Source organism: Podarcis tiliguerta (genome assembly GCF_965153285.1).
Source record: "Podarcis tiliguerta genome assembly, chromosome: 6".
NCBI classification, from domain to species: Eukaryota; Metazoa; Chordata; class Lepidosauria; order Squamata; family Lacertidae; genus Podarcis; species Podarcis tiliguerta.
Window position 1 is genome coordinate 35,260,853 of NC_139539.1, and position 288,358 is coordinate 35,549,210.

General features: G+C 43.4%; 6 protein-coding genes and 1 long non-coding RNA gene across 13 annotated transcripts; 3 read left to right on the plus strand and 4 right to left on the minus strand.

Annotated features, from left to right (window-relative positions):
* The first annotated feature begins 22,728 nt into the window (after positions 1 to 22,728).
* On the plus strand, positions 22,729 to 47,993 carry PPM1J (protein phosphatase, Mg2+/Mn2+ dependent 1J). Of its 3 annotated transcripts, none has more exons than XR_014512197.1 (11): positions 22,729 to 23,256; positions 31,168 to 31,294; positions 31,822 to 32,145; positions 34,861 to 34,973; positions 39,056 to 39,140; positions 42,618 to 42,736; positions 43,443 to 43,506; positions 44,235 to 44,342; positions 45,371 to 45,522; positions 46,319 to 47,852; positions 47,883 to 47,993. XR_014512197.1 is itself a non-coding variant. In XM_083444476.1 (10 exons), exons 1-10 carry the CDS (start codon positions 22,919 to 22,921, stop codon positions 46,464 to 46,466), a joined length of 1,578 nt encoding a protein of 525 aa, XP_083300602.1. In that variant the 5' UTR covers positions 22,729 to 22,918; the 3' UTR covers positions 46,467 to 47,993. The 3 variants fall into 3 exon arrangements, 1 of the variants encoding a protein (XP_083300602.1); XR_014512198.1 differs by having other exon boundaries at positions 46,319 to 46,797; positions 46,878 to 47,993; XM_083444476.1 differs by having other exon boundaries at positions 46,319 to 47,993.
* Positions 47,994 to 56,900: 8,907 nt separating this feature from the next.
* RHOC (ras homolog family member C) lies at positions 56,901 to 86,063 on the plus strand. 4 transcript variants are annotated; one of them, XM_083444609.1, is made up of 5 exons: positions 56,901 to 57,095; positions 79,770 to 79,927; positions 80,624 to 80,744; positions 82,502 to 82,632; positions 85,210 to 86,063. In XM_083444609.1, the coding sequence occupies exons 2-5, from the start codon at positions 79,772 to 79,774 to the stop codon at positions 85,381 to 85,383; spliced, it is 582 nt and encodes a 193-aa protein (XP_083300735.1). In that variant the 5' UTR covers positions 56,901 to 57,095; positions 79,770 to 79,771; the 3' UTR covers positions 85,384 to 86,063. The 4 variants fall into 4 exon arrangements, with proteins under 4 accessions (XP_083300735.1, XP_083300736.1, XP_083300734.1 ...); XM_083444610.1 differs by having other exon boundaries at positions 56,967 to 57,164; XM_083444608.1 differs by lacking the exon at positions 56,901 to 57,095 and adding an exon at positions 74,059 to 74,149.
* A 3,651-nt stretch (positions 86,064 to 89,714) lies between these two features.
* Positions 89,715 to 113,915, minus strand: MOV10 (Mov10 RNA helicase; the record flags this gene model as incomplete). Its single annotated transcript, XM_083446599.1, has 23 exons — positions 89,715 to 90,406; positions 91,296 to 91,417; positions 92,469 to 92,557; positions 92,792 to 92,917; positions 93,627 to 93,692; positions 94,356 to 94,550; positions 94,626 to 94,743; positions 95,501 to 95,603; positions 96,418 to 96,537; positions 97,000 to 97,097; positions 98,237 to 98,340; positions 98,516 to 98,677; positions 99,216 to 99,363; positions 99,563 to 99,739; positions 100,437 to 100,591; positions 101,159 to 101,318; positions 101,626 to 101,763; positions 103,707 to 103,947; positions 105,423 to 105,646; positions 106,914 to 107,038; positions 108,300 to 108,396; positions 111,338 to 111,358; positions 113,788 to 113,915. 23 exons carry the CDS (start codon positions 113,913 to 113,915, stop codon positions 90,342 to 90,344), a joined length of 2,982 nt encoding a protein of 993 aa, XP_083302725.1. The 3' UTR covers positions 89,715 to 90,341.
* Positions 113,916 to 117,112: 3,197 nt separating this feature from the next.
* LOC310679446 lies at positions 117,113 to 118,592 on the minus strand. The gene is made up of 2 exons (XR_014512269.1): positions 118,400 to 118,592; positions 117,113 to 117,232 (listed from the first exon to the last, which is right to left on the minus strand). It is a non-coding gene; the product is annotated as an uncharacterized lncRNA (long non-coding RNA).
* Positions 118,593 to 119,610: 1,018 nt separating this feature from the next.
* On the minus strand, positions 119,611 to 136,785 carry CAPZA1 (capping actin protein of muscle Z-line subunit alpha 1). The gene is made up of 10 exons (XM_083444559.1): positions 136,647 to 136,785; positions 130,035 to 130,098; positions 128,823 to 128,874; positions 128,452 to 128,515; positions 126,830 to 127,036; positions 125,919 to 125,998; positions 124,930 to 125,008; positions 124,274 to 124,345; positions 123,161 to 123,223; positions 119,611 to 120,674 (listed from the first exon to the last, which is right to left on the minus strand). The coding sequence occupies exons 1-10, from the start codon at positions 136,779 to 136,781 to the stop codon at positions 120,534 to 120,536; spliced, it is 957 nt and encodes a 318-aa protein (XP_083300685.1). The 5' UTR covers positions 136,782 to 136,785; the 3' UTR covers positions 119,611 to 120,533.
* Positions 136,786 to 137,637: 852 nt separating this feature from the next.
* On the plus strand, positions 137,638 to 177,125 carry ST7L (suppression of tumorigenicity 7 like). The gene is given in 17 exon segments (XM_083444432.1): positions 137,638 to 137,740; positions 137,742 to 137,766; positions 137,769 to 137,909; positions 141,437 to 141,519; positions 143,671 to 143,836; positions 144,728 to 144,782; positions 145,079 to 145,194; positions 146,955 to 147,033; positions 149,002 to 149,156; positions 150,252 to 150,349; positions 151,636 to 151,750; positions 153,908 to 153,980; positions 154,221 to 154,323; positions 164,454 to 164,604; positions 165,359 to 165,451; positions 168,453 to 168,592; positions 176,716 to 177,125. Coding segments are annotated over 17 exon segments (1,737 nt in total). The 5' UTR covers positions 137,638 to 137,692; the 3' UTR covers positions 176,812 to 177,125.
* Positions 177,126 to 190,923: 13,798 nt separating this feature from the next.
* On the minus strand, positions 190,924 to 237,563 carry WNT2B (Wnt family member 2B). 2 transcript variants are annotated; one of them, XR_014512205.1, is made up of 6 exons: positions 236,757 to 237,563; positions 203,557 to 203,777; positions 198,208 to 198,485; positions 196,282 to 196,546; positions 191,453 to 195,492; positions 190,924 to 191,345 (listed from the first exon to the last, which is right to left on the minus strand). XR_014512205.1 is itself a non-coding variant. In XM_083444536.1 (5 exons), exons 1-5 carry the CDS (start codon positions 236,903 to 236,905, stop codon positions 195,263 to 195,265), a joined length of 1,143 nt encoding a protein of 380 aa, XP_083300662.1. In that variant the 5' UTR covers positions 236,906 to 237,563; the 3' UTR covers positions 190,924 to 195,262. The 2 variants fall into 2 exon arrangements, 1 of the variants encoding a protein (XP_083300662.1); XM_083444536.1 differs by having other exon boundaries at positions 190,924 to 195,492.
* Between the last annotated feature and the right edge of the window lie 50,795 nt (positions 237,564 to 288,358).

Here is a 288,358-nt window from a genome sequence, read left to right on the forward strand (position 1 = left end):
TTTGCCTAGGCTGTAAATAAAGAGGAATAATGAGCTGGGTCTCTCAGTTCTCCTTAAACTGCTATTTAACCATAAAGAGGGAATGTGAGGCCCTCTAAGGATGCCTTGATAGATTTATCCTGAGCCAACATGCGTGAAAGTGGGTCCAGCAGCCTGAATAAAATTAAACCCTCCAAATGACAGCAGCGCCAATAGGAAAAGATGGCGCGACTGACATGGGCTGCAGAGCATCGACACAGAAGCCAGGTCTAAGCTGAAGCCACAATTCATCACAGAGTTAAGTGCCCTTAAATCCATTCAAATCGGTGGGCTGAAGTACATATAGCTCAAGGGGCAAGAGTCTAGAGCAGGGGTGGGGAACCTATGGCCCTCCAGACATTGCTAGACTGCAGCTCCCACTATCCCCCATCATTGACCATGCTGTCTGGGGTGGGGCTGATGGGAACTGGAGTTCAACAGGGTCATATGTTGGAATGGGCAAATGGCATCCATTATGGTTTCTCTCAAGTTGTCTAATCCTCTTTTCAAGCCATGAAAGTGGCCAGCCATATCAATACCATATCTTGTAGGAGCAAACTAAGGTAAAGGTAAAGGGACCCCTGACCATTAGGTCCATTCGTGGCCGACTCTGGGGTTGCGGCGCTCATCTCACTTTATTGGCCAAGGGAGCCAGCGTACAGCTTCCAGGTCATGTGGCCAGTATGACTAAGCTGCTTCTGGCGAACCAGAACAGCGCACAGAAACGCCGTTTACCTTCCCGCTGGAGAGGTACCTATTTATCTACTTGCACTTTGACGTGCTTTCGAACTGCTAGGTTGGCAGGAGCAGGGAGCGGGCAACAGGAGCTCACCCTGTTGCGGGGATTCGAACCGCCGACCTTCTGATCAGCAAGTCCTGGGCTCTGTGGTTTAACCCACAGCGCCCCCCCGCATCCCTTAGGAGCAAAACATTGCACCATAATAGTGCCATGCAAAATCCGCACACAAAAATGTAACACAAGGAGGTTAGGTTCTTGCGCACTTCGATTGTATATATAGTTGCTGAGAACACAGACTGGGCTGGGCTGTTTTAATTTCATTAGTTCTTCCATAGTTCCAACATGCTGGTCTAGAGGAAATCAATAATGACGCTGCTTGCTTCTGCCACCCCTGCTTTTCTCCCCTGATGTGCAGAAGCATCAGTCTTTGCATCCATGCACCGATTCTCTATTGTTATCAATTCACAGCAGCACTGTTTGTTTTTGGTAAAGCTGATGCCCCAAGCAATTTTTTTTTTAAATCCTAATTTGCTTGGCCTTATCACTGGGGCCAGTTGCAGGAGCAGAGAATTCAATTAGTTCAACACAGCTGGAAGCTTGGTGCATCTCGGACTCAGGAACAGTGACTGTGTTGTGTGTTCTTTTCAAACTGGAACTTTGTGGCTTTTCATGCTGGCATCGCAGGGGGTTGTATCAGCAGTAATTATCTGGATCTGCCTCTGTGTATTTTCATGCTAGTACTTTGACACTGCTTTGCTGTAGGAGGTGTACAGGAATTGCAGTCATCAGAACTTGTGAAAGCTCTCTTGCTTCCTCCCTCCCTCACACACCAGCAGCGAAGCAAGGAAGGCAGGTAAGGTAAGGTAAGAAGGCATGGTTACTAACCATGATGGTTATGCTCTAAATACCAGTTGCTGGAAACCACGGGAGGGGAGAGTGCTCTCGTGCTTGGATCCTGTTTGCAGGTTTCCCACAGGCATCTGTTTGGTCACGGTGAGAACAGGGTGTGGGCCTCGATGGGCCACTGGCGTAATCCAGCAGACTCTCAATAGGCATGTGTATAGGTTTAGAACAGATTAGATGGACACCTTGTAAGTGCAGGGTTTTCTCTCTGTTTCTGAATGCCGGACAGCAGATCTGCTGCTTTGTAAGAGGGCCTGCTAATGCCCTCCAGTGATGTACTATCTGTATATTTGTGAACCAAGCAAATATTACAGATATGCCCAAGTCCCTAGAGTTTTGTCATATGAAGTAAGCCAAACCAGATGCAGCTTCTGCCTGCATCTGTCTTCTGGAAGTGGTAGTGTGGTGACTGGCTCCATGGACAGCTGTAAGGGAGGATGGATTCATCCTCTGCAGGCAGAAGCTGCAGGTCAATTCCAGCCTTTTTCTTCTGCCTGTGTCTGTCTCTGTCTCCATCTGAGCTCTCTGGCCACCTTCCGTGGAGAGAGATCTGTGGGTGTGGGGGACTGCTTTTGTGGCACACCCTCAGCCCTCAAAATCTGCCCTGCTTGGCAAGGTCAGCTTGGCTTTTTATCTGCAGGGAAAATATCATTTCTGGGCATGTTGACCATTCTTGTTGCCATTGCTTTGTTAGCTTTTTACCGCTTTACCTCTTCCTTGTCCTTACCAGTTTATCTTGTCATTTCAACACCCACCCTTCTTCCTTCATTGAAATAAGTAAATAAATGAATAATTCCTGAGTGCAGACCCTAATGAAATGTGCTGGGCATACCTATGACAGCAACCAATACCTGCTGGTCTATCTTAGTTGTAGCAGGAGTGCCTAGCCAAATAGTGAATCCGGCAATGCTCTGGCCAGGGTAGCACCAGGCAGTCTGACAGTGAACATGGCTTTCCACAGATGTGTTGGCATCAGGCCTTTCCTATTTCTGCTGTTGTTACAATACAATAACTGCAAATGCTGCCTCTGAGCAAAGAAGGCATTAAATAGGGCAAATAAATAGGGATCAAGAGAGGGCCCCAGCGCTGCAGGTGCCGGAACACTGATTGCAACTCACCAAACTCAGAGCAATTCTCACTCCTGGTTGCCTCATTAAAAAGCATTTCGGAGCCCAGCAGTCATCCCGGCTGCCTGATTACATTTGCACATATGCAGGGCTGTTAAAAAAAAGGAAAATATTTAGAGAACGCACCGGTTTGGCGCCTTTTGCAGTCTTGCATTTTAATCAGCATTCCTGTGCAGCCCCTGGGTGCTTTGCAGAGCTGGATGTAGCAGCTCTTCACTACGAGAGACGGGCTTGTGAGAATTAGTGTTATGATTCAAACAGCCTGTGCGCCAGGCATCTACGGATTGGCTTCGGGAAGGGTGGGGTGAGAGAAAATCGTTATTGGGAAGCAAAGAAGAGTGCACTGCTGCTTGGATTCCAAAGCACATGGTTAATTAAACTTCAAGGCATATGCCTTGCCATTAGAGAACCCACCAGGAGCCTGAACCTCAGTCCCACATCAGAGGCTGCAATCAGTGGCAACATTTAGGAACAGGCCATGAAGCACAGCAGCTGACACTGCAGGCCAGGAAGAAGGGTTTACCATCTGAGAGGGAAAATTAGGTGCTTGTTAAAGGGCAAGGGTTCTCTTGGAAGCAAAGGGGGGTGGGAAGGCAACTGGACATTTGATCCCTCCACTTGTCTAATAATATTTAAAATGTATAAGACAATAGAACCATGTCCTGCTAGTTTGCCTAGTGCTTCACCAACAGCAAGCAGTTGTGTGGGATGAAGCACCTTGCATTAAAGAGGTGAGTGCTGAAAAATGGCACCTGCACATTTAATTCCATCCTCTAAACTGGCTGTGAGGACCCTTTGGCCCTCCAGATGTTGCTGAACTTCCATCAGCCCCAGCAAGTATGTCCAGCAGCCAAGAATGATGGGAGGTGCAGTTCAGCAATATCTGGAGAGCAAAAGGGTCGCCACCTGTGGTCTAAGACGGCCTCACCTGCTACTATCATCCTCAACTCCCTCCCTGCCCCACGCTGATCATTGCAATGTACAAATGGTGCACAAATGTCTCAGGGAACCAATTGCTTGATGGTTTAGTAAGAGATTCTCTGCGCAACAGTTTCTACTCAGGGGGAAAGACTTTCTTACACTTTGTTCCTGCACTGTTTCCACGGTACATTGTTTTTATTTTATTGTTCTCCACCTTGGGAACTTGCTTTTTAGTTGCAAAGCAGGCTATAAATACACATGCACATACATGCATGCCTCTCAGCCTAGCCTGGCTCACAGGGTTGTTAGGAGGACAAATGCAGGGGTGGGAGGCGGGGGGGGGGGTAGAACTTGAGTGAAGGTTGAATATAAAGAGTGAATTCCATGTTGCACTGTTATGATTGTTCCATAGGGCAAACATTTCTGCTTTCCAGAGAGTAATCTCTCCTCTTCTTCCCCCTCCCATGTTTCTGGGGGTTCCCCTGATCCCCCAGAGGTGATGGGGGTGTGGAGATGGAGTGTGGAGAAGGGGGGAAAGCCCCATTGTGCTAGCAGGACTTGTTGCCCTGGCTCCTGTTAGTGCAACAAATGAGCTGAAACCAGCCCAAAATGTGTCAACACACACACAAATTACCAGTACATACAAATGCAGCCCATCTTACGCTCTAAGGAGAGCACTGCTGGGTCACACCAATGGTCCTGTTTCCCACAGTTGCATTTGGGGAGCCCACAAGCAGAGCACAAGCACAATAGCAACTGTCCTGCCCAAGTTCCCCAGCAACTGGTATTCAGAGAAGTGTGCTGTCTCAGATCTTGGGGGTAATAGAAATCTCATGACCATGACTAGCAGCTAATAACTCCCCTTTTAAAACCACCCAAGTTAGTGGCCATCACTACATGTGATGCCAGCCAATTCCTCAAAGTGGGGAGGAGACAGGACATCCCTCTCTCTCTACTTCCTCCAGCAGTGCCTTGCACCTCTTGTTCATCTATATGAGTGTTGCATCTAAAGTATGATGCGATGTGGAAGACGTACTTTGGACAAGTCAGAGGCATTCTTGGTTTTCACAGTATAAGCATCCCTCTCAGCATGTGCTTCCTATTGTGGCAGGGGAAGATGGCTAGATGGCTTAAGGCTGTCTTGTGTTTCTCCATTTATTTATTTAATCATATATCAGGAAAAGCTCTTCAGCTCCTTATTGTACTTGGCTACTCTGGTCAAATAATGTTTCCACTCTCAATCTAGCAGTTCACCAAAATACTTTCCAAGAAGACGACTACATACACAAGCCCCTTCTCAGATCATGAGAACATCCAATGTCCCAAGTCATTATTATTATTATTATTTGCTTTTGATTGCTTGAATTTGTCTATCACTCCTTTCCCTCACTCTTCAGAGAGATCTTCTGTCCCATTCAGTTTGCAACTTCATCACACATCCACAGAAATAGGCTGCAGGTGGATTTCTTCCCATTGTGTGCACAAAAATTCACAAATGCAAATACTCCCAAGGCTGTTCGTCTAATAGTAGAATATTGCTTAGTCTCCATCAAATGGTTCCCAAATCCCAAATAGGTAAGGATATTTGGAATAAATAGCCTCACCCTTCATTCCCTTCAGATCTCTTTGGCTGTCTGATCCTACTTCCAAATAACTGCTTCTGACAGCTGTAATCTAAACCATCCTGCCCTGTTTTGCTCTGGGACCCACTTTGGGTCTGCAGGGGATCATCCAAGTAAATTGCAAAGCAGAACAAAGCTAAACAATACAAATATCTGTCATCACATAGCTCAGATATCCACCTTGCCAGGAACAGCTCTCTATTGTCAGCGGAAGTAAAGGTAATATAGCAACAGACTAATATAGGCTGACTAAATGCCCCAAGGCATCACAAAGTGCATTTAAGTCCGTGCTTCGTGGCATATTGAGAGGCCAAATGACCACTGGTCTTCATGTGGGCATTGCTGAAAATCTAGCTAGAGAGCACCACGGCAGCAGCTGAGCAAGTTACAACAAATAACAAATAGAGTTATGGGCATCCCGTAATAACTAGTGGGCTTATTAAAGTCCTCATCAAAACTTGTCTGCCCTGGAATGCATAGTTTTCTCCAATGTACACAGTGCTATATGCAATCTTGCCTAATGTACATATTGTTAACACTCCACCCCAATCTCCAAGTGCTGAGAGACTCTGGGGGTTCCAGGTGCTTTTGTGGAGTTTGGTTCCCTTGGAATGAAGGAGAGAGGAATGCCTGCTCCTTTTCCTAGAGAGCACCATCACTTCTTGGGATGCTGATGAGCACTCAACTGGTCAGCTAAGCCATTACCTTGAGAGAGGGGCTAGTTTGCCAGGCCTCCTCTTATACATTATGCCCTCACAGATATAGGATTAAAGGTTCGGAAGGGGCCACAGGTTTCCGGCCAGACTGACCCCCTGGAAAAATCATAACAATAGTCTTACGAGCACCCCACCCTAATACGATGCATTTTGCATGTTATGTTCCCCCATACATGCATTTCTGCACTCCTTCCCCCAGCATGGGCATTTTTGCACACATTATTGGTTGGAGACCTGCATCACAAAATTCGGGAATGTGTGAATTTCGAAGGGCGGCTGTGTGTTCACTTTGTGTATTGTTTCAGGAAGTGCAAACTGGGTAGATTGGCTTTTAAATGTGCACTGAATCTAATTCCTCCCCCATGGTTAGTGGTGGATCCAAATGGGCTCATCTTCTGAGCACACGCAGCCCCAATGAAGACAAGCGTTTGGAAGTTTAGTTCTTTACTGGCAAAGCACTCAATTACATCAGTTCCTAAGGTGCAAGGGATAGAAGCAGCAATCCTGCTAATTGCCTGGCTAGGCACCTCCTTCTTCAGACTTGTGCTCCAACCCAGATAGTTGCAGCAACAGCCCAACCACATTTAACACCCCCCCGCCTCATCTGACATAGTGCATGTAGGCAACATGTGATTTCCCCTACATGGTAGCTCCAGCTGCTACCGTCACTTTAAGCCTCTCTGTGTCATTGAAGAGTGGGGAAGGGGAAAGAGGAGATTCTAACTGCCCAACTCTCTCTAGGACTGTCTCTTCTACCTCTGCACCTTCATGTAACTCTCCCCCACCTCCTCTTCTCCCATCTCTGACCATCCACAGTTGTCCTCTTTCCCCTGCCTGACGGGTGGCTCAGAAGCCCACAAATCATTGGCTCCTTCCACTCTTGCCCCTTACCTCCTCTGCCCACACTTCTGACTCCTGCCTGCCCCTGACATCTCACTCTCTTAATAGAGATTGACCAGAACTATATCATTATCATTATTAAAATTTGCATACTGCCCTTCATCCAAAAATCCCAAGAAAGTTCACAACAGAAAAATACAAAATGAGAAGACAAAATGCATAATGAAACAAAAACAAACCCAGAACCGTCTTTCCCTTAGGGCTTAGTGGTGCGTCGCGCCAGGGCGCCGGCCTCTCAGGGTCGCCCAGCGAGTGGGGGAGCTGCGAAGCTTTGCTGGCGGCCTCTCCTTTCCCTGAACGCCCGCCAGCTGTGCCCCACCAACCATAAGGCTGGCAGGCGTGCAGCTTCCCTCCCAAGCCTCCTCAGGAGGAAATTGATCCCCACAGAGACTTAGGATGGAAGCTGCGTACCTGCCAGCCATATGGTTGGCGGGGCGCAACTTCCCTCCCAAGCCTCTGCGGGGAATGCTCTCCCGCAGTGGCATGGGGAAAGAGTTGCACCCCCCACTGGTTGGCAGTGCACAGCTTCGCTCCCCCCCCCCCCATACGTGATAATTTTGGGGCGCTGGGAGGATATTTGCACCCTGGTGCCGCATCTGCTAAAGACAGCCCTGATCAAACCCTCTCCAAAAAAAGCCATAGAATGTTAATCAGCTGAACACCTGGTTCAAGAAAAACAGTTTTGCCTGGCACTTAAATATATGTATTGAAGGCACCAGCCGAGCCTCCCTGGAAAGAGCATCCCACAAACGGGGAGCCACCACAGAAAAGGCCCATTGAATTCTACACCAGCTGAAGTTTCCAAACTGTCTTCAGAGACAGGCTTGCATATAACGCATTGCAGTAATCTAACCTAGGGGTTACCAGAGCATAGACAACAGTAGTTAGGCTATCCCTGCTCAGGAGTGTAGCTGGGCCACCAGCCAAAGCTGATGGAAGGCATTCTGAGCCACTGAGGCCACCTGAGCCTCAAGGGACAGCAATGGATCCAGAATACCCCTTAACTGCATACTTGCTCCTACAAGATTTTATTTACAGTCAAGCAATATTATAGAATTGTAGAGTAGGAAGGAATGCTAAAGATAATCTAATCCAAGCATGTGCAATGTAGGAATCTCAACACAAGTCCCCCAACCAATTTGAAATCATACTGGACCCTGCTTAGCTTTTCAAATGTGCTAGCAGTTTTATTACTGTACCACTAGGATTCATACGAATTACAAAGATAAATAGGTGGTTAAGCACATAGATGGCATCGTATATTGAAAGGCAGGGGAAGGAGTTGGGAATTTTATGGACACAAAAATTAGGTTCTGAATTGCTTCTCTATTATCAGACAGTTCCTCCCTGCTATACACTAGAGAGCTAGGTGGTGGTGGTTTTAAAAATCAATCTCTTGTTGCCGACTCTTCCGGCTCAAACTCTCCTAAATTACCAGCATGTTAATCATTGATGAACGTGGCGCCATCTGCTGGGAACTTTGATTCATTGATGCTACAAAAGTTCTGGAACAGAACTGTCAAAGACATATTCAAAACATCATGGAGCTCAAGGATGATTCTACTGGGAATTCTTGGTGCAGAAATAATCACCAAGATTAGATACTAACTTTTACGTGCGCGCCCCCACACAACTGCTTTGCAGTGGCTAGAACTCAAAATGCACTTAAATGGACAAGCAATAGTCTGCCTTCATCTTCAGGGAGGTACAGAAAGCATCAGGAATATTTACTAGGAGTAATATATCGACTGAGCTAAAAGTGATACCCAGTCATAAATGTAATTACATTTTCCTGCCCTGTGCAATTGTCATGCAATTAAAAATATCTCAAAACAGGAGTGCCCCACCAGATTTGAGACGGCAGGCCGGGTTGCGTAGGGTGAGTCCCAGGATGGTGGTGTTCATGCATTGAGAGCTGCCGCATCTTGTTCAGGGGCTGATAGCCTCGCTTCCCTGCCCTGAGCCCAGTGGACGTGTCCTTTCAGTCAGGGCACACCAGCCTTTCTGAAGGAGCCCAGATAAGGGCCACCGTAGCAGCTCTCAGAGGTGGGTGGGGAGTAGATGGCCTTTTCTCCCTGATGGCCTGGGCTTCCTAGGACACAAACACATGGCTGACAAGATTGTGCTGTGTGTTATTCTGCCCAGTCCCAACAGCTAATGGGGGGGGGGGACAGGAGGTAGGTACAGATCAATAGGGAGAGAAACGGGCAAAACAGAGAAGGAGCAGCTTTGTGGGTTCATTTCTTTGTACCCAGTGAATGGAACAGTCTGCCTTTCCAAGTCAGCCTAAAATTGGGCTTGGAAGTAGAAGGGGCTTCCCTTCTTATAACAAGCTTGATGCATGGAGGCCATTTTCTCCCCCCCTCCCCTCCCTCCACACCTTAATGGAGCATGAATCACCTAGCTTGCGAGGAATCACTCCTCTGTGCAAGCCGTTTGCAGGTGGTGAGAAGAAAATGGGGGGGGGGGTGCAGCCATTAAATACAGATGAAAATGGAGAGACATCTGCCCAAAAAGAACATAAAAGAGGGAAAAAATGAGCTCCTTGAGGCCCTTTGACTCCGTTCTTCCCCCTTTGAGAGAATGAAAGCTTCAAGTACTTTGGAGGAGGCAGCCTGGAAGGGGAAAAATGAGTTAGCTGTTTCAGAGTTGGTGCGCAAAAACCTCTTGCTAGTTACAGGCCAAGGGTTCCTTGCCTGTGAGGGGTGGACTTGCCACGGGCAGTCTGGGGCACCTACCACAGCGTGGATTGAGTGGATCTGAAAGGAACTGCCTATTTTGCTTGGGGCAAATGGGTCTGGTGAAGGCTTTGGCCCAAACAGGAAGCAGCCATTTAGAGCACACAGAGTAGACACTGGTCAACACATAGAAGTCTGCTCTGCATTGCCCCTTTGATAGTGTGAGGTGCACACTCTGAAAACATCGGACACATCCCCATCATACCTTTGAAGTACTTGGCTTCTGCCCAAGAACCCTGGGAAATGCAGCTTATTCCCAGTATAGTATAGTATAGTATAGTATAGTATAGTATAGTATATGGCATACTATATTTCCCAGCATTCTTTGGGGGAAGATGTGTGCTTTGATGTGGTTGTGACCATACACCCCAGTTTTGTAGTTACTTCCACTACCTCAAGATCTCCCTAGTTTTGCAGCTAGAGGTATTTTGACGTTGCTGGGTACTTCAAGTGCAAGGAAGTGACCTTCCTCAAATAATTCCTCCTCACCACCAGCTGGAGTCTAATTTTGTTACTTCCATGGTCCTCACTTTACAAATCTGTGCCATGGTGCCCAAGGCCATCAACTTCAGCCTTCTGATTTTAAGAATTTTCTTTCACTAAACAAGAGAAAGAAAGAGGCTCATATTATAGTTGGTTCTTCTTTTCAGCACCTGCTTGATGGACAGCATACTTTTAACATGCATGGGCATCAGTTCCAGAGAGAAATAGGCAGAAGGAGAGAGAGAGAAATGCTCTTCCCAAACTCTTTTTTCAAGCTGAGTTCTCAGAGCATGGACAAAGGGATTCACTCAGTCTAGCATGTAAGCAGGAAACAGTACTTAGCACTTGGCTAGGCTGGGGAAATCTCTGGAAAAGCTGTAAAGCTGTGGCTTCTCCCTTGCCAGACAGTAGGAAAGACATGTCTGTCTCTTCGAGAAACAGCAACATGCAAAAGTTCATGTGTTGTGGATAAAGAGAGCTTCCTTGCCATGGAAAGAATTGGCCTTGACAAATGAGTTTCCAGTGTTGTTTTTTGTTTTGTTTTTAAGGAGGAAAGGGGTTAGGGTTCACTCTGTGATAGCTGCTTGCTTGAAAGTCAAAGAAACACATGCAGAAAATATATTTTTGGTTTCAATAGTTATATCAAGTGTTTTGGCATTCTCTAGTGTTCCTGTTCTTCTTTGGCTCTCTTCATTGGGTGAATTTTCCTCAAATTAGTGGGGAAGCTGGGTTTTTTAATAAAAAAAACCTACATGAAGGTCTGCACACTCTGCAAAAAAAGTGTTATCTACAACACTGGAACCACTTAAGAATCAGATTGTTCCCCCTCCACACAAAAAATAATGTTGGGAATCTGAGGTGAGATACCCAGGCAGCAGAAGTTCTAGTCACCACACGGAGGTAGCTTAAGGTCCAACAAGTTTACTGTTGCAGGAGATAAAAGCTTCAGCAATCAAGTTCCAGACATTGATATATACATACAGCTTGTAGCCTTTGCTGATACAGATATATACAAAGCACAAAGTATTTCTGTTCCAGCAATTCCAAGACACAACACAGACTTTGGCTCACTTCAGAAAACTCAGTGACTGACTGATGAGCTGACATGATTCATTCACTTATATAGATGGCACTGGGCTGTTGCCATAGCTACTGGCTCAGCTGCCCCTGTTGCCTTATCTCATACATGGATTCATTTGTGCCCATGAGAAAAATTAACCTCCATGTCATGTTCTACAAAACGTCAGGGCCGTATGTTGGAATGTCTTATCCCTGGGTCCATATTCAACAAAACTTCTCTTGTGGTTCCTTAAAATAAAGAGAATGGAAGTCCAGCTATGCACAGCTTCGCTTGCATGAGGCACTGTTAGCAAACGTACAGGAATTCTAGCTTTTTACTGTAATAAAATCCCCTGCGGTTTGATTTCAATGCAAAATCCAATTCCTCTGGAGAGGACAGAGGCAGGACAGAGGAATGGGGGAAGCATGAAGATTAGTTCTGGAAGAATAGGGAATGAGACTGACACAAGAGTGCTGGCCCATATAAGACATTTGAAGGGAACTAGGAAATTGGAGCTGATTCAAAGGGGCTTGCCAAAAAGGAGGCAATGGGAGGCATGGGAATGGGGTGGAAGATGAAAGCAGGGCCACGAAAGGGCTTGAAGAATGGGAAGGGATGATGCGGGTGTTTAGTTATTTTGCAATGTGTGTGGGGGGGAGGAAAATTTGGGTTATCATGGGGAGGAGTTGTGTGCAAGGGGAGTTGCACAAAAGGAGGAGGAGGAGGCATGGACGTGAAGGTGAGAAGAGGAGGGCAAAGCAGGGCTGCAGAATAGCAGAGAGAAATAGCTTCAGAAAGGGAGTTGGGAAGGTGAAAAGTGAGCTTATTGCTTTGAATACTATCCATATATATATATATATATATATATATATATATATATATATATATGGAGCTTTTAACCTGCTCCAGAATTTAGTTATCCAGAACCCATTTATGCTGGGAAAACTTCTTTTCAAAAACTGAAACCGTAATCAATTTTTAGACAACTGTGCTTGACCCAGGTCTAGAGTGGAATAAATAACTGCATCATCGGCATACATTAGGATACAGATTTTTCGATCTCCTAGTTTTGAAATGTACCCTTCTGGGCCATTGAAGACATCTTCAAGATCATTTAGAAACAGACTGAACAAAACAGGAGGAAATAGATTGAGAACATGGCACTGGGGGAGACGGGTTATCTACTCCTCATGGCATTTCTTCAACTTGAAGATCCACACACACACACACACACACACACCTACCTGATTTTAATCCCGGAGTGGAGAGAATACTGTATTACTAAGATCATCAAAGAACCCACTCAGAATTTATTTCTGTACTGGGAATATACTCTCCAGTTAGTTAGGTAGACAGTATCACGCCAGAAACAGTGGCATTCCTTCTTCTGGCCGCTAGATGGTAGCATACAGCAAGACTGGAGGAAAAGCTCCCCAAACAACACACTATTGTAAGGCTTTAGAAACCTGATTGTGCCATCTCACACTTGGCAGTGGCAGTGAGATCAACAATATTATGTGCTGTTGAACAGCCTCTACTACTAGCTTAAGCGCACACATAATAAGGAAGTAGGATACCTTGTGTTATAAGTTTGAGGACTGCAAGGACAACAACATGGAGACAATTTGGCTCGCTCCCCTGCCTCTCATGCTCCATTCTATAGCATTGTTATAGTGTTCCCTGCAGTGTGGTGCCCAGTGCAGCCAAACCGGTCATGCCACCCTAAAATCACCTCTGATGTAGATTAACAACGAGAGGCTCCCTGCAGACATCATTTTCATTGTGCATTCACAATAATTTGTATTCACAGTGGACTCCAACAACTCGGCCCCATCTAGCATGGCCAATGGTGAAGGAACCGATCCTGCCTTATATCCTGCTTATCGGTTCAAGGAAAAAATTGGCATGAGAATTCCTAGATGCCAAGATCTACGTATGATGCAAGGACACTTCTGAAGTTTGCATACTGGATGTGCTTCCTTGGGTTTGATAAAATCTTTGGGCTGTTCCACAGAAATCTCTTTTGAGATCTGGCCATGCAAAAATGTGGTTTTAATGTCCATTTGTTTGGAAGCTGCTATGCTCAAAAGCAGCTATGGTATAACTGCAAAAGTTTCATTATAGTCTTCTGAAATATACTCGGAGTCGAGAGTCATGCTCTTTATTCAGCTCATAGTGGTGAGGAGGAATGAAAGTTCCCCCAAAGTATCTGCTTTATATACATTATTTACACAATGGGTTGTACATGATTGGCTAATTCCGGGATTCTCCTTAGGCCAATCAGGTTGTGGATTCGCTTCCATCTGGAGCTGGATTGGGTGGCTCCTGCAGACCAATCATACTGCTGCATTGTTCTAGGACCAATCAGATTGCTGCATTTTGGATCCTGTTGTTCTAACCAATCAGACTGCTGCATTTTGGATCCTATTCAACTCAGTACATAACATCTTCCCTATACGTACTTTTGTGAGTAACTGTTTGCCACAAGTCTTGCTTTGTAGCACCAATTTCCCCTTCTGCACGCTGCTTTACCTTAAACACCCACTGGCTTCCAATTGCCTGCCTGCCAGGGGGCAGCTTGGTGAGAGTACCGGTCTGCTTCTGATGCAGTGCATCAGTCTCTTCCTGTGCTGCATCCCTCTTGCAGGCAAGCCTCAACAGCTGGAATCTGCCCAATCTCTTCCCAAGTGGAAGGTTCTCAGGATTGCACTGACTTTGTGAGGTGGGGCAATTGTGGGGCTGGAGCACCTTTGCTGAGCAACTGATGCCTCACTCTGGAGTCTCATCAGTCTCCAATGCAAGCCTCTCATCATCAGTCTGCTGCCCTCTGGCTCTGCTGCTTCTTGGAATCTGCTCTTCTGCTTCTCCTTCCTGTTCAGCTTCTGTGCTAGGTGGTGTGACAGTAGACCTGGGCTGTTATACATCAATTCAGGAAAGTTCATGAGGGCTTGTGTTTCCTCCTCTGAGTCATCAGAAAAGCCTATCGCAGTTCCTCTCTTGTTAGCTTTCCTGTGTTCATCAAAATGAACCACACGTCTTGTACTGACTTTCCCTGTCTTCAAGTTCATCACTTTGTATCCATTGCTCCCTGGAGCATAGCCAAACATAAGTCTCTTCTGCTATGGAATCTAATTTGTGACGACTCCCCTTGGGTACATGTAACATGCCAAGCGCACACACGTGAAACACATTAGGTACTCTTCCATGACAAAGTTTAAAAAGTGTATGTGTAGTTCCCTTGCTTGGCAGTCTATTTTGTAGATACAGTGGTACCTCAGGTTACATACGCTTCAGGTTACATACGTTTCAGGTTACAGACTCTGCTAATCCAGAAATATTACCTCGGGTTAAGAACTTTGCTTCAGGATGAGAACAGAAATCATGCAGCCGCGGTGCAGCGGCAGCAGGAGGTCCCATTAGCTACAGTGATGCTTCAGGTTAAGAACAGTTTCAGGTTAAGAACAGACCTCTGGAACGAATTAAGTACTTAACCCGAGGTACCACTGTATATTGTAGTGGCTGCTGTATCTCCCCACATGCTTTTGGGGGGGTCAGAATCGCACAACATGCTCCTACCGCTTTCCAGAAGAGGAATTTCATGTGGTGCAAGATAAGCCCTTTTTGGTTCAAGGGAAAATAGGTATAAAAATGATAATTCCTGAATGGCATGATCCAAGTACATTTTGGTGAGAGAACCCCAGAAGAAACTTAAAATCATAAAATATGCAGCCAAGTAAAGTGTGGAAATATAGGCTGTTAGACCTTTAAAATATGTCCTTTGCATTCCAAAACCTCCCCCTTCTCCCAGCATAGGAAAAGACCACACTCTTGTTAAGTGAAAAATTGGTTTACGTAGAAACTCTTCAAAGGTTAGGTTCATGTGCTGTTCCATACATCGGTCAGAAAAGTCACAGAGGCAGTAAAACGTAGTTTAGTTCCAAAGTGGTGAAAGTTCCTAAATTATTGGTATAGGAGCACAAGAGTGGTTGGCAAGAGCCATGCGGTCAGAGCTGGAGCAACCAGCTCAAAACCTCTTCACATATTGAGCGTCTCATGGAGACGGGGGAGGGGTGAACAATTGCCTTGACTTCCTATATCCTTCCAGGGTAGGGGAAGTGGACATAAGTAAGCCTGGCAGGACAACTTAGCATATAGTATTAACCCGTTCAGACTTAATCATGTTGGTTATGTGAGGCTGGTTCTCTGACACTACTCTCTGTCTCCCTGACTTCTAATTATAAACCACACCTCCAAAGTGAAGATGCAGAAGGTGTTTCATGCACTGCTCAGGGTTGTCATGGAAACCCAGATCTTCACACAGGTCCTAGACACAAAAGTGTCTTTTGCAGGAACATTGGGAGAAACTCCCAGTTACTAGGAATCCAGATTGCACAGTGAAATGTCCACTGGGAAAATATCACTACTGCCTTTTAAAAAATGTAACTCATGCCTTGGAGAGAGAGAGAGAGAGAGAGAGAGAGAGAGAGAGAGAGAGAGAGAGAAGTGTCACACAGATAACACTGACAATATTTAACCCAAGGGAGTGGGGCTTATGGCCCGTGCGCGCACACACACAGAGGTGTGGCAATGAAATGACAAATTAATGGTCATTTCCTTGTGGCCTGTAAGGAAGAAATTTACAGCAGAATTGTTAACTGGTGTGCTAAATGCTAGTGATCTATCTGAAACCATCTCTCTCCTATAAAACAAAAAGAAATACGTTATATGCATAAGGGTGCTAAATTTGCAGCAGTTGCACAGAAGCCAAAAAGGAAGTGTGTTGAAATATCTGTTATAAATTGCCAGCACGTCCATTTGCATCATTTTATTTATGTCTGCCGTTTGGCTGGAAGGAGTTACATAGTAGCTTCTGCTTTTATCGTTATTGTCTTGTTTTAATCTTGCATACGCATGATACCGCAGTGACCTTGCTGATTAAAAGCTATAAATCTGATTTGTAATTCATTGCCATAACACACACATTTGAGCATCCATAAATTCAAAATAAACGTGCTGTAACAACAAACAGGAAACAACAAAGCAAATTCAATCACCTCTCCCAGGACAGGCATTTCTGAATTTCATGAGCATGGCTCTTTGTTGGGTGAGTTGCACCCTGAGTGAGGATGGATCCAGGCACCAGGAGCACCAACATTTTATTTTGGGCTTTCTTTATTTGGGTGTGTCCCCCCCCCCAAAAAATGCAAAAGATGAGGCATTATAAGGTGGGGTTGTGGAAGGAACGGAACGTTTTTTCATAAGGGGTGGGAATGTACTGTTGTGGGTACATTCTGGGATTGTGTTGTGGGAGAATATAAAAATAATGAACCAAAGTAGTACTAAAGACCCACAATTACTGCTTTTTTGGTCATAGCTGCTCAACAAATACAGTGGTACCTCGGGTTACATACGCTTCAGGTTACATACGCTTCAGGTTACAGACTCCGCTAACCCAGAAATAGTGCTTCAGGTTAAGAACTTTGCTTCAGGATGAAAACAGAAATCGTGCTCCAGCAGTGCGGCGGCAGCAGGAGGCCCCATTAGCTAAAGTGGTGCTTCAGGTTAAGAACGGATTCAGGTTAAGTACGGACCTCCGGAACGAATTAAATACTTAACCCGAGGTACCACTGTAGTGGCAAAAAGCTGGCAGCCAGAAGAGCACTCTTTGAAAGGGGAGATTTGAAAGCATATTGTTATTTAAAAAGAGTAACTGTGCAAATGTGAAAAGCTAGAAATGAGGATATATTCTTATTATTTAATAAACTTCTATATTGCCCTTCATCTGAACATCACAGGGCAGTTTACATATGCTTATAGACTTGGAGAATAAATGGTGCCCTGTTATTGACCCTGTGAATAGAGGAAACTAGCTGGATACCATCAAAGACTCATGGATAGCTATGGCATGATGTATTTCAGAAATGAGGTTTGATATTTTTAATTATTGGTTGTAATTTTTAATTTTTGCGTAGTTTTATAATTGTATGATAATGGTTGCGAGCCTCTTTAGTATTTTCTAAATAAATAAAATAATGCAAAGTGAATCGCACAATGCAGGTGGTGTGGGGTGTGGATGGGTGCAAAAAGTTAGCTCCCAGGTCTTAAAAGTGGTGGAAGACTGACAGGCAGACTAGATAATATATGACATGCAAGGTGTATCGCTTCTAGATAGGCCCTAAGCGCATATTATGTTCCACAACAGTGTGGCCCTGAAGGCTGCACCAACTTTTTCATTACACGCAAGGGGCAATTTACAAGGCAAAACACAAAGCAGCTCTTGAGAATACATGTTGGCCATCCCTAAGCATTCACAATCCAATCCATGTTTACTCAGAAGCAAGATGCACTGTTTTCAGTGGGGCTTACTTCCTAGCAAGTGTGTTTGGAATGGCAGTATAGCAGCAGAATCATATACATATCCACTCAGAGCTAAGTCCCATTTGCTTCAAAAGAGCTTACTCCTAGGAAGCATAGGATTGCTGCCATCTTCATCTTTTTTTAATGGAACTGAATGTGTACTTGCTGCAATGAATAGAATCATCTATCATCTTCAATGAAAGATGCCAGAAGAGGGTTGCATAACTGACAGTTGTAGTACTATTAGTCTGATAGTTATCATAGATCAAAGGATGTTCACGTAATTATGATTATCATTGCTGTTGCAATAAATCGCTACTGAGAAGATGATGAGTTGTCTGCAGTAGTAACACAGCTGTAAGAAGAAGTAGCCCTCTGGGCATTGGGATTTTTATTATTTTTACTGCTGCTGTCCCTTAGCAACGTTTGGTCATACTGTCTGTCTGTCAGGAAGGGTCACCAATGAGGATGAAGATGCCCTTTTCCTGGTCTGAGGGTGTGTGCTTTCTAGAGGCTTCCCAACGCAATCATGGGGTGTTAAACAGACACCCTATTATGCATCCAAAGAATCCAGAAATATACTCGGAGTCCTGTAGTGATTTCATGCTCTTTATTGTAGCTTGTAAAACAGTGGTTTAATTGCCCCCCAGACCTCAGGCTTTTATATACATTATTTACACAATGAGTCCCATCTGATTAGCTGATTCTGCTTCCCTCCTGGAGCCTGATTGGTCTTCTCCTGCAAGCCAATCAGTTGTTGCATTCTAGGATCCTACTTGCCTATTGTTGTAGGATCTAAGCTTAGTACATAACATGCTCTAAAACCCTAGCCTCAGTTTGATGCCATTTCCTCTCCAGTTTCAGTTATTTAAGAAAATCAGATTCATTGGTAAAACTAAGAACAGTGCACAATAAATAAATGCACATAAATTCAATTTTCACAGTTCATTCAGCGCGTGTGTGTTTGTGGTGCACACATACTGCACACTGGAGCAGCAGTGATCCTTGAGCCTTTTCAAAGAACTGGGACATGCAGAGTGCTAATGAATCTGCAAGTGCCATTTCTTCCTTAAGATATGCAAGCAACTCCACCTTGTTTCCCTTGTTAAGAAAATCCGTCTTCTCTATTTTGCAGAAGGACCACTAGAAATGGAAAGGGCCAATTCCATGCACGCTTCATTGGCTAATGTTTTAGTGGGCTGGAGCAACAGCTCAGATCCCTTTTGTAGCCGACTTCTCCTTTTTCTTACGGAAGACGCTGGCCGTCATGTTCCCCACAACTTTCCTGTCTACCTCTTTCCTTAACTAGGCATTTTCATAGCCTTCTCCCATTACCCTGACTAGCCACCATTGTTTTGTTGTTCTGCAGGGTTTTCAATCCAAGAAAGGTGCTGCTTTAGCACATTTATCTCTGGGCAGGTACAGCAAGGGCATAAGCAGCACAAAATGCTGAAGGATCAGAACTGGGCTTGGTAGGGAAACAAACGCCTCATCGTTTTTCTTGCCTGCACTCGCAAGAAGGATGCCAATTTGTTCAATAAAAACTTTGTATGCCTGTTTCACACCTAACAGGCACCAGTTCAAAGCAACTGGCCAGAAACCAGAGCTGCATATGAAAAGAGAATATGTCCAGTAATCTTCTCACCTTGAATGTACTATTTCCTCTCAGGTCTGGCAAATAATTGAGTCATTCACAGTGTCCTTTACAGCATGATTAATGGCAATTGAGGAAGCACAAACTAAAATGAGTTTTTTTAAAAAAAACAAACCTCAAAGCAGGTTCTCTGTGAAGGGAGACAGACACGTTTTAAAACACTAGCACGGTATTTCTCCAGAACCATAAAAAAGCTTAGGGTGATGGCTACCTTTCTCCATCCTACTCCCTTCCTCCCAGGGTATAGGGCCATGTGCAGTTTTGCTGCAATCTGACAGCAACACAAGAAGGGATGCATACACAAGCAAACTATCACCATGTACGTCAGGACCTTAACCACAATTTGAGTGCAGCAGCAAGCACATCAGCATTTCACAGGGCAAATCCTAGAAGCCCTATTGAGTTCAACAGATCTTGCTTATCTCAGCTGAGACGTCTTTTTCCCAGCTAAGTGTATACAGCACTACAACTTTAGCTTTTCAAAAACAACAGCAAGCATGCCCTGAGCTCTTGTGCCTTTGGAATCTAATCTTCACCCTGACTGAATTTTGCAGAATTGCTGGGACTTCCCTTTTGTGTGTTGCCACACATCATGACCTTTCCTCCAAGGATATCAGTGGCTGTCCTGCTTATCCCAACATGTCTCTAATGTAGGTTAGGTAGATGCTAGGTCAGTCACTTATAAGGTGACTTGCCCAGGATTGTCCAATTATCTTCATGGCTCAACAGAAATTTCAACCCACACCTCCCTGGTCCACATCCTATATTCTTTGCACACCAACTCTCACCAGTGAGAAAAGAATTGGAGTATTCATACCTCTCTAAAATGCATTAACCATTAATTCACTGGTCTTTTGTCAATGTTGCTTAGACAAACCAGAGTGATATGCAACGAAGCCAGACTCAGAGCAGAGTCACTGAAAGGGGTGAACATGACAGTTAGGTCCATTAATTTCAGCTGATCTACTCCAAGTAAAGTTTAACGGAATGCCACCCATAGTGATTGTCCTCAAATCTCTATCTCCACTTCTGGCTCCCCAAACTGGCTTGCTCTACCAAGCCACACTCCGGTCCTGCTGCTGACTTGGGTTTTGTAACCACAGCAAAACTTGCTGTGTAGGCAGGAGATTTATGTGTCATGCTGAGCAACAAACCAGCTAACAAGGTAGACCTACAAAGAGGACTCAGAAAATACTGCTCCTTTTAGATAAATCAAACAAATACTCTTTCATGAATTCCTGAGCTACCAAATGACTCAGCTTCACAAGGGGAGCTTGCAATTATCCTTGTTCACTAGACTATCCCAAGATCCAGCAGCTAAAGACTCCTCTCTTCATCCCCTGCAGTTGAGCCCTCCATGTGAAACCCAGAGTCCCTTGTAAACCCAGAACAGAGCAAATACTACACACTCCCAATTAGACAACAACTCTGGCACAGGGAAAACAATAAAGAAAGGTGCAATAAAGAACACCATGTGTGCACACATGTGCATGTTTCTTGGCTAGGCAGTGCAGTGCTAATGGAGGAGGAGGGTGACAATGTCACTCTATGGCAGTGACATCTTTGGAGCCAAGACAATAAGTATTATATAGAAAAGGTCTGGGGGGACAACATAAAATGGAACATGATGCAGTGGAGTCTGCAGAATAGTCATAAAGGAGTGTAGTAACATGGTGCTGAGAGCAAAGGAGAAAGCATAGGGTCACTTCAGTAATGTACATTTCTGTTTCTAAGGATGCAACCTAAACTCATTTTGAGCACCCTTTGTTGTCTGAGATGGCCAGTAGCTGCTGGGGGCCTGTGTGGTGACTCTAAAGCAGCGAAGAACTAGGATACCTTGTCTGGAGTAATAGTGATTTGGATGGTACAGTAGTGCTTGCCAGAGGTGACATGGTTGTGGGAGGGAGGCAGGTTCAAGACCTGTTATAATTTCTGCAACAGGGGCCCTGTTTCCAGCATCCTAGAGTTACCTAATCAGCATGAAAGGGAAACTTTTTAGGAACTTAGAAATCTTCACACCCTTTGTATAGATGGGAGTCAATTGGCCCAAGAGGATGTGAGTCGGTCACTGGGGACTGGCTCCTAGGGTCACCCTAGGCCAGGGGTCAGCAACCTTTTTCAGCCATGGGCCGGTCCACCATCCCTCAGACCATGTGGTGGGCTGGACTATATTTTGGAAAAAAATATGAACAAATTCCTATGCCCCACAAATAACCCAGAGATGCATTTTAAATAAAAGCACACATTCTACTCATGTAAAAACACGCTGATTCCCAGATAGTCCACGGGCTGGCTTGAGAAGGTGATTGGGCCACATCCAGCCCCTGGGCCTTAGGTTGCCTACCCCTGCCCTAGAGAGATAGCGTGTGGGGAAAATATTTGAGTCATTTTGTTTGGTCCAAAGCTAAACATTTAGGAATAGTGAAAACCCAAGGTACTTCATTGTCAATAGAAGGGTGTGCAAGTTCAGTTACCAGTGGCGTAGCGTGGGTTGTCAGCACCTGGGGCAAGGCAAGTAATTTGCACCCCCTAACCCCTGGAGCCAGGTAGGGGCAGAGAGCTGCGAGTGCGAGCATGCCCCCCCCCCAGATGTTGCGCCCGGTGCAGCCGGCACCCCCTGCACCCCCCACGCTACGCCATTGTCAGTTACATACAATGGAACTTCAAGAAACAGAATCATAGAGTTCAAAACAAGATAGTGGAGCACTCCAAATCATTTGTCCATGTACATGCACAAAAATAGTTCTTGTAGAGGAAAGGCAACACGTGGATAATGCATCCCAACTTATAATCATTGTATATTCTCAGAAGTGACTATGCCTGTGACATCACGAAGGGGCCCTGCACTTCTGAATTTGCTGCCACACTACTGGTGCTCACCTTATTGAAAACTGAGGCAACAAAGGGATTAGGACAATTGGATTTGGTAGGCTGCAATAGTTCACTGGTGTGTCAGACACAAAAAGGGAATCTTTTTGCAGCACTTCAGAGACCACCAGCATTTTTTTTTTCCACGTTCCTTGCATTTTTATATCACCCTCTAAATTGAGCTCAGGCCCTTACACTACAAAAACCTAAAGCAGTATAAAAGGTAAAGGGACCCCTGACCATTAGGTCCAGTCACGGACGACTCTGGGGTTGCAGTATACATCTGGTCATATAGACATCACTTTCCCCTTAAAATAACTGTGGGTTGCCTGAAGATCATCGATGCTGTGTGTACGAATGTAGTAGCATCGAGAGCCCGCAAACATTTGGTCCACTAAATCTCAGTCCACACAATAAGAAGCCAACGAGGTGCAGCCACTCTGCGGCGGGCGAGGCTCTCCAAAGCAGCCCGGGGGGGGGGGGAGGGCGCGCGCAAAAGGGACTACTCCGAGGTGAGGTGCTAAGGAGTCGCTTTCGCCCCAGAGGGCACTGGGGTGGGGAGGGCACAGAAGGCTCTGAAGACGCCCGCGAAAGAAGGCTCTGAAGACGCTTGCTAGGCTCGGGGCGCCCCGAGAGGATGCTGGAAGCTGGTTGGGGAGGGGGAAGGCGCTCGCTCGGAGATTCCCTGACTTGGCGGCGGAGCTGCAGCCCGAGCCGAGCGGGCGGAGGCGGAGGAGGGGAGCGGAGCCAGGCAGCGCGCCTCCCTCTCCCGCCTCCCCGAGCCCGCGGCGCCCGGCAGCGGCTCCTGCAGCATGTTGGGCAGGGTGCGCTCCGCGATGGCGCAACTCGTCGGGGGCCTGGGGGGCGGAGGAAGCCCCTCGAGCCCGCCGCCCGCCTCGGCCTCCTCCGGCTCGGCGGCGGCGGCAGCGCCTCCGCCCCCTCCGCCGCCCGCTGCCCCCGGGCCCAGCTCCAGCGCCACCGCCGCCAGCACCGGTCCCTGCCGGGAACCGCCCCGAAGCAGCTTCTCCAGACCGGCTTTCCTACAGCTCACGCCCGAGGAGCTTCTGCGGGCGGATGACCACACGGGCCGAGCCGTCCAGAGCCCCCGCGAGAGCGGCCGCCGCCTGCCTTGGAGCACCGGCTACGCCGAGTAGGAAAGGGCGAGCGAGAGGGGAGGGCAGGCGGGGAGAGGGCTGCTTCGCGGGACGGCTGGGAAGCATATCCCACCCAGAGATTATTTTTAAGCGGGGGTGCGTGCTTGTGGGTCTTGTAGTTATGTCTGTCTGTCTCTCCCTCTCTGCCCTCCCCAATCTCGGGCGTGTAGCGGGTGGTAAAGTGTCTCTGAGCATGTTCAGACAACTTTGGGATTTAAAGATAAGGGCTTTCAGAGCCAAGGCGAGCTTACGGTCTATGTATGGTTCGGAAAGCGAGCCTCCAGCTACAGGGGCAGTCTACCACTGAATACCTGTTGGTGAGCGCGTGTTTTTTCTACCACAGTAGGGGCGCACGTGGTGCTTGCGGGCTTCCCGCATGCATCAAGATGGTCCTTGTGGAATACGGATCTAGCACCAGAGCCCCTCCTATAATCTAATCTTTAACGTCGAGGTAGATTCCAGCCTTTCTTAATCATTCTAGCCATAGCTCCCTTAGTATGAGGGTGTCGAGAAGGGAGGGTGTATTCACGTGTAGATGAGGTAACGCGATGAGACTCGGGCTCTGGCCTTTCCAATCCGCTGATCGGTCGATACTGGCCCTTTCCTCAAACGCGATCAACCTCACCCCACATTCCCCACCCTTCGTGTCTTCGTGCAGCTGCGCCGCCCACCCTCTTGCAAGTTAGCCTGGCGCGCCCCGCTCTCTGAGGACGTGTGAGCTCAGGTACGCGGTCAGGTGGAGAAGCCCCGTCGCGTAGCCAGTCAGCTGTCCAAGATGCTTAACTCACCTTGGACGGTCTGAGGATGCTCTGCGGCCGCTCATGGAGAAGACGGGGCGGGGCTATGGGGCTGGGAGTAGTTCTTTGAGCTAACCAAGCCTAGCAGGGTGCTCTGTGTCGGGTTTCGCAGAGGACAGTCTTCGTTTGGTGGGCAGTGAAGAAGAGAAAGAAGATACAGAGGAGAAGGGAGGGTCTTTGAAGTTGCCCATCACCAGGAGAGTAGACAGAGCAGGCATACAGGTTAGCTCCTCGCTGTGCTTAAATTGTAGCAATTATTTTTAAAGTTTGTGTTTAGTTATATGCAACAACACATGCAAATTTTCTGCAGTTTTTATCCAGTATGTTTCTTCTTTTTGGGTGATGTGCAGGAGGGAAAACGTGGAACACTGCCTGTGTATCTATTTTCCGCTTCTGCTGTTAAAGGCATATTGAGACTGTTACCTGTTTACATGCAACCTGATCCTTATGAGGAAGTGAGCTCAGCTGTGTACAGCAGAGCTTTCCAAACTGTGTCTCAAGACACATTAGTGTGTCGGCTGCAGTGTGTAAGTGTTGCACAAATTCTCCCCACGCTCTTCCCAGGGCTGGAAAGGTGTTAGTTTCACCCCCGGCTTGCTAGTCAAACTGATTAACTGTGTCGTGAAATGAAGCATGTTTTAAAAGTGTGTCACCAACGTGAAAAGTTTGGAAAGCTCTGGTGCACAGTGACATTTTTATGTTCTAGGAACTGTGCATAGGCTTGCTGTGGGAGAATCTGTCTCTCTTGAATGATTTACATTAGGTGCAGCTGAGAGTCCAGGAAAGGCTTGAGTTCCTTGGCGCCTTCTTTAAAGGTAAGGCAGGCAGGTGTTGGATTAGTTGCTGGGAGAGGTCAGTGATGCTATCAGACTGAGTCTCCTAACCTTTTCTTCAGAAAGTTTGTAAATGATCATTTCTTGCAACAACACCCACCCACCAAAATTTGTCATTACAAATGGACAGCTCCTGTCTTTTTCTTCAGCTTTGTTCATAATAAATACAATATAGAGAAGATTAGTATAGATCGTGAGGGAGGATGACCTTCGAATTCATGAAATATTCCTGATTTTGTCATATACAAGATGATTAAACACTGAAAATCAGGATCTCTTGGGGTCAAGCCATCATGAGTTTTAAAATAAAGCTCTCCATGTTCCACAGTCCCCATCAAATTACCATCCCCACTTTGCTACTGTTAAAGGAAAAACAGACATTTTAAATGCAGTCTTGCGTTTAATGTTAACCCACTTTGGGCTCTCATGCACACCCACACAAGCAGCTCTCTTGTCCTTGCAGTTGGAAGAAAAAGCTTGAAAATATGGCTAAATGTATTTTTGGAGAGAATCCAGAACATACAAAAATAGCAAACTACTTTAACAGAAAATACACCCTCTGATGTCTGGGGCTTGTGTGGGTGAATTTTTAATTTTTATTCTCACTAAGATCACCCCACATTATTCTGAACAGGTTCCTGTGGATAGAAATTCAGCAGCTAAAGCTTTTATGGGGTATAGCGAGATGCAGTGTTTAGGGAAATTGGCATCTAGCTGGTGAAATACAGGAGTTTAGACAGACAAAGGTGCTCATGCTTGTTTTAGCTGGGTCTCTTTTAAAAAAAACATATAATTCATAAGGTTTATATTATAAAACACTGAAACTGCATAAAAGAGAGCTTTTATTCCTTCTCTCTTTTATTCTATTTTTATTCCTATGTACATTTCACATACCTACATAAAATTATAGTTTCAGTTTCCAGTAAGTTAAACGGTCCACTTTTTGTAAAAGTGGATGACTCCTTGCTGCTCTGTCCCTGACCTTAGCTTGCCTTTGTTTGGCAGGAAAGCACATCTTGGTTATAAGAAGGTTACTAGGGCTCAGCCCTGAGATAATGATACAGGTTCTAAAAATAATTATCTAGATAGGGGAGGTGCCCTTTGCTGATCTGGTTTTCTTTTCTTTCTGAACTTTTTATTTAGGGAAGGAGAGACCTTGACCATTGTTGTCAATTGAACCCTTGGATCTCTTTCCTCTGGAGACGCTCCATTAAAATTACTGGTTACTCTCAAAGTTGCAGGTTGTGTTTATGCAATGGATATTTACTTAGATAAATGCTACTGAATTCAGTAGGGCTTATTCTCAACTAAGCATGCATAGGATCTCAGCCTGAGCCGTAAGTGCACTTAACTTGAAGGCTGGATTGAAATCTGCTTCAAAATAAAAGTGTTTAAAACAGGGGTATTTGGCTGTAAATGGAAACATATATTTGTAGCTGTGTGGAAACTGTTTGGGCGTTACCGTTTGCAGGATTTGGAACTTCCTAGATGAAAGTGGTATATAAATGTAGAAATCGTGCTCCGGTAGCGTGGCAGCAGCAGGAGGCCCCATTAGCTAAAGTGGTACCTCAGGTTAAGATCAGTTTCAGGTTAAGAACTTAATTCATTCTGGAGCACGATTTCTGTTCTCATCCTGAAGCAAAATTCTTAACCCAAGGTACTATTTCTGGGTTAGCGGAGTCTGTAACCTGACGCGTCTGTAACCTGAAGTGTATGTAACCCGAGGTACCACTGTAACTGTTGTACATCGCTTTGAGATGCCTCATGAGAAGCGATTCAGAAATAAAATAAATAAGAAGTAAACAAATAACCAGGACTTGACTCAAGGCATTTTGCTGCTTGAGGCAGAGGGCAAGGTGGCACATCCCTCCATTCAATGCCCAAAACTGACTGGACTTCAACACTGGCAATGGGATGATTTCCTCCAGGGCACTTGAGGGCAGCAGGCATGTTTAGGATGTGTGTGATAGGCCTGGGGAACATTTAGGTCTAATGTCAAACAGTGAGGAATAGCCACAGTGTTCTGGAGGAATAGCTGGGTGTGGGAAGGCTGCCATTGCTGCCCACGGCACCTGCCATCTGGGATTAGTGCCTCTCTCTGCACATAACTGTCCAATGGTGCCATGGCCCTGCTCAAAATGAGCCAACCTAATCCACTAATGCCTGATTGTTTTACAGTGGTACCTCGGGTTAAGAACTTTGCTTCATGGTCAGAACAGAAATCGTGCTCTGGCGGTGCAGCAGCAGCAGGAGGCTCCATTAGCTAAAGTGGAGCCTCAGGTTAAAAACAGTTTCAGATTAAGAACGGACCTCCAGAACGAATTAAGTTCTTAACCCAAGGTACCACTGTACATACTTTCATCATGCATTGCTGGAGAATGTAGAAAGTTAAGGTTCTTTTAAGGGTAGAAATGTACCAAAGGACCACTTCATAGGTAACAAATTGTAAGAAACACAAATCTGGCTTTGATTCCCACTTTCTTACCCATATAATGAACATGTTTGTTGCAGTTATGCTTTATCATTTGTAGATGCACATTTCTTTGTACTGTCTGAAGCTGCCCACAAATCTGTGAAGGCTGAGCTAAAACTCAACACACTTGGGTGACCTTATTTCTGAGAAGGAGTCTAGGTGTGCCATGTAAGCTGCAGTCTAAACTATGACTACTCAGAAGTACGTCCCACTGAATGCAGTGGGAGCTGCTTGCAGATAAGTGAGGTCAGGATTGCAGCTGTCGTCTTTATGGGATAACAGTAAGTTGAATCACATGATATGCACCAAATCACAGCACTGCCAAATTCCAAGCAGCCTCTGCAGCAGTTTTTCTTACCCTGGGATCAGGGATAATTTTGATTCAGTTCACAATTGGAGGACTTGCTTAATTCCCGCTTTCCCAAAACAAGACATGAACTGAAGCAGCCCTCTTTTGAAATTCACACTTCTCCAAATTTTGCTATGCAAGTTTGTCAGCCAAGTAACGTGTATAAAAATATATATGCTAGTGCAATGTGTGCATAGAAATGCATATATTAGTGAAAAATAACGTATGAAAATGCATCATATTAGGAGAAACAGTTTTGCAAGATTTGATGTATTTGCCCATCCCTGCCCTTGACAGTGGCAAACAGCAGGGAACTCCCAGGAGAAGCTTTTCACAGCTTGGAAGTGATCTATCTCCATCTTCAGGAGTCTGCTGTCTTGCAGTGGGGCCTGTACCAGCTGGCCCTGCTCCTGCCATTGTGTTCCTGCCCCCTGCTCTCGTTGGGGGAAGCTATCGAAATTCATGCAGTATCTCCGTGCGCTGGCATCCTAATCACCTCACTGGTAGATAATTTCCCAATGTGTGGCGGCATGATGGTGGGGGCAAAGCCAGCCAGGATAAGCCCACTCTCCCCCTCCATAATTGAAAAGAACTATTTTTTCCTGATGATTACAGCAGATCCACAGGCCAGTTGAAAAGTTGACAACCCCACTAGTTGTATGTCATGGACAAGCAGATATATGACAAGTGAGCTGGATTTAGCCTGCAGGCAAAGAACACACCACAAGGAGAAGGGACATGGAAAAGAGTTAAGAGCCTCGGACAGAAGATCACCAGGTTGATGGACCATATGGAACTGATAGAAAGGACTGACAGAATCTGAGACCAGGGAGAAGAGACGGTGGAAGAAGATTGGGAAAAAAAGTTTAAAAAATTTATTTAGAGAAATATTGTAAAATTAATGAATGTTAGAAAAATGTTGGAATGAAATTACATGGCTTTAGTATAACTATTATAAGGAGTTAAGTACAAATAAGTTTTAGGGTTTTTAATGGTAAGATAAGGTTAAAATAAATTAAGATAATTAAATGACAGAAAACAGTGAAAGGTGGAAAGGATTTGCTGAAATAATTAATAACTAGAACACAAAAAAGGGAGGTGTGAGGAGGTCGATGAAACAAGTTAATGAAAGATAATGATAAATATTGGATGTGTTTTTAACTGTTTTTGCTTTTGTTTTTGTTTCGATGTATTGTGTCTTTTGTTTTCTTTTTATGTATTGTAATGTATTGATTTGTATTGTTTATTCTTTTTCTTTTTTTTTTTTCACTTCTTTCTGTAATCTTTAAACTTTCAATAAATATTATTTATAAAAAAAAGAACACACCACAAGAATCTGCATGGTGATACCTGGAGCAGGTTCTGTGTGCTCCACTTCCTTCTCATTTTCTGCGATACTATATATCTTCCAACTCTTCTTTCTGCTTCCTGCCTTTTCAGAAAAGCTTCAGGAGAAGGAGGCATTGTCTTAAAATATATTTAAACAGACAGGCTATGGTCTGAAGGCACATGAAACACAGACAAAGCATCTTTGCTAAAATGGGGGACTGAACTATATATGGGACACCATGTATATTAGTTTGATGGCAGGATCATGTATGATTTTCTTAATTATTTATTTTTGCATTCTGGGTGTGGTTGTTTATTTGCAGTTTAAAACGATGACACTCCTCCAGTTTGTTTGTACTTCCAGTTCTTTTATGTGTTTAAAAATACATTGTTGCTTCAGAGGCACGTGGAGGGTTTTGCTAACTTCTTGGCTCTGGGAAAGTGTACGTGAGAGGAAGTTTGAGAGTTTTAAAGCTCTCAGACTCTGTTCAACCACACTCCTCAAATGTCAACCCATTTTTGCTCTGCAAACAGAATTTCTGCATGCTCTTGTCCAGGGAACGTTTCCTGTTTCACATTTCTACAACTTCCTCCCACAAAGATGGGTTGTTGTGTTTTTGCAACTGACGTTAGCATTGCCCTCATTTCTGTAGCCAGCACAAGGGAAAACTGAGAGATACCGCTTAACAACCGATGGGAAAGGTGAGGGATAAGGATGATTACCATTGGTGGCAATCTCTTCTCTTTCACAGAGGGAGTAAACAACCAAGTGCTCTGAACTGATCCAAGGTTTCCAGAGTGCCTGCAGTAATAAAGAGCACTCAGGAAACATCAGCCCCAGATCAGAGCTCTTGGCTGCCTACTTTCCCCATGGAGGAGGAAAGAAAACTGCTACCAACAGGATCCAACAGGTTCTGCCCAAATGGTTTCCCTCACTATTATTTTATTTTATTTCATATACTGGCCTTCATCAAAAGAGCTCAGGGAGGTTCACAAGGTAAAAATACAAGATAAAAGAACAAATAAGTAGTTGAAACAGAAGCAACAAAACAATAATACGCCCCCCTCCCACAAACACATTTAAATGGCTGTAGAATTTTAATCAGCCAAAGGCCTGGTCAAAGAGGAGTGTTCTCACCTGGCACCTAAGATATATATAATGGAGGCAGCAGATGAACCTCTCTGGGGAAAGCATTCCAGAAACAGGGAGCCACTGCATAAAAGGCCCATTCTCCTGACTTCATGTGGAGGAGGCACACAAAGAAGGGCCTCAGATGATGAACACAAAGTCCAGGACAGTATATATGGGGAGAGACGATCTTTCAGGTATTGCAATCCCGAGGCGTCACTAGACTCTGAGCTGTTTTTCTTTCCTCCAAGGACAATGCTGCCACTGATGCTGCTACCAACATTTTTAGTGGCAGTGCTGGTGCATGGGTCACTAGAAATGGCTTAGTGGACCTGTTGATGCCCACAGGCCACCAGTTCAACAAGCACTAAAGAAACCAGGGAAGTGGGATAAATGTACACACCACACAGTGCCAGGGCCAGGTCTTAGGCAAGGAGGATTGCCCAGTCAGTAGACAGCATATTGTGCAATGTGTGAAGCTGTGACTTCCAAATATGCCCTCTTTCAGATTGTCTTCCACTTTCCTGGAAGAATTGACATGGCACTACATCTTCAGCTTTGTAAAGAAAAGCTCTTCTTCTTCTTCTTCTTCTTCTTCTTCTTCTTCTTCTTCTGTGACTACTTGTAGCTGAGTAAGATTGTCTTCTATGAACACAGTCTTAACAGTGAGTCCATAAGTGACTGTAGAGACCAATTCTGGATCCATACATCCTTCCACAATGGGGACACCGGTTTCTGGGCCAGAGTGGGTTTGCCAAACGTGCGTTCCTCTTAGCTCGTTTCTCCTTTTTGCACTGAGTTTGTGCTTCTTCAAAGTCCATGGCACCTTTGGTAAAGGCTGTTCTCCAGTTGGAGCGCTCGCAGGCCAGTGTTTCCCAGTTATCAGTGCTTATGTTACATTTTTTTATATTTGCTTTGAGAGCGGCTCGACGCATGGGAAAAGGAAGTTCACTAATCTAATCAAACACTGCCTGATTGCATCTTTCTTTCTGCCCAGGGTGATAAATGCTGGCAAGAGCCAACACAACGAGGATCAAGCGTGCTGTGAGGCAGTGTATGTGGAAAAGAGACGGGCTGTGAGGAATAACCCAGCCCCCAAGGAAACCTCTGGAGATCTAGAAGGGGTGAGCAACACAATGGCTAGAGTTCCTTCTAAATGTTGGCTCTCAGTCTTATATCTACCTTCTCTATCTTGGTTTGAGGAGAGGAGAAAGTGATTCCAGTCACAGCTGATGTATTGACACAACTTCAGGAGTTCCCTTGAGATTTGTTCCATTCTCCCCTGGAGTATTTATTGTCAATGTTGCTGTAAAAGGAATGAGCGGCATTTGCCATACGTGCCCTTCAAGCTTTTTTACTCCATAGCCTTTTACACACAGATCCTTCCCTCCGTTTCTCATCCTCCAGTTGCATTGCAGTAGATCAGGAGTCCAGGAAGAGGATGTCCTCTAAGCCTCTAAATTAGCACACTGTGATAAAAGTTAACCTGTAGGGCAGAAGGAGCTGGATATTGCTTCAACAATTAAAGTTTATGGAATCGTGTAGCGTTACTGCCTCGTCTCTTTTGGCTTTTAACATGTGTTTTGTTTCCTTTGGCTCTTCGGGGCCAATTCTCTCATATTTGATTTGATTTGTACCTCGTTCCCTGCAGGGCACCAAAGGCCTGACTTTTTACTACTGGGGCTTGTTTGATGGGCATGCTGGAAGCGGAGCTGCAGTCATGGCATCCAAGCTGCTTCACTTCCAAATCCGTGACCAACTCCGAGACTTGGTGGACATCTTGCAAGACTCATCCCTTCCTCCAATCTGCCTGGAAGATGGTCCCAGGACAGTTCTAGGAGAACCAAACAGGGTTCCTCTGGCTGAGGAAGATGCTGAGGTCCCAAACAATGCCCTGCCACGCTTCCATATGGAAAAGGCCGTTTCCCATGAGAGTTTGGTGGTGGGAGCTATTGAGAATGCATTCAAGCAGATGGTGAGTGTGCTAGGAAAAAAAGGGGGGGGTATGCTGGAGAAGAAGGTCTGATTCAATGCTATAAAAACATTTAAAAAGATTTTACTGGCCAGAAGTGGAGTGCAATAGATAGAAAACTGAGTTTGCACATGGGAGATTCCAGGTAAAGAATTCTGTTTGACCTTGAAACTGACCAAGTGACTTTGGGTGAATTATTCACTCCCGAATTTTCCTAAATCTCAGATTTAAATTAGAAAAGTATAGCTCTGATACCCAGCTGGAATCATTTGAGGTCACAAATGAAAGAAACCTAAATTAATTGTTTTGTTTTGTTTAAAAAACCCATTTTCAATGAGCCCACACTGTGACAGACATGGCATAAAGTGCAAGCTGGAGACAGTCCTAGGATCTGGGATGTGTTCCGTTCCTGCCTGGCTGTCCTCCATCCAGAATGTGGATTCACTTCCTTTTGCAGCCAAGATGCTGACAGGGCAACCCATGACTATTTTGGTCTGACAGGGTATTTGCTTACCCAGCTTTCAGATCATGAGTCTGCTCTGCTTGGCTGTTCCTCTGCAGCTCAGCCTTGCGAAGTTCAGGCCCCCAGGCTCCATTGCTGCAGCACAGGAAGTAACATAGTCAGAAGCTGCATACACTACAAGCATATAATTTTTTATGGCTTCCCACATGACAAACTGGGTGTAGGTGTGGGTCCTGAGAAGTCGAATAGCGATCCCCAGACCTTCAGTGCACCGAGTAAATGTGCTGTTGCTACTGTTTCACCTCCACTTTTAAAATAAGTTAGCAATAGAAAAACCCTATACAGATAATTTGTTCATCAGTGTTGTCTACACTATCTGGTAGCAGCTTTCCAGGGTTTCAGACATGGTACATTCTGAATCCAACCCAGAGATGCCAGGAATTGAACATGGGACCTTCAGCATGGAAAACAGATGTTCTATCAATGAGCTACAGCCCTTCTCCAAATGCCTTTAAAAATATTTACAAGTCTCTCCACCACATTCCTTTCTACCTTGCTGTAATAATTAATCATGTACATTTGCAGATTTTAAACACTATTGTTCCTTTTAATAGTCATTGTAAACAATACCTGCAGGATAGCTCAGTTGGTAGCGTATCAGACTCCTAATCTTAGGGTTGTGGGTTCAAGCCCCGTGTAGGGTAAAAGGATTCCTGCATTGCAGGAGATCAGACTAGATGGCTCTTGTGGTCCCTTACAATATTACAGCTCTTTTATTCTAATAACGAGGAAGTGAATAGCCCTACTGAACTGAGTGTGTGTGTTATCCCTGATCCTATCTTGGAGAAATGCCCAGTGCATTCTGGGATTGATGTGTGGGCAGAAACTTCCTCAACAATGCTCACACACCATGATATTGTCATCTTGCGATGAGAAGCCACCACACGCAAACAAATTGCATCACTGGAACAGCACACAGTCCTTTGCAAGATTGCATATTAAAGCCATGCAAACTCAGATAAGGGAGCTGCTTCAGGAGAGGATGGATGCACTGTTGCTGAAAAGCAAATATGTTCTGCCGGATTCCTAACTGCCGGTAACCTTGGGAGCAAAGGGAAGGGAAGCTTCTACAGATTTTTGTTGGGTTCATGGAGAAGGAGGACAGGTTTAACCCTACCTCTTAAAGTATTGCAGTCCCAATCTCATTCCTTTTCCTTTCTGTGGCAGCTTTTTTTTTTAATGCATGTTAATTATTTGCATGCAATTAAAATCCTCCTAGCTTGGTCTAAATTGGAAGAGGATAGGAAGGACTAAAGGTCTAAAACAGATTAGGAAAAATAGGCATTGATTGCCTTTAAAAGCAGATTAGGAGTTGATGTGGTTCCATTAGTAAAATAAGGAATGAGTCTGAGAGTTCTGCTGTACTCTTTGACCTGAGAGGAAACTAAATGCTGTGAAGCCAGTTTCAGAGATTTAGTAAGTTTAAAAGATAACCTCAAGTGAGTAGATCCATACACCAGAGTATAGAAACATCAGTATTATCATGTCAAGTATGTATTTATCTGCAAATGCTTCCCCATTCCTACCTAGGTAAGTGGGGATTGGAAAAATGTCTGCATTTTTTAAAGGGAAATGCTTCAATTTATACACGCCCTTTAGAACAGAAGCAATACATGTCTATTTTGTTCTTGACTGAGGTATATGCGCTTCCCAAGAAACATGTTGGAGGTGCAGGTACCTATGTGGGAAGCTATTTGCAAGAGTGACAAAGTGGTGAGTGGGTAAAGAATGAATCACTCTCTGCTCCTGATTGCTTCTTCCCCCACATGGCTTTTCCACATCTTAAAACAGATCATTGGGCTTCCTACCATTGCATACATTTACACCTTATGTAACATTTGGACCCAACTGCAAAAAATCTTGTAAGGAGCAGCTTGTATTGGCAGGGCACTGGGAGCTACCAGAGCTTTAATGTTAAACCATTGAGGCAGCTTGGGTGATTGCTGTAAAAGATAATCCTACTTCAGTGATGGAGGACCTGTGCTTGGGTTTTGTTGTTGGACCACATCAGCATGAGCTGCCATGTACCAATGGCCAAGGCCAGTGGGATTTTGGAGTCCAACAACATCTGGAGAGCCAAAGGTTTCCCCATCCCTGTCCACCTTGATGCATGTGTGTGCTTCCTGTCTTGTTGCACTGCACCTCTCTTCAGAGAGCTGCCTTCCACAAGTGAGTCTTTTCTTCTGTCTCCCCAGGATATTCAGATCGAGCAGGAACGGGTGGCTCGGCATGCGTCAGGAGGCTGCTGCGCCCTGGCTGCGGTTTATCTCCTGGGGAAGTTCTACGTGGCCAATGCAGGTGACAGTAGGTAGGAGAGAGATGAGGGCGGGAAAGGCTACTCTGCTGCTTGCTAGGTCATGGCAGCCCAAGCCATGTCACCAGGGGAAGGATAAGATTCCTTGAGTGCCTAGTGGAAATGAACCAAAGTCTTTCCTAGCCATAGTTGCCTGTTGGTCACGGAATGGAATGCCCTCATGTAAGCAAGTGAGCTTGGAAAGGTCATATGAGAGCCCAGGAGAAATATGTCTTTCAGGAGTGTTAGAGAGAAAGCCACTTACCCACCAAAGTCTAAGTAGATCTAGAAATATGCGCCCCTCCGTGTGCTCGCCTATGCCCTATGGTGGAGGCAGTAAACCACCAGGGAGGTATACATAGGGTGGCACTAGGAAAGGAATAATATTCCCTAGCCTTTACATAGTCATTGTCTGAGTTACCGAACCTCTTTGATACCAAAAGGTGTTTGTACAACCCCCACCAAGCGCCTGCATTTTTTAAAAAAGATAATTTTGTTTTTCAAAAACTTAGCTTTTTAAAAATCATATATTGCCTGGTTGCTCCCATTAGTACCCAGCTGCTGATCCTGTGAGGCCAAAGGTTCGATTTGGACCAGCCCATATCATAAAAAAAAAAAAAGATTGGCCACATCAACTTTTACACTTTGAGCACACCCATTTTCACAAGTTGGCCTTGAAGGATGGACCATGAGTCAATGAAGCCTCAGTGTGGAAAAGGCTGTTCATCCTTTCTATACATAATGGAGGTGGGGGAACAAAATTGGGACTGCCAGCCCTGCTTGTGCTCTGTGTTTTCAGCAGGTATAATAGCATTAAGTATAGGGCTAACAAGTGTTTCCCCATTTTCCTCCCCACAGATGCAGGCTTTACTGTACAAGGGGAAGGGGGGAAGGGGTGCTGTGTCTTAGGCGTGGAAAAATCAATGTTTGTTGATGCGTTCCAAAAAAATGTTTTTACTGCTTGTCTCTTTACCTTGGCCTTGCAGCAGCAATTTTAAAATAAATCTCTCTTTGATAGTCAGGACATTCATCTAGTACTAATGCCAAATATGAAAACAGCTATATTTCAATGAGTAACTGTTTTCTTTATTTCTAACCCAAACTCTTTAGTAAACGTTGAAAATAAATGAAAGTATTTTGAGAGCACCAGCATCTGACAGATGCTTTTCATAGATTTAAAACAAAAAACTAGTATCTGATATTTTTTGGCCAAAACCCCCCCACAGGATTGTTGAAATCCTGCTCAAAATGCCCTTCTTTCACCTTTGGGTTGCTGACACCTTTGTATCTCAGGTCTTATTGATTTTAGCATGCGAAGAGGGAAAGACAATATTAGAGGAGTCACCTCTCCCCATCCCCCCCTTTAAGGCCATGCTGTACCTCTTTTGCATTTTCTGAGTCTTTTTATAGTCTCCTTTCAATCCTAATCAGTATGAGGAATAGGCTTTAGTGTGCAACAACCATTCTGTTATGTAGATTCCATCCTGATGAATGTGGGTGTGTTTTGAAACTGTTTTTGTCAACTTGTGGTCACTTTGGTAGGAAATTAGGTTAGAGAACAGGAAATCAGGAGGTTTGCTGATGGTACCTATAAACTGCAAGGAAGCCATTCTCAAAGTCATAACCAGCTTGGGTGTGTGTGTGTGATCAGCGAGATCTTGTATTGTAATCCAAGTGTGGAGATGTCTGGGTATATCTATGTTACAAACTTTCATTGGCAGTATACCAGTTTAATAGAATCCTGGGAACGCAGTTTGGAGAAGGTTGTGATGATTCTCCAATAGAGATTCTTAGCTCTTCTTCCTTACTGAACTGTAGTTTAGGGAGAATAGTCCCCATCATTCACAGGAAAAGGGCTCCATGAGTAGAATAGGCAGTGAGGCTGCATTTGTGGCCCTACTCCCAACACTGTGAGTATTCCCGGAACCAGCCCCAACATCTAGGCACTGGTGGGAATGTCTGAAGAGGAGGAGCCTATGTGCATAGAGTTCCATCTGCATAGGCTTCCACATGATCTGGAACCACAATTGTGTAGCACCCCCAATTTCATGGAGGCCAGTGTGCACACATTTTCCCTTTCAGGGGCATGGAAAAGATACCATACAACATTGGGGCAGCGACAGCAGTAGATAATACATAAAGTAGGCTAAGGAATAGTTGCTAGGCCACTTTTAGACTATAGAGCAGTGTAGATGTCTCCAGTTAATCTATAGTTGATACAGTGTCCATGGTTACAATTGCTGTTAGTGATTCATTTCTAAACATGGAATACCATTACTTTCTTGGTGTGTCATCTTTGACTTTTTTCTCATCAAATGTCTTTTTGTTGCCTTAAGAACCTTTGGAATATAGATGAATGAAAGTGAAACAAGGATGCCAATTAGAGCAAGGGCTCCCAAACAAGGGGAAATGATTGCAGGTTGTTGTTGTTGTTGTTGAGTTGGCAAGTATTGGTTTTGTTTTCCCCACTGAGTCTTCTGCTTGTTCTGTTCCTCATTCTGATTTCTCTGTCAGCCTTCTTTGTGGTTTTGCATGAAAAACAGAGATGCTACTCTCTGCTCTGTGCATATTGGGGAAAAAACCAAGTAGGAAACAATGAATGGGTAAAAAGATAGGAAGGGCAAATTTGTTGGTAATGTGTCTGTGGCACATCCTCTCTATCACTGTTGCAGACAAATGCAAGTTTTTCATCAAACCAGAATAATTATTTAAATATGTCATAGTCCATTCTTTAGTGCAACAGAACCAGGATCCTGATGCAAGACTTAGACAAAATTAGAACTGCTACTTCCAGCAAACCTGGAGGCTTTGGGAGTTAAGCACAGTTGTTGCCTACCATTGCAGTTCAGTTGAATTTTGTGTCTTCTTTTGTTCATAAAACCTTTTTTGTTTGAAAACATCAGCACCTCTCTTGCTCAGTCTCAGTATTTTAGCAATCAATAGTGTTGGCTGGAGTGAGAATTGTGCGTATTCAAATTTATGTATTGACCACTTTGTATCTTATGGTTTTGTTGATGGTTACCCATTATGTTGGCCATGCTTCTCTACTCATGATCACCCTCCATTCTTTCTGCTCTGTTTTCTAGATTGATTTTTCCTAATGCTCTGCTTCCTTTCATCATGTGTTTGTGTTGTCCAATGTCCCACTGTTCAGGGCCGGCCCACCCATGAGACAAGGTGAGGCAACCACCTTGGGCAGCAGGATCCACAGGGGCAGTGGGCCTTGGAGGGCTAAATCGGCCAGGATGCCCCGCCGGGAACCTGCTGGACTTAGACTATCATGCCAAGAACATCCCAGGCCTTCCAGTCAACCGGGGACTTCCGCCCCGGACTACAGACAAGCTCTTCAGAGCCTGCTGATTGGAGTTGTACTCCAAAATATCTGGAAGGCATCAGGTTCGGGAAGGCTCTAATCCATTTTACAGAGAGGTTTTTTTGAAGTGGGAGACGAATCCCAAATACCTATGCCTGTAACTTCCCGTACAGATAGAGAATTACTGGTACTGGGCTGAAATGTGACACTTGTGTTCAGATCTCTTCTCCATGGACCTCACTGAATGGCCTTGTGTAAGACAAGGCCTCTAGATTTAACCTTCCTTACAAAATAAGGAGCTACAGTAATCCTTAGAACACAGCAGGAATGAATTCTGCCTCTTTAGATTGAAAGGGGTGCAGCGAGCTAGAGGATTCTCTCTTCCTCCAATTGTGGTAGCGCAGTTGACAGGCGGCTATCAGGGAGACTTTGACTGATAGGTCTCTGAGCTCCATGATGCAATTGCAAGTGCCTCATAAGATGGCAGTTTGGGAAGAGGAATCTGTGGGACAGGGAGCCTCTTTAGGTTACTTAATGTGTGACAATGCATTGCATTTATCAACTGCCTAGACCATTTTCTCGTGCCACACTTCATGCTTATTCTTCCCCTCTAACCACCTGCACAATAATCACCTTTCTGTATAGAAAATAAGCATACGCAAAGTGGACCTTAGCTAACACTGCTGCTTCCCTTTGCCCGCGGATGTCCTTTCTGCTTTCCCTTCCTATACTGTCTCTTTCTCTCACATGCTCTCTAATGTCCTCATTCCATGTTTCATTGCAGGGCCATTATCATCCGTAATGGGGAAATCATTCCAATGTCCAGGGAGTTTACTCCAGAGACAGAGAGGCAAAGGCTGCAGTTTTTAGTAAGAATTAACTTTTTTTTCCCCATCTGATTTATTTTAACCCACTGCCCAACACTTAGCACTATCACCCAAACCCATCCAGGAATAAACGTGAGAATGGAAGCTGTACTGCAGTTATTGATGGAGGCGGGTATTAATTACCCTGCCTTGTGCTGAATATTCAGAACTCCGGGGCTTGGAGGTCAAGGACATTTAAAATAGTGCTAAAAATGACAAGCAACCTGCATGAACAGGATTGATGTTTTTAACTGATCTGGCAATAAACCTTTGGAGGTGGCAGATATTGTAGCTGATAAACATTCAGTCTCTTCCTTCCATATTTCCAGTGAAGGTACAATAAAGAGAGGACCCAACTAGATGTGGTGTGTTCTCCATCCACTGCCATGGTGCTAAAGAAAATGCACCACAAACTGCTCTTTGCATCAGGAGGGAAGCAATGGAGACTTTCCCTCCAGAGCATATAGCAGCTTTGAGGGGCAGTTCCTCTTGGGACCATCGCAGGCAGGTGGTGGTAGTGAGGGTTAAACTCTTCCTGCTCACTGCATGTGGTCATGATGCTGCTCAGGCTTCCCTGTGGCTGCTGTTTTACTAATGTGTGTGTGAATTGCATTTATTTAACTAACGTCATCCCTAGTTTGGTCCAGAGGCTCTGGTGGTGCTGGGCTCCTGCCTTTCTGCTCCCAAAATGCTCTTGAGCACTGCACAATAAAAAGTACCATATTTTTCGCTCTATAAGATGCACCTTTTCCCTCCTAAAAAGTAAGGGGAAATTTGTGTGCATCTTATGGAGCGAATGCAGCCTGAGTGGCTATCCCAGAAGCCAGAACAGCGAGAGGGATCACTGCGCAGTGCTCCCTCTTGCTGTTCTAGCTTCTGGCTTAGCCCCTCTGTCCCTTCCCCCACCTCCTGCAAAAGCCCCCAAGAGCCGCGCTCCCTTTAAAGAGTCACACAGAGCATGTGTGTGGCTCTTGGGGGCTTTTCCCCGAGGAGGGAGAAAAGCCTGCAAGCGCCTCACACACGCTCCACACGGCTTGTGAAAGGGAGCTCTGAGCAGAGCCTGGGATGCATACAGGCTCTGCTCAGCGCTCCCTTTAAAGAATATTTTCTTTCTTGCATTCCCCCTCTAAAAACTGAGTGTGTCTTATGGTCAGGTGCGTCTTACGGAGCGAAAAATACGGTAATACAGGCCCTGCTCACCTCCACCCTTTCACTTTGCTCCCCCTGCTGACCCCCCGATTCTAGAGTCAGGCTTGCAAGGTAAGGTTCACCCCCACACACACACACAGAGAGCTCTTTTCCCTAGAAGAGGAAGGAGCTGCCAGGGTTTTGTTAAAATCATTTGCATATTGCATGAGTTCTGCCCTGAGGCAGAGGAGGGGAAAGAATCCCTGGGAAGCACAGTGAGAGTGTCCAAAATGCAAGCAAGTAAGCAGAGCTGCTGCTGGCAATGCTTCCTGGCTCAGAGTGGACCTCCTTGGCAAGACACCAGGTGGAATCTTATCTGCTGTTCTATATCCAAACAGCTTCCATGTCTTGGAAGGGAGGAAATTGCACCGAGTAATGGATCCTCTTCACTGGCTGCGATAAAGAAACTGAGCACTCAGGAAAACCAATCTTACACTTCCCCCGTGGGCTTGAGCCGTTTGCTTTGAGCCAAAGCCCTTTTATAGCTTAAGCCCTTTTCTGTAAGTAGTGCCAGAGCAACGATCCTTTACACTCTGCCACTGTGATCTGAAATGCCCCACTTAAATCATTGCAAGAGGGAAACCTGATGTATATAATCTTCTGTAGTTTTGCTTTTGTACCACAAAAAATAGAATTTGTTCTGCCCATTTCCTCTTTTCTCTGGATTAGTTACACTCAAAATACACAAGGGGGTGAGTAAAGGGGGATTCACTGCATAATTTGCTGCCCGTTTGAGTCCTGGGCCCCATTCTTGCGAGGTTTACCAGGTATGCTGAATGTAGATACTGCCTTCTGAGCTTTTGTTGTTGGCTCTTTGGCTGAGGGTTTGCTTGTTGAGTAATGGCCTCTTTTTAAAGACGTTGGCAAGTCATGGAAATCACAGTGCCAGCTCTGAAAATTAAACCCTGATTAGGGCAGCAGTGCCAGGAGGACAAAGAAAGCCCTTTTCCTTTGCAGGATGAAAAGGCAATAATCTCAAAGCCACCTTTAATTTTCTCTGAGTGTATGTGTGGAAGAGAATGAATTGCTGTAGCAGGAGCATCTAACCTGGTATCAAAATGGGATTCTGACATCTCCAGACATAGCATAGGATTCAGTCTGTATAGGATCTAGTCTATCAGGTTTCCCCCCCTGTTTGCAAAGAAATAGGATAGATTGTCTAGGGTAATGGAAAATTATTGCCTGTTCAGCTAAACTTTGGTGCTTGCACACTCACTGAGAGTGGTGCATTAGTCTCCCTTAAATATCTCTTAAATAATTTCAGCTTCTGTTTTCACTTTTGGATGTTTTTTGTGCCTGGAAGCTTTTTCTGCACAAGACTCAGTCTTGTTAATTCATGCTTCATCTAGCAATTAGGTAGCTGCTTGATAAAACCACTTCAACCAAATCCTTTGCAAGTCACAAAGGTCTAGTTGCTCTCTGCTGAGTGGCTTTTTATTAACCAAATGTGACTTTATAAGGTTTTTCAAAACATTTGTGGCTTGGGGGAGATCATTGTTAATTCTGCCATGAGCAGAAGATGCAAATGTGCCCTCAAGAGTCAACTGTAGTACTGAAAATAAAGTTTTGGCTCCCAACAAGATGATATATTAATCAAGACTAGGCCTTGTGTTTTTTTCTTTATTGTATAATAGCTGCAGGAGTGGGGATACAGATATGATATGTTGGGCAGAGTGGGGATTTAATCCATGGTCCCGATCTAGATTGCCTGTCCCTCAGAGCTGCTATTTGCTCAAGCAGTAAAACTGTCACTATTGCCAATTTCTAGGGCAAATAATTAAGCTGCTTAAAATTGTGGCTGATCTTTCAACGTGGCAGCACCTACACTTTTGAACTCCTTGCCTATTGACCCTCACAATACTGTTTTAGATGCCTACCAATAACTTTTTCATCTCAACAAGCCATCATTCCTGACCACTGGTCCTGTTAGCTAGGGATGATGGGAGTTGTAGTCCCAAAACATCTGGAGGGCTGAGTTTGCCTATGCCTGTCCTAGATGCTCCATCTGTGTGTGAGAGCGGGGATGGATAGGTGTGTGTTGGGGAGGGGGGTGGCAGGATCTGCACTTTCAAATGTTCCCCAAATTACCTTCTTTGTAAGTGTAAGAGATACAAACATACAAACATATATCTGTAGGAAAGCATGTGGAACAAATCATAGAAGGCTTTGTGAATGCTCAGTGCGCCCCCATGAGGGTTCTTTGAGATCTGGGACTTACAGATTTCTGTTGTTTGGGTGGAGAAGATCCAGGCAGTGTTCATCACTAAACTTGCTCTTCCTTTCCTCTGTCAGGGCTTTTTGAGACCTGAGCTGCTGGGGAATGAGTTCACTCACCTTGAGTTCCCTCGAAGAATCCAGCACAAGGAAGTGGGGAAAAAGATGCTGTACAGGGACCAAAACATGAATGGCTGGTAACTCTTTTCATCTGATCTAGATTACACTGATTGCCAGAATCAATCAGAAATGCAAGACGAAGGAACTCGGTGTTCTAGTGACAGCTAGTTACATCACCACTGCCCTACTCTGCTGGACTAGAAAAGTCTCTACTTCTCCCTTTTTTCTTTTTGTTGTGTTACTAAAGCTGGAGACCGACAATGAAGGCATTTTTTTTAAAGGGAGTTTATTTTGGTATTATAGAGGCGTATGATGTGCACACTCATATGGCTATTGCTTCTACTAAAGAGTTTCTGCAGATTTTTGTATGGCTTAAGTAATCCTGCTTGGTCAAAGATAACAGTGGGAGAAAATCATGTATTTTGTGAGTGTTTGTACATATGCATGCCTGTACGCTCAGGGAAATTACCTAAGTGAAATGGTTCTGACCTGAGTTTGTTGCTTGCTTGCTTGGCATTGGGATGAGGATATTCAGTTGTGCTTTTCACAGCCGCCAGAGCTCAGTGGTAGAGCATATGCTTTGCATGCGAAAGGTCCCAGATTCAATCCCCAACATCGCCTGGTAGGGCTGAGACAGTCTGTTGTCCGAAAACCTGGAGAGCTGTTGCCACGCAATAGCAACAGTACTGAGCTTGATGGATTGGTGGTCTTACTAGGGCAGCTTCCTATTCTAACTTTCATCTGCACTGCAACACATTTTGTGTGATTTCTTTTTCTAACTAGGGCATATAAAAGGATAGAAGAAGATGACCTGAAGTTTCCACTTGTTTACGGAGAGGGTAAAAAGGTGAGACACTGAGCGCATTTGAAAATCGTTGGAGAAGTGGAGAGAATTTTCATTAAACAAGGGCATGAGGATTCGGAGTAGACCTAATAATATAGGTTGAGGTATGCGATATTGGTGTCAGAAGCACACTTTGGCTTTGACAGAGACGGCTCGTTGGTAAGTCTGCACTGAGCAATTTTTGTATGATACCTACCTGCTTGTTCCCCCACTCCATAGGACACAATGTATGTTATGTTTAAACAATTTAAACCATCTTTCATCCTGATGGGTTCTAGGGTGAATACACAGCAATACAATATAATTCAGTGCCCTATAAAATAAGAGAAAGCATAAAAACACTTCATACAACACTAAAAACAGGATGACAACACATAATAAAACTAGAAAGCGAACAAGGCCCATAAAATCAATTTAAAACAAGGAAACAAAAATGTATAGTTCATCAATTGATGGCACCCAGGGAAAGGCTTCATCTGTAGATCTTAATGCATAGCCAGGCTGGTATGGGAGGAGGCATGTGGCAGGCTCAAAAATTGAGTCATCTATTTTAATTGAGATCTGTATTCTGCTTTATGGCTGACTGCCTCTGATCCTTCTTTCCATACTTATGAACCTGGGACCTTCTGCATGCAAGGCAAGCCAGTGTGCTAGGAGCCTATCCAAGTTGCACTGATGCTCATTATGTTGCTATCCTATTAAAAGGCTTCCCCACCTTACTTTCCTCCTAGGCTCGAATGATGGCAACTATTGGGGTGACGCGGGGTTTGGGTGATCATGATCTCAAGGTGTACAGCTCCAACATCCACATCAAACCTTTCCTGTCCTGCACCCCAGAGGTGAGTTCATCAGAGCTAAGATTCTACTTCCTGGAATTACAGCTGCTCAGTAACAGCATATTTTTATTTTTCATCAAATATTCCAAAACGATGTTCCTGGAGCTTTTTGATCACCCTTAGCTCTCCAAACCAGGTTTGGCTGCAGGCAAGGTGCTTCTTTCTGTCACACTCCATTCTGATTTGCAGGATTGTCACACACACCTCCAGCACACACACACTCCACTCATGTGTCCAGCCTGTACAACACACACACATCCACACAGGTGGTGCTTCTAATTCAGCCTTGAGCGTTTGGACTGAGGTCTTGTCCACCACCATCAACAAATCTATACTGTAGTCCCTTTAGGACACTGGAGGGAGGGCTCACAAGGGATCAGATTCTGAGGCAGAAAATTATGGGGCTTCTGCATGTGTGTGTGTGTGTGTGTGTGTGTGAGAGAGAGAGAGAGAGAGAGAGAGCACATTATAGAAAGGTTTGAAGCAGTGGGTAAGATTGGTGTAGCTGCCGAAGACAAGAGCTAGGCTGCAAGACAACAACAATTTATTTATATGCTGCCCATCTGACTGGGTTGCCCCGGCAACTCTGGGTGGCTTTCAACAAATAAAAACATCAAACATAATAAAACATCAAACATTTAAAACTTCTCTATACAGGGCTGCCTTAAGATGTCTTCTAAAAGCCAGATAGTTATTTCCTTGATATCTGATGGGAGGGTGTTCCACCGGGCGGGCACCACTACCGAGAAGGCCCTTAGCTTGATTCCCTGTAACTTCACTTCTCACAATGAGGGAACCACCAGAAGACCCTCAGAGCTGGACCTCAGTGTCCAGGATAATTCTACTGGGTAGCTATAGTGCTGCTGTTCCAAGATTCCTGTGCACGCTTATGAATGAGGTGTCTTAAGCGCAGAATTTTTCCTCACCTCTGGAGAGTGACAGGACTCAGAAAGTGCTTCTCCTTGAGGAAAAGCATTTGCAGAGCCTCGCCACCAGAGCAGTGAGGCTGCATCCCTTACGTTTTTCTGCAGGTTCGTGTTTATGACCTCACACAGTATGAGCACTGCCCTGACGATGTGCTGGTGCTGGGCACAGATGGCCTCTGGGATGTCACCAATGATCGAGAGGTTGCCAATGTGGTATTTGATGTCCTAATGGGCTATGAGCCCAATGACCCTTGCAGGTGAGTGGGGCAAGGTTTTGCACCTGCGTGCTGAGGAATACTTACACCAGAGTGGTTGAGCAGAGACTTTATTTCCTAAGATTCTGAGGTCCATTGTTTGCTCTCAGTCTGGGGTTGGTTTATTCTCTTACCTCTTTTCTATTCTGGAACATGATGCTTTTTGTTTCTCTTACCTTGTTTCTCTTACACTCCAAACCAAGTCCCCTGGTGGTGCTAGGTCTTAGGGGCAAATTACGTGTTTGTTGTTCATGTGTGTCTGTGTAATGAAGCACCAATTTCTTGGAAATTAAAAGCAGCCTTAAGAGGTTGCAATTTTGAGTAGTAGGTGTGGGGAGAAGGAGGGGTTTAACCTTTTAAACTGGCAGCTGTTTTTCCATTCAAAATCCCATTTTTATGCTAGAGGTTCCTGCCCACTCTCTTGCTCAAAATTTCAGCTTCCCAAAATTTGCTTCTTTTCTTTTAAGTTGAAACTTCATTACATACATTTGAATATAATCAACCAACTGTTTGCACTTTACTGTTTTTAAACATGGGTGGGGAACCTTTTCTGGCCAATGTGCCAGATCCTTATACCCCCACCTGCTGCCAGGCCAAATTTGAAAGGTGAGTGAGAGTAAATGAATGACTGGCCTACAATTTCCTAATTAGTTGCACAGGGAATGAAGTGGGATGAGATCATTATTGTGAACACCATTCGCACTTAAAAGAAGTACTTTTTATTAAAAAAAATAACTGTACTCTACCACATCTCTTGCATTGTGGGTGTGCATTCTGATGGGCTGGTTCTGTTTCCCAGGTACACAATGGTGGCCCAGGAGTTGGTGGTGAGGTCCAGAGGGGTTCTGAAGGAACGTGGCTGGAGGCTGGCCAATGACAAGCTGGGCTCTGGAGATGATATCTCTGTCTTCGTTATTCCCCTTGGTGGTCCAGGAAACTACACCTGAACCTCCGGTCCCAGGGACACAGGGGTCATGATTCTAGACTTTACAAAGAAGAAGAAAAGCCGAGGGAAAGAACCACCATCTTGCAGCAGAACTGGAGGCTGTAAGATTCTCCCTACACCTGGAACATTCATAATGATGGAGTCTTACGAAAAGGATTGGGGGTGGGGGAATGGACGACAGCACCTTGGGTCCTTGTCCCACTCTGTCTCAGCTTGCTGGGTTCCAGCTAGGGACACAAAGATGTAGCCCTGGTCCACACTTCTGTTAACGGCAAGAAGGTCAAGGCAGAGCCGTTCCTCTCAGGATTTACACCCATCGGCCCTGGAGACCTGTAGGAAATCTTGCATTCCAAGGGCTGCATTAAATTTGGGCTTTTGATCACATGGAAATGTCCTCTAAATTGGGTAGCAGCACTGGAGTCTCCCTGCAGCGTTTAGCCATTTTGTGTGTTCTTATTCCATCTGTCCCGTGGTTGCAAAGGGGCAGCTGAATTTTGCTTTGTCAGATGCCTAGGACACCTCACCGTCACGACAGTTATGCCTAATTGCCAAAACATCCCTTCCCTTCCCTTCTTGCTAAAGGCAGCACCAAGCAAGTACAGCTGATTGGTTTGTTACCATTCCCCTGGCTTGCCATAAGGCGGCCCCTGAAGCTTTCACTCCAAACCACTTGTTGCGTAGTACAGGGGGATGCATCCATAGGGGTTTCTTACACTAATTATGGATATTGCTGTAACTCGGCCAAGTTGGTTGCTTCTTCATGAATGCATCTCCAAATGGCAATGAGGGTAAGGTGTGAAAATATTCCTGCAGTAGAAAATGTCCCTGGGGAAAATCAGCTGTGCCTCACTTTCACCAGATGGGGGTGCACTTAGAAGAACAGACAGGAAAAAAAATGACTGTGATAAGACATCTCTAGTTGGTTTAAACAACTGACCCTTAAATATCAAGATACAGAAATCTATTGCAGCATAGGGAGGTACCCCATCCCAGACTTACTCTACCTCTGAAGCCTGAAGCATTGAGTTCTTTGTTCAATGAATAAGAAGCCTTCAAAATTTGTGATGGGGAAGAAATGGATTCATTTTTTTTCATGGAACTGTCATTTTCCACTAGCTGTGCTGTGCAAAAGCAAGACCATCCCTGGCCAGGGGAACTTGTACCTTAAATTTGCCCTTGTACTCTATCTAGCTGAGAGTTAACTGAGTTTTAAGAAGAAAATAATTTCAGGCTGCACGAAAATACCTGCCACTTCTTAAGCGCAAACAATATACAGTGGGACTTATTTCTGAGTAGACATGTGCAGGATCATTCTGTTGGGCTGCAGCCCTATGCACAATTACTTCGAAGTAAGCCCTTTGGAACTCAGCAGGACTTCTGAGTAAATGTGCTGTTATACAGTTTCTATTATGTAAAGGCATATCCTGGAAGGTTGGATCTCTTTGTAGAGTGTGGCATTAGTACCTGAGAAAAGATTAAAGAACCAACTGAAAAACTGCAACTATTAAGTTGCCATCGTTAAGTAAAAGCTGGCTAAGGTTCTTTCTTGCTGGAAAGCATTTTGGTATCGCCTGATTGTCGTGCTGTCACTTTCTGGTGATTGTGATGTGTACCTTGTCACCAGTGAGAGATGAGTCAAGTGAACGCTTCTCTTGGGAACCAGAGGGGAGGGGTGGGTTTTTAATTCAAGAAGAAAAAGAAGAAAGTTGTATCCAGATCCACACTGTATGCTAAAGAATCATAGGGTTGGAAGGGACCATGAGGATCATCTAATTCAACCCTCAGCAGTGCAGGAACATGCAGCGGTCTCTTACCAGGACCGAACCTGCAACCTTGGTGCTATCAGCACCAAACTATAACCAACTGAGCTATCCAGCTGATATATCCTGCTTCAAGCATTCAACAGATTTGGCAAGGAATGTGTATATTTCGTAAAGTATTAGTTGAGTACTATAGCCCTCTTTACGCAGGTGGCACTGTGGTCTAAACCACTGAGCCTCTTCGCCTTGCTGATCAGAAGGTTGGGGTTCAAATCCCCGTGACTGAGTGAGCTCCCATTGCTCTGTCCCAGCTCCTGCCAACCTAGCAGTTCGAAAGCATGCCAGTGCAAGTAGATAAATAGATACCGCTGTGGTGGGAAGGTAAACGGCGTTCTGTGCACTCTGGCTTCCATCACGGTGTTCCGTTGTGCCAGAAGTGGTTTAGACAAACGCCAGCTCCCCTGGCCTGAAAGTAAGATGAGTGCCGCATCCCATAGTCGCCTTTGACTGGACTTAACCTTCCAGGGGTCCTTTACCTTACTTTTTTACTTGTGCATAGAGGGCAAGCAAAGTGAATGGGGCTGTGAGGCCATGTGTTTGGCCCAAACCCCACATTCATTCTACTCCTATTATTCTTCCACTGCTGTGTTGAGCCCAATATCTACACCTGCCTATATAGATATATCTAGATCTTCTCTGTATGTGGGGGCTTCCCATGGAACTGGAACTCTTGAGTGCTCAGGGTTCTAAATTATGTGAGGATCCTCCACACAGCGAATAGGTTAGAACAGAGATGTGGCCCTGCAGCCCAACACATCAGCGATGTGTTGTCTCAGCAGCCCAGGACCACCATACATACTGCCTAGGCTTGTGCCCCTAGGAGACTTTGGTGATGCTACAACTTGGGTGCTGCTAACACAGTGGTTTGGCTTCCTCCTCGGAGGCACACCATTGTCTCTCAAGACAGATGAATACTAACAACCATTTTCTACACAATTCTCTACTGTGTGAAGAGGACCTGCTGATACTCACATACAGAGCTCTAAAATTTAGATAGGTGATCTCTACTACACACCTTTACACATTTTGGTTATTGGGTGTACATCTAAGATTTCTTAGGACGTACACCTAAAAATATGAGATTGAGCACCTAATACTTGAAAAAGAGGTGCATCCTCCAAATGGAGCTAACTGAGTGTACACATGGCAGCAAATTGAGATTTGTTGCTGTGTAATGATGTCTTCCTTCCCCCACCCTTCCCAACTGCTAAGTGAAGAGAGTTTTCTCAGGTCGTTCTTATGCTAATCTGGTTTTGTGCCAGTTGAAATGTACAAGATGTATACGCCCTGAGTAAACGCAAAGCAACCTATTCTCTTTGGAAAGGTTGTCGTGCTGCATGGTGGACTACAAGCTGAAAAAAAGGAAGCTTGATTGATTTTCTGCCAACTCAAACAATATCCTCCAAACCCAATAAAATTCTGGGTGCAGATGCCATGTTGCAACCATGCTAATGTTACCTTAGTTGCTAATGGACTGCTAATGCAACCACATTGCTTCAGTTGTCAGATGTCAGGGCTGGGCCAAAGTGTTCATTCAAGCAGCAGTTATGACTGCAAAAGTGGTAATCTTTAGACTAACCTTCCCCAGCTCTGTCCCTCTCAGGTGTTGGACTACGACTCCTATCATCCCATACCATTTGCTAGGGCTGATAGGGACTGTAGTCCAACAACATCTGGAGTGCACAAGGTTGGGGGAGGCTGCTCTAAAAACTTCATGGTAGCCAGTCTTGCCATGCTGCCCAACAGAGGGCAGCAGTGTTGTTTTCCCTCCAAATTGTTCTGCTTACAAGTCCTTTCAAAGGCCCTACTGTACTATCCAGTCCACATGTAATGATTAGTGGAAAACATATTGCCTGCAAGGGAGAGCCCTCTTGTTATTCCCCTTCTGCTGTTTCAGTATTTGCCCCAGTGGGTAATGGGGAGCGCATTCCCTCCCGGCAAAGGGGAAATTGCACAGGTGCTAAAGTGCCTGTGTTTCAAATCATATTCCACAGAGGCCTTGCCAGTTTCACCTGGACAGCAAGTTCCACCTCAAGTCTCTTGAGCCTGAAAATTCCTATTGTGAGATGCGGATGTGAGGAGGAGCAACTGGCAAGACACCAAACACAGAGGTCTTGAAATGAATCAATTTCTGCATCTGTATAAGTGCCTATGTTGTAGACAGAGATCTGGGTCAGAAAATGACACGGGTATTGTGACTGGGGTGGGTGTGGGGATCACAAGACACAAGCACTATTGTGGAACAACACATAAAGATGCTGTTATACAAATCCATCAGCAACTACTGAATGCAGTCTGCACTCACTGATGGGATATAAATGAAGGTTGCTGAAAATGCTGCCACTTGAATAATTGGTTAAATGTCAAAAGCATGAAGAAAGTTCCCCTACATCCTCCCCTGAGGAGTATCTAATGCAACCACACAGCCCCACTCTGAAGGTAAGTGGTGCCGGAGAAGGGGGAATTGCATTCCCCCCAGCAATAATACTGTATATTTATGTTTATATCTGAATGTTAGGTATGATATCCTTCCTGCCTCCCACTGATTCTGGAAGTAAGGTAGCTCTAGAAACATGGGTGCCCTGCAGATGTTTGACTACAGCCTCCATCCTCCTTGATGTTGACTGGGGCTGATGGGAGTTGAACCACATCTGGAGGGCACCATGTTGGCTATCCCTGATCTAAAACCTGTGCAACAAATTGGCTACAGCTGTGCATTTGTGCTATAAACTAGCATGATTTGTCTGGGGAAATCCTATGAAACATTGCTCTCGAGGGGGCTTTCTAAATTGAGAGCATGCACTGAAATCAATCAATGCTAATGATACTAAATTTAATCTCAAAGTGAGCTGTGATCGATGGCCAGCTGATGAGCTGTTTTCTGTTCCTATACGCTCCTTGGCAGAAGTTTTGCTAGCATCCCCATGGCATTTCAGCACCCAGTGCCAAGACTGTTCTTTCAAAACACTTCAGCTCAGCAGAATGCCATGGAATGAGCAATCCAGTTCCACAGAATCCCTTCTGCTTGAAACAATCAGCCCAGATAAGAAGAAAATATATGGTAGGAGAGTATTTCCATTCAGGGGTTGCTGAGAGCAGCCAAAAATGTTGGTTGCAAAGGCAAACAAACTGCTTGCAAATTGGCTGTGTCCTATCTCTGCTCTCGGAGGCAGCATGCCTCTGAACATCAGTCACTGGAAATCACAAGTGAAGAGAGTGCTGTGGCATTCAGGCCGGGCTTGTGAGTTTCCCCTAGGACTCAACTGGCCTTTGGCCTGATCCAGCAGGGCTCTTCTTAAATTATAAATTTGCTAGATGGTAATGTTACACAGGGGAAGAAGGAATGTGACTCTGCCATCCTGTGTTTCAAAATCTGCAAAGGTTACAGTTTTAAATGTGCTTGAAAACCATATTTTTTTCAGAGCTGGAAGTTTGGTCCCATAACTCCCGATGTGCAGTGACAAGTTATTACTGTAGTAGCTTCACCGTGAGGCAAAGGTGCTTTGCTCTGCAGTCCCAGGGACTTTTGGTTTTGCTGAAGCCAGAGTTGTCCACACTGTGATGCAGATTAAATATCTGCTGTTACCACCACAACCCCTGAGACCAGGCTTCCTCAACCTCGACCCTCCAGATGTTTTTGGCCTACAACTCCCATGATCCCTAGCTAGCAGGACCAGTGGTCAGGGATGATGGGAACTGTAGTCTCAAAACCAGATGTTTGGAGGGCCAAGGTTGAGGAAGGTTGCCACTATCCACCATTGTCTAGTGGCAATGCTCACTACAGTGAGCTACTACTTGACTTACAAGAATGAATGCCTTATTCTCCCCTGTTGGGACATCCGAATGTGAAGTATTTCAAAGCATTACTTGTTCTGTTTCAGTGCTCATCTTGTCTCTAGATTCTAGAACCAGAAGTGCACACAGCAGCAGTGATGCTAGGAATATCACAACAGTCCATGCTGTTGCTTTCTGTGAGGAGCTTGCAGCTGAGGCAAAAAAACCCAGGATTTACTGTTTTCCTCAGCAACTTGAGGCCCAGTGGCCACAGTCATAGCTGGCATGCAGACCCTAGATGGATGCCCAAGGATGAATGCAGCTTACTTAACTCCAATTGTACAAATAAGTCCCATTGAGCTCAATGGGTCTTATTTCTGAATAGATAAGAAAGTATTTCAGCAATTAATGTAAAAGAAAACAAAATACGGGGTACCCTGAGATGTGTGCCTTGTTGTATATATTTGACAAGGGATTTCTAGCACCATTTCCTCTTTAGATGAAGACGCCTCTGGGGTATTTATTTCCACTCTTCAAGCCTCGAGAGAGAAGCATGTCATCATTTTTTCCTAAGGCTGATGAACATAATTGCTTTGCTCAATGTTAATAACAGCAGCCTGTGAGAATGGGAATACATAAAATAGTGACTTGGGCGGTTGCCATCCTTTCCCATTACTTCTCCAGTGCCTTTGACAATTGCATGATGGGAGGAAGTCCAGTGACTGTAGCTTTACCTATCGCACATCCATGCCAGGGGAAACAACAGCACTGAATTTCAACCTCATGCACAGAACACGTGGCAGAAAGAAAAGTGGGTCAACGTGAGTTCAAGTCTACAACTAGGAGCTGCACTTCATTCATCCTTCATAACAGAAGTTGTGAACCGGAGCAGAACATACTGGTTGGGAGAAAACCCCAATGAAATTAATGGTCTTCTTTCCAAGTAAACCTGACTAGGATCAGGCCACAAGAATATAGGTGCCAAATCAATCGTTTTGATGACCTCTCCATTTCAGAAAGCTGCATTTCCGTAAAAGATATGTTTTACATTGTTTGACATGTAAGCCAAATGCAGTATTTTAGAAACAAAAAAATCAAAAGAATCATACGTTTTCAAGAATCTTAAAAATGAAAGCATTTCAGACCTCCTGTTCAGTAGCTAGAAAACACCTATGCACGTTTACTCATTGGCAGAGGATTAGCCTAAATGACCTTTGAAGTCCCTTCCATTTTAAGGCGAGCCCACTGAATTCATCAGCACTGCCAAGTAAATGCTTATTAGGCTGTAATCCTGTGCACATTTACCTTGACAGAAACGCTGCTGAACACAGTGGGACTTTGAAGCAAACATGCATAGGATTGGGACTGGGCTGTTAGTTAATAGTTTTTGTTTGTTACTATGCTATGCATTTTTGTGTTTTTATATTGTAAACTGCCTTGTGATCGGATAAAGAGTGGTATAGAAATTAAACAAACAAACAATAGTCCTGGGTGCTAGCAAGTTAGAACTGGTAAAGTGGCAAGGCAACATGATGGTAAAGGGTTAAAAGGTCTCCTGTATCTTTTGGAAAGCGTTTATCTTTTCACTATCAATTTGGATACCTCTTAAGATATCATAACCATTTTTGTTTATTATTATTATTATTTGCACACTGGTTCCTAGATCAAGAAGCAGCAGAAAGGGGATAGTTTGGAGGCTTGGTATCAGCCATATCCACAGCTCACGCTCTTCTCCAGCTGGAAGGCTGGATGAGTAATTCCCAACTGGTTACAATCAATAGCATGATTAGAACACAATTCATTGTACTGAGCAGCTAGCATTTTAATTCTGCAGAGCCTCCCAGCTGGTACACAAAACACATCATCTGAGCATTAGATACAACAGATCTCTTTGTTGTGGTAGAAGGAGATGGGGAATCTTCTCCCCATTAGGAGTTAAGGATGACAGAAGACAGCTCCAAAAATGGAGCACAATTCAGGCTGAATATTAACAACGGACACAAGGGAGCAGCAGAACGATATATTGCCCCATTTTGAAAAATCAGGAGGAATCAAGTGTACACTGCAAACAAGGGTTGAGCATTACATTTACTCTGCCCAGTGCTCACATGTGAGAGTTCATAGGAGGTTGCTAATCCTAAATATTTGGGAAAGGGAGGGGAATGGAGATTAGGCTGCAACCAAACATGAATCCAGCTTCAGGCAAGGTGCAGAGCATAATCATAAAGCACACCAGGAGTGGGGAACCTCCAGCCTGCTTGCCCAATTTGGCTCCCCACACCACACCCACAAGTGATGGTAGGGGTGGGGCAGGTTAAGGACACAGCTACTAAGTAACCATCAGGAGCCTAAAGCGAGCAAAGATTTCAGCAGAAGGAAAAGATGGAGGGGATTCCAGGGCAGCTTACAGATACTGGTAGTAAGACAGTCCCATCCATCAGGATAATATAACAGATGCAGCACAAACAGAAAAGAGGAAGGGAGGTAGGAGAAAAGAAAGCAGATTCAGACATTAGTTCTGAGTCCCTGAAGTGAGCATCTGGAAAGGTAAGTGTTTAAGGAAAGGAGACAACAATTTGCTGGCCTCTCAGCTGAGTCAATAGAGAAGCCTTTGCAGGCCTGATGGAATGGTTGTTCCTAGATAATGTTAAGGAGATCCTCCCTCAAGATTCCAGTTTTGCACAGGCCTCTGATACTGGCTGGGAGCTGCTACCGGAATGAAAGGACACATTGCTCACAGCACACACAATTCCTTTCCTTTCTATGGGAGCACCTCCTTTGGAGTACATGAAACTAAGAAAAATCACTGGATGCTGAACGCCTTTGAAACATAAATGGTTTTGAGGTCTGGCTGGGTTGAAGCCAGAGGCCTGGAGGGTGCTTTCTTTCCTGCCTGAGTCACGGGAGTTTAAGTCTATAGCTGGAAGGAGGATAAGCTTTGTTTCCCTAAATCCCCGTGTGAAACAGAAAGAGAGCCTTTCATCCAGATTTAGTAGGTTGGTGCAGGACTTGTTGCTGCGGGCCGTGTGAGTGTGTGTGGTTAGCCTCACCCTCTAGTATTTCTTCCCTTGCTTTTTGTATTTTAAACACAGTCACACTTTACTATTGAATTCTGGAGCTTCTCTGTTGGTTGTTTGGTGTTCAGTAAACTTTGATGTAAACCCAACAGCTGTGAGGTGAATTAGATGAACGCATGTGGCCTCCGGCTCTCCAGAAGTTGTTGCACTTCAACTCCCCTAATCCCTGACCTATAATTGGCCATGGCTGTTGGGGCTGATAGGAAGTGGAGTCCAGCAACATCTGGAGGACCATCCCTGGATTAGAACAGGTTGGCCAACTTGGTGTCCTCCAGCTGTTTTGGACCTATCATCCTCAGCCACAGGGGATTTAGAGAGAAACTTCCTTGTGTGTGCAAACAGGCACAGTGGAAGTATTAAAAAGACATCACCATGCACCCTGGTCCCAGAGTTTCCAGACTTGATGCCTTTCTCCCCGCTCTTGCCCTTTGGCCTGAACTCCAGCGAAGCCTTAATCATTCTGGCAATCAGCTACCAGGCCATGTTCCAAGATCTTCCCTAAACAACTCAGGACAAGGTTACCTGAAAGTCCACCAGCCCTTTATACAGACCTAGAAGATAATTTGCATCAAGTCTTCCTCAACCTGGTGCCCTCTGGACATTTGGGACTACAACTCCCTTCGCTGGCTGGGGCTGATTCGAGTTATAGTTCAAAACATCCAAAGGGCACCAGGTTGAGGCTGATTTAGATCACCTTGCCCGGCAACCTACACTGCCACAGGGCGGTGACCCAAAACTTCTGTTGTTGCTCCTCTGCTGTGGAACACCCTTTTCTCTGCTATACATGAAGGAGAAAAACCAGCCGCTTCAGAGAAAAACCCATCATATTGTCCAGGCTTTCCCTGACCCATAAGACCAGACTATCTTAATGAATTCTGGTTTTTTTAACTATCTTAATGAATTCCGGTTTTTTTTAACTATCTTAATGAATTCCGGTTTTTTTAACTATCTTAATGAATTCCGGTTTTTATATGCTTTTTATAGTAGAGTTTTTAGGCTGCATTTTTGTTTTAATGGTAGTGTTAACTTTTATATTGCACACTGCTTCGAGGTGTTTTTGTTTTTTTAAGCAGTGCATTATAGAAATGTTTGAAACAAACCACTTTTTTCACACCGGTCAGCTGCCCCTGCTGTAGAAGTCTCTCGCTTCCTCCAGCCCACACGCTCTTCTGTCCATCCGTTGCTGCTCGTGCAGGACTCCTAGCGGCGTCCTCCCCACCCTTCACCCCGGGCCTAACCTACCCACACGCCTCCCTCCCATCATGTGCCCGAATGCTGACTCAGCCGTGGCTTGGCCTCCCGAAGCATGTGCCTCCCACTTTCTACTGGGGGAGCAATCCACCACCCGGCGGGAACTGGGCTCCATGGGCGTAGCCTGGGGGGGGCAGCTGCCCCCCTAATCAAGTCTATAAATAAAAATACTTAACTAACTGACCAATGGCATTGCAGATCACTCACTTCTGCCTCCCCCCCCCCATAAATCCTGGCTACGCCCATGCGCGGCTCCCAGGGACTTCTCACCAGCTGCGGAACTGAAGGGCGGCTCTCCCGCCAGCAATGCTTCACATCTCCCCAAGAAGCGTCGCGCCGTGGCCCCCTCCCTGCTTGGGATCCACGTCCCCTCTCGAGTCCGCTATTACTCTAGAGATCATGGGGTGGGGAAGTGCGCTCTCCGTATGCTCAGAAGAGCCGAGCTTCCGCGCGCCCTGATGCTCTTGCAACAGCGACCCATCGAGAAGGCGCCTCTGCGCGCCCGGTCACTTCCATACGCGGCCCTGGGCGGTGCGAGCCTCTCCCGACGGCCCCTCCCCGAGGCGGACCGGGAGGCGGCCTCAGCGGCTGTGTCAGCCCCACCAAGCGAGCCCGGTCCCGCCTCTCCGCTCCCCGAAGGCTCGCGCTTAGGCAGGACGGACCGAGAGGCCAGGGAGCGCGGCGGCCGGAGCCTGACTCCGCTTTAAGGTAGCTGGCAAGGCGAGGAGGGAAGCTCGGGATCGGTTTGGGGGGCCGGCCCGCAGCCCCTTTCCGTAGGTTAGTGAGCGTGACCCTAAAGTAGCCTGGCTTGAATAGGAGTGGAGCTGAGGGGGGAATGCATGGTAGGAGTTGGCGGGGCTGGAGGAAGCGAGAGGGGCGCGCTCAAGAAGGCGGGGTGGGGTAGCAGGTTTTGGAAGTGCGATCTGTACCTCTCCATATCTGTAGATATATACATGGGGCAGGTTCAAGTCAGTCCTTGGAAGGAACCCAACTCAGATCGTTAGGCATGCTTACTCAAAAGTAGACCCCGCTGTTGAATGGGCTTTAGTTTCGCGTGAGTGCGGGGGAGAGCGTCGTCGTCGTGAGCAAGTCCCACTGAGTTCGATGAGACTTACTCCTTAGTAACCGTGGCTAGCCTTGTAGCCTTAGTCATCCTTTGAAACTCTGCCGTGGTATTTGCTATCAGGGTGGTTAGCAGAGGTGGAGTGGAGCAAGTCAGGGTTGCCTAGTTATTTCAGGTTAATGCACGATCTGAATGCACGTGGGTGTGATACTGTGTCCTTTGCATGGGGGAGGAGGGCACATGCAGTTTCAGTGTACAGGATCCAGTGAGCAAAGGGGAGAACCGGGGACAGCTGCTGGGATTTTTTTCCTATGTGGGTTGGAAGGTGTGAAGTGACCTAGGCATGTGCCGTGGAGAGGTAATTTATTTGAAAGTAACTTTATCAGATGAAACACGTTTCTGATTCCCACAGAATCTTAAAAACAGTGGTGAGATGAACCTCTTGTGTGTGTCCCCTCCATCCCTAAATGCCTGGAGGACTAAAAAGGCAGCTTCATTGAAAAGCCTACTTTCAAAAGCAATGGAAAGCAACACGAGTCTCTTGCTGGAGACCATTGAGCCATATAGGGGCCACCCTAGAAAAGGCTCTGTTTTACTGCCTCACCTCACTTGCTAAGCATAAGGCAAAAAATGTGAAGTTATTTTTTGATCTCTAAAGGTAAGGTGTTGTCCCTTGAGCCTAACTGGGAGCTGTTCTCTGCTCTGGCCTTGAAAGTGAATCCTGGAATTTTGAAGACTAAATACCTTTTCCTTGTCAAAGAGTCACATTAATCTTTGCATGCTATAAGGCACTCCCTTTTTTTGTTACTAGTTCACAGATTTAGGCGCTGCACCCTGGCTCTGATTAATAATTCCATTTGATTGGTTGCCATTTTAATTCCATTATTTTGTCACGTTCCCAGAATGTTGTTTTAAAATGTGAATCCCGTTCGTCTTTCCTTGTTTTCAGTAGGTGAAGAATTTCCCTTCACTGATTTGGACAGGAATTGGGATGGGTTGAATCTGTTGGGAGGAAGTTGGAAAAGCACAACTGCTAGTGAGTAACTGAGGATGGGTGGGAGCTCTGATAAGCAAAAAAAGGTGAATAGTGTGTCAGGGAAGAAAAGTAGCACTGCTCCCTGCTTTTTGTGTTAATATATACTCACCAATGGATGGTTTTTTAAAGGGTGCTTAATGGGAACAGCATATTCATATATGGAGAATTTGGTTTGAACCAAACAGGCACTGTGATTATTTCTTTTTCACCCCTGCTCCTCATTCCCTGTTTGCTGCATACCTTTCTGTGTGGCTGTTGCATTTTCTTGTTTGAGGATTCCTGTGAAACTGGCTTGCCATGTGATGTGGACAGTGATTCCCCGTGTCCTTTAAATGCTTGCTTAGCTCACTTTCGGACATTTATATTGGGGTGGGAAGGAGGTTGTGCTAATAGCTTAGGAGCAAGAAAGCATTCCAGAACCATGACTGAACAGTGCCTCTCTCTCTCTCTCTCTCTCTCTCTCTCTCCCCATCCTCCCTCCCTCTCCTTGGAATTTGGCAGCCAAGTCCTTTCATTGCAAACCAGGCTCCCTAAATCCTGCCCCAGCCTTTTAGAAAACACCCACTGAAAATGGCAGTAGCATTGTCACGTTGCTTCACAGGGATATTTGTGACTGGCAGATGCTTTTGTGTCTGTTGTGGGATTCCAGCATATCTCTTAGTTAATGGATAAAAGGCAGCTTTTCCCTCTGGAGTAAGGAATATATATATATATATATATATATATATATACCATTAAATAGGTAACTTGTTTAAGTCTATAATTTTCTCTGTTTGAATATTATAGATGAGTCTTATTTTCACTGTGTGAAGAAGCATCTTGTATGTAGCTTCAGAAACGGGGTTCCAATAGTTTTTTAAACTAAGGGTCATTCTTGCCAGCAGACTTTGGACATGCAAACCACCAGGGAAGTTTTGCTGGGCAAGCACTATTGAAACTACTTTGAACTGCATAAATAAATTCTTGTTCAACTCCTATTCACTTCTGGGGGGTTGTGCTGCGAAAGAGAGATTAGAAAGCTCTTTATTGAAGCTGCTTCCAAACTGGCAGAACTTTGTGCTTCCCAATCATTGCTCTATGTGTAATTGTTGTTAACTTTCTGTGCTTCAGGGAATACGGAGGATAACACTTTGTGTGTGTGCATCCCACTATGTTCCATCTGTATGAGTGCGTGTGACATAACAGTTTGAGTAGGAAAGCAGCAACTCTGAGCATGCTTTTTAAAAAAATTGAATCAATTTTAATTTGTGCTAAAGCACTTTTTATTTAGGCGTCGTCATTGTGTGCTTTCTTTGGATTGTTTTAAAGGTACTCTAAAATATTTGCAAAAGGAAAAAAATAGCATGGTGCTAAAATAGCACTGACTGAAGGGCTTATTTGCTTTAAGTGCTTCTGCATGAACCTTTTAACTTTTTTTTTAAGACAGAAAGGCATTTTAATGCAAAAGAAAAAATTGATTTAGGACCCAGTCCTATGGTTCCCTGGGAACATATAGACCAGGAGTCCCCAAACTTTTTTAGCAGGGGGCCGGTCCACTGTCCCTCAGACCTTGTGGGGGGCCGGGCTGTATTTTTGGGGGGTGGGGAATGATGCAAGAGCACCACGAGCCCCAGTGGCTGCTTACCTGTGTCTTGTGAGCGACAGGGGCTGGCGTCGGCAGAGGGACGATGGGCAGTGCGCGAAAGGGCTCCAGAGAGGGCCTGCTTAAAATGGTGCTGCTGCTGCTGGCACCAACAAAGCCCAGCCCCCTTCCTTCTCTAGGCAGGGCAGGGAGAAGCCAGGTGGAGGGAGGGAGGAGGCGCCGCTGTGTGTGAGAGAGAGAGGGACAGGGAAAGAACGCGTTTGCTGACGATCCATGCAGCGATTCCCGGACCATCTGCGGGGTGTATCCAGAAGGCAATTGGACCTGATCCGGCCCACAGGCCTTAGTTTGCCTACCCATGATATAGACAAACCATGAGCTGTTGTAACCAAGGTTTATTCTTGGGTATACAGCTCTGTTTGTCTGGAGGAAACAAACCACAAGCCCGAATCATAACTCTCAGCAGCAGAGGGAATAGGGAAGGAGTGACTGTGTTCTCTCCAGGAACCCTGCTTTGAAATTTGGGGAGGTGCAGAATTAAGAGTGTTCCTTTCCCAAAAGGTTTTCAATTTGACTGTTGCAAAATAAATATTGTTGCTTCTTGTAGAGAAATTTAAAGAAACATGATATTGGGCAAATATTGAATGCCTGTCAGGCCAATAACAGTAAAGCACTCCACTTGAAACTCAGAATTATGCATTTGCTTTAAGTGGGAGAGATACATTTTAAATAAATTGCCAAGTTCACTTCTAGGACTTGAGTGTGTTCATTTGAAATGCAGACCGTATATCTCCTGAGTGGAATCAGAAAATTGAGGGGGGTTTTGCATGTTCCTTGGGTGGGTGTGTGGGAGTGTGTGCATTTAAGCCCAGTGGTCAAATCCCCATGATACATTGAAAATGCTGTTATACCACTTTAACAGTTCGATAATCCAGGTAACTTTATTTTGTTAAGATTGCTGGAAATTGTAGGTCTGTGACTTAACAAACTACAGTTCCTACGGCTATTGCAAGGAGTCCATGATTGCTAAATAAGAGTGTGCTTTAAATATATGATGTGGCTATGACCAATGTTTCCCAAAATAGCAGTTTGCTTATCTGAATCTTGGAGGAATCACTATTTCGAAGGCTAAATTAAGTCTCTCAACTTTCCCCCCCACCCACAGCAGTGTGTCCTCTTGCATTCTGTACAGCAATCCCTTCAGCTTGTTCATAGGGAGGTGTCTATCACTGCAGTCCAGTGGACAGTGTCAAGCCTGAATGGGTTAACAGAGCTTAGACTGCATTTAGTCACACAGATACCGTAACAGAGGCAACCCTTCTTTCCAAAGATTTCATCACATCTCAACAGAGGACTGGATCTAGAAAGATAAAAACCACTGCAAACCTGGGGAAGGAAGAATTCATTGTTTTCTGGATCTGACATTCAGATCTATTTATGTGAAGCTTAGGCGACAAGTGAAAAACTCAGTAGCATCACCGCCTTGCCAAAATGAATGAATGTGGGCATTGTCTTCATTGAAAGAGAAATTATTCCATAATCTTGACTGGAGTGTAAATCTGGGAGGGAAAAGGAGAACATTCATCTAAGTGTGTGTTTGTTTAACTTACTGTAGCTTGGCCTGCTACAAAAAAAAAATACTTCTAAAAAGTAAAGCATAGGATACAACAAAACAAATGCTTACTCAAAGCAATCTGACTAGTATGGCTGCTCTGAAAAGTTAACTTTGTCTCCAGCTTTGCTGTGACATTTGACAACAAGGTTCCTGCACTGTAAATCTGAAGTCAGAACTGTGGGGCACATGTGATTTACTAACACATGCCCTTTCAGGCTTATACCTTGAGCAAAACATACAGAGTTTCGTGAATACTGATCCATTCCACTTCCTTTGCTGATTAACGTTTCAAACCTCCTTTCTGTAAGGGGTAATAATAATCTTTTGTGGATGTGCAGATGAGAATCGAGAATTCTTAACTCAAACAAACATACAAAATTCATAAACTCAGCCCTGCATGGTAATGTGTTGGTCGAGACCCATCCAAACCATAGTAGGGCCAACTTAAACATTTGGTAGAGACCTATGGCTGGGATCCTGTCTCTCTACTGAATGCCTGAAAAGGGTAGGTGCTTGCTCTTTCCTTCTAACCTATCACTTTTCATCTCCTCTCCCTCCCACTGCTGCTTTTCTGTTAGCCAGGGCAAAAGATGTACTTGGGGGCCACAGCTAGAGAAAAGAGTGCAATTTGGGGCTCCAGCTTGTCCTGCCAGTTTCTCCTGGGGAAAACCCAGTCTTTTTCACTGAATCCAGTGGGACTTTCCATGGAGTGATGCTTGATCTGATTCAATGTTAAAGAGTGGGCTTTCCTGGGAAAAGCAGCAGGGCTGCAAACAGAAAACGTCTCCGCCCCATAGGTAGGACAAGCAGAAGTATGGACAAGACCTTAGAGTGGATAAAGGCTGATTTGGAAGCAGGGAAGGGCTCCTTAACATTTTCTGCACCTGAACAATTCTTCAGTTGATGCATCTCCCAGGGAGTAAGATGAAGTGGGATGCAGGAAAAGGTTTGAATCTTAAAGTTGGAAAGAATGTGCTGGTGGTCATCTAGCCCAACCCCCCGTTTGATGCAGGAACTGTAATGCAGGGCATTACAAATCCCTGACAGGTGGCTCACCAATCTCACCACCAGTGAATCCCACACCTTCCCAAGGCAGACGGTTGCACAGTTGTTGGAGATTAAATAGCCGCCTTCTCTCCAAATCTCATTTTCTCTTTCTGCCAGTTTTTAGGTGAGAGACAAAGACTCGGATTCCCAGGGCCAGCTGTCCTGCCAAATGACTAGCTTGGCCCTTAAATCCCAATTCCATTAGATCACTACTGTAGTTCTGAATTGTGTGCCATGGCACACTTGTGTACTTATAAGAATTATCTGTACACCAGGAGCAAATATATAAATAAATTGAGAGCCCGGAGAAACCAGCTCAGGAGAGAGGAGATGCCAGATACATCTATGCATGAATTGCTGATCTCTGGTCTTTTCTGCTTCTGTTTGGTTTTTGCTAGTTGGGTGAGTAATTTTGCTGCATTGCATGTGATGGTTAATCCTATCACTCTTGCTGCTGCAGCACAGCAGCCTGTCTCTTGCACCTTCATGTCAGGAGCAAGCTGTGCACCAGAATGTGGGTTGTGTGGATTTTCCTTCATGGGGGTGGGGGTGTTAAAGTCTAGCCCAAGGAAGAGTGGAACAGGGCACTTTACTTGCCCAAATTACATGTCTCCTTCCCTCATTTTTGGGGTGAAATTGTTTTTCAAAAAGGGCGTGGTGGTGAAGGGTTCAGTATCCTCTCCTACCTGCCTTTACTACACTTAAAATTGCCCTTCGCCCCAGTTTATTGTGAAAAAAGGTGACAGGTTAGAGCTGTAGCTGGGGGGGAGGGGGGGCTTGCCAGGTGTTTTGCCCCAGGTGGAGCCTCCAGAGGGGTGCCACTGAGGTTTCAGGCTGTGTGTGTGTATGCAAATGTGCATGGGGATGCCAAAAGAGGTCTTTGTCCTGGGTGAAATAAAGCCTACTTTCGCCCCTGCGACTAGTTACACATACAGGAGCATAGGATATTGGGCTCTTTAGAGCATAGGCAAATCCTATATGTTTTTGTTTAGAATGCTTATAACACACGAGAGGCTCTCAAAGCATCTTACAAGAGATTCTTACAATAATAACACATTCAGATCTAATAAGGAGCAGAAATCACATGGCAGCATTTCCTGCCCTCCTCCCCGCTTTGCCCTGGTGTTATAGCACAGTAGCTCCCACCAAAATCCTCTGAGGCAGGGAAGTGATGCTGAGTGGCTAGACCTTGCTCTGTCTGTCATGGAATCTGAAGTATTGTTGTATTTCTAAAAGTACCGTAAAACTTTGGGGGCGGGGGGTGAGAGTGAAGTGTGCTTCTTGGTTTTAATTGAGCAAAAGGTGTTCCTCCGTTTTCAGATGTCTGTGAAATGCATTCACATTTTTTCAAAACACAGGTTTTTATGGGGTAACACAGGTTTTTATGGGGTAGAGGGCACATGCTTCCTCTGTTTGCTGCTTTTTCCTTGCCAGAAATGACAGACTGAGTAGTCCCAAGAACTGCCGTAACAGGAAGGGTTTTCAGTCCCAGTAAGTGCATCACCTTTTACAAGGCTGCATCTCAAACTTTATGGGCTTTGATAAAGAACAGGCTAGTCAGTTTTGTACTTGTTTGAAAGCTCATGTCCGAATATATTTCCCAGTTCATCCTTTATGCCCCTGGTGCTATAAATGGTAGAAAGGAAATGTTCATGTTCAGGAAGTGTCTTTGTTTCTCTTGATGTGTGCTAAAATAAACTTTATAGCATAAAGATGAACGATTATAAACTTCTCCACTTTGTTGCCTGGGCTTCAACATCACGTTCGCTGCCTGGCGTTTTGCAACAGGAGGCGAGGAGTTTTGTGTTTGATTCTGCTAAATGGAATTTGGCAGGACAGATTTTTAAAGGATAGACCTATCTGCTTCACTTGACCCAATGATGGTTGATCTGCTCCAGGTTTCTCAGTGTGTTTCCTAGCTAGCGCAGGCATACACCTGATACCTGAAGCAAAGATATAGCTTGGGGGGGTAGCCAGGTTTTTTGCCCTGGGTGAAGTCTCCAGGGGTATTGAGGCGCCCAGCCTGTGTGCGTGTGTACACAAGTGTGCGTGGGGGCAGGGAGTGTGCCAAACTGGGTATTTGACCTGGGTGAAATAAAGCCGGTTTCACCCCTGCCTGAAGAAAAGATGTGGCACATTAATGGGAATGAATTTTATTGCATCATTTTACAATGCGAATGGCTTAAAAGCTACAGACTTTACTAAGGCTAGCGGAGGACAATGAAACAAAATATATACAACTTCCATAGGTTGTGATATGTCAACCATGTTCAAAAACAAAAACTGTCTGCTCAGATAACTTTGGACTGATCTCCAAAATGTCACTTGATAACTTTCAAAATGTCTCTTTCATCTGTCATGTTGTGATGGAATTGCCTATTGCCACAGGAAGAGTATGTTTCCTGAACGTGTGTTTGCTGAGGTAACGGTGATGGTAGGGAGAATCAGTGGGTGTTTCCCCCCTTTTCTATGCACTTATTGTCCCTTGCAAGATGCCCCTAGTTTCTCTTTCTCTAGTTGAACCGGTTTCTTGTCTCACATCCTTCAGTTTGGTAGGGGAGGGGTGAGGAGTTTGTAGCAGCCACAGGAGTGCCAACTAGAATAATATATTGGAGGGTCCAGGTAAGCCCCACCCCACATAATCAATCACATGACACAGTGCACACACATTGTGTGAATGGCAATTCCTATCAGCTTTGGGGCCCCCCACCCCCCTCAATTATTTTATTGGGGATGAAGACCCCTCGACATCTAGGAGCTGGCTCCTATGAGCAGCCGGGCTTGGCAGGAGAGGGGGAGTGGCATTTGGACCTTAAGCTGCTTCTGTGTGGTGACCAGCACTTGGGGCAACTTTCTCTACATGGGTATTCTCACCCAACAGAAATCTTTGTTGATTTGTACAGAAACTAAGAGGGTTTCTGCTGAACTTGCATTTGACATTGGGTTGAGTAGTTCAAAAGTAAGGATACACTAAAAAAGGAAAAGGAAAACCTAAAAGGAGAATGATACATGTTCTGTGTGGGAATTGATGTGTTGCAGTCGTGTACATGGCTACTCGGAAATAAACTCCATTGTATTCAATGGGACTTTTCTCCCACAAAATTGGACTGAACAATATGAACACAGTCCCCTTTAATTTTGGTTGGAACGAATACCCATGCAAACACGGGCCACAGACTTTTATCTTTCTGTGTATCGGGCAGCATTTTCTGCCCATTTACAAATGTACAGTTGCTTGCTTTGCCAAAAATCTCATCATCTGGATCAGATGTCAGGAAGCAGAGATCGATACAAAAGCTGTGGAAGATGTGAAGCGTAGTCTTCTGTGTCTGTTGCTTTTCTTGTCTGAGCCAGTTTGTCAAGCTTCCTGCTGACTGTATCTGAAATCCTAGATTGCAGTTCGATACCCAGTTCTTTTCTTCTTTTCCTTCCTTGTTCTAACTTGGAGTGCTCAGTGCATGCAGCTTCCATTACCTTCAGGTTTTTGTTGTTGTCTTGGGTCTCCTGGCTTGGCTTGGTCTGCTGTGTGTCACTGTTGGCTCCAGCTCTACAATCCATTTACTGAATCAGCAAAGTTTACCTCTTGAGCATGTTCCTATGTATTTTGTGCCTGCTCTGAAGAGATGCCTTGTTTGGTGCTTTCTCATTTACTTCTTTCAGCTCCCTGATCAGAGGTCTCTTTTCATTCATGGATTTTCTGTGTTGCTTCTGAAATTACTTGTTTAAAATCCTTTTCTCAATGCAAAAATTCTAAGCCTATTTAGAACTCTATGCAGTGACCAAGACAAAGGAGAAAGTTTCTTTTTATAATTTTCCCGTTATATTTGCCAGGCAGCTTTTACACCACCCATCACCCTGGTTTGGGCTCTGAGGCTGATTTGGCAGTTCTACTGGTCTCAAATCCATCCCCTTTCAAAAGCTGTTTGCCTAGTTCCAAACGATGTGCTCCCTTATGCAGCCTTGTACATTTTTCTATATAAATTGAAGTGTAAGGATGTCATCAGGCTGCAGTCCATATGAACTGCAATGTGGCAATGGCCTGAACCTGAGTAGCCAGAACAAGCCAGAGCAGCTCTCTAGCAACTGTCTTTCTCTCTTGCCCCTCAAACTGACACCGCTGTTTTGGCTTCAGCAATGCTGGAGGCAGAGAGAAGGGAAGTGGCAGCAGAGCAGAATGGTTACTGGAGAGCTAGCCCAGCTTCTGCTGCCTGATCCTCTGTGACTCTCCTGTGCCAGGGTTTGGGTGAATTGTAAGGTGAGCAGGCCACAGTTTGGGTGAGATGTAAGGGTGAGTTTGCCGAGGTTTAAAGGGAGGGGGTTGGTGAGGTGTAAATGGGGAGAAGAGGGGGTTGGTAGGGAGTAGGCAGGTTTGTGAGTGAAATGAGCAGAAGCTTTGTTCCTTATCTGCTTGACCACTGGGTTTCCATGCTGGTAGAGGAAGAAGAGGTTGGTAGAGGAGGAATGGAGCAGTCCATCTTTCCTCTACCAGCCTGCTCACTTGGCTGCATGAAATTCCTAGTCACCTGTGACTACCAGGTAAGACATTAGGTTGTCGTCATAGTTTCTAACTAATGTGGGTCATTGCTGATGTGTACACAGATTGCGCTGATTTGAGATAAATGTTATATTAAAAAGTGGATCAAAACTGTTGCCATCTCGGCCTGTTTAATAGGTGTGGTCTTCTGTGTCAATGCCGGTGGGCTGAAAAGAAAAGGTGGCAAGCCAGATTATGCCTATGGGCTGGAGGTTCCCCACTGCTGGGCTATCAGTTCAAAATGTATTGGTAGTAGATTATTACCCTTGTTAGGATAAACCATATGATAAACCATAGCAGCACATGAGTATATTGCACAGAGTTCTTCATCATGCTAAATGTTTAATCTTGTAAAGATTTCTTCCTCTACTATGTTAGCAATGAAATAAACTGCAGGCAAGTGCTTAATCACATTCTCCACCACCGCTTGTCAAAAAAAAGTCTTGCTTAAGGGCGTCTCCTACTCTTTGTGAACCTTGGTTGGTTTCCATTTCTGACCTGATGAACTCAACAAGTAGCTACTTGCATCACTGTCATGCATTAATGCTTCAGTGGGATGAGTAATCTTGCATTAAGTGTTTAGTTATTGAGTGGAAACCTTTACAAGGCCATGCTGAGAAGCTCTTGATTTATAACTGGGGAAATATGGCTGGAATATAGAATGTGGTGTGTGTGTGTGTGTGTGTGTGTGTGTATACACACACACATATGTCAGTAAACACTACTTTGTGGCACATTTCAGAGCAGTTATTATTAAATCATGCATTTGGGTACATTCTTAGGGTCAAACTAGATGCAATGGTAATTGTTTGAATGCAATTAACGTGAATATTTTAAAATGTCTAAACAGTTGTGAGTGTGTTTGAGCAGCAGGGGAGGCTTCACTTTCAATGTAAATAAACCTGGGCTGATTTTTGTTAGGACCACAACAGGCTGAGAAGGGTTAACATTTTCCTCTCCCTCTGCCCCCTGCTGCTATTTTATAAGTTTTCAAAGGTTCACCTTAATATCTAGACATTTTTTGCAGCATCATTTGAAACTCTGGTGAGTGAGCAGAAACAGAATTTGGCCAGTTGTAATTTTGAATTGAGAGCTGCATAATGCATGGCATATGAATAGGTGTGGCTTGCACAGCCATGAATTCTTGGCTTTAGCAGCTGGCCAGTAAGTGGTGGGAGACTTTGATAAGAGAGCAGATAAACTTACACACTTTGCTACTGTGGTTGTGACTCTCCAGCGTGTTGGGTGGAATTCTTGTCTTTCCAGCGTGGCTTCCTGGTCCTTCAAATGAAGGTCTCTCCTTAAAATAACTTGCTGCTGGCTACTACCACTTCGGCAGGGGCTGATGGGAGTTGTTGTGCAATATATCTAGAGAGCACTAGGTTGGCGAAGAGTATAGTCTACACCCTTCTCAAAGCACAGGGTGTGTTGCATGCAGATGGATTGCAATGCATGTCTCTCATAACTGGGCTCTTGACCTAGGTTGCATTCAGCCAGCTTTTTCGTTTTGTTTTGCAATTGCTGACCTTTTGTAAAATACGTAAAACCTATTTTTCCTGACCTACCTCCCCGAATATATAGTTGCAAGTAACAGGCAGACTGAAAGCATTGACTGCTCTTTCCAAATTCTCCTTTCCGGTGTTGCAAGAGAATGCTTCACATTCCCAAATTCCCTTTGCCCTGTGTTTAAGATAAGGCGACAGCAGGGAAAACGGGGCCTGCACTGACAGATGAAATACAAACATAGGCTGCTTCCCTTCAATAATAATATTAAAAGGAACAAAAAGTCCCAATAGCAGGGACCATCTTGACCTTAGAATGCCAGTTCCTCTGACTTGTTTTGCTATATCTTACTTTTATTTCCCTTTCCGCAGTTTGGGTCACACCTCCAAATGACTGGCACACAAGTTTAGAACACTGTGCTGCTTAGTAACTATCACTAACTGTGATAGTGCAGAGTTATTGTGATAATGTTGCAGGTTTTAATTGTTTTGAAACATGAACTGGTGTGTGGCGCAGAGGTTAAGAGGCTGAGGCATAAACCAGGTTATCCTTGGTTCGGATGGTATTGAGCTCAGGGCACTGGGCATGGTCCTCCTCAGCTTTAATCTTTAACCCCGCAACACCCCCTGTGAGACAGGAGAGAGAGAGAGTGCCCAAGGTCACCCAGAGAATTACACAGCAGGTCCTAGTGTGACACTCTAACCCTTACACAAAACAGCTCTCCTAGTTGCCTCCAGTATCATGAACTCCAGTAGGTGAGCTTAGGTATACAGTACCACTTTCTCTCAGACTCCATCTTAAATACACGGATGGCAATACAGTGGTACCTTGGTTCTCAAACACCTTGGTACTCAAACAACTTGGATCCCAAACATTGCAAGCCCAGAAGTGTTCCAGTTTATGAACTTTTTTTGGAAGCCGAATGTGCTCCGTTTTGAGTGTTACGCTTCCAATTTGAGTGTTACACTGAGGTCTGTCTGTTTTTGCTATTCATTTTGCGTTTTTGTGGCTTTTTTGTGACTGCGTGGATCGCAGTTCAGCTACTGATTGATTGTGTGACTGCAGTACATTGTTTATTGCTTTCATTTTATGGGTCAATGGTCTCATTAGATAGTAAAATTCATGCTAAATTGCTGTTTTAGGGGTTGTTTTTAAAAGTCTGGAACAGATTAATCCATTTTGCATTACTTTCTATGGGAAAGCATGCCTTGCTTTTGGAATGCGTTGGTTTTGGAACAGACTTCTGGAACGGATTAAGCTTGAGAACCAAGGTACCACTGCATTTGTTAGAAATGGCTTGGATCTTGGGTGCCATTACTGAATAAGCTCTTCCATGCATTGCTTGCTGCACCTCAGAAGGTGGAGAGACGCTTTGAAGATGATATTAACAGCCAGGGTGGTTAATATTTCGCATATCTTGAGGTAATAGCTGAGTGGCAAAGCACATCCTTTGCAGGTTCATTGACCCTCCATTATCATGTAGGGCTGGACTTAGTGAAATCCCCCAAAGTCACTGCTAGATAATTAGGCAATGCTGAGCCTATACTTGGAGCTTCCTCTGTTCCAGACCATTTTGGTGTTGTAGACCAAGCCAGGCACTTTGGAATTGTTTCCAGGAATGAATTGGTAGCTGCTCTATCTCTTTAAGCACTGTAAGGATGTACTGGGTTGTTGGAGTGTGATCTTATGTGTGCTTGCTTTGCTGATACGTTTTTGGACCAATTGAAGTTTCTGGACAGTCTTCAAAATGTTCCTTCATGTGAGTAGCATGCAAAGGGAGTCCATGTGTAAAAAGGGTGAAACCATTGCCTCTCCCAAACATGCATGCGTTGGGTGTGGATTTCTAAGCTGGGATGTCCATACCTAATGTGCTGATGTCAGAGATGGGGTTGGGAGAAGCCACATTTGGGAGCGGGGCCAGCAGTACAGTCCTGCTGTTTCTTTATTCCTGGGGGACCCCTTGCACACATGAAGTGAGCTAATGCTTCACAGGGTTGTCTGTAACAGTTATTGAAATTTTGTAGATGATGAAGTACTTTGCGTGCTGTAGAGTGCTATATAAAATGCTAAGTGTTGATAACATTATTCAGATCTACTGTTTAATGCTCCTTAAGTGTGTTGAAGACCAACATATTGTGTTTTCAGGATAGAAGGCAATGACAATTTAAGATATCAGCCTTGTAGAGTATTGTTATTATCTATCTTCAGTTATATATAACTGGGAATTCCTCTTTTGTAGATAAGGCCATCTCTTTATAAACAGAACCTAGGTAACAAAATCTCTAGGGGTAGAATTGTTCAAATTTGGCTTATCTCAAGGCTGGCTGGCATTTCACAATGCGTACAAGCGTACACAGTCAATTACAGTGTTGGAATCTGAGTTGGATTGTTTCCAAGTTATCAACTTTGCAGCACTGAGTGAATGTGGCTTAGGCACTCCTGTATTAATCATTCTTGCTAGCAAACCCCAATCAATGTTCCTGAGTCCACCGTGATATGGGTGCCTTCTTCCATTTTTTAATAGATTCAACACAAAGTGAATAAAATCATTATTTTTTTCTGAAGCATGGTTGGTTAATTGTTGTACAATTTTTCTCCCTGCCTTTGGGGTGTATAAAACCATGAATCAATCAATCATGAATATTTATTTTCTTCCTGGTCATGGACTTGTGGCCCCACTTATTTTTATTTTTATTTTGCTCTGATCCTTTCCCACCAGCATGTAGCCCTTGGAGAGGTGGGTAAGGGTGAATGTGACCCTTGCCCCCCTGAAAAAGTGTTAATGGTCTCTGGAGACACCAAGGGAGTTTTTTCTATAGCAATTGTTGCATGTCCTGCAACATGGTTATGTTGTCACTGATAGCATGAGGACAATAGTCTTGACTAAAGAATGTGACAGTGTTCTCGAAGCTACCAGCATAAGTTTGACCAAACTGCGGGAGGCAGTGGAAGACAGGAGTGCCTTGCGTGCTCTGATCCATGGGATCATGAAGAGTTGGACACGACTAAACAACAACAACAAAGAATGTGATTAGGTTTGAAAACCCATCAGGAAGATGAGTTAAGATTTGCCCAGTTTTTCTTTGGTCAAGGTTCATGTAATTCCTGCACTTGCTAACCTTTTGTTCATTGATTTCTTCTTTCTCACTGTGCCATGCTCTTTTATTGGCCTCTAATTAGATGCACGGGATGCGGGTTGCTCTGTGGGTTAAACCATAGAGCCTAGGGCTTGCCGATCAGAAGGTTGGCGGTTTGAATCCCTGTGACGGGGTGAGCTCCCATTGTTCGGTCCCTGCTCCTGCCAACCTAGCAGTTTGAAAGCACGTCAAAGTGCAAGTATATAAATAGGTACCACTCCAGCGGGAAGGTAAACAGTGTTTCCGTGACCCGGAAGCTGTACGCCGGCTCCCTCGGCCAATAAAGCGAGATGAGCGCCACAAACCCAGAGTCGGCCACGACTGGACCTAATGGTCAGGGGTCCCTTTACCTTTACTAATTAGATGCATATTGCACTGTAGAACCCATATGCAATTAACTACATTTCTTATAATCCATCTTTTGACTGTGTCTGCTATTAGAGCAATCTGTCAGCAAGAAAAGTCTTTAGCTCTTCACCCAGTTTGTCTCTCCCTTCCCCTAACACCAGGTATGGGGCTAAGGATGTGAGGGAATATATAAGTTATCAGTAACAAAGACATTTGTCTTCAACCTCTGGCCAGTGTTTTATACCAAACCATCATAGAGATATGATTGCTGAAAACGTCAAATAAACTTGCATAGAGTTCATTCAAGATGACCCTTTGTTACCCCTTAAGCCACCCCATACCTCCAGCTTGAACAGACTCATAAATTCCCAATTCCCAATTTGTGTGCTTCCCTTCTGGTTCAGTCCCATAGCTGCTCTGAAGTAGTAGTCTTATGAGTGTGCCAGTCAAAGGTCCCAGTATCTTGGCTCCAAGTATTGTTATAAATGCTAACCTAAGGTTCCCAGACGTCCCCGTTTCCCGGGGACAGTCCCCGGATTTACAAACCAGTCCCCATACAAAATCCATTGAAGTTGAAAAGTGTCCCTGGATTCATTGAAAAAAATCTGGTAACCTTGTGCTAACCAACAAAATGTTCAGACATGGTGATTTCCCTTAGCAACCCAAGGGTGCTTCCCACATTCCATTCATGCAAAAAATAAGCAGCAAGAGACCTACAAATACAACTTGCTTCATTTGCACTGTGGATCATGAGCTAAGGAAAAAGAGGATAGCAAATCAATGCCACTATATCACTATTTGGGGGATTTGTTATTTACCTCTAGGGAGGCCTAGTTCTGTTCTGTATGTACCTTAAAGGAGGTGCCAGGAAGATAGCAGCTCATTTTAGCAGTCGTAAGTAATTAATAAAATTTATATGGCTGCCCATATCCGTATACAGTGGTACCTCGGGTTAAGTACTTCATTCGTTCCAGAGGTCTGTACTTAACCTGAAACTGTTCTTAACCTGAAGCACCACTTTAGCTAATGGGGCCTCTTGCTGCTGCTGCACCACGGGAGCACAATTTCTGTTCTCAACCTGAAGCAAAGTTCTTAACCTGAAGCACTATTTCTGGGTTAGCGGAGTCTGTAACCTGAAGCGTATGTAACCTGAAGCGTTTGTAACCTGAGGTACCAGGTTGTTGTACCACTGTACAGTGGTACCTCGGGTTACATACGCTTCAGGTTACAGACTCCGCTAACCCAGAAATATTACCTCGGGTTAAGAACTTTGCTTCAGAATGAGAACAGAAATCGTGCTCTGGCAGCACAGCGGCAGCAGGAGGCCCCATTAGCTAAAGTGGTACTTCAGGTTAAGAACAGTTTCAGGTTAAGAACGGACCTCCGGAACGAATTAAGTACTTAACCTGAGGTACCACTGTATATGGTTGGGTGGGTTGGATTGTAAAAAAGTGGGGTCAAACAAAATGAAGGAAAGGAAGGAGATCTTTGTAATGCTTGCATGTACACAAGTTGCGAATGGGTGGAAGCACAGAGCTCGAGCACTTCAGCACCCCACTTCTCCCACACCAGATCTTGAGGGAGACTGCCAGCACCCTGTGTTTCTAGAATCCAGAATTCCTCACTGCAGGCTGTGCTTACTTAAACACACACTTCAAAGCCGCTAGATGACATCCTCTGTAGCTAAGGGGTGAGGAGAGAGGCATGCCTCTTGCCTGCTTTCAATTATTGCCTAGTCATTCAGGACAGTGATTTAACAATGAGTTCCTATGGCAACATATCACCTATGTTTGCCAGAGCTGTCCAACGCCCCCCCCCCCCATCCCAAGCCACAAAAGGTAACCTCACAGTGTCAAGATGTATTCTGTTTGGCGCTCTCCCGCTTACCCTCCAAAAGGCAAGTTAAAACATTTTTGTCTTTGCATCTACATTAGCTGTTTGATATGTGTTTCACTGCATATATATATATGGGGCACACTTTTTAAAATGAATATTTTAATAGGTCAATTATTCTAAACATCTTACCCCTTCCTATATCTCTGAAATTAGTAGAACAAAAGAATTGTAGAGTTGTAAGGAACCCCAGGGGTCATCTAGTCCAACCCCTTGTAGGAAGCACAACTAAAGAATCCCTGGTACATGGCCATCCAACCTCTGCTTTAAAACCGCCAATAAATTGGATCACTGAAGATTCAGATTCGAGTCCCAAGGGTAGTCATAGATTCTCTGCTGTAGCCATGTCCATGTCCATAATTTTCCTTTGTATGCCTGCATTACAACGGACTACTGGTTTTTATGAGTTTTTAAGAAGGCTTTATGTTGTGTGCTCCAAACTGTGCTTTTATTATTTTTATTATTGTAAAGACCAGTGGTTAAGCAATAAAGTTGCCTGCATTTTTTAACCATAAAATGTAAATAACCACCCTGAAAGGCCAGCTGAGGACGAATGAAATGAGGTTTATAAAACACTTTGCTCAATAAAAGTGTTATATGGATGACAAATGCCAGACCCATCTCTGGAATAATTTCTTGCAGTAGGCTGGGTGAAAAGGAATGATATTCAATTCTCCACATTTAACTGGCAGTATCTTAAGAGCGATGATCCCATCTGTTTTATCCACTGACTGCAGGCTGAATGTGATGAATAAAATATTTAGCTCCTGTTGGCTTTGTATCTGAGAACAAGCTGCTTATCAATATGGATATGCTCTGATTTTTTCAAGTCTTCCCTCTTTTAGCCAACCATAACACTTGGAAGTCTCCTCCTTCCATTCAATGTTTATGGGTTCAAAGTAGTCAGGTGAAGTGTTGTGAACAGTACCTGCATCTGTTTCCTCCCATTGCACCTCAGACGACTTCGTGAGATTTGGGAGGGGGGTATTCATGTTTGTATAGTTGTCTACATGCTAATTCTCCCCACCACATAGAGAAGCATGTATGTGTTAAGTTGTGGGTGAATGTGATTCTTCAAACAGCTCTTGTTTATTCACAGGCCAGAACAGAACTGAACTGAAGGGTTCAGTCAGCCTGCTTATATAGAGCTCCAGTACAATGTAACTGTAACAATTTTCTAAAACTATCCAATCACTGAACGTCACTTTCGATCCCTTATTTGCATAACTATCTACAGTATCCCCCTGCTGGCCCAGGGTGAGAACTTCAGTACATAACAGTATGTATGTATGTATGTATGTTTTAAAAAAGGACACAAGAGATTGTCCTAATTTGAAGCACATCAGTTAAAGTAAAGCCTGCTATGCAAGAATTATGGCAAAATGTTGTTATTTAGAACAAACACATAAAGTTCTGGTCTTTCCTGAGAGGGTTGTTTGTTGTTGTTGTTTTGCACCCTAGAATAACTTGTGTTGAATTGATTTGTCATGGCAAAATAGCATAAAGGCAGATATTAATATGCTGTACTGTGAAAGCAACTTTACAGATCTATCCAGTCATGATACAGTAGATAACATGAATCAGGGCCAAGGTACGAAATAGGGTGTTACATAATCTAGGAATATCCCTGCTTGGAGATATTTTATTTGGGTTTATGATATATTTATGTAACATATACCACCTGATTGTAGGAAAGCCATCTTGTGGTGGAGAGTTCCATTGTCTGGTTCTGTGCTGTGTGCCTCTTTTTGCTTGTCTCGAATCTCTCACCACTGAGCTTCATTGGCTGACCCCGGGTTCTAGTATTAGGAGAGAGGGGAGAACAAAATGTCTATTCTCTATGTGCTTTCTCCACACGATGCTTGCTTGGCTCACCCGACAGCTATGCTCTAGTCAGTGTTTCATCACCAGGTGAAGATCTTTCTATTTTATCAGGCTCTTAAACCTTTTTAGCTTCAGTGTCGATTTTATGGCTCGATATTATCACACATTTTAAAACTTTCAGAATTATGGTATTGCTGTGAGTTTTTGTTAGGTTGCTTTTATCCTCTGGCTGCTGGTTTTATGTTCTTAGATTTTATGGTTATTGGTTTCGTTTTTATTTTTATATGCATTTGTTTTTCCTTCATTGGAAGCCATCCAGAAAACATTTTGTTGTTGGGGAAAATATAAATGCAGTTAGTAAACTTAGAACATGTATATAAATGTCAAGCGTATCCTACTCTTGTCTTTAAAAACAAAACAAAAAACAAGACAACTAAAAAGCCTCAGATGTAACCTTTTCCACTCCCCAAGAATTAACTCTAGCCCCAGATAATCTCTTGTCCTTTTCTGATTCTATAGCATCCTTTTTGAAATAAAGGACAACCAGAATTGTACACAATATTCCAAGTGTGGTGTCACCATAGATTTGTATAAAGGCATTCCATTCTTAAGGAAATCAGCCCTGAGTGCTCACTGGAAGGACAGATCATGAAGCTGAGGCTCTGATACTTTGGCCACCTCATGAGAAGAGAAGACTCCCTGGAAAAGACCCTGATGTTGGGAAAAATGGAGGGCACTAGGAGAAGGGGACGACAGAGGACGAGATGGTTGAACAGTGTTCTCGAAGCTACCAGCATGAGTTTGACCAAACTGCGGGAGGCAGTGGAAGACGGGAGTGCCTGGCGTGCTCTGGTCCATGGGGTCACGAAGAGTCAGACACGACTAAACGACTAAACAACAACAACATTACGGCTCATCCTTGGATGCCTTCCCTATAAAGAGCCGTGTGCAACAGGGCTGTGTTCTTGCCCCAACTCTCTTGGGCATATTCTTCTCCCTGTTACTCTCCTATGCCTTCAGCTTGACTGAAGATGGTGTGTACATCCATTCAAGGAGTGATGGGGGTCTGTTGAACCAGGCAATGTCTCCATTCCAAGAGAAAATTGTGACAGGTTCCTACCCAAGAAATGTTGTTTGTAAATGACACACACAAAAAACCTGGAGACAGTCAGGTTGTATATCCATAGCAGTGACCAGAGGAGGAGGAATGACTGCTGGGAGGAGCAGAGAGAGAAGAAATACCATGGCACATCTGCATCAGCACAACTGGATGCCTTCATCTGCCCCAGCTGCAACAAAACATGTCTCTCCCATATCGGTCTCTACAGCCACAGCAGGCGCCGTAGCTCTCCAACAGTTTGACTTAACCCCTGAAGATGTACTCTTCCACTGTATCCTGAGACAGACAGATGCCAACCAACAATTACGGTATTAGCAGTTTCATGACTGGGGAGCTGGAGAAATGTCTCAGATAGTTGAATACTAGATTCAGGTTTAGTTTTATTGTTTAAACAACCTAGAATTGGGTGTGTTTCCCCCCTTCATGTGGGTTGATGCTTGTGCCTTTGTGTAAATCATTACCTCTAGACTGTATAGTCTTGCGTTAGGGCTTGTGACATCTATACATCAGGCAGGGTTTGTTCCAAATTAGCAAGTCTTATGACAAAGCATTCACTCCTGACATATTCTGTGTCTGCTGGCTGAATCGAGGTATTAATTCTGAAGAATTGAGGACTCTAGAAAGTCTTAAATTCAGCCCTGTTAACACTCCATCCTTTTTTTACTGTCAGAATGCTAAACAGCACAGTCGTCTTAACCCCGGAGATTATAAAAGTTGTACAACTTCTGCCCCTGAGAAGTCTGGTGGCTGAGAAAGGAGTGCAATACTGCACGTATTCTGGAGGTCTAGGTTTATGGCAAAATGTTCCAGATGCAACCTTCTTGATAGTAAGCTTGGCTTCAGGCAGAGTAGGAGGAATGCTTATTGCTCCCCTGCTGAACAAATGGATGAGGACTTCATCTTGCTTTTTGAAGCTGAATCTAATTAGTTAATCTATTTATGACACAAGTCTTGATTATACTTGGTACTTTCCCCTGTGTTGTAGGAGTTTCTGTTGGGGTTTGTGTGTGTAATGGCCAGGGAAGTACACTGGCTTCTGTTGCAAGAGTATTTAATCCAGCAGACAAATCCAGACAAATCGAGCACTATAGTTCTTTGAACTTCAAATGCCGAGCCTCTGAAACATTCATATCCCAGGTGTTTTCGCCTTTTTTTAACCTGGCAGGTGTTCTGCTGCATCACTGATCTCCCTTCTGTTTGCAGGTGCCTAATTTAGACACCTGTGTGATTTTCTTGGTTTGTAAGGCAAGAGTGCGGGCAAAACTTAGTACAGGACTTCCAGTCTTCAGAATGACTTTTGGCTATCCTTGTACTTGGAGCCCACACCAGCTCTATCTTGGAGCATTGCTTAGGTATGCAGGGTGAAATGTTGCTAGAGGAGATCTGGCTGCAGCTTCCTGTGCTGTGAATGTGCTTACACACATCCCTTGGAATTCCCCATGGAATCCCTTGGTTGGCTCTGCTCCAAACAGCAACATTCTCCTCTCTTCTCCCCTCACTCCCCAGCACAGTCCACCAGTGCCTTTAGCATAATACCCCAAAATCCAATAGGTGCAGATTTGGGGTTGAAACCCCCTCCCCCAAAAAACCTCATGAATGAGGGCAGCTTCAAAAAATTGAAGCTGGGGAAGGGAAGGGCAGTAATATATAATACTCAGAATGTTTGTCCAGCAAAGGCAGTGATACATGTTATAAGTCATAAGGATAATTCTTTTTCCTTGCTTGCACAATATTGCCGTCTAAATATTTTGAAATTTTCAGCTGGACCTTTCTTGAGTATAAATGCTTATTCATGTTGAGTGTTGTTTCTGTTGCATCACTGTGCTCTCCAGGCGCACTTTATGGTTTCTAAAATAACTTCCGCTGGATTGAAACCCGCAGAAAGTCTGGTGTGCAGTGACATTTTTGTGGTTTTTGTAGCTAATCTATACATCTGTTCTGAAATGTAGCCCAGCCATGTTCTTGCAAGTGAAGTCAGTGAGACAGTCAAAGAAATTGTGGCTTTTTTGAATTGTGAGGTGATCAGGAAAGTACTTGTGACATTTTAAAATGAACTTCCTTATGCTGCATGGTAGCAGGAGGGATTTTCAGGCCACTCTGAAATATAAGGGTGCTATAGCGCCTGATTACTTGTTTGCTTTTTCACAATTCATTGTGATTGTAAGATTTAGTTTTTCTTGATAAAGAGTTGCCCTATATTGGGCACAGAATATGCCTTGCCTGCAAGGAGTTATCATCTATCCAGTAGTATAAGGGTGAGCAGGCTTGGGGTTTGTCCAATCTGCTTTGGGTTTTTATTAGAGCCTTAAGATTTACCCATCAGAGCTAAGTGCAAAAGACAAACAGTTAGAATTAAAGAACAAGGTGCCTCTGAGCGCATTCTAAGCTGAGGAATTTGCCTCCAGTATTGGAACACAATTGAGGCCACCAACCCTTCACATGAAAGTCCACTCCTGGTTAGTAGCTTATCTTTATTTTAGCAGCCTAACTTGGGTAGAAAAAGTTGTTTTGCTGTTGCTTATCATTAAACAATGGGGAGTCAGAAACGTTTGCCAATACCCTGCTAATCACCAAGAAATTTACTAGTAGATCCCTAACTGTTTTTTGTCCACCCCTGTTGTAGGATTCCAGCATCTTCATGATCTGCGTTTCATATCTAGCATTCTTTCTCTTTCTGCAGGCATGGCAGCGATTCGGAAAAAGCTGGTGATTGTTGGAGATGGTGCTTGTGGGAAGACCTGCCTGCTGATTGTGTTCAGTAAGGACCAATTCCCAGAGGTTTATGTGCCAACCGTCTTTGAAAACTACATTGCTGACATTGAAGTAGATGGGAAACAGGTAACTCTTTCTGCTAACAAGAGCACCTTTGAGCATACATATGCTTTTAACCCCAACTAAATATCACGTCAGTTTCTGTTGCAGTTCATCCCTGAGTGCTGAACTTCATGCTGCTCCTTCTGACACCAATCCCTTTAAAATGTTCTTGCCCACCTCTGTCACCTGTTGCCAAAACCCTTATTTCATCCTATTCGTCCCCTCTCCTGCCTCAAGTTAGGTTTTCCCTTTGGGCCAAGCTGTGTACTGTCCATATCATAAATACTCAATAAAGGTTTACAGTAACTTCAGTAGAACTGTTCTAAAGTGGTATCAATGTCATGCTGTTATCTCTCTGAGTCTGCACATCCTGTAACGGACCGTCCCACGTTGGTTAGGAGGGATGTTGCTGTGAGCTGTGTTTGGACCTGGCCTCTCCTGACAGCTTCATGATCATCTGACACCGTTTGGTGGCACCCTTGAGGGTAGCGCTGCAGTCCTATAAAACACACTGGATAATGGCCATAATCAATTCCTGGGCTCAGGCAGTTTAATTAGGGTAGATGTTGTGCCAGGTTGCCTTTAAAGCTGCCTGTTAAGCAAGATGTACTATGGGGAGAGAAAGAAAAAGGGGTCTGTTTTCCTGTTTGCTTTTATTTATTATCCAGAGTGGTATTGATGCTCCTGCTCACTGATATAAACTTCCTTCTGTCTCTCCAGGTGGAGCTGGCCCTTTGGGACACGGCTGGGCAGGAAGACTATGACAGGCTACGGCCCCTCTCTTATCCAGACACAGATGTTATCCTCATGTGCTTTTCCATTGATAGTCCAGACAGCTTAGGTAAGGCTATGGCACTCTAGGCTTGAGGTAAGAGGCCGTGAGGACACAGAGCATGTGATACGGCCCATTTGGTTGCTCATGGCCTCACCCACAGGATACAAGGGAACTCTGTGAGTGGGTGGGTTGGGAAAGCTGAAACACCTAATTTAGCTTTCAAAGTAGTGATTCTTCCAGTCCCTGCAGGATCCAGATAAGCAATGGCTATTTTGGGAAACATTGGTCACATTCACACCAGATATTTAAAGCACACTTTAAGGATAATAGCCTCCTGCAAAGAATCACAGGAACTGTAGTTTATTAAGGGTGCTTAGAGTTGTTAGGAGGTCATTTGCAGAGCTACATTTCCCAGCACCCTTAAACTACAGTTCCCAGCATTTTCCACAACTGTTGCAGTGGTCTGAGAATATTAAGGGAAGTGCCATAACTCAATGTAAAGTACATTTTTTTGAGTAGGTGACTGTAAGTCTAATTTCTGGCATCTTCAATTAAAATGGTCAGTGGCAGTAGATGGAAAAGACATTGCTGGAGAGCCAGCAGACATTGAGCAAGATCAGTGGTGGGGAACCCCTGGCCTCTCTCTCTCCCTCCCCCCCCCATAAAAGACCTGGATTCAAGTTTGGATCGTAGAACAAACAAGGAAGAACAGAGGTTATACGACTGATTCATGTGTTAATAATTTTGTTGAAATTGTCGCTGGTTTTATTTTATATTGTTTGAGGTACCTCACCTTGTTTGATCATGGACAAGTCAAAAATGAGATAAGTAGGTAATAAATAAAGGCCTACTGGTCTATACATGAAAGCAGCTGCCTTGCCCTGTTATCCAGGGGCTTTTCAAACACATTTGGCTGCTTGCAATATTTTTCTCACTTGAAAAAGGGGAAACCTTATTCCAGTAACCACTGCCTTTGAATGCACAATCGAGAATCAGGAGTACTATTTCTAACTAGGAATTTATTCATAGGACTTTATGGACCGCAGTATTGTCACATTTTAACAGATAACGTTTTGCCTCTAAAACTCCAGGTAGTGACACTTTTAAACAGCCTCTACACATAGATACGTGTACGGGTTTGGCAGATGATGCAGGATATAACCAGCAAGGCCCATGTTAGAGCAGTTCTGTGTTAAACAGCATCTTGTTGGCTGGAGGGTGATGATAGGATCTTGCCTCTGCATTTGAGGGCAAACAGTTAACTGGACCTTACACAACTACTAAACTGCGTTGACTCCTTGGGCATCTGCTAGCGCAATAGACTTAATAATGATGACAGTATTTGTCATAGCTGGATTCTGCAGGGAAGTGTGTGTGCTGGGAAATGCTTTGAACTTTTCTGCACAGCTCCTTCTGTGTGGTGTTCTGTCTCTCTGAAACTGATCTTTGCCCACGTCTCCGGGGATTTTTTGCTGTGGCTCTGGGATTTATGTGAGGAGAGCTTTCCCATATTCCCAGTCACTTTATTTCTTTCAATGGCATAGGGAGTTCAGTGTTCCCTTTCAGCTGCTACAGGGTGTGGTAGGGAGAGCAGGCTCTCAGCCATGTGCTGGCCAGGGCTCTGGAAATAGGACTCTCATTGTATCCAGTCTTGCTTTTGGCAACAAACTGGATCTGGGGATGGCCTGTTTTGAAGAGGTCTCAAGCAGCTTCCTTTTTAAGTGCCATGGGATTATTATACCTGCGAATCTGTCCTTCATTGGGAGGAGGGCTTTTATTTCATGGCCTGACCTGGTTCATGAGAATGTGATTGGCCTTTCCAGAAAACATCCCAGAGAAATGGACACCTGAAGTGAAACACTTCTGCCCTAATGTGCCCATCATCCTTGTGGGGAACAAGAAGGACTTGCGGAATGATGATCACACCCGCAGGGAACTGGCAAAGATGAAACAGGTAGGAGGAACCTGTTGTATTTTTTTTTTAAAAAAAAGCTTGGTGGAGTTTTTGTATCGAGAAATAATTCACTTGCTTTACATAATGTTGTGTAATGTTGTCATTGTGATGTTTCTGGGAAGGCTTCAAACCAGCAGCCACTGTTGCCACAGCTTGGAGAACTCTTCATACCAGAATTACTGATGGCTGCTGCTATGCAGTAAAGTGCTCTTGGGGAGAATCTATATCCCTCCTATCCTTTTCTAAACAGCAAGTCATCCAATACCCCTTAAAATGGGTGAGATAACTGAAGATTTCCGGATAAAACAAGTGCCTTTTGTGTATTCTGAAACTCTGTAACTAGGGAGCATTATTCCAAGCAGGATCATGTGAGAAAGCTTCAAAAGTAAATAAAAAACTTAAAAGTGTGTAAAAAAAAAAAAAAGAATTAGATAGTTAATGCAATTAAATAGTATACATGGATCTGTGCTCTACTCCATACAATGTGTGATGCAATATACATCTTATTTAAAATATTACACTGAAGTATTAGGTGAAACTTGTAAATGCTCTGGATTTTTCACACAAGAAATTTAGGGAATCACTTTTCTTTCTGGGAGATCAGAATATTATTTTAAAACTAGAATGATTTGTCAGTACTTGAATTGTTATACTAACTTCACCACCCCCCCAAGTTTCCCATCTCATAGTATATTGGTGATTAAGAGAACAAAATGTCTTGTGAATAATCATTTGCTCTTTAGTGGAGCACTCCTAGAAAGATGTTGGGTTGCTTTTAGGAGGTTGATGCAAGCGTCTCGATTCTGGAATATTATGTATGGATTTAGTTGAGTTTCTACATTGCAGGGTGTTGGGACTAGATGACCCTCAGAGTAGCTTCCAACTCTACAACTCTGATACTACCACCTTTCATTATGATTTCATGTTACCTTATTTCTTGATATTGCAGCCACATGTTCTAAATCTTTGGTCCACCTGGAAGATAGTTCCCTTCTCCAATGGTGCTCTTAATCAGTTCTGACATTCCTCATAATACTTGGGAGGATATTCAGGGCTTTTACAAGAAAGTCCACAGGAAGTTGCTCCCACTTCCACTTCCTCCAGCACAGTAACCATTGCCGAAGGGGAGGACTGGTGGTGAAGCTGCCTCTGAGCAGGGTCAGTAAGATCTCTTCCCGGCAGGGGTGCATAAGGAGTTGCTTCTGGAGGTATTGACAGTTAAAACTTACATAGCTCATTGCTATTGAGTGTTATCAAACATTCAGGCTGTAATCTAAAAGTCTCTCCTACTGACACTCGGTGCTCCTACTTTTGGAAGTGTTGGTTTACATGCAGGCCATGCATTTAAAGCACCCCCCAAAAGTAAAGAATAATGGGAATTGTAGTTTAAGGGTGCAGGGAAATGTAGTTTTATAAGAGTGAACTATAGTCCCCACAATTTCCTTTGGGTGGGGAGAGAATAAAATGTGCTTTAAACATTTGGTGTATATGCAGCCCAAAGGGTAAAGGGAGGGCTGGCATGTGCAGAGTGTAAGATTCCTTGCTCTGTGGTTTTACCTGATGGTGAAACCATTGTGAACTGAACTTCAGAGTGGGTTCGTGCTGGGAATTTTGAGCTGAAGGGATTAAAAACTAAATGAACACCAATCTTCCTAATTCTGAATTTGGCAATATCTTTGGTTAAGACCCAGAAGTGGATTAAAGGATTTTGGGGTGGGAGGGAAGAGAGGCAGTTTGTACTGTAACAACAACAAGAAGAAGAAGATAGGTCTAGGCTGGAGTTAAAGTTGGACCTCATCTCTTAAAAGATTGAAAACTACTGCTTGGAAGCAGCGTTCCTGAAGCCGTATGAGATACAGAAGACCTACAGTGGAGTCAGAGCCTGGTTTGGGAGGGACTCCCTGATTTTTTCAGTAGGACAAGCCTAGCACCAGGGCAAGACAGAGACACCATAAAGGTAGATGGCAGAGATTTCAGATTGATGATGGGGCAGTGTCCTGCAGGGTGTAGCATGGAATAGTGGTCCAGATATTTGATCACTGCAGAAACCCATAACAAATTTTGCTAAGATGTGTACACGTTTGCTGTCCTCTCTCCCTTGCATCCAGATGGCTTGGGGCAGATACATGAACCACAAAGTTCTCAGGTACACAGATTAAGCCCCATCTTACCCTGTATGACTATAGGAAGGATGCTAAAATCTGCCTAAAGTGTTGTGTGAATGGGGGTCCACATATAGAAAGCACCAATGGGGCCACAGCACTGGCCCTGGCCCTGCCCCAGAATTTGCACTGCCCAGCCCTCTGGCCTTCCAAACACGGTGAGTATATATCTGAGCATAAAAAAGGCCTTTCTATATGTGGACCGTCCTCTTCCCACCCCACCCCAATTCATGTGAGAATGTCCTTTCAGTCTTGCCAAAATGGCCACCCATATTTCTGCGATGAGCTGTGCTGCTTTTCTTGGCCAGGATATGATGTTACACCTGTGCAAACTCAAGTTCTTCCTTAAATCAAGCCTTGCAGAGGTTTCATTAATTTGGATTGTGGTGTTTTGTTTTGTTTTTGTCTTCATAAGGAGCCAGTGAAACCAGAGGAAGGGAGAGACATGGCGAACCGGATCAATGCTTTTGGCTACCTTGAGTGCTCAGCCAAGACGAAGGACGGCGTGCGGGAAGTGTTCGAAATGGCAACTCGAGCCGCCTTGCAAGTCAGGAAGAACAAAAAGCGCAAAGGTTGCCCCCTCCTGTAAAAGGGGTGCATTGGCAGATGATGTGACTGTGCTGTCTGAAGTGTATCTTTCCCTTTCCATGCACCCCACAGATGGGGTCGAGGTGGAGAGGTGGAGCTATTAGCTCTATCTAGAATAAAAAATTTAACATGCTGGCTATGTCCTTCATCCCTCTGCACAGTAAACTTCCTGGGACACACAATATAGGCATCTACACGGTCTCTTCCTGTGTTGCATGCCCAGGCTGCCTTTTCCAGCTCTCTCAAGGGCCAGAGGTGTCTTTCTGAATCCTGCTTATAAACAATGTCCTTTTTGTATTGGGCAGGCAGTGTACTTGAACTAACTCTGTATTGTTCTTTGCTCCCATTTTTTACTAATCCTACTCTTCAGTGCTTTGTACAGATTCACCAGTGCTTACCCTTGTGTCTTCCTGTTCTTACATATTACGGAAGCTAAATTTCTGAATATTGCAATCTGAGAATGTGGAGCCTGCCTCTGGTTTACAAATGAATGCACTGGCTTCTCTCCACAAATGTGCTAAAGCAAGCGGGGTAAGTCTTGCCAAAATGGCCTCCTGTATTCGCATTAAGGAGCTGCGCTCTGTAGTGGTCATAAATAATCTTTGCTTCTCTTTGGAGCAGCAGTGCCTTGTGTTTTTGGCAATACTGTATTCTCACATCATTAAATTAATTCAAACTTGAGCTCGACTCTTTTTGTTGTGGATGCTATATGGCTGTCCATCTGCACACTGAACTGTATGAAGCTGTGTTAATTCTGCTGAGCATCACTAGGGCAGTCAACCTGTGTTGGAAGTTTCTCAGCTGCTTCATCGTATCTGTCTTGTTACCTTCTTCCTCACAATTCCATAAAGTGTAGCAGCTCAGTTCCTTATCTTTGGGTAAATCTATTAATACAAGGGTATTGGTGGGTATTAGGATGTGGGTGGCGCTGTGGGTTAAATCACAGAGCCTAGGAGTTGCCGATCAGAAGGCCGGCGGTTCGAATCCCCATGACGGGGTGAGCTCCCATTGCTTGGTGCCTGCTCCTGCCAACTTAGCAGTTCGAAAGCACATCAAAGTGCAAGTAGATAAATAGGTGCCGCTCCAGCGGGAAGGTAAACGGCGTTTCCGTGCGCTGCTCTGGTTCGCCAGAAGTGGCTTAGTCATGCAGGCCACATGACCTGGAAGCTGTATGCCCACTCCCTCGGCCAATAAAGTGAGATGAGCGCTGCAACCCCAGAGTCGGCCACGACTGGACCTAATGGTCAGGGGATCCTTTATCTTTATTGGTGGGTACTAGGAATCCCAAGGTCATAGAATGATGAACTGCTTCGCTTCAGAGTCCAGATAGTTGGTACTATTTTTTAAAAAGTAGGTGGAAAGCTAGCAGAGCAGGGGGGAAGGTGTTCTATTTAAGCTCTTTTCCCTAAACACTTAAAGACTTTTTAAAAATTAAAAGCGATCAGTCCTGTGATCTGACACCATGGGGCAACCTATTCTGATAGTGGCAGGCAGACAACTCTTTTATCACCTCACTGCAACTGCTTTGTTTCTCATGTAGACTGACCTTGTGCATTCCTTTCAGAGTGAGCGATTCTGTGGTTCACAGGTAAGAAGGGAGGAGCAAGGAGCACAGAGCAATAAGAATGAAGCATTGGTGGGAACATGGAAATGGGTCCCCCCCCTAATGCAAAAGGTAAGAAAGTTGGCAGGGTTATCCTACTTTAACGGCTTTGTCCCCCTGGCCTCCTAACCCACCCCTACTGCTAAATAAAACAGTGGCCAATTCTTTTTGCAGATAGAAAAAGCAGGCTCTGGGAAGAAGATGTAGGAGAAACGATTGATTTTATACATGTCAATCGGAACTCAAGTGCATTTTATACCTCTTGTCATGGGACAGGAACCCCCTTCATTAGCAACCCTCAAATACTATTAAGCATGTGACTGTAGATGGTGCCATCTGGTGGATGAATTTTGTGTTGCTTGAGAACAGTAATGGCATTCTCTTAATATATATATTTTTAATCCCAATCAGAGAGAGAATTCATATAGAAGGCACTAGACTTTATATTTTTAAAATACGATTTTCCTAACTAATTGAAAACTCATCATGGGTTCTCTTGCCGTAACACAATAGGCTTCCAAAATCCATTGCTGTGGAACAAGCAATACTTTACTGCCTTTTAAAATGCCTTGCCTATGTTTACAGAAGATAAACCAAGTTATCTGCCTCTATTAATACAACAATATGTAACTTTAAAAGTAGAAAACAATTTATTGTAACTCTTCCTTGCTTTGCACACTGCTGTACTCCCAAGTGCTACAGATCACTCGTGTTGAATTTAATAGACTTGGAACTTGCCAAACATAGCTTTCCATAAACCTTTTTTTTTTTTTTTTAGCTTGCAACCTTCCTAGCAAGAGTCAGTACAGCAATGGTGGTCTCAGCCTCAGAGTCCCAACATCCACTCAGCCACAAAGCTCCCCTTTAGGCCAGTTGCTATCTCTCAGTCTAACCTGTCGCACAGGTTTGCTGGGAGGATAAAATGGAGATAGAGAGAACCATGTGCCTTGCCTTGAGTACCCTGAAGGAATGAGCTGGGTTGTCTATAAAGGTAAAGGACCCCTGGACGGTTAAGTCCAGTCAAAGGCGACTATGGGGTTGCGGTACTCATCTCGCTTTCAGGCCGAGGGAGCAGGCGTTTGTCCACAGATAGCTTTCCGGGTCATGTGGCCAGCACGACCAAACCACATCTGGTGCAACGGCACACCATGATGGAAACCAGAGCGCATGGAAACACTGTTTACCTTCCCGCCACAGCGGTACCTATTTTTTTATTTGCACTGGTGTGCTTTTGAACTGCTAGGTTGGCAGGAGCTGGGACACAGCAACGGGAGCTCACTCCAAACTCCTCTTCTTCCATTGCGGGCATTCGAACCACCGACCTTCTGATCAGCAAGCCCGAGGGGCTCAGTGGTTTAGACCACAGTGAAACTAAGGCTGCAGCCCTAAACCTTTATCTCAGAGTAAGCCCCACTGAATTCAGTAGGCCTTACTTCTGAGTAGACATTCTTAGGATTGCAGCTTCAGCCAGTTTGGCTGGCCTCTTTAGGCAAGGTGAGGCAACAGATAAGACCAAGTTCCTTGCATTTTGCTACGGTAAGATGGAGCTCTGTGAGCAGGATCCTCTCACTTTGGTGCATAGAGAAGGCTTGGGTGGGAAGCCGTGGGCCGCCAGATGCTTGCTGGAGTACCACTAGCAGCCCTGACCGTGCTACTGGTTTGTAATGGGTCACAGCTGTTCTAGATGTAAACTTGAGTCTTCTTTTGTACTTTGAAATTACCAATTATGGCAGCAGTTCACGATCCAAGAAAAGGAACTGCATATGTGCCGCCAGCACCAACAGCAGTAAGACTACACTAGAATGAAAGAAAACAGCCACAACCTTTAGGGAATTCTTCCTCAGGTAGGACTTCTGAGAGTTTACAGCTCTCCACAGAGCTGCACCACTTTGGTTATCCCCTAGTTGCAAATTCATTGTCGGTATTTATGGCCACAGTTGTGCCAGGAACTGCAGAAGAAACCAACGTTCTTACTCTTCTGTTTACTTCAGAGGCAGGCAAAAAGCCAAACATTGCTGCTCCAATCTGCGAACTCTACCAGCTGCTCCTTTAACATGCAGCTCTCCAAAGGCTTTGTGAATAATAGTTGCTATTTGTACCATTCACAGCGTCATCTCCTCAGCAGGCAGAAATAAAAAAAATAACACAATGGCAATAAAGCAGAATCTTGCCCCAGGGGAGGAAGAATGTCACTTTAGCTGAGCAGTGTTTTGAGATTAGCTTTTACTTATCCATGGAGTGAAGAAGAAAACAAGCACGTTTCCCAACTCCTGCAAGAAACGGACCTCTGTGTAAACTACAGCATAACATCCTTCTACAATACATATTGCTGCAGGAAAGTTATTTCTCCAAGGGGTTAAGTTTTATTTCCCTCTCAATACTCAAACATGGGGTAATCCAATACCTTAGTTGCTGGAGATTCCAGATTCCAGCAGGCTGCACCAGAGACAGAAGTTTGGAGAAGAGGATAACACAGGTGCAGGCTAAATTAATTCCTTGCATACACTGTTGTGACTCTGATCCAGACAGAGCCACAACAAGTTTTTTGTTTTGTTTTTTGTAAAGTCCCAAGAACGTGCTAAAAAGGCATGTATTTGAAACTTAGAATAATGTGTACTTGACCTACTCTCCTTCTGCCCCTGTTCTCTCTTTTTCCCATCAGTACTACAACAGGAAGGTGGGTGGAAAGGGAAAGCAGGGGAGTGTCTCATTCAATAACATAATACACATTGTAAATTCTAGAAGCTTTAATGACAATCCAGTAGAAAAAACACCTGATAAAATCTGATATAGTCTTGGAAATGGGAAGGGTTTAAGAGTTAAGGTTCATCTTCCCCCTGGTCCCCCAAAACAATTTCATGATAAACTTTAAATGCAGCTCGAAATAGAAATCTAGCTGTCAGTCCCTGAACCGCAAAAAGGGAGGGAGGGGTTTCCTCCTGCCAGTTTCCAAAGGAGAGGTTAAGCCTCTGCACTCAGTGCCATTCCCCAGTCTTTTCTTATTTCTGATTGCTTTATAATCCAGCACATCTGCGTTTCAAACTAATACCAGTCTTTTCTCATACACCGCTGGACACAAAAGGAAGGAATGCAGAGAAGTCTTGCACAACAAGAAAGTGAATTTACACTGCATTGGATGGATGCAGGTAACTGCACACTGCATTCCCTCTTGCACAATTAGGATTTCTTTATAAAATTCTGGCTTTAACCCCCTGATAAATAGTAATAGGGAGCTCAAACATGATTCATTTATATTTGGGTCGTCATCTGCTTTTTCAGTATGTAAACAGGAGAAATAACTTATTCAAGAATGCAGGCTGCAGTAGCAGTACCAAGATTTCAGACAGTACAGGTCCTCAGCGCTCATGTGACCATTCTGGGTCCATTTGCTGCTGGATGTGACTCTCACCAGAATTGTTGCCTGCAGAGAAGAAAAACCAGATGAAGAGGTGAAGAGCAAAAGAAAGTGCATCCTTAGTTTGCCCTTGCTTCCAAATTGATCTGACATGCTCCAGTGCTGCCAGTTTATTGGTGGGGAATATGTTATAGCAGAAGGACCTGTGCTGCATTGTGAGCACTTGCCTAGCTCCAGCTGCCAGGACTTTCCTCTGCGCTCAAGCACCCATCGCCTTGACAATGTGCAGCCCCTAGCACTGACAAGGCAGCCTTCAGGGGTACTTAAAAGATAGGCACTTCTTTAAAATAAATACACAGGACTTTGTCCAACAAAAATCATTTATGCTATGTTATTTTGCAATCCTTATTCCTCAAAATATATGAAGTGAGTTGCAGTCAAAGTCCACATTTGTGTGTGCGTGTGCGTGTGTGCGCACTTAGAAAGAAAGCAGGATTTCTAAACAATCAAACCCCCCGCCCCCCCAATTTGGATGAAAATTGATGTTGAGCCCTTGCAGAAAATGTGCAAAAATAAAATTGAACATTGGCTTTGGTCAGATGGGTTTGTGGTTGAACAAAATGCTGATCTTTCTCTTTTTAAATAAAGCTGGGAGGTAGAAAGGGTGGCTTCTGCAACCCTATCCATTGTACAGCACACAGGAATTGAAAAAAAAAATACAGCCATGGAAGTATTTCATCAAGATTCAGATGGTTGCATTTATTTTGGTAACTGCTCATCCACTCTCCAAGTCACAGACGGAACCCAGCAGAGAATTACTAGAACTGTCAACTGAGCAGCCTCCTTGGGCTGCCCCAACTCTGAAAAGGCTTTTCAGGTTAGTTGCCATGCATTTAGGATTACTATACATCCAAGAAATAACTGGAGTCCAATTTAGGTCACTTTAGCCTCTTACCTTCTGGCTGCCTATTCAAGGAGAGAGAAGCGAGTTCTACCAGCACGTCATCCTCTTCATTCTCATCTGCCTCATACCAATATCCTCGGCATGCATTATTGTCCTTGCAATACTTGAGAAACCTAGGGGTGCCAATAAAATAGTAGTGTTAATGCCACCAGCCTGACCCATGAGCTTTAGAGGAAGTCAGAATAATTTTAAAAGGATATATTTGCGCTAAACCAGAATAGCCGAGGGGATTCTTGCTCAGACATAGCTCACTGCTTCCTGAAATGTTCTAATTCTCAAGTAACCATTGGCTATGAAGTATATTTCAACATCAGTTCTTGCTTAAGGGTGTGCTGTGATTAGAATTGCATGTCCTCAGGGCAGGGAGCCACAGAGGTAAGCACCTACTTTGCAACAACAAGATCCCATGTTTAGTTCCTGGCATATCAAATACCTGGGCTGGAAAAGATTTTACATCGAGGTCTTGGTAAGCTGAAGCCTGTCAGAGTAGACAACACCAGGCTATATGAACCAACAGTCTGATTCAAGACATGGCACATTCATGTTCATAAAAAAACAGAGGTCTATATAAATGCAACACCTTGACAGGGGCAGGATGATCTATTCGCCCAGGCTACAGGCACAACAGTCGTAGCAGACTCTGGGGTTGCGGCGCTCATCTCGCTTTATTGGCCGAGGGAGCCGGTGTACAGCTTCCAGGTCATGTGGCCAGCATGACTAAGCCGCTTCTGGCGTACCAGAGCAATGCACGGAAACGCTGTTTACCTTCCCGCCGGAGCAGTACCTATTTATCTACTTGCACTTTGACGTGCTTTCAAACTGCTAGGCTGGCAGGAGCAGGCACTGAGCATCGGGAGCTCACCCCATTGCGGGGATTCGAACCGCCGACCTTCTGATCGGCAAGTCCTAGGCTCTATAGTTTAACCCACAGCGCCACCCGCGTCATATAATGCTTATTTCCCCTAAACTGATTTCTGAATTTTATTGTTATTCATGTTTTTATACTGTATTTTATGCTGCTTTTACAATTTAGTGTTTTAAATTTGTTGTTAGCCGCCCTGAGCCCAGTTTTTGAACCGGGAAGGGCAGGGTATAAATAAAAAAAATATTTATTATTATTATTATTGTTATAAGAGGGTGTAGGAACTGGAGGGCAACACTTACTCGCTCCAGCACTGATCCTTGCTGAGAGTAGCCGGATTTCCTACAATTATCAAGAGTGCCTTGGCTCTTGTAATGGCCACATTCAAGCGCTGAAAGTGGAGAGAAGAAAAAGAAGAAAAATTAATCCACCTGGCCTGGCAGTAAGTGAAGATTACATTCAGAAACACACTATGACCAAGCCAAGCCACAAATGGTACTGCTTCTCTCGCAATCTCTGGAGGGGAGGAACGCAGGTGTAGTGTTTCTTGACCTGCCCTGGGTCCCAAAGGAAAGGCGACAAGGGCCTTTCTGAAGATTATAGGATGATGTGCCCAGATTTGTACCTTGGGGTTCTGAAGGAAGCCTATACTGAACTCCTCATCTATATTGAAGTAATTGCTGCTGCTGCGCACTGTTGAGATGAGCACCACACGCCGCTCCTGGCCCTGGAACTCTTCAACACAGCCAACCTGGAGGGAGACAAGAAGAATAGCCAGATAACAAGGATTAGGAAAATAAATCTTCAAATCCCAAACTCAGGAAAGGCAAGCAGCTTAGCTGGGGGCCTTCTTCCTCCTTGATCCTTGATCCCGCTGCCCTCCAGATGTTGCAGGACAACCGCTCCCATCAACATAGATAATGGCAATGCTGTAGTTGTAAGTCAATCACCATCTGGAGGGCATCTTCAGGAAGACTGAGGAAAACTCCTGCCTGAAAGCCAATCAGTGTAGACCAGGGTATTCCAATCTTGAGTCTCTAGCTGCTTTTGGACTGCAATTTCCATCATCCCTGACCACTGGTCCTGCTAGCTAGGGATGTAGTCCAATAACAGCTGGAGAGCCAAATCTGGAAGGCCCTGGTGTAAACAATACTGAGTTAGATGGACCAATAGTCAGATTCCATATAAAGCAACTTATTGTGTTTCTGTCCTTGATGCAGTGCTTACTCTGTTCCCACAGCACTTGTGATGTAAGAAGGCATACTTCATCATACAAAACCTCACTTGGGAACTTTTTTGGACCATATGATTAGCCACTGCTGGACACAAGTGGCAGAACAGATGGATTTTTGGTTGGGTGCAGCAAAGCTATTCTTATTTAAGATGCACCACGTCTGATGTGGATATATATCCAAACCATTTCTCCCTTGGCACGACTGGTAGGAAAACTTAAGTCTCACCTTTAGTTCCTTGATATCGTTCACACCCTTTAGTTCCAGACCAATGGCTTTTCTTATCTTCTCCACCTGGGAGAGAAAAGCAAAACCAGTTATTCGTTCACCCCCTCATTCTTATTGTCCGATTCAGTTTCTAGCAAGCTAGAATGCTGCACGTCTGCTGTCTAATGCCCTCAGCAAATGGATGAATTCCTTTGGGCCACTAAATAGGGATGGTGGCTTCAGAAATCTTCCCTGCCGCAAATGGGCAGGGTAGCCTTTAATTCTCTGTTGATGCAGTGGGAGTAACTGGTCTGATATTCCTGGTAGAGATGATGGGAGTGGTGCAGGAAGGATTCAGACCCTGGGCAAAGGCTATACTATATTGGCCCTGCAGTCACTGCTACCTTTAGCAGAAACCCAGGACACGATGGAGCCTTGAGGTTACACAGCACAACTATTCACAACATCCACATGGAGAATGCAAGACGTAGCCTGGGCCACACATGACTAGCTGCAACCACCCAAAAGCAAGTTATATGGCTGCCACACCACATTTTTAGCTGCTCCAACCGTAACAGCCGTAGCATCTGTCTACAGCAGAGTGCATCCTTCCACTGACCACATGCATGCATATAACTAGTTGCAACCACCTAAGTTGGAGGACAACTTGGCCAATGAAGAGGCTCCAAGTTTCCATGACTCCTGGAAGGGAATCTTGTTCAGTGAGCTGGGGCCAGCAGAAGATCTCACCTGCTTCCTGTATGGAGTGATGACTCCAATGTCTTTGGAGGAAATGCGAGACATGCCTTTCTTGCCCTGCTCCTCCAGGAGCAGTTTTTTGAGGTAGTCAGTCAGCACTTTAACCTCGGCCGTGTTGAAAAACGAAGGGCTGTTCCCTTCACGCTGGTCTTCCCCGCAGACTCCGTGAAAGATGATGGGAAACCCCTGCAAGGAGAAAGCACACCGACTCAGCTGTGCTCATGCTTATGGAAGAATTCCCAGGTGCCTACCACTCCTCACCTGCTTCACCAGCTCCTTCCAATTGCAGTAGGACTCAGTGATGCCACGGTCGCCATGCTTCTGCAGCTCCCCATCATAGAACTTATCATTGGGGAACTTGAGGATGGCAGCATGGGACCTGGGGGGCAAGGAAGACCATACTTTAGCACATATAAGATCCTTCGTTTTCCTCTTATGCTCATAATAATGCAATGCCACATTACACAAAACGGGCCCACTGATGCTGTAGCAGCGTTTGATAAATGGGCGGCCTCCATGCCATGCCATTTGTAAATAATTTTCACAAGTTGGCAGGAGCTGAGTGTGTGAGGGCGAGCGAGTGCTTTTCTTTTTAGGAAATGGGCCGAGGGGCTGTGGGAGAGGCAAAACTTGCTTCTGTGTGAAGGCCATCCCTTTGATAAGGAAAGGGTAGTAGTAGTTGTAAAACACGACATTTACAGACTGCAATTTGTAAAAATGTGTTAGATGTCGCTATTCTTTGAAGGCAATGGCTTCCTTCCATGAAACGGGTCTATAAACATCTGGGATGCAGACCTGAATCTCTCATTCCAGTCCCTAGTTGAAGTCACTCTTCGGATATCTTACCCTCAAGTAAAATAAACATTTTGTCTGTGTTTTAGGGGAAGATGATCATTGTTTAAAAGTAACTGGCAATCTTCCTGCATTAGTATAAAGCATTGGCTGGCCCCACTTCTGCTATAGTCTCTTAAGAAGCTGGCCCAGTCCACTTATCAACCTGAATTGGGAAGACAGAACCCAGGAATACCACTCAAGTCAACCTAATGTAACATTAATGTTACATTAAATAGGCATGATCCATACAGACACACTTGTGCGCCACCTGCTGGAATCCTGAGGCAGAGCGGTGAATGTACCTGTAGTTACGCAGCAGCTTAGTGACAAACTGTGGATTGTAGCTCCCATCCTTCTTTTCGTACAGTGAGTTTTCATGCATCAGCCGCTCCAGCAGGGAAAGTCCTATAAGAGTCGAGAGGCTGCTCAGAGCTTCCAAATGAATGCAAGGGACAGGGGCTGGGAACTCTCTTATCTTTTTCTAAACCCTTTTTCAGAACAGCGCTAAGGCTCAATTCATGCTCCTGTCCCGTAGCACAGTTGCTGCTAAGACCAAGAACGATGCGGGTGCAACCTCAAGAGGGGCAAGCCATTTGTGTGAAGAAAGTTCACATAATTTGAGTCAACTTGCAAAAATCTCTCGTTTTCAGAGTGTTGTGTTTATGCACTTAACATAATTGCCAGCTGTATGGTGCAGTTTTGCAGAAACAGCTCAAGAAGCACCGAGGAAGCTGCTTCATACTGAGCCTGGACCAAGGGTCCATGTAGCTCGGCACCGTCTACACTGATTGGCAGCAGCTCTCCCACATTTCAGGCAAGAGTCTTTCCCAGCCCTAATGTGGAGATGCCAAGGATTGAACCTGGGACCTTCTGCAGGCAACCCCCATTCTCTTATCACTGAGCCTTGGCTCTTCCTCAACTTGCCACATGGGTTGCATCTGCTGCAACAACTGTACTGCTGGCATTGCATGATTTGAGCCTAGAAGCAGACTGTTCAACAAGGGAGGAGTCCACACAGAGACTCCTTTGGTTGAATCAACCATTGCCCACTTAAAAACCCACTTGGAAGATTTCAGCACAGAGCTCAAATGATTTATGCTCCTCCTCCTCCTCCCAACCTTAAGAACAGATACCTCAACTTGCATGAAATGCCACGCAAAGCAAAATAAAATACATGTCAGTGGGTTTTTTAAAAAATTGCTACCTGCTCCTTACTCACCTAAGCCATGCTCCTTAGCCAGAGGAGACCTCAGGATTGGTCCCAGTTGCTGGGGATCACCTGCCAAAACCAGCTGACCTCCTTTAGCATTAGTCCTTGGGTCCATCATGGCTAGGATGCCTAAAGGAAGAGGAGAAAAAGACAGGGCTCTAGCCATTTGCTCAGTCTGGTCCATAAGCAGAGTCCTGGGGCTTGAACGTTGATCTGCTTTCCCCTAAAGCAGAATAAGGTTTAGAAATGCAGAACTAACTAGACCTGGAATGTGTTTTGGGAAAGGCAGCCTGATCATCAACAGCGGAAGCAAATACAGAAAAGCAAACAAGATAAGCTAAATGCTGTTTAAAATGAGTGAAGGACGTTTTAGGAAGAAACATTTTGATTCAGGGCCTTCCGGAACTCTGGGGGCTGAACATAGTGAAACATGCTAGCGAGAGCATACATGACAAGGCAATTGCCCCACAATGAACCCTGTCAGTTTAGTGAATAAAATGAAAGTTTGCATTCTGTTCCATTAAAAACCAGCATGTTAAAAAAAAAAGTTTCCCGCAGAAATGACAATCCTTTTCAGGGTAGAAAACGCACCTGCAATAGCAATCAGGCTCTGAGGTTCCTCAGCATGACCACTCTCATCGATGAAGACGTGAGTAAAGTGTCCCGGAGGGAACTGAGCATAGACCAGCCTAGCCAGGAGAAACAAAAGGGAGCAAAGGGAGGATATTTGACTTCCCAGCTAGAGGACAACCACATCACGTGGCCGTTTAACAGAGGAGTCACATGGAAGATGGAGGAAGAAGCTTGTTTTCTGATGTCCCGGAGGGTAGGAACAGAATCAGTGGGTTCAAATTGCAAGAAAGGAGATTCCGAATAAACATTAGGAAGAACTTTCTGATGACAAGTGGAATGGACTGCCTTGGAAAGTGGACTCTCCTTCATTGGAGGTTGTTAAGCAGAGGTTGGATGGCCATCTGTCACCGATTCTTTAGCTGTGATTCCTGCACTGCAGGGCAGACTAGATGGCCCTTGGTGTCCCTTCCAAGTCTGTGATTCTATGTAAAATGGCTGCCACCAAAAATGCCATTTCTGTTTTGGTCTGGATTCCATTCACATGGTGGCAAACAGCAGTTATGTGGCGTCCTGAGTACTAAACCAGGGCCTTCAGTAGCAGCTGTGTCACTATGGTCTTAACTCTGGTTCTAGGTTTCACAGATAGCAATGTAACATACCCAGAAGAAAGAATTGTGCTTCAGATTGGTGTCTTGGTGAATTGCATCAACTGACAACTAAAACATTTTCTCTCAAAAATAGCTAATAAAGACCATCTTGGCTGTGAGTCCTGGGAGACCTGCTCCCTTCCTTGCAGACCATTTCCACGTGGCCTGGGAGGGCAAAGTCCTGACTTACACCAGCTGCAATATCTGAGGGCTGCTATTGATTATTTTTTCTAACTTTATTTTAGATCTTATTATGATTCATGTGGAAATGTTTAACGTGGTTGTGTATTTTTCAATGTTTTATTTATTGCTTAGGACTACTTTATGCTTGTAATTATGTAACTTTTTATGTTGTAAGCGGCCTTGAGCATGGTTTTAACTAAGGAAAGGCGGAACACAAATAAAATGATGCATGTATTTATGTATTCCATCTCCTTCAAAGAGAATGTGAAAGGGTTTATTTAAAATTTTGTGGCAACAATGGTAACAAAACAGTTTTCCATCTAAACATATTATGTCTTACCCACTACGTATGCAAACACATACAGTTTTTCACTTCTCACCTATTCACATTTGTCATTTTTGAATGATATCTGAAGCTACCTTACCTTCCTGCTGTTATCAGGGTGGTGATGATCACTCTGTAGTTTTCTAGAATCTCCCTGCTAGGAAAGACGGGAGAATCCAGTTTCTTGTCCCAGTTACAGACATGCTAGAAGCAAAAACAGGTATTAGGCATAAGCTGGGCTCTAGCAACATCCTTGTTCACCTTGTATCTGAGGAGGAAGAGGGTACTACAAGCTTACTACCACTACCCTGAGAGGAGTGAATAAAGAACCCTAGGTAGGAGAGAACATTTAGCTTGGACACAAGGAACTAGTATATACCTTGATATCCTCAGGGATGGTGCGGTAATCCCTGCTGTTAGCATTCATCCTGTAGATCTTCCTGCTGTCCACATGTTTCAGGAGGAGCTGACAGAGCAGGTCAGAGGCACTGTTGGAGGGGGCGCAGGCAAGCACGTGGGAACCCTCAACATGCTTTAGTACCTGAGTAGAATAGGGAAATAATACTGGGGGACTGGTGGCCAGCCAAAGAAATCACTTCCAGGCTTATAAGGAACGGTAGCATTCAGCGGGCTCAAGAGTTACCTGAGACTGGTCCAGACTTGCAGGATGCAAGATGGGGATGATAACAAACCAGTTAGGTTTCTGCAAGACTCTTGAATTAGGTGAGTATCCTGGTTCCATCATTTCAATACTCTTAAGCAAGCCTGCTTCTCTCCCGCATTTAATAGTACAGTGGTACCTGGGGTTAAGAACTTAATTTGTTCTGAAGGACTGTTCTTAACCTGAAACTGTTCTTAACCTGCAGCACCACTTTGGCTAATGGGGCCTCCTGCTGCTGCTGCGCTGCCGCTGAATGTTTTCTGTTCTTATCCTGAAGCAGAGCTCTTAACCCGAGGTAATATTTCTGGGTTAGCGGAGTCTGTAACCTGAAGCGTCTGTAACCTGAAGCATCTGTAACCCAAGGTACCACTGTATACTCAATGCTAATCTAATCACAGTGATCAAGTTCTCTCCTCACCTGTTTAATGGCCTCCACCATAGTGACTGTCTTGCCCGTACCTGGTGGCCCAAATATAAGGTACGGGGCTGGTCTGGACATGCCTGCTACCACCTGATAGACAGCTTTCATCTGCTCTTGGTTGCTCTCCAGATTCCGGTCATATAATCTGAAAGGTGGGAAGAGTGAGTGAGAAAAAAGAAGAGGTACCAAAGTGCAGGGCAAAGAGAAAGTAAAATGGCACGTTCATACCACATACTCATATGAACCCTCAGCTCTAAGACCTCCATACAGTTAGGGCATTTCCATGGCAGAAAGGGACCTTTGTCCACTTCCAATCTCTCCCTGCTTCCTTTCCATACACTCACTTGAGCAGCTGATCGGCAGCGAGTAGAGAATGTCCCAGTGAGAAAGATGGGAATAGCAGATTCTGAAGTTGCCACTCTTGGGCAAGGTCAACGGCACGATGCTGGACTCGTAATGGCAGACGACAGAAGGTGAAGTTCACATCAAACTTCATTTTATTGATGAAGCGAGATGTCAACCTGGGAAAAGGAAAGGGTGCTGAATAAATTACCAACAAGCTCTGGGCATCGCTGATCTCAGGTCACTCTTGCAGGCTACCAATTTCCACCAACCTTTCTAGCTCCAACTTGCATACCCTTCCCCCACACAATACCACCTGCTGAATCCATCCGCTTGAGAGCCACCTACTGCCAATTCAGGCCAATCATAAAGTCAAACTATCCAACTACACTGCTTCCCTTTCCCTTTCAACTACTTCCATTTCCCCCTTAACCTTCAGGGCAATCCCACCCCCAACCTGCTTCAGCCATTCTTCAAAAGGCCACAGACCAAAACTGCTCCACTTCATCTGCTGGTCCCACCTGACCTGCTGAAACTAATGAATTTGCTTTCCAATACTGTCTACCAACCTCCTGGACTTTGCTTCCCCTTCTTTCTTTTGCCTGCCTACAATATTGCATCTCTTGAGTTTTGTCCATCTGATGGTGTCTCTAGCAAGTGAAAATCTAGGTTTGACAGCTCCTGACCCAAAGGATATCCCTTTGCTTTTAACAGCCAAGTGATGAAGAAAGGCAGAGCAGGTTCTGCAATGTTGTGAATTACATCTGCTACATGTCCACAAACACAAAATTACAAGTAACCACACCTGAGTTGGAAATCTTAATTCCATTTTCAATGGAAGGAGGTCTAAACAAAGCCTCAGGCCGGAGGACTCACCTGTCAGAGAAACCCAGCTTGAGTTTATCCCATTCCACAGCATGGACATAGCCCTTGTATTGGACAATCGGGTGCCGTTTGCGTTCTTCAGCCAATGTTACTAAAATATGATCACCTCTCAGGACTGATGGGCGGTTCTCCGCCACACCAGGTGCCTAGAGCAGAAAACAGAACCCAGTCTGAGAGGCAACCATGCCCTTTTAACTTCATGCTCCCAATAACTACCTGAAGAGGGGAAGGTGGCATCTTGCACACAATCTGGTCCTTTCCATTGGTGCCTCCTCAGCTGACTTCTACATTGACTTGCTTGCCCCCTTCCTGCTCTCCAACTGGTTCACCTCTACCACTCTCTTCACTGCTCAGCACTGAATTGGCATGTTCCTCCTCAGCACCAAAGGAAAGGGGCACCATGAAGTCCTTGAGATCTCCTCTCACCTCCCCAGGTACTGGAAACAGCTGAGGAGTGCACATTAGGGTATTCCTCAGCTCCTCCTAGTGTCCATCAGCGGAGAGGCGCTGGGATCTTAATGTGCTGGGAGGGGGAAGGTTGTGTGTTTTAGTGTGGATGATAGGAGAGAGGAGCCCAGGCCTGCCAGCAAGTGCCCCAACCCACACTACATGCAACCCAAAGCCCAATCCACATCCCTGATCTAACTGCTACATATTATTCACACAATATGAGAAACTCTCTTCTCTAAGAGAACTCTTTGTCTGCTGCTTACCGTCAGGACAAGAAACGGACTACTCTTGTCTGCTTCCATGCAAACATCGGACTGATCGTATCGATGAATGTCCACCTCCATCTGGATCTCCTCTAGGTAAAGGAGCAGATGAAACTTCTTACTGTAGTTGTCAAACTGCAAGGCAGCTTTCAGGTCGCTCCTATGGAAATGAATCATAGTATCAAATCAAATTTAACCTTCTCAATTCATGAAGTTGGAAGGAACCTCACCGGTTACCTGGTCCAACTTCCTGTCAATACAGGAAATCGACTACTGCAGCAGCATCCCAAACCAGGAAATGCACTGAACCCCCAACAGGCAGCCATCCAACTTCTGCTTATAAACCTCTAAGGAAGGTGAGTCCACCACCTTCCAAGGGAGTTTGTTCCACTGTTTAACAGTTTGTAAAAATATAGCAATATGCGCTTAATAAGGGAAGAAACATTGGAGGAGGGGGGCAGTCTTACCTGAGCTGTGCAATCTTCTTACTGGTGCCATCTTTGGGTGCGTGGCCTTTATTCATGCATTCTACCTGATCCTTCAGGTCTTTTGGGTAGTTGTAGTGCTGCAGAGGTATTTTTTGCTCAGGGTCATAATTCAAAGTGCTAGAGGGGTAAAAAGCAGTGCAAGGTTTTATTGATCAATGTCACGTGTAACAGGACAACCCCCAGTTGTAGCAGTGCTAACTCCCGTATAACATGTAAGCTGTCAATCTGAGCAGCAAGCAAACAATTCCAGTTACCACCGAGCAATACTTCACTTTCTCTCACAGGAGAATTAATTCAACGATACAAAATCAAAGGGCGTGGCACTCTCACCCTCTGGTGACCCACCACTTCCCTTTGGTGTTGACCCTTATATGTTTGGCCTGCTGTTCTGCAGAAGCCCTCTTATCTAGTCTGTGGGCTGGGAGGCAAGTCAATTAATTGCATCCGTTTGCACTTGCCTACTCCTCAGGAGTCTCCTGACTGCTAGAGCAACCAGTAAGTACATGTGTGCAGCTGCAGTGCTTGTGGCATGAGCAGCGGCTGTGACAGTTTCCTCAATTTGCAGATGTGCTCATAGGCCCCCAAAGGTTGCTGATCCCTGGTATAGAACGTTAGGTTCTGCACAGTCTCCCTGTAGGCAGTCTGCATCCTTTATTTGCAAGTTCAACAATGCCCCACAAATTCCCAGAATGGGCAATTGCAAGGAAGATCCAGGAAACTCTCAAAGCTCTACATGGATGGCCAAATTCACAGAAGCATGTCAACCTCTTGATGATTATACCAAGTGGTTCCTAGCATTTGTGGAACAATAACCATAGATCAAACACTATAGACAGTGCTTTGATATGCAGTGATGCAGATAATTGGATGTGAGATGGTATATTTACAAGCAGCAGCTCCTTCGACTCCCTCCCGCTGTAGGAAAAGCCTGGAATATGGACAATGCCATCAAGTGACAGAGACTAGAAGAGATAGCCATAAAAAAATTATCTGTATTACAATTGTACCTTTCTGGGCATTTTTGTTGTAAGCTGCTTTGAGAGCAAATATTGGTAAAAAAATAATAATGTATCAATACACAAGTTGAAATTTCACCTGACATCTCAGACATGATATTATCCCTTTCTGTGGATGCCATTCACATGTTTGAGTCTCACTGGATGAGAAATGGCTGAGGCAGAGCTTTCCAAACTGTGTGTTGCAGCACATTAATGTGTCGGCTGCAGTGTGTAGGTGTGTCACGTGAACACTCCCCGCACTCCTCCCGGGGCTGGAAAGAAGTTAGTTTAACCTCTGGTTTGCTAGTAAAACTGAATTACTGTATCGCGAATGATGCATGTCTAAAAATTGTGTCACCAGCATGAAAAGTTTGGAAAGCTCTGAGCATGAATCAATCCCTCACCTAGGTAGTTCATGAATGACTTATCTCAAGGAAGATTTAGGAGGAAGAATGAGGTGAAGACTTCGGAATGCTTATGGAAGGACATAAACAAACAAGAGTTCTAACTCTATCTGAAGTCCAGCTCCACCCAACAGCTCAGACGTTGCCTATTACAGTCATACTTTGGTTCGTGAATGCCTTGGTACTCAAACGTTTTGGCTCCCAAACCCGGAAGTGAGTGTTCCGGTTTGTGAACATTCTTTGGAACCCAAACGTATGATGCGGCTTCCGATTGGCTGCAGGAGCTTCCTGTAGCCAATCAAAAGCTGCATTCTGGTTTCCAAATGTTTTGGAAGTCGGACAGACTTCCGGAACGGATTCTGTTTGACTTCCAGTGTATTTATTTAGCACTGATAGAAAGCTAGGTGCTGTACAGCGTCAAGGTGAGAGTTTAAAGTATCTACATCAGCTGGGAAAGACATCAGAAAGGAAAACACTTAAGAAACTGAGTAATTCAAAGTAGGAAGGAAGGAAGGAGTGTTATATGGCAGGAGAAAAACAGCTAGGAGACAGCAAGACTGGTTAAGGACAGAGTTCTTAAAGAGTGTAAATTTGAGAAGTGGTTTGACAAAGAAGGAAGCAAGAGAGAACACAACAGTAACAGAGAATCCCCACGTACTTTTTTGGTGCAATGCCTTCCACTATCTCAACTTCCTGTGGCTTGTGCAGTTTGGCTTGGTATGGCTTGTAAGGTGCTGAGGGAGCCAGCTGTTCTTCTAATTTACTGTGAGCAACAGCAGACATGAAACGTCCAATGATGAAGCATCCAGTCTGCGCACTATCAAAATCAAACATCATGGTGACAGGAAAGTATCCGTAGTCCTTTGTCTGACAGCGCACTTGGATCCTATACGTTTCTCCTGAAAGTAACAAAGCCTCTTAACAGTACAAGCTATGAGGAGGGAGGAGGGTGCCTGTTTCTCAGTCTTTCTAGTGTAATTCCTAACAACAATATCTGAAATCAGGGGACTGAGATACATGCCCCTCCAGAATATGTAATGCAATTTATTAACTGTTAACAGGTCATCTGGTTTTAAAATGTGTCAAGTAAACAGAAAATGTTAATGGTTTGTGGTAACTTATTTTATATTTCATCTAGCAGAATATAAAATATTTGCTTCTTGAACACACACAAAACATGCTAGGAATTTATTTTTTTGTGCTTTTATGTGTCATCTTAAAGGTAGTGATAGGAAACAATTTAATTTTTTTTTTTTAATTCTGGAGGAAGATGAGGGGCAGCCAATAGGGTTTCTCCACATAGTTTTGATCAGATTTTCCCTTTCACTACCATGGTGGTTTCAATTTCATGAAACTGAGGGAAAAATTTGTTTCCAAAAAAGAACAAGACCCTTTTTGTTTCCCCCACCAATTTTAAAAAAGCACCTCCCCACCAACTTTAAAAAGTGCATAGCAAAAACCTTCAACCTACTTGGCTGCAATTTGGCAGGATTCTTACCTAGGGATACCTCTCATATCTGTTAATTTTCATAACAACTGCCCAAATAATGTTAGGAGAGAGTAACTCTTCCAAACAGTAAAGGCTGCCCTTACCCTTCTGTAATTTGGCAGGATTCATCCCCTCAGGAGGGAGAAAAATATATAAATTTTAAAATATGCCCAGCACAAAATCCCCATAATCTATATCTCTATTATCTGGTAGGCTTTATCCACTCAGAAGGGTAACTATGCCTGCAAATTTCATCCACTTCTGTCAAAAGGTAAAATAAAGGGTGAAATCCATATAGTGAAAAGGGGGAAGAATTAAGCTTAGTTTTTCTGAAGTAGATTTTGCCTTGGACCCCAAGCCAAACCACAGACCGCAGCAAACTGAATCGGGGTCTAACTCAAACTGACCCTCAATTCATCTTCAATGACATTTCAGACACTGCCCCACACCCACCAGCACCCATTTAGTGACATACTCTCAAATTTCCAAGAAAATATATATCAACAACAATACTGTTAATATATATCAATGACAATTCCGGATTTCTAGTAAAATAATAAATTTAAAAGGCTTATATGTTTTTTGTGCTAGAGAAGTCCTTTCACAGTCCTTTCAGTTTAGGTGAGAAGTTGCTTGAATAATTTGGTTGTCTCTGCACTGGCACTACTTTCTCTTGGAGGCTCACTAAAGCCCAAGTTTGAGCATATTTCACATGAATGGAAATACCTTTTGAGCTGACTTTTGGGGTTTTAAGGGGTTTCAACAATATTTTTGCAACTATTTAATTGGACGGTAGTGAGATATTTTACATATATCATGGTTACCCAGTTTAATCCCCTTCAATGGGTTAACCAATACATTTCAACAAATAAGCACATAAGTTACCTGGCTGTAATTTCACAGGTGGCTGTTTATAAGTAAAGATAAATTCACGACGTCCACGTAGTTTTCTGAAACTTGACAGCGTCACTTCATTTTCTCCATTATTTTGTACCTCTATTACAATATTCTTTACTTCATTTGGAGACACATGCAAACTGATTTTACCATTCTCCCCATCACAACTCGAAACAATGTCCACTCCATGCTTCTTGGAGACCAATTCGGCTCTAGGGAATTGAAACAGCAGAGTAACAAGTTCCTAAAATATTCTATCCTATATACACATCTGCAATTGCTCCGAGATAATGCCCCATGTTCTGATGTGGAGTTATTCAGAGGGTGTCAATGATATTCTAACATTATTGTACAGCAGGAAGTAGATATAATGACCCAGTATCAAAAAGAGGAACTGAACCCATTACAGCAACACTTTTTAATGCCAACCAAATCTGCACTCAGCCCTGAAGCTCACTGGGTGACCTCAAGCCAGTCACTGGCTCTCAGCCTTAGCTACCCTCAAAAGATTGTCGTGAGGACAAAATGGGGAAGAGCACTATGTATGCCACCTTGAGCTCCTTGCGGGAAGAGTGGGATAAAAATATAATAAACAAACAAAAAACAAATAAATAGCAGCAGATAGTCTGACCTCACTTATCCATGCCAAAGTTTTCTCCAGGTTAGACTATGGTAGAGTGTTGTGCATGTCTCTGAAGGCTGCTCAAAAGTACAGTTAGTAATCTAACAACTTCATCCAGCACTAAGCAGGACTGGATATTATTATCATATTTTGCCTCAACAGCACAGTGGATCCAGTTTGAAGTACTGAGTCATTATTGGCTTTTTACATTCAAAGGCCTTGGAAGTTTAGGACCAGGATAAGACCTTCAGCTGAGGGGCCCCTGGAAATGCCCGTTATTGGCAATGTGACTGGCTTCTTGAGAATCTTGGATTTAAAATGTTGCTTTCAAATTTTATTTTCTTGCAAGACTGTATTGAGCTCCCTGCTCTGCCCAGCTTTTGTGAGAGTTAAGGTAAAGACCAGAATTCTTTTTCCACATCCCCAAGGCTGCATGTATACTATGACACACATACACAAATCCAAATTCCGTGCAAATATAAATAACTTACCCTGCATTATGTAAATTAAGGACATTTGCATTTCCCATAATTTATTGCACTTGCTCTAGCCATAAGCGAGGAATAAGGGGCTAAATGGATTCTGATTATCTACCCTTAGTGAGCTAGTCAGAGTGAGCTCACAGTTTATGTTTTCAAGTTTATTTCCACAGCAAAGAGGTCCGAAAACTTTTTATTAAATAATGATGAAGATTCCAAAGTTTCTGAAAACAAGGGCCAACCCCAGCCCGATTTTCAGTTATGTGGTAGGACTGGGGACTCGGGAATGCAAAGACCTATCTCTGAAATGCAGAGTACTAGAAAGTTGTGCTCACACACAATCCCAGTCTTTTAAGTCTTCATCATCTCCTTCGTTACCTGTCCTTAGCACGTGACCTGCGAGGAGGTGGGGCAGCACCTGGGCTTTGGTCCTGGTTAGGCTGATCTCCAGCATCATAGCTTGGTTTCCAGTACTGATCAGTAAACTTTACTTTTTTCTTTACCTACACAAGGGAAACAAAGTGTAGTGACCATGAACAACTGGAAGACTCTGAGAATAAAGTTCATAGCAGGAAGCAGGGAGTTCATAATGGTTCATACTTTGGATTCAATACAATCCAACTTCAGAAGGAGCCTTCTCAAAGTGCCCCACCATTGGGGGATATTTTCAGTAGAACCCATCTCTACATACGAGATGGAAACTTATGTTCAGGGCTGCGTATCCTCTCTGGTTTAAAACAAACAAGAACAAATCCAAGACTTTTGCAGCAAGATTAACTCTGATTCCGTGTCAAATAATCTAAGTGCAGCTACTTGTATAAATTACTGATTTGCATATATTTTCTTTGTTCTGCTTTTGGCAGCTTCTTGCTCAATGGAAAAGGGTTTAGCACAGCAATTAAGGGAGAAGCAGACTCGAGAATGGAAAAAGTTGTTGGGCCAGCCAGCCTGTCCTGTATAGAAGGAATTGCCGGATGCCAAGTGAGAACAACAGTGCATTCGACTCAGCCCTGTCTACACTATTTGGTAGCTGCTTCCTGGAGTCTCAAGCGGAGGCTCTTTCCAATTAACAGCCTTGAAATGTGTCAATGGCAGGTGCCAGTAAATTAACTGCGTGAATTCTGTGTTCCCTTAGTTTTTGTGGGCTTGTGGCTTCTGAGGCTTCCCTCTCACAGAAAATCTGAGTACAAGGGTGGCTTGGTTTCTTCCTTCCCAAGAATGCAAAACGGAACCATAATTTTTTGACATGGTACAGTCAAACAAGTTGATTTTGCTGTCTAAAGAGCTGAAATGGATGAATTAATAATATATGGGGGCACCACTGTTATCGTTCAAGTAAACTGAGAAAGATTTACATTTTAAAAAATGTGTAAAGCAAAAGAGAGAGTGGGAGAGGGTAGACCCTAAAGATATACAGTACTGGGCCTCCATACCACCTCCCACTTTACCAGGCCTCAAGAGACATATGAGACATTAGGAAGAACTTCCTGACAGTAAGAGCTGTTCGACAGTGGAATTTGCTGCCAAGGAGTGTGGTGGAGTCTCCTTCTTTGGAGGTCTTTAAGCAGAGGCTTGACAACCATATGTCAGGAGTGCTCTGATGGTGTTTCCTGCTTGGCAGGGGGTTGGACTCGATGGCCCTTGTGGTCTCTTCCAACTCTATGATTCTATGATTCTATGTTTCAGTCTCTCTCAGGCCTAGTAGCTGCTCAAAACAATGTATCAGATGAGGAGTCAAAAATCAATAAGATAATCATCTCTCACCCTTCCAAATATCACAGAGTCCCGATGGAACCCAGCAAGGCCAAAGCGCCAGAGTGCATAGAGAACAGCTGAGAAGTTAGGTCCTCTAACATTATGTCTGCCAACACAAGAAACAGAAAGAAGACGGTTATTCAACAAAGGAAGCTAAACTGAGCAGGACTATTCTGATGGATTAACATGTAATTCAGTACACATAGGAACTCCTCTTTTCCAATACAGTTGATAGAAGGGATTTTTTTCCTAGTAAGTTCTTGCATCACTGCAGCAGGAAGAACTACAAATCTTCTGCCTTCATTGTATTTTAAAGGCACAAGAGCCTTGCCTTGCCCTGAATGTGCAGGCAGTCACAAATCTGCTGGCCAAATACATCTGCTGTGAATTTATGTGTGAAACTGTTTGTCTTTCAGGGTTCATCCAACTGCTTTTTGTCCCCTTTTAAAGTTCCTCTTAATAAAGTTCCTTTGTTATCGAAGCAGAGAGAGTACTGTGGTAAACTAAAAGTCCAGCTACTTTTTTTGGATAATAAGCTTTTGTGAACTTTCCTGATGAAGGAGACTCTAATCCACAATTAATGGGATCATAAATATGTTCATCTTTAAAGGTACCACAGCTCAATTGTTGCAGAAATCATTGTGCAATTGTTGAGTTTCTGTGCAACCTCTGAGTACCGTATTTGGCTTATTTTCTGAATCTGTTTATTTATAATGTTTGGTTGAGAAGCTTATACATTAAAAGCATGACATTCAAATCAATGAACAAAAACCACAAATTGGTAAACAGCATATGCATCTTGGTATACAGTTTATATTTTCTGGGATGACTGTCTACATATACCTGGTTAAACTACTTTCTGCTCTCCATTAGGATTTCAATAACAACTTAAAAGTTTGCAGCAGCAGCTTGGGCAGTTTTTATATAAACTGAGGGTAGAAGAGAACCATTATTGTTTTGTTTACTCATCTCCTTTGCCTCATGTCCTACTTGTAAATTTAGACAATTGTGTCTTACATACTTGGGACTTCCTGGGAAAGAAAGACAGGATTAACCAACTGTTTTAGAATGCCGATTTTGTTATACTGTTACATTTTGGATAATTAAAAAGTTAGGATTTCTTTTTTAAAAGACAGAGTGGGAAGAGAGGAGCTAACAGGCCTGGAGAACATGAACCAAACAATTCAGGCAAATATTCAGAAATGTAAGTGTCGCTTCCCAGGCTCCTCAGAATAAAAACCTGGGAAAGTTCAATGTGACTTTTCCCTCTCCTTGCTTACTGAGCCTAGACAAACTCCCTTGCAAATGACCTTGAAAAACGAGCCTTTTCCTATCAGGGAAATTCCAAAGGAGCAGCCAAAACAAAAAAGCAATCTTGTGCCATTATGTGTTTTCTTTACTGTGCTGCGACTCCCTACCCCACACACTTTTTTTAACATTCCAAGAATCTGAACTTAGCTACTCATTGAAAATCCTGTGCATACAAGTCTTGCCAGGAGCCAGTGGCGTAGCGTGGGTTGTCAGCACCCGGGGCAAGGCAAGTAATTTGCCCCCCCCGCTGCACTGTCCCTCCCCCAGATAGTCCCTCGCTCTCTCTCCGCACTGCACACCTGGCACCCTCCCCTCCACAGTGGGCGGCGACCTGACGGCTCGGATCGGATTCGCACAGCCAGCACTGCAGTGAGAGAGAGTGAGTGAGCCAGGTAGGGGCAGAGAGCTGCGAGTGCGAGCGCGCCCCCCCCCAGATGTTGCGCCCGGCCCCCCTGCACCCCCTACGCTACGCCACTGCCAGGAGCTAACCAAAGTACAGTCATACCTCAGGTTTCAGATGCTTCAGGTTGTGTTTTTTCAGGTTACGAACCGCCGAAGCCCGGAAGTACCGGAACGGGTTACTTCCAGGTTTCGGCGGTCGCGCATGTGCAGAAGCGCTGAATTGCAACCCGCACGTGCACAGATGCGGGTTGCGAATGTGCATCCCGCACGGATCACATTCGCAACCCGAGCGTCCACTGTGTTTCTTTGAAGTGTATTTCATTTGGCACAGAACAGTTCAGGTAAATTAGGAGAAGCTGCTTCAAGCCATTAAAATATCTGGGGAAGGCTAGCTCAGTGGCTGTCAGGGCTGTCTGAAGCATATGCGTCGCCGGGGTGCAAAGATCCACCTCCCCCCCCCCCCAGTTGCTCAGTCCCAGGCATGCAGGAGGGTGGAGCCGGCCGGCCGTCTCAGTGTCTTGCTGGCTCAATCACCCCGGAACTCGTGACGCAGAGCCACCCGCAGCAGAAGAGCCTGCCGCGGCGCTCCAACCAATGGGCGGGCTCTTCCCCGGACTCAACTCTCGGACCCCAGACTCTTGGTCTGGCACCCCTGAGAGCCCGGCACCCCTAGCGCCTATGGGTAAGGCGGCCCTGGTAGCTGTAGCCCTCAACCTGAGCAGTATGGGAAAAATTTGTTGTTGTTTCTTACAAGCTCCGCTTCCCATGCTGCATCAGCAGCCCCGAATTTGAGTGCTAAAGTGCCTGTAACACTGAGGTGGGAAGGGGGGGGGGTTTCAGGGCTTGATGAGCCAGCTGGTCCCCAACTTGAGTGAAAGAGTGCAGGGAGGGAAGATTAATAAGCACTCTGTATTCAAAAGTGAGGTGCAGGTTGTGCAGACAGCAAATAAATAAATAAATAAATAAATAAATAAATAATAGATTATTTCTACCCCAGCCACTCCAGGCGGCTTTCAACAGAACATTCAAAACAGAATAAAACTTCAAATATTAAAAACTTCCCTAAACAGGGCTGCCTTCAGAGTCCTCTAAAAGCCAGATAGTTGTTTACAGTATTTCCTTGACATCAGAAAGCTACAGATGAGAAATATTTCTGGGTTAGTCCACGAAATAGAGCAAGGAACTCCTTGCAGAGCATCTCCTCCGTGTGCTGCCTGGGAAAGCTCTTGGGAGGAAGAGAAAATTTGACCTCACACCTTTCCACTGTGAGCATACAATAAACAGAACAAACAATAAACTGTTTGCTAAGCAGCAGCTTGATTCCTTGTTGTTACCTGATATTTTCATGCTGCTCTCTTCAATCAGGTTAACTGACAGGTTTCTCTGTCCTCTCTTCAGGGTAAAATGGCTTTTCGCTAGCCCGTGATGGCAGTTTGGGGATTAAAAGGCTACCTCAGCTGGAGGTAGTGAGCAGGCTGTCTAGCTTTTCTCTTCTTACCTTAGAACTAGGTTGTTGCTCGGGAGATTTACTTTCGGTTTTTCTAATGCTCTGCTTATAGGGGAGGATTTTGCGCATACACAATGCTCAATGTAAGTCCTCCCATCCCCATCCCCCCATGAAGAGCCCTCCAAACATACAGAAACACCTATCTTGTCTGGGGATACCCCACTCCTTTTCATTTCCACATTGCCGAAAAGGAGAAGGGAGGTCACCATAACATTGCTGTCCTAGGCCCAGTTACCTCAGACTAGAATGGTCACATACTTTTAGCAGCTTAAACCTTGACCATTTATAACAGCTTTCCTGCCAGTAAGACAAACAATGTTATTTGCACAGATAGGGTTCTGTTCTGAGGAACACTAATCATTAATTTTTTTAAGGCATGGCACAGCTTGGTCCCTTTTGCTCTTTTTCTACAATAAATTCCACCTTCTAGAAATTACAACATCTGAAAGTGACCCTTTGGTTCTCCTCCAACAAGTTCTGCAATTTCCAAACCAAACTCTAATTCTCCAGCCACATTCTTGTGCTCCCAGATTCTTAAAAACACCCTCTCAGGGGATGCCTACACTATCTTTTAAAACATTCTTCTCATTCCATCCCCCCCCCCAAAAAAAATTACAAATGTGAGCGCAGTAGAGAAATTCCTTTCCAACATCCAAAATGGTCATTTAAGAAAATCGTCCCAAAGAGGGGAAATTGCTTTTTTTAAAGCAGTTGTCAGCCTATGAGCAATAGTCCACTTCTATCTGATGCACATCAACACAACAGTCACTGTAAGCAGCTTCAAAGAGGAAGAAATTGGCTTGTATCCAATGAGCCAAACTATGCGGCTTCCTCATCCCACCTAACTCATCTATAAAATCTTTGAACAATCTTTAGCGTCTTCTGCCTTTTCACCATCCGAGACTGGGCCTCATTGTTACAGAGAACTCTTGTGTTGCCATTTCCACTTCCTATTTTGGTCATTTCCCGATGGCCTATTTATTGAGAATTTACCGCAATTTCTTTGAATAAAGTTTGTGGGGAGGTTAGATGGTGCCAATGAATCGGGCTGTTGCATCAGAAAATTGTTAACCCCACACTTTCCAGTGCATTTTCCTGTCACTTTCCTCATTGCAAAATGTCCTGTTTTGGTGGGGTAAGGACTCTGGTCACACGCAAGTAGCAAAGCCTGAATTTGCAAGTACTTTATTGGCTCCCATCCCCAAAAAGTGACTATCTGCAAGTGTCCAATAACTCCACCAGCTAGACTGCACCGCTAAACCACAAATGCACAATTTTCATAGGGAGTCCTGGGTGTTGTCGGGTTTGTTTGAGCACTTGTGTTCATTTCAGCTGCATGATTTAGAGCCTGAGAACTGGGAGACTGAGGTGAACAGAACAAAGCTATGTATTGAGAACTTTATTTTGGGAATATGGGAAGAATTTATTTTACCCACCTTCCTAACCTCAACCTACCCAACCGTAGCCACGTCAAACCATGAGAATCCTGGGAACTGTCGTTTAAGCTGTTGTGAATTACAGGCCTGGGATGGGCAAACTACAGTTCCCATAGTTCCCTTTTTTATTATTTTGGGTGGGGAAGGGAATGTGCTTTGAAGGTCTGGTACTTTACAGAAAACATGGCTGTAGGCTGCTCTGAACCCACCAGAGAAGGCGATATTTAAAGATCAACAGGAAAAGCTCGCCGTCCAACTTGCATGTTTCAACCAAACCATTCTGAAACCGGTCTACTTATCCTGGAGGCCAACCCATCCAATCTTCTCCTCGGGGCCCTTCCTTTCCTTCGCCTACTACCCTTCCTCTGAGCACCGTCTGACTCCCTCCCTTCGGCCCCACATCCTTGCTCCATTTTTCTTGTGTTTCTTCTCAGACCCTCCTTCTCGAGCGCTAATATGTAAGGCTGAACAACTGAGAGAAACCACCCCAGCCTTTTCCCTCCCCTCGAACACGGCGTACACCGACGTGCCCCATTTTGCGCCACGGATGCGCCTTTGCGCTGCGCCGAGAACGCAGCCGCTGCTGCTTGCCAAAGGCGTCGGGGCGCGCGAAGTTCCGCTCCACCGTGGAGACCCAGAGGCGAGTTTGAATGAAGCTAGAGGCGGGGGGGGGGGTCCCACTCTGGGCAAGCCTGGGCTTGCTGCTCAGTAGGGATTCCAACGCTTTCCCCTTCATTCCAAAGCCAGGGAGCCGAGAGGAAAAGCCTCCTGCGCTGCAGAGATGCTGGTCGCTCCGCCATCCTTGAACCTCTCCCGCCCCCCATCGCTCTCGTCTACTAACCGAAATTCCTGATTGTAGATCGCCGCCAGCTCTTTTTTGTTGCTCACTTTTTCCTTGCCAGAATCCTTTAGGAACTGCACGAACTTCTCTCCGATCTCCTTATTCTCCCTTACGGTGCGTTTAGGCATGGTGGTCGCTTCCTCGCCTCCGCTCCCACCAACAAGCTCCAGCAAATCCGCCTGGCCGGCTTCCCTCCGCCTGTGAAATGTCCCAGCCTGCAGAACCGGAAGAAACGAAACTGAAAGCTAATGGCCAGGCTGACTCAGGCTCCTCGTCGGCCTGGGAAGGGTGGAGACAAACCAATCACCTCTTTCCCTGCCAATCCAAGGATTCAGACTTGCTGATGGTTTTCCTCTTTTTTTTATCAGTCCACCCATGGGGTGGGGAAAGAAATACGGAAGGAGAGGAAAGCAGAATTCTATAACCTGAGCTCAATGGTCGAACGCTTAGATGTGAAACAGGTGAAGAAATAAGTAAGAACTGTGAACATGTACAGAATAACTTTTGCTAAGTCTTTAATAACGAGGATTATGACTGTTCCTCTTGTTAGGCAGGCTAAGGCTGCAAACCTCTATTCAATCAGTGGGGCTTGAGTAAGTAAGGATAGGATTGCACTGCGAAGCAGCAGATTTTAGGTACTATTAAAAGGCACCAAACATTCAGTTATTTTAATACATTTTTCACTGCCATCAAAGGAGGCAGATTTTTAATTTCTGCCTCAGGTATCAAAATGGCTTGGGGCATTCTCTAATTTGGAGGCAGGAAGTTTGACTCTCTCAGCAAGCTGACTTTCACCAACTCCCATTTTAGAAATTTATCCATACAATAGTGACTTAGCTCACAGATGGGTGCATTTTTGGATTAAAAGTGCTTTATATTGCAATTCTGTGCATTTCTACTCACAAGTAAGCCTCATGTATTTCAATGCAGGTTAAAAGGTAAAAAGGTAAAGGGACCCCTGACCATTAGGTCCAGTCATGGCTGGGGTTGCGGCACTCATCTTATTGGCCGAGGAAGCTGGCGTACAGCTTCCAGGGTCACGCGGCCAGCATGACTAAGCCACTTCTGGCGAACCAGAGCAGCGCACGAAAATGCCGTTTGCCTTCCCGCCGGAGCGGTACCTATTTATCTACTTGCACTTTCACATGCTTTTGAACTGCTAGGTTGGCAGGAGCAGGGACCGAGCAACGGGAGCTCACCCCGTTGCAGGGATTCGAACCGCCAACCTTCTGATAAGCAAGTCCTAGGCTCTGTGGTTTAACCCACAGCGCCAGTAAATAGGTGTAGAGTTGCATTTTCATTAAATATGCCCAATAACTCAGGGTGGCCCACAAGTGTTCTCAAAACCAGGTTTAGAACAGACACTAGTAGGTCCAAAGCGTATCTAATGTTGATTCAGTAACCCGAGTCCTTTTAGATGGCTTTGTCAGTTTATGCAGACCCTCCCCTTGATAATTAAAAAAGTTTTGTTCCTGTGTCTCAGAGGATGATCAGCAGTAGCTAAACAAATACGTAGTCGGACAATTCCTCCTTATCAGCATTTCTCCAAAGTCAAATATCCTTCCAAAATTATCTCCATTGTGATTGAGGCATCCCAATATACTGATACAGACTTTGGCATTTGCTTTAGATCTCAAAACTGCATTCTTTAATCTTAAAAGCAAGACCTGTTATAAAAAAAAAAAAAGGAAGACCTCTTCCAACATACACTCCCATGCCATTTTCCCATTTCTCTCCCCACCCACCATCAGTTAGGAAGCTTGAATTTTCTTGATTTCTCAGATGAACTTAAAATCAAGTGGAAGGCAGACTTTTTATTATGTACTTCATTGCTGATTTCTAAACTTATGTGTAAGCTATTTTAATCTTAAACTTTATACCTACATTTTTATAATTATTGAAAAGGCTGCATATATGTGAGATGGGCCAATGCAAGATCCATTTTTATATGCATGAGCAAGACCGACTCCATCTTGTATCTCCATCTCCATCTCTGTTATGCTTGCTAGCATTAAAAGCTTAAGGTGAAGCAGGACTACCTGGATGAATTTTACGCTTATGATTTCTATATAATCATATATCCATATATAACCATATATATTTATGATGATTTCTATATATCCATGTATACGAAGGGTGTTTGAATCATGAAGGCTTCTGCAGAGCTAAATGCTTAGATTTTAGAAATCCAAAATGACCTCTGCCCCATTTCTCCCCCCCCCCGTTCTTCTAATGCACTCAATGGTTCGCCAACATAGTAGGAAGCAATAAATCTGATATGCTGGTACTTTCCTCCGTCCAGGCAAGTCCCTCAGTGACTAAAAACAGGAAAACGCTAACCACCACGTCCCTGTTTATAACAGATGGTGTGTAGGAGGGTTACCAACATTGTAATGGGCAAATAAGTTTTTTTTCTCCTTTCTTACTATAAATCAGGGGAAAGGTCAGGCTGATGTACCGTCTGAGGAAAGCAGAAGTTGGGGAGGACTCTTTACATGGTCAGGGGCAAGGTTTATGCATGCGTATAAAGCCTTAGGACGCTAGAGCTTCGGTGGCGCCCAGTCTTTGGAAATCATTCCACTAGGTCATTATTGCTCAGCAATAAAATGCCACTTTCTTTTTCTCCATTGCTGCGTCTGTCAATTCTTGGAAACAATTTGAGTGGGCCACATGTACTTTAAAAATCCTTGCAACAAAGGCATGAGCTCAGATTGCTGTTGCATGTGTTTCATAATATGGTGTTGTGAGGAGGTTTGGTGCCCTGTGGGGGGGAACTGTCCACATAGCCTTAATTCTGTAGGATGTGGTTAAGTAGACATATACAGAGAATTTCTGGTGGTTACCTATTGTGGAAATATTATCTCATTTACTTGTATGTATAAAAGGATTTGGAAACCCATCTGAGGTTTTCCAGCTCTGAACAAGCTTTGCTGTTTGCTTGTCAAGCAACCTTTCTTGTCTGTAGCTTGAAATAAAATCTGATTCTGCCTGTTTGAAAGAAGCGCTTCCTGGACTCTCTCATCATTGCTGGGACAAAGTGACTCAGCCATGTCTGAACCTCGGATGCGCTTTCACCCACATCATATGGTATGTTAACATTTACCGCAATAATAGTTCTTATGCTTGGGGGTGGGGAAATGACACACCATACTCCAGCATTCTAACAATTTCAATTAAATGTGATATTCCTCAGAGGATCATTGATTCAAAAGGCAAAATATAAATCTTTTTAGTAACTGACTAAAATACAGGGAAAATAGCGTAGCTTTAGCCCAGAAAACCTTAGAACACCAAGTAGCCCAAACAAAAGACAGTTACTTAAAGGCAGTCTTTAGCAATTTCATTCAAACTAAGTAAACATAATGAACTATGAAAAGCTGTAGCCAGATCATCATTTTCCAGTGAAGTCCCTTCATTTATCCCATGATTGGTAACAAGATGGTAGCTGGTTGAAAACAGGCATCAGAGAGTAATAATTAATGCACATTTTTCATGACAGTTGGAAGTACTTTTGTATCAATATTGGCATTGCTATTAATTTAGGCATGAATGTTTGGGAATCGGGTGAACGTCAAGGTAGCCAGTTGCAGTCACCAGATTATTTAAGAAGGTAAAATGCCATGTTGAATTATGTGAAACATTTCTTCCAACTGAATAAAGGGGATGTTCAACCTAAGTGAGCATGGACAGGGTACATGAGCAAGTTGTAGCAATGACGCTCCAGAGGTTTTAGATGAAACTGATTATATGGTTCCATTCCAATTTAGATTCCGGACTGATTTGGTACGTATTGCTCTAGTGGATTATCTACACTGGGGGAAGGTTAGATAGGGGGAGCACGTGATTTTGTGTGTTGCTATATTCATAGGATGTCTATCTCCATTATCAGGAAAACATGGTGGCTTGGAAATGGGCTTGAGGATCTTGATCTAGAGTTGGGTGGGCCAAAGAGACAGGTCGCAGATTGTTAGTGGTACATTGCTCATTTCACTAACCAGCAGCTTCCCCAACAGAGCTGGTGCAGATGGCTTCCAATGAGTTGTTGGAAGAACCCAGGAGACTTCAACATTCACAGGGAGGCCAGCTTGAGACTTCATGGCCTCCGTGACAACCATGGGGTTGTCCCAAATTGTCAGCCAAATGCACAGAGTGAGGCATACCCTCAACTTGGTATTTGATCAAAGTGGCATCACTGGTGAAGTCTGGGCTTATGGTAGCACATTTCCCTCAATCAGAAAGTTCAGTGTGTAGCCTTGAGCTGCCCTCAAATCCATCTGTCATTGGAGTTGAAGGTGGCCATATTTGGCTTGTGCAATAGCTGCAGCCTTGCCTGGATAGGATAGCTTAACAGCAATAGTCCAGACATCAATCACCTCTAGATTATATCACTGCAATGCACTCTATGTGGGGCGCTTCTCAATGTCTACTCGGAAACTGCAGCTGTTGTAGAATGCTGCAGAAAGACTGTAGGCGATGCCCTAGTAACAGCATATAATACCTGTTCTGCATTGGTTGCCAATATGCTACCAGGTCAAGTTTATTGTCTTGCTATTGGCATATACTGTACTGGCCAGAATAAGTTGGGACCAGGTTACTTCCAGGAATGCCTTACTTTGTATACCATTGCCTTGTCATTTTGATCTTTGGGAGCGTTGCAACTGAAGCAAGACCACCTCCATCTTCGTCATAATTGAAGCAAGACAAATGCCAGCTTGTTGCAGGCTTACAACATGATCATGTATTCGCACTGTGATCACGCTGAAATGCAAACTTAAAAGAGGAACAGAGAAAGTGCAAACCATAAGGGTGTGTGTGTGTAAATTAAAGGTTTAAGAGTGTGCAAGGGCATGACATTTAAAACAAGGGTATAAACAGGAAATACATAGCTAGTGGAAACTTCTGTCTTTGTGGTCAAGCTGGCAGTAAGACTATTTCGGGATGTCTCGAATGTGCAACCTATATGACTATAAAAACTGTTGTGTAAACAGATCAGGGTTCACCCTCTGATTAATTTCCTGATCACTGCTGTAACCTTTCCTGCTCAAGCAAAAAATAAAAGTTCTGCTTTTAGATAATTCTTGGGTGTCACTCATCACAGTTAATGAGTAAAGGACTTGGCTGGGCAACTGACCTCAGGTGCGGTTTTCCCACATCAGGATACACATTCTTAGTATAGACTTCTGAGTTAGTCTTATGTCTGCCAATATCAAAATTGTTAGTCTTGCACTTTTGAATGTGATTCCAATGAAAAACAGGCAGACACCACAGTACTGGTATGTAGGTGCCTGCTTAAAATTTACCTTTTCACCCAGGCTTTTCCCAGAGGGTCATCTTGCTATGTTGATATAGCCATCTGATCTACTGATGCATTGTATTTTATTTTATACTGTTCACTGCCATGAACTATACAGGATTCCTGCTCCCCCTCCTGCAAGCAGTGATGAACAAAAATAAAGGGGGAAAAAGTTTCCAGAAATATACTATGTGGAATGACAGGGCCTAGATTTGTTTTTAGTGACCCAGAATATAAAAAATGGGATCTTTGTAGAAAGCTTGCTGTAAAGATCCAGCAATAATGATTACCCCTGACAAATACTGCAATCAGAGAAAATGTGTTGGGAATAAAACAACAAAGGATGGTTGGCGATCCGGTATCAGAATTGGCATTCAGGACTAAATGGCCTTTGGTCCAATTTAGCAAACATTCTCATGTTAGGAACCAATTCCCAGTATCTCCAAAGTTTTTAAGGATTTAAAATCTCAACAAATAGTCAACCAAGCAGTGTTTTCTGAGCATGTCAAAAGACTGGTGACACGAAGAAATGCATTGGTGCAAATATTTTATTGACCATTTAGACATGTCCATTCATACATCTCTGGGACAAATGCAATGAACTTGCCACAAAGCATTAAAGCACAAGAAACCCAAAGTTCATTAAACATTTACAGTTTTTTATTTCTGTAATTTCTTCCTCCATCTAAACAAAACATCTCTGCAGCAATCAGACAAGTATTAAAAAAGGAAAATGGAGAACCCATCCTGTAAAAATGCAGATGTCTAAATTAACCGTACTTCCAGGAAAGAACAAAGAAAAAAGTAGTTCACTTGAAGAGAATGTGGCTCAAGTCTTTGGATTTAAAAAACAAAAACAACTCCTCCCAAAAAACACCTTTCCAGAGGACCTGGCCTTCTTGGGATTTCTGGGAGAAATCTTGTAAACAACCTGCAAACATGAAAAGCTAAGCCTAGAGGATATTGCTAGGTGGTGATTGGCAGTTTTTTTTTGGGGGGGGGGGACAGGTCATGACAAGTTGTATCTGGTGCAGTGCAGCACCTTAAAGCTGCCAGCAGTCCCATTAAGCTGAATACAATACCTGGACTGGTGGCAAGGAAACAGTATTTCCAGCACTACCCAACCTGCATTTCTAGAAGGACTTCCTCAGCAAAGAAGTTTACCAACCAATATAAGGGCAGATCGTGCTGATCCCAAAGTGGCCAAATGAAGAAAGCCTACTAGGAAATGCATGATTACTTTTACAAAGGAAATTTATGTTTACATGGCAGGGAAACGGAAAACAAGACAATGCTGTGTGTTGACAGTCCTCCATAAGGCTAGAAAACCTGTTAAGTCTGAAAGCCCTAGACAGGTGCCAACATACTAGAGAACCCACCTACTTGGCATAGGACCACCTTTGCTTTGCTTTCTTTGCATGCTAACATTGCCTACACCACCTCTGCTCCGTCCTTAAGCATTCTGCATTTCCTTGCCGATCTTGTAGCTGAGGATTTTGTTCCAGTCAATCTTGGTGCGGGTGACAGGCAGTTGGCGACGTAAGGCTTTGAACGTGGTATCTGACATTGTCTGATAATTTTCACTGATTGCTGTCTGTAAACAAGTTAGTGAGCTAGAGGTTAGAGCTTGATGATACATAAACAAGTTCCCTTAAGACTGGTTATCTCTTGACATGTTTTAGCTACCCTTTGGTTCACTCAGCCAACATGGCCAAACAAGTGGTAGAAGTACAGTCGTACCTTGGAAGTCGAACAGAATCTGTTCCGGAAGTCTGTTCCACTTCCGAAATGTTCGACTTCCAATACGCAGCTTCCGATTGATACGAAGCTCCTGCAGCTAATTGGAAGCTGTGGAAGCTCCATTGGATGTTCAGCTTCCGAAAGAACGTTCGAAAACCGGAACGCTTACTTCCGGTTTTCAATCGTTGGGGAGCCGAAATGTTCAACTCCCAAGGCGTTCAGGAGCCGAGGTACGACTGTACAGTATAGCCTTTCTATGTCACCTCAATGCAAGCTTCTGAGTGAATGCTTACCCATGAAATTAGTACACTGTACAGCAAAGAAACAAACATTAGGACTCCTTTCTTTGGGGAAAGGCCACACTTCTTTAGTAGTGTATCTGCATACAGGTTTTAGGTTCAGTCTCAAGCACTTTCAGGTAGGGCTGGGAAAGTATCCTGCCTGAAACCCTGCCAGTCAGCATAGACAGTGCAGAGTTAGATGAACCAATGATTTGACTCTGTACAAGGCAGCGTCCTTTGCTCCTTTAAAAAGGAACAATGAAATGTATATTTTCAGGACCCACACTATTTCTTAGGATGGTAATTTTTGTAATTGTAAATTTTAAAACTGTTTTTCATGTTGTAGTTTAAAGTGTTGCAATCCACCTGGAACCTTAGGGTGAGCAGCATGGTTAACAATGACAACCAAGAGCCAGACTAGTGGTAACAGAAGATCCATGTGCTTAAATCCAGAATTGTTGCAATCATGTAGGGGGAAAAAAAGGGATGGGAGTGATTGGATTTCAAAAGCAAGAAATAGCCTCTTCCTACACAACGGATCTGCTGCCACACCCTACTTAACACAGTCTAAAGACTGTCAATACTATTGCCACATACTGATCTGGACAGGGCTTCAACACTCTACTGTGTACTTGGAGCCACTCTAATTCTGAATGACAAGTGTATTGTTTCCTCCAGTTCTGCTATGATACTTCCCCCTCTCCTCCTGCATATGGAACGCTGACTGCACCAGTGCAGCAACCTTTGAACCTTTGAATGAGATCACTGAAATTCCTATAGCTCACACTGCTCATGACTGCAGACATGGGCACAAAGTCCACAGGTAGAAGTGTCGCTGCCCATTGTAACAGCTGAAAGCTGGCTCTCCAAATCTGTGATTCTCTGCAAACCAGAGATAAGTAGCTTATAACTTTCTTGATCATGATATAAATACACTGACAACTGTATGATGTCCCTGGAAATTGTAGATGTATCCAGTAGACATGTAAGGTAAGTGTCTGAATTTGTACCACTATATATAAAGGGTGCGGTATAGCGCGAGCACTAGGGGCCAGATTTAGAAGCCTGGCAGGCTAGAGGTTCCCTGTGCCTAACCTACAGGCTTATGTTCTGGAAATACAGACATTTGCAATTGCACATTATTCTGAAATAACTTAGCAACATAGTCATGCCCTACTGTCTACTTCATTGGGGGTGGGGAGGGAGCCAGGTCAGAAACCAGGCCCCTAGTGTACAGTACCATGATGGGGAAAGTATCCATTTCCTGGAGTTATGAGTCAAATTATTAAGGATGGGAATGGGGAAAAGAATTGTTGCTCATGAGTTTCTGTTCTCAAGTCTACTCTTTATAGTTCTATTCTATTGTTATATTCACTTTTAAATCCTGCCCCAGATCTTTCTTTATTAGGCAATTTGTATAATTATATAAACCCTGTAATTATGCTTGCAGTGGCGGCTGGTCCATTAGGACAATTGAGGCACTGTCCCACCAACTAACATTTCCTCCTTAGCCACCCCGCCCCATCTTACAACCAGTCCAGGAGGTGATAGCGGCTGTTGGCTTCTTACCCCTCAGTCTCAGTGTTGCCTTTGCAGAACTTAGCAAGGAGGTGGATGGGGAACAAAACTAAGATCAGTTGGCTCTGCCTGTCATTGCCTCTGGCTCCACCTCCTGTTGGCTTCTTTGCCTTCGATCCTACCAGACCCAATGGGCACCAGCCACATGTATGACTGTATAGAGAAGAAAAACTACATTCCTTGTCAGTTATGGTGCATCCAGTAACTAAATAAATACATAAATGGGGAGATAATACACAGATTATCATAGGGCATTGCATGAAGGGCCTTGAACATAGGAACCTTACTGAAGTTCGGCAGGTCCAGGCAGTGCCTGCACGACAGACTGCATGGGAATCCAATGAAAGCTATTGAGTTCTATTACAGAACAGAGGTGGGATATAAATGCAATAAATGGATGCAGCTTAGAATATAAAATGTTCTTTCTGTAATCTAAAGGTGTTAATTTAAAACAAATATTGTTAAAGAACAATACTCTTACCTGGTACTCATTTTCTGCATGCTCAATGATTTTAATAAACTCCTTGGCTGTTTGGACATCATTCTATAAAGATGAACAGGCAACAATTAGCATATCAACACATGCTCAACATCTAAAAGTTCTATGGGGAACTCACATTCCCATCCAAGTTTTGGAGTGAACATGAGTACCACAGCTCCCAATCCCTCAAGATATAGTCAATTATAGACATTATATTTTGATTTATTTTTAAACGGATTACTGACTAATGGAATTGGTTAGTGTACCTGTTAGTGTTTTGAAAACCACTACAGTGAATGTTTTAAAATTCCTTTGCTACATAGTTAAAAAACAGCAAGTTTTAGGCAGAGACTGCTGTCCTTTGTAGGAAAATACAACTTAAGAGATCAAACATGTGACCTGATCTCTCTCTCCACCTCCCCCAGCAATACACTGAAGATTAAAATTTTGGGAACAGGGAATGATGATATGTAATCTGGAACTAGATTCAGGTAGGCAGCTGTGTTGGTCTGACGAAGTCGAAATAAATAAAAAATTTGTCCAGTAGCACCTTAGAGACTAAGTTTGTTCTGGGTATAAGCTTTCGTGTGCATGTACTTCAGATACACTGCAACACCAGACCATTATATCAGATCACCCATCTCCTACGACCCTTCTGAGAAAAACCCCACCCCACCCTCCCACTATATATAATGGTTCAATAAAAACAGGGTTTCTTTGCAATTCTGGGATTGTGATAAAATATATTGAGAGAAGGTATGCATGCGGTACAGCATGTAGATAAAGCTGTTTTCCTGACATTAAGCCTGGAGAAAGAATACTTCCTGAAGCTGGAGTGTTTCTTACAAATGGCCTGCTGCCCACAAACACTTATCAGGAACTGCTTGGATATTTGAGTTTGGCATGAGTGATAGAAACAGTCCCACTCCCAAGGTCACACAGTTCTCCCCGATATCCATGTGTTAGGCATGAATATCTGCAGGGGCTATGCATGTAAATTTCTAAGGGAACTGAAAATGTCATCCTAAGAAAGCCTTCCCTCTCTCCTCCCCCCCCCCCCCCAGGTTTGAAAGCAAAATTATATGTAGTATAAAGGAAACTTGCTGCACTCACCGACACTGCTACAGAATCCTGTATGTCTTTGTGACTCACCAGCTGCACATTACCATCTTCATAGTAATGCACCTAGATTAAAATAAAACCCATAGTTTTAAGCAGTATTTAAGCCTCTGCCTGGGGGACTATGTTGTGCTAAGTACTGTACAGGCAGAAGGGAAAGCTCCACCTCCCAACCCCAAAGCTAAACATCTCAACAGCAGTTTAGCTTCTTCTCATAATATGCATCATTTCCCAAAAGTCTTTTAAAAAATGATCCAACTAATATCTTTCTTTTTGAACAGCCATTGTATCATGAAGAATCCTGACAAAGACTTTGCCGCCGATAAGCTTTTAAAAAGGCTCAGTTTCAATTTCAATTGTATTGAAGATAAAAGCAGAATACAGGGCTTTGTTGCCTTAAACACCAAAGTGGGGCTGCATCATGCTCCAGCACATTTCATCTTGGCTATGCAAATCAGTGAGAGCCTTTTTATGCAGTCAGGCATGTTAACTTGTAGCTTCGAAAGTTCTACTCTGGGAAGGTACCAACCAACAAAGCACTCATTTCATCATTCTAGACTAAACCGAAAGGTTTTCTTTAAGCCAAGACATGTAGAAACTGCTGAAGGAAGCCTCATTGCATTTGCTGGCATTGCTTCTGTATAACTGACCTGGATCTTGAGCACTGCAACCACCTGAGCTGTAGGTGGTGTGATGGTAAACTTCCATTCTGACCTCCAGCGCCCATTCCTACACAGAAACAGAGCAGACACTTGCAGTGACCAAATAGCTCCTTAGAGCAAAAGTGAACTGGACAAGTCCTCCCTCCACCATAGGTTTACTGAAGCAGGCTAATTGTTTACTGGTCTCACTTGTTCAGGCATATTTGCTTGGAATTTATATAGCTGACAACTCCTATGCAGATGAACATTACTTCACAGCTGAACTCTTATCCACATTCTGAAAGCAGAGCTTCCAGTGAACTACTGTTTTTGTTAATTATAACAAAATAGGCAAAATTGAGTTATACAAAAGAGTAGGAGTGTGCTCTTAGTCCAAAACACAAATGATTTGCCTGTGGTAATTTATTCTGACAGTAGATTAAAGCAACAGTTAAGGCCTTTGGGCTTTGAAACAAGTAAGGCTACTGCCTCTCTTCTGATTCAGCTAAATTAGATATTAAATGCCTCCTTGTCTTTCACATGCAGGTTGGTTTTTAAAAAAATTCTGAGACCATAGATAGGATATGATTATCAGGATCACAGGTGACAAAGAAAGCCTTTCATCGTGTGCTTTGGTTTTGAGGGAAATCCTTCCTTTTAAGGTGAGACTTGCTCTGGGTGGAAATCCCCTATTAATGCCAATGGGTGATTTCACACAAATGTAAATGTCAGCTTCAAAGGATGGAAGGGTTAAATCCCTCCTCTACACCTGCTACGATCAAGATTATGAGCCCCCACCTGATGTTATTTGCATTTTTAATGTCCACATAGTTTGGTCCAAAGAAGAGCAGGTCTGCCTCATAGGAATTTAAACTTCCAGAGAAGGTGGTCCATTAAGTCACAGTAGATAGTCCCCTTTTTCAAGCCATGAAGGATAAGATGGACCAGTGTGGATTAATTTGTGCTGAATAAAGATTATGTATCAGAGACATGCTTACCAGAAGTTTTTGGGCTGAAACTGGTGACTCTCAATGCAAGCAATGACTGTTGGCTGCCCATCTATTGTCTTACTGTAAACCTATTTCCAGAAGAGAAGCTTACATAAGAGAACACAAAAACTTCAAACTCAGCTGGTTTTAGATATAGCAGCAGAGTGGGATACACTTTTCTGTAGGTTTATTCCAGGCATGGCCCACCACCACGAGCAGCAGACAAATTGCCACCCAACTGTCATCTCAATTTCAGTCAGATGACAATTGTGCAGCAAGCGTTATGCAAATGGTCCTGTCCATGTGCTGGCAGACTTGTAAATAATGCGTCAATACTATCAATACTATGTAATAAACCCATGGAAAAACAGCTCCCATGCAACAGCTGTAACATCCAAAGGGAACCCAATTTCTTGGTAAAACCAGTTCTAAAGAGCATCAGGCTGAAAACAACAGCCTGCTTTCCTGACTAATGATGTGTTACTTGGGTGCCAATTTGTTATCCTATACTCCCTTTTTGCCTGCATATCCAAATGGATTTCTCTTCCATTTTGTTTAAATGTCAGACATACACTGTATGTCATTTAAGCACAACACCATTTTACACTTGTCCTTCTGTCAAGGGGGAAAGGGAGGGAATATTTTGGTTCCATTTTGTAGCCGGAATAGGGAAGATGCTGGAGTTCGTTGAAGCCAATAAAATACATTTCAAGGTTATTTAATTCAGCTTTCATATTTCTAGGCCATGTGTAAGTAGCACACACACTTTTTTAACCTCCCATTGCAACACAGAAAAAACAAAGTGCTAATAATGTTAGCTAACGACATCTATGTCACTGGTAGAATCAAACTTTTTCTGTTCTTTACATTAGTCAACATAAGAACAATGAGTCCCCAGAGAAGAACATTGGATACTTAACAGTACAGAAGCCATGTGGATAGTGATCTTTCACATAGGCCCTTAGTGCACCATCACAGGCATCCCTCCAGGTCTTCAGCGCTGCATCTGTGTCCTCTGGCTGGGGATCACTTGCTTCTTTCCTTAAATGATCAAATTTAAAGGAAAGCTTGTTCCTTGGATCTAGAAATCGACCATTACCAAGATCACCATGTTCCGTAATTAAAACCTTAAAAAGAAAAACAGAAAAACTATTATAGTTAGAACACTGGCAAGCCATTGTGAGTGCACCTTCTTACAGGCTTCCTTGGCTCTTGTTTCAGGTACAGTGGTATCTCGGTTTATGAACTTAATCCATTCCGGAAGTCCATTCTTAAACCAAAATTGTTCTTAAACCGAGGCACACTTTCCCTAATGAGGCCTCCCGCCACCGGTGCCCTTCCACCGTTTGGATTCCATTCTTAGACCCAAGGTAAAGTTTGAAAACTGGGACACTATTTCTGGTTTTGCAGAGTTCGTAAACAGGGCTGTTCTTAAACCGAGGTACCACTGTACATTAAAAAAAAAAAAAAAAAGATAGATCCTTCTCTGTTTGCAAGAGGGACCCTTGAGAAGCATTAAGTAACCTAATTCTTAAAGGGCCAAGTTAAGGCAGAAGCACAAAACTGGATCATATCAGTGACCGATGTGTAACCCTGCACCACCAGTAGCTTCCTGGGAAGGTGGAAAACCCCTATGAGGCAAGCATCTTCCTCAAGGAAGAGACTACTCAACAGCTTTGCTGAACAGGAAACCTTATATCTCTTTTCAAACTCAACATTAATTAGTATATTCTCCATAAAACTTGGTAAGCCCTCCCCCTCCCATCATTGTCACCCCACCTCAATGCCCTTGACGAAGCGTTTTCTCCCTTTGCTCCAGCTGCCCTCTTCTTGCTTCACTACCTTGCTGGTATCAAGTCCACCTTCAGACCTGAAGAGGTTTCGAGGCTGTGCTGGATACCTACAGTTTGTTCAAAATGATGCTGCCTTAAAGGCATTAAAGCCAGCCATGCTTAGTTGCTGCTTGACGATTCAGTCCTCTGGGCGAGGAAAGAGATGGCAAGAGGTATGGCGGGGGGAGGGAACATATGGTTGAAGCACCTTTAAGGAAAGCTTGTGCACATGCTTGCTTTCCCCAACATGTAGCCAGAAGTCACATTCCCCTTAGCTGGGGTGCAGTCTTGTCTTCACCCTATTCCACCCCTCCTGAGGCTATAGAGCTTCCTGTTCCTGCAGGGGGAGTTGGAGGAGGTTTTGGGCAGCAAGCAGTGAAGCCAGCCATAATCTTTCCAGCTTCTCACCAGATTCAATACTTTAATGCAGTACTGCGCCACATATTAAAAACTACACTTTTTTATAGTGCATTAAAATACAGGCATGCTCAAAATTCTCTCCTTCACCACACACGTGATGTCCAGTGCCAATATATGCAACCTGAATGACATCCCAAGATCTCCAACCTTTAATCATTCCCACAAGAACAAGCATTTTGCAAGCATAAAGAGAGGTGGGGGAGACCAGGCACAGAGGAGGTCTTAATATCTAGTTATACATGAAGTTCAATATGCAAACACCATGGAGAATCGAAAGGAGAATAATTTACCTGATCATCATATCCTTCTATCTTCACAGGAGTGAACTGATCCATGTTGTACTGGGCAAATGCACTGTAAGAGACAGAAAACAAGTGAGAAAATATTAGATCCTGACTCGGCAGAAAGAAAACACACATAGCCCTACTGTGTTCAAACATATTTGCAAATTATGGGCCTCTATTAATATTTCACCACTGCAGAAAGCATACAATTTCTATAGTTGGCAGGTTTATGGTGAACAAACTCACTTCAGTATTGGAAACAATTATATACAACAATCCCTCCATCCCTCCTATTTCAAGCTTTACTGAAGTGGTTTATGAACAAATTGCATAGCTTGAGGCAACACGGATCTTAACATAAAATAAGGGGTACTTACTGGGCTGCCCCTTCCCTAAGAAGATTGTCATTGTTAAGCAGCAACCGGACATCTAAAAAAGAAGAAGAAAACATTCATACAGATGAGCAACAATTGCACTGCTTCAATATAATGTTTACTAGCACACAGATAAATGTTTGAACAACAAATTGTTTGGATTGGATACAAAAAAAATGTTGACAAAAAATCGTTCTCATTTTTTAGGAATGTGAGAGCTTCTAACAGAAAAATAAAGAAAGTGTGTTGCATTTAGAATATCCTCTGATATAGGGAGTACTTCTGAAAAGTATTTCCTTTTGAGGCAGTATTTTTCTTAGTATAGTATATGTCAAAGGATTAGGTTTCAAAGAGTTAAAGAACTATTCAGACTGGAGTGGAGGGAAATCAATTATACACCCATTTTTAGATGGAACCTAAGCAAACAGCTGACTGGCTGGGTGGGAATCAGAACCCCACCCCCTTTATTTCTTAAACAAAAACCAGGCTGGAGTTCTCTACTACAATGATACTGGATACCAAAAAGGAGCACACTGGAGAACAGATAAGTTTTGTGTGCGAAATTTTGCATTTCTATGAATGACTCCGGAGAAGACCCATAATCTCTAAAGTTACTAAGGAGGCAGTTGACAAAAATACAAGTGCTACTTGGACAGTTCAAGTGCTGCTCCTGAACACCTTTTCTTTATGAACTACCGGAGGTAACTTTATGCTGTGAACTGCCCTGAGATCTATGGATGAAGTGCAGTATAAAAATTTAGTAAATAATAAGTAACAACTGAAGTTCCCACTTTACATGTATATTGGCACCACAAAAGCATTCATGTTCACTCAGCAGGAAGCAGCATATGTAGTTTTATCTTCCTTCCCAGCTACTTGAATCAGGCAGCAGTATAGCAGCTATTTGTCTGCATAGCCCCAATTGCCCTGTCACACAAAAAATAAGATGTTGGGGACAGACCTACGTATATAAAATGCAAGACCACCAAAAGCCAAGACACTCACAAGCAATCCGCAATTTTTGGTACAGAAGACATTTTAAAGGCGAGTTTATTTATTAAAAACACCAAATTCCCTATTTCTGAATGACAGTAACCCCAACAGCAAGAACTTTGGTCTTAAATAGTTCAGTATAGCCTCACAGGCATTCAATAATTTTTTTGTTAACTGATAAAATGGAGAACTTATATGAATCATTTTGTTTTTTTAACTTACCATTAAACACTTCATTGAATTCCCCAGGAGGTGCATGAGTGATGAATTTTGCAGCTATACGCACCTGCAAATAAATCAGATGGGCTTCAGTCTGTGCTCTTAAACAGATATTTAGCAGTGGCTGCAGTTGAAGCCACACAACATGCATAGTTGCAACAGGTGCAGTCACAGCAGAGTCATATTGCAATCCAGTTAACAGTGCAAACTGGTGCCCTTGAAAGTCCCTGGTTATCCCATTTGAGAAACCCCAAACTAATTAGTTATGTTCCTCTTTTGGGGGGTGGGCAACAGCAAACTGCAACATGCATAAAATGGGTCACTGAAAGACTGTTAAACCACAGGGGACAATCTAAGTTAGAGCTTCTGTACTTTTCCCAGTCATGTATACAAGATTCAGATTTTCCATTTTATGCAGGGTTATGATGTTGAAACTTCCTTATCAACACAACTGCTACAGGTATAAATACCCTAAAGAAGAGAGATTGTCCCTTCTGGTATTAAAACAAATTTCTTATGATCTACTATCTGTTGTCATGTCCTCTCTTCCATATAAACGTACACAATGTAAAAATTTAACATCCCCAAAATTTGTGACTGATATCCTAAGGTCCACGTTATATATCAACAGGCCTAGTTTTCACATCAAATGAACATCCAAGTAAATTGAGTCAAATGGCACTCAAAGTGAAAAAAATATTTTCAAGTAATAGTTCTTTTACTATTGATCATAAGATGGCAGACTTTGGCAGAAGTAATAATAATACTCTCCTGTTGACTTCAGGAATATCTGCATTCTGTCAGATTGCCTCAAAGGTTTTTTGTTTTTGTTTTTTAAATGGGATTCAGACATCTATGTGCTTACTACATATCTCCCACAGTCGTGATGCAATTCTTTTGCTGAGGATGCCTGGTTAGGAAAGCAAATGCTCCAGGTCAGCATTAAATCAGAACAGTTATGAGGTGACTGAGGGACTTCAAATTCCTCCTAAAGTACAAAGGATACCAATCTAAAGAGATATTAGGGATATCTAGACTAGAAGAGTACAAGGGATTGAGATTGATATAGGATGAGTTTCATGTTTTCTAGCTATAAAAAGATGGTTGAATAAAAACTTCATTGAAAGTAATACATATACATAAAGCAACAAAACTTTCTCTGAGGGAAGCAAACATAGGATTACAGCCATAGATATTAAAGCCCACTTCATATACAGGCGGTGACCATTTTAGCCAGGTCCAACTGATATGTGATTGCTGATGAGCGGGTCCTTTTGGACCCAGAAGAGGGTGGAACGGGGTGTGGCATGCTTATACATGCTCCACTGACATGCATGGAGGCTGGGAACAGAACCCCTGCATGAAATAGGTACTGCAGGCTTCCTCAAACTCGGCCCCCCAGATGTTTTTGGCCTACAATTCCCATGATCCCTAGCTAGCAGGACCAGTGGTCAGGGATGATGGGAATTTTAGTCTCAAAACATCTGGAGGGCCGAGTTTGAGGAAGCCTGGATTACTGCCTGTATTCAATTGTCCTACACAGGTGAGTGAATAAGTTGATCTATGCGAGTTTCCCAAGTGGCATTTGCTCACCATCACACAAAGCTACTATCTATATGATTTTTCCAAATTTTAACACGTCAGAGGAGAAAAAAACACATGACGTGGATCCAAGGCAGATTTTATTGTATTTAAACATTAGCATGCCTAGTTAGATGATAAAAACAAGCTTTGTTGTTGTTGGCATCCGTCTGTCTCGAGAGAGAATGGTGCATGCCTCCGGGAGTGAAGTCAAACCACTGTGTTACCAACAGTGAAGTGACCTCCTGAGGGTGCAAGCCAGGGCAATGTGTATGGAGGTCCTGGGCTGCCCAGATGACAAGACACCCCCCCCTTGCTGATGTGGTCCAAAGGAAAGCAAAGCAATACATTTGGCACCAGCTTAGCTGTACAAGGTGCCATACAACCATGTTAGGGACTCCATTCTGGATTTGTGGAGGGTTTATCCCTTAGCATTTTCTTCTCCCAAAGATACCCCTCCCCTCAAGGCAGCAGAGGTTTAGGATCAGAGTACAGGGGAACCTCGTTTTTGAGCATCTCGGAAGCCGAACGATTCGGAACCTGAATGCTGAAAACCCAGAAGTGAATGCTTCCATTTTTGAACGAGCCTCGGAAGTCAAACAGCTTCCAAGGCCTGTTTCTCCATTTTCTCAATGGAATTTGCTGACCACCCATTGCGTCTCAGTTTCGGAAGTTGAATGGTCTTCCGGAACGGATTACGTTTGTCAACCCATGTACCACTGTATTTCTTCTCCTATGGTTACCTTCCCAGGTAGACAAGCCCCATCTGCCCCTCATTTCCCTCTACAACATGTGCAGAAACTACCTTCTTGACCACTGGACCCACCATTTGCTCATTTCACCAGAACCTGTCTTTGCATGTAGGGGAAGTCCATGTAGGGTTTGAGACTCATCAGCCACCCTCACCTGGTTTGGCCGGCCATTTGAAGCTGTTTCCTGGAGTGTGGCCGCTGTCTCATGCTGACAGCTTCTAGGTAAGAGCTGAGTGGCAGGGCTGGGACCAAAGGTGGAAAGACTACCCCCAGAAGGAGCACAACGTGTCCCCCCACTAGAGGTACTTCCCCTCTCCCCCCCCCCATGTAAGCATCATTGGACCTGAAACAGATGCACAGTTGTACTGTCATGATTCTAAGAGCACTACACAAGTTGGCCTAATACATACTGCAGCACCATATTATCCAAAAGAAACCTGCTCCTATCCTCCTTCCCCCCCAAACTCCACCCACATAGATGTAGCCCTGAGAGGCACATAGCTGGGAACAAAGCCTCCTCTGCCTTTTGGTGTATGTAACAGAACTGGAACACAGTGTCTATCATATCATAATGCCAAGGAAGAAAAGGGACTGCTATATTTTGATTCTGAAACATGAATCTGTATAAAAGAAGAACAAGGAATGGAGTATATCCTCCCACCACTACCAAGCTGCCACTGCTGTCAATTGGGGGGGGGGGGGCATTAATAATTCCCTGGTGAAAATTACTGAAAAGCAACGTCTAGAAATAATTTCCCCTAAGACTTTCCCGAGCATTGCCCTAGATGGCTGAAAGTCTCCTTCAAACTATAGCATGTGCTTTTATTAGAAAGTGCATCTGTAAGCAGTAAGCATGACGCTCTGGTTGCATTAAAGCACTCCTACAAATACTGTGCTCAAAGAACATATTACTTTGTCTAACAAGCACCAGGATTCATTTCAATGGAGAGTATCGGATCCATTTCCCCTCATTTGACCATCTTCACCTACAATTATCTCTCAGGGGTACCCAAAAAATAACAAGCAGACAAAGTGAGAAACTGAAAGCAGGGTGGGAGGAGGAGGAATAGAACGCTTTTGCAGTCTTTTATAATCCAACTAATAGCAACTTATTAAAACACAAATCTATTGTGGACACAGTCCTATCAAATTCATCACGGGTACTAAAACTTTTTTGATTGTTTTCAGATTTCAGATCCAAACTCAACTAATCAAAAAGTGTGTGTTCATCAGTGTGCTGAAATCTATTTTCATTTCCATTCTCTCTGACAAGATACCTATATCAAGCAATGAATGTGTCCAAGCTGCAAGGGAAAAACAAACATATACATTAAATCACACAGCCTTATTTTATTTCTTTAGAAAAATAAAGGCATAGCAGCTATGGCTAAGCTAAAAAATAATGCATTTGCCTTTGTTAAACTGAGCAAAGTTCTAGTTATTTGGTGTGGTAAGTGCTATTTTCAAGCTTATCAACAACCTGCAAATCTGACTTCTGTTTTCTTAGCGTACTAATGCAGACAGGTCCCCATCTGCTTCAATTTCACATGAAAACAAAGCTGGAAGAAATTGATTTCCCTTCTCTGGAGCAGAAAATGCACCAAAATAAAGGTTACTGTATTTGGGTTGTCATGGATACATGCAGACTCTACATATTCAGACAGACTGCAATCGAATATTGTGACTACAGTAATTCTAGCCTTTGCTGAATTAGCAATTCATTGCCATGTCCTACAGTAATCTTACAAAATTTAAAGCTGAAATTCCCAATATATAACCTGTAGGTTTTAAACTATGCAATGTATCCAAATCAACACTTCCTTGTAATTTCTTACTATACAGATTCTAGGTTTCATGGTGCCCTCAGCCCAATTTTTTTTGCATCTCTTTACTATGCGAATAAGAGACGTGGGTTGCGCTGTGGTCTAAACCACAGAGCCTAGGGCTTGCCGATCAGTAGGTCGGAGGTTTGAATCATCGCGACAGGGTGAGCTCCCGTTGCTCAGTCCCTGCTCCGGCTAACCTAGCAGTTCAATAGCACGTCAAAGTGCAAGTAGATAAATAGGCACCGCTCCGGAAGGTAAACAGTGTTTTTGTGCGCTGCTCTGGTTCGCGAGAAGTGGCTTAGTCATGTTGGCCACATGACCTGGAAGCTGTACGCCGGCTCCCTCGGCCAGTAAAGCGAGATTAGTGCCGCAACCCCAGAGTTGTCCACAACTGGACCTCTAAGGGTCCCTTTACCTTACTATCCGAATACCGTAATTTTGCATAAAGAACTCTTTGATGTGCACTTTGTGAACTCTTTTCACTCAGATTTAAATTAAGTACTATAAACTGAAAGGAATAGCATTTGGACAGTGGAGAAATTAACAGAACTCTGTAAGTCATTAAATGCCAAGACTGGGCCTACAGTATAAAAACAAGGTCTCATTTGCTGCTGTTCAGCTTTCTGTGTCATCTGCCAAAGTAAGCTAAAGTAAGCAAAAATGCAACTTCTGCAGATTAGCAGCAATCACTGAATGGAGTGGATGTCTGTTTCCCTAGCTTTCTGACTAGCTTTAAGATGCTTGCCCATGACCAGAGAAGAGCTACAAAAATGATGTGCATACTTACACGATTTGCTTATGTGCAACTGGAAAGAAGGGACAAGAAACTGCCTAGTTACCATGTTCAATCTCAGACAAGTATTCACACACCTTGTTTCTCATATCCTGCTGTCAAGATGTCATAATCATGGATATTCCACCCCCCTCAAATTGAACCCTATAGGATAAAACTCCAGGAGCAAAAGAGTCCATCAAATCTATCTGTAAAGCGATCAGCATTTTGCATTTCCACTTCCTTGCAAGTGACTTAGTTAGAAGAAAACTGATTAGAAACAGAAAGGTGGGTATATGTCCTGTATTGGCTGCAGTAGTATGTATGCGTTCTCACACACATACACCCATGCCATTCTTTACCTGGCATGGTTCTCTCAGCTATGTTGCAGATCAAACAAGCATTTGCTTCCAAGTCACTAGCTAAACACTTGGGTGGAAAGCAAATAAGATTACCTTTATTAGAACACTAGAAGGTTTGATGATTGTATTTCCTCAGAAAGTGTCTAGGAGCCACAAGTAAGGCGAAAAAACTAACGTAACTACACTGAACTGTATGACACGGTTCCTGTCACTCAACTGCTTCCACCTCCTGCCTCAAGCACAGGCCAATTATTTCCTTACATTTTTATAATTCATGTATAAGCACACCTACTATTATTTGATCAAACAAATTCCATAGCCTGGATGTAGCACCCCTTTGTATTCCTTCCCATGCGAGAGGTGCTCTGATGGCATAGCAGAAATGCAAAAGAAAAAATTCCCTGGGTCAAAAGCATATTCCATTAAAGATCAAGAGACATGTTTGTAGACTGGACAGGCAATAGGATAGCTGAAAGTGATTGAGAAATAAAGCTTCCTATATGGCACACACATTTCTTCTGCCCCAATGCCGACCCTGGTGAATTGTTTTGAAACGTGTAAAACCTGTTTCTCCAGGATCAACAATGAAATTTATACATAGGAGATAACAATCCTTTCAAACTGCTCCTCAGCTCTCCACAAAAATCGCTCACCTGTGCCCCTGAGAGAACAAAATGAGTACTGTGGGTTCAATACTACATTTCTTAACAAGGAATGTTATTTTGTTAGGCTAACAATGTTGGGATTTCTCCTACACTGGGGAATTCCTTCAAGGGGCACTGCAACAGCAGAAGCGCAAAATAACGTTCATAAGTGTTGTCACTTCACAAGAACAGCACAATCCCCGCCACAGGTTGTCGTGACGATAAAACAGTCAAGATTAAGATGTAGTAAATAAATACCGGACCGGTAAAACAAATAAACCGGTAACTAAATATCAGGCGATCAGAGCGGCATCGTAGATGAGCGTATGCATTTTCCCATAAAGCAAAGGAAGATGTCAATAAAACGGGAAATCGGGGACAGCCTGTCATACAATTTAGTCCCCCATCAGTCGAAAGAGGCACTGGCGAATGTTCTTGCAGTTGAACTTATTAAAAGAGACGGCGGGTGGGGGGAAAAAGCAGAGAAAACGAGTCTCTCGAAATCGAGGAAGTAAAAGGAACCTTCAGCTCACGAGGCTTCACACTTTCAGGAGCCTTAGAAACACCAGCAAGAAGAACCGAGGAGGAGGATACCGCTTCGCTATGTGCACAAAATAATCGTTTTGTGCCCGAAGAACACAGAAACAGCCCTCTGCTCTTCCCCGGACAACTTATTACCTTCTCTTCATCCGACACCCGATCCTCAAAGTCCGCCATTTTGGGTTCTCTAAACCCAGCCCCACCTGTCAGCCCAGCGCAAAGCGTGCTGGGAATGGGGGCGTGGCTGGAGGCGAGGCACCACCCAGCCCACATGTCAATGGTGAGCGATGCGCTTCTTTGCTTTTCAGGGGATCTTATTGAAGCGGACAGGCGCCATCTTAGGTACGGGCAAGCCTGCCCTTTTAAGTCAAAGCAATGTAACTAGGCGGCCGCTACTCGCTGTGTAGAGCTGAGTGACGTTTACGCTCGCCATGATGGATAAGGGCAGAGCTACTGTAACGTGGAAGGAGTCGTCCGGCCACGCCCATTTAATGCCCCAGGGCGCAACCCTGCCCAGCGCTCAGATTATATCGGAGGCGGACACAGCGTACCGCAGCCCAGTTCCGTTCGCCGGATAACATGTGGATTTCGCAAGGCGTGCTAAAAAATGTCTCTCTGTCTGCCCCCCCAAAAACACCCATCATCCTGAAAAAGAAAGGAAAGTGGGAGAACGCCATTCGCCCAAATTCCTAATGGTTAAAAACAGGGACTATCAGGCTACATTCTTGTATCTGCCTGCTGTGGATTTCACATGTACAGCATGCATTCAGTGGAGCGCACTTAGTTATTAAAAATGTATATCCCGTTTGTAAAAAAACTCCAACCCTTAAAGACCACTTTACAATTCCAAGCAGAAAAGCAATAATAAAATTTAAAAAAAATCCCACGGGGGGGGAATCAAAAATCGGAGCCGCGTCCCTTTTAATGAAAAAACTACACGGGAAGGCAGCCCTAAAAAAAAGGGAAAGAACAAAAGCGCCCCTTTTAAAGCAGGCCGGCGGTGGGGGTGTATCCCCAAGGGGTCCCCGCGAAGGCGGCTAACAGACACGTGCGCGGGGGACAAGAGACGGAGCAGCGGGCGCGCTCCCGCTTCTCTCAGAGTCAGGCGGCGGCGCGCCCGGCTAGTCCCTCCCTCCCTCCGTTCCTCCAGCCAGCCAGGCCTGAGCGAGCGAAGGGCGGGAGTCATGGCGGAGAGTGGTCCTTCTCCTGTGGATGGGGATGCGGCGCCTTCCTCCTCCTCCTCCTCCTCCTCCTCCCAGCTGCCCAGCCACTGCCCTCGGCGGTGGGAGAGGCTGAGACTGGCGGGGGGACCCTGGGCGCGGGCGCTGGCCCTGCTGGCGGCGCTCGGGCTCCTTTACTTCTTGCGAGGCCCGCTCCGGCTGCGGGATAACTTGGCGGCAGGTGAGGGGCTGCTCGGGGGGAGCGGGAGGGCAGAGCAGCTCTGTGGGCGCTGAGGGGACTCCGCCGCCGGGGAGGGGCGCGGGCTGGCCCGCCTCCTTTCCCTCCGCTGCTATGGACGTGAGGGGTGGGGGGCTTTGGGGCGGCCGGTTAGGGGTCTGTTTGGGCTATTCGCTGCCCCACAACTCTTCAGCCCTAATCTCAGGTGCTTGAGGTGCCGTTCGTGGAAAGAACTCTGCACGTGCTCCGTGAAACTGTCTTTACGCCGTTCATTTCTGGGCTGAGCCCTGCGGGTGAAAACAGGCTTCTCTAGAGCTATGACTTTGCCTCACACTAAAATCTGGGATGTGCTTACCTTGGGGTTGGTTGCATACAAATACAGTTTTCGTAAGAAGGGTCGTATTATCAGAAAGGATTGGTTGTTGCAGGTCTCCTGGGCTCTGTTCTCCTTTGTGTTTTGGTGTGTATTTAAGTGCTTCTGTCCTTCGGGGCCCTCATTATTTTTTGTCAAGCTATTTGTAAGCTAAGTTGGTTTGAAATCTGGTTCTCCACTTTTTCTTTGTGTCTGTTTATTTTAAAGATTGCAAGTCAGTCTGTAGTCGGTGATTTCTTCCCTTTGTCAGCTTTTTTTTTTTTAAAAAGCTTTCTATCATCTGTTGCTGTCTGCAAGCCCTGAATGATGACAGCATCTATACTACCAGCTGTCAGATCCTCTGTGTCATCAAAACAGAAAGAAACTAGACCTGTTGTTTGAAAGCTGCAATTTACACACAGTCACTATTCTTTTATTAGAGCAGTGAGCTCCATACTCCCTTTTTGTTGCTTTTTAAATTGCAGGCCTTACATAGATGCTAAGTCTCATAATATTTTGTTGGTCTAAAGTTAATGGTTGGGGAGTTAAAAGCACACTCTTAAGTCTGCAGGCCAGGATACAGCATGACTTACAGCTCAATCCTCTCCAAGTTTATTTAAAAGTAAGTGCCATTATATTCAATGGGACTTATGTCATATGGTTACATCCTTAGTATCGGGTATTTTAATAAAACATCCCAAAGCATGATGATACATGCATAGGTAAAGGTGACTGGACCGTTAAGTCCAGTTGCGAACGACTCTGGGGTTGCGGCGCTCATTTCGCTTTACTGGCCGAGGGAGTCAGTGTTTGTCCGCAGACAGCTTCCAGGTCATGTGGCCAGCATGACTAAGCCGCTTCTGGCAAGCCTTCCCACTAGAGTGGTACCTATTTAGCTACTTGCACTTTGACCTGCTTTTGAACTGCTAGGTGGGCAGGAGCTGGGACTGAACAACAGGAGCTCACCCCGTCGTGGGGATTTGAACCGCTGACCTTCTGATCAGCAAGCCCTAGGCTCAGTGGTTTAGACCACAGCGCCACTCGCATCCTCAATACATGCCTAACTTCAGAGCAATGTGTTCATGTGTTAAAGTTCTAGGGAATGAAGGAGAGTCTGCTTATTTATTTGCCTGGTGGGCCTACTGAGTTTTGCCATACTCAGCACATGAAGCACTACATCAAGTTAAGTTGACTTTTACCTTAGGATCCCCCTCAGGGCTTAATGTACATGCCCTGCTTTTAACTTGGTCTTAGTTTGTGTGTTTAAGACTTTGTCTCTTGCATTCTGTGGTTTCAAAAGCCCAGGAAGGTAGACTTGTTCAGACAAAACTAGCCATACTGGTTAAATTGTGAGACTGACACTAATATAAGAGCTGTCAATTTCTCATTGTCAACATACCATATTCATTTTCTTTAGACTTTTTATCTACTAATCTCTTGCTAAATAACAATCAGTAGGCCTAACCCACAAACAAGATTCAGTGTTGTAGGTTGGTTAATAAAATGCCTCAGGTAGTATCTGTCTGGATTTTATGAATCAGTCCTAAACATGCATATTCAAAAGTAAATCTTAGAGTACAATGAGATTTACTTCCTGTTAGCATGCAGCAGTGTTAGTTTACCTTTGAGCTGCTTCAGATATGTTGTTCCTACATGGAAATAGATGTTTGCAATGATCTGTATTCAAATTTCTCACATTTACAAGGAACCCTTAAGTGTTGACACTTCTTGGAAGATTATGGCTTAATTTTGAATACTTTGAACCCTTGTTACAAGAAGCACATTCTATGCTCCATGCTAAAAGAAATGTTTGTGCCCATTCTAATAAAAAATGAAACTAGTGTCTATTGTTGTTTATTAAATTTCTACACCGCCCTTCATCCTAGGATCACAGGGCAGTTTACAATGTAAGAACACAAAACTGCATAACATAGTAACAAACACTCCCTCACAGTTTTAAAGGCTGCAGATGGCTTAATTAGCCAGAGGCTTAGGAGAAGAGGGACGTTTTCACCTGGTGCCTAAATATATGTAATGAAGGTGCCAGGCAAGCCTCCCTATGGAGAGCATTCCACAAATGGGGAGCCACTGCAAAAAAAGCCCATTCTTGTGTTGCCATCTTCTGGACCTCTCATGGAGTGGGTACACAAAGAAGTGGCTCAGATGATGATCACAGGTTCTGAGTCTGTTCATATGGGAAGAGGCAATCCTTGAGGTATTGCGGTCCTGAGCTGTTTAAGGCTTTATGGGTAAAAGCCAGCACTTTGAATTTGTCTCAGGAATTGATTGGCAGCCATTACAGTTAGACCAGGATTGGCATTATATGCTCAAACTTTCTTGCTCCGGTGAGCAACCTGACCGCTGACTTCTGCACCAGTTGAAGCTTTCTGTTTTCAGAGCCTGCCCCACATATAATGCATTGTAGTAATCTCGGTCCTTATTTAAATATATCTATACTGCTCTTCACCATATGGTCACAAGGCAAGGTACAACACACCAATATGTGTTTTCAAAAGTATTTAAAATTGAGCAAATATCCATAATTCCCCATATTTTACTCTTTACAGATTTAAGTTAAAGCTATTAAACTTGTGTTAAAACTGTGGTTTGCTGTTTTGGATCCTTGTCTTTGACTGTATCTAGGTTAAGAGAAAGCTAAAATATCAGTTAAAACATTTAGGGTTAGCTGTTTGAACTCAAACTCATGGACTTCTTATGAAGCTAAACATTGAACAAAGAAACAAAAAGTACTTAACACAGCACGTAGTGAAATTATGGTATTCTCTACCATGAACAGTGGTGATGCCTACCATGTTGGATGGCTTTCAATGGACTAGCCACAGTAGCTAGGTTCTAGCTCTACTGTTGGAAGCAGTACAGTATGTCTTTGAATAGCAGTTTCTGGGAATCACAGGTGGGAAGAGTGTTGTTGTGTTTGAGTCCTGTCCAGCACTTTTAGCTAAAAAGTCTACTTTAACATTAATGGTTCTCCTCTAACATTCAAAGCATAGCTTACCTGGGTTACATCATTTCCGGATTCAGACTTTCCAAAAAGTACTCGCAACCAACGGAGGAATTGATACTGTGTAGGTGTGTGCGTGTGTTGCTTAAGTAATGTCATCTCAGACACTGAGAGGCAAATGTATTGATTGGCAAAGCTTCCCTTTTTCTTTGACAGTGACCATTTTCTTGAGCACATTGACTCCAAAATTCTATGTTGCACTTACTGGGACATCTTCTCTGATATCCGGTCTGATATTTGTAAGTAATTTTCTCTATTTACTCTTGCTGGAATTTTTGTTGATCCTACAGAACCAGAAATATAGTATGATTGTGTCTTGTGCTGGGGTTGCATTCCAGGGATGGCACATACATGCAAAAATGAATATACTTGAACCTCCCCCTTCGAACCACCCTCACAGGGCCATCCTGACCTTCCAAGCAAGGCAGAGACCTCTTAAGCTCTCCATCTTGCTTACCAGGCTCTGGGAGGCTCTCATGATATTTCATGTGGCCACTCAAGTTCCTGCAATATCTATCGAGAGCCTCCCAAAGCCTGGTAAGCAAGTCTGAGAGCTTAAAAGTGCTTTCCACACCAGGAAAACCAAGTGCAAAAGGAGCTTTTAGGCTCTGCTTTGCATGCAATTTGTGGGATTTCAGCTGGCCAGCTTTCAACTACGCAAGGTTGAAATTGCACACGTTAGGATGCAATTGCACTGTAGAGTAAAAGTGAGATTATACTACTACATAGGCTAGTATTTAAAATGCAGCACACAAGTATTGTATAGAAATCTTCAGATTTTAAATGTTTAGAAGATTAAAAGTTATTTTTTTAATTGCTAAGATGGCTATTTAGTCCCTTCTGCTGCTTAGGACAAAGAAGTAAGAGATTAATGCATACTCAAGCCTAAATGTTGGCCTGCTTTTAAGACTGTTATTAAAATGTCCAGGAAAATGTCTACAGCAACTAAGAATAGGTCATGTCTGCATCCACAGTACCTTTGGGGGATTTTTGGAAGATGAGGAATAGTTACTGTGAAATGTGATGCATCTGTGTTTACAGTGTTACAGATTAATTTTTAAAATTAGTCTTTTGTAAACTGTGCCAGTCTGAAGATGAAAGTTATCTTTGATATGCCAGCTGAACTCTAGGTGGCGCTCCTATACAGAAAAAGAAACCAAAATTTTTATTCATTTTGATGTGATTCCTTGCTGGTAACCACAGCCTTCCAAGTAAAAAAATGAAATGGTTTATAGCATTGTAAGGGGCAGCTGTGACAATAGTGTTGAGCCTTCCCCGGCAGTATTCTGAATCACATTGCTTAGGCTGCCAAGTCATTTGTGGGACTCTACCTGCGTTGCCTCATTATCATGGCTGTATGAGGGGGCCTTATGTATAGCCACAGTTGCACTATACAGTGGTACTTCGGGTTACATACGCTTCAGGTTATAGACTCTGCTAACCCAGAAATAGTACCTCGTGTTTAAGAACTTTGCTTCAGGATGAGAACAGAAATCGTGCGGTGGCGGCAGCGGGAGGCCCCATTAGCTAAAGTGGTGCTTCAGGTTAAGAATGGACCTCCGGAACGAGTTAAGTACGTAACCAAAGGTACCACTGTAATGCCATTCCATTGAACATAAAATATGCATATTAGGAGCAGTGTACAAACCAAAAAGATGGTGAAAATATTATCATTTGCCTTCAGGCAGTTCTTGTTCATCTTGAGTCCACCAGCATATGATTTATGGCACCCCATGTTTTACCAGAATTGCCCAGAGTAGCATTTAGTTTTTGCCTGGATCCTACTTGCTGGGGCCAAATCTCTGACATAGGACATGCTAGTTCTGAGTCCTGTGTAGCACTGTGTTCAAAAGGTAAGATGAAACCTGTCTATCTATTCCTAACCCTCATGCAGTGCCACAAATAAATGTACACAAGTGGTTGTAGGAGCGGTGTGCTATCACAGGGTAGTAAAATGACCAAAATCAAGTGCATAGTATTAGAAGAAAGACTGTTAAGTCTGCTTTCCTGGATTAGTTTTAATTTGAAAAACATAGGATACTATTTTTAAGCCAATATTTTCCATTGGAAGCGGGGGGAGCAGCCCTGTGGTAAGAACAAATAGATTTCTTGGGCTATCTTATATCTCCATTACACTTTTGTTTACAGAGAAACAGGAAGTGGCTGAAATTTGGGAGCATTGCTTACTACTTTGCTGGTGGCTGTGCCCTAAAAGGGCTTTGTTTAGAAACAATTCTTTTCTATCACATTATCTGTGGGCAAACTGTCAACCTTTGCTGAAAGGAACCATAAATATAATTGCGGGCAGCCTATTGTTTTGTGAGCAAGTGACGTGACTTGAGGTTCTTGACCCAATGGTTTATTGTATGTTTTTCTGTTTCTCACTGCAGATATTTGAATGGTGGTATTTCAGGAAATATGGCACATCTTTCATTGAGCAGGTATCCGTGAGCCATTTACGACCACTTATTGGAGGAGCAGAGAATACTAATTCTCCTCAGGCAACATTCTCTGCCACTAGTGGAGAAAATGAGACAAGCAGGCAGAGTTTGTCAGGTGATTGCTTCTAACATCTGGCTTTGTGCAAATGTATTTCATGATAGCTGGCCTTAGCCAAAGCCTGTAAATACAATTTATGTTTATTTTTGTAAATGGGCTTAGCTTTGCATCAGGTAATGCCTTTGTCTTGTTTAGGAAAAACAAGAGAGATAAAGTAAATCAGATTGGGCAAAGCCTTTTTTAGTGGGGGCAAGTGAGTTGTTGAGTTTAGTATTTTATTTTCCACAACCCCTTGCAATTTCCAAATCAATATGATTTTTAATTTTTTTATAATAGATATCTTGCCTTTATATATTTTGCTATATAGATCAATGTGACAAGTGGCTTTTGTTTTTGTTTTTTGGAAAATTGCTTGCTTTGCACCTACGTGTGATAGAAAAACTGTTTTCTTGAAGTGGTATCTCAATTTAGACATTCATCCAAACTGTAATTTGGGCTATCAAAAACAAACCAGGGTTTACTCTGTTTCCTCTCTTCTTACTTGGGGCTTTCCCTTTTTAAATGTTCTGTTTAACACCATTAACACTGGTAATTTGTCATGCCATCCACATTTTAATACTATGGTTAGAGCTTGCAATGCCTGCTTCAAACGATTGTTTATGAGTCTAGTTTTGAAAGCAAGTGCTAGCCATCATTTCAGATTTGCATGTCATGGTAAATTATGACTACTGCAGACCAGAAAAGGGAGAAACCAGAATGTGAGCCCATGATTATTTCTGATTCTGTGGAGGAAACATTTTTTTAATATGTGGGCCAGTTCAGAAGTAATGATTTCATATTTATTGAACCAAGATTCTTATGGTGAACCAGGCCTCAACACTCAAGGCATATAGGTTAGAAATCTACAGTTCTGGCTTAATTTTGAGATTAAACTGTTTCCTTTTACAGAGTGCAAAGTATGGAGAAATCCCCTCAATCTCTTTAGAGGAGCAGAATATAGCAGGTATTTTTATCTTTGTGATATTAGTGTATAGCCATTTTTGTAAAATAAATTAAAATTAAAATAGAACTAGAGCTTCTGGTTTGTCAGAACATTGTAATCTTACTCTTTCCTGTAAATTCCATATATAAAGACAAAGATGGATCTGTTTGGGTAGATGATTCATTTCTAAATGCGTCCTTTAGGTTGGCATGTAGATACTTAAATGGGAGCGTATCCCACTGGCTTTCTTTTGAGTAGATATGCAAAGAATTGGGCTGTTAATGAAGCCTCTTTTCTTTTTCTTTCTTTTTTTTTAGATATACATGGGTGACTGGAAAGGAGCCACTTACATATTATGACATGAACTTATCTGCTCAGGATCACCAGACCTTTTTCACATGTGAAACGGACTCAGTTCGACCTTCAGATGCAGGTATCAAATGTATCTCTTGTATGAAAGATAAAAAGATGTCTGGCCATGAATAGTTTTTTATGTTGGGAATGCTTGTTCTAAATATCTTTTCTAAGTCTCTTTTATATTTGATGGATAATTTATGCCATTTTTCCTAATGTTTCTGATCTCTTGGGATGGAGAAACCAGGATGAGAAAAACAAACCTTAAGTCATTTTTATTGCCAGAACTTTGCATGTCTGTGATAATATTTTTACATATGTCCTCTGCTCACCTGAGAGTCCTGTCCAAGTCTACATAGCAGGAAAGAAAGGTGTATTGTGGCACCTTAAAGACTAAAATGTTTACCATGCAAATGGACCTCATTGGATGCATTCAGCAGAATTTTTGTGACAGTTCAAGACCCTCACTGTTCTTGCTACAGCAAGATAGATATGGCTACCCCTCTTGAGTTTGTTACTCTCAATAGTAAGACTTGCAAATGTTATGGACTTCTGAATGTTGAATTACTACTATAAAAAACCCCCGCCATGCCCGGAGATTATTATATTTCTTTGCTTTTGATTGCACCAAATTGTATTGAGGGTTACATATTGTCTATTCTATCTTTAAAGCAATGGCATTTGTCATATCTGGCCTTTGTCAGCTTATGTGTTAATTCTTACTAGTTCATCTAAATCAGCAAGAGTTAGCTGTCTACACATTAATCTGATGAGATGTTTAATGATATGAGAGCTGTAGTTTTTGTTTTATAAACATCGTATATTGTTTCATCATCAGAGCCAAAACTAACATTATGTTTTCAGAAAAATGCTCCAACATTTTCCACATTATTCTTGCTGGACAGTTGCAGGTTTAGTTCCAAAAGAAACATATATTGGTTCTCTCCCTTTCTTATAAAAACTGAGGACCATCAGATATATTCAAACTGCAATCCTGTACTTTCTCACCTGGGAGTCAGCTCAATTGAAATCAGTTGGATTTACTTCTGAGTAGACATGAATAGGATTGTGCAATCAGTTCATGAATGTTGACTTTTTAGCCTTTGTTGGGATTAGGGTTTCATTTCCAAAAAATTGAACCCAGCCAAGTGAGTGGCAATGATGAGAATTTTATTCACTTAAAATGAATAGCATCTGGCAGAAGAGGAGGAAACAACAGCCAGGCCAATCCCACCAGCTTTGGCACTGTTCTCCATGTAGCCACACTCATTCCACCCAGAGACTATCAGTGACCAAACTTACCCTGCAGCCAGCAGGAGGGAAAACATCAAACTTTCATGAGCCACCTGGGGCTAATTGCCACAAGCTGTGTCCCCCTCTTCTGTCGGTCACCTTATGAATTTTTCTCTCTTTTAAAAATAAAGATCAAGAATAATATACATTTATGATGGGGCAGGGGTCGGCAAGGATTACCTTGCCTGGGCCGGTTCACTCTAGCAGAGATCCCTCCGTGGGTCAGATCATGCGCACGCGCGATTTCCGGCGTCTGCGCAGACGTGATTTCTGGTGCCGTGGAAGTGAGTCCATGCGCTGTGCTGCGCCAGTTTAGCACAGCGCATGGGGACTCGCAGCTCAGTTTGGGAACAGCTCGTGGGTTAATTAAATGACCCCCATGGGTCGCTTGTGGCCCATGGGCCTTAGGTTGCCAACCCCTGTGATAGGGGCTGGTGTTCAGTTTGGTAGTGGCTTTATTCTTAGAAAGACAGATGTTTGTTTGTTTCTCCATGAATACTTACAGTCATGACTTGCCTGTAAATAAATCCTATTTTCCCCCAACAGTTATGCAGAAGGCATGGCGGGAGAGGAACCCTCAGGCCCGAATAAAAGCAGCATATCAAGCTTTAGAATTAAATAATGAGTAAGTTTGATAACAAGTCTCACCCTAATTTTATGAACTAAAATTAAAGCTATACAGCATTGTTAAGTAATTTCTTAGGGCCTATTCATATTGTTGTAGACTTAGGATAAACATAGAAATTAATAAATTCTAGGATTGTGATTATTTGGGGGTGGAAGATATAAGCTGCAAAAGAATTTCTGACTGGCTGGGGGGAAGAGCAGACCTGTTAGCATTAGAAAAAGGTGCTGATGGGACATAGAAGGATCCTTTGGCCTGGGGAGTCAGATGTCACAAAGCTTGCCGGGGTAACTGTGTGTTTGAGGGGACAGGAAAAGGGAGGTTTGAAGCAAGGGTTTCTGGGTAGAAGAAGAAGGAAGTAAGGCTGAGCTCCATCTTGGCGGGGGGGGGGGGAAGGAAAGGTTGCCTGCAATGGTTTGGGCCAAGCTGTAAGATCTGGAATTCCTCCATGCAAACTGAATGTGTAAATAGGCGAATAAACCCTATTTCTCAAAGCATGACAGTCTCCGATGTTTCTTCTGTTCTCCAAAGGGACCCAGACCCTGTGTGTGTGCATGTGGCCCCATGCCCTTGTGCCACTGCTTGGTGAAAAGAGGGGCGAGCACTGGGTTTTTGTAACAATATGATTGACATGTTCAAGTGATGTGACCTTTGGTGGGCTGTAACACTATCCCATATTAAGTTTTTAACCCTCGACATATAAAGCTAACATGTAAGACGTTTTTGTAATTGTTGGACATTGAGATGTTACAATTTTCCCAACCTACAGTCTGAAGTGGATACTTCACACAAGTTTGAATTGATGCTGAACCATAGAAATGAAGTAAAGAATCTCATCTTTTTCAGTGCAACTGAACTAAGGGTCCATTTTAATAGGACTCAAAATTCTTATGTTTGGCTCAGTTGTGTCCAAAATTAGCACGCGCCTTTTAGAAAATGAGATCTTCAAGTAGCAGGGGTATTTTTCAACTCAAAATAAACACAATTGTTATAAAAATCTTCATAGTTAAGTCATTTAAAAAAATGTTCTGGGAATTCTCTCTTTTTCTTTTTCTTTTCCTAACATTTTCCCTTCTGTATCTCACACAATGTTCCACTTAAGAGAGAGAAAGCAGAACAAAAGTTTCCATACCTTTTTAAACAATACACCACTTTGCAAATCTATTTTGTACATTTGACTATCCAGGTGCATTTTTATATGTGGGGGCTGGTATTTTTATATGACTCATCATGGATATCTGAAACACTGCTTTATAGAAATTCAGAATATTTGAGCACAGTTGTTGTTTATGAAACTACCAGTATTTCCATTTTAAGCCCCTGCTCCCCCAGTTTATTAATTTCAAGGTCAAAAGTAATGGGTGGGATGCACCTAACACTCCCCGTCAGCAGAAGCCCTTCACAAGGACATCCACTTGTGCAATGGAGCTTTCCCTCCTTCTACTTTGCTCACATGCCTCTCAAAATGAACTTGGGGTTGGGACAATCCGAAGAACAATGTGTGGGGGGGGGGGGGAGGACATCATTCCATGTGGCAAGCTGTAATGCTCACACAGATGAGTAGTTCATAATAACACACCATTAAATTCCACCCAATATTTTGAGCTTCTACATAGAATGAACTGCAGTCCTTTTTTAAAAAAACTTCATTTTTGTAGTTTAACAGATATTGAAATTTACCTTTTACTTAGTGCATTTTGTAGTCATCTTGATCGTAAAATAGCCACCCTCGATGAAAATTAGTAGACCTCCTCCTGCCTGGGGTCAATGTCACAGAGCCTGTTTTCCTTTTAATGTGTACTGAAACATTTTACATGTATTGTTTGGATGAAAATAGTTTTGTTCCACATCTTTGATTGGAGTTTATTTGTAAGTATGTTCAGCTACTGTACTGTATACATTGTTAATCTTTTCACTGTGTCAACATACATCTTTTGAATACCTGGTTTCATTTTTTCTCTTTCTCAGTTGTGCCACAGCATATGTTCTTTTGGCCGAGGAAGAAGCAACTACTATTGTGGATGCTGAGAAATATTTTAAGCAGGCTCTGAAAGCAGGAGAAACCATTTATAGAAAGTCTCAGCACTGCAGTTCCCAGAGTCCACAGCATGAAGCGCAGTTTAGTAAGTATCCTTTCACAAATCATTCAAAATGGTCAATAGTGCTGTGCTTGGTCATGCTCGAATCTACAGAAGCACTAGAAAAGTTTAATGCTGAAGGATTAAAATCTACATGAACACAAAAATTAAAAGTACACATAATAAGTACAGGCAGCAGTTGTACAAGCTGCATTTTAATTTCAGAAAGTGCTGAATGTTTTGCACTGCAATTCTATATGTGTCAAAACAGAAGTAAGCTGAACTGAATACAATGGGACTCACTTTCAGTGAAGTGTGTAAAGGATAAGGCTTTAGCCTTATTTTAAAATATTATGAGAATATTTTTAAAATATGCTGGTCACAGAAGGAGAGTTGCACTCTAAGAAAGAGGTCATTCTATTCACAGAGCAGCAACACGATACTGTTCTATATTAACTACATTGCAGTTAGCAGGGCTGTGCGAAATGATGTTTTACCTTTGGTATTTTACCTTTGGTGGGTTCATCCCTCTACCAACAGCTCATCCTTTTTGCTTTTCTAGCAAGTCTCTGTCAATAGCTCAAGGTTACAATATCATTCTCTCTCTTTGTATTTCTCTCTCTCTTGCTGCCTTGTGCCATGGAATGTGGTGTCTTAATTTTGAGGCCACAAACAAGTTGTCAAACTTCAGTTTTTTATTACAATGGAACAGCAAATATGTGCTGAAGCTATGAATATGTTGTTTGGATGAAAGGGTGTTAGAGGGTTTCTTGTCCCACATCCTTGGATGTGGTGGCTTGAGGAAATAGTTGGATTCCTTGTGCTTCATATTAAGTCAGTGTTTGGCACATCACATTGTCTGTGCCCCTCCCTTTCTATTTTCTCAGGATATAATGTTCCCTCCATTTTGCAGACTCAGATGGATAAATGTTGATTGACTCATGTGTGTGTTTTTGAAAAAAGTCACTTTGTGATTTTATGGGTGTGTTCTGTGGTTTAACTCTCAACCTTCTCAATATATTTGTGGACAGGGAGAGCAGGATGGATCTCCTACAACATATGCAGAAATGAATGCCTGGTTTAGAAAATGTGTGATAACTTAGTTTTTATGTATTTGATGTAGCCTCTCTTTTTCCCTAGGAAGAGACACCAATGTACTGGTTTATGTGAAAAGAAGACTAGCTATGTGTGCAAGGAAGCTTGGAAGAATTAAAGAAGCAGTAAAAATGATGAGAGATGTAAGTTATCCAGACTTCAATCCTATACCCACTTACCTGGGAGGACATAAGAAGAACTTGCTGGATCAGGCCAATGGCCCAACTAGTCCAGTAACTACTTCTCACAGTAGCCAGCCAGATGCCTCTGGGAAACTGGCAGGCAGGATTTGAGCACAAGAGCATTCTCTCATCCTGTAGTTTCCAGTAGCTAGTATTCAGAATCGGCATTGCTGCTTCCAGTTGTTGCTCGTCATGGCTAGTGGCTGAATTTAAGTCAACAGCACTTACTTCTGAGTAGACATGTATAGCAGTGATGAGGAACATCCAGCCTGAGAGGCTGTTTTCCCTGTGTCATGCCATCTGCCCCCCACCCCGGATATCATATATGATGTCAGGTCCAGAGCAGGAATGATCAGGAGTCTTAAAAGGGGTGCTGATTGTTCCATGACTTGTTTTCAGTGCCTGTTAAATTTGGCAGCAGATGGAAGTCCCACTGGGATTGGTTCCACTTGGAAGCTACTGAATGGATCTGAACCCTTTCCAAAGTGAGGTTTGAAATCAGTGCTCTTTGGCTGTTTCGGTCAACTGAGCAATTCCGTTGCAGAATGGCTTGAGTTCAATCTGTGCTGCAAAGGAAAAATGGGTCAGTTTCACTTTGTATAGGAAAAGCAGCACCTGTGATTTCAAGATATGAGTGGAATGTACAATCCTTTGTGTTTGGTTCTGCTAACCATGAGTTTGCTACCAAGTCTGTTGACCTGGACTGTTAACTTAGGTATATTTACTTGGAGGTAGATCTCATTTGGGACGTGGGTGGCGCTGTGGTCTAAAACCACTGAGCTTGGGCTTGCCGATTGGAAGGTCAGCAGTTTGAATCCCTGTGACGGGGTGAGCTCCCTTTTCTTGGTCCCAGCTCCTGCCAACCTAGCAGTTCGAAAGCACATCAAAGTGCAAGTAGATAAATAGGTACAGCTCTGGCAGGAAGGTAAATGGTGTTTCCATGCGCTGCTCTGGCCACATGACCCGGAAAAATTGTCTGCGGACAAACACCGGCTCCCTCAGCCTGTAAAGCGAGATGAGCGCCACAACCCCAGAGTCGTTTGTGACTGGACTGAACTGTCAGGGGTCCTTTACCTTTACCTTTTTAGATCTCATTGAGTCATTGGGTTAGTGTGCGTAATTCATTTTATTCTTAAAATCAAATTTAATGCATTTTTACTTAGTGTAGTAAACATGCATAAAACTTGGCTGCAAGATGGAAACTTGTGTAGCCTAATTTATTCTCTCCTCCTGGCTCCTATTTACAGTTAATGAAAGAGTTTCCTCTTCTAAGTGTATTGAATATACATGAAAACCTCCTAGAATCACTTCTGGAACTACAGGCTTATGCTGATGTCCAGGCAGTTCTAGCAAAGTATGATGGTAAGACTATATAAATGTCATTGTGTGTTAGATGCAAGTTGCAGTGTGTGCTTGAATAATATTTTCATGAATAACTAGGCCCCTTCCCTCTTGGGGTCCAAGGCCTTCCATGATTAGGAGTCATTTTTCAAATAACTCAGCAGAGTAGATAGGTGGTGCCTGAAAATCAACACAGACATCTGCTCACCTTGATTTGTATCTTATCTTGGACCTTGGGCAGTTGATATAAATTGGATGAAATTATTTTATTTATTCAACTTTTAAATTGTGCTTTATCCAATCAAAATCCCAGGGTTGTTTGCAAAATACTAATTGTTTTTAAGTTATTGTGTTGTTTGGATTTTATTATGCTAGTTAGGTTGTAATCCAGCTGGTGAAAGGCTCTCTCTCTATCTATAATTCATTTAAAAAATAGTAACGCTTCCCCCAAAATTTAAAGAAGATATCATTTAAGCAGGACATATAGGAATGACAGTTCTATCCCAGTTCTATTCTAGTGGCTCTTTTCACTCCAGAGAGCCTAGGGCTTGCTGATCAGAAGGTTAGTGGTTCGAATCCCCGCGACTGGGTGAGCTCCTGTTGCTCGGTCCCTGCTTCTGCTAACCTAGCAGTTTGAAAGCACGTCAAAGTGCAAGTAGATAAATAGGTACCGCTCCGGCGGGAAGGTAAATGGCGTTTCCATGCACTGCTCTGGTTCTCCAGAAGCAGCTTAGTCATGCTGGCCACATGACCTGGAAGCTGTACGCCGGCTTCCTCGACCAATAAAGCAAGATGAGCGCCTCAACCCCAGAGTCATCCGCGACTGGACCTAATGGTCAGAGGTCCCTTTACCTTTACCTTTTTATGTTAACTTTTTACGTTATAATTGAATAATGTATCCTGTCACTAGTATGTTATATTGATGTTTATATATAGATCAGTTAGCAGAAGAGACTAATTACTTCTGTATGTTCTCAAAGTTACACTGCTTTTTTCATGGTGCATCTCTCTGCAAATGATTTCAGGTCAAAAAACTATAATGCACTTCAAATTCAGTGCCAAATTTACCACATTTTCTGTGAGAGGTGCTCCAAAGGAGTTTTTCCTAACAGTTCTTCCTCTAGGACTGCATAGTGCTTAGTTGCTTTTCAGCATGCCATGGAACACATACATAAAATGTAAGAAGAGTTTCATGTAAACTCTGAACAGTGATATTAAAACTAATTATCATGTTTCTGATGAAGTTAAGGGTGGGAACACAGTTCAGTGGGTGTCAGATTCACTCCTTGTCCCCTCCAGCAATGGGTGTTCAAGATTCAAGATGCTGAAAAGCTGCTGTTATTCAGATGCAATGCTGGAGCTAGATGGAGCCATTGCTTTAACTCAGAATATATTGCAGATTCTTACACTTGATAGCTAAGTATTTTTTTAAAAGTTAAAAAGTAGATAGTGGCTAAAACTGCCCATTAACATGGAATTGGGGGTGTGTGTGTGGATTTGAAGGTGGCTGGAGGCATTTTAAAATGTGTTAATAGATTGCTTTAACCTGGTTTTATGACATTAGTGATGTTGAAGACTTGCCAGAAACAATACATGATTCTGAACATTGCTGTGTGGCAACCAGCCCAAAATTTTGATCCTCTCATTTGGGAAAAGGAGGAAGAGAAGTAGTAGCTAGGAAGAGTAACTTCGTGGGAAGTTGTGGTGATGACAGTAAGGAAAGAGGTGATTAGGAGAAAAGAGGAAGGAATGGGACCTAGGGTTGAGATTGTACAGGAAAGAAAGATGAGTGAGAGAGAATATATGGAACAGAAGAGGTTATCCCACATTCTGTTGCTGTGGGCACATGGGTGTTGGGGGCATATGTTTTTATGAGCCACATCAATGGCAATGGGCCTTTAGTCCTCTTGGAATTCTCATAAATAAGAAGCTACAGACAATTTGGAGCCATGATCCAAAGCAGCAGACATTTGACACATGTACAAGAGAGTAAGATGCATAGCCGTGTCTTTCTCTGTAGTTTCCTCCCCTGAGCTCTCACACATAGCAAGTAAACTTAGTCTGAAACATTGCCTTTTCCTTTGTGGTAGCTTTAAAGTACCTCCCTCTTCTTGAAGGGTGTGGTTTTGAAATGTTTCTCACTTTAGAATGTAAATACAACAATTTATTGTTTCATAGACATCAGCCTTCCAAAATCAGCAGCGATATGTTACACAGCAGCACTCTTAAAGGCCAGAGCAGTTTCAGATAGGTAAGTGAAATATTTCAGATTCAGATGTAAAGTGATAAGCTCTTCACTCTTCCTGCAAGCAAATAATTTTGCATCTGGTAACTGCAAGTAGTACTTTTTGCTTTGTTGGATTAAGCTCTGGCCCAGCTAATTTGAGCTTTTACTTAAAAAAAATTATTTTCAATCAGCTCAGCTTAAAAAAGCTAGATTATCCTTTGCCTCAGTTTGAGTAACTTGACAAACTTTTGAATGTTGCTGCAGATTCTCTCCAGAAACAGCCTCTAGAAGAGGACTTAGTACAGCAGAGATTAATGCTGTAGAGGCAATTCACAGAGCAGTTGAATTTAATCCTCATGTTCCAAAGGTAAGTGTTTGTCCGCGTGCATGCGCACACACACACACACACACACAGCAAAAGGCAAGCCAACTAAAACAGGTGATTATTTTAAGCACTTCTCTACATACACATTAAGTGTAGAACTACACAGTATGACCAACATTCTGTCTTACGAGGCAGATGTAGCAGGCACTTGGGACTTGTGGGTAAAATCACTTTTAAGCAAATGGGCTCTGAAACAAGGGATAAACTCAGGTGGGAGAATAGTGATCTCTGGAGTGGGAGTGTCTCTCTCCTATGTGTCTCCTAACTAGAGCCATCCCATTTGGATTATTTGTTTATATTGATGAAAGCAGACTGTTTCCTAATCCAGGCATAGGCAAACTCGGCCCTCCAGATGTTTTGAGACTACAGTTCCCATAATCCCTGACCACTGGTCCTGTTAGCTAGGGATGATGGGAGTTGTAGTCCCAAAACATCTGGAGGGCTGAGTTTGCCTATGCCTGTCCTAATCCTTCCTTCACCATTCAATGAATTCTTTACTTTAGCTATCACTGAGAAGGACTCTGTTTTTTATTGGTCTCTCACAGCACTTCTGAGGTCCTCGGCCTCATTCAGACATGCTCACGCACTTCTTGACTTGCGTGTTCAGATCCCAGCTGTTCTTGTTGGTTTTCTGAAATCACAGTTGCTGGTAAAGTTCTGCAAATGCTGTTAATACTGGTAGGAGGACCCTAATCAGTCTGTCTTGAAGTGAATCATGGAGCCCTTGGGGATGGTAGGGTTTGGAAGAACACACGGGGAGGGTGTAATGTCACAAGACTGGCAGGGAGAGTGGGGGGAATCAGAGAAGGGGGTAACAGAAGAGGGAGCAGTTGTATTGCACTGCTGGCAAAGAGATAAACAATGGTGTGTAAAGTGTGTCTGTAGAGTTGTCTTGAGTTAAGGATGTGTGGCTGTGCTAGGTGTATGTACAAGAAAGAGCAAGTGTGGGGTAGGTATGCCTTATTTGGTTTTGACCATGCTGGTATGTGGTCCTCAGAGGGTGGATCAAGAGGCAGTATGGCCCTCAGATTGAAAATAAAGTTCACCACCTCTGATCTAGGGAGACTAGGAATCTCATGTTTTCCTCTAGCCCTTTTAAAAAAGGATTTTATGGTTCTGAGCTCACTGTCTTTGTAGATCAGTGTATTTTCACCCCCCACCCCCCACTATTATTTATTTTCAATTTTATTTGTTTTAAAGATGTATGGAAATTGTTATCTGATATAATTGTTCTGTTTGTAAAACCACTTTGTGTTCTGTTTTGAAAGGTACCATAAATCTAAATAGAAATATATAAACCATTTCAGCTTCTGTAATACCAAGCATTCACCTCTGTGTTTCTGCTGGCTGCTTTTGAGCTCCTGAGTTGATAAATAGGTTGGCTGATCAAGGCAGTCCTTAGGATCTCCTGCTAAACAGACTCTACCTGCTTCCCCAGCCATAATTTTCCATACAGAGGGAGATAATATATGTTAACCTCCATAGGGTGGGCACTTGTTTACCTTAATCAAAGACCATGAAATAGTATGCTGTCCTATAGCATGATTTTGTTTTCTGATTGTTAGAAGCATGTTGACTGAATTTCCAACCTAATATAATTCCCCCTTAAGTAGGGTAGTGCCCTCCATATGTTGTTGGACTACAACTCTCATCATTCCAGACAATTGACCATGCCGGCTGGGGCTGATGGGAGTTGTAGTTCAAAAACATCTAAGAAGCACATGTTGGCTACCCCTGTCCTAAGATAAGAGACAATGTTTGAGCTTGTTTAAACATAACTAAGAAAAAGCAATGACTTGGTGCCGCTTGTTGTCAAGGCATGATTTAATATGAGCTCAAAGGGTCATTTAAGGTCCCTGTTTAGATATGGATTCCAGAAAAATAGAACACAGTGGACCCCTCTGTTTATTCTTGAATTCACACAGCCCATACAAATGTATTAATATATAGCCCTATTACTTTGATTTCCAAGTAAACAGCATGCAAGTTGACACTATATAGATTAGTAAAAATAAGAAGAAAATTGGGGGAAATGTGGGATAAACAGGACCACTAATACTCCCAGGGATTGTAAGCCTCCTTAGGGAGATTCACCTACCACTTTGAGAACCATGGGAACAGAACAACTATCCAGGAAATAATGATCGTATCAGCATTTTTTTGGGACAATTTCATCTGTAGACAGTCAGAACTATAGCATATTGTACTAGAACTAAGTTAAAAATAACTCCTCTAGGGAAGAACTTGTTTTTTGCATGCTTTTATTTGTTTTTTTCCAAAGAGTCAATTGTTAATGGACCACTTTCTTTGTCTAATAGGAAGTGAAAGCTTTTTCTAAATGGCTGAAATTTAGGATTTTGTCCAGTTGAAAACTAGATGTATCAGATAAGTGAGACAATAAGAAACAGATGGGTTCTCAGAAAGATATTTGAGTAAGTGTTTTAGTTCCATCCTTTTGTTTGTGACTATGGCTAGCTCTAAATGAACCTGTAAACCATTCTACATACAGTGGGTTTGATCCTTATCCATTTGAATATAGTGCTTTCCCATGCAGGAATACCCATAGGATAAGCATGGTTTCTGCTTTGAAGAAAGATGTTGTCCTTTAATGGGGACCATTTTTTCTTGGAAGCAGGGCCTATTGGGGCTTGAAACTGTTCCTATGGAAGGCATTTCTTTTGTACAAACTAATTGGAGGAGACTGGAAGGATATCTTACTGCTCCTCCAGAGACCTTGTTTTCATCCCTGAACCTTGCTCCTCACACTTCCCTGGAGATCCGCCATCCTGTCAAAAGTGGCCCACAAAGGGGTGGCCACTTTAGAATCTGGCCTGCTGAGCCAAAGTTGTTCTCACCCCTGAACTACAGCATCTCTTGACAGATGGTTGACTAGCTTCTGACCAGATGCCTCCAGTGAAGCTAGTGCCTACCAGCTGCCCAGACAGCCTATTCCACTGTCAAATAGCTCGTAACAGTTAGGAAGTTTCTTCTAACGTTTAGCTGAAATTGGTTTCCCAGCAGTTTCCAGACTTTTATTACGTCTGACTTCTAGTATTCAGATCTTTCAACTGCTCTTCATAGAGCTTGGTTTCCAGACCACCTCACCATGCTGGCTGGACATTCACCAGTCCTTTTTAAATGTGGCACCCAGAACTGAACCCACTACTCCAGATGTGGCCTGACTAGCAAAGAGTGGAACTATTTTCCCATGTGGTCTGGACTCTGTATAGTGCAGTTGCAGCACACACACATTTTACTTAAGCAAATTCAATTATGCACTCTTGGCTTTTGAGGAAGCAGCAGCCTTCCCAACCGTGGTTGCATCAGAGGTGGCAGCTCCAAAATGAGTGAAATGAGTGGAGAAGCTGTAGAGGCAGATGGAAGAATAAGAAGAAATGTTGAGCTGCTGGCTGGACAGAGAGAGGCTGACAGAGCTGCAGGCAAAACAAACCCCCCAAACTGGAATTGAGCCACATTTCTGCCTGCCTCTCTCCCTGTCTGCTTTTCTCTCCCTTTTCGCATCTGAAGGAACCAAGCTTCCCCCCACTTTTCTTGCAGCCTAGGGAGCCAGTGCAGGGAGGTCCTCTGCACAGGATTTCCCCCACTTCCAGCAGGCAGCTTTTGTCTATATGCAATTTTTTGTATGTGCTGTGTAGAACGTAGTGCTCACATGAGTGCTCTGGAACGTAGTGCTCACATGAGTTGCAATCTTACTGTACTGTTAATGAAATGTAAGACTGTCTTACCTCTTTGAGCAGTTGCATGCACTACCAGCTCATTTTACTGTAAACTTGGCAGGATAATTGTAAATCCTGACAGCAAAATTGAACCTCATAAACTGAAAAAGAGCTTTTTGTCATGCCTTTCTGAGCTTCCATAAGTGCCTCTTCATGCAACATTGAGGACTGATTTTTGCCCTTAGTCTTTCTGCAGACAATATACATGACCTTTATGAACATATTCTTTTGCAGAACATGTGGCTTACTGGGCACATTGGTGCTGATCAGTGTTAAGGGATTATGTTTTTAATTTGTTCTGCTGGCAAAATATAAACTTTAATATAATATTGTACAAATGCTTCACTGTTCTAGATAATGCAATTTGTGTATTTCAATTAAACTGTTCGTTATAACAAATTTTAAGTGTTCTCAATATCTGAGACTGGGATGACCAACATGGTCCCCTCCATATATTGTACTCCACCTCCCACCACTCACAGCCAATATGACCGGTGGTTAGCGATGATGAGAGTTCTAGTTCACAGCATCTGGAGGTCGCCACATAAATATTATCTCTTAGCTATGTTGTCTAATATTTCTAATATTAGAAACTTGCAATGATTATGTTTAATTTGCTTGTGTAGCTACAGAAGTGCCAGGTAAAAGAGTGACTTAAAAAGAAAATTAAACCATTCATGAGGTTAATTTGGATAACCTGAAACATAAATGTTTAAGCTGATGTAATTGACTAATTTCTTATCCTGACCAAATTCTGTTTCCAAGACAGATTTTAAAAGCATTTTATTTTCATGTCATATGGAACAATTAAAGCCTTCCTACCACACTCGTACAGTCCCAATGGGATGATCCTAGATGGGAGACTCCCCCCCCCCCCCGTCCAACTTTCCCCTAAATGAGTGTATACAGTTGGAATTTCAACCAGCTCTATACATTCCTGACACTGATGATATATGGCCCTTGCAGTCTTGATAGTGGAAGGATGGCTTATCCCCAGACCTAATCCTCCTCTGATAATCGGGACGTCCAAATGGTTCTTTCCTTGAAGGTCTGAATTTATCCATCCAGTCTTCTGTCTGCCTGTCCAATCTGATAGAATGTGCACTGAGAGAGCTAATTGCTGAGAGAATTTGCTGCTTGCCTGCATGACTGATCAAGAGAACAGCAAGTTCATTTCAGACAGTCTCAGACAGATTTTGCTTCATCCTCTGCCTTTAGGGGGAGAAGATTATGATGTCTTATCATTATCTAAGAGTTAGGTGTCTCTTCAATTGCCTCAGAACTGCTGTATCCTTAAGGAGTTTAATATGTCTGTACCATCTTTTTGTGTTGTCCTGACTAGCTCTGTGTGTTGTCAAGAAAATTAGCGCTTCGTGTTATCCATAATTCTATCTTCCTTTCTGGTCATGCTTTCCTTCAGATTTCATTATTTGTATTGATGCAACTTCCAGCTGACAAGGAGCTGGGGAGAATGGTGTGCTAGCAGTGTTAGATACAGGCACAGCTTCTTTAGATTAAGGAAGAGTCAAGTTCTGGAATATATTGTGTCTATGGTTTTCAATTTAAGCGATAACAGGCTTGCTTGGGTTTTTTTTTTTTTTTTGTGTGTGTGTGTGTGTGTGTGTGTGCATTCCCACCTCTGCTATCTGAGTTTCCAGGGAATGTATGTTCAATCTTATAGTTAAGCATGAATCTGAAATAACAAATGCTTGTTTTAGATGTGCATTTTTCTTGGTCAAAACTAAAGTTTCAAGATGTGTGGTCCTGTGCATATCTACTCAGAAATAAATCTTATTAATTCAAGTGGATCTTTCTTCTGGAATTCCAAAACTTCTTTTGTCAAACCTTAGTTGCCTTATAAAATTTGTATAGCACTTTTCACCAGACACACTCAAAGTGTTTTCCAACAGTACTGAAAGCTACAGTTATTAAAATGAAATACAATTAAAGCAAAGCAAATATTACGACAATAGAGGGTTGTAAAATTCCAAAGATTTGGGAGAGGTGCAAATTTGAACTGTACAGTGGAAAAGTGTAAGTGATTATTCTGTCCATACCGTTGGGCAAGGTTTCAGAGTCAAGGTACAATCGCAGAGTAGGCCCACAATACTCATAGGTGGGACTGCAAATAAGGCACTCTCAACTGATTTTGGAGCTCAAGCTGGTTAATATGGAGAGAGGCACTTCATGTCATTCAGGGCTTTAACATACTAATAACACCTTAAATTGTAGGTAGCCGGTGAAGCTCCTGCAGAATAGGTGTAATAAGCCTTGGAGCACCTGTTAAAACTTTAGATGCAGCTGTATGTAGAGTGTATTACAGTAATCCAACTGGGAGATTACTAGAACATGTAAAACTAGCTGGGATATTTTGATCCAGGAATCTAGAAGAGGCAAAATACACATTTTCCCAGCACAAGGACCACCCACCTACAGTGTTTTCACTAAGTCAGGATTCAGTTTATTGGCCTTCATCCAGCTAATTACTACCCCCAGGCACTGGTTCAGCACAAACAGGGCTATATCTAGTTTAGATGGGTGTTGTTGTTTAGTCGTTTAGTCATGTCCAACTCTTCGTGACCTCATGGACCAGAGCATGCCAGGCACTCCTGTCTTCCACTGCCTCCCGCAGTTTGGTCAGACTCATTGTAGCTTCGAGAACACTGTCCAACCATCTAGTCCTCTGTCGTCCCCTTCTCCTTGTGCCCTCCATCTTTCCCAACATCAGGGTCTTTTCCAGGGAGTCTTCTCTTCTCATGAGATGGCCAAAGTATTGGAGCCTCAGCTTCAGGATCTGTCCTTCCAGTGAGCACTCAGGGCTGATTTCCTTCAGAATGGATGCGTTTGATCTTCTTGCAGTCCATGGGACTCTCAAGAGTCTCCTCCAGCACCATAATTCAAAAGCATCAATTCTTCGGCGATCAGTTTAGATGGTACTGATATACATTGCTGAATGTCAGCTGCATGTTGATGACACTGAGTTCCAAACTCTCTGATGATGTGACCTAATGACTTCATATAGATATTTAAATAGCATTGGGAACAAAAATAAGGATTGCAGAACTTGGGGCTAAGCCAAACTCAGCTCTTTGGAAGCAGCCCTGTAGGTAGGTCTGGGATCACTGTAACACCGTGATCCCAACCCACCAAGTTACTCCAGGAGTATAACATGGTTGATGGTATCAAAATCCACTAAGAGTTCAAGAAGAAGCAACAGGGTAACACTTCCATTTCTCTCCTAAAGCAAGTTATCAGCCACAGCCGCCTCTGTGCCAAAACCAGACCTGGGACTCAGCTACATTTGTAAAGATAAAGCACTTTATATGCATTATAACACTGTGACACCAGATGGCAATGTGGAGTCCTGTCTTTTGCCAATGGGATTCCCCTGTATGAAGTTTACAACAAGTTTAACTGAAACACTTTTTCGATGTGTCTAGATTCAGCCCTAGTGCTGAATTAAATGGGTCAAGATAATTGCTTTTCCTTTTAGTATGTCTGAAATTGCAAGGCCACAAGTCTCTTGAGCACCTTCCACAGAAAGAGATGTTAGTGACTGAGTAGATCCTCATGATCTAGGCATGGTGATGTACCCCTTCCTTTCAATATGACAAGGAACACTCTCTGCTACAAGGAGGCATTTACCACACTTGAGATTACCTCAACCAGCTTCGACAGTTGGTACACCAACATGATCACTGTTCTGTTTCTCTGGTAGTATAAACCCTCCAAACTGGCACCCAAGTGCACTTGCTTCTGTGGGGAAATGGGTGGCTTTTTTGGAAATGACAGCAACACAACTCTCTCTCTCTCTGTCTGTGTGTGTGTGAGAGTGAGAGAGAGAGAGAGAGAGAGAGAGAGAGAGAAACAGGTTCTGCATGCCAAATTTGCAACTAAAATACTTTCAGCATGCCATCTCCCCCTCCCCCCATACGAAAGCAAATAGCTAAACAAGTGATTTAGAACTAGCTATTTTTCTGCAGTTTCCACTTATTTATCTTATGTGTCTGCATGGCATAATGTAGAAAGACAGGCAGATTTAACCCCCTGAGCTGGAGAGTTCACAATTAGTGATTGAGAGGCTAATATAGTCGAAGCTTGACCATTGTTGCAACTTTCCCCCTGCCTTATTTAAGAAATCTATCTCCACAGCAAACTAGTTACTGAAGACCATCAGGGGTCATGTCAGAGGTCAGATATTTGAGACCATTTTCCCACAATGGCTCTCTACAAGTGATCCCTTACTGTGTTAAAAAAAAAATTGTCAAAGAGGATTAAATGGGATTAGTAAGAATATTACCCTCCCAGAAGTAGCCCCAAGACACAAAATGAAGAACCTAGTGAAGCAGTAAATGCACTATATTTGACCAGGGCACAACCTTGGCTACATTCCTTCAAGAATCTGAATGGGAAAAGTTAAGTCCTCTAAACTGGATTAGTAAATAATCTCATGGTTTGTGGCATCTGCTGAAAAATCATTAAGTTCACTGCATTCTTACAGTTTGGGGGAGAACTGACAGTGTTATTGACTGCAGTGATCAAGGATGTGATTAGCTTTGGCCATTATTGTGTGGATCAGGCCAGTTCATAAGTGACTTCATCAAAGTCATTCATTTAATGTTCTCTCAACGTTCTCTGATTTGTTTTCATCATTGAAATTTTAAATCTGCAATTCTTAGTACTTTACTCTGAAAATATTTCTCTTTTTCAAAAAGAATTTCTAAAAAGGGGGGGATACTCAAGTAATTATACACTAACAAGAGCATTTAAAGTAACAATTTGCATTTTGTGGAAGAGTATACCTGTAGAACAGGAATGGTGAACCTGTGGCCCTCCGGATTCTGTTGAACCCAACTCACATAAGCCCCTGCCAGCATGGCCAAGGATCATGGATAATGGGAGTATACTCCAATAGCAACTTGAGAGCCACACCTATCCCTGTGGAATGCCCTGCCTTCAGATGTCAAGGAGATAAAGAACTACATAACTTTTAGAAGACATCTGAAGGCAGCCTTGTATCGGGAAGTTTGTAATGTTTGATGTTTTACTGTGTTTTATACATGCTGTAAGCCGCCCAGAGTGGCTAGGGAAACCCAGCCAGACGGGCGGAGTATAAATAAAATTATTATCATCATCCCATCCCTGGTATAGAATAGACTCAGTAGATTGCTTTGCAAATGGCACGTGAATACAGTTCTCTGTCTGGTTGAGGACACAAGTCAATTTGGTAAGGCTAATAGCCTCCATCGCCTTTTGTTTTACTGGGAGACAAAGCAGTGAAGGCAGAGTACTGAACCAGAGCCATACCGTAACAATTGCCAGGCTTATTTATTTATTTTAAGAGACCTATTAATGGAGTTTCTTGTGTGTCACTGTTTGGGACCTACCTATCAGTGTGAAACCCTAACAAAGACAAACTCCCTGGGCTCCTCAAAATTTTGTTTTCAACAGGCCCTGCTGGCAGTTGAGCACATCACCCTTATTACTTCTGTAATTTGCTGTTGTATCCTCTTCCACTTCTTGGGAGTCATTTCCTTATAAATCGTGTTGATTGTGGTTATTTGTTTCTGCTGTCCTAATCTTGTTCTTGCACGTAAATGTGGAAGTTCATTGCTCTGTAAAAGGAACATGCACTATTTCCCCCACTTTGGCATATTTAGCAGTGCAAACTAAGTTGCATTTTTGAAGAAAGCAGTAAACAAAAACCGCCCATGTTAGTAGCAGCATGTTGCTTTTCCAGATGCATTGTCTTCATCTAGATAGTGGGCCTTCTTCAATGGAGAAAAGAGTGCCTGTGATTGAAGTGGTTGGGAAGGGGGCTTTGGAGTACACATGGTGCTTTTAATGGCTTTTACTGGACTGTGGAGTTGCTTAATCCCTGGCTACCACTTCAGTTTTCATTATGATTTGTGTTCAGCCAGTGCTGTCTGTTGCTGAAGGGTGTCTTCTGTTTGATAAATTCTCCAAGAACTGGGGTTTAGTATTAGCACCTAATATAATGATTGCATCACGTGAACTGAAGATTTTCACTGATGTTCTGTCTCCTAGTCTGTCTAGAAAGGCAATTACATGTATGTTCCTGGAACCACTTTGCGTACTGCAATCTGAAGTCTGAATGTGTTTGTAAAATATGAACACTTACCTGATTTAGTCTTTCCCCATTGAGTGGTGTCTGTATATGCCTGTACATAAGGCGCTTCTCAAATTTGCATTTGCCAAATAATCCACATTTTGTTCCAGTCAGCAACTTTTATCTCTAATGTAATATATGGATCAAGCTAGAAGTAATTTTGAAATATTTGAAAGTCTGTGTATATGAAAAACTAGCCTCAATAGCCTGTGTAGCTTCACGTCACTTTACACATTTTCTTCCAGTACTTGCTAGAAATGAAAAGCTTAATTTTGCCTCCGGAGCATATCCTGAAACGTGGAGACAGTGAAGCAGTGGCATATGCTTTCTTCCATCTCCAGCACTGGAAGCGAATTGAAGGGGCGCTTAATCTGTTGCACTGCACATGGGAAGGCAGTAAGTATGCTAGTGGCATGAACTAATATTTCTCTCTCTCTTTTGGATCATTACTTTTAAATGTGCAGCTGGAGCTCAACTGTGAGGCTGTCCTGACTCATTATTGAGGTTCCCTCTGCACTTTAGTTAGTTTTGGTATTAGTTCTTGTCCAGATTCCAGTCACATTGAAGGTGCAATTAAGATGACACAGGTGTTCAGCTTATGCTCTCTTTCTGCTCCAAGGATCTAAAAATACATGCATGTAGGTGTTCTCTTCTGCAGTGTGAACACTAAAAGATCTATTGTGCATGCATATTTCTTTTCCTTGTCCACCCCACCCATTCTTTCTTATGAAAGAAACCCCTGTTGCACCACTTTGCCAGTTTTCTAAGAAAGTTTTCTAAGCTAGATGGGGTGTTTCAAATTAAAAATGTCAAGAAGTATCTTGGATCGTATTCATATTGTCTTAGAATCATAGAGTTGGAAGGGACTCCATGGATCATCTAGTCTTGTTCTTCGATGCCAACAAGATGTATGCAACATGCCATGTGAATATTGAATTCCTATCCTATTTGATTTGTGAAAGAAGACTGGATGGCTTGGGAGGTGATTGTCAGTGAGTCTGAGGGTAGCTAGAATGGTGCTAATTTAATAAAAGGAATCTGATCACAAGTGGTATACAGAACACAGATATGACTTTGTTTCCAGGCGACTCTAATAAAGTGAATTTTGCATGGGTCTGATGTTGATGATGATTTTTTTTTACCTCCTCAGCCTTTAGAATGATCCCATATCCATTAGAAAAGGGCCATCTATTTTATCCTTATCCCAGCTGCACAGAGACAGCAGACAGAGAGTTATTACCAAGTAAGAAAATGTTCCATTTCTCACATTTTATTTTTTCCATCTACAGTTAATCACAAAAGTCTGTTCTCTTTCTGTGTGGCATTGTGCTCAACTGGAATACCTGTGTGTCTATACATGCATACAATAAATATTCCATACACTTGTACACTGAATGCAGTTAGCTTTTAAATAAGTGAAGCAGCTATCCAACAATGTAAATTAGCCCCCTTTTGTATCTTATATTTGAAGTGGTGGTGGGATTGTGGTCCAACTCCTTCCCATTCTGCAAAGAAAATGTCAATACCTCACACTATGGGAGAGACCACCTCAGTATGACTTCTCCCCACAGCAGCATTGCCTCTGGTGGCCAGGAGGTGAGACGCTGGTGTGGGGAAGAGCTGTGGCTTGTTCTCTTTTCCACATGACTTGGGGTTTCTAGTACAAGATCTTATGGCATTTGTATTTATTATACACACACACATAAAATACCTTGCTGTATACAGGAATATATATATATACAGATACAATAGAACATAAAATACCATAAAAATAGTACAAAATAATCATAAAGATGACTGGTATGGAATGGAGTTGTGCTGTGGTGAGTTCTGTGCGGTGAAGATAACCTGAGGAGGGGAATTTTTCTAAAAGGGGTGGTGTTAAAATATCATTGTCCCCTTTTGTGTCTTTAGACAGTCTCAGTGTTACTTGACAATACTGCCCCTCGGCTTTGTGGTTGTTGAGTTTCTTTCTCTACTTGTTTGACTGGAGCAGCATTCTCTGCACTCTAGGTTAGTTCTATCAAAAGGGAAGAGCATTTTAAATGGCCTGTGTTCTCCTTCATGCACCCCAGGCCAGAATGACAATTTCTTTCAGGTGGGAAAATATTGAATGAGTGCTTCCCTTGTGGGAATGTCAATTTGATCAGCACTCTTGTGGACATTTCCACTGTGAAGAAAATGCTCAATATCTAGATTCCAGAATGGTCACCGTGCAATTTTAGACACCATCACATCAGCGAGAAGCTGCTGCACTCCTTCAGTAAGCAACCTGCACAGCTTGATTGAAGACCTACATTTGTGGGTGGTATAGAGGTCTTTATCTGAATTGCCTTGTATATTTATGTTGGTCACCTTGGAGACTGTACTATAAAAAGGCAAGATATAAATATTTAATAATTAGACTTGCATACATTTGCTTAACCTGCAGTTTCAGATAACACTTTGGAGCTTTAACTCAATGTTTTAAATAAAAAAAGGCTATTTTCTTTCTGGCTTCTAAAAGGCCATACTCAAATGAGGAGAGAAACTGGTCCAAGGTCAACTTGTTCAGCACAGACCCATGCTGGAAATGTGCCATACCTAAAGATTCCAGCTAGTATGGCTGTTTTAAGCACATATATTGTCATGACACAAGCACATAGCTTGGCATGCTGTGTACTTTTGTATTTTTCTGTATGTTGCGAGAGTTGCTCAGCTCTCAGATGTTTGGAGATAGATGTAAAGTAAAGTGAATTTTAAAGATAGGTGAACATGAAAGTTAGGCAATGAAAAACCTTGCTCAAAAATATGTTCTGTTAGATAGGTAAAAATGAGTTACACTCACAGAGAAATTCCTGGTGTGCTAGGAAGGGTGCCATTCACTTAAATAACTGAATCCTGAAGTCAGATCAGGAATGTTTCATATGTTCAATATTTTCTGTAGGGAAAAAATATGTTAATGACATAGATTTTTCTATAGGAATATTGCAGAATGGGGAGTGAAATAGATCAATGTGCAATTGTTGCTTGTGGTGATCCCCCCCTTTTCAAAAATTATTTTTTCACGCATAAACACTTCCTACAAGAAATGTGCATGGTCTTCAAAGGATTCCTAAGATGTTTCAAGTCTGGTATGATAAACAATTGCAATTAAAAAACATGAGTTTTGAAATATTTTGGTATAAAGCCCTAATAAAAGTGAGGTTGTTTTGGCCTTCTGAATTTCAAACCCTTAGGATGCATGGCTGTCACAATTGATTTAACCAGAAAGTGGTCAACACTTAACCAGCCCTTATAAAATGGCAAACCTGCCTTACTCATACCAGACAGCCATAGAGCAGCCTAACCACTAGGGTTTCCTAATCACATGTACTTGACTTGTACTAGAATCTATGCAAAAATAGAGGTTCTTTGCCACACTGGTAAATTCTAACCTTGAGTTAGGCTCTTGATAGTAGCCCATGAACGATCCTTTGTAAAGTGATTTGAAAATATACTTTTCAGTTGCTAAGTGCGAGAATTTTGGTGCCCCTTTATTTTATAATGAGGGTTTTGTTTCATGCTAGGTGCTGGTGAGATTCTGATAAGTGTTAACTTCTCCATCTTGGGAGAACTTTGTTTATAAAGTATATGGCATACTTATAACTAAAGCAGCCAAGGGGCACATCTGCCACAAGTGCACTTGCATATTTTTGCAATTCAATAAAAAAATTAAATCTTGAAAAGCTCTGTTTAAAAACTAATTAAAATCTGCCCCCAGACTGCTCTAAATTACTCATTTCTCACTCATGCAGGATATTGCTCAAGGAATGCCTCTGCTAGTGACGAACCCTAAGCCATCGGCTTCCCGGTATAATTAAACTCCAGTGCATGAAGACATTTCAGCACAATCACTCACGCATTCCTGTTAAGTTTTTAAATACAAAACTATCCATAAATAAAATCATCTTAACACTTTTTATGCTGCTACTCTGCAGCAGGTTTCAAATTTTAAAAATTCTGTTGCTTTGGTCAATTCTTAAAAGGAAAGAACGTTTTACTCCATTGAGGCTTTCACTGATATATATCTTAACTGCAAAGGGTGTATTTTAAAATAATTCTTAATTTAATCAGTGTTGCAGATTCCTCCCCTCTATTTAAAGTTAGATCATAGTACATCTCAGATAGGTCTTTCTTCTTTGCAAAATCACGACCTTTATCTAACCATCCCTAAAATACCTGGAATATCAAATAACTATTGCCATTTCCCCCCTTCCTTCCAGCATTCCATGATGTGTCTGTGTACCCGCAGAAGGAACTTCCTTTTTTCATCCACTTTACTGCAGGGCTGTGCTCTTTCACAGCAATGCTAGCGCTCCTCACACACCAGTTCCCGGAACTTATGGTCATTTTTGCTAAAGCTGTAAGTATTGACTCAACTTACTTAATGTATTTATATGACATGCAGAAACCACCTCTGGAACACTATAAACTAATTCAGAACAATGGGCATCGAAAAACTTGATTCAGCATAGCTCAGTGTTCCTCTTTTTTTAAGAGGGGATTTTTCAGAGGTGATACATGACGATCTTGGTTTTCTTTCGGCAGCTGGACTGTATCTCATTATGGGGAAACATCTGATTTACCACAATTTCCAGTTTTAATGCCGGACATGGGGGCTCTTAAGCCATTTCAAACCACATGCAGTTTTTCTTTGACTGTAAAGATTTGCTAATAATTATAGTGGGGCTGCCATACTTCCAGAGTACTGTTTTTTGCCCCAAAATCTCAACTACTTTGGGCAAAACACCTTTGCCCAAAAAAGCTCAACAACTTTCCAGATTTTCACTGTTTGAAATATGGCAACCCTAATTTACATTGTTTGAATTATTAGCATGAAAATATTGAAACTATCTTCCAGTATCCTGTTACATATGAAGTACATATACAAATAATAAATAAACGGTTGCATTCTTTCTTTCTGTACCCTGGGAGCCAATTGGGAGCTAGTGGCTGACCAAAGAAAACTTCTTTTATATGGTCTAAATGGAAGCATTGCTTGTCTATTTACCCTAATACTGTTTAGTTTCCATTCCATGTATGGCAAATATGGCAAGTTAAGTCTCTGGAGCATAAAAGGATTTTATTTTATTTTATGCTTTTAAAACACTATGTTTCTGTAAGCTTTTTTGATTATATAGATAGCTTACTCTGGCAGGAAGGCGGTCAATTTTCACTATGTGATTTTTTCTTTGTGTTGATAGCACAAGGCAAACACAATTATCAAAGGGATAAGTGGACTTTATAACAACAAGAAGTACAAGTAGCATTGTTCAAACTGCAGAATAAAATTATATGGTAAAATAAAAATAATTTGAGACATGTCACGTGGGGGAGGCAGAATGGGACCCATAACAAATACAACTTCAATAGCAAATGCCCTCATTGACAATAATTCCTAAAGAGGGTTGTAAAGGTAAAGCACTATCTTTGGCCAGTTTTCAGTGGTTATATCAGAAGATCAGGACGATTGGCTAACATTTTGTAGAAATAGAGTTCAATATTCAACATATTTTCTTGATAGTCAGTAATCATTCTAATATGTTTAGAAGCTTGAGTCATGCGGGCTTTAGTTACCTAAACTGGTATTCTGAAAAGGGATCAGGTAGACGTTTGAATGAACTCTTCTTCAAGCTGACTGCTTTGATTAATAGCCTGAATTATGCAAATGTTATTTATTTACTTACTGGCTATTTCTTGTCCATCATTCATCCCAAAGGCTTCCAGGGCAGGATACTAGCTTAAAACGCATACACTTAGATATAGTGTCACAAAATGTTGTATAGACTTGGTTCAAATACATTAAAACAACAGGAACAACTAAAACCATTATTAAGACCACAAAGCAGACTAACTACTACTCTACTCAACCCCTTACAATTGCATGAGCAAACAAACATATCCATCCTTGGCACTGAAACAACTAACACATCAGCACAAAGCATACATCTAAGGCCAGAGAAGGATAGGAAGATGCTTCCAGGATCCTAATGAATACTGTTCAGTAAATATACCATGCATTCCATATTCACAAGGCACCAGCATTGTCTGGTAGATCTTCAATTTACCCTCCTTTTTGAAGCAAGCATCCTACCTCTTTTCAGATTTGTTTTGAAGGTCCATTGAACCACACATGTAAACAGATGATGTCACATGTACCATCTGCTGAACTATCGTTTCTTTTCTTTTCGGATGTACTACACGCCTGTTAAGAGTCTTCCACTTCGTCACTATTTTATTTTACTTGCTTACTTTGAGTATTTATACCATCTATTCTAAACATCGTGAAGATGCTTGTAATATATTTAAATAGGCAAGAGTTACAACAGAGGTGCAGGATGTGTATACAGGTTTTTCCCAGTCCTCAGGTATTTCAGTTGCCACTGTCCTTCTGGATCCCCAGCTCACAGCATATCTCAGATGACCTTGGCCAGGAAACAGTTGTCAGAGCAGCCTGATGTTAGTCCAGGGGCAGCCAGTGTGGTGCCCTCCAGATTTTGTTGGGAGTCTTCCATCAGCCCCAGACAACATGGCCAGTGGGCAGGGATGATGTGAGCTGCTGTTCAACAACACCTGGGGGTACCACGAGGTGGAGTTTCTTCACCCAGCAGCTGTTTCAGATGTCTCTTGTAGCTTCTATGGTTAAGGTAGTGCAGATCTAGGCTGAAAGTGGTCTTAATTATTGACTTTTAAGAAATCAGGTCATGAGGACAACATGACCCCCAATCCCCCTTTTGTATTGTGTGTCTTACCCAAAACAAAATGCTGATCTATGTAGTTTGACCTACTGTGGTATTAGAAGATAGCAGCAACAACCTCTCTGTAAAATACCAAATTGCCCTCAATTTTAGCTCCTGTGAAACGTCATTTAGTACTGTGATTCGGAGTACCTACCCTTTAACTTTTGAACCGGGCATACAGCAGATCATTGATTTTGCTATTGTATAGCCTTGGATGGAGAGTTTGCTGAATATGTGTATTACAACAAGTGGAGATCAGAAATAGAGCATAGTTACTAATTTTTGAATGTCAAAGTTGCATGAAATCCATATTCTAGTTTCTTTTCATTAAGCAGTGTTCAAAATATGTAGGTCTGATAACAGGGGCCTCATTTCTACCAAATTTAGTTACTCATTATGTGGGAAAATGTTGCTGGACATGCCAGTAACACTTTTGTGTGTGGTTCATAATTGGCTAACTTTTAAGGAATGGAATATAACTATCTGCTTGATTAATTCAAGGACTGCGCTAGCAAAATTGTATGATTTCCAACAAGATACAAGGTCAAATGTTACACTAACAAAGAATAGCTCAGTGAAGTTCTATGCTGGATTTCTTTATTGTTGCTTCCTAATTTACATATAGAACAATTGCAGTGTTAAACCTGAAAACAATTCTAGCATGCACACATATAAAACTTTCTTTTGAAATAATGCTTGATGGGAAGTACTGTATATAGTTTCAAATATGTCAAACAACATGGTCATTACTAGCTCTGTTCTTATGAGTTTCCTTAAATAGAGGGAGCTTGCACTGACTTGTGTATGCTTTTGGACTTTGTCATTTTGTCTGGATGAGTACCACTCCAGAACATCAAGAAAGACTTCTCCGGAAAAGTTGATCATCGGTGCTTGAATTATTGGGAAGAAGGAGAGGGTTCCCACTCCACCCTTCATTCATGCACTAACAGTAAGCCCATAAAGAAATATGGTTCCTCCATTAATGCGCAAACTATTACCTTGTTGTTTCTTTAACTACAATACGAATCTTGCTCTGTGATACTAGAAAACACTTTATGAATGGAGCATCTCTATCACAGTTAAGGGAGTCTTCATTGATAGATGGAATCTGTAGATCTTCTCATATGAACAAAGTGAATACTTTTTATTTTTAGATAATATATATGTCTCAGCAAGCATAGTCTTGGAGGCACTGTGTGAGAAAAAGGTAGAACCCCCTTCTAAAATACCTGCCCCTCACTGTTTTTGTAAGTACTTACTAAATCTGCCCAGTTAAACAAGGACAGGTCTGTAACTGAACATTTCAACCTTAATGAGCAGTTAAATGGGAATAGCAGGGTTTTCGTTCATGCCATATACTAAGTTAGAAACTATCTTTTTCCAAAATGATTTGTTTCCTTAAAAGTAATTTTTCATAAGCTGACAGTGTTCAAATCAGTGTTGTTTTTATAGTGAACTGGTTCATGTGTCACATCAAACTATAGTTACAATAAACAATGGCTTAATTTGAAATCCTAGACCGGGGTGCCCAAACTTTTTTCAAAGAGGACCAGATTTGATGAAGTGAACATGCATGAGGGTTGGTGAGTTTAGCATTTAACCCCAAGGTTGTTGAGCTTTTTTTAGGATTTTACCCTAGGACATAGACAGTGGTGCCCCGCAAGACGAATGCCTCGCAAGACGGAAAACCCGCTAGACGAAAGGGTTTTCCGTTTTGGAGGTGCTTCGCAAAACGAATTTGCTATGGGCTTGCTTCGCAAGACGAAAATGTCTTGCAATTCCTGGGGTCCCCCCCCCCTTTTCCCCAAGCCCCTAAGCCACTTAACAGCTGTTCGCTAAACCGCTTAACAGCTGGTGGCTAAGCCGCTTAACAGCTGATGGCTAAGCTGCTTAACAGCTGATCTAAGCCGCTAATAGCCTTTTAGCAGCTAATCCACTAATCCCTTAAGCCTTTAATAGCCGCTAATAGCCTTTTAGCAGCCAATCCGCTAATCCCTTAAGCCTTTAATAGCCGCTAAACCGCTAATAGCGCTAATAGCGCTAATCCGCTAATGGGCTTGCTTCGCAAGACGAAAAAAACCGCAAGACGAAGAGACTCGCGGAACGGATTCTTTTCGTCTTGCGAGGCACCACTGTACTGCGATGAAGGCCAGATTAAATCGACCGGCAGGCCCCCAAAACAGGCTTTGGACATGCCTGTCTAAGACGCTTCACTTTTCCGCTGGTCCTACTGCTGCCATACTGCTGGGAAACAAACCATTTAAAACTATGGTTTAATGTTACTTGCAAACATCGCCACTGTTTGTCCGCTACAGTGATAGCACAAAATCTTGTTAGTGTAGGTTTTTCTTGCATAGTAACATTGGCCTCAAATTTCAGTTTGGTCTTTACAAGCATTATAAATTTACTTTGAATTGCATCTGAAACATGCTTAGTCTTGTAAAATGTTATATCTGGAAACAACCTTTTTGTTGGTCCTACTTGTTTCTTGCTAATAGTCATGTTTCTGTGTCTTCTTGACTCAGCTGATACCAAGTTATAATACAACATTCCTTCTGAAGATTGAGAGAGTTCCTCTTTTCTGCTGACAGCTGTAAGCTTTATTCGCAAATGACTGAGTCACTCATTCCTTAACCCATTTTCACTACTGTAGCCAGTTTGCTCCTACTAAATTAATTATTGGACTATCTGGTTATTTATTTAAATTTATATCCTTCTCTTTCCTGAGGACTTAGGGCAGGTAGCAATTAAAACATGCACATGTGCAGTCTTTCCTAAATTATAATTACCCTATGTTTCCTGAAGCTTAGAATGTTTTACATTCAGGTTCTGAATTTGATGGACCTCCAGGTGAAGTGAGACCTTCAATTATGAGGACAGCTACGGAACACCTCTCTGTGTCCTGGCGGTGTAAACCTGACATGTGGATTTATACAGCCATGAAGGCCATGGTCAATTGAAATTAATGCTTATGACAGCACAAGGAAAGGAAGTTGGTCTCAGGGATGTAGGGCTAAAGCTAAGCACTTTATAGGTTAAAAAACAGCACTTAGGCTCTCATTTGAATGACTCTTTTATTTAGATTACATTATTTGCCTTGTTTACTAAATAGATTGCATTCAGATTTCAAGAAAGTGAGTGTGGCTAATTCGTTTTCTACATTTACGAGATAAAAAACAGAGCTTCATGCTCTAGTAAGTTAGAAATTTTTTTTAGAAAAAATCTTATTATTAACATGTCCTGCAACAAATTGGTAAGTCCTAGGCCTAAAAACTGCCCCCCACCAAAGCTCTTGCTCTTTTAAGCTATGAAAGTAGATCAGTAATAACACCTGGTGGTAGAAGCGCATAAGATTTGTTCCCTAATTTCAGGTTTAAAATTTGGACTACATGAGGTTATCTTTGAGCAGTTTTTATGCTTTTAAAAGACAGCCTTCCTTCATATCCCCCAACTATTCCGTGTATTCCACAGAGGAGATATTGGATGTTCTCAGCTGTCTAATCTGTTCTGTCAGCTATGTACTTCTGTAAAAGAACAAAACTTAATATCTTTTATTTAACAGAATAACATTGACTTATGCATTTTCACTGGATAATATTTCACTTGTTTCCTCTACAATCAAATCGCCAGACAAGCCTCTTGCCAAGCTACAACAAAAATTGTTGAGAGGCCAAAAACCACAGCCAGTCTTTTAATAGCTGCATCGTATACACAAAGGAATATGCCAACAGTGAAAGCTCAAAATTGGCTCATAGCTGCTAAATTGAAGTGAATGGAAGCTTTCCATTGGGTCCAGTGGGGCACAGCGATCTTGATTGGCTTTTGTTAGCAGCTGGAATGGGTTACAGGGCCTGCTTTCCAGAAGCTTTGAATGTCCCAGTGAGAAACAGGATTACTATTATTTGAACTTGTTTATGTGGTTGCTTAACCTGAAGAGATAGTTGCCAGTTGAATGGCAATCTTAGACTTCTTTGCAAAAACAAGAAGTCATTAGCAATATGCAAGGAAAAGAGCCTGTGTAGAATTGGGTGCTCTGTTCTCATCTCTGTTCCCTTTTTCACTGCCAACATAAGCAGGAAGCAAGAGGAATGTACCCTCTGTGTCTCCGTCCCTCCAATGTTCACATGATGGAGTCTTGCTGATGGCACTGCCTTAGATCTGAAGTAATAATACAAAGATCCTTCGATCTGAAACAATACAAAGCAATCACCTTAGGAGGCAGCTCTAATTCACATATCACAAAATACCAGTGTAACAAATTGTCATCCTATCATCAGCTACTCCATGTGTTCTTGCATATTTATTTTGAAGCACTGGGTTCATTTGGAGATTATACTGGTAGGGCAGCTAGACCTCTGAATTCCAACAAATGAATTCACATAATTGCATGACAACTGCTTTTGTAACAGGAATAAATCCCTTTACTGTTTTGTCGAAGGCTCATTAAGTTACACAAGAATTAAATTAATACACAGCTGCTGAGCATCTCAAATTTATAAACACTAGAAGCTTCTGCTTATCTGTGAGAAAATGTATATGGCTTGGAGATGTGTAATGAATAATAGCCTACATTTGAACTGTGTGAAATAGTCTCCCACAAGCTGGATGTGCAGGGATGAAAGGTACTGTTTTCTTGCCTTACTAACCTACATCTTAATCTGTAATATTAATTTGAGAGACGACACTTGTAATTTACAGGTTAGCTTCTGTGTGTAATTCCTGGATATGAAGAATGAGCCTTTGATTAAAAGTATCATTAATATAGTAGTGGAGCTGTGAAGTTACTTGGAATGAGAGCTAACTTTAGAGTTAGCTGAGTCAAACTGTTCTATGTCAAGGCAATTGAAGATAGCATGGCTGTCTCCCTCAACATTAATCCATTTGCATAGCTAAAATACTATTTCAAATGGCAACTTTCTAGACTGTATTTTCTGATGTGAAGAATGGCAAAAGGTCCCAGTGGATTATAGAAGGCAATTAGGAGAAAGGATGGTCCATTGTGTAAAATAGTATCTGTGCTGAATATGAGAAGGTTGAACGGGGTCACCAGGGCCTACAGTTTTTTTCTCGTAAAGTCGAAGCAAAGATTAAGGCACTATTAAGTGAATATAGCTAATGGCTTGAAAACCTTTGTTTCTGCACTAGCTCTGCCTCGCTTCCATATTTACGTTAGTTATTTTTGCTGTCATTGGAGCCCTATTCCATGAGTTGCCTATCTCTAATAAGGGTAGTCCTGAAGTACAGAATGCCTAAGACTGACTGAACTGTTTAAAGACAAAACTGTAAAAAGGCTAGCATTCTTAACAAGCCAGTGTTTCATACAAATGTATTTCTTTGTGTACCTTTCCCCCATCAGCTCCTCAGCTGAATTTTTCTTCTAGGCATATTTTGGTGAATCCAGCCATTTCTCTTCACAATCTTTTATTTTTAAAGCATCTGCATCTTTCTGGAAAATTCAGATTCCCCCCACCCCCATTGTCACTATGTATACCTTTTTTTGCATATTTAAAGTTCAGAGTTTCTCTTCTTTTGAAAAAAAAATTAGAAATGTATGTAGAAAGTTTAACAATAAAAAGAACTATATTGTACATCTGTTTTTCCCCCTGCCAAGCCTAATCTGTTTTGATTCCTAAATTATTCCACTTATATTCAATGAAGGCCAGTCAAATATGTCAGCAGAATACATCTTGAATGAGTGTGTTAACTTTAGCATTAAGCTTAATTGTAGCTTTTTCTTTTCTTTCAGTTCTTTGGAACTCTTTTGTCACCCTTGAGCTTCATGATGGAGAAGATTGAGCGCCTCATGCCTACTGGTCTTTGGCATCAGCTGACCCAAATCTGAGTGAACTCAGTCCTTGGGTCAGTGTTCTCAGGAACTCCACCACCAACACCCTCTCTAGCACAAAAGCATCTGCAGCTGCGGGTGTCAAGGAAGACAAACTCTGTGACTTAGTTTTGTTTTGCATCCTGTTACTGGTGCTTAAAATTGCTGTACCCCTTTTTAAGCCTTAGAATCTATAACGATTTAAGAACACCATGTTTGGTGGGACGGGGAGGGCAAGAGTGTTGTGCTCACTTTAGCTGTACAATTTGAGATTACTGCTTTCTTTCCAGAAATTCCAGAAAGCAATAAATCTGATAGACTGTGTGTTGAAATTGCCTTCTGCGCGTAAATGTTTTTTTAACAAAAAATAAAACCTGCAGGAGTGGTGTTGGAATCACTGGGCATTTGCTGAAGCCCACACCCAAGTAGCCCACGGACAACAGCCAGAGAATCCTAGTCCTGCTGCTCCTGCATCTTGCTGTCGCTGTTTGTTCACCTGTCCTCTTCCGAGCAAATGATAAATTACAGGAGCAGCCATTCACCTTGTCATTCTCCTGTTATATTGCCCTAACTATGCAGGTTAGGCCCAAAGCAAGAAAGCAGGTGAATGGATAGCAGCACAGAGGAGGTGGAACCACTGAGGATTTCTGCTCATGCAACAAAATCTTCCTGCTTTCCTCCTCCTGTGTGCCCCCTAAATCTATTCTGAGGCTTCCCCCAAACCTCTGGAGCAGATTGAAGGAGGGCACAAGGTATGCACAGGGAAAGTGGGAGTTCAGTACCACAAGCAGAAATCCCTGTCCTGGTGGGACAAATTACTGGGTTCCGCCCCCTGTTCTAAAACACCCTGAGTATATGACCTCTCAGATTGGTCACCACATTCTTGTGATCCTGATTTTTAACGAGCTTACAGCTACCTTGCAGAGTACATGGATTCATGACCCATGATGCTACCTCACCCTTCAAGATGGGGCAGGGTAGAAATTCATGATCATCACATTGCTGTGGTCACTTACATGTTCTTCAAGCCAAATTATATTCTATTACAAACATGTCCACCCCAGCAACTGGTCCAGGTCCTCCCTCTTCTAAGGGATTAAATTAGCTGAATTGTTTTTTTCACATTTACCATTCAGTGAGTCATAAATCAGAGCTTAACAAGTGGGCTTTGTCACTTGTGCTTTCAACTGTTTCTGGGATTGCTTAACTTTGTAGTGCTTGATGGAGACTGATACCTTGGGAGGAATTTATTCTAATTGCAGCAGACAAAATTGATGCTTGCCTTGACCTATGATCATACAGAAGCATTAACACAGCTCAGATCTGATATCCCAACCCCCTGTTCTGACTTTGCTCCAAATGGCAGCTTTGTGGGGGTAAATTGTGAAACCTAAACTTTTAAATGATGGCACTGTGACTTTGGATGGCACATGCGTTTCTCAGTTTGCAATTAGAGGCATTGTCAAAGCACACTCCCATCTATTCTAATGAGGGAACAATGCTTCAGCAAAAGATGCATAGCCCCCACAATGGAAAGAAACATGTATATCTGTCTTCAGTGAGTCCTTGCACAGAGGTTGGCTGTTGATCTTGAAGCATGAGATAGTACCACTTCCCAGATGATTTATAGATCATGGGTCCCCTGCCTGTTGAGACATTGATTTTAAATGTTGCCAACACTTATGGTTTCACCCCATTCCATATATTAATTTTGAAAGGCCGGGAACAGCTCAAAATCCGGAAGCCCTTTCTCAGTTACATTTTATGCTTTCCCCCCATTTTAGAGATACATATATTTTCAATAGAAGGCACATGGCAACCTTATCACCTACCACCCCATCTATACTGATACTTGCATTCATATATGACAACACAGGAAAGCAAGAGATACAAATTGCTGGAACTATTCAGCTACCAGGAGGTAACTCTCTACGTTTTCTTCCAAGTGAACGTAAGCCACAGGGGCTGTTTCTCACGCTGGTATCGCTGTGATGATTAATAGACATGTTGTGCTCATGCAGTTTCACTTCACCATCCACAGGGGCCCATAAGGTAAGCGATATAATGCTTTTTAAAGTTGAACCTTTTCCAGCATATGTGTGGGGTTATAAATGAAGCACAGCCTCCCATGTATCACTCCCTAGAGCTGGTTTTTCTCACTGTCTCTTCTTTGACATGAGTGTACTAGAGTAGGATGAGCTTGTGGTGAATGTAGTCCTGGCAGCAATTCTTAGCCTATGTGGCTCCCATAAGACACTGTGTGTGTGTGTGTGTGTGTGTGTGTGTGTGTGTTCTGCTATCTGGTAAAACGCGTTGCCATGTTTATCCACATTGTTCTATGACATACTCAGTTGTGCACACTGAAATGTGGAGCAACTGGCCCAGCTGAGAATGGTGCTAAAAAGCCAGAGATCATTTTAACCAATGTGTAAGCCTTCTTTATGAATGTTCCAAAACTGCATTCCAGTGTGTGCATTCCAGTTCCAATGCAATTCTATGTGCCCTCGGGTAGCTTTTAGCTCTCAACTGCTTGATCTTACATATATTTACTTGCAATTAAACCCCAATAAGTTTGATGTGACTTGCCCCCAGTTAAGTGTGCACAGAATTGTAGCTTTTCTTCTTTCTGGAGTCTTAGTTCCTTCTACCATTTCATGTTGCTTTGGCAATGCCTTTCAATTGCAACTTAGAAATATATGCATAGCATTCACATTGTGCTCCTCACTGAGAGTAGAATTGGCTTTTGTTAAAAAAGTATTTGCTGCTTAATTTTGCAGTTCTTGCTTTTTGATATGTAAGTTTCTCCTAACCTTCACCAGTAAATTCTAGCATTTGGCAAGGTGCTTTGCCATGATGTGTTTCAAGTGACACATGCTACCTACATAAACACACATGCTTAAGATTTACTTCCTGGTGATGTGTGTTACTGTACAAGTGTTTACCTTGATTCTTGTTATTCTTCTGGTGAAGATGCTGAAGCTCTGAGTTGGCAATATATGTAAGGAAAAATAGTTCCACTGTTTTGCGGGACAGCTTCTGAAAGTGCCTCTCCGCTTCACTTTGATAATCAGACTTAGCACACCATAAAGGCAAAGGCATACTTTGGGTTGACACTGGAAGTAGCTAAGAAATATAAGGAGGTAAAGCAGCCTGTAAGTATGCAGGGTTCAGAAGTTTAGGACTTGTAAGTTTAAAACAGCACCCTGTATAATGCCTGGAAGATAATAGGGAACCATGGTTAATGCCACAACACTGATGCCATTAGCTCTCAGCATCCCTATTTGAATGCCTGCCAGGTGGTTTTATCAGCACACTCAGGGTCAAAGATACAAAAGGTTGCTAAAGGATCTAATGGGTCATGCAGCACCAACTCCCATACCGTAAACAGCAATCGGAAAATGGGGATCAGGTTGTTCTCTGCTGGTTACTCTTAACTCATAGTATTCTTCCTTTACCCCACTCAGTATAGTGGCCAATTCAGATAATACCAAGAATGTTCTTTCTTTTAAAATAAATTGATAACCAAATAATCCAAGCCAACTGGGCTGTTTTTTTGCAGTGTTTTCAGGCAGCCAGTCATCTCTGGATGAAGTTCCTCCATGAAAGAGCTTCATGATGCAGTTTTGCTTGAAACTAAATTCTGTTTTATTGGATCTAATTTAAAGTTGGACAGTTTTATTTATTCTTCTCCTGCATTTAGGAATTATTGCAAAGGTGCCAAGACTTGCGGATTCGTGACTCCAAGCAAGGCTGGGTTCAGAGGTCACAGTCAAGACCATTAATAACAAGGTGCAAACGGCTGGTTTATATGTAATGTGAAGCTTTTTACTTATTTCATTTATGCACTTCGGGGGCTCTGTTTGCTTACGGAGCACTTGGTGTCTGGTACTTATTTAGGAGATTGGGTTCATACAGGCCTTTGAAGGAATGCAGCAAATTGTTCTCTAGTGTTGTAATTCTGTGGTGGTAGCTGAACTTATTTGTCTCTGCTTATTACATATGTGCTGAGCCTGAAGGTTATTCTTCACTTAAGAAGCAATTGTTGAATCCACAGAATTGCAAGCTGGAAGGGGTGTTTTACATGTCCGCCTTTCATATGGAGGATAGCAGATCTTTAGCTGGGAAGCCTGAAGAACTCAAATTAGGAGAGTGCCCTCCAGTGATGAGATATTTACATGGTTCTCATGACTATCAATAAACATTACTCATCATTTCAAGGATGGGATAGAATCAAGAAGTTGTAGACTGTGATTTGCTGATAGAAAAAGAATTGTAACCACTGTGTTCACAGAGCTTCATTGTATGCTGTACATACAGTGGAGTACAGGGGTGAACATCAGGTTTGCATGTTCCCACTGCAGGCAAGCTGTAAGTTTCCTGAAGCATCATCTATCAGGTAGAACAGTGGTACCTCTGCTTACGAACACTTCTGGTTACGAATGCTTCAGGTTACGAGCTCTGCTAACCCAGAAGTAGCTGCTCCTGGTTGCAAACTTTGCCCCAGGATGCGAACAGAAATTGCGCGATGGAGGCACATGTGTAGCGGGAGGCCCCATTAGCGAAAGCGCGCCTCAGAATAAGAACGGTTTCAGCTTAAGAACAGACCTCTGGAATGAAGTAAGTTTGTAACCAGAGAAGAAGAAGAAGAAGAGGAAGCGTTTGGATTTGATATCCTGCCTTTCACTCCCTTTTAAGGAGTCTCAAAGCGGCTAACGTTCTCCTTTCCCTTCCTCACCCACAACAAACACTCTGTGAGGTGAGTGGGGCTGAGAGACTTCAAAGGTGTGTGACTGGCCCAAGGTCACCCAGCAGCTGCATGTGGAGGAGCGGAGACGCGAACCCGGTTCCCCAGATTACGAGACTACCGCTCTTAACCACTACACCACACTGGCTCTCTGTACACATAATATGACAACAGTATTCCAGCGGGTCCTGCATTGTAGGTTCTACATGGAGTGAGAGTCTTGGGCATGTGCTCAGTGGGCCTTGCATCAATGTTGGTAGGCGATCAATTTGGAAATCTCACATCCTCCACTGCACCAGAGGGCATCAGGCTAACTTGGAAGAACAGAGCCATATGGCAAATACAGCTCTGTCCTCCAAACACCTTGCTTTCACTTCCTGCTCCCCACTCCTGTCACCTGAAGCCGCTGCCTCAGTCTGCATAATAGTGGGACTAGGCCTGCTGCTTTACTCATTTTCTCAACGTAGCACCAAAACTCAGCTTGCCTCAAGAAAGCACCTTGGAAGAATTCAGCTGCTGGCAATTTCTCAACACAGGCAGCAGTGGCCCTGGTGTAAGTTGTCCATTGCATCAAACCTGAATTAAAGGGATGAAATAGTTTTCTCATACTCTGCTCTCTTTTTCAAAAATTTCCACCACCTTGCCCAGCACTACTTCAAGAAAGAAGCAAGCTAACATTAATTTACCTCACAAAGACCCACTGATGGGAGTTGTCGTTCAAAACTTCTGGAGGACACTCTCCCACTTACATTCTTCTGTGGGACTTGCCAGTCACACTAGGAACTGTACTGTGCTGCCCTTTGAAAAATAGTCGATACCAATACTGTACTCTCTTGCATTTCTTTGTGAGAATGCAAAAGGTTTCTCACACAGAGGCCTCATGGATATTTCTGCGTGTAATAGTATCCTCATGCATTTGCCAGCACCAGCCAATGTGTCCAAATTGAAATTCCTGAATCTGTAGACTCTGCTTATGCAATCTGTTTTCTCTCATAGGCTATTTATAAATGAATACAAGTTAACTGCATAAAAAAAAAATCATGCTAGCTTACCTGAAGCTATTGCTGATTAACAAATTAAGTACTGGTTTACTGTCTACAGGTTTGATGTCTGCATTGACTGTTCCCCTCCACCCCCTTTCAGTCTTGCCGCAGCCAACTGGGGGACTGTCGCATTTCCCTGCCTTGAATCATCAGCCAAGATTTTAAGACAACAATTCCATCCCCCTCTTTCCACAGCAGTCACCGCCCCTGGCTGCTGCTGGCTAGGTCAGTCTGGCCTGTCTCCTGTGCAGTAATAATGCACTTGAAGGCTGTGTCTAAAAAATCCTCTCCCACACAGGTCGTGGCAGGTTAGACAAATATTAGTTCAAATGTCCCATAAATTGTCCCCAAGGGGCTGGACCAGCAGCCATCCCTTTTCATTGCACAGATCTAACCCCCCTCAAGGGGAAAATTAGCAACTATTAGCATGTGCGAAGCAGAATTCCTGCTGTGGGTGGAAAGCTGTTAAGAAATGCTTAAGAGAGCGGGCTGTTAATATGTACATCGCATTGATGTGGTGATTTAGTAGTAGCAACCCTCGCAAAGGCAGAGACTTATTTTAGTGACTTTTTAAAATTATTATTTGAACAAGGACCCAAGGGCTTATGTGCACATTCCAGTAGCAATGGACACATGTTAAGAAAATTCCAATAGGATTGTTTTATTTTTACTCAGAGGTTCCCTCTACACACACACACACAGAGTCACTGTCTCCCTCTTATAGTGACTAAATCAGAGGGTGAATGCCAACAGAATTGTTGCTAAAACAGGCACACTGAAAAAGAAAAGGGAGGTAGCAAAGTGATTGGTAAAGCCCTAGGGTTTGCAGAAATAAATAAAAAAAACGGGGGTGGGCAAAGATGGCACCCTCCAAAAAAAAGTCTAGCCCAATAATGACAGAGCTTATAAGTGGCCATGGAATGCTGACTGGAGTGGGGAGGCAAGAATTGGCAAATGGAATGGAGATTCCTAGAGGGCTTGGCTGGCCAGAGCCATGGACAAGAGCCCTCCATGCTGCAACTTTTTTGTAGTTTCTGCTTCTGACTATTCCTCAAACACTATATGTTGACAGCTCACTAATTCCCCAGTTGAATGGTTGTAAACAGTTAAATGGACTGCATGATGTCAAAGGCACTAAATAACTTCCTGTTTTAAAATTAAAAAAGGATGGCAGTTTGTCATTGCAATAGTAAATTACTACGAGAAATAAAAATTAGCAGCATCAAATGTTCTTAATGTGGCTTTTATTCCCCTCCTCCTTTTGTAATTTTAATCTTGAATATATTCAGGTGTGAGCCTTTAAACTTTGCTGAGAATTTCTCATCCCTCTCTTCCATTTGATCCTGTACTTCTGCAAAAGTCTAGCACAGAGAATTTTTGTAGGTTAAACTTTTTTGCTGGCACAGATTAAACAGGCGGGTAATTCCTTCAACCGTTCCTCAGAAGGCTTGGATTCCAGACTGTTGATCATCTCAGTCATGCTCCTCTGCACACACTCCAGCTTGCCAATCTACTTCTTAAATGGTGGTGTCCAGAACTGGACACAGCAAAAGTACAACAGGAATGAAGGACACACCAATGTTTTTGCAAGGAGCATAATCTAATATCCTTATCCAGCAAGGAAGATATCCAGCAACATAAATTGCTAATGCAGATATAGACTAATGAAATAATCTCCATCTTCACCATACTGTTCATCTGAGACTTAATGAGCTGGTCTGATGAATCATTGGATACATATTTACATGTTTGTCTACCACTGGACTCAACAGTTGTTTATGAGACTAGCTGCCCATGACAACAGTGGGATTGGAGCCATAATTTATGTTTAGGTTTACTACTACTCTGCAGAAAATCAAATCAATAAGCTTTTCCTAGCATGCAGAGAAGCAACAGTGAGGAAAGCTTCTGCTTCTAATTCAGCGTCTAATTTTTGTCTGTCAGGCCCTGTGCTTTAAACAGCTGCACATGTTTATAAAGAAGCTGGCAACTTTATCAAAAGGTGCCCATGCTGTGGCCCACGTTTGGCTTCACTCATCTTCTGCTCTGAAAGACTGCATCTGCATCTTCCTGACTTGTATCCCACACGTTCTGTTTGAGATGGAATTGGTGTAATTCACTGCAACTGTTCCATCCCAGTTCTCTGTGATCCATTCTTAAACCAATTAACTCTCCCGCTAGCCTTCTATATCATACATGGCAGATTTAAAGATTATTAGAACATGATCTTCTGTGGAGATTCTTCTAGACACAATACACATCACTTAGGAAGGGTTTGTGAGTGGAACAGAATCCTTGACAAGGCTCATCCCCTTTTAAAAGCTCCACTAGATAGAAAACATCTGCTTTTTAAAAGAGAAATGTGCACGTTCAGTGGAAAATTGAGTACAGCAGATACATTATGTAAGAGAGCACGTAGGGAGTTCTGAATGTTATTAGATTTACCAATTAAGGGAGTCCTTTTAAAAGGGATGGCTAATTTGTCCCTTCTGCCTCCCCCTTCCAATAGTAGAAGCAAATTTATTGGACAAAGTTAGCATTTTAATATACAAACCTACCTTGTGTGGGAAGACCATTAGCCTGTCTACTTTCAGTTTTCTGAGAGCCCAACTTGGCAGGATGTTGAAGATCTGTGATTGGATTTCCTATCTCATTATCAGTGCTATTTTTCTAGAAAAAGAAGTGCTGGAACTCACCATGAACACCCTCCTCTTTCTCTCAGAATGGCAATTGTGCCCACCAGAGAGGTGCTGGAAGTGAGTTCTGTAAAAATCAGCTGGCTGGGGAGGGACAACTGATCAGGACTGTATATTAGGGCAATGGTGAGTTTAACTATTCCCCTGCTGTGTAATTTCCCTATGGAAACCACTCTTCCCACCCACCTGATTAAGGAAATTGTATGGCACACATGAGCACAATTCAACACTGATTGGCCAACAAGTACATTCCATGGGCTGCTCCCTGTGATTCTTTCCTGGAAATTTTGAGAACTTGAGCACAGAGTTTTCCATATGCAAATTGTGGGCTCTATCACAAATTGATGGCCCTTCCCCTTCCTGAAGGTTGCTACTTCTAAATTGGATTACCACTTTCTGTTGCTTTGGGGAAGTGCTCAGCAGCCATAAAAAGTGGACTTAATCAAATGCCTGTGACTCACTTGGCAACTGCATTCCACACATCATTTACAATCACAGTAGGAGCATGGGGGGCTGGGGTGGATAATTGCATTTTCCTAGTTTTGCTTGGAAAATGCAATTTTCTTTCCCTTGCAACAGAAGCATGAAGTGTTTTGGAGGACTTCAGGATTCCTTGCAACAAACAACTGCATATTTATTGTACCAAAAATCACTTATGTGTGAAGACTCTATGACTCTGTTTTCATGGTTGCTCCATGATAAAATATTCACCTTATCTCTTCACCTTACCCTCTGCTTTTTAAAAACCTTTTAACTGCTGCCATCACTGGAAGCATTAAAGGACAGCAAGCTTATTTTCCCCACTTTATCAGTCAACTTCTTACCAGCATTGCATCTTTTTGCATGATGGGCTTTGAGGAACACATTGCCCCTGAATGAGTCCTCCTTCAGTGTTCATGCTCCTGGAATTACCAAAATATGCAGCTGCTAGAGAGAACTACTGCCCTCCCTCACACCTTTGCAGAGACAGGCTGTATTGGATGAGCCCTTAGGCACTCTTAACTATCTTTGCTGCTTACTGAACACACACAGAGAGAGGCTCAGAAGAAATAGTCCAGGACTGTTTATGGAGCAAGGCATCTTAAAACCCCACCCCACTTTCCCAAATTCTCTGTCACTCATCAAGTAAGGTCTGGTAGCCTCCTCAGCACTGGTATTCCTGCCAGAGGGGAGCTCCTAAGCAGTTTTGCAAGGACGAATAAGTGTTCATCAACGGCTGTTGCCCCTCAGCACTTTTTTCTTTCTTTCTTTTTTAGCACTGAGGTCCTTTCCAGACCACTGAGCGAGCATTACCCTCAGGGAAGGGGGGGGGGGGCGGAGGCTTGTTTTGTTGTGAAGGTTTAAGTCTTAAATTGATGGCAGGTGAGGCAATAATGAAGATAAATGAAGGGAGCTCTTCCCGGCAGATTAGATCTTGGTGCTGATGAACATGTCTGTTAGGGCAAGCTTGAAAGGCTCTGGGCTGAGTTCAACTTCTCGTCTCCCCTTTCACCTTCAGAAATTCTAGTAATGCCATTTGGAGAGGGGAGCAGCAAACCTGAGTACAAGCAACGTAATCTGTAGATGCTGGAGGGATTTGGACGGTCTGAACTGAAGGCACCTGCCTGCAGCTGGCCAAAATTTAAATACGAACTTGACCGGGTTTTTGGAGCTGCTGCAAAATCTTAATATAGTACCACAATAGTGGAATCCTTGGCATTCATATTACACTTTCCGGATGTTAGAGAAACTACACATACACTATCTTGGTCTGTATAGCAAGCCTGTAAAGTTCATGTTATACCCATATTACAGATGAGCTGGTTGAGGCTAAAAGAGTAGCTTCAGTAGATACTGTGTGTTCATGGCATTTGATCCAGGGACTTTCTTGTTCACTGAAATATATTTCAGAATTGTGATTTTTAAAATGTTTGTATATATGGTAATTTAGTAATTTCCAGAGTCGTGGATGGCAGTAGGCTTGTCAGATGGCCTATATTTTAAGGGCAGTCCCTGTTCCCAAATCACTGATGGAAAACGTAAGCAGAATGGCAGTGTACTGAGTCTAAAGTCCACAAATACTTATCAGTTCTTTGCATCTTCCCTTTGGATATTGTGGTCAGCCTGTTGTCCTGCTTGGCAGTGAGACTTGACTAAGCAGCAGCACGGCTGTCTATGGTTGAAAATATAGTATTTAATATTTGGGTTTTGTTCAAAAGCAGCATATGAAAATGCAGTGTAGATCAACTGGGACCAACTAGTGTGAATTTACATTGAAATCTGTCAACTGTTCTAGAAATTGCACTATGACCACAGACATGCCTGACTTGGGCAACTCATTTTGCTAATGCAGCAGCAAACAGGATGGGGAAGGAAAATCCCAAGAAAGCATTAGCATACAAGTGTCACTGGTGATGGGATGGATGACCTGACAAAGTCCGAGTCTGGTGCAGAACCAGCCATCAGTGCAGAGCTTCTTTTGCAACAATGACTCCTTGCTGTGACCTGTAGCACTCTTGTGAAACCTTAGAGCATAAGATGGAGCTGATGCAGACCAGCTCTTCCCACACATTTTCAGTAACGTTTAGTAGGGCACTTGCCACAATATGATTGTTCTTGTATTTTTGGCTCTGGTCTCAGTTAGAATCAGAAATTCTATATGACAAGATTTGAAACAATGACTTTTTGATGAACCAGAATTTGGATTCCCTGGATTTCTGAGCTGAGCTAAGATTTCTCTCCAGCATAACTGGAGCAATTAAATTTCTAATGAATCCTAAGGATGGACTCTGGTATATATTGGGTGTTTCCCATCAAAATCTCTGTTGAACATAAGCCAAAGTGGTACCGAATAGGAATAGAGAAGCTGTGCAGGATGCTCTTCCAAATCCTGTAGAATCATAGAATAGAATCATAGAGTTGGAAGAGACCACAAGGGTCATCGAGTCCAACCCCCTGCCAAGCAGGAAACACCATCAGAGCACTCCTGACATATGGTTGTCAAGCCTCTGCTTAAAGACCTCCAAAGAAGGAGACTCCACCACACTCCTTGGCAGCAAATTCCACTGTCGAACAGCTCTTACTGTCAGGAAGTTCTTCCTAATGTTTAGGTGGAATCTTCTTTCTTGTAGTTTGTATCCATTGCTCCGTGTCCGCTTCTCTGGAGCAGCAGAAAACAACCTTTCTCCCTCCTCTATGTGACATCCTTTTATATATTTGAACATGGCTATCATATCACCCCTTAACCTCCTCTTCTCCAGGCTAAACATGCCCAGCTCCCTTAGCCAATCCTCATAAGGCATTGTTTCCAGGCCTTTGACCATTTTGGTTGCCCTCCTCTGTACACGTTCTAGTTTGTCAGTGTCCTTCTTGAACTGTGGTGCCCAGAACTGGACACAGTACTCCAGGTGAGGTCTGACCAGAGCAGAATACAGTGGCACTATAACGTCCCTTGATCTAGATGCTATACTCCTATTGATGCAGCCCAGAATTGCATTGGCTTTTTTAGCTGCCGTGTCACACTGTTGGCTCATGTTAAGTTTGTGGTCAACCAAGACTCCTAGATCCTTTTCACATGTACTGCTCTCAAGCCAGGTGTCACCCATCTTGTATTTGTGCCTCTCATTTTTTTTGCCCAAGTGCAATACTTTACATTTCTCCCTGTTAAAATTCATCTTGTTTGTTTTGGCCCAGTTCTCTGACGTTAGAGCACATGACGTTAGAGCAAAAGCACATTATGAGTAGAGTTGAGAACAAAAACATCCCACAAGGTATTCTAACCAATACCCAGGCAATAGATGTTGCTTCACATGGAATCGTAAGAGAATCCATTTCTCTGAGTCATATAATACCAAAATTCAAAGTAGTGATGGAATGTAAACCTTCACCTAGAAATTATTCTTGCTCTGTTGAAAGTTATTCTAGGATTGCTATAATCCTGGTAAAGGTGAGCAATATGTGACAACATATCTCTCAAGTAGATCTTGATTGCCAAGAGAAATTTCTGATCATGCACCTGCATGCATAGAATGGTCTGCATCAGCCTCTTTATACAAAGTATCGCACGTTGATATTGGTTGAGAGATCTACACATGTGATTAGGGACATGAGGTTATGCAGAAACCGCAGAAATACTTCTTTTTAAGTACTCATCTGAAGTAGATTGACAGATTGTGTGGGGTGCCAGAAAAGCATTTTTTGTCTAGGAATTCTTTTATTCAGTTATCAGCTTTGCTGAATAAAAGACAAAATGAGAGTAAGCAATAACTAGCACAAGAGATAACTTTAAACCCTTTAATACATAAAAACCGTTTTTTAATTCCAAAGTATTGAACGAATTAGACCTTCACAGAAATCAGTTAGACTGAACGATCACTCTTGGAGCTGTGAGTGTGCTGAGTCCCCCCCCCCCCCCAATAAATGGATACACATCTGATGAACAAATGTAAGAAGCAATATCATTCCAAATGTGGATGTCAGAAATTTCCTATAGAATGTAGATAATTCGAGGCTATCAGAAGTCCCATGTCCAAATGGACTGCAAGTGAAATATTGCAACCAAAAACTTCAATAATCCTTTAACAATTTTAAATTGTAGCCAAGTCTTCCAAATAGGTTAAAAATGGGATTGTGAGATATCAAGGAATGATGGCTGAAGGAGGATCTGAATTGGCTTTCATTGTTTTCAATTTGGAATGATTAGGTGATCAGAACAGGAAGAGCCAGTACACTGAGTAGTAACATAACTGATTTTGAGAAACTGTTCCATTGTAGCAACTCCCATAACCCCCGATTATTGACCATGCTGGCTGGGACTGATGGTGGTTGTGTCAAGTCAGCCACAGTCAACTTAGCCAATGCCCAGGAATGATAATAGTTGCAGACAAGTACTATCTGGAGGGTCACAGATTACCCCTGGGGTACCCCTGACTGTGATGTAAGAGGTAATTTAAAACAAGATTGGGAGAAAATGCTTGAAATTGCAATAAGTGATGCAGACTGATACAAAGGGCAGGTTTCAGCTAACAAGTCTTATCAGCAGAAGCGTCCAATTGTGCAATGCTGCTCCCCCATGTGCCCACCCCAAATTGGCTCTGGGGGCAAGTTGAGAGACACTGCACTGGGAGGGCGGGTTGTTCCATCTAGCAAGATGATACGCTTGTGCAGATGGAAAATTTGTAATAATACTATGTTCAATTCCACCCAAAACCCTTACCAAAAGCAATTCTCCTTTGTTTTATATTCCCATGAAAGAGGATTCTACGTGTTTGGTATCTTATTTCTCCCTAAATTAATCTAATACATGAGGAGTTTGAGATGCAACTGCTCTCGTACATACTTCATTCATAGGTGGTGGAAATGCTCTAAGATGCAGGCATATTGAGATAACATTCTGAAAGAAACAATGTGAGCAACATTTCATAGGCACTGAACTGCTGCTGTTTGTTATGTAAGATAGTTAGAAATATGAGAGGGGAATCCTAATGGTTATGGTTTGCCTAACTTCTGGTTTGCTGATGGCTGCTAAAATTGTAACTGCAAAAAAAAAAAAAGGGGTGAAGTGCATAAAATATATTCTATGAAAGAGTTGATTACTAAAATTTGGCCCCCTGCCTAAATGCCAAGTTACATAAACTGTGACACTGAAAGAGAAAACAAAAGACAGGGGGAAAGTTTATTGTGGCGCCGATTTATTAATTTCTCTGCTTAAATATAACATTGACATAAATATTTATAACTGCTTTTCAGTTTTGTAATACCAATTCAAGCTTATTTTGATTTTTTAAAAAAAATGTAATTGCAATGGAAACATAGCCTGCAATTGCAATGGAAAGCATACTTTGTATTATTTTTCTTTATAATAAAAAGACATTTTTAAAGACTGTGAAACAAGAAGCTAATGCTTTGAATCTTACCACTGCCTTGAACTTGTTGGGTCAGTGGTGGGAAACCTGTGGCCATCTAGATGTTATTGAAGTCTAACTCCCATAAGCTCCAGCCAGCAACATCTGGAAGGCCAAAGTGCAGCAACATCTGGAAGGCCAAAGGTTCCTCACCATTGCCCTAAGTCAGGCATGGCCAAACTTGGCCCTCCAGCTGTTTTGGGACTACAACTCCCATCATCCCTAGCTAACAGGACCAGTGGTCAGGGATGATGGGAACTGAGGTCCTAAAACACCTGGAGGGCCAGGTTTGGCCATGCCTGCACTAAGTGGTCTTAAGCAAGCTACTGTGTTCTAGCCTTAGTCCTTCAGCTGTGCTATAGAGATGATAATACTGACCTACCTTGTAGAGCTGGAGTAAAGAATACTGAGAAAATGTATGTGTATGTCTATTGGTAAGCAGGCCAATGAGAAGGAAAACTGGTCGGGTGAAGCAAGGGTTTTAGAAGTCTTTCAAGTGTCAAATTGGAATGCAAATAATAGAATCCAATTAAAGCAATGGTGAAAACGGTGAGGGGATTTTTAAAAGGTATATATTGCTTATTTTGTTGAAACAAATGAGGAAAACGTTTGGATTTGTAATGCAACATTTGACATTGCCCATGCTTTCATAATGTTCTTCCTCTTTCTTTCCTTAAGTTGAGCTCCCTGCTGTTCATATTGCCTGGTACTGAGTGTATAGCTCTCATCAAAGCTTCTGCAGGCCAGCAGCAAACTGTGTCAATGCCACACCAGAAAGAATAGGAGATGTGACCTTCTTGTGAAGGTGGGGAAGTTTCAAAGGTGAGCTGCTTGTTGCCATGGCAGCAGAGGACCATGTTCCCAGGTTTGTGTTCTCTCCCCAACCAGACAATGGGAAAGCTAGGTGTCATTTGTTCTCAACATTTCTTGGACTTATTCTATTCTTATGAACATACCCCTTTCAGGCACAGAATAGCCTTGGGAGACTTTCAGCATAACGTTTGATAAGGGATGATCTAATGATGATCCAGTTTTGCTTAACCATTAAAATACTTCCTTAAAGGTGTGAATGCAATTTAGGAAGACTGCTTTATGTAGCATTGCAATTCAGTCACTATTAGTTGGCAAGAGCTTATCAAATCTTTTTTCTCTCTCCTATTTGAGCAATGAGAACTTAGATGTTCTGCAGCAACAGCACCCTGAAAGGTGCAGGCTAGCAATTTTCTGCAATGTCAAGTCTGCATCATATATATTGGAACATATATCTGAACGTTGGAAAACACCTTTTGAATTTGTAAAAAGCCAGGAATGAAATACGATCTTGCTGCTGACCCCCAATAAGGTACACCACTGTCTAAGCTAGCAATGCTGATATTTTCCATTAAGACTGGAATGGAGAACCTCCAGGTCTCTGTAGGACTCTCGACAGCCACACCTCCTTTCCAGCCCTGTATTCTCCTTGAGCATTTTTGTAGACTGGAAAAATCTCCATAAAATCTAATAATGTTTCTTGCTTGCATGGATAGAAGACAGAGATGGGTGTGTGGACATGTGTAGAAACTAGTCTACCATACAAAAGTGATATTCATGTTCATTGCTCCACCCACTTTTGCCTCTGGTCCTGCCAATTGCTGGCATATGGCCCTCAGAAGGTTTCCCAGAAGGGAATGTGGCCCTTGGGTTAAAACCCCCCACAAACGTTTCCCAGCCATACATTAAGATTCTCTCAACACATCTTTGGTCTTTGTGCCTAGGAAAAGGCTACTATGTTGTCTGAAATCTGCAGGTCCAGTTGCCATGGTCTCCATCCCTGATGCTGCATCAGAGAGTGAAAGGGAGCTGGTACACAGGAAGCTGACATATGCCGAGTCAAATTATTGATCTGCCTAGCTCAGAAATGTCAACACCCAATGACTGGCCCATGGCTTTCCAGAGATTCAGCTTGGGTCTTTCCTAACTCTATCTAGATATGCTGGACATTGAACCTGAGACTTCCTAAAAGGTAATATGCATTAGGTGAAATATTTGGTTTGGACATGGACTATGTAGGATTATCGGGCACTTTGTACCTTCAAAAGTTCTGTAGAGGTTATTAACAGGGGTTTTGTTGGTTTGTTTGCTTGTTTAAGTTAAGTTGCCCAAGCTGCAAACTTCTGCACATTTACTTGGGAGTAAGTCCCACCAAACAAGGTGAGATCTGTGCTTAAGGAGATGTGTACTGGTTCAGGAAGTTAATATGGTTCCGACACTGCTGTGGCCTGTCTTGGCAGACACGTGCAATGCAGCTATTGCATAACAGTGAGGCCAATATGCTGATTGCAGATGCGAAGCTCCCATAGTTGGGTATTTGCATTTATTCAACAAAACTGATTCATCCCCTGTGGCGTGGGTGTGCCATGTGGCTTTAGACTGATTCATTGGCTTCTGCTGAGCTCGCAAAAGCTATAACAACACTGTGAACCTAAACAAGCTTAACAGTCCTGGCTTCATCCTAAGGAGTTATGTTCCAGAGACAGTCGCCGTGAAACTGTGAAATGATGTCGCACAAAAGACTGACACTTGGGTTTGTATTGCCAAACAGTTTTTATAATCATGGTTTTGAAAACGATCCTTATAGGACCCTTTTAATACTTGCAGGTCTCTTCTGGTGCAAGGGGCCAAACAGTGACTCTGCATCCTAAAGGATTCATTTACAGAGCTTGGCTTAATGACTTGATTCACAAGATGGGGGTCAAACCCTGCACTAGATTTCAGGTGATCAAAGCTATGGCTTAGGAGCTGCATGTGACTCCATGAGACCATGACCCAAGTACTCCTTGGAAGGGACCCAAAGGGTCATCTGGTCCAACCCCCACAAGGAAAGAATCACAACATAAGAGATTTGTGTTTGCCTGTCCCACCCTGGAAGGAGTGGAAAACGGATACAACAATGGCTGCCTTTTTGTAATCTCAGCAGAGGCCCAAACTGAAGCATCTCCAACAGTTGCACATGAGGCTATGGTAGAAGAGAAACATTCAACAGTGTGGCCAGGGAACGTAGACTGACAGAAAAGAGAAATATGCAAGGATTGTGGGAGGGGGGGTGATGAAAGTTTTCAGAAATGCAGAGACAAAAGAGAAGTGTTAGCTTGGTGATCTGATAGCACTGTTATGCTGCCTTTAGCCTCAAGAACTTTGCTTTGACCTTATAGTCTAGAAGTGCCACAGTTGTGGAGTGCAGCAATAACATAGGGCAAGAACCTGCCCATTACTCACCTTGCTAGCCACGATTGTAGAAAGCCACAAAGCAAAGAACACCATTTTCTGATACAGGTTTATATGGGATTTTGATTTAAAGTATTTAAAGCAGTCTACATGATGTACAAGTGCATTTGTACCAAAAAGTCACCTTTATATTAGTTTCCTTTAGAACCTACCAGCGCATCCAGACATACACATGTACTCTCAACTTTTTCCCCTCTGCATGTAGATACTGGTTTTTCTTTCGGCTGCCAACTTTGTAACTCCACAGTTTGCTTTCCATTAGAAAGGAAACGGTAACGAAGTCCCTTTACACAATGTTGCTGTTATTCAGCTAATGTCCATAGTGCAGGCATGGTGGCCTCTGTATGAGTGGAGATCCATAGCAGAACATGTAGTTCCTTAGGACTATACAGCCATCTTCTTTTGGGAAATAGAGTACTTTCTTCCAGGGTAGATGGAGGGATTTCTGCAGGTTAGGCAACATTTTATAATATACTGCTGAACATTCCCTGGAGAGAGGCAAGGTTCTCCAGCTAATTGTAACCTGCTCCTCAGTCTCTTGTGCTCCTACGCAGCTGCATTGTTCCCTCTTTTTATTTATTTGTTCTTTGGACAATATCGCCAGGCAAAGGAAGCTTTTCACAGTTCTGTGTCATTTGAAAATTCCTTTTTAAAGTTAGAGGAATGAGTTCTACTGGGTGAACAGAAGAGCTCGCTATCCCCATGGGAAATGTAGTCTTCTCTGTAGTGCTTTGCAGAATTAATTAAATAAAAGCCATGCAGTTGAACTACAATTCCCAGAATGCCCAAGCCCTGGGGCACTGTGCCAGTTTTGCTTTCCCCCCTCTGGCTCACACTGTCTCAGGTTTGGTCCACCCACTCTGCCCTCTTGGGTGCTTTGCACGTGTGAACGTCCACGGTGTCCTCGCACTCCTTGCAGCGGACAGCGCAGCACCAGTGGAATTTGCACTCGCATTTGGTGACTCGCCGCACGCGGGTGGTGTCATAGCCTCGGCCACAGCACATAACCTCGCATCCATCGGTCCCACGCGAGACCTTGTTGCACACTCGTCCGGCTGTCCCTAACGAACCTGTAAAAATAGAAGAATACTTTCATTGGATTTTTCATTTGGTTTGCTGATGAAGAGCAAAAATCTGGAAACCTTATACACTCGGCTTATGTCAGCTTTAGTTATGGGTTCCTTTCCACAGTGTACATGGCAGCAAATTCTACAAGCACTTATCTGAAGCAGTGCAACCTAAAGCATCCGAAAAATGCCTTTGACTTGTATAGGTCGCCCTTGACTGAAAGGGAAGGGCCATAGCTCAGTGCTAGAGCATCTGCATTGCGTGCAGAAGGTCTCTGCTTCAGTCCGTGACATCTGTGGGTGGAGAGCCGCTCCCAGTCATTGTAGACAATACTGGGCTAGCTAGAGCCAATGGTTTGGCTTAGCATAAGGCAGTTTCCTATATTCCTGGGAATGAATATATGCCCAGTCTTAATAATGTGCTACAACAATAATAAACTGGCTTGGGCAAGGCAGGAAATGCATCAGAGCCAGCATTAACATTAGGAAGAGTGAGGCAGCTGTCCCAAGTGGCAGATGCCGTGGGCCAGGAGGGGGCACTGACAAGAGACACCAGATAGTCCTCCTGAACCCCTGTCTGCCATTCTGCTGTGTGTGCTATTCACCCGTAACCCTGTGCACTCCCTAAACTAGCCTCCTGTCATGAAATATGGGGGAGCATGCTGTTCACCCCAATGTTGAAGATGTCCTGGGCATTTATGATTAGAATAAAATTGCTGGTCCCCATGAGAGAAGGATAGCTAGCGAGTAAGGGCACAGAAAGCCTGCTGTTTGGTCAAAGGAGCCATTTACCTGCAGACTTGTCCATCACACAGTAATCGGGCGAATTCTCAAAATATACAAGGTCCGTTTTGGTGGGTTTGCGGAAGTTTTTATTGGCCACAGTGAACCCAGTGCCATCCTGGTTCATAGTTACTTGGATGGCACCGTTATATTTCTTCCGGAGGTAGTCTCCTGTTTTGCGGAAGTCCGACATTGCCAGCCAGCAAGTCCTTAAAGTGCAGGAGCCGCTGACGCCATGGCATTTGCATTCGAGTTTCAGGAAACGCTTCACAGCCTGGAACAGAAGAGACAGTATCAACCCTATAAATGACCCTACGTGTTCCCATTATGGACAAAAACTGCTTTAATAATGCTCCTGTGTTGGTTATCGCTGCCTCAGACACTTTTGCCTTGCTTACCTCTCCTATGTTTCCATTTAGGGCATTTTCACTAGTTATAGAAAAGACCCGCCAACCCTATGAACAATACCTGCAGCTCTTCTTTTGTCAAAATCCTTGGGCTAGTCTATTAGAGCCAAGATCCATCCCAACTGGAAGCAAATCTAAGGAACCTTTAATGACCTGATTGAAAATGCTTGTGCTGAAATGGATAACTATCACTGCATGAATGGAGGCAAATTTTCTGTAATGATGCTACAGAGGCACGCCTTTCTGGCTAAAAAGAATGCCAGCTTGACGGAACAGAAATTGATTGTATTTATATGCAGGCATGGAAGGGATTTAACTAATGAAAGCCATCAGTGGAAGCCAATGCAAGGACTGCCACTTGTGCAACAGGGCTTCTCCCCTTCCTCTGCATGCCCCCTGAAATTGGTTGGTGTGTGTGTGTGTGTGTGTGTGTGTGTGTAGAATCCCCCAGAACAGCATCGCAGGGGGGGAGGAGAGGGGGGTCATTTTGTCAGGCAAGCTGAAATGCTTGCACTGGCAGAATGTTTGACACAGCGCAATGCCAAATCTCTCCTTGGGTCTGTGGCTGAGTATGGCATGATTTCCCCTTCCCTACCTTTTGCCACTGATAGAAGTCCAACACAGGTTAACCACCCCTGGTTTAAACTCTTCTTAGGCCAGGGATGGAGCACCTGTGGCCCTCCAAAAGTTATTGGACTGCAGTTCTTATCAGCAATAGCCAGGAAAGTCAATGGCCAGGAATGATGGCAGCTAGTCTCACAAAAACTGGAGGGCCACGGACTCCCATCCGTTGGCTTATTTTGATTAGGAAGCCTGGTCTACATGAGGGGAAGGGAGTTCCTGTTGAATGAGGCCTTGTTCTTGTCCAAAGGACTAGAGCCCCACTAACAAAATCCAGGTCTCTCTCTCCAACAATTAAATCTGAGATGTCAGCGTTTTCCACGGGCTGAGATCTGTAGCACAGAAAGGGCTCTGGGTGGTTGTATTCAAAATTATTAGCTGGCACAATCAGTGGGGTGAAACAAGCAGGATAGGGTTGCTCACCTGCCTTCCTGTCACTACATCTTGTTGCCAGTTCCTGAGAGGGTGAGTTGTGGGATGCTCAGCACCATGTGCCTGAGGTGGTAGAACCAGTGGCGTAGCGTGGGTTGTCAGCACCCCGGGCAAGGCAAGTAATTTGCGTCCCCCCCCAGATGAGAGAGAGTGAGTGAGCCAGGTAGGGGCAGAGAGCTGCGAGTGCGAGCGCGCCCCCCCAGATGTTGCTCCCGGTGTGGCCGGCCCCCCTGCACCCCCACGCTACGCCACTGGGTAGAACCAATCTTATGCTCTTGCCGCTGCACCCAAACCATGCTGAGATCCCCTTCAGCTTGCCCTCCGGCTGTCAGGAACTGGCAGCAATGCTCAGTGTTAGGAAGGCAGATAAGCAACCCCACCCTTTCTCGCCCCCCCTCCAACCACAACTGAATTGAACCATACAGGACGACTCATATCAGCCACTGCCAAGCTGCTAAGAATTCATGCTACTAACCGTTCTGCCACAGCGGTTGTTGTGCAGATTCATCAGGGCCCGGGCATCCTTCACTGTTTTCTCTTTGGCATCCACAAAGTCCTTTGCAAATTTGATCCCATAGTTGATGTTGTCACTGCAGCCCCCCCAGTCAAACTCCCCTCTTTCGTCCTTCGAGCGGCCCCGCTTGTGGGGATCACAACTGCAGGCCTTGAGCTCACCTTGGCTGCAAGCCCTGGTGATGGCGTATACAACTCCAGCGGAGGAGATTGCATAGACGAAGGCAGCTTCCCTGCTACCTGCCAAATGGGTGGGAAACAAGAAACAAGAATAGTGAGCCAGGAGTCAGAAGCTAAGTGGTTTTGTACACTGCCCGGAGATCTTTGGATAAAAGGCGGTATATAAATTACAATAACAACACTGATTCAGATCAATTTCCAAGTACTTTTGCTTAAGATCAAAGTCTTTGATATACCCTTTCTTTTCTTTTTTTAAATACACTTAGACTAGTGCAGTCAACCGAGCACAATGAGATCATTACTTCCAGGTTTTTTTCCTTAAGAAATCTTACAAATTGGATTCCTACATTTGCCATTGTTCTCTTATAAGAAAAACCGCTGGAACTAACTTTCAATGTGAAGTTCAAGTATATATATTAGGAACCCCTTCTCTTTCTCCATTCTGAACTGATTTTGTAATCTAATTTTAATCTAGTCTATGTGCATTCATGATATTTAGCAATCTTCACTAATCACAGCTATCTCTTCAACATTTTTTTCTCCCTTCTTATTTTTCACATCTGTACATATTTAGCAATTTAGAGAGAGTATGCAAATATTTCATAATTGAAGTAAAGCATTAAATCATAGAGAACAGTCTACTTATTATGAGGAGAGTCTGGGCTTTTTACTATAGAGGCATTCCAAGCCGTAAGGTTTATGGAACTCCTAGAAGTCTGTTGCATGGGGAGCAGTGCTGACCATTTGAGCAGCCAAAACATCATTGATCTATTGGTAATTACATGCATTATTGTGATTTAAAATGAAATTAAGCACATAAAGCATGCATAGTAGTAACCATGAAAGACAAAAGCCAGCCTTTACATTCAGTTATGGTAATAACTGTGAGACTCTGGGGCTTTTGTGAGCTGTGCCACTCTTCCTATGGATTTTTTTTTCTTTTTTCAGCTCTACTAGTTCTTCTTTGAAGACCAAATCACCTGTAGGAGAAGCTGCTGTATACAAGGGTTTTAGTTTATCCTTTAGCACAGAACAGTCCCAGCTGCTTCTTTTGGGGTAGAAGAAGAAGAAGAGTTTGGATTTGATATCCCGCCTTTCACCTCCTTAAGGAGTCTCAAAGCAGCTAACAATCTCCTTTTCCCTTCCTCCCCCACAAGAAACACTCTGTGAGGTGAGTGGGGCTGAGAGACTTCAAAGAAGTGTGACTAGCCCAAGGTCACCCAGCAGCTGCATGTGGAGGAGCAAAGAAGTGAACCCAGTTCACCAGATTACGAGTCCACCACTCTTAACCACTACACCACACTGACTCTCATTTGGGGTAGGGATATAACAGGGAAGATTATGGAAGCTATCAGGAAGGGGATGTTTGTGGTCAGTGTGATCCAATAAAAAGTACACGCCATTACCTACAGAAGAACATTTTGGACTTCATGGGATAGTTGGCAATATGTGATAACAGTAAAATATCAGATGCTTATTTCATCGGCTATTTGATTGGCACCCCAAGCCTAGCAAGGCTAACAATGAAACTATGTTAACCATTGTAGAGGAGATATTCTGGGGGGTGCTACACAACTTGATGAGACACAAAGGACACAAAGACACAAAGGCAAGGCTCACTTGCTACCTTGATGAGCCATGGATTCACTATGTTGATGATGCACAAAACAAGGGATACAAAGTCAGGCGTCCGAGATCCTTAGATTATTTTCTGGTTTTGAGCAGGGATTGGAGTTGGGTAAATTCAATGATCAAGCAACAGTGAGGGTCCTGCTGAAGAGGATGCTATGAAAATGGACTTCTTGGAGGTAAAATGCCTTTGAGAAGCAGCCTGGAAGACAAGGGTGTAGGGCCCTAATGAAGAAAGGTCTGCTGACAGAAGATGAGCAAATTTCTTTGGAGAGTCTGTCTGATCCTCTGTCCGCCTGCCTTCATCTCCACAATGTGCCAAGGTTCAGATATCTTGGGACTTCTTTGTTCACATGTTTGCATGCATCTGTAGAAATTATTCTTTCTGGTTCCACACCTCTCTCCTTGTACCCCCTGAGTCTGAACAGCACGATCCTCCCATCATATCTGGGTGGCTGTTGTCTTTTTTTGGATAAATGCATATATAGTACTGCTCCTTCCAGAAGCTGTAAATCGCCTGGCAAGTCCCCACGCAGTGCAGGATGCTGCCTGGTATTTTATAGTTCTGCTTTGAGTTCGCATCTGTTTTTATAATGGCCATAAAAACAGCTGCAAATCAAAACCACACTGTTGCGTTCCTCAGACGCAGCCTTCGGATAGCAGCTTCAAAGCCAGTGGTGCAATCTAGCATCCTTCAGCAGAAGTTGGAGAAGCAAATGGCAGGTCTGCTTTCTAGAAATAGGGACCGAAGGTAAGATCAGCCAGACAGTGCTTGGCTTTTATTGATTTAACTTGAGACAAGGTTCCATTAAAAATATTCACATGCATAACTTGTCCTAAAGCAGTGTGCCTATCATCAAAAAGATTCCCTGCTAGTGACTATGTGAGATGTATGGCATATCCCATAACATCTTGTACCACAATGTTAAAGGGAGTGGGAAAACAACTATACTATATTCAATCTGCCAAGCAAAAAGAAAGATCAGCTCAAACGTGGAAGCAAAATAGACTACTACAGATGCAAAACTGTTTTGTTAATGGACTACCTGACTACAATCAAATTTGCAAAGAGAAGGAAGGCTCCTGCCAAATATTATGGCAGGATAAGTGTAAGTAGGCTGAGATGCTTATCTGGTAGGCAAACTTACTGATTTGGTGTTAGCCTATATCAGTCTGACATTGCACAACATTATAGTAAAAGGCATTATGGAGATGTGAATCCTGTCCCTGCACTATTTTCTTTGTAAAAATCAAGGACAAAGAGGTGTCTATGCACTTTCCTATACTTGTATGCAGACTGTGAAGAACATTGGGGTAGTGCACAAAACCATTTCTATACACACTAAGCACTGACTTTCTGCCCCTGCGTGCTTCCCTGTGTTTGTAACATTTGGGGCAGGGCTGAAACACATCTATTGGCACAGCCAGGGCAGGGCACACGGGAGCTTTTAGACACTGATGTGTGAGGCCTTCCACAGGGGTGTGTTTTATTCCCTGACCACAGTCCCTCTTTGAGAGGAAGGTCAAAGCTGTGGCTTGGCCTTTTGCACTATGCAGGGTGACTACAAACTTTGCCCCAGCAGCTGATTCCCAGCCAGCTCCCGCTAGCCAAATATTTATATATCCTGTTACAGTTTACTTTCAAGCTCATGCTTCCAGAGGTGTTCTCTCCTATTCTGAAGTGGCTACTTCCCAGCACAGTGACATATCCTATTACTGTTTGCTTAGTATACAGGGGAAGCCAAGACATCATGCAGGGTAATTTAGGCCTTGCTCTGTCCACAGCGATTAGCAAAAGATTCTTCCTTCCTGGACAAAGCTAAATGCTATGCCTGCAGACTTGTCTCGTAAATGTGAGTCTGTCCCAGTCAGGTATGAAGCCGGATCTGAGAGTTCCAGTTCTAAGAAACTCCCAAACTCTCTCTCTCTGCCTCTCCACCCCATTCTCTCTGTACACATTTACATGTATGTGTGCATGTATGTGTGCATGTCGTCACACCTCAAAAAGGATATTGTTGAGTTGGAAAAGGTTCAGAAAAGAGCAACCAAAATGACCCAGGAGATGGAGCGACACAGAAAGGCTCCTGGCCGTGATGGACACAATAACAGTTGGAGGCAATATTATTTCTGAATATCAGTTGCTGGAAATCACAGGCGGGGAGAGCGCTCTTGTGCTTGGGTCCTGTTTGAGTGGTTGGCCACTGTGAGAACAGGATGCTGGACTTGATGGGCCATTGGCCTAATCCAGAAGGATCTTCTTATGTTCTCATGTTCATAAGGGCTACTTCCATGTGGGGATCTTTCTTTCTGAATTGGCGCACATAAGCTGTGAAATTATACTAAGGATATTGCCAACCTCAAGTCTTTGTAAAGTTGTACCTGCTTCCATAAATCTTAAATTCAAAATAATAAGTAAGTGGTCCATTTTATTTGCTTCTGTTTCCTGAAGCCTGGAAAGGTGCTAAAGCCACAGCATTCAAGATTTTCAATAAAATTATTTCACAGTGAACCCACCTAGGCAATAAACAGCTTGGTAAAAACTTGTTGCAGATCTCTTCTTAAATGACAGAGGGGGGGAAACTATGGCAGGCAGCCAAGTGATTAAGATGAGCAGCATCGTGCCTGCCACTTTCCCTCCATACTTGTGTTCACCAGAAATGTATTCAGAGGCATACTCCCTCCAAAAGTGTAGATATACCATAGCCATCATAGCTAGTAGACCTGATAGCCTTATCCTTCAGGAATTTGTCTAATACTCTTTTAAAAGGCTAAGGAGCAAACCCTACACAAATCCAGAGTGGAGTCCCTAAAACAGTTCGATGGCAACTTGTATGCTTCCTTCCACCAACCCCTGCAGCCAAGCTAGTGCCAAACATGTTGTTCTCCTTTCCTTTGGACCACATCAGCGAGGCCAAGAGGGGAGTCTTGTCATCTAAGCAGACCAGGAGCTCCATACACACTGCCCAAGCTTGTGGCCCGGAGAGATTAAGTGCTGCTAATGGAGCAGTTTGGCTTAACCCTGGAGTAGGGTTGCCATACGTCCAGAATTTCCCGGACATACCCAGGATTCAGCCATTGGGAACAGCATCTGGGTGGAAATTGCTGAAACGTCCAGGACAATCCGGATGTACGGCAACCCATATCGGAGGTGCTGATTTTGGCAGGTTCTGAAAAAGTAGCTCTGAAACTTTATTTGTATGAGATTTTGCAAAAGAAGCTCAACAATCTTTGTGTTTGGATTTTCACTTTCTAAAATATGGCAGCCCTACCCTGGAGGCACCCTCCATTGTCTCCCGAGACAGGCGGATGCCAGCATGATGCAGGAAGTCGGTTTGAGATGCCTCATAGGAATGATAAATCAGTAATTAATAAATAAAGCACAGAGAGACAGGCAACATTGACCTTTTTCAAACGAGAACATCATAATCACAGGTCAAAGATTCCTATGCTGCACCATTCAGTGGGGCTCTCTGCAAAAAGGCGAGCTGCTCTTGGGACTTACTTCGTAGCATGACCCTGCCAAAGACTGTGTGGTCCCTGTCCAAAGTGCTGCAGTTCCAGCGGTGGTGACGGAATTGGTGCTGGCATTCCCGGATCCACTCTTTTGCTCCTTCCCCAACAGACTGCATAATGTCTGGGTAACTCTGGCACAGCTGTCGCTGCTTGTTGACCAGTCCAGGGATGTTGTCGCAGATCACCCTTGCCCCCAGGGCCCCAATGTACCTGCAGGGAGAGAGAAAGTGACCCTGTAAAAAGAGCAGGACACAACTGCCAACTGGTTCAAAGTCTAGCAGCTCCTGGTGGATAGAATGAAGGGGGGCAGCTGGGTCAATGACACATTTCCTCCAAGTGGCCGTTTCCTATTTCCTGACTTTGGCCCAAGCGCTTACTTAGGGCTGCTTCACACTGCTAATTTATGTGTTTGTTTCTAATTATTGATATCCCGTTTAAACAAATGGATTCTATATATATAAAAGAAATTAAAATATACTAAGAATAAAAAATAAAATATGTGTTATAAACCATTATATTTTCATTTTTTAAAAAATAAAAACCCAGGTTGTGTAGACTGCTTAATCATCCATAACCTCTATGCAATTTACAGAGAATATAAAATATTCAGTAAAAAGTGTTCGTAAAAATTGAACGTTAAAAGCAATCTAACTTACATATTTGTCAAAATCTAAGTAAAACCAGCAGTTGCTAAAAATGTACATCACCTTAAACCATACATAATAAAGATACATATCCAGATGGGCTTGCCTAAACAAAGAAGTATTTAGCAGGCACCAAAAACAAAGCAGTGAATATTAATAGTTATTAATTAAATAATCATTTTTTTATTATTTTAATGTATATCCCACCATGCTTCAACAAAGCTCAGTGTGGCACACATGATTTTCCTCATCCCTATTTTATATTCACAACAACCCTGTGAGGTAGGTTAAGCTAAGAGACAGTGACTAGCCCAAGATGAGCTGCATAACTGATTTGAACCCTTGTCTCCCTGGTCCTACTCCAACTCTGCCGGTTGTAGAGTAACGTATGACAATCTTGAAATATAGTCTATTGCTATCCTGGGTGTTACCTTTTTAAGGGAAGCACAGTGGGCTGGGGGCTGTGAAGCCAATTATGGCAGCAATGCAATTAATTAAGGGCTGGTGTAAATGGAGGTAAAAGGATCCAGGGGGAGAACTGAAGGGAAGACATTGTCTTCATGCCAGGTCCACCTGCAGATGGACAGCCACTCTACCCATTGAGAAACAACAAAGAGTAGATAGATCTGGCCTCTCCAGGCTGCATTAAATTACCACATCTACCAGCAACAATAGACCTGTTTTCTTACGTTAGTTAGTTAGGGGGATTTCTTTCCCCCACTGAAAAAACCTGACACCAAGGCCAGTCAGCATGGCCAATAGTCAAGGATGTTGGAAGCAGAACATCTGAAGGGCCACAGGTTCTTCACCCTTCGCCTATGTATAATGATCTGGATGAATGGAGACTGGTTAGGAAATACTGAGCCGGTGCAAATTACAGATGCACACCGAACAAAGGTGTGCGGTTTTTTCTATGCTTTTGGGGTGGGCTTTCTGGCAATTTCAGGGCACTCTAAATGCACTGCGATTATTTGTTTGTTTGGGGGAAGTAGTTCTGCTGTAGGGCAGTGGCATTTTTCCATCTCTCCAACTGAAATATTTTCTCATTGGGAAAATGCAGGCCCCCCCCCCCCCGCCCAAATGTGCCAATTGCTATTGTTCTGAGCACTCTGCAGGATGTGGCTGTGTGACTGTCACCATGGGTATCTATTCCTATCTTTTAAACTTATGATGAAAGCAATAAGCAGTGACATAATCCCCACCCCACCCCCGCTCCAAGCCTCTGCCATTTTGGGACCTTTTATATGAGCTTACTGTTCTGAAATCCAGCATTGACAGTCTGGATTTTTTTTAAAATTAAAAAATACTTCTCCGAGAATAACTAATTCATGATATCCTGATGTTAGCCGTATTCCAATCGCCCCCCTTTTTGGCTGTGTCTGAAGCTGATAGAACAAGGCAGACCTTTTTATTATTATTTAATCCTTCTGTACAAGTTTTTCTCCCCGAGGGAAGAGAATTTTGTAGGAGTAAAAACTGCACTATGTTCCAACTTGGATTTGAGTTGCCAACATGCCGGTCTTACACTAAAACTCCAGTCAGACCTGGGGGTGGGGGGTGGGGGTGCAGTCAATACAGGGGCAGGGCATTGCTGAGCCATCAGGGTGCTGCTTTGGGTCTAACAAAATTATCCCAAGCCAATGCCCTGGCTCAAAAGAACCTGCAACATTTTGCTGAGTGTTAGGTGTTAGGAGCCAGGCAAGTTGAAGAGCAAGATTTCGCAGCAGCACTAAAAGGCAGAGCAGCAAGGTGTATATTTCAAAGATGTCATTTGGTGTTTGAGGATTCCTGGTACATTCTGCAAGTGCAGTGCTGGTGCCAGATTGAGGAATTCCAAACCCATGAACCATTCATACCAAAACAAAACACTTTAAAGCACTTTCTTGTACAAGAACTTGTTTTTAGCTGGAGCCTTTAGGACAAAAGGCTATTTTTTTTTTTTAAAAAAAAGTCATTGTATGATTCCAGAGAGTGAAACACCAACTATCACGAGACTCACTGCAGATTATTATTGTACACTTGCCTAGACAGAATTTTGTAGATGGTGATAATTATTACAGTATTGGCCCGAATATAAGACACACCTGCAAATAAGCCGCACCTTTAAAATTCAAGGCTTATTTGTGGGTCCCAGCACTACTGCCCTGAATGGGGGATGGGGGCGGCTGGCACCAGCGCTCAGTGCCCTGCTCCCCAAGTTGGCACTGGCGCTTGCTTTCGTGCGTGCTGCGTGCCGGCCTCCTGGTACTACCGCCTTCTCGCACTCCCAGCACTACCTCCCCAAGCCAGCGCTGAGGGAGGCTTGGGAGCAGCGGGTGGGCTGCACTCCGTTGCCTCATGCTCTGGGGCTGCCCGGGGGGGGGGGGTAGCTGCATGGCTTTGCTGGAGGCCTCCCCCCTTCCCCCTTCCTTAGGCAGCTAGGGGAGGTTTGGGAGTGGTGGGCGGGCTATTTCCTGGTTGGGGGGGGGGGAGCCATAAGGCTCACAAATATAAGTCACACTTTAACTTTTCACAGCCTGAATTTGGGGGAGAAAGTGTGGCTTATATTTAGGCCAATACGGTATCATTTATATAGTGTTGAGGACACCTTGCCTACTGTTTTTCAGCAATCCTTACAAGCAGCCCTGAAAGACTAGGATAGTATTGTCTGAGGATGAACTAAGTGGGTTGGGGGGGGGGTCACCTCTATGAACCCTGTGACTGTGCTTGTCAAATGTGACTGCCAACTACATCAAACAGGGTGGACAAGCTTAGCGTGATTCCCTTTTGTTGGGAGACTGAACTGAAGAAATAGCCAAGTACAGGTGATGTGTTGCCACAGAATCTTGAGACCCCTCTGCAAAGGGGCATACCTTTCTTCTCCCTTGACCTGAGGTGATGTCATCAAGATGTCTATGTGTGAAAGACAGCTATAGATGGGCGGTCTTGGAACGGAGTCTGAGAACTGCAGAGGCATGGCTTGCTTTCTGTGAGAATCAGCACTGTGGCATTAGGGGCAACCCCTAGAAAACCAGTGGGGAAGCAGGACCTGCTAGAGTGTTCGTGCTATGAAATTTCCCTCTTATGCTCAGCTGGTGTATTTGTGTAAATAAAGCATTATATCACAGAAGTGCCATAAGCTTCCAGTGAAATCTACTCCAAGGAAACCAAACTTAAGATACATGGCCAGAACCCTGAAACCTTCCACCATTTAGAGATCAGGGTGCAAACATATATTTCATATATTCTATATTTCCATTTCTAGACAGGAGGCTGGACACATAGGAGAATAATGACTTTCCTAGGGTCAACCTGTCATTTTGCGACGGGTGAAATTTGAACCAAGGTCTTCCTGGGTACGATTTCACCCACTGTATTAATTCTATCGTGAACAACTATAGTCAGGCATGCTGCATCTGATCCTCAGCAGAACTCTGTGTGTTTACTCAGATCTTAGTCCCACTAAGTTCAATGGGACTTAGATCCAAGATATAATGGATAAGATTCCTGCCTTAGATGAACAAATCACATTGGTTGTTGTTAATATTCTCAAGGCTTCATTTTCAGGGCCCTGAAGGCATCCCTTCAGATCTTAAAGTAACCCAGACAGTTGAGTCAAGCATGGAATTTTCCATATCCATCAAACAGCATCATTTCATTCATTCTAGAAAGAAAGCAATCCTTCTCTCTCTCTCTTTAGGCTAGAGAATTCAGAGAATACCTCTGAAGCTGCATTTCTGGCTGAAAAGGGAAAGGTTTGGGTAAGGTTCCAGTGTTTCAAGTTCCCAGACTGGAATTAAGACCCTCCCTTTAATAATAACGAAAAAGGCAATACGCCTGGGCAATATTTCACTGTCCACCTCACCATATGCTATCATTTGTATTAGTCACGGAGATAGCTTGCAGCTCTGCGGATAAAGACAAGGGCCCATTATTTTTCTCCTTTTTAAAATATTTGGTTTAAACTCTGGTGAGAAGTTGAGGTCATCTAGGGCTGGCGTGGTGGATAATAAACACTGCTCCCCACAGCCTTTGCAAGGGAGGGCTGTTTTGGCTAACACATATTATTTTCACAAGCTGGCTCATCAACCTTTCAGCAGCCAGAAAACACACAGAAAAGGTGGGGGTGGGGGGAGAAGATGAGGCACTGGAAAACAGCCCCTGGTCAAGTGTGAGGAGGCATGGGATGGATGAGGAAGGGGACAGGGATTCAATTGAGGAACTCTATTCAGGCCCGTGGCTGGTTTTCGGATCCAAGCTTGGTGTTGAATGATATGGGCAGAATGTTTTCTTGACCCTCAGACTGAAGAACATTAAAAGTCTAGGATGATCAGCCCACTCCACCATTTGCCTAGTGGCCATTCACCACACTGTGTGTGTAACCACTTGAAGAGCTGTCTGTCTGTGATGTCCTGCCAAGTGGTAGAGAGAGTTTTATGACTCCCTCACTTCCTGACTGGGTGTAGATGTGTGGTAAAATCTTCACCACTTAGCAGGATGTTAGAGGCAAGTGGTTGCATGCACAGTGTGGTGAACCTATTGGGGTGAATGCTTGCCTATGTTCAGCCAAGGTTGCAGTGGACAGCTAAGGCTGCATCGCCACCAGATATTATCCTTCTTCGGAGTTTCTCAGTAATCTTTACTGAATCTTCCAGCTCCAGATGCAACAGAGGAAGGGCATGGGTTTCACAGAGGCAAATGAAAGATCTCTTCACTCAGTATCTTAGCTTTATTAACAATTTAGGACATAGAATCATAGCACTGGAAGGGCCCGAGACGGTCTTCTAGTCCAACACCCTGCAATGCAGGAATATTTTTGTTCATTGTGGGGCTATAACCCATGAACCTGAGATTAAGAGTCTCATAGATATATTCCACTTAGGGATTGTTGGCAGGGGGAGGGAACCTGGCGACCTCCAGATGGTATTAGACTACAACTTCCATCATCCCTGACCATAGCCCTTGAAGATTGGATGATGAAAACTAGAGTCCAACATCACCTTAAGAGACTCAGCTTCCCCACTCCTGTTCTGATACAACCATACAATTCTTATCAAAATCTTTGCCTTATTAATTTTATCCAGCTTTCCCACTTCAAATTCAATAAACTGTCATTAAGAACACAAACTCCATGTCTTGATATTATGGCAACAACTACGCTGTGAAGAGAAAACAGCTTCAGAAACTTCCAAGCAGTAGTGCAAAGCTTCCCCAAAACCTGGGAAAGCTGAAACTCTGCATAAACACCATACATTTAAAGCATGCTGCCGAAGAATCCTGGGAGTTGTAGTTGGTTCTTTACAGAGCTACAGTTCCCAGCACCCTTAGCAAACTACAGTCCCCAATATTCTTTGGGGGGAGGTAATGTGCTTTAAATGTGCACCTATGCACTGGTGTGATCGTTGCCAGTGCTTTTTTCATATTGCCTGTAGCAAACTGGACTTATGCACATTTGAGAACCAAAGTGGTACCTTGGGTTACAGACGCTTCAGGGTACAGACTCTGCTAACCCAGAAATTGTACCTCGGGTTAAGAACTTTGCTTCAGGATGAGAACAGAAATCGCGTGGCAGCGGCGCGAGGCCCCATTAGCTAAAGTGGTACCTCAGATTAAGAATAGTTTCAGGTTAAGAACAGACCTCCAGAACGAATTAAGTTCTTAACCCGAGGTACCACTGTATTTAGATGTTAATCCACTTTCCGTCTGTTTGAACTGTAGCCTTAAAAAACAGCCCTTACAAACAACTGTCTCTCCCTCCCTCTCTGAATGTTAAGCGCATCCTCATGACACTGAAGGGAGGCTCCCCCCCCCCCACTCCTGAAACAGGATCAGGGGTAGTTCCACCAGAGTGTTAAGGGGGAAGTTGCTTGGCTCCCATTGCACTGCACTGTTTGTCCACAAGCTCAGAGATCTTCAGCCAAAAATTTCACGGTTCGTTTAACTCAATATGTGAAATTCGGTCCCCCTTTTGGCCTCTCCATTGCCTCGGCTTTCTCACTTTTGAGCTAGTTTCCTTCCTGTCCAAGCTCTTCCAGCCTCACCCTCCAGTCCTTAGGCCCCACAAGAATCTCTTATATACTCTAGCTCCCCCTGCCCCATTCCTTGTGGCCCTTCCTTTGCTCGGCAATTTGCCCCTTCCTGTTGCTTTCTGCCTCATCCTCCCCCACATTCCCCCTTTGGGTTCCTGCTTTTCATCCTACTGCCTAATGGCTCTGGTCTCTGCCTCCTTTTTCAACTAATTTGCCACCTGATCCTCTTTCAAAAGGGACTTGGCTCAGTTGGTAAAGCACCCGCTTTCATGCAGAAGGTCCTGAGTTTGATCCCCAGCCTCACCAGTTAGGCCTGGGGAGAGAAACTGGTCTGAAACCTTGGAGAGCTTTTGCCACTCGGTATAGACAATACTGAGCTGGGTGCCCTGATGGTCTGGCTCAGTGTAAGTTAGTTTCCTCTGTTCCCAATACCTTAGGTAGCCTTCCTGTTTGTCTACCACCACATTCTCACCAGTTTCCCAGCACCAAGTTCGTGCTCCAATTTCTTTCAAAATTGCAAACTCCCCTTAGTCGCAAGGCTAAACTATTTCCTTGACAGTCATCTCCCACATTTACTTTTTTTCAAATGAAAGTTAAAACAGGTATGAATTTATAAAAAGGTAAAATCAGACTAAAAAAAGATAGATGCATCATGCAGTCTCAATGAGGATAACATACCGTATTTTTCGCCCTATAAGACGCACTTTTTCCCCTCCAAAAATGAAGGGGAAATGTGTGTGCGTCTTATGGGGTGAATGCAGGCTTTCGCTGAAGCCTGGAGAGCAAGAGGGGTCGGTGCGCACCAACCCCTCTCGCTCTCCAGGCTTCAGGAGAGCCGCAGCGCCAGCCCCACAAGGTCGGGGGACAGCAGGGAGGCGGAACGCCGCCATCCCGCTGTCTCCCTATGTGGTTTAGAGGCTGACGGCGGGGAGATGCGTGCTTCTCCCCGCCGCCAGCCCCGCAAGCTCCGGGGACAGGGGGGAGGCGCGGCGCGTCTTCCCCCTGTCCCCGGACCTGACGTGAAGGCTGGCGGCGGGGAGAAGAGCGCTTCTCCCCGCTGCCTGCCCCGCAAGCTCCGGGGACAGGGGGGAGGCGCAGCGCGTCTTCCCCCTGTCCCCGGACCTGACGTGAAGGCTGGCGGCGGGGAGAAAAGCGCTTCTCCCCGCTGCCTGCCCCACAAGCTCCCGGGACAGTGGGGAGGCGCAGCGAGTCTTCCCCCTGTCCCCGGACCTGATGTGAAGGCTGGCGGTGGGGAGAAAAGCGCTTCTCCCCGCTCCTGGCCCCACAAGCGCCTGAGGGGGAAATAAAATTTTTTTTCTTTATTTCCCCCCCAAAAAACATGGTGCGTCCTATGGGCCGGTGCGTCCTATGGGGCGAAAAATACGGTAATTCCAAATACTCTTTAGCAGTGCTATTTTTCTAGAACAAAGAGGTGCTTGAATGCACCATGAATGCCTTCCTTGTCTTAGGAGCCAACATCTAGGGGCTGAGGGGTCTTCAGCCCCCCAATAAAATATTTGAGGGGGCCAGGCCCTCAAATGTTAATGGCGTGTGTGCACTGTGTCATGTGATGTGGGGCAGGGCTTACCTGGTTCCCCAATATTTTATTCAAGTGGGCACCCCTGTCCCTTGTTCTCTTAGAATGGCAATGGTGCCCACCTGAGAAGTGCAGGAACTGAGTTCTGGCCAGTTCTGGCTGAAAAAAGCCCTGCTCTTGAGCTTAAATCTGTTGTCCCGAGATTCCAAGATAATGACCAGATTTTAGATATCTTATTCCTTGTCATTTTTTAATGGGAAGGTCAATGACTGGCCAGTGAAAAACTTATGGTTGTACCTCCTGCTTTAATGCCATTGTTCAAATGATCCCTAATGATGCAAAAATGTGTCCAATAATTTCTCATTTTTGACACTGTCATTTGAGATTTCAATACCACAATTAAATCTTTGCTCAATTATCCATTAAAATAAAAAGGAATAAAATATGAAATATAATATTATCAATGTGGTTTTGATTATATGTCTAGTTATTGTGCACTGCTACCACATTACATTGGGCTTAATAACATAACATTTATTGTTTTTGCATATGAAATTGTTTTAATTTGTTTTTATATGTGGAATTGATTTCAGTTGGTTGTATATCTGATGTTATTTTCTGTGTTGTCTTTTAACTGTTCTTGGCTGGGGTTTTTTTATTGCATTTGTGCATTGCCTTGAGACATGTGTGGAAGGCAATTAATTAAATAAGGATAAAAGGAATTGCTTTCATATGTGGAACTGTTTAAATAGTTTTTACATATTTTTTATATGCCTTGTTTTTATTGTTGATATTTTTATTTTGAAAACGCTTCAAAATTTATTCTGGGAAGTGATTCATAAATGGAAATGAATATCAGACAGACATACAGACAGACAGACAGACATTTGGCTTCTTTCTCTCTGAGCCAGGGCAGAGCAGTGGTTAAGTGGTTTTGGACTAGGGAAGCATAAGCTCAAATCCCTTCTTAGCCATGAAAATTGAGGCAGCCTACCTTACAGGGTTGTTACTTGGATAAAATGGGTTGTTGCATGCAAGCTTTCTGAAGAAAAGAGAGGCTATATAGGAAGGGCCCCTAAAAAAGAAATCATATGTTAAAAGTGACAGGCAACACAGAGAGGGAGACACACAGATAAGACATGGCAGAAAGAATAAACTGCTCCACTCACTTTCACAAGTTTCGATCTGTAGTATGGAATTGCATTGTAAGGCAGGGGTGGGGACCTGAGGCTTCTGGGATAAATGTGACTCATCAAGCTTCTCTATCTCATCCTTCGGACTCTCCCCAGGCCACAGCACTCACCAGCTCTGCTCTGGCCCTCTTTGAGTGCTTTTGCCTGGCTGGATTTTGGCTTTGACTATGATCGGCCTTCTTGCTTGCCTTGATGTAGCACTGTCTGGGTAGAAACCTCTGACTTTTTGCGTGACTGCAACGCAGTTTACTGTACAGAGGTGGGCTTCACATCCATTGCTCCACCCACTTTTTCTGCTGCCTCTCATCACCTGGAAAGCTGCCCATGGAGGAATACACATTGAACAAGTTTTCCCCTCCCTGCCATTGAAAAAGATGCTGTTCTAGCACCCCACCAAGACAGATCTACGATTTACCAAACTACAGGGTTAAAATCATGGTTGACATTGCAGTAATTCAACCATGAGCTCACTCACAATAGGCAAGCAACATTTGGGTTTTTTTCTGGCATGTGTCTCTCAGTCCATGTCCTGCTCCCATTTGATGGATTAAAGTTGTACTACACTTTCTCCCTGAAAAGGATTTTTAGGATGAGTTGCTTAATTTGACGATGGCAGCCCAGATACGCTTAGTCCAAAGATGGAAGGAAGAGAAAACACCTGTCCAAGAAGAGTGGACAACAAAACTGATGGACTCTGCTAAGATGGCTAAAATGACTGAAGAAATCAGGAACCAGGATGATAAAAACTTTAACAAGGACTGGGGGAAAATTGTAATGTACTTGAGAGAACACTGTAGACAGTTAAAAACATTTAGCAGGACTGAAATAACACTTGGAATGCAAAAATAACTATAGATACAAATAGAGTTTTATGGACAAATAAGATATGATATGCAGTAAAAAATGGTTATTAGCGGACTCTATGGAGGGAAGGGGGACGCGGGTGGCGCTGTGGGTTAAACCACAGAGCCTAGGGCTTGCCGATTAGAATGTTGGTAGTTCGAATCCCTGCAACGGGGTGAGCTCCCGTTGCTCGGTCCCTGCTCCTGCCAACCTAGCAGTTCATGACTGGACCTAATGGTTAGGTCAGGGGGTCCCTTAACCTTTATGGTGGGAAGGAAGGAAGTCCAAGATTTTGGAGAATTCTACCCTTTTTATTTTATTTTATTTGTGAATGTAAAATTAAATTGTAAAACTAAGAAAAAATTATTACAAAAAATAAAAACATGCAGATAAAAAAGGAGTCGCTTTATTCATGTTTATTTTTGCATATCAGGAAGTTTATTAAAATGTTCTGTGACTATTTTCTCCACAGTGTATATCAGGAGTTTGGAAATTGCCATACAGGAAATTGCCATACAGTGATGAAGTGAAAGGCTCCCTGATACATAGGAAGGTTGTGTAAGAGGTATTTGTTTTAAGAAAGATGAAAATTCTTCTGGTGCTGTTGATCAAACGTTCTTCCAGACCAATGATGTTAGGATCCCAAGGCTGACTATCTTTCCTTGAAGGAACTTCCAAGGATGCATAATAAACCACTAGCAGCCAGAGGTCTCTTGTCCTTGCTGTGAGAAATTTCAAAAATCTCTGTTGAATTTTCACACTGAGAAAAAGCCAGATGCAATTAGCAGAGAGTAGAATCCGATGTTGCACAATTAAATAGGGGGGGGGCAGTTATTATGATTATTTTATCATTAACCTGTGCACTAATACGCTGTGTTTTTATCATTATGCTTCCTAAATTATGTTCTTAACGTTGTACACCGCCCTGGGATATTTGGAGAAAGGGTGGTATATAAATCAAATAAATACATAAATAAATAAATAAATAAATAAATAAATAAATAAATATAATCTTCTCCTCCGTCCTCCAGCATGCCTGCAAAATCTTTTCTGGAAGGTCCTTTAAGTCCTTCTGGAACAGATTTTGAGGATGTGTGGAAGGCTGAAGAGGCAAGGCAAGGAGAGTGATGTCCATGAGGAGATGACCCTCATGGTCCCTTCCACCTGTACAATTCTATGACTCCAATTCTGTTCCACCCTTGTACAGACAGCATTGGTTATATCCCATAAGCATGAACTGAGAATTTGATGCATAGTCCACTCTTATGCTAGGGCCCATTCTTCCTGTCTTCTCTGCCCAGAGTTCATGGGACGGGACAGAGGTAATCACCAGTGTGGTACAATGCCTATAAATAACTGTTGTTATTATTTATTAAATTTATATACTGCCCTTCATCCGAGGATCACACAGTGGTTTACATTATAAAAACACAAAAATACATGACATAATAACAAACAAGGCAATAACCCTACCCTCATGGCAAGACATGCAGTCGAGTTAGGTTACCCTGAAGAACAACAAAAGAAGAGAACCATCTTCTCCAGCACCTTGTCCCATGAATGTATGCTCCATGCACTACCTCACCCCACTTCATTGCTGCACTTCATCTTATAGGACCCTTCCTCTGTCTGGTGTCCGCCAGATGTGGTTGGACTCCAACTCCCATCAACCTTAGGTGGCAGGGCAAATAATTGATGGTGGTGGTTATAGTCCAAGGCATCTGAAGGGCAGCAGGTTGGGGAAAGCTGTTCAAGAGTGCTTACGAAGCAGAAGCGGGAGGCAATGAAGGGCCAAGAAGTGTCAGTGTGATTCAAAAAGGGTTTAGCAAAGCCATGACACAAGTGAAGGAGCCAAGAGCAGACGTTAGAAGATAGCAGAGCTCCACCACTCATGGTTGTTTGCCAGTCTTTTATGGAGGAAGCTCCTTCCTGACCCCAAACATCTTCATGCAGAGCCATCAGGTAGAGCCTCCCTAAGGCAAAATTTCAAGTCCTGTTATTGTCCGCAACTCACAGAGGGAGCCAATGATTTACACTCTTGTCCACTTTTTCTGCCAAGGGTCTTGACTGAGGCAAATATTATTTTAAGGATAAAGCCAGAGGGAGAGAGCATAGGAAGGTCACTAATTGCTCTTTTCCCCCTGCGGTCCACCTTGCCAACAAAAGTCCCACTTCCAAAGCGCCAGCGTCATGCTGTGTGAGGTGATTACTGTCTGCGGTGATAGGCCAAGAAACTTCAGAGACCTACTTTGCATGCAAAGTTAGCTAGCAGGCGTGCTCTGTATCTAGTTCGCACAGGCATAAATAAATTAGGGCCACTAAAGAACTGGAACCGACACCAACTGCTTGCATTGTGCAGAAATGCGCCAAATGGGAAAGTAGCAACAACTTTACAAAGCCTGTGATCAGGCTGAAGTTAGGCCTTTCTTTTCATGTACCATTAATAACCTGAGCTGGACTATAATGGGACCTATGCAACGTAAGGTGATTGGGGGAATCTTTCTAACACCTCTTGTTTGTTTGCCCTTTCCCATCTCTTGGTGGGCAAGTTGGTTCAAGCCCACTACAAAGAAAGGTGGGAATGAAAGGATGCTATCTGGGTGGGCACATCTTCATGGCTTCTCTTTCTCCATGGATTCAGAAGCTTGTGATGGAGTTGCCACCACTTTGTCCTCCTGCCCATCTGACACACTCTCCCTCAGTGTGTGGATTACGGGGAGCAGGGCCAGCTCCCTAATGAAGCAAGGTGAGGCAATCACCTCAGGTGGCAGGATCCACAGGGGCAGCGGATCCCAGTGTAAATCTTTATTCCACACCCATTCTTCCTTGACAGGGAGCTGGGAACCATTTTGTGGTTTGCCTCAGGTGCCAAAATGTATTGGGCTGGCCCTGGCTGGGAGAGTAAAAGACTTGTGTGCTGTGTTCAGTGAGAAGGAAGGTAAGGATTGATTGATGGATGAAGAAACAGATGGGGAGGGAACCGTAGAAAGAAAAAGTGGAGGACAGACACACCCTGTGGGGTATGCAAAGGGGAAAAGAAGAAGGTATAACTGGGGGTTTTTTGGGGGGGGGGACCTGCCATAGTCTAGAGTGAGAAGAGAGCTTGTGTTATGGCATGCAAGAGGGGGAAGGACTAACAATAGCAGGTTAAAGAGAAAACAATTAAAATCATAAAAAATTGATGTGCTTAACATACTGATGAGTTAACTCAAGCCCTCTTGAGTTAATAAAAATGTAAACAGGATCTTTCAATGGTGAGTACAAAAACGAGCCTTCTGACATGAGCTTTTTAGCCAGCATTTGTTGCTAAGATGTATCTGTGGGCAGGCCTTTTGGTGAAATGTCAGAACCCAAGACGTGGGGGATGTTTGAGACTCCTGCATACTCTGCAGACTTTTCCTGCACCCACAGCCATGACTGCCATATATTCTAAGATGGCACCTCTTATTTCAGCCTCAGAGAATGCTACAGACCCAAAGAACATAATGGATATCCCATTCTAGGCAGCACATTCCATTTTAAAACAGGCGTGCACCATTATTCCTCCAGATGAATCGCAATGATCACAAATTGTAACAGTGTGACAGATGAATTATATTTTTCTCTGTATCTCCTTCATTGTGTGTAACGTTTAAGGTCTTTGTGTACTAAATGGAAGGGGCCACCAGCTAACTTCCAAGTAGAGTCTGCCTGCCAGTTGCTTAAAAGAAGATTAAAATCTGCTTAGATTCAGCCACTTTGTTCAGTCCCATGCAAACTCTCTTTGTGCTTTTAAAAGGTGATTCTCTGCAAAGCCAAACAGAATAATTAGCAGTAGCATTTTTAAAACTTGAGCTGAACCTTCCAGCCAAGTGAGGAACCTCACTATCTGAGCTAAGCTGGCACATTAACCAGGGTTTGCAGGGAAACAATAATTTTTAAGAACATTGAAAGTGGTTTGAAAGAAGTTGCTCTCCCCATGTTGTACACATTTCTTTGTTTCACTATTGCCTCTTTCTGAAACACCTGTTTACTGGAGTAGCAAGGAGGAATGAATATATTTACACTGGCTATGAGATGGGCGAGAGTTTGGATGTGTGGGAGATGGCTTTGGTTACTTACTCATTTGAGCAAGCCAAGAGGAAAGGTATTCTGTACATGTTCAGAAATGCTCTCCCTCTCCATTGTTATGTCTTCACATTTTTAGACTGGACTCGGTCACTGAAAAGTTTCAGGCCTGAATTCCAAGTAAATCTCCATTTCAAACCATGAACTGTACTTCCAGCGAATACCACATCATTGACACAACTCCCATTTAACCTGTGAATCAGGCAAAGGCCATGGTTACAGTACATATTAGAAGTACCATTCTGCCCTGCCACTGCTGCCACTCTCACCACTATACCGGCTGCTGCCACCACCACTGCTGCCACTGCCTGCTCTGCCAGTGCTGTGCACCCTGCCAGGCAGCGCCAACTTCAAGCGAGATTGCACCAATTTTGACTGAGATCTCACCAAAATAGTCTGTGATCTTGCAGCGTGTGTGATTTTGGGCAAGTTCTCACCCAAAATTGGTATGATCTGGCCTGAAATCAGCGCCACTAGCAGCATTGCTTCTCTGCTTCTGGCAGAGGTGGTGGAGCAAGCAGGGCAAATCTACCTAATTTGCAGTTTCTGAAACAATGCACAAACTAAAACATGGCCCCCTTTTGAAATCTGCTGTTCTCTGAACTTTGCAATGCAGTTTGGAAGCCAAGCAAAATGTACAGAAATGCATATGTTATTGAAAAAAGCATATGGAACTGCATTATATAAGGGAAAAATGCTTTGAAAAAATGTGTATGCTAAGCAAAACACAAAGATGTGTGTAGCCGGATGAATTTTCACTAAAATGCTCTTGAATTTTCATGAGAACTCTTTTTTTTTTTTAAAGCAAACTGGTGTGGAAATGTGGAAAACTTGTTAACGATGGGAGGATGAGAAACAGACAAGCCAGGATAGTCATATTCCCCCAACCCTCTTCATCACCCCTCTCCTTACACCACAGTCCCAATCCTGATTGCACATCTCTCCCCATCACTGCTATTTAAATAAGAAAAATCAGACACGATATGTTTTTAATGCATCAGCTGGTTTGTTCTTAACTTTACCCTTCTGTTGAAGCCTAAGAGGTTTCAGAATAAGTCGCTACTCTCTCCTCCCTCTTCCTTTCTCCCACTCTGAATCTGCTTGGCACTTTGCAGAAGAATTCACATTAGATGGGCTGGGAGAAGTGAAATTTTATTATGTGGCTTTCTCTCTCCCCCCCACCCCCCGCCTGCCTTTATTTTCCATGAGTGAATCTGTTATCAACACAGATCTAGATCTGCAACTGCCAAGTGCTCGTTCTCTCCCTGGCCCCTTAATGCAGCCTGCCCTTGACGCAGCCCTCAAGACAACAGAAGAAAACTGTCACATCTCGCCTCCCAGTTGTTGTGCTCCCCCCTCCCTTGTTGTAAGAATCCTTTGGCTCTTCTTCCAATAAACAAGGAGAATCCTAAATTGCTTCTTGGATAAACACAACAATCAGAGGCAGCCCGGTCTATTTACTCAGCAACATACGTTTCATTTTAAACCCCAACAAGCGTGTATTCCCGGTGAGCACATGCTCCCATGAGGGAAGTGGGGAGCCAGAATCTCAGGGGAATCCAGATGCTCATCTTACTTGTTATCCTACCCTGTTCATGTGGCCAAGCTGATGATTTTCTGCTCTGCTCTCAAATGAAAAGAGAGCTTGCCCAGTACAATGGGTTGAAAATTGAACAGAAAGTTTGTCTGGGGTGGGGGTGGGAATACAAAGTTGTTAAAATGTTTTTCTGTGGAAGAGGGATATATCCTTTTCCTCAGAGCACAAGGAGGCTCTGCTCCTGGCCTTGGGAACCAAAAGAGTCACTGGCGTGCTTTGAGGCAGAGTTGGGAATGTGTCTCTCCATATAGTGTTGGAGTCCAGCTCCCATCATTCTCAGCCAGAGTGGCCAATTTCTTCCAGTCAGCAGTTACAATGGGGAGTGGGGGGACGGGGACAGATAACTTTCCACTAAGACTTGCAGTTTAACATCACATGGAGTGCCCATCCCTGATCTATATGGCAACCAGTGTGTATGGATATGATTTCATTATTCTACTAACGATAGTGACACATTGTGTCAGCCCTGTTTCAGGTAAGCTTAAAGGTGCCTTCTTGGTTGCCTGGAACAAGATGATAATTTACCCCTCTTCAAAATGTAAGTCAGAATTTTATAATTTATTCCTTTCAAAATGTCCGTATTGTTGTTTGCCTGTGTTGGGACTGAAGGTTGACTGCTGGTAATATTTAGCAGGTCCATAGTTTGGCTTACTCCCCACAGTATCATTTGGAAGAAATGCTAAACATGTAATCCCTTCGCGGCTCAACAGTGGATACCATCACAGCTTTCTCAATTGAATTAGAATTTCAGAGTGAAGCCTGAGTTATAGATATACAGGATGTTTTTCTAAGGGGTGGGGGAGTGGGGAGAGGGGGTAGGTGGGTGTATGAATGGGTTGGCAGTTGGTTATTTAAAGACTACACTTTAGATGTGTAGCATGGGATGTTGTCTGACTCATTAAGCACAATGCATTACGGTACATGATACTGTATTCTGCAAAGCTCAGGAGCCACCTGTCATTTGTGACTTGGATACAAGTTCCTGTGATGGGTGAGTCTGACAGTTTTGGTTTCTGTCACTTCCCCCCCTCCCCAATCTTAAATTCAGTCGTGCACATTTCTATATAGTTTTGTTATATATTTTAAAGGCTTCATGAAAATTCATCAGCATTTGAGTGTGAATTTCTCCTAATGTGCACATTCTGCCTGATATACACATTTTTGCAATCGAAAATTAACATTTTTGCACATTCATTTCATTAATATGTGCATTTTTTTATCCACACTTTGGTATGTCCATTTCTGTAAAACTTATTTGGTTGTAAAACAGCATGGCACCATTTGGACATGCATGAATTTTGAAGGATGTCTATGTTTCAGTTCATGTATTATTTTAGGACATGCAAATTAGGTAGATTCACCGTTCCATGCAAACTGAAACAAATTTGTCCCACAACTCTACCTGAGATCAATGCTGCCCTTTAGTATTTTCACATCTCAGGCAACAAGCCAAAACTGACTTTCCCACAATCCACTCAGGATTTTTAATGTATAAAATAGTATACAAAATGAGGGTAGTGATTACACCTTTAAAGAAAGGGGCATGCCATTTTATTTTTTATACATTTATATACCACTTAATAATAATATAAAATTTAGCAGTTTTATGTAAAATAGTATAAATACATTCAGGGAGTGTGATAAAGCATACCTTAAAAACAGTACCTAACATAAAAACATCAAAATATAGATAAAATCGGTAGTTTCAAAATCTGTTTTTATAGTATTTAGTACACACACAAAACAGTACAGTAAAATTGCCTGCCTGATAGAAATAGGCAGGAAGTCACAGAAAATAGATGTTGCCATGCTAAAAAACAAGTATGGTGCTTGGTCCTTTTCAGTGTGGCATTATTCCACTCCTTTAGCCTTGCTAAGGCTTCTCCAAGAAGTGCAAAGGGAGTGTCAACTTTTTATGTGCCCACATTGCACATGGATACTGAAGCCTTTCCCCTCCGCTTTGTTCAATGACTTCAAAGTTGACATGAGGCCTCTTTGGCCAGACAGGGGAGAATTGTGGAAAAGACCCAAGCAATTGCTAGGCAATGGGCCACATATTTTTCTCAGTTTCCCCGTCTGCTGATCTGGAAAGGGCATCGTGCTATCTTGACAGTGGTGCAGTCTTGGGCAGCTGTTTGGGACACTCAGCTGCCAGTGCTGGCTTGTCTAGAGGAAAGGCTTGGTGTACTTTGCACTCTGCAGCAGATCCAGCTACAGGCTGCATGCCCTTTTTTGAAAAAACCATATTTTCAGCCATCGATATCAGTTTTGCAATGGGTTGCAAAGCACCCTGGAATGCAAAGTGTTGCATAAAAGCAAGATTTTTTTTCTTTTTAAAAAAGGAATATTATTATAAACTCTTACTACTTCGTTAAACCCTGTTGGAAATGAGGTTATCCTGGCCTGTTAAAATAAGTTGACGCTGTGGAATGATTAATAGTCTTCATTTCCTCACGTACAGTCACAGTACTGAATTGACACCATTGGTCACACACAGCTACCTCTTATCCCGACTTCATTTTGGTGGCTTTATTTTTATTTCCCTGTCCTCATTCTATAATAATTTTAAACATATTTTGGGCAATGTACTTTCATACCACTGAAAGCACTCCAAATCAGCCCATCAATGGATTTCCTCCACATGTATGTTGTGGGTATTCTATAACAACATACAGGATGCATGGGGTTGGGATGGATATGGGAGGCTGTTAATTTCCAAAGGAGAGATGTTGAGGTTTAAATTTCCTAGAAGCCATTATCTTCAGACCTGCTTCCTATTTTCAGCCACCTAAGGATTAAGACACTCTGTACATCCTTAGAGACATTCTGGCCTCCCTTTCACTTCTTTTATTGAAACAAGCCAGCTTCATAACCTATGCCAGGGTTCAGCAAACTTTTTCAGCAGGGGGCCGGTCCACTGTCCCTCAGACCTTGTGGGGGACCGGACTATATTTTGAAGAGGGGGAAAAAATGAACGAATTCCTATGCACCACAAATAACCCAGAGATCCATTTTAAATAAAAGCACACATTCTACTCATGCAAAAACACACTGATTCCTGGACCGTCCGCAGGCCGGATTTAGAAGGCGATTGGGCCGGATCTGGGCCCCTGGCCTTAGTTTGTCTACCCATGACCTATGCTTTGAAGTTGTCTTGTTTTGTACAAACCACTGTTAGTATTAACCAGAGTGTTGGGTTTAATTAATCACATGACAAACTCTGGTTAATTAAAATAAAGGTTTTTTTGGGGTGATTTCCAAATTCAGCCTATGTGTTCCACTGCCAAAACTCAACACGAGTTCTGTGTTCTACAGCCGATCCATGATGAGATCAGGCTCATCATGAAGTTCATGAACTTTGGGTGTGAGCCCCATTATCTTTAAAGTCTAGACCAATTTGGAAACCTCCACATACCAATCTGTGCCATTGCAGCACATATTTGTGAAAGGTGCCACAGGGGCCAGGAATGTAAAGTGCAGGAAAGTAGATTTAGATTGGTTGTATAATGCTAGCAAGTTTTTGCCAGAGTCATAAAATGAATGACCTTCACATTGTCTTATTTTATGTTTCCTCTGAAAAGCAAATGCCTGCAGAAGAACTATAATTGCGGAAGGCTCTTAATGCTTGCAATTTTAAATGACCAGTTGGCTCCAAGAAAAGATATTTGCTTAGTTTAGGCTGTGACAAAGCACAATCTTTGCATGCACAATGGCCCAGGTTCAATCCCTGGCATCTTCCGGTAAAAGGACCGGCTTACTAGGTGATAGGAAATATCTCTGCTACAAAAGAAACCTACAAAACTATTTAGAAAAGTAGTCCAATGAGGACTAAGTATGCTCAGTGGTCATGGGATGCTGACTGACAGATAGTTGGGGGTGAAAAGACTAGGGGGGGAAAGTTGTTGTTGGTAGATAAGAGGGGAAGTGGCTGGAATCCTGAAGAGGGAGAATGCAACACTGCAGCACTTTTGTTGCAGATCCAATTCAACCCAAGAAATTCTAGGTTTTGTCTGAAATACTGGGCTGTATGCGGGTGGCGCTGTGGGTTAAACCACAGAGCCTAGGACTTGCCGATGAGCAGGTCGGAGGTTCGAATCCCCGCGGTTCGAATCCCCGTGACGGGGTGAGCTCCCGTTGCTCGGTCCCTGCTCCTGCCAACCTAGCAGTTCAAAAGCACGTCAAAGTGCAAGTAGATAAATAGGTACTGCTCTGAAGGGGAGGTAAACGGTGTTTCTGTGCGCTGCTCTAGTTTGCCAGAAGCGGCTTAGCCATGCTGGCCACATGACTCGGAAGCTGTACGCCAGCTCCCTCAGCCAATAAAGTGAGATGAGCGCCGCAACCCCAGAGTCGGTCATGACTGGACCTAATGGTCAGGGTTCCCTTTACCTTTACCTTATCCAAGTATATACTTGCAGATTCAATACAGTGACTGAAATCCGCTCCCTGCTCTCCTTCGCCATGCTCCTCCTTTCTGCTCTGAGCTTTCCTCCAATGCTCCAGTGTAGATTTGGAGGCGTACAGGTTGGAGGAGAAGGAAGGGAAGTTCATTGCACTCACAGAAGTCTTTATGCACATGCAAGTATGGCATTGGGTGCCTCTGACAGTTTTGTATTATCTGTGTCCTAGTCAACGACTACCCACACATAGCTGCCCTTACTGCTATCACTTTCCCCCCTTCAGTCAGTTGCTTGGAATGCCTCTGCTAACTGAAGATTCACTTTCATTGCTGTGCTGGTACCCTCTTCAAAATTCTGTTTCTGTACTAATTCCATGTTTAAGCCTGACTGCTCCTCCATCACTGGCATTAGCTATTTTCCCCCAGCTTGCCCTCATCTGTGAGAGACTCCCCACCTGTCTTTTATACTTCTGCATCAAAAGCTATTTCTTCTGCTAAAAGGTAGGATACAGCAGGAAAGCAATTTCAACAACACACACACACTTCTATCTCTGGCGACATCAAAAGGCGGCCTTGACAATGGGGTAGCAAATAAATAGAGGAATAAAAACCCTAAAGGTGTGGAAGCATTGAGGCCAGTAAAAGAGAACTTTCATGGGATTTCAGTCACAAGAATCTGTACCTCAAGATTTAGTTGAAATCATCAAATATGACGGTAATAGTTTCCAAAAAAAGGAAAGGGAAAAGGAAATTGTAGAATAGACATAACATGACTATGGCATCTGCACAGCATTTATATAAACACAGGGAAACTAATATTCATTGCATGAACAATGATGAGATGCAAATTACATGCAGCCCTAGAAGCCAAAGACATACTTCTAAAGTTCTCAACCCCTGTTTTGAGGGGGGAACTCTCCAATGAATGAAACATGAACCAGAGAATATAATTAGATGAAATAATTGTGAACAGAACAAACCCATCTGCTCTCAAACTTGGGGTGGGGTGGGGGGAATTCTAGAACTATAACAGCACAATCCTATACATGTTACTCAGAACTAAAACCATTGATTCAATAAGACTTACTCTCAGTTAAGTGAGTATGCAAATGAGAAAATATTTAATGTGGTGACAGCTTCACTGGAGATTTTAATACTGCCACTAGTTTGGTGGTTTTCAGCTCAAGCCCTGCAGAACATTTACTTTTATCAATTTGGGATGTCTGAGGTAGAAGCTGTTGGGGCATTGTACCTTTCGATATTTATTAGCTTCTATTTCCATCTAGTGTGTCTTTGTCTCTCCATATTAAGAATTAACATATGAACCAAACTATGACAATTTGCTGAAAGTGAACTTGAATTTGTATACTCATTTGATCCATGTTGGCATCAGTCATCTTCTTCATCCATGGCAGACTGTCCAGTGTTTGTTGCTGGGTCAAGCAGTGAGCAAGCTGAAAGCTGCAGCCCAGCATTCTCACACTGCTGTAAAGATATATCTCTTGGATTACATGTGGCTTCATTAGCACCCTTAAACCATGATTGCTGGCCTTGTTTACATATTGCAGATTGCATACTGGTTTCACAATGTGTTAGCATTTAATTTGCTACTCTTGTACGCATCATGTAACTAATTATTCACATGATGAGCCAATTCACACATGCATTAGTTATGGAGCTTAGAGTCTGAGACTGAGTCACACTCCTTTCCTGCTTCTGATGCAATGTCAGATACTAGAGAGAAACACAAACCATTAACCCTGGATCCAAGAGTCCCCTTCTGGACACTGTTATCTGATAGACCAGAGTTCTGAAAACGAAGGCCTATGAAACCCCTCACAGCTATGGGATGTGGAAATCTGCACTGAAACACAGAGTAGCTATGGTCTCTACCAATCCTTGCTTGCAAATATGCTTGTGCTTCCTCCCCAAATCATCTTCTGGAATGGAATCTGAGCAAACCCAGACAACATATTTTTGAGGTAGGATGCAGACAGAAGTAGAAGAAGCCAAAACCTAGACAATGAGGCCAAGACACTTTCAACAGCTTCCAAAAATGAAAAAGACAAAAGGAAAATGGGAACATATAAGAAACATCAGAGGGAATAATAACAACACTTAACATTTGTACTACATGGTGAAGAGTTCAAAGCAAGTGATCTGGTTCTAATCCTTATAACAGGCTGGGCTGAGGAACCTTTGGCCCTCCAGATGTTGCTGGACTCCAATTCCTATCAGGCCTGGCCAGGGATGAAGGAAGATGTAGTCCAGCAGCATCTGGAAGGCCTTACAACAACTCTTCAAGGCAACTCTGTACTGTTTCCATATTGCAAGTTGCATGAGAGAAATGAATCTAAGAGAGAGCGATTTGCCTAAGACTACCCAGTGAGTTCATGGCAGAGATGTTATTTGAAGCAGGGTCTTCCTGGTTTGTAACTCAGTCTTTTATCCAGAAAGGTAGCAGGAGAGGGATAAACAGCAGGGAGGAGTTAGAAGAATGGGAGGAGTCTAGGGGAAATGGACTCAAAAGAAGGAGACAACCTGACGAGTTGTGTGTGTGTGTGTGTGTTAATGAAAACCCAGATGGGATCAAGTTGACATTGTGAACCCCCATACCTTCAGAAAGGAAGGAGAGAACCTGCAGCTTGAAGTGAGAAGGAAGGAAAACTCACTTGCACAGAATCTCTCTTAACTGAAAGGAGGAAATAAATAAATCACAATCTGATTGTCCTCGCTGGAGATGTTACACCTGGAAGAAGTAGATCCTGTGCATTTCTACAGACACCATATGCAAGCGGTGGGAACCTCTGTAACCCCCCAGGTCTTGGGACTTGTCCCAGGCCACTCCCCTCAATACTCCCACTCTGTGGCCTCCTTGAGTGCTTTTGCCTGCCTGGAATGTGTCCTTGAATTTCTTGTTTGCCTGGATGGAGGATGTGTGTGTGTGGGGGTGTATGTAGAAGCTTCTGACTTCTGACTGTACAAAGGTCTCTGGCTCCACCCACCACTGACAGATGGCATCCAGAAGGTTGCCTATGAGGGAATGGGGTCTTCATGCTGAAAAATGTTCCCCATCCTTACTTTGTATCAAGTGGAAGGGGGTTCTGTGGCTGAAATATTGCCCTCACTCATGCACACACTGAGTAGATCTATAGAATATATTTGATGCACATGCAGTGCACATGACTTCCCCCCAAAGAATCCTGGGAATTGTAGGTTGTTAAGGTTATGGGGAAAGGTAACTGAAAACTACAGTTCCTAGGATTCTTTGGGGGAAGTCATGTGCTTAAAAAGTGTGGTGAATATGCTTTGTATGTTATAGTGTGGATCTGTCCTCATTCTCTTTCCCTCCTTGCTGCAAGCAGACCTACCAAATAGATTTAAAAATCTCCCTCTCCACGTTTATGGAGAAGCGATATCAAAATGGGAACTTGGACGTCTGACCTGTTCTGATGCTGGATGGTGTGTGTGTGTGTGTGTGTGTGTGTGTGTGTATGACTACTTTAGAAACAGCAGCTTCAGTTAAACAGATTAGCTAATGGTGCATGTGAACGAGAGTTTACAAGAGGCGGGGAAATGTGTCTGTGTGGCTTTTTGCGTGTGGTGTCAGTGTGTTGCAAACACATGTGCTTGTGTACAGTTCGCTTAAACTCAACTTCCAGCTTTAAAATGGAATCCCGCTCTCTGACTGCTAACCCCATCTCAGCAATGAGTAAACTCTACTTAGATATTTACACCAAGATTGTTTATTGCACCGATTATGTTTAGAAGCCACATGCCTCTAATCCGCTCCAAATAGCTCTGAAGCAAGGCTGGTGGCCAAGGTTTAGGGCCAGATCCTGAGTGTGTCTCTTGGCTGGTTTGAACATATGCTGCTGTTTCAACTCCAACTCCCTCAATATTGGCCCCTCTGATCAGTGTGGTGTAGTGGTTAGAGTGCTGGACTTGGGAGACCTGGGTTCAAGTCCCCATTCAGCCATGAATTTCACTGGGTGATTGTGGTCCAGTCACCATCTCTCAGTCTAACCTATCTCAAAGTGTTCTTGTGGGGATAAAAATGGGGGAAACTGAGAACTATGTATATACAACCTTGAGCTCCTTGGTGGAAAGCAGGTTTATAATTGTAATGAATAAATAAAAATATATGCAGTGGGTAGTTACAAGGGAAAGTAGAGGATTCCTCAGGCATAAGATTCCACAGACCTCTGGACTGAGGCCTGCTTTCCAAGCCTGGGAGGCTGCCTTTGGTGAGACAATGCAGGCTGTGCTGGCCCTACCATGAGGCAAAATGTGGTATCTGCTTCAAGCAACAACTTTTTGGGTGCTGTTCAAAGGGTGTCAGTTACTGGCAGCCTCTTACTCAGTGTTGCCTGGGAATTCTAATAAACAAAAAATCAGAGCAGTTTTGAAATCCATAGTTAAAATCAGTGGTTTTAAAATATTCATTCCCCCAGCTTCATCCAAAATGGTGTCCAGTTGTATCCAAATATAGACTAAACCACTCTTTGATCTCAGGAACCATCAAGAAAAAGAAAACATTTCATGTTTTGAGATAGTGCCGGTGGGCACTGGTTAACCATGATGATGATCGATTACATACCCTGTATGGGAGGTATTCAGCTAAATTTCACTCAGTGTAGACCCATTGAAATTAATGGACCTAACTTAATCATGTCCATTAACCTCAGTGAATTCACTCAGTGTAAAACTTTGTTGACTATCATGCTATGGATTTTACAACTTGGGAATAAAAATGTCTTGGGCCAGTCCTGCTATCTGTCTGCGTTGCTGCAACAGTTAGTTAACTGGCAAAGTAAGGCTGGAGCTCTGGGAGGCTTGACAGATACTTGCTGTCTGAGAGAAGTTTTATGAGAATGCTTTGGATGGGTTGGAGAAGGCAAAGACTGAATTTATTTATGCCCCAATTTATTTTTTTATTTAGGAATGTATTATTGTTTTTTTGCAATGCAAGCCTTTGTTGTTTTGGTTTATTTTAATTAATAAAACATGATGATTCCCCCCCTCCCCCAAGAGATGTGTATGTAAATGGATTTTGCATCCAAGCTTGGACTCACAGAGGGACTATAGTCACAGTGGATCACCTGTGCTGTAAATTCAGGAGGATTTGCTTCCAGTTAAGCGTGTGTAGGATTATGGGCTAACAACACAATCCTATGCATACTTGCTCTGAAATAAGTATCACTGAGTTCAATGAGACTACTTCTAGGTAAGTGTGTATAGCAGCAGGGATCTTGTTCCATCAGAAGGAAGTATTGATATCAGAGATTCCAACAAAGTTCCATTTGAGAATCTGGTCTTTGATCAAGGAATATTTGTAAGGCATTATAAATGTCATCTCTATATAGACCACTCTCTTTCCGTCGAGTAATCACAGTATTCAGAAGGCTGTGAAGTTCTCCAACCACAACCACAATACTGAGAGAGGATCCCCCAGTTAAAGCTGCTGCAACCACCTTATGGAGCCCATCTGCCACAGTTTTGAGCTTCTGTTGTATTGCAAATAACATTTATTTAGAGTTACAAGTTTTTTATATACACATCCATTTGCAAACCACCATGCTGGTGTTCCAAGAATTCCTGGGGGCTGGTTTGTGAAGCAATCTGTGCTGTCCCTGACATCACTGAAAATTCATAACTCCTTACTGTTTAGAAGAAGCATTTGGTTGAGAATTCCTTTTCAAGCACAGCAGAGAGCAGAACTGACTCGATACTTTCTATGATTCTGCCTCGGGGGAAAATGGCAGGAGAAAACGCTGAGCATTTCCTCTAGGCGCAAGTTTGGAGATCATCCATCTCCCCAAGAATTTGGCAGTCTAGATCAGATAATATGCTACCCATTCTTACTGCTACAATATCAGTGATACTGCCTTTCTTTTTAAAGGTCTGAAAGGCTAAGGAAAGAGTTTTGTGGAAGTCACACTCTCCACATAAGAGACCATCTTTGCCCCACTCAGCAGAAGCATTCGTCAATGAGGGTTGAAACACTGAATCCAGCCAGCTAAACAGGGAAAGTGCTGGAAGATTAAAAGGCAAAATGTCAAAAACCAGATAAGTATGAATACAACTGACAGGTCTTCCTCCACCTCTCTGAGGATGGAGTGTGTTTGTGTGTGTAACCTCTGATTATCTGGAGAAGTTGCTGGAGAACCTCAGAAAATATCCTCCTCCATTATTTCACTCCACCTTTTGTATTGATTTGTTGATTTAGTGAAATGTGTCTTATGCTGCCAAGTTGAAGTTGAAGCTCCAGGAGGCTTGAAAGAAAAGTGAAATTTTATAAGAAAGTTTCGGAAGGGTTAGAAAAGGCAAATATTGGATTCATGATGCTCCAATTTATTATTTATGTATGAATTTGTTTGTTTTTAATGCAAGCTTTGGTTGTTTTGTTTTAATTAATAAGAAACATTGTCTTTTCTTTTCTTTTTAAAGTCAAAGTCTTCATAAATGGCAGCTCCAGATTTTGGATCCAAGTTTAGCATCTCCATACATGCTTGCAATATAGCTATATCCCCAAGAGAGGATACTTTGTTGATGAAATATTGTTTGGAAGCAGTTTTAGAAAAGGATGGAAGGCAGAAGAGAAAACAGCCAGGGTACCTGGAATCAAGGGCTCCGAAATCTTCCAACCATTGGTTTGTTTTCTCAAGTACGTCAACTAAAATGTTGTCTCTAAGAATTCACTAAGAACATACAATAAAGAACCTGCCTGGAGTAACTTTAATAAAAAGTTTACATCACAAGGAATATGTTATATTTGTTCTTTGTGAAAGCACCATGTATGTATTAATGACATTAGATATATAACAGTTCAGGCAGTCGTCTGGGATAAAATGAATCAGCTGATTGAGAAAGAAAAGTTATGAAAACACAATAGGTTCTCAGTACCCAGATTTCAATGAACTATAGCTTGAATTCCTAAAAGAGCTATGAATAGAGGGCTTCCACCCCACCTCTGTTCTTTCCTATGTAGGGAAGTCATACAGATATCCACCTGAGCTGAGAGATTTGAAGCTTTTCATTCTTAAAGACCTGATTAGCCTTGTCTCAGTATCTTTGAATGGTGTGTGTTGGGGTGTGTGTGGAATGGGGCAATAAGTAATGAGGTTTTCTGCTGATGACCTGTAACCAAGCAGTTGTATCTATTTTGTGGATGGGAGATATAGAAATCTATGAACTGGTTTGTTAGCCAGTGTGGTGTGCTGGTTAGAGTGTCAGACTACGATCTGGGAGACCAGGATTCAATCCCCACTTGGCCATGAAGCTCACTGGGTGGCTTGGGGCCAGTCACCAACTCTCAGCCCAACCTACCTCACAGGATTGTTGTGAAGATAATGGAAGAGGAAGAGAGAACTATTGCGCTCTTTGGAGGAATGGTGGGATATAAATGCAATAATACACACAATAAAATATATGTAGAGATTTGTAAACCATTTTCCTTCACAGGTGACCACAAAGCAGTTTGCATGTAAGAGTCAAACAATATCAGTACCAGTTATAAAATACAATTATGATGTTGACCATAATGCTAATCAATTCAACAATACACAAATGCTAAATGCTAAAAGTGATCCAAACATATTCAAGCAAGTAACATAAGCTTTTAAGAGAACTTTACTCTGTATGAAATCCCATCAGTGTTGCCTCAACTATGCCTCTAGGGTGGAGGCAGTTCAGTAACTGGAATGCAACTGCAGAGAAATCCTTACTCCAAGTCGCCATACATACAAGAGGCTTTACCCATTGGTGGGAAAGTAAGTTGGACTCTGATGTTTACAGTGCAGTCCTATTTTGGGGAGAATGGCCATAACTCAATGGTAGAACATCTGCTTCCTGACATCTCCTTGATGGGGTTGGGAACACTTGCCAGAAATCCTGGAGAGCTGCTAAGCTAGAAGGATCAGTGGTCTGACTGGCCAATAGTTGAAGGCAGCTTCCTAATTTCCTACAATTGCCTATTTAGAAGGAAGTCTCCTCTAGCCTGCAGAGGTAGTTTTGCAGCCCAGTTATAGCAGATGTTTCAGCGATAGCTGCTTCTGAAGACAAGCTAAGAGCATCACCTTCAGATTGGCAAGGTGCTTTTAGTTCTGCGGTGGGGAACCTATAGCCTCATGGGGAAACCACCGTAGCCACAAAGACTTCAGGGGAGGGAAATCTCTGAGGCTGCTATTTCGAGGGGTGGGTGTGGGGCTAGACTTCCTAGATCAGCTGAGTCACTGGGAATTATAGTTGGCCGACGCTCCCTATTAGGTTTCACACCACACAAAAACTGAGAGGGTCGCATCAGAACAGGCATTGCAAAGTTAGAAGCTAGCGCTTTGGGTTGCACGTGGGACTTACTCCTCGGTAAATTTACAGCCTCGGTCTCAACACTTTCCATTCAGGGTGTTGGAAATCGGCTAATATGGTGCATTCCGAACCGTCTTTTAAATTGCCAGAATAAGAATAAGAGAGTATTTGGGGCGCTGCAGCTGCGATTTTCTTCTTTGTGTTAAATGTATGGCCTTCACACTTCAGGATGGATTTTGGAATTGTCTCGTGGCCCGATCTTGCATTCCAGTGTCCTCTCACCCAAATCCCCTCCTGTGAGTGACGCTACGGATTTCCCTCCTAAATTTTGCAGCACTGCCTTAAACACCGTTTGGGTTTCAGAATCCAAAAACGGCGCATAGAAGCAGATACAACCCGGAGTCGGATTTCTAAAATCAAAATGTCTCTAGATCATGAAAGAATTAAACAAAAAATATTGCCTATAAATATAAAATAAAGAAACACCCTAATGCAACCCGGTCCTATGGATGCTTTCTCGAGAATAAATATATACCATTTAGCTCAATTCCAGTAAGGCTGCAACCTCTGCACGCTTACCTAGGAGAAAACCCCATTGGACACAGTGGGATTTACTTCTGAGTATAGGACTGCCTTGTTGGACCACTAACCAGATGACTCCAGCTGAATAAAACCTCAGATATATGCTGCAGTTAGGTGTTTATATTCGTTCTGCCTTCAAATCTGCACTCCTATTTATTCAACATTTTGTTTTCCTTGCTAAGTATGTGCTAAGCGCAGATGATTCCAAGGAAGCAAACAGATGTCTTTATTTGGCTCCCATCATCTAACCATCGTAAATGTCTCTCTCTCTCTCTCCCACCCCCTGAATAGGGTATTTATTTGGCATGTCGCTATCGCTGGGAAATGTAGAGCCATCTTGCCTTTATCGCTTAAGGCGAAAGGACCGCGCATCACTGACGGTACTGTACTCTGGAGTTGTGAATGAATGTGTGAACCAGACCCCTGGAAAAGCAGCGTGTTTGGCAAGTTGTGCCTGTCACCAGACACTCAAGCGGCACTCATCGGAACACACACGTGTGAACCGGACCTTGATCTCTGGCAGTGGAAGGTGCATATCTAATTCCACGGAGAAAATCTGGGGTTTGAGAGGGGATGAGGGGCAGTGGTTGGTTGGGCGTCCTGACCTGTTTTGAACACGCAAGTCATCACTTGATGCTGCAGTCATCAAGTGATGAGCATGCACGTGTGAACCCGCTCAACCCTCAGCAAATTGAATAATTTTAATCCCGTGGTCTTTGAGTGTTGTTCTGGAGAGACCTAGGTTCAAATTCCGATTCAACTACGGACCTCAGTGGGTGATCCTGGGCCAGTCACTGTCTCTCTGTCGTCGAGTCCTAACCTACCTAGCGCGCAGGGTTGTTGTGGAAGATAATTAAGAGGGTTGCATGTATCTGTGTGGGGAACAATGGGGGCTCCCCAGGACCGTGGAAGAAGGGCGAGATACGAATGTGAAAAGAAGGAATCAGATGCGCGGAAGTCATCCCTTCATGCTGTGGTCCTCAAGCGACGATTCGGTCCTTGTGAACCTACCCCGCGTCTCCGCAATTGCAGAAACAACCCGATTTCTGCAGCTTCGCACCTGGGAGCAGACTGACAGCTGTTCCCATTTAAGAAGGAGCTCTTGTTTAACTCCCAAGTATGAACAATAAAAACAGTTTTAAATTAAAGCGGCTCTGTCATCAACAAGGCTCAAGTCATGTTTACGCCGGCCTCAGCGGCTCTAACAATAACAGGCTGTAGGCTTGGCTTACGTCGTGGGAGTCAGACCCGCAGCTTGGAAAGGGGCCGCGTTGCCCATCACCGGCCCGGCCCGACGGGAATGTGCCCTTCCGCCTGGAGGAATCGCCCCCACTCCTCCCCGTCGAGGACAATGGTGGCCGGGCCCAATAAAGCGCTCCCTCCAACCCAAGCCCGGGGCGAACTTTAAAGCTGGGCGAGTGAGTGGGCAAGTCGAAATGACAGCAATGGAGCACCACGTCGGGGGAGTAAGAGAGTTCAAGGTAGCTAAGGATGAATAGGAGGGTGAATTAAAACAGACAGACACACAACTCAGGCAGTGAGGAAATAAAGGGCAGTGGCTCCCCATGCCTGACGCAGAGGAACTATCTAGGGACATTTTACAGATCGATTGATGGGATGACTAGAGTTAGATAGCTAACATCCCAGAAATGGGGATGGAAAGGAGTACGAGATGGTGAATCGATAAGGCTGTAATCCAAACACCCATTGTCTTAGGGTCGTCCCCACGGGATGAAACAGTGCTGCGCTGCCAATCAGACATGGTGGGCATTGCGCTGGGACGCCACGTTCAGCTCATTTGGGTCTGGGCAGAGAGACAAGGAGGTTGGGTTAGATGACCCTTTTCCCCTCTTGCCATTCTACGATTCTAAGGCTTTCCTTTCCCAATTAACTCAGCTTTTTCAGAGGCTTTTGCACACACCATACATCTAAAGCACATTGTTTACGCTAAAGAATCCGGGGAACTGTAGCTTACCCTTCGCGGTGTTAAAATTTTCAGCACCCTTAGCAAACCACAGTCCCCAAGATTCTTTGGGGAAAATGACCCCCCCACACACGTTTCTTGCGCACACATTCTAGCTCGATGTAGCAAAGTTACTCTCTGCGCTTTCTTGCATTTCATTTCCCACTTCCTACTCCACCAGGTATATTTATATTCCATTTTACATCTGACGAAGCGGACTTTCTAGCACCTGCAAGGGTGTGAGCCTTTATGGTGCCACGAGAATCTTGACTGAGTCCACAGGCAGGTGGGTAAATAGAGGAGGCCCCATAGAGAAGGAGACGATCGAGAGAAGGAACCCATAGGAGAGCAGCCCATCATAATGCCATGCCCGCGCAACTGCTGTCACTTGCCGGCCAGATAGCTCAGTGGCAAGGTATCTGCCTTGCGTGCGGAAGGTCTCGCTTTCGATCACCCTGCATCGCCAGGTACGCGCTGGAAGGGACCTCCGTCTCTACCCCTCTCTTCCGGCACGTCCCCCCACCCCCGGCAGTTCTCGAAACCTCGGATCTGCCTTAGCTGCTGGAGCAGGCAGGTAGATCCAAGCTAGAACGACAGACTCAGGATCTGACAGCCAGACTGTAGAAAGGCTCCCAGGTTTAGGACGTGGTCTCTGATTTAATGGACGGCGTCGCTTTTGAGACTAAGAGCAGAATGCGTCCAAAGCCCATTGAAACCGAAGCCCATTGATTCCCAAGGGGAGGACGTACAGAATCCGTCCGTTGAAAGAAACGGCCTGGAAGGCTCCCCCGGTGGGACTTACTCCGGAGTAAGGATGGGGCTGCACGCGGGCTTAGTTTAGGCTGGATCGTGCTCTCGTGCGCGTGTTTAAAGCAGGGCATTTGTCGGTGCGCAAGGGGTTTATAGCACCTGCTCTGCAGCCACCTATCCTATGGAGGAGGAGGAGAATAATTCGAATCCTAAAACTTATCTCCGCCTTTCCCAGAGTGGCTTACAATCAAACGATTAAGAAAACAAAGAACTCTATAAAATTACGCGGTGAGCGGGCATTTCCCCATCCCCGTCCTCATCAAATCGCCCCATCAATGAGCAGGATTCCCATCTGACAGCGCCATCCCGTCCGCCTCCCTTCTCGGTTCTGTCCACTGACGCCTCGCACTCCGGCTTCCCGAGCAGCGCAACCGCCCCCACTCCCAATGAATAAACTCCAACTTCTCTAACAAGCCCGCCTGGTTGTTTTATGAAAAACCAGCGCTGCCCTCTGTGCTTGTCCAAAGAAGGAGCCAAGGACAAGCCGAAACCCTTCGAGAGAGAAACTGGACCCCGATATCGCCCCCTCCAAGCTCTGCCCCTCTCGGCACCGCGGGCTTCTCCGGAGCGAGGAGCCCCCATCACCAACTGCGTTGGTGGCGTGTGGGGCTCTCTGGCCTGCTTCTACGTCGAAAGGACGGGGGCCAGGCCATCGGGCACTTCGGGGTAAAAGTCCAGGGACCCACCTAGCAGACCTCAAAAGCTGCAGGACTGGGGCTGACTAAACCTCATTTTGAAAAAAGTGAAATGCTACGCATTAGTACCGTCTGGGTAATAACCTTAAGTAAACCTCTTTGTGAGGTCCGCCTGAAAAGCGGAATATAAATACTATAAGCAATACATATTAAATCCAGAGTTTAAAATGACCCAACGACATCACTGGTAAGTTGTTTGAACAAGCCCCTCTGACTCTCCCGTCTCTTCCCCAACTCCTACAGGTCCTGGCGCTTGCTGCAGCTGCACCGTGTACTTTGCACATGCTCAGGAGCACTGCGTCACCGTGGCACGCTTTGAGAGTTCCAGCCTCGAGCAGCGCGCAGCCCAGAGCAGCGCACCACCAAGCTAATCGGAACCTTGAGCAGCCACCGCTGCTTCGCAGTGCCTTGTTGTTAGACGTCGGGGAGAGACAAGTTTCCTCGCCGGCAGCCGCAGTCTAACCTCGAAGGAGAGCGCGAGCGAGCCCCGGCGTCGGTCCGACTTACCACCAAGAGGAGTCCGCCCGCGGCGTGAGAGTCAGCAGCATCAGGACCAAGGGCAAGCAGAGGCGTGAGGGCGCACGGGGGACCACGGACGCCCGTCGAGTGTCCCCGGGCGCGCAGGCAATCCGAGCCCAGCGGCTGGAGCCCAACATAATTCCCCGACCGAGGGAAGGTAGTCGCGAGAAGGACAAGTCCTCGGGTCTCTACAACAGGGCGCGAAGGAGAAAGCGAGGCTGACGACGACCGGGGCCTGATCGATCCGCTCAGCGCAGCCCAGACCTGGACGGCTGCTGTTGCTATTGCTGCTGCTGCTCTGGGCACGGCTCGGGAAGGCGGCGCCGTCAAACGCCCTGCACCCGCGGGCGGCTGTCCGCTGGCCGGCCGATTCCCTGGCAAGATGCACTGCTGGTTGTGGTCGGGGCTGGAAGAAGCCTTTCGCAAGCAGCCCCATGGACGGGCATCTGCTGGGAAGGGGGATGAGGAGGACACGCCGGAGGGCTGGGCTCGGGGGCAGGCGGGGAAGACGGACACCTCCGGTGGACTCTCATTGGGCAAAAACGCCCCGGCACGAAGGCAAGGCTGGGGCCAGAGCAGGCACAGCCACGCAGTTGGGACGCCTCTTCCTCTCTTCCTCTCACTTTCTGTCCCCCCCACCCCACCCCACCCCCGCACGCCCAGCCTTTCCTTTCTCCCTCCCTCGCTCGCTGAAAGCTCGCTCACCTTTTCCCTCCCAGGCACCACCTGCTGCTGAGAGCCAGAGCCAGAAGAGATCAGAGACGGCGCTGCTGAACTCTCCCTAACTGGGCAATAGGCAGGCGCAGGCAAGCATCCACCTCCCCTCCCCCGGAGGTCCTAGCGCCTCTCCTGTCGCTGCCCATTCAGCCTGCGCTCCTGATCCAAGTCCCCGAGGGAGAAAACAGGCTGGGAGGCTGGAGCTTTTGATACTAGACGTGGGGCTTTGCAGCGGTGTAGCTGGATAATTTTAGATCAGGGATTGAATGGGGCCCCGCCTTGATCCCCTTGCTTTGCTTAGGCTGCTGCTGAGGGGCACCCTGGACTTCTGGCCCGTAATCTTCTCGCCCCCCCCCCCCCGGCCAAGCAAACACGGGAGTAGCCAGAAATCTTAACATCTTCCAGTACATAACTCCTTTCTGCCCTACCCACATCCCTGCCACATAAGCACAGGGCTTGTTTAATACGGAGAGTGTTCACCCCAAGGGTTCAGGGACATAAGCATAGCATACTGTGTCAGATCTTTCCTCCATCTATTTCATTAAGATCTACTGACTGGCAGCAACTGTTCAGGGTTTCAGACAGGCACTGTCTTAACTGTATCTGGAGATATGGGGGATTGAGCCTGCAAAGTTATACCACTGAGCTGTTCAGGTCTCACCACTCATGGTGAAAAGGGGTGGGTGGGTGGAGCACTTACAGGAGTTCCTGGAGAATACCAGTTATCTGGATCTGTTTCAGTCTATCAAGAACAAGACAGGAGGAGTGTAGCTCTGTTTCTGCTTCTCCATCTCCATCTCTCAGCAGCTCTCAATACCATTTGATATCATCCATGAAATTAGTATTGAGGGGTGATGTTTTTCAGTGGTTCTACTCCTACCTGCAAGACCACTCCAAGATTGTGTTTCAGTCTTGTGGTCTCTGCACTGTGGTGCATCACAAGGCACAATCTTATACCAAGTTCTCTATGAAGCCTTTGGGAGCAATCCTTAGTTTGGGGCCAAAGTGTCATTGGTACTCTGATGACACACATCTCTATTTCTTCAGACCACCTGAGTCAGGAGAGTCTGTGCATGATCTGCATCAGCATTATCTGGGTGCAGTTGTGGATTGGATGAAGGCCAGTAAACTGAGTTTGAACCCTGGGAAGACAGAGGCAATGTGTATGGGTAGTTCCTGTGTCTGAGAGATTGGCTAGTAGCCTATTCTAAATGTGGATAAACTCCCTCTGAAACATCATGTTCATAGTTTTGGAGTGCTGCTGGATCGTCACTGGAGGTTGAGGTAGTCTCAATGGCTCAGATTGCCTTCAACCAGCTGCGGTCGATATGCCAACTACTGCCATTCTTTGGTAACTTCAGTATTTCATTATGCAACGTGCTTTATTTGGGGCTACCTGTGGATCTGGTCCAGATACTCTATCTTGTGCCAAATGCCAGGGCTGGTCTGTTGGTGGGGACAGACTACCACCAGCACACAACTTCAGTACTGACAAGCTTGCATTGGCTGCCTGTATTCTCCAGGGTTCAAGGCACATAACAACTTGGGTCCAGGATACCTTAGTATCCTGGTAAAGGTACCCCTGCCCGTACGGGCCAGTCTTGACAGACTCTAGGGTTGTGCGCCCATCTCACTCAAAGAGGCCAAGGGCCAGCGCTGTCCGAAGACAAGCCAGAGCCGCACACGGAAACGCCGTTTACCTTCCCGCTAGTAAGCGGTTCCTATTTATCTACTTGCACCCAGGGGTGCTTTCGAACTGCTAGGTTGGCAGGCGCTGGGACCGAACAGCGGGAGCGCACCCCGCTGCGGGGATTCGAACCGCCGACCTTTCGATCGGCAAGCCCTAGGCACTGAGGCTTTAACCCACAGCGCCACCCGCGTCCCTCCAGGATACCTTAAGGACTGCCTAATCCCTTATACCCCTACCTGATCACTGAGGTCTCCAGGAAAGTTGCTGCTAGAGGTTCCCATGGCCCAGAATGCTGCTTGCTCAGTATTGTGGGCCCATCCTGCTCATCCTGTGGAACTGCCTCCCGGCTTAGATCAGATTGGCCCCCTCCCTGTTGGACTTCAGGTGAAGACCTTTTTATAACTTCAGCCAGCATTTTAAGTAACCCCCCCCAATTTTATTGTTAATTTTAACTTAGTTTTTGTAGCATCATTGTACATTGCTTAGAAACTATGATGTTAACTATATACATTTGAAATGTATATAAATGTAACTTGTTCTAATAAAATAAAGTAATGCATAGCAGTACAGGATAAATTGCCTCCTATCTGCTCATGTGGCTTCCCATAAATTTGTAACGTGGTCCCCATTTTCTTTTTGTCCCTACCTTTGTCCATCCAAAGATGGTTCATGCTGAAGCCACACTGAGTGGTCCTGCTGTGTGAGTTCGAGGGTGAACTCCATCAGTTTTCCAGCAGGCATCTAGTTGGCTACTATGAGAAGATGATGCTGGAATAGATGGGCTTTTGGCCTCATCCAGCAGGCTCTTATGTTCTTATGCAGAAGCCAACTTTATTGAAAAACATGGGGCAGTATCTGACAAAATATTTGCACTTGCGCTAGTGCAATGAGACTTTCCCCCCTTCACTCCTCCATGCCCTGCAAATCTCCAAATCTGCTGGGGGGGGGGGCTGGAGGAAACCCCAGGACAGATTTAGTAGGAGTCCAGGGGGAGGAGAGAGGGAGAACATTCCATTTGCACTATTATTTTCCCATCACTGTACTTCCCAGGCATGGTTTGCTTTTTTTCTACATAATGCTGTATAGGGGAAATGCTATATGTGATGCAAATATTTATCAAGAAATTTTCATGCCTAAATCTAATATTGTCTCCATAGACACATGATGGCTTTCACTGATGCTTACAAGAAGAAAATAGAAAAATCCAAGCATAAGAACCTAAGAAGAGGCTTGCTAGATTAGAGCAAAGATCTGATTTTATGTCTGTCTCTAGCATTTAATTATTTAAAATATATTTTAGGCTCTCCTGTAGGTTCTCTCTGGGTGACTTAAAAATTACAATTCCAGATATAAAACCAAATGGACATAGGTTTCATGGAGCCAAATTTCATAGGGTAATGATCACAAGTTAATATACACATTTTTACAAAGCAATTTTCCCATATCAAATGCATGTTTAATGTTATTTTCCCGACTAGATGCATATTCATGCATACATCACCCCAGCATGTGCATTTTTGTACATATCTGCTGGCTGGAGAGCTGTGCTGCGAAATTCAGAGAAGTGCAAATTTCAAAGGATGGCTGTGTTTGGGTTTTTGCTAATGGCACTTCAAAGCTTTGTCAGTTGTGGAATGCCCTGGGCTGGGTTCGGAATGCCATGCCATTGTCACCCACTGCAAAAACAGTTGCACAAGTAACTGTCAAGGTCCAAAACCCACCTTAGGGTGATGCTTCCCTTTTCCCCTTCATGGGCCATCGAAAAACTTTTGCTAAACTTCTGGAATCTTTTCTGTATGTGTTTTGGATTCTAGCAGGTGCCTATGAGGAACATTCTGCTTTGTGTCTAATTAATTTCACAGGGTTGCAAGCCCTGATATCAGCAGGAGTGCTGGCATCTCTGCTTTCTCCCTTTGCCAAATCTCCAGCCTCCTTCCTAGTCCAATTGTAACAGATGAAATAACGACTTTGTTTGGCCCGAGAGAAACTGAGACCAGAAACCGACGCTGCTTTATAATCCAATTAGGCTTCTCTAATTTACAGTGCTAGAAAGCAAAAGCCTGTGGGACTCTGCTCTTTTGTCTGAGACCCAACTGAATGATTGTGTTACAACTTATTTATAAAACAATCCCAGGGCGGAGAGGATAGTGGGAGAAAGACTGATATTTATAGACTAGAGCCTGGGCATTTGTTTTGAAGCCTTAACCTACAGCAATGTGCAGTGATCCCCCAGATGTCTTTATGCTATTACACTATTGAACACAGAATTGGGCCACCAGTGTGCAGAGCACTGCTGTGTACAATCTAGAATATGTCGTCACTGCTTTGAGAAAATTGAAAGCTGTGATGGATAACTCCCCCCCCCCCACAACCTAGGGGCCAGATCAGGCCCAATCCCAGCTTTTTGGGGCAACACCCCTTCCAATATTGTGGTGGTAGTGATGAAAGGAAAAGGAAAAAAAACAAAACAACAAAACAAAAGTAGACACAATTATGAATGGAAAGCCCAGTCCAATACCTTGATGAGAATGCAAATTGCCACCTCCCTGGTTACTGGATTTTTCACTGGATGATGAGGGAGAGGGGCAATAATCTCCTCCTCAGATGATCTGCATGGATTCAGTGTGTCTGCATGTGTGCCTTGTGGGTGGGCGTGCATGTGCAAGAGAGTGCAGAGTGGCCACACCCACTGCTGGAATCCAGCCTCTGAAGGGTGAGTGCACCTGTTAACCCCTCCCCCCATAAAGGTTAGCTACCTTTGATTTAAAACCCATATGATACAGAAAAGAGGAGGAGAAAGAGCTGGACTCAAGGTCTTCACATCTGATTACCTGGCCTTTTTCTTGGATCCTGTGAGGCAATATAATAACTGAGTCCTATTGAGCATTTGAAGAGAGCATTTCCAGCCCTTAGTAACCCCAGCCAACTTCCACACAGTGGGTATTCCCCTATTATATATTATAACAACATCCAACCTTGCTTGGTTTTGTGGAGGCTAGGGATGGCGGTGGCCATTAAGAGACAAATCTCAGCATCCTCACAAAACAACTTCATGGAGGCCATGGGTAAAGTCTGTAGTGTCAATATGACAAGAAGACAAGACTTCCAGTCTCATTTTATGTACAGCTCCCACCATCCTAGATCACTGGCCTTGCTGCCTGGTGCTGATGGGAGTTGTAGTCCAGCAACATCTGTAGGTCATTAAGTTAGCTCTTTCATTTCTGGCGGTGCAGCATATACATTACAAGCAAGAGGTCCAAGCTTCAATCCCTGGCATCTCCAGGTAGGGCTATCTGAAACTTGTCAGAACCGCTGTCACTCAATGGCTACAATACTGAATTAGATGGACCAATGGTGCAATTCAGTATAAGGCAGCTGCTCTCCCCTCACTTGTGTGCATGGAAAGGTAGCACATCTGGAACTCCCAAGAGGGAAGATGCCATTGGGGTGTGTGAGAGATTTTGAGCAGAAGAACAGCTGCCTGGGAAATGGTTAAGCATCTTCTCTCCTCCACTAAAAAAGAAGAAAGAAGAAGAAGAAAGGAACTTTGAAAATCGTGCTTCATTGAATACATTTGAAAGTGATGTGCATTTTGTTCATTAGATTGGCTTCTTGTAACATACAAAGTGCCCTCTCTTACTCCCTCGTGGTGGCTCAGAAGAGGTGTCTGCTCATCTCAGGAGACCAAAGCCAAAGTGTAAGCTGTTTTCTGCCCTTAACGAAAAAACACATTAACAAGAGAGAGGGTCAAAACTCCCTTGTTCTGTCCTACAGGGCATTCAGAGTCGTTTGAAACTAGGATCTTTTCTCTATCAGCCTGATAAGTGTGCTTTAATATGACACCCACCTACAACCTGCTAAAGTTGCTATTACATCAACAGTAAGAAAGCCTTCCAAGCACTATCCATGGAGTTCCTGTGATTACTTCATGCTATGTCTTTTTTCCTGGGACTTTTGCAATAGTCTTACCCCTTGATATGTTGCTCTTCAACCTCGGAAGAGTCCTTTGTAATCTGATCAAGCAGGAAAGCCAGAAACTTGACCAGATCCATTGTGTTGTTGACATTCAGGGTTGGGTTTTTTGTGTGTGTGAGGAGTTCATGGCCTATTGCGGTAAAAGGCAAAGGCAGAAGCTGCCTTCCATTAGTGATGCTCTGCCAATAGAAGCCAAAGGCTCCAGCCTTTGCCTTGGTCAAAAAAAGGAAAACAGGAAATGAAATGGTAAGCAGCATGCCTTTACGCTGTGTTATTTAAACAGCAGCCATGTATTGAGTAGATTCAGGAGGACTGTGCTGTGGGTTAGTTCAATGGTTTCTCCCATTTGGAAAAATAAAGTGTATGTACAAGTAGTTTGGGAAGCAGGCTATCTGAACTTTTCAGAAAAGTAGCCAACTCAGTAAAATTTGATGTCTTCCAATTGAGTCAGTAATATGCCAATCCTATGAAGAAAATGAGCATCATTTCTTATACAAAAGCCAACACACACACACCATTTAGGGAGATTGATAGAATGATTCAGAGAACATGATTTTCTCTTTTATGCAGGAACATCTCTCTCTCTCTCTCTCTCTCTCTCTCTCTCTCTCTCTCCCCCCCCCCAGCCTGTATCCTTAAACACCTATGTATACATGTGCACACGTGCACATTCATTCACTGTGGGTGTGGGGAGCTGTTAGAAGGTCCAGAGGAATGCTTGCATGAATTGTCTCCTTCCATTGATATGAATGGATAAAATGTTCCAGAAGGCAAGTTCCACGTGTAAGTGGAGTCCCCCTCACTGAGAATAAATCGAGAGGATCAAGCTGACAGCAATCTATCTGTTGATTCACTTTCACTCATCTCAGGAGGCAGGTATTTAGAACACAATGAGTTCTGCTGGAAATCTACTCTCTGCAGCATGCTATAACAGCCTTGGGATCTAAAGGAAAGTCTCCCATTGGCTCCACTGAGTTTTAAACCAGACTCTCACTTGTTTGGCTTCCTTACTAAAGAACAGCGCTCAGTGATGCTTGACATGAGTCAGAATCTGGCCAGGCTTCTATGGGGAGAGGTCGCTGGAGAGAACGTTTTGCCTTCGAACCGCCTCCCACTGTTCTGCTTGCCTCCATTTGATCTTTCATTCAAATTAGTGGCCTGCACCAAATGGGTGCGTGTTTTCTCCACATGAGCTGCAGTGTGTGTAAATAAACAAGTCTAGCTTTCAAATGCCTTCATGATTCATTAACTTCAAAGGGATAAATGCTCTGTTTTCTTAAGAGGTCAGTCACTTCAGAGTTTCTCCATGTTCCGTCAGCACTGAGGGCGATGACTTGATTGTGTTGAATTCTGGGGGCGGTCACTGCCGTGGCTACTATTTGTTTTGCTAGCAGCCTCAGCAGTCGAATAGGAGTTTTGGTTTGCTTTTTTTCTAAGTCAGATTATTTCAATTGTGCACATTGCAATGACAGCTGGGTTTATGAACCAGTTCCATAACAGGGAAAGACAAATAAGGTGACCATAATAGCTTGTAATGTGCCATGTTGAGATATGACAAGTAGGTGGCAGATCAGGTAATAATGGCACAGTGGGAACTTACACTGGCACTGCATCAGTTCCAGGTTCAATCTCTGGTATCTCCAGGTAGGACTAGGAGAGACTGAAACACTGGAGAGCTAGTGTCAATGATACTGAGCTGGATGCATCAATGCCTTAGTATCAGGCAACTTCCTATGTTCCCATGCTCAGTTTTATTTCCCTTTTTCCTGAGGAAGGATCTGTCTATCTGTCTGTCTATTATCTACCTACCTACCTATCTATCTATCTATCTATCTATCTATCATCTATCTATCTATCTATCATCTATCTATCTATCTATCTATCTATCTATCTATCTATCTATCATCCATCTATCATCTATCTATCATCTATCTATCTATCTATCTATCTATCTATCTATCTATCTATCTATCTATCATCTATCTATCTATCTATCTATCTATCATCTATCATCTATCTATCTATCTATCTATCTATCTATCTCTATCTATCTATCTATCTATCTATCTATCTATCATCTCTCTCTCTATCATCTATCTATCTATCTATATCTATCATCTATCATCTATCTATCTATCATCTATCATCTATCTATCTATCTATCTATCTATCTATCTATCTATCATCTATCTATCTATCTATCTATATCTATCTATCTATCTATCATCTATCTATCATCTATCTATCTATCTATCATCTATCTATCTATCATCTATCTATCTATCTATCTATCTATCTATCTATCTATCTATCATCTCTCTCTCTCTCTATCATCTATCTATCTATATCTATCTATCTATCTATCATCTATCTATCTATCTATCTATCTATCTATCTATCTATCATCTATCTATCTATCTATCTATCTATCTATCATCTATCTATCTATCTATCTATCATCTATCTATATCTATCTATCTATCATCTATCTATCTATCTATCTATCTATCTATCTATCTATCTATCATCTATCTATCTATCTATCTATCATCTATCTATCTATCTATCATCTATCTATCTATCTATCATCTACCTACCTACCTATCATCTGTCATCCATCATCATCTCACTTTCTTGTTGGCAACCAGTCCAAATAATATTGCTATGGTCATACAAAGTGGGGAGGGGGCTGCGATGAAGGCTTTTGTATACAGTAGTGGAAAGTGTGGATTTTTGCCTTGTACATGGCTGAAAGTTCATCTATGTCACTCCAGTTAACATGTTTGCTCTGCATGGTTGGTTCAGAAGACAGAACCTACAACACAGAGGCCTATCATCCTCTATGCCAGGGGAAAGTGCCAGCCTTCAGCTGCTCAAGGAACAATTAATGGGGCAATTCATTGGGCAAGTCTGCAAGGGAGAATTGGGTTGCAGCCCGATAGCTAAAGATCTGTGCTCCCTGGAATCCCTGGAGGGCGTCAATGACATACTGTTGCATGTCCAGGAGGGTTGGGGGTCATCCTCATTAACAGCCTAGTGGGAATAGAATAATGCCGCCAAGGCTGGGGAAAGAGCCTTTCCTCAGGGGATGAAAACAACTTCCACCAGGTTGAGGCCAATGTGGTGCAGCCCAGGCCACTCTCCACCCTTTGCTAGACCCTCATGGGCTAGCCAAAATAATTTCAGGAACCAGCTGTGGCTGACAAGCTTCGAGGTGGCTACCCCTGTGAGTTTGCTTGTGGGTTAGGTCTTCTTTTGGAATCTGATGCACTTACTGATTACATATTATCTCTGTTGTGCACGTGGGCTGGGGACTGTACTAACCCAGCACCTGTCCATACTATAATAGGCTATGATCCTGTTGGCCCTATTGGTCCTATTAGGCCATTTGCCCATGTAGCAGGCTTCATGATGCTGTGATGGCAGAGTACCGGCAATGCATTTTCTAGGGATGCCTCCTTCGCTTCCAGGACTGCAATCCAGTGTCCACCAGAGAGTGCAGGAAATGGCTGTGCATTCCACAGCAGTAGGTGGGTGGGGAATCAGCTGGAGGCCAGATTCTGCAGGGGCACATGTCTGTGTTCTGTGAACCAGAATGCAGCTAGAATTTAAAGGCAAGTCAGCAGGTTGAAGCTGGCTCATTCTTTTCAAATGGGCCAAAAGCATTCATTTATTCTTGCAAGACCATATGGGAAGCCTCGGCTCACTGGGGTTATCTTAGGCCAGGACCTTGCCTTGGCAATTAAGCTCCTTTTTCAGTCAGCTCCCGGATGCAGAGGATCATGCTTTCCTAAGAGGCTGAGGATGGGGCAATGGCCCCACTGCTCTGAAAAGCCCCTCCAGTAGGGTGGCAGGCGAGGGGGGAGGTTGGATTGGGCCCTTGCTTAGTAATGAACATCACAATTCCTACAGGGGCTTATTCACAAATAAGTCCTGCTGATTTCCGTGGGGCTTGATCCCAGGAAACAGCATAAGGTTCCACTTGAAATATTCAGACGATGCCCAAATGAATAGAAGAGTCACTCTGAAAAATATGAGGACCTTGCTTAGTGGCTAATCTGATGCTGTTCCGATGCAGTAGAGATAAAATGTGGGGATGACTATGGGAAAGGGAGGCTGTAAATCCTCAAGATTTGCACCCTGCTTTTTGCCCTTTCAAGGATTGCTGCTTCACCGGGGCTGCATTGCTGCTTCATGTGTGGCTTAGTTTGTCTGTCACCAGGCAGAGCTGGGAGAGCTTAGAGCTGACAGGCCCATGTCAAATCCCTTCAGTGACATCATGTCATACAGAGGCTCCAGCTCATCCCGAGGTTGGTGGTGGCTACTTTATTTATACTGCGAGGAAAGAGTTTCCTACAATGATTTATCCTTGCCACAAGCTTTTCAGGGCAAAAATCAAGCCATTTAAAATCCAGGAATGAATGTTTAAAACTGGAAGTGGATGCTCCCTTCCTTTCTCTTGCAATTGTGACAGTGAGGGAGAACGAATGAGGCACCATGTGAGCCTGAGGCTTGCTGTGTTACTTTTGCTCTAGCTAGCGCCATAGCTGTCAACTTTTCCCTTTTCTTGCGAGGAATCCTATTCGGAATAAGGGAATTTCCCTTAAAAAAAGGGAAAAGTTGACAGCTATGTCTAGCACTATGCTTGAATGAAGCCAGGGTGTGACGTTCTCATGGTGTTGCTCAAGATAAAGGGCAGCCGTTCTTTTTTATTGGGAAAATTGCTCTCTTTTTAGTAAAATGGCTGTTGCTTTGTGGTTGCAAATGGAAAATGTAAACCCCATTTCTGGTCAGAGAAGAGCAGATAGGCATTGGGGAGAGGAGAGTTTCTGCTATTTCCTGCCCACCTCCTGAGGCCTCTCAGATAAGAACATGTTGGGATATCATGGGCATGTTGACTTTTATCACTACCAGGTCCCATTAATATCTCTGGGACTCTTTGGAGGTCTGTGGGTGATGCACCTCTGCTTCCTTCCTGTCTGCGGAGGATACTTTTTTAGAAGTCGGAGAGGCAAAGGCCGCCATTAATCCAGGATCCCGAGGGTTTAAGGGCCTCGCATTGATGCCATTGCAGAGGGGAGATCACTTTACAAAAGCAGAAATCAAAATGGGGGGGGGGGGAGTTTGGGAGAAGGGCCTCCCGAATCCACTTGCTTTCCGTTTCCTAAAGTGACAGCATCCCAGTGTGACGCCATAGCAATGGCTGGAATGCAGCATAATGATTTTTGAGCCTCACAAAGCCTTTGTGACAGCAGGAGGGGAGAGCAAGCTGAGCCTGGGACGTTTCCTGGGCTGAGGCAGCTCTGGCTTAATTGCAAAGAAGACTGGCTGAGATGATAATCCAGGGGCAAGTGTAATGTGGTGGGTCTGCCCCCTTCTCAGTGGGCAGCGCCCTTTCTGCGGTGGGCCTGGTGGGACTTATCGGGTAAATGCTTTATGGTAAACATTTGTTCTAGAAGGCAAAGGGGGAGCCGTAGTTCGATATGAGCGGATTATGGAATTATCCTTTAGGCCCACTAGGTGGGTCCTGAGCTTCTTTGGGGGGATTCGTGTTTGCTTCCCTAAAGAACAATCTGTGTGAGGACCTGGAATACTGAAGCGTGTTTTTTTCTGGACTTAGCCTACGACTAGCATCCTAGGAATCAAAGAGGCTTAATAAATTCTTGCCTTTCTTTATTTTGTATGAGCAGAACAGAAACAAAAGCCCCCAGACCCGAATTCAGATTTTTGTTTAGACAGGCCTACCCAGAAAGCTGAGGTGATTTTAGTATTTTAACTTCTGTTAAAATGTTTTAAAGTTAGTTTTATGATCCCCCCCCCTTTATTTCATTGTTTTATCTTTTTGAAAGCCGCTTTGAGGGTTTTATTTTTACTTTTTGCAATCAGGTGGTGTATAAATTTTATGAAATAAATGAATGTTCTCCATCCATACGATAACGGGAAACCTGACTGTGTTCTTCAGACAGCTGCTGTTTCTGTGGCTGCTGCTTGTATGGGGTGATTTTTTTTTACAAAAATGAAGACTAAATGGGAACATAGGCCTTATGCCATCTCAGATCTAAGTCCATCTAGCTCAGTACTGTCTGCAATGACTCCCCAGCCCTCTCCCTAGCCCTACCTGGAGATGCCAGGGACTGAACCTTCTGCACGCAAAATGGTTGCTCTGCCACTAAGCTACAGCCCTCCCCCTCGGTAATATATGTGTAAAATCGGTGTCTCTCATTATATGATTTAGTTCACATTTAAAAAACAAATCACACATTCACTGACTATGTGGAGGCAGCTGCTGACTCCCACAAATTAATCTGAAGATCAGAACAGAATCTGATAGATTCTTGATCACATGGAGAAAGGGCTTTGCTGACCGTTATATGTATGCAGGCTTTCTTCTTTATCCTTAGATGAAAAAGTAAAGGTTGTGAGCTGCAGCAGTACATGGGATCCTGCCCCCTGCCCCCTCACATTGTAGTGTACAGTGGTACCTCGGTTCTTGAACTGCTCAGTTTTTGAACGTTTCGGTTCCTGAATGCTGAAAACCCAGAAGTAAATGTTCTGGTTTTTGAACATTCCTCAGAACTTGAAAGTCCAACGCGGCTTTTGCTTGAGTGCAAGAAGCTCTTGCAACCAATTGGAAGCCACGCCTCGGTTGTCAAACGTTTCAGAAGTTGAACAGTCTTTGAGAACGGATTGTGTTTGACAACTGAGGTACCACTGTATAAGGAATCACCCAATAAACACAATCATATAAAATATACTATAAGTAAGATGCTATTAACCAAGTTAAAATTGACTTTACACCTCTTCTTTTAAAAATAACCAGTGATTGTTCCATACAAACTTCCTAGGGGAGACCATTCCATAAATATGGGCCCATATTTGAAAAGGCCCTGCCTCTTTTGTTTCGATATATGTACCAGGAACCCTTTAATTTTTATCCTACCTTAATCCATTCACTGTACGGTCCTAACCATGCCTACTTAGAATTAAGCCCTAATGAACTCAATGGGTCTTACTCCCAGGTTAATTGGGTTTGGATTGTAGCCTCAGGATAATTGGTCTGTGCTTAAATCAGATCAAAGCTGACCTTTAAGTTTGCCAAGTTGCTGTGGTCAGGGCTGATTCCTAAAGATGCTGCGTACCAGTTCTGACCCTCTTACCTACCACCACCGAGAGTAAGTTTCTGGGCTGGTGTGCAATAAAAACAGTAACATTCAGTTAAACAACACTGGAATGTTTTCAGTTTTAGGTAATGTGTGTGTTTTGGGGCAGGCAAGAAGAAGACAAAATTCCTAGCAAGAACCAAAAAGTCTGCTGCTTGCTACATTCACAGTGCAAAATTACTGCTGTATACATCCACAATAACCAGAGATAAAGATACATTTGAGGGGCAACTGTACCAGCCATCTTTAAAATGGTCATTTGGTTTGAGAAATACCTGTACCAAGTGTGGAGCTGGTCGGGTTAAGAGCTCCCTACACAGGTGTAGAGTTTAAGACTGCATATAGATGAGAATAAAAGAGAACAAATATTGGTGGGACAATTTAGACTATCCAGGTTTGTTCAATAGTCATTCTTTTAGGCAAGAAGAGAAGGGCTCCTATATATAGCCAGCAGCAAGAGTGAATTTTGAAAGCCTCAAGGTTTCCCATAATCTGCTCAGTTTCACCTACAAACATTTATTTTCTTTTTTTGTGTTGGGGCCAGGCATTCTGCAAGCCTGGAGCAGCTGGACTATGTTTATAAGTCATCCCGTGCACTGCTAGATAATGAACTTCTGCTCACACAGAGCCAATCACTTTTCCAGTTGGCAATTCCCTACTCCCCAAATCTAAGGGGTAATCAAGGCAATGTGTTATGTTTTCAGCCTCTCCAATGCCAAGTTCTTAACTATTTGCTCTGATAAATGCTGGCGCTGAAGTGCAAAGAGCTGGAGACTTAGATATCGTTACTTGCCGTGAAGGTTTGAAAGAGGTGCAAATTGCTGTTGAACTGGAAGTCTCACAGAACTGAGTTCTGGATTGTTACATACTGAAGGCATTAAGGCCTTGGAAGGGACCTGACTCATAGGCACCTATTGAAAGCATGGGCAGGAAACATTGTGTGCCCAGACAAAACCATTTGGAAACTGGAAAGGCTCCATTGTGCCCTGTGGACATTTCTGCTTACACAAGCGGCTGCACATGTGCAGAGCTGGGCAGAAATGTATGGTGGATGGATTGCCCTGCAAAACTTTCTCACACACATGTGACCACCTACAAGACCTTTGAACCTGAGCCACCAAAACTTTAGAAAATGCCCCCCCCCATCGCTGTTCCCTATTGATAGCTCCATAGTCCACCATGCCATTTTGAACTCTTAACATTGGTGCTCCGAATTTGGACAACCCTGATTTGTATTTTCAGTGGCTCCCCTGTGACAATGGAATTTCCATTCCTTGAAGTTTTGTCCAGGTTTAGGCTCGAGGAAAAATCCTGTAAATGGTGCCAATATTCATCCATGTTTTGGTATATCCTTTTTATGCATATCAATTAAAACTACAATCCAACTTAGGAATGCAAAACAAAGGTTAATAAGGTTACAAAATGCATAGCATTTGTATCCCTCATATACTGGGAAACTGTTGTATAGAGTTGCACCCCTATTTAGAATCATCTTTACAGGGATCCTATGGTCTATCATCCAGGACAATATGTGGTTTTTCAAATTTATTTATTCATTAACAAAGAAAACACAATTGTCCCACAATATACACACAGTCTTTCAAAAGGTAGCACAGCATCTGCAGTGTGTCAAATGCTATGGTGTGTACTTTGTTGGACAGTAGTGTTCAACCAGCCTCTGAGGGAAGTTCAGAGGGTGGTGGCAAAGGAGAAGGCCTTTTCAGTTGTGACTTCCTGTTTCTGGAATGCACTCCCTGTTAGGTCCATCTGACACCATCATTAACATCCCTTCAACCCCAGGTAAGAACTTCTCTTTTCTCCCAGGCATTTGATGCATTATGATGATCTTACTGTCTATTGATGAGATGCTGCTGCTGCTGCTGCTGAAGTTCTTGCTGCAGTTTATTTGGATCTGTTGCATAGGTTTCTTGGTATGACTTTTATTGTAATGAATTGTTCCTTTTTCTGATTTTATGTTATTCTTTACACTTTTAAACTTGCGTAAGTCACTTGTAGATTCCTTATCTAGTAAATTGATACAACCATAGCAGCATTGGTATTAGTGATTATGTTGATTTGTTTCATTTACATGCATGTGCACTAGAGGCAAGGTGGATCCACTCTGGCCTCTGGGATTTCATGGCTAGGAAGAAGAGAGTGGAATGAATCCTGAAGAATGAGAAGCCAAGGAAATCCCATTAACACAATTTTAACAAGCTGTCTGTGAAAGGCAAAAATAGGGACAAAACAGGGGCAAAGTGTGATTTGTCAGTGATTTGTTAGGGACTAGAAAATAGAGAGAATATCAGGTAAACAGGATCAGCCTATAGATATGTCCATGAAAGTAAAAATAAAATAGAAAGCTGCTGACTTTTAGGCAATGGCTACTGTCTTTTACATGGTATAATTTCTTGCTTGCAGCACGGGATAGGAACAAAGAGATATATACCCAGCCTCTCTCCAGAGCAGTCTTTTTGTATTCAGAGCCTCATTTGCAAAAGTGCAGAGAGTTGTTTCATGTGGCATGTGGCACAGTGTGACTGGCCTAATCCCTTTGAACATAATAGAAGATCAAGCTGCTCTTCCTTCTCTCTGCCTGCATATCAAAACCAAATGGTCAGCCAACTCCCTTTTGTTATGACATTTTCAATCAAAGGTGACTATGAGTCTCATGTTTGGGGAAGTTTTCAGGGTCCCAGCCAGCGCAGGGAGGGTGCCTTGAGCTGAATCGCAGGCTGGCAAGCTTTGATTTGATTGGAGTTCCCAAGTAAGTAATCCTATTAAAGTCCGAGTGCCCGATTCAGCTGTCCCTCTATGGCCGCTAATCCCAGCAACAGGGGTGCGCATTATCCCATTTCCAAGGGAGATTTTTTTTCCTGGGAGACTCCTGGATCACTCCAGGCACAGAGCCATAAACAGAGTGCATTCTTATCCTTCTCTGTCACCTTTTATAAGTGGAAAATGAAAAAACAAAACGAAACGAAAGGACCTCCGCAATTCCGCCTGACACAAAGTGCTGAAGCACATGCTTTCAAAGACAGGAAATTGTTTGATGCCTTTCTAAAAAAAATAAAATAAATAAATAAATCTGAGAATGTGTGGGCTACTTTGATCTTTCAAAGGTAGCTAATTAACCAGCCTTCTGACTCTCTGGAGTCAGCCAAGCATAGAATATGGGTGGACAGAAGGCTGGTTAAGAATGCACATGTACTTTCACCCAGAGACATTGGTCCAACTGAAGGTGCCAGCACCACCAGCCTGCAACTTCATGGCAGAGGAATCCAGGCAGCGACGTGCCTTAATTATTCCAGTGTGCTAGTAGACCCACAAGAAGAAAAACCTCAGCAGGGATGAATTGTAAAGTTTGCAGTTTCATATTAAAAAAATAAATAAAATTGTTGCAATTTCTACACTGGGAAACAATTGTTTGGAATGCATCATGTTCAGTGGAGACCAGGTCACATGCTTTGCACACAAAAGGTCCCAGAGGATCCAAAATACATATCTGGAGGAGAGACACTTTTATTTCTTCCCTCCATGCTGATTCCGCAGTTCATACAGTGCAGTTTATCTAATTTTCTCGCATGGAGCATGACCTGCCGTTTTGCACAGTCGGTTCTCAAGCAGGTTTGTGATGGCAAACCCTCAGAACCTGACTGTAGTGCATGAAGCTGGGGCTAGACAAGGGGTCCCCAGGCTGCAGTCTGTGGACCACCAGAAGTTCATGAGCTTCATTCAGGTGTCTGCAGTGTGTCCGTAAAAGAGCAATTAAAAATCATACAGCATCTTGCACAGTGCATTGTTACAGCAAGCGGGGGAAAAATATTAAGTGGCCTCCCCAGACCCCCAGCAGTTTTAAAGTGGTCTGTAGGTGGAGGGAATTTGAGAACCACTGAACTAGACAGTATGAAGAAAGCGTGTTCTCATTAAAAGAGAGCATGTGTTGCGGTGGGGGCCAGACAAGACACCCCGCTGTTGCCAGGCAGTTTAGGAAGGATGGCCCTGGCAGGGATTGGTAGCCCGAGTTGCTGGGGTAGTTTTGATGTTGCCAATTTGGGGGTGGGATAACATGCAGTAAAACAAAAGGCCTGATATTATACTTTTGAAGAAAGATCACAGATTAAAGACAAGGATCTCACCCGCTGCCCCTGGCTTAGATCGATTCATGAACGGTAGGTCAACCAGAGGTTATTTCCAACGCTAGTTAAACAGAAACCTCAATATATATATATTAATGGCACTATACTTGCAAATACCAGGAACAAAGAAGGAGGGAGATCTACTGCTTATGGACTTCCTGGATGCACCTGAATAGCTACCATGAGACTAGAGTCATTAGATAGGCCATTTTGTTTGATCCAACAGGGAACTACTCATTTTGACATCAAGTCGCAATGAGAAGTCTGGCCCATACTGCAGCTGGCCACATGAAAGCAGGCTGCGCATGCTCCTTTAATTTTTTTCCATTTAAACATGCACACACACACACACACACACACACAGAGAGAGAGAAAGAGAGAGAGAGAAGAGAGAGAGAGAGAGAGAGAGAGAGAGAGACCCACAGCAGCATCAAAGGTAAGTGTAATTGGTACCATTCTTTGCAAGGGCAGAGGGGAGGGGGCGTTATCTTTCAGCAGTTTGGACAGAGCTGTCCACAGCAGTAAATCTTCACTATTGGATGGTTTTATGCAGAGGAGGTCTACATTTTGTTCTCAAGTGAATCATAACTTCTTTCCCCCCCAAGAATCTGCCTTCCTTCTTGAATCAGGGACAACTAGCTTTCTAAAAGAACATACGACTTTTGCCATTAACTACATTTGCCAATAAGAAATGTTAACACAAACTTTTAAAATGTGTAGCAGTGGTTGGACACAACTCTAAGAGTGGTTGGCAGAAAATCTGTCTATGTGAAACATGTATCTTTGTAAAATATGCTTCGTTATATTTTGACTGGTCCAAAACTGGCAAAGAACTAAACCTTCACTAAGTGAAGGTGCGATTGAAACCCCATATTTGCTGGACTGAAGGTGCCTTTGCTCGCCTCCACGGATTACCCTACACTGGCTGAAGTTCCTTTCATACAATACTGAACAGGATTTGGCTGCAGCTGTTTATATCCTAGTGTATCACCAGCAGCCACTAACCATGAAAGATCCCTAGAGTTTGGATTGCTCATCCCCTGACTAACCCAACGAACTCCTTGTGAATGTGTGCTTCCTGTACAATGTCTGCATAGAAACATATAAACATATGTGTGGTTTTGTTTTTGTTTTTTAAATGTGAACTTTAAAATGGAATCTTGTGGGATCCTAAGGCTGCAGAGCTGGGGAACCTGTGGTCCTCCAGATGTTCCTGAGCCATTTGCAATCCTGGCTGAGGCTGATGGGAGGTGAAGTCCAACAACTTCTGAAGAGTCACAGGTTTTCTATCCTTGCTGCGCACAGTTACCTGGAGATGAAGTCCCAGGAAACTCAGTGGAATTTTCTTCGGAGTAAACATGCATAGGGTTGTGCCGGAAATGATTATGCCTCTTTATTTCTAGGAGAAAGCCAGAAGTATTTGTGATTCATAGCCATGCAAAATAATTGCAAATCTTGTGGCGCAATCCACTGGGAATGTCTTCTAAACAGTGCCTCCCGGTAACTCCAATTCATTTAAATGAGGTTTGTACAGCAGTAGTTTGCCTCTCCTTCCTTTCTTCAACTGGTTCAAAACAGTTGAAGTTCAATAAGCTTTTATTGAATATTTGGGAAATAACTGTACAGCTGAAAACACTGGCAGCATTAAGATAAATTCAACTGTGTAAATAAGTTTTGATGGATGTAATAATGGAATACTGAATGGGATAGTTTTTGTAAAATATGCAGGGATTTATGATATGTAAAATGAACCGTGGAAAGAGAGAGAAGAAGGGAATTCAATGATATTTTAAGGATGTAAAAACGAGTATTTCAAATTGCAAAACAGAAAATTTAATAAAGATTCTAAAAAAAGTTAAAGTTCAGCAGAGAACATTTCCACATCCCCTCTGTATATGCCAGCAGGGCCTGTATATGAAAGAGACCTCAATGGATGCCAGGAGAAGACATGTGGTGTAGTGATGTGCTGGTGGCCTGGGTCAAGTGTGTGCATGGATGGAAGATCATGTGGGTACACTGTGTACACTGTACACTCTGTGTACACTGCCCTGACCCCTTCAGGAGCAAGGCAGGAAATAAATAAAACAGTATCACTTTGGGGGCTTCCTCTCGAACCACGATTCCAATTTAGGATGCTCCAGCATGACAGCATTGGAAACAGCACAATGGGATAGAAGAGCAGGACATAGGTTTGAGAGAGTATCCCCTCTTAGTTGTCCCGCAAGCTCATTCCAGAGAGGCCTGCTGTATATCTGATTCATGTACTGTAAGTGCCCTTGGAAGGTGGTTTAAAAAACCCAAAACAAAACCTTGAAGTGGGCAAGGAAGAAAGTAAATCTATAAATGAGATATATGAATGTGCAAGAACTCAGCATTCCAATCCACAATATCCATTATTGACTATAGTGAATGGGAGGTAGGGGGGACACTTGGAAACAAAGCCATAGTTTAACAAGGAAAGAAATGAGGACAGAACAAAACAGCCTGGTTGATCCACATTGGCACTGCACATTCAAAGGGCATGCATAGAGATTCCATCTCCATCTGTTTGATTTTGAGTTCAGCTTATGTTAACTCTCAGGCAGTGGATTCCTGAATGAGCCAAGGGGAATACTGCTTTCACAACTCACTGACACCGCCTGAAGCTGCAAATCTATTAAAAGCTCAAGGCGAGGCTGATAAACTTGCCTAATGTAAACTTTTCAATGTATAAAAATCTGGAAAACTCTTGAGGAAGTAAATGCAATAAATTCCTGGTGACACCCCGCACTCCCTCTCTTTAACTTCATATTCCCCAGAAGTGGTGTGTTGTGGCCACACACAACTCAGCTTTTGCGGTCTTCCATCGCACTCCAAAGCATGACCTCTGCACCTTAATATAGATTTGATTTAATTTATTATTATTATTATTTTATTACATTTTTATTACGTTTCCTCCAGGGAACTCAGGGCAATGAACATATTGCCTTCACAACAACCCTGTGAATTAGGTTAGGCAGAGAGATAGAGGTTGGCTCAATAACTGGCACATAATATTTGTGGCCAAATTAGGAGTTTAATCCTGCCACCTAAGGCCTAATGTTGCTTTACACTGGCTTTCAACTAGGGATAGATGGATACATCAGTTTTGGTCTCAGTTTCTCAATTTTCCACTTTTCATATTCTACATCAGTTTGCAACTTAAAAAAAAAAAATCCTCTTGAAAACGAATAAGCATTTTAGTGCTAATTTCTCCTAACACACAAACACATTGTTTTCATGATTATATGTATACATACTTTACCCTAGCACATTCATTTTTGTACACACTATGTATCTGGGAAACTGCATTGCTAAATTCAGAGGAGTGTGAATTTTGTCAGATAGCTGTGTTTTGGTTCATGTATTGATTCAGAAATCAATACATAAGCAATAGCAAAACAAAGGTGAAATAAGCAATTTTGCCTTTAAATGCAAATTGATTCAAATTTCTTTCCCATCTCTACTTTCATCTTCCTACTAAGTTACACACACACACACACACACACACTTTCCTAAGTACTCGCCTCAGTTTTTGTTAGGGTTTCTAGAGTGAGTGTTGGTGAGTACAAACAGCAGTCAAAGAAAGGTAGCCATGGATGCTGTTAATTCCACACTTTCTTTGCAAATCAACAGCCACCACTTTGGTTATCTTGAGTTCAGCTGGAAAGTCCCAGATATTCCAGCCTATCATGTGAAATGCACTATAATCTACCAAACCTATGTTTTCAGAGGTATGTAGGGATGCCACAAATATCTGTGATTTTCCGCTCCCAGTGAGAAAACCACACACTGACTGTTGTGGATAACTGACCTGAAAGGAAGCAAGTGGAAGAGTATTATTGTCAGATCCATGATAACAGTGACAACTGAATGCTCAAGAAGAGTCACAATGAAAACTAATTGTGGATAATAATGTCACATGCAACAATAATTGAGATCAGTGCTATGCTGTGCATCTGAATGGGGAACACCACATACAATCAAGCCAATTCATTATGATAACACACAAGAAACTTAAGGGAGACTATGGTAGTGTGGTATAGTGGTTGGACTTTTGTATTAGGACTGGAGAGAGCTGGCTGAAGGTAAATCTCTCTCTCTCTCTCTCTCTCTCTCTCCCCCCCCTTATGTTCTGAGAACAGTTTTGACAATGTCTAGGAACAGGGGATAACTGCAAGTGTTTTGAGAAAATACCTGGATTACACTAAACAGGTGGATTCCTTCTCTAGAGTGGCACATTGGAAGATAGTGCCACCAGGCATTGGACAAAAGATTACATGGGCTTGGCAAATCTGACTACCCCCTCACTCTGAGATCCATTGTACGTGAGCCAAACCAAACAGCCTCTGTCTCATTTTCTCCCCTTCTGTATGAATGATATTGGCTCCTGGTGCTTAGATCTCCAAGGAAAACAGGTGATAAGGAGCACTTTCATTTCCAGACCTGCCTGCAGCTGCCAGTTTGCAGTTGCTATTCATGTTTTACTTGCAATGTTCTTTCCTCATGACCTCCTTCTGTTTATCTGCTGCGGATTCTTTGCTGCTTTGGGATGTACCCCGGCAGTTGCGCTTAGAAACTGAGAACACAGCTCTGGCTGAAATGCTGCCTGCAATGGAAAACGAACAATTATGTTTGAAGGTTGTTTGTTTGCCATTTCCCTGAACCACTTCCTCTGGTCTCCTCCTCTCCTCTCCTTGCTCTATGTTCTGTTTCTTTCCATATCTGTCAGCCTCTCCAGCTGTTTATTGTTTTTAGGGACCGCAGCTTCAGGCTGCGTGTCAGATCTGTTCCTTGGATGCTGAGATCTCAGTGTTTACAAAATGCGTCTGCTTTCCTTTTGGGCTAATTACTGAGATCATCTGAGGTGATCCCCATGCGGCAGCTAATTGGACAATGATGGAGATAGTTCTGGCACTGCCTGCCTCTGATCCTGTCACATTTTAGCTGAACTACACAAAAATTGCAATTTGCAAAAAGTATCCACACAAACGTTTGTGCGTGTGTGTGGTGCCTGCAATTCTCATTTAAAAACCATTGTCTTGCATTTTTTAGTTGGCTTCAGTTAAATATACTGACATAGAAATAAGCCAATTCATACAATTCACATGGTAGATTCCAGGCAGACTTACATGTCATCCTTCAGGTGCCAGGGTCAGGACTTGGCTAGAGGCTTGAATCCTAGCTGCCAGGTTTAACCCCCACACCTTATATGGGAACAGAGACCTCTGTGAATATAGCCAATGGTAGATGAAAACTAATCTTCAACCTTAGGAAAATATTTTCTGCATGGAAGCAGCCCCATCTAGTAATAATGCAGACGGGCATATTTTTAAAGCCTTAGGACAGCTCTGCCACTGCAGGATAGTGGAAGAAGAGGAATAGGAAAAGCAGCAGGTGGAAGAAGAACTGTTTCCAAGTCTATAATAATCATAATCATAATCATAATCATAATTTATTATTTATACCCTGCCCATCTGGCTGGGTTTCCCAGCCAGTGAATATGTGTGAATAAGTCTCAAGATTGATCAAACATATTTTACATCGTCATCATGATAAATCACAATCAACCAGAGAAATCTCTTAAAATGAAAATTCCCCCCAGCCATTTCTGCTTGATTTATCAAGATCTGCCCATGTCTTCCATAACCATGGGGGTGGGGGATGGATCCAGCCAGCGAGCCTGATAGATCCAGAACTTGGCAGAGATCAGTTTTCACAGGTGGGCTCAGTTGTTCACCTATCAGTCACCTGGCATCATGTTATATCAGGTGATTCAGCGTTGCAGGAACAACCCTGAAAGTGCATGCTGGATTCTGCCCATTTTGCAAGGATTCTTGCTGAAATCAGGGGTTGCATCCAGCAGTAAATGCAATCCCCACTTCAGGCAAGGTTTGGTTCCACTCAGGAGTTTTGATCAGAAGCTCCCAAGTGGAACCAAAATCTCAGAATTGTAAGTTGGAAGGGACACAGAGGGTCCAATCCCACAATGCCTTGTATTTGGTAACAAACTTTAAAGATACCCGATGCAGACCCCACCTTCAGAGGAACGACCCAAAGCACACTCTTGGGCTCCAGATTGCTCCTTTGCAGCCGCTGCTTTGTCTGCCATGCAGGACATCATGTGAGTGGGTATGGCTGGAGGAAAATGTCCTTGCAGGCCAACACAGGACCCCTGGTGGGCCTAATCTGGCCCATGCAATGGAGGTTCCCCATGCCTGCCTTAGGTATTAGTGAAAATCCATTGTTACTTTATGTATCCCAACATAGACTGCAGTGATGTGTAGAGTTTATATTTAGTGAAGTGATTCAATATAAATCCCCTGTTCCTCTCCTCTCCCTCATGCTGAAATAACCGTGATGCCCCGACAGCTGTAAACATCAATGAAGCTGTTAGTAGGATGAAAGGGAGTTCAGTTCAATGCAATCTACAAATAACTCTTCCAAATAAATCCACATGGAAAAGAACTCTGCTCTGCTGCATCTACGGGCTAAAAAAGCAGGGAAGGTCTTAATGCTGAGGTGGTGACATCTGGATCGGGCGCTCTATACAAGAAGCCATTTTTCTTTCCTACAGCTGTTGCAATGTTTTATGGCATGAGCAAACCTTTCCCATATACAGCAAGTGGCTTCCACATGCTTTGATGGTGGTGCATCAGTCTAATATAAACCAGAACAAATGCTGAAGGAAAATTGCAGGCATTAGACCTACCCTGATGGTTCCTGCCAAGGACCCCATATGCTTTATTAAGGGGGCTCAGGTGCTGGTGCCAAACTGGTGCCAAGGCTTTGCTTGAGAGACATGGCCTCTCCTCTTCTGATTCCCACAATGGATGCAATTCAAAGAGGTAGATTTACTGAAGGCTAAGACCAAAGATGGCTTGAATTTTCCAATATGGAAATATTTATGTTGGAAAACTGTTTGGGGACAAGGAAACCAAAGGTAAGCAGTTTTAAGTCTCATTGATTTCAGTGGGGAATGTTGGGCTCATAATGATTTCTATCATGGCAAAATAATGGGGACATTTGGCTCAATTGTGATTTATTATTTGTAAACCAGATTACCACCCATAATTTCAATTCAAAGAGAATTTCCAGGGATATTTGGTCCCAACAGAAATTGACTGGATTTTCCCTCTTATTTTTTTGTTGGTATAAAGAGAACAATTGAATGGGTTATAGCATAAGATCTATGTAAATTAGTTTTTTTTATTGTTTGTAGTTAATGGCTGTATCTTGTGAAACAACTTTATACTAATACCGATATCGAGTTGGCAGGTCCAATTCCAGTGGCAAAGGGAGTTAAGCAGGGCTGAATCTTGGCACCACCATTATTCAACCTATGTCAGACCAATGCAGATGCTAGTCTCACAACATGCATATACTGTATTATGAATATCATAACATACATATGTACCTCAATATGGCAAGATTGGGAAGAGAACTGGCAATCAAGGGGGAAGCAGGGTAGAAGTCACTCTGTATTGTATAACTATATAATTTGCTATATTCTTCCTGCCTTTATATTGGCACATAATCAGCCCTGAGATGATTTTGTAATGAGTACTTTCTGTGGCCATTTGTGAAAGAGTTTTGCAGTAGGACAAGAACTGGAGTCTAGAGGCTTGGAACTGACGACTGAAAACTGAGCAGTCTAGATTAATGATCTCCTCAAGTTAAAGAATGAACCCCCTGATTCACTCTGGTAGGAAATCTTCTATTGGGGCAGACCTCCCAACATTGCAGGGCTGTTGTGCATTAATTTGAAAACACACCCACTTGTGTGTACAAACAACATGTATAGTAGCTGTATAGTTATTTATTTCATAAAATGTATATATCGCTTGTGTGTAAAAAAGGAAAAAAAGGTCAAAGTGGTTTACAAAAAGAATAAAACAATAGAATTATTAGTAAAAAGAATTAAAACATTCAAAAAATAAAAATTGGTTGGAAGGAAGAGATAACCCTGACTAAAGAAGAATGGCAAATCAAGCTGATACAAAATTAACTGGGAAGCTCAGGAATCAAGAAGACAAGAAATTTTAAAAAGAATGGGAAATGTTTATAATGTATTTACAAAATCATTGTAAACAGTTTAAAACATTAGCAGGATTTTAAATACACTTGTAAAGAAACAGGATGTATAGATAACTTAGGAAGAAGAAAAATTGGAGAAGTATTGATATGCAGTTGAAAATAGAATCAAAAGGAGGGATGGGGGTGGGGAAGTCAAGCGATTCAGGGCAATCTTGATATGTGGTTATTGTATGGTTTTTTGATGTATGTTTATTTTCTTTCTTTTTCTATTTTTGAAAATCAAATAAAAAGTTTATAAAAAAATAAAATTGGCGACAAACTAAAAACACATAAGCAATTCTAGATATCTGAGCACTCTTATCAAAACAAAAATATTTTTAGCAGGCACCAAAAAAATAAAAAAATACAACAAAGGTTTCTGCCTAATGGCAGCAGGCAGAGGGTTCTAATGTGCTGGTGCCGCCACACTAAAAGACTGATTTCTCTACAAATGTGGAAATACTTTAGATGACGTTATTGATCAAAGCTGCATACAGTTGCAAACTTCTATGTAGAAAAGCTCACCGTGGGGTAAAAACAAGACTCCTGTGCATTTCAAAGGCTTTCTGTGTCCACCGTCTGACTGAAGTCAAGGCAGCAAGCTTAGGGCAGCAAGTACTAGTCTAAATAAGCGGCTAACTTCCTAGCCATTGTGTACCTTCGGGCTCAGTTCTGTTTATATTACATCTCCAGAGTACTTGAGCCTTTTATGAGCCCTCACAATTACTGCCTGTTTATTGGTTTCTAATGGGGACGCTATCTCCAGCACCACCACTGGGATCGCCTGAAGTCCTGGAGAGGTTGAGAGCGGGCTGTGAGAATCGAGGCCGCCTATGTGAGCAGGACTCATCTGCCTAAAAGGAGGCCCTGGCTCCCTGCCAGCACACCTCGGAAGAATGAATCCTAATCATCTGAGAAAATCACCCGACAACCAATTTATCCCAAAAATGTCACTCTGGGAATGTTAATAGTGCATGATTCCACTGCCTTGCCTGCTGAAAAATGTGTGGCAGTGTGGTGGGCCTTCGTAGGAAGACTGTTAAAAGGGCACCAAGGGAAAGGGTCAGTGATTTATGGGTGCCAGTTTATATCCCAACGACTAACCTCCCTAGAGCGTTATGCATCTTATTGGCCATTAGGTTGGCAGAGGGGCTAAGCTCCAAAGGTGTGATTTCTGAACAGTGCTCCTGACCACCCCTGTCTCTTGCAGTATCAAATAGGACTCTTGTTTATTGGAGCTGATGGTGGAAACACAAGCAGTTGTCATTCCCTGCTGCTAAAGTGGTGTTTCCTGATGGTGGGGCAAACATAGCAGGACCTGTGGCAAACACAATTCCGACTTTTATGTGCTCCCTGATAATAGGTCCCATATGGTCCTTTGGCAAAGCTAATGCAGCCGGACAAGTATATAGGGGGCAGCATAGTCTTTCAAGTAGTTAGGGTCTTGTATACCAGTACCAAACCTCAGGCTTGACTTGCTAGCATATAGCAGAGTACAGATCTTTCAACAAAGGCTGTTGCATGCTAGGAGTAGGCTGCTCCTGTTAGCAGTCTACACTAGCTGTGGCTTCTGGACCAAACTTAGGGCAGCACCATATAGAGGACATTGCAGTAATCCAGCCTTGAGGTTACCAGCACTGCACAGAAAACAATCGACAAATCTCTTCTTCTTCTTTGGCGATCACTCGTAGCTGAGTAAGATTGTCTTCCATGAACACAGTCTTAACGGTGAGTCTGTAAGTGACTGTGGAGGCCAATTCTGGATCCTCATGTCCTTCCATAGTATGGACATAGGTTTCCAGGCAGGAGTTGATCACGGTGAGGGTTTGTCAAGCGTGCCTTCCTCTTAGCCTGTTTCTCACTTTCATCCTGAGTTCGAGCATCTTCAAAGCCCATGACACTGATGGCTTCGCTCACAAGGGTCATAGGAATGTGCAAGCCCATTCACCACGACAAGGTGATGATCCAACGAGTGAGATTAGTGCTACTAATAAGGCATTGACAACTGTACTCAATCTGTCCCTGGCAAGGAATAGCTATAGTTGTCACCAAGTGAAGCAGGTAAAAGGCAATCCCAGCCACTGAAGAAACCTGAAGCTCCAGTGACAGAGATGGTTCAAGGAGTGTTCCAAAACTACACGTCTCTCCATCGAGAGGAGTCCAACCCCTTTAGCATAAGCCAGCAGTGCCAGTGGCCAAGGATGATGCTGTCCAACAACAAGCTGCTGTCCAGCAACATCAGGAGGGCCACAGGATCCTCACACCAGTTGTGAGGTTAAAAAAGAAGGACGTACATGCTCTTCTGATCTTTCTGCAAGGAGGGTGGGATAAAAATAAACTCTGTAGGCTTAAACACAATTTTATTTATTCATTTATAAAAGTATTTATATACCGCCCTCTCATAAAATATCAGGGTGGTGTTCAGCAGTATAAAAACATAAGAAATCCCATTAAACACAGTATTTAAAGAAACATTCAGCTGCCTAGCTACTAAAAAAAAGCATTTCAACAACTGCATGGGCCTGTCAGCATAAGAAAGTTCTCAAGAGATGCTTGGAAATCAAAAGCAAGGGTGCCTGCTGAATCTTTGCTGGGAGAGAGTGCAGGGAACCAGCAAACTAAATACCTGACTTCTTCAGTCAGGCCCCTATAACCTGGAGGAAATTTGGTTACAGTTAAAGAGGTTCTGTATTTTTCTGTGAATGCTGTAGGTTTAAGTGCTTGTTATGTGCAGTTTCCCTTTTCTGCACATTCTATCACAAGTTGTCCTGGAGATCTTGAGGTTCATTTACTGCAAAACACCCCCTCCCCCATGTCCAACCCCAGACCCTCAGAAGCCTTTGCTGTAATCTTCTTGGAGCTTTCAATACCTGCTTCACATTTGCTGTGAAGCTTTGATCCCCGATTGGCTATAAAAATGCAAACCTCCTCTCTCTCTCTCTCTCTCTCTCTCTCTCTCTCTCTCTCTCTCTCTCCTGCCCCCAGTACAGCTTAATTCTTCCAAATCTTGCATTTTGTAGGATATTTCCCTTCAGTTTCTGATTTGATCAAAGCATCGTTCTTTCATCTCTGGTTGAACTTGCCGGCTGCACTTTGTATTTCACACTTCTTGGGCTTCCATAGCAAAATCTCCCTAAATGATGCCCACATTTATACACATATTTCCCGCACCTGTGCAGTGTGTTATTAATAGATTATAAAGCTATATATCATGCCTGTTATGAAGGGCCTGGAAAATGTTTTCAACTCCATCCTTGTCATATCTTAGCGAGGTTTCAGCCAGGCATTTTCAGCAAAGAATTATAGGGCAGAATGGTGTGGCTGGTCACCCACCACTTTGGCCTAAATACACTTAATCTCAGTCGGTAAACCAAAGCAGAAAATAAGAGGTCTCCAAAAATGTAAAGGTAATATGACTTGCCCTCAGATCCATCAAATTTTAACATGTTTTCAATATAGTAGGTGTTTCGCTGCATTTTCAACTGCAAAATGTTGTAATAATTATATATTTCTGGACTAACAGCCACTGTGGTCCAGGAACAGTGGCATAGCATGGGTTTTCAGTGCCCAGGGGTGTGTGGAGAGAGGGAAACAGATAGAAAATGCATGTGCATTCAACTGCCTAATGCTGTCTGTGTCACCCAGGAGATCGTAGCTGCAGAGATAAGAAAATAAGAGTTGTTCCATTGTCTGGAGAGGTCACTTCCTGGTTCACATGGAGAAACTGTTTTCAACAGAGCCCAGTGATGGAAGCACACAGCTGTATTGAAGTAGAACCAGGTGTTGAAATTTTATGCCCCTAACAATTTTGTGCCCTGGGCCCCTCCCATGCTATGCCACTGTCCAGCAATCCTGTGGAGATACAATAACTCTAGTATATGGGCAAGGACATGTTTATATATTCATTTCAATGGAAACAGCAGCTATGCACTTGCAAACAGTGTTAGAAACTGAGATGTGAAAGCTAGGAGCTAAATGGCGCCTCAAACCTAGGTTGTGGGTGCAACAACGGAATGTCTAGGTGTGCTTTTTAATAGCAAGAATAAAAAGCTAAAAATGAATGAACTGCAGCTAAAATATTATGTTCATTTTTCACATGGTCTAGTCCTTCCCCTGCCCACCCCCCTAATATTCTTAAAAGAGGGTCTCTTCTCCAGTCTTCAGAGAATAACTGGAAGTGGGGAGGCAGAAAAAGGTCCTCCTTTCTCCTTCCACTCTGCAGTTTTAATCTGAAATCTTAGGCGCAGTACTGCGCCCAGAGCTCAGAAACCGCTCGCGCGAATGAAATTCCCTGTCACAAAATTTGCCTAGAACAATGGGAGTTTCGAACACTGCTTGCAAAGGACCTGTCCATGTGCAGTTGCCCCTTATAGTGGGGCTCCATATGTTCAGCAGAAAATATGGGGGGCTTTGGGTTGTGGAAATATACAGAAGAAACAAAGTCAAACTCTTTTACTGCTATTTAAGATCAGGATATATGCACAGGTCCCCAAAATCTGAGAATGACATATGCCTCATTACAAGAAATAAAGGCAAACCACACGCACACATGACATCAGAGCTGGCCTTTTGAGCTTTTAGCTGGAATTCATATTGTCAAACAAGAACTTATTGATTGCGGAAAAGATAATGCTGGCTCCTCTGCTGACACAACCTCAAAATAAATATTAACGGCCAACAGAACAGGATCATCTGTATAATAAATTTCAGATTATGAATGAGTTTGAAAAATGACTGGCAGGCTACAATTGCCAAGCAACTCAGGAGAGATGTTTGCCTAAACTACTTTGTGGGCAGATGACCAACTCTTTGTGGTTCATTTAGCTGACCACATGATAAAAGAGAAAAGGAAGAAAAAGTGATCTATTCCTATTCCCCCTAAAATGTGGGGGAATAAATGGCACAGTGTCTTTTAAATACCCAGCACTCTTTTTATTTCTGTTTCATGGAATCACAGAGTTGGAGGGGGATTATAGGTTATTTAGGCTGCATTGACACCATACATTCAAAGCACTATGATATCACTTTAAACTGTCATGGCTTTCCTCAAAGAATTCTGGGAACTGTAGTTTCTTAAGGGTGCTAAGAGGATACCCCTATTCACCTCACACAGTTACTATCTCCAGAGTTCCCTGGGAAGATTTATTGTTAAACCACCCTGGTTGTTTTGGATTTCTTACTCTTCCATTCCAGAGAATTCACCCAATTGCCTGCTCATGTCCTGAAAACATGTGCAACAACATCACATACATTGCAGCTGTGCTGAACCCTAACAGGGCAGAGAAAGGGGTCCACTGCAACTCTGGAGAGCCACTACAAGCAGCTGAGCTAGATGTTCTGGCTCTCTGTAAGGCACTTTCCTATATTCTGTTCTAATCACTGCTGGCCAGACAAGCTGCTGGGATATGCATGGATAACATAGTGGATGGAAGCACCAAACCAGTCACAGTTGTGCCAGATCTCTCCTCGCTTCCTGAAGCTTTTGGGGTTGGTGCTTGTGCTGTTGGTATAGTTACCATCCTAGAAGCATCTCCAGAACATTTAAGTGATGTGTCTTTTCCTGCCTGTGTGTGGCTTTGTTATTACCACTAAAGGAAAACAACCCCAATGGTTTTTTACAGTCACTTTTCATAATGTGGACATGTTTCACTCCAAACAAACTATAACAATAAGCCAAGGTTTGTTTTTGAATTCTCAGTCATGGTTAGTTTGAGCGAAACAAACCATGATCCCTATTTCAGACCTAACGCTAAGCCAGGGATCATAATTTGTTTCTCCCTGGAGGTAGCTGGGAGGTGTGAAGCGGATGCTATTGGCTTGAGTGTGGTAAACCATTAACTGTGATTTACTGTGATGTATGGATGCTGCCACTGCGTGAAAATAAAAAGTATGAAACGGTTTGGAAAGGAGAAGAGTACAGAGTCAAACTAGGCACAGTGACAACTCTAGAGCCGTAATGTAGTCATGCTGTAAATTATTCCAAACAACACTCCCTCCTGCCAGAAAATCAAATGCCCAGTAGCACACATTCATTTAGAACACTACACTGAATATATGAAAATACGGTTATGATTGCAGACACTGTGGTGTCTGTAGGTAAAGGAAAACCTCGTGTAGGTATGGTTGACTTTCTAGCCACTTCTATCCTCTATTAGCCATGCCTCCTTAGCACCACCTCCTTACATTTTATCTGTGCCTCTTTTCTAAGCATAGCATTTCACCTGACTGAGATTTCTAGCTGCTGGCCAGCCATTTATTTTGCTACATTAAATGTACCATACATTTAAAGCACCTGACTTGCCCCAAAGAATCCTGGGAACTGTAGTGTATCCCTCACATAGGTACAATTCCCAGAATGCTTAACAAATCATAACTGGTGCAAAATTCTAGATCTCCTGCTTACTTATAGGGAGCAGGGTAGGCCCTTGTACTGGTGTCTAACTGAGGCCCCAGCACTGCCTTGCCAACTTCCTATGCATTGGACCAGTTCATAAATGGTGTTGCTGCACAGGTTATTTAGGACAGAGGATGAAGATGCAAGTTCACATGCCCTCTGTCACTGCACACAGGGTTCCTAATTAGAACTGGGATTTTTGTACACATACACTAATGTGAGTAGAGACTATTCATGCAATCTATCCAGTCAAATTGTGATAATATAATATATAAATCTTTTTTTGCCCTTTTGGTGGCTAATGCTTGTAGGAAAGAAAAACGGTTTAAATTGAGTCACCATAAAAAGGATGCTTAAGATAACCAGTTTACCATCCGATAACTGCCACCAACATTTGAATAACATGGTTCTCTGTATAATATGCAGAATGATATTTACCAGACTAATGCTACTGCTACATTTTGCTGTGAACCATGGGCTCAGACATCACAGGGGGGTGGGTGTTAAAATGAAAAGCAATAAATTAAAGAGGCTTCTTGCCACACATAGGAAAATATTTGAAGGCACAGCTTTATAGAGAACATCCATCACAGTGGAGGTGATGGAGCTCCTAGAGAAATATAAGCAAGACTGAAGTGTCTATGGACGACTTTAAACACTGTCTCTTGTTATCCTGTGTGTCTTTCATGAATGTAAACTATGGTTGGGCCTAGAGACCCTTCTGCTTCCACAGCCTGTCAATCCAGCACCTTTCACCATTGCTAAATTTGCTATTTAAAAAAAGGGTAAGGGATTACAAAAACAAACATAGTGCTTGCCTGTTCTAGGACAATGGCTAAAAGGCATGGGGTAAGTATGGAAAATCACCTGCCACCCTACAGATGATAAGACTGTTTGCCTTCCTGTACAAGGCTTCAGTGTCTACCGCAGAGAAATCATAGGAGCAAAGAAACTCACTGCTTTGGAAGCTCTGTGGCGGCCTTCCCCAACTCGGTGCCCTCTAGATGTCTGGCTGGTGGGAGTTGTAGACCAAATCATCTAGAGGGCACAAGATTGGGTCAGGCTGCTTTATGGTGCTACATTTCTCTGTGATCAGACTACCTCTATGCTTATTAGAGATCTCACAGCATTTGGAGGTTCACACTCTAGGAAAACATCCGAGGAAGTAAAAAGGATTCTTTAAGTGCATGGTGGAGGAAGGACTGCTGAAGTTTCTCAAGATGTCTGTGTCCTCAAATCCCTAAATCAGCCTTCCCAAAGCTGCTGCTCTCCAAATATTGTTGGACAGTCCAACCACACCTGGAGGGCATTCTGTTAAGTCATTGCTGAGTTTCATTTTTACCAGACTAGCGACATCTATCTTGTTGTTGTGCCTGAGAAACTGGGCATGTGAGGGGATGTTCCTAATCCATGGTAGACACTTGTCTCACATGCTCTGGGTCTTCATGATGATGAGAAAACCAGTAGTTGTTGATGCCCATTGGGAGTGGTAGGGCCGAAAGCAAGGAGACCAACAGGAGGTGGAGCTAGAGCCAATGGCAGGCAAAGTTCCCACCCTCCTTTCTGCTGAGTTCCACAGGGATGATTCTGAAGAGAAGAAGGAAGCAAGCAGAGCCAGCCTCTAGACTCGTTGTATGCAAGAAGATTGAGAGCAAACTGAGGTTGGTCACTCATCCTAATGGATTAACCTCCACAGAAGAAAACAGAGCTTCTTCACCACACTGGAGACTTCCATTTATTTCCTAAATGGTCTCCAAGCATCTGCTCTCCTGGTTGGCATCACTATTAGTGCAGTAAACTGTGTGCTCACCAAAACATGCTGCTAGTCTGTAGAAATGGTTATACTGCTGGAAATTCAAAATAGAAATGGGGCCCTTTGAACAAGAAGGATCTGATGTGACAGCAGATGACAAGGAAATCAGCTCTACATACTTCCTATTGTGCAAGAGTAGCTCGAGGTTCATTTCCCAACTCTCCTCCCTGCGACCCTCACTGATCCCACAGCCAAGAAGAGGATCAAATTCCTTTTAATGAACAGATAGATATTGGTTTGGCCACAGAGGGAGAAAAGGAACTCCTGCTTATAGGACCGTCAGTTCCGATTGCACATCCTAGGCAATTCATTATGTGGAAAAGGGTTAATTCTAAATTGCAAAACAGTCCAAACTAGTTTCTGTCAGTCAGGGGATATCAAATGGCCAGGAGATTAATGGAACCATAGCCCAAAAGACATGCTATAATGTGATGTTTACACAAGAAACAGAATCAAGAAGACCTTGAGTTTGAATTTTAATTATAATATCTCATTTTCTTAAGCTAGGCCAAGACATGAAACTTCCTGAGTGTTAAGAGGGGCGTTGTAAAGAGAGGCACAGTGAAGAAACCACACAAAAATCACATCAACAGGAACAAAGACCTTTTTTTGTTTGTTTAGACCAAGTGTAAAATTTCAAAAATAGACAGAAAAGCCAGAGATGCTTTGGATATTATACAGCTCATGTATTTGAGGATTTCACTCATCTCCCTGCACATCTGCTCATCAACTCATATAGGATGAGGGTATCAAGATGCTTATGTAGTGCAGCAAGTAAGTAAATTAGCTATATGTATAAAGTGGTACCTCGGGTTAAGAACTTAATTCGTTCTGGAGGTCCGTTCTTAACCTGAAACTGTTCTTAACCTGAAGCACCACTTTAGCTGATGGAGCGTCTCACTGCCGCCGTGCCACTGATGCACGATTTCTGTTCTCATCCTGAAGCAAAGTTCTTAACCCGAGGTACTATTTCTGGATTAACGGAGTCTGTAACCTGAAGGGTCTGTAACCCGAGGTACCACTGTATATGCTATCAAGGTTCCTGCTCACATTATATATGTATTTCCCATTCTGGCAGGGCCTGATGGCAATTGGAGTCCTACAACATCTGAAGGGCCACAAGTTCCCCATCCCTTCTGTAAATAGTGGTATTATGGATAGATAGAGTGTGGGTGGGTGTGATACTCAGCTGAGTGTGTTAGCCATCCATCTCAGCAAAACTGTTCATGTATTTTGAGGCATCATTAGGATAATAAATAAATATTTCCAAATGTCATTTCGGAGGGGGGGGGATTAATATGTGGCTGATGAGATAATCCAAAAATAGCCTAAGCCTGACATTCGGCTTCATCTCTGTCCATTTTCAGATTCCTTGTCGATGTTATTGTTCATTCAAACATCTGAAAGCAGCTCCACTCCTTCCTTTCCCCTGCTTTGACATCAGTGTTCAGCCAACCCTTCCAGAAGTTCAGAGGATGACAGGAGATGTGTCAAGAATAATGAAGAAGAATAGAGGAGCACATCGAGCCCGTCAGAAGAAATAAATCTCCTTGCCTTAATCCCTGCCTGTTGTTTGTTTCATCAGAAAGACGTTGACAAATGGCAAGCCAATACGACGTACGCTTCTTCCAATCCCATCTGATACTCATTTCCAAAGAAGACACAAAACACTCCAAGAATGTTACAAGGGCTGTAAGGAAGGAAGATTGACTTCAAACTTTTCCCTCTAACCCTGACCTCAAGGAGTCCAGTCTCCCCAGCATTCAAGTTCTCTCCCTGTCCTATTTTTCTGTTTTTCTTCAAAATGCCCTGGCCCTTCTCTGATATGAAGAAAGGATGTTAAAAGCTCTTGCTGGTTAACATTCCCCCAGGTAGTTTGGAGCCTGATTTAAACGTCTTGATGCAGTTTTCTGCATGCAGTTCAGATTTTTTCTCTTAAGGCTGTGTATGGACTGTGCATTTAAAACATATTCAGAGCACATTCTTTCCCTCAAAGAATTCTGGGGACTGTAGTTTACCCCTCACAAATTCACTATTCCCAGCAACCTTTTAAGAAAACTACTGTGCCCAGAATTCTTTGAGGGAAAGAATGTGCTTTAAAGGCATAATGTGTATAGTCTTAGACAATAGTGGTCTCTATAAATGAGGCCTGCTTTTAAACCTCACCCACCCTCTTGCCTACCATTAAAGCTCTCCCCCAATGTTCAACTACAGCCCCACCCCTTTTTAATGGAGAGTGGAGGTGCTTCATATTTATTACTGTGTACACTAGAGTTGGCTAATCCTCCAGGACACACACACACACACACAGCTCATACATGCAGATCCCCTCTGCATGTATCATCAACTACTTCATTTTTTAAAACTATTTTGCTTCCACTGCCAAAATCAGTGGGGTATTGGGGTCTGTAATTGGGAGGCAATTGCATAAAGGGGGTGAGGTAGGGCTTTGTGGAGGAAGAAAGACAGACTCCTGGGTATGAAACATTTCACACAGAAAGGCTTTCATTGCTTTGCATTTAATTGTTTTTAAATCATTTATTATTATTATTTTAATCCAGAGCATTATGGAATTAACTGAACAAATCGTAGGCTGCAATCTGATGCATACAATCTTGGAAAGAAGTCCCATTTTACTCATTGGGTCTTACATCTGAGTAAAAGATGTATAGGATTATCCTGTTAATAACAGCAATTCCTGTTGTTGCTGGCGAGTGTTTCCTTCAACTTCTTGGGGCTTCTGTTAGCTTCACTCCACATCCAGTTATGTGCTTCTTGTCTCTTGTCCTCATAAGGGAATTACATGAAGAACTGGGTGGAGAATGAGGCAACATTTTTCTGTAGAATGAGCCCCGTTTGCTGCATTCGTCAGTTGTTGACATTTTTGAGATTCTGAAACACCCGAGGTTGAAGACGAATTGGCTTCAAAATCATTACAGACGGCAACAATTCACACAGTCTTTCTTCAGGACTTCATTAACCACTAGGCAGGGGAGGGTATTGAGGAGGGTCCAAGCCACACAAGGTTTTTCTGTTGTAGCATAAATCTCTGGAAGTAGTTCTGCGTTGAGAGTGTGCCATGTAGCTATAGCATATTCATGTTCACTACGTTGTCATTTTGATGCTACAAACAAACTTTTTTATTTTTTGTTTAAGCGTGTCAACCTTTCCTGCTTGCTGTGCTGGAGTTTTTACAACTCCTTCACTTCTCAGTTCATGGTGATTGTGTTCTCGCCACACAAGAGGAAATTGGTAGCCAGATACCCAGTTTGGGGGACAATTAAAATCCTGATAGCTTAATCATAATGAGAAACAGAAAGACCATGCATTCTTTTTATGCACTGTAGAAAGCTGTTTGTTTGCCATGGATTTAGATCCCTCTTAAGATATTGCAACCAAATTTTGTTTGATGCTTCTGGTGACGAAGGAGCAGATTTTCATACATGTTTTGATGCAGCTGGATGCCATTTTGAATCAAGATGGCATATTGAACCTTTCCAAACTGCACTGATTTTAAGCACTGATTTTCCGGTTTCTTAGAATTCTGAGAACCACCAGATACAAGGCAGCTAGAAATTTATATTTTCCTGTCAAAAGATTAATAAAATAGTAACTGTAAAGGAAATGCCTGGTCACATATTTTCTACAGTGGCGTTGCACTCAGGTTAAAAGCATGACTTGGGAATCCCTGGGTCAAATAGTAGCTTTCCATTAACCCACTGAGTAGCTTGAATTCAGCCACTATCTTTAAACCTCTAGCAATAATACAATAATCTTAAGCATCAACTTGTTAAAGTCAGTATTTTCACATTTTGTTTTCCCCTGCTGCCTAAAATGCCTAAACTAGCAGCACTGATAATTGGGAGTGCTGAAAAGAAAAAATCAGATATGTAAATTATTCTTGACTACACATCTAACCTGAACCCTTCCTCAAATGTGAAGCATTTGGAAGCACGTGCTACCAACATGAATCTTTCTTGCCAGATGAGTAACATTGGCCACATTAACACCATACATTTAAAGCACATTAAATGAACATTTAGAACACATGGCTTCACCCAAAATCTTGGGAACTGTAGTTGTTGTTTTTTTTATATATACAAATTCATTGGTTTTTCAAATTAAAAACTTACAGAGATATATCAAACATAAGTCATAAAAATAAGATTCCAAGGAATCTTCTGGACTTCCATCCTCTCCTTTGTGGGTCCCATTATTAATCATTTCCTCTTGCATCTTTTATAATACTCCAGGTCCTTACCTCTTCCATTATGTCCAGAATTCAAACTACAAGTGATATTCCAGTCCTACTAATGGTTTTAACTGTTTACAATGGTCTTTAAGATAAGTTATAATTTTTCCCCATTCCCTATTAAAATTTTGGTCTTCCTGGTGGGACTGTGTATATGAATCTCACCCCACTGGACCTGCTGAGTTTGGCCTGAATGCATGCCATGTGTCCCCATGAGCTGCATGGTTGCTTGTGGGGACAGCCTATGGGGAGATCATTTTGTTGTGCTGTTGATGAAATCATCTGCTTAATGCTAGTTTTCCTGTCACAGAGCTACACTTCCCTGAACCCTTAACACACTACAGTTTCCAGGATTCTTTGGGGTGAAGCTGTGTGCTTTAAATGTGCAGTGTGCCTGTGACCCTATTCTCCTTTCCAGTTGCTGTTCTGAGTCTCCCCCCACCCCCACACACTTTGCTTTATTTTTTGAGAACCTACTTCCTTCTGCCCCAGGCATTAGATTTCTGACGGGTCACCACTGACAATGGTTAACTTGCCCATCTCCCCAGTGAAGAAATTAGCACCGTTTTCTCTTTATGTGATCCCAGTTTTAACCTTCAAGTAGAAAGTGGTGTTAGTTCAACTAATAATAGATGTGGGAGCCCGTCCTCTCCTTGTGTCAAAGTCAACTGTTGTTTTCCTTTCCCCCTCATGCCCTCGGGTAGCAGACAAATTGCAATGTATCGAAACAACCTGAGTCACATAATTTGAGGCAGCAGAAAATGCTAAGCGTCTGGATTTTGAAACTGAATTTATGCTTTTCTCTCCAAAAGGACCCCCATCCACTAACGAAATGGATTTCAAATGGCAAGTTTAGCATCTGTACCAAATTTAAAGCTAACCTTTTGTGCTGTGCTAACCCCTCCAAAGGGGGCTTTGCTTTCTGTTCCCAAGGACATCTGCAGGCCTCATGTTTGATTTTGGCAGGGCTCTAGCCTGTTGTCAGCCAGTTACATTTCATTAGTTGGTAATGGATATAAATACATTCGCCAAGTTCCTCCACATATATACACATCAGATAGCAGTCTGGGAACAAATATGTGCTATATTTTCCCGTTGCCTGTTGAGAGAAGAGGGATGCGACAACACCCTTAGAAGCAACTCGAGGCGCACCTGTTGAAATGGCCTCACCTAGCTGTGCACAAAGTTGCCATAGACTCTCCTTCATGAATTGTGTGACTGGATCAGGTAATTTGTAGCCCCAAGTGAGGAACCTTTGTGTGGCCAATAGCAACTTTGAACTGCCCCTGTATGCAGTGAAGGACTTCGTTTTCTCAAGCTAGTGCTCCTATCCCGGCTTCAAAAGCTTCAGCCGCTCACGAGGCACATCAAAGGATCATCTAGTTTCCTGGCTGCTTTCCTAAAGTTTTGGCAGATGAGGTCCTGAGTGTTACTGTTTGGGGTAGAAATATGAAGATAGTTAGGAACTGAGGAAGGGGTGGATGATGTGGAGATTGTGGCAGAGATAACAGGGGGTGATTTTTCTATGCTTCCTTTAATAAGGGGAGGGACATGGTGATAAGGAAGAGGTGGTGGCTGGGATCCAAGGAGATTACAGTTTTCTCAGCAGCATCAACTCCTTCACCCCCTCCATTCCTTCCCTGAGAGGAGTTTCAAAAGCACTTGCAACACAGGACTGGATGCCAGCTCTTCAAAGAAGAAAGGGAAAGATGTCACTGGCCTAGTGCAATTTCCTTAGCCGATATACTCTCAGATGATTTTACTGTCCAGCAGTAATATTATTAGTGTTGCGCCAGAGTTTTGACACGGTCAATCTGAATTTGGGGAGGGGGAATGTTCTGGCATAAAGGAGGCAATACTAGCTTGGTACCAGCTTTGACCCATCTTATACTGGAACTAGCACTCATGGTGCCATTCAAAGGTTGCAAAAGGGCTGTTCAGCTATTTTGAGGGGATGATGTGGTTTTTTAATCAGAATGGGGGCATGAAGCTCACCAGTATTTCTCCCACCTCTTTCCCCACTGTCTGTTATTCTTAATTCCCCCAGAATGCCATGGGACAACACTGTGGGAGGAATTCAGCATAGTGCTAAGGAGATGGCTCCATCACTGCAAGCATTCCTCCTTGCCTGGTGGAATGATTTCCCCCTCCCTTCCTTTGCACACAGTTCTGGGGGTCCTCTTGACCGCCCTGAGCAAGTTTTTTTTCGGGGGGACATGGGGTAGAGAAAGGGGGAAGCCCTGTTTTGCTAGCTGAAGGCCTTGTGCAGGCCTTCCACTAGTGGGACCAGAGAGCTGAATCCAATTCCTTTGTCAACACTACAGCATTTTGTTCTGAACAGGATTCCGGAGGGGAAATTGTGGTCCCAAGTGTTGGGATGACAAGTATCAGGATTATTTACAACTGTAGGATGCCTTCACCTTATTGTAATCCTGCCAATATTAAGCATTATTGCAGAAATTATTTTTCAGTCAGTCAATAACTTTAAAATACATCTGTTCGGTATATCCTTCAGTACACAGCCATGTATCTCTCAGGCACAAAACAGCTCCTTCAGAAGACCTGGAGATGGAGGAAAGTCTTCAGTGGTACCAGAAAATGACCAAAGCACTTGGAGGGGAGCATGTCCTAAAATTGGGGTACTAATGGTAAAAAAGGGGGAAGAACCATTTATGCAAGTGTTGAAGCAACAAAATGGCAATGAGGTTGGCATGGTGCAAATGTCAGTGATCTTGACACCACATTGCTTCTCCTGCTCTACCTCCTGCTCAGCAGCAGTCATATGACCGATTGAAGGTCATGTTGAGTTCCCACATGCCACCACACCATCTGCTGCTGCATTTAGGTTTCAGCCAACCAGATCCCTCTAGCTCAACCAACCATGAAAAATGTAAGAGGGTTTGCCCCCATAAATAAATAAATAAATAAATAAATAAATAAATAAATAAATATCCCTAGCTCAAAAAGCTTTGAATCCTTGCAGTCCTTTGAATTCGGTCAACTGCACAAAGATGAGCTCCTCCAGCTGCCGGCAAACTAAGTAACAACGGCCTGACGCGGGAAGTAAGTAGAAAGGTGATTGGCTAATACCTCTCTCCTTCATTCCAATCATTCAAAGAGTTTTGATTGTATCCAAAAGAATAGAAATGACAAACTAGATACAGATCAAAAAGGGAGCCCAACAGGACAATGACAAGAATCCTCCAACAGCATACAAATCAATCTGGTTAACCTGATTCAAAACCACTCACCCCACTCACATATGAAAACAAAGTTCACCATAGCCAATCCCAAACAAACAACAACACCCTAGGCCAACCCCAACCTCTCTCACCACCAAAGGAATGCAAGTGAGTAGTAAAGAGAACCTGCACAAGCGATGCTGACACAAAACCCCACACATTCACTAAGTAGAATAGAAGCATTGCCTCCCAACCCCAACCCCACTCACCATATCCCCCTCCACCTCTTTTCCCCTTTTCTTCCTAATGTAACACTAATGTCTCAACAAATGAAACTCATCTGCAGAAAATGTAACTTGAAAAAAGAGACATTGCACATACTTTTGTAAACCAAAAAATCTTTAATAAAAATATGTTTAAAGGGGGGGGGGGACTGAAGACCTTAACCGCTGCCCTGGGAGCTGTTAGACCAGGAGGGGCTAAATGGCAGACACATGGCACTTTCACTACAATTTTCACTCATGCAGTTGTTGCAGCTGAACATCTCTATATCTGGCCTTTCCTTTGAAACCTTCCTCTAGTTTGATATTTTATTAGGAGTCCCAATCCCAATGGGTCAGGGCTGCACAGCAAACACATTTTTAAAAACCTGCCCTTAATAAAAGCCTAGCATCTTAAGGGAGCAAAAGAGAGGGAATTTCCATAGCTGAAGTGGTTGAACAGGGCTACATTCTTGGGCAAGTCAAATAAAAAAGGAATCCTCTTGTATTTTCCAAAGGAACTCTAGGAATTGTGGATCTGTGAGACAAATAGGGAGGGTACTCCTAACAACATTCTTTCCCACTCCTGGAAAGAGGGAGAAAGAAAAATTCATATTCATTCACACTGACCGAACTAGAACTGAATCATTTGACCCTCATCAGAACTGCCAGATGTCTGAATGCAAGACACCCTCCTATGATCTTGATACGTTTTCAGGATCACTTTTATAACATATATATATATATATATATATGCAGGTTTTGGTGTCCTCGGGTGTCTTCCCGTGTAAAAGTTGGGGTGTCTAGGCGACGTTTCGACGAGGTCTCACTCGTCATCTTCAGGCTGGTGCTTTCGGCTTCTTGTTACTGGAACAGAGCAGGATCTCAGTGTTTGAGTTCCTATAAATACTGTTGAGGAGGTGTGGTGTATAGCCTCCAATGTTCTGGGCAGAGAGGAGGTTCCCAGGCTAGTGTGCCTTTTCTTCTTTTGTTCCTTAATTACTTGAGGGATATCTTGAGTGATTTCTTGAGTGATTTCCTGAATCCCACTTAGGTGGGTCATTAGGTGTGGATTAGTTGCTAAAGCCTTCGTGTCTTGAACTCTTGAACTTTGTGAAGAGTTTTTCTGAGAAGATGGCTGTACTGCACTTGGTTGTGCTCTGGCTTGGCTTCGTGTATAGGGGCGAGCTGTGGTTTTGTGGCCTGTGCCAGCCAGATCTGTGTAGGGATTGCAGGGGGGTGCAGCATCCGGAGGTGCCACCCTGGTTTGGCTACTGGATGGTGTCTGTAATTTATCTGTGGAGAGGGTCTGGGTTTGGGTCTGGTGTGGTTGATTGGTGATGGCGTTCTGTGTGCCTCTGGATCTGGTGTCAGATTTTGTGGGGAGGGCTAATTTCCAGATGTCTGGCAAGCGGGATGTGTCGTCACGCTTGTTCATGTTGTGAGGGTGTTTCTCTATCTCGATGGCTTCCATGATTATTCTCTTGTGGTGATGTTCCATGTTAAAGAGCAATCCTGAAACGAACTGAACTATCTTTAATCAGAAACGAACTACACAAGAAAAGATACCTACTAAACCAAACCAACAAAGATCTACTCACTCTTCACCTCAAACTCTGTAACAAAATCCACCCTGCACTCTGGGACAAATGCAAACAACTAGCCGTCTGGAGAGCTGAAACGGAGACCTCACACAAGACAGACACACACACCAACAAACTCCACAAACTAGAGAAACGCCAGAAGCCCAGCCACCCTCCACAACAACCCATGAAACAAACAGTACATAACATATCAGACAGGATCCTCACCTCAACTGAAACCAAAGTACTCTCCAAAGGTTTCAACTTTGCAGTCGCCCCGAGACGCATCCCCACGGAAAACATCATATGCGGAGTCGAAGCTAGCCTAACCAAAATCAATCCAGATGAAGCCAATAAAATCAGACTTGAAGTCACCAACATCCTCTGCTCCAGCAAACCACCCAGAAGCAATTTACACAAAGAAGAACAGAAAGCACTCACCAACCTGAGGAAAGACAACAACATAATCATTCTCCCAGCAGACAAAGGTAATGCCACTGTTGTGATGAACACATCGGACTACCAAGCAAAACTATCAAATCTACTCCAAGACCCTACCTACCAACCTATAAAAACAGATCCCACCACCTATCTGGAAAAAACCACCAAATCCAAAATAAAAGCCTCTCCTATCAGTGAAGAAATCCAGCTAAGAATCATCCCCAGAGAAAAATCATCCAGATGCCCCAAACTCTACGGCCTCCCCAAGATACACAAAGAAGGAACACCACTCAGACCAATAGTCAGCTCCATAGGCTCACCTCTACAAAATCTCGCTAAATTTCTCGCCAAGCAACTTCAGCCCTATGCAGAATCCATCTCTTCACACGTTCCAAACTCCTTCCAGTTCATAGAAACAATAAAGAAGCAAAACCTACAACCCAATGACCTACTTGTGAGCTTCGATGTTGTATCTCTCTTCACACAAGTGCCCATTAATGAAGCCTTGACAGCCATTCAAAACAAATACAATCCCCCCGAATACATCTTGGACCTGACCAACCACTGCCTAACCAACACGTACTTCATCCACAATGGACAAAGATACAAACAGATAGAAGGAGCACCTATGGGATCACCCCTCTCACCGGTCATCGCTAACCTGTACATGGAACACTTTGAAACCAATGCTTTAGACAAGTCAGAACACAAACCCAAACTTTGGCTCAGATATGTTGACGACACCTTTGTAATTTGGCCACACGGGAAGGAAAAACTGGATAGCTTCCTCACACATCTCAACAGCCTACACCCCAAAATACAATTCACTATGGAAATAGAAGCCAACAACCAACTTCCCTTCCTTGACGTCCTAATCTACAAAAAACCTGATGGCTCCCTAGGACACACTATCTACCGAAAAAAACACACACCAACCGCTACTTACATGCACAATCACACCACCACCCTGCACAAATAAACTCCGTAGCCAAGACTCTCATCTCCAGAACCAAACGCCTGGCTGACGAAGACCACTTGACAACTGAGTTACAGAATCTCTCAAATGTGTTAATTGCCAATGGATACCAGCAAAACAGGGTCACGAAGCTAATCCAAAAAGAAACACCCCCCAAAAACCAAGACACAGAAGAAAACAATGGCATAGCCCTCCTTCCTTATATCAAGGGCACTACAGATAAAATTAGCAAAATCCTCCATAAACACAATATCAAAACAGCCTTTTGCACCAACCAAAAAATAGCCAATATCCTCAGAAACCCCAAGGATAAAATTCAGTTGGAAAACCAAGGGGTCTATGAAATACCCTGCAAAGTCTGCCCAGCCACGTACATTGGACAAACAAACAGACGAATAAATGCACGGATCGCAGAACACAAGAATGCCGTCAAAAAAGAAGAAAAAACTTCCTCTCTTTTCCAACACATGAAAGAAACAGGACACGAAATTAATTTTGCAGATTCCAAATTGCTCTTTAACATGGAACATCACCACAAGAGAATAATCATGGAAGCCATCGAGATAGAGAAACACCCTCACAACATGAACAAGCGTGACGACACATCCCGCTTGCCAGACATCTGGAAATTAGCCCTCCCCACAAAATCTGACACCAGATCCAGAGGCACACAGAACGCCATCACCAATCAACCACACCAGACCCAAACCCAGACCCTCTCCACAGATAAATTACAGACACCATCCAGTAGCCAAACCAGGGTGGCACCTCCGGATGCTGCACCCCCCTGCAATCCCTACACAGATCTGGCTGGCACAGGCCACAAAACCACAGCTCGCCCCTATACACGAAGCCAAGCCAGAGCACAACCAAGTGCAGTACAGCCATCTTCTCAGAAAAACTCTTCACAAAGTTCAAGAGTTCAAGACACGAAGGCTTTAGCAACTAATCCACACCTAATGACCCACCTAAGTGGGATTCAGGAAATCACTCAAGAAATCACTCAAGATATCCCTCAAGTAATTAAGGAACAAAAGAAGAAAAGGCACACTAGCCTGGGAACCTCCTCTCTGCCCAGAACATTGGAGGCTATACACCACACCTCCTCAACAGTATTTATAGGAACTCAAACACTGAGATCCTGCTCTGTTCCAGTAACAAGAAGCCGAAAGCACCAGCCTGAAGATGACGAGTGAGACCTCGTCGAAACGTCGCCTAGACACCCCAACTTTTACACGGGAAGACACCCGAGGACACCAAAACCTGCATTCCTGTACCCGTGAAAATCTACGAAAGCAAATATCTCACCTCTACGGGGAGGAAACCTTCCAGCTGACAAGAACCTACGAGAAACTAGAAATCCGAAGAGCCACCATCTTATGTGATCTCTTGTTCCTACGCAACTGCCGAGACAACAACTTAATTCCCACATGCTTCCAACTTAAATTCCACTCTAAAACCCCAGCTACCGAAAGGATCCTGAAACGAACTGAACTATCTTTAATCAGAAACGAACTACACAAGAAAAGATACCTACTAAACCAAACCAACAAAGATCTACTCACTCTTCACCTCAAACTCTGTAACAAAATCCACCCTGCACTCTGGGACAAATGCAAACAACTAGCCGTCTGGAGAGCTGAAACGGAGACCTCACACAAGACAGACACACACACCAACAAACTCCACAAACTAGAGAAACGCCAGAAGCCCAGCCACCCTCCACAACAACCCATGAAACAAACAGTACATAACATATCAGACAGGATCCTCACCTCAACTGAAACCAAAGTACTCTCCAAAGGTTTCAACTTTGCAGTCGCCCCGAGACGCATCCCCACGGAAAACATCATATGCGGAGTCGAAGCTAGCCTAACCAAAATCAATCCAGATGAAGCCAATAAAATCAGACTTGAAGTCACCAACATCCTCTGCTCCAGCAAACCACCCAGAAGCAATTTACACAAAGAAGAACAGAAAGCACTCACCAACCTGAGGAAAGACAACAACATAATCATTCTCCCAGCAGACAAAGGTAATGCCACTGTTGTGATGAACACATCGGACTACCAAGCAAAACTATCAAATCTACTCCAAGACCCTACCTACCAACCTATAAAAACAGATCCCACCACCTATCTGGAAAAAACCACCAAATCCAAAATAAAAGCCTCTCCTATCAGTGAAGAAATCCAGCTAAGAATCATCCCCAGAGAAAAATCATCCAGATGCCCCAAACTCTACGGCCTCCCCAAGATACACAAAGAAGGAACACCACTCAGACCAATAGTCAGCTCCATAGGCTCACCTCTACAAAATCTCGCTAAATTTCTCGCCAAGCAACTTCAGCCCTATGCAGAATCCATCTCTTCACACGTTCCAAACTCCTTCCAGTTCATAGAAACAATAAAGAAGCAAAACCTACAACCCAATGACCTACTTGTGAGCTTCGATGTTGTATCTCTCTTCACACAAGTGCCCATTAATGAAGCCTTGACAGCCATTCAAAACAAATACAATCCCCCCGAATACATCTTGGACCTGACCAACCACTGCCTAACCAACACGTACTTCATCCACAATGGACAAAGATACAAACAGATAGAAGGAGCACCTATGGGATCACCCCTCTCACCGGTCATCGCTAACCTGTACATGGAACACTTTGAAACCAATGCTTTAGACAAGTCAGAACACAAACCCAAACTTTGGCTCAGATATGTTGACGACACCTTTGTAATTTGGCCACACGGGAAGGAAAAACTGGATAGCTTCCTCACACATCTCAACAGCCTACACCCCAAAATACAATTCACTATGGAAATAGAAGCCAACAACCAACTTCCCTTCCTTGACGTCCTAATCTACAAAAAACCTGATGGCTCCCTAGGACACACTATCTACCGGAAAAAAACACACACCAACCGCTACTTACATGCACAATCACACCACCACCCTGCACAAATAAACTCCGTAGCCAAGACTCTCATCTCCAGAACCAAACGCCTGGCTGACGAAGACCACTTGACAACTGAGTTACAGAATCTCTCAAATGTGTTAATTGCCAATGGATACCAGCAAAACAGGGTCACGAAGCTAATCCAAAAAGAAACACCCCCCAAAAACCAAGACACAGAAGAAAACAATGGCATAGCCCTCCTTCCTTATATCAAGGGCACTACAGATAAAATTAGCAAAATCCTCCATAAACACAATATCAAAACAGCCTTTTGCACCAACCAAAAAATAGCCAATATCCTCAGAAACCCCAAGGATAAAATTCAGTTGGAAAACCAAGGGGTCTATGAAATACCCTGCAAAGTCTGCCCAGCCACGTACATTGGACAAACAAACAGACGAATAAATGCACGGATCGCAGAACACAAGAATGCCGTCAAAAAAGAAGAAAAAACTTCCTCTCTTTTCCAACACATGAAAGAAACAGGACACGAAATTAATTTTGCAGATTCCAAATTGCTCTTTAACATGGAACATCACCACAAGAGAATAATCATGGAAGCCATCGAGATAGAGAAACACCCTCACAACATGAACAAGCGTGACGACACATCCCGCTTGCCAGACATCTGGAAATTAGCCCTCCCCACAAAATCTGACACCAGATCCAGAGGCACACAGAACGCCATCACCAATCAACCACACCAGACCCAAACCCAGACCCTCTCCACAGATAAATTACAGACACCATCCAGTAGCCAAACCAGGGTGGCACCTCCGGATGCTGCACCCCCCTGCAATCCCTACACAGATCTGGCTGGCACAGGCCACAAAACCACAGCTCGCCCCTATACACGAAGCCAAGCCAGAGCACAACCAAGTGCAGTACAGCCATCTTCTCAGAAAAACTCTTCACAAAGTTCAAGAGTTCAAGACACGAAGGCTTTAGCAACTAATCCACACCTAATGACCCACCTAAGTGGGATTCAGGAAATCACTCAAGAAATCACTCAAGATATCCCTCAAGTAATTAAGGAACAAAAGAAGAAAAGGCACACTAGCCTGGGAACCTCCTCTCTGCCCAGAACATTGGAGGCTATACACCACACCTCCTCAACAGTATTTATAGGAACTCAAACACTGAGATCCTGCTCTGTTCCAGTAACAAGAAGCCGAAAGCACCAGCCTGAAGATGACGAGTGAGACCTCGTCGAAACGTCGCCTAGACACCCCAACTTTTACACGGGAAGACACCCGAGGACACCAAAACCTGCATTCCTGTACCCGTGAAAATCTACGAAAGCATATATATATATATATATATATATATATATATATAAATTATTGCATTTATACCCCATCTTTCTGCTTGAAAGATCAAGGGTGGTGTATTCACATCTCTCCCTCCCCATTTTATCCTCACAGTAATCCTGTGAATTAGGCTGGGCTGAGAGATGGCAACTGGTCCAATGAGCTGAATGCAGATTTGGACCCTGGTCTTCCAAACCAGTCACGCAAGTCGGTCTTTGTGAATGGCAGCCAGGATTTCAAACTGGTCTGTGTAGCATTTCTAGCTCTAGATGCCACATGTCTTGCAAGTAACTGAACACAGATCACTTTTGATATGCTGGGGTGAGAGTCATTTTCTGAATGTTGTAAAAAGCACATAGACGTCCCTCCTTATGTTGAATCATAGAATCATAGAGTTGGAAGAGACCACAAGGGCCATCGAGTCCAACCCCCTGCCAAGTCTTGCTTGTTCTGCTAGTAGTCGCATGATCACCTCAGCATGTGGCATTGCAGCTATGAGCCAATTCAGTGATTCAAAATGGAAAGGCCCATGTGTATGAACTCTCCGAATCATTTGCCGAAAGAGCAGTTTCAGCTCAGGGGGGACTTTTAAGTAATAAAGTGCTATTCAAATTGTTGGTTCCTCCTGAGCAAAAATGTTTACAGCACCAAAACTTTACTACTAAAGCAGCCTTCAAAGAGATTAGAGCTATCAATTAACAGCCCAATCCACAAACTACTTAAATTGAAATAAGCTGCTTCAGTCCTATTGAAGTTTGTGGATTGAGCTATAAATCACTTCAGGTCTTACCATCTGTAAAAGATGTTCCCCATTTGTAAAATGTAGATAATAGTATTCCTGATAGGGGTGTTATGTGGAAGAATAGATTAAAACAAGGCTTCCTAAACTATTAAGCTGTGAGTCTAGATGGGATGTCGCTATCAGCTAACAAGTAGGTTTAATGTAGATCACTTTTTTAAAGTACATACATATATACATCATTTTATTTGAATGTTGCCTTTCTATAGTTAAAACCATGCTCAAAGCTGCTTACAATATGAAAAAATACATAACTGCAAGCATAATGAAAGTCATCATAAACAATAAATAAAACGTTAAAAATACACAACCAAATCAAACAATGTCAGCTTAAATCTTAATAAAATCTAAAATAAAGATACAAAAAATTAACATCAATAGTATCAGCTCCCTTTAAACAATGCTCCAGCCCAAGAGCAAGCCCAAAAGATGGCTGAAAAAGTCTAAGATGTTGCTAATATTTTCTCTCTCCGTCCCCGCCCCTCAGCACAATAGCCCCAACTTTGTAATATGGAGAACAATGAACAGCATTCCTCCATATGTTCTCAGTGACGGAACTACGATATAAGGGTTCAGGCAGTCCTTAAGATATCCTAGACTGAAGTAGTTCAGGGCTTGTATATTACATTGAGTTTGGCCTGGTAGCATATGGGCAGCCAATACAGATGTTTTACCAGAGGTGTCACATGCTGTACGCTATCTGCTTCCAACAGCAATCTAGCCACTGCTTTCTGCATCAGCTGGGGCTTTGGAACTGGGCCAACTGGCAGCCCCACACATTGTAATACTTGCACCTTTATATATAAATGTTCATCAATGCAAATAATGTACCATCCGATCTTCAGATGAGATCCCTGCTAATCCCTTGTTTTGATGGAAGGCTTCTGAATTGTGCAAGATAGTTTATAATTTTGGGTCCTACTGGACTAGATTGTGAGACTGGCAGGTACAGTAAGGGATTGGGAAGGCCAGGCTGTGACTTAGAAAGCTGTCACATTCTCCAGCCTTTGTGCCGTTGCCTCCAATCTCCCTCTCCTCTGACTCATTCCCCTCTGTCTTCTATTGGCCTAGTTCCTTGCCGGAATTATGAGCATACATGAGCAATGCAATCAGGACACTTCATAAAAAATTCTTTAATCACATTTCAAAACCTCTTTTCATAAACTGTCTGTGGCATGTTTATAAACTTCCTCCAAATTCCTTTTAATTCCTCGATGTCAGAAAGAAAGACTCAGCTTTGGCAGAATCAATGATCAAGGAGAAGTGTCTGGAATACCCATGATGCATGAGCTTTACTCGAGGAAAGAATCTCCTCACTCAGTATTCAAATGCCCATTGACTCAAACTACTAAATAATATTACACATCAGAGAAGTTGCACAGTCAAATGTAAAAATCTGACATACTTTCATCCACTTGGTACAAAGCATATGAAAAGCTTGCCTTCATTTTTTCATTGTACACCGACCAAGCCAAAGGATATAACAACAACAACAAAAACAATTTATTATTTGCATGCCGCCCATCTGACTGGGTTGCCCCAGCCATTCTGGGTGGCTTCCAACAAAACACAAAAAACTCAAACATTTAAAACAGGGCTGTACAGGGCTGCCTTCAGATGTCTTCTTAAAAGTCAGATAGATGTTTATTTCATTGACATCGGATGGAAGGGTGCCCCTAACAACTAACAAGAAAGGCCCCCTGCCTGGTTCCCTGTAACCTAATACTTAGGAGCAATTAGGTGGCTCACATAACATTATTTCTTAGGTAATAACTTCCTCTCACTTTGCTTAAGTTACATTAGGGATGGGAAAGCTTAGGCACTATAGATGTTGCTCAACTACATA

Bases quoted from the DNA above. Each gene is read 5' to 3' on its own strand.
- PPM1J (XM_083444476.1), top strand. From the start codon at position 22,919: ATGTTGGGCAGGGTGCGCTCCGCGATGGCGCAACTCGTCGGGGGCCTG. The intron at 34,974-39,055 runs GTAGGAGAGAGA...GTTTCATTGCAG, and splicing joins GCCAATGCAGGTGACAGTAG to GGCCATTATCATCCGTAATG. The intron at 44,343-45,370 runs GTGAGTTCATCA...GTTTTTCTGCAG, and splicing joins TCCTGTCCTGCACCCCAGAG to GTTCGTGTTTATGACCTCAC.
- RHOC (XM_083444608.1), top strand. From the start codon at position 74,110: ATGTATTCTGTTTGGCGCTCTCCCGCTTACCCTCCAAAAG. The intron at 80,745-82,501 runs GTAAGGCTATGG...TGGCCTTTCCAG, and splicing joins TGATAGTCCAGACAGCTTAG to AAAACATCCCAGAGAAATGG. The intron at 82,633-85,209 runs GTAGGAGGAACC...TGTCTTCATAAG, and splicing joins AACTGGCAAAGATGAAACAG to GAGCCAGTGAAACCAGAGGA.
- WNT2B (XM_083444536.1), bottom strand. From the start codon at position 236,905: ATGTTGGGCTCCAGCCGCTGGGCTCGGATTGCCTGCGCGCCCGGGGAC. The intron at 198,486-203,556 runs GTAAGTCCCAAG...CCCATTTGGCAG, and splicing joins TGGCAGGGTCATGCTACGAA to GTAGCAGGGAAGCTGCCTTC. The intron at 195,493-196,281 runs GTAAATGGCTCC...CTATTTTTACAG, and splicing joins TGTGATGGACAAGTCTGCAG to GTTCGTTAGGGACAGCCGGA.
- CAPZA1 (XM_083444559.1), bottom strand. From the start codon at position 136,781: ATGTGGGCTGGGTGGTGCCTCGCCTCCAGCCACGCCCCCATTCCCAGC. The intron at 128,516-128,822 runs GTAAGTACCCCT...TGTCTCTTACAG, and splicing joins CTTAGGGAAGGGGCAGCCCA to TGCATTTGCCCAGTACAACA. The intron at 120,675-123,160 runs GTAAGAGTATTG...ACTTGTTTACAG, and splicing joins ATGCAGAAAATGAGTACCAG to ACAGCAATCAGTGAAAATTA.